Genomic DNA, 288,358 nt, shown 5'->3' on the forward strand with positions numbered 1-288,358 from the left:
GAACCCCTTTTTTTTAACCATCTGTCTAAATTATTTAAAGGAAGGGACAGATTTGGTTGGCCAATATGAAAATGACACAAAGCAAGGTAGGAAAATAAATTAGGAACAGGAAACAATGAGGTTACATAAAATATAGATGCATTAAGTGAAGGGGCGAAGATATGATGCATGGAGTATAATGTGGGAAAATGTGAAATGGTCCATTTTGACTAAAGGTTAAAAAGAAGTATATCCTCTAAATGGTGAGATATTGCAGAGCTCTGAAAAGCAGAGGAAACTTGGAGTCTTCATTCATGAATCATAAAAGACTATTATATAGGTAAAGCAGGTAATTAAGAAAGCTATTACAATGTTATCATTCATCATGAGCAGGAATTGAAAACAAAAGTAGGAAGGTTATCTTCCCATTATACACGGCACCAGTGAGACCACATCTGGAGTGTTGGTCACCTTATTTAAGGCAGGCTTTAAATGCATTGGCAGTAATTCAGGGGCTGTTCTCTAAGCTAATGCCTGGAATCTGGGAGTTGTCTTATGCGGAATGGTAAGGCTTGGCTGGGTTAGACATTTCTAGGCCCTGTATCTGCTGGCTTTTAGAAGAATAAGAGGGGATTTGATTAAAAGATGTAAGATCCTAAGCAGTCTTGATAAGGTGCATGGGGAGAGGATGTTCCCTCTACTGTGAGAATCTAAAACTAGGTCATAGTTTAAAACTCAGGGGTCACCCATTTATACAGAGCTGAGGCAATTTTTTTTTCTCTCAGAGAGTTGTATATCTTTGGAGTACTCTTCCACAAAATATTTTAGAATATTTTTAAGGCAGAGATAGATTGAGGGGTTGAAAGGTTATCAGGAGTAGGCAAGAATGCAGACTTGAGGTTGCAGTCAGATCAGCCATGATCTAATTTAATTGTGGAGTAAACTCATGGAGCAGAATTTTCTACTCCGGCTGCTAATTGTATGTTTGTGTTCATATTTCATTTTACCTTGAATTAAAGCAGACAGTTTAAAACCCCACTGTCTTATAAAGTTCAGTGTTTGTAACTTTATTGACCACAGGGACAACCCTCTGAATGCCTCATTGCTCACAGTCCACATGAAAGTCTACAAGGTTACTTTCTTCATAACTTACTCACCTACTGTTTCAAACTGCTTTTGTCTCTTGTAGTAATTCATGTCACTTAAAAACAGATTAAAAATAATTATTATACTGACTTCTTCATATGGAAAATGGTTACAAAGTTCAAAAATTTGCTATGCTGTATAGGTTTCCTACTTGGTATAGAATTGTAAAGGCCATGCTTTCAACATTGTGGAGCTATTATTGGCTGGAAAATGAGCTGAACATATTTATTGAGGTTGTGGTTATGATGGTAAGGTAGGGCTCATTCCTGATTCTTCCAAGCCTCTCCTATTTCTACAAGACTAACATGAGAATTTGATGGAGTAATTGTCCCTGTCTTAATGAATGCAGCTGAAGCAACACACAGAAGGCACAGAGATGTCTCTTTGACCTGGACTGTATATTTACCCACTCCTGACTGGGCTACTGTGGCTGCAATGTGTACAATAGGTCATACAATGCATTTTGACAGATCTCATAAAGAACAGGGGAACAAAAGATGGGAAGTTACAAGCATAATTATACTCTTAAACAAAGAATGAAGGTTTTATTACGTTCATGTGATCAGGTTTTATTATAATCTGACACTCAATGTGAGTGCGGGAAGTAATGTTATTATCCATCAGCCTCTTATTATCTTCTATGCTTGATAAATATTCCAAATTAAGGTAGAAAGTGTGAGTAATTTATATGAGATTCTGTTTTTGATACTCAGGGACTAGAAGAAACCTTGTTTCATAGTTTGTATATTGATTACAGTTCTAAAGGAAGCTGATATAAGGCATAATGGCATGCTCAAGTACAAAGGTTGTACTTAAAATAAGACATTAAAATACAAGCTGCTAATATCTAAACATCCGAACCTAAACTTTCAATTCTACTCAGAAAATTTGTAAAAAAATGTTATTCTTCCAAAAAAGCAGGCTCTGATGATTAATACAAGATAGAAGGAGGATAAGCTAACTCTTCCAAGCATTAAAACAAATCACATTAATGTTTAACACTGCAGAGAAAGAAGGACGTTTAAAAGGCCCAATTGACTCTCCTTAATCATCCTTCTATAGTCAGGGAAAATTATCCAAGCAGAGATGGCTTATCAGACGTGGAAAGACAATGGAAAGAATAATGAAGACACTGAATAAAGTAACAATACCCCCAACAGTTAAACATGAATTAATGATCCAGAAATTGATACTTCTCTCTCTTTTACTTTGTTTCAAAATAAAGCTTAAATAATAAAAACAAATTTGACTATCTCACATTCACATTTTTGCAGAAGTTTGCAAAGACTGGGAATTCATTCCCAGTATACATTCTCTAAAAGCTGTTTGTACTGCCGAGATTTTTTTGTGTATTAAGTTTTATGAGTAAATTATTCTTAACTAAATCACCTCACTATCTTTATTCTAATTGGAAGAGACAGATAATTCAGATTTACTGAGTGACAAATCAAATCTATATTTCATGAAATACTAAACTAATTAGTGGGTCTGGCTGGAGTTCTCATTACATGGAGCTGTTGCATTACATTAGAATGCAAAACTGCTCATTGTAATCTATCAGACGCCACTAAGACACATGCCTGCTGGTTATAAAATATGCTGGCTTTACAAATTTAAGAAGTAACCAAAAATTTGTTAACATGAATTTTCGAAAGGTGACCTAGAGCTAAAATTTAAATTAAGTCAGTTAGGTATGCGGATCATGATATGTGATTACTTCGTCTCTAGTTACCTTATACTCCCTGCTCATCACAATGATTGGGGTATGCTGCCCACTTTTAAATGTGCTGCTCTTGGTTATATGCTCAGGGGAGGGGGAAAGAATGTCTATGTGACCAGCATTAGGTACAACTGTCTCCTCACTCTAGGGATTGACATTGAGCTAGCTGGTCAGAGTCCACGTACTATTTAAATAAAAGGTGACTTTGTGTTGGGATATCGGCCTCTGTACAGTTAGTTCAGTGGCACGGAGAGAAAACAGTGCGCTTCTGCAGAAAATGTGCTTGCAACAGTTGACTTTGAGTTGGGGGTAAGCATTTCTGACATCATGCCCTTATTTGGGAAGCTTGACTTGTTCGATCCTGCTGTTGAAGACTGGACCCAGTGTGTGGAATGAATGTAATATTTTATCTGGTCAAATGACATTGGGGCAGAGGAAAAGCAATGAGTAATTCTTCTGACTGTTTGCAGACGCACAAAGCATTTTCAGTTATTAGGACCCTAACTTTCCCTGAAGCACCAGATACTAAAATCTTTCTCCATGTACTGTGCTAGTCTCAATAAAGGTTGACTTGATAATGGGATACCAGCCATGGTGCCGTTATTTCACACCATTAAACCAACTTGAAGCTTGAGGATTGTCATGACCCCTCAGTGAGAAACTGTCAGTGAATTGTAAGAGTGAGTTGGGGTTGGTTAAAGCAATGCCTGTTTGTTAAAGTGGGGGCATAGAGTTTATAACCCAATCAGTGGACCACGGTGGCTATTGCTGACTTAGAGATTGTGACCACAAAATCTCAGCTCACAACCCCACTTGGGGTCACAACTCCAACTTCAGAAAGTCATGTCTTAAAGACAGCCTGTGCCTCAAGAACGAGTCTTGCATACTGGTTTCAGCATCTGATTAAAGTTGATGTTGAAGTCTTTGAAGCAGGAATAGGACTATCATTCAGCACCAATCAATCGAGACTTTAGGCTAACCTTCAGATAATCAACCTCCCCCATTGGTGTTTCGCAGTACTGTAACTTACACACACACAAGTCCATATACTTCCAATTATTCAGCCATGACAGGCACATTTCCCAAGCACACTGCCATGCATGCAATGCTATTTTTCTTTCTCACTTATGTTACAATTACTCATCTCCATCTCCTTAGCCTCTTGGAAGAAGGAAACCGGTGCTATGAATGACAGGGCTGGTGGTAGCAGAGACTATTGCAGCTGGTGTCACTGAGAACAAACCTGATGGCAGCCTCCTTCACCTCTCAACCCCACTTTACCCTCATTCTGCTATCTGGTAATTTGGGGTTTGTGAGTATGTGCATCTTGTTATCTGATCAATTTCCTGCCTTCACCTAATCCTCTGCTGATGAATGGTTGCTTTCAGATGTCCACAAAATGTTGTTGGTCCAGTCCTGTGCAGCCTCATGATGAAAGACCTGAGTGAGTGAGGCTGTTTAATGAAGAAACATCATCAATTGATCTAACAATTGCAGCTATCAGCTCAGATACAGACTTGCATTTACTTTAGGGGATAGTACTACGAATGGAGAGTCACTGGGCATGCGTTGGCTGCTTCCAGAACAGGAAGAAAGGATCACATGGGAGAAGGATAGGACAGTGCCAATTCCATTTAAAAATAGGTTTTGCTGCTGGACATTCAGATTGAATTTATTGTCACATGTACCAAGGCACAGTGAAAAGCTTTGTCTTGTGAGCAATACAGGTGATCACATAGTTAAATAGCATAGATTTAGTAAATAATAGGTAAACAGCGTAAACACAGGTATAAATTGAACTTGTGAGTAGATCAATAGAGGGTAAGTTATGAATGGACATGCACACTTTGATGTTGCATATTGATGGCCTTTCACAGAAGCGCCTGTCATTATTCAGGAGCTTGGAGATGTTCAGCTACCATTTCACTACAGAGTTTGTAGCAGATCTTTTTCACCTGAGAATGATGGCTCACTCAATTGTCTTACTTGGTTTGATTTGATTTATTATTCTCACATATACTGATATACAATGGTAAGTATTGTATTGTGTGTTAACCAGACAAATCAAACCTTACATAAGTACATCAGAGTAATAGAACAGAATGTTGAATATAGTGTTACAGCTACAGAGAAGGTGCAGACAAAGATCAACTCCGATATGTGAGAGGACCATTCAAAAGTTTGATAACAGCGGGGAAGAAGCTGTTCTTGAATCTTTTGGTATGTGTTTTCAAACTTTTGTATCTTCTGCCCAATGAAGAGGGTGGAAGAGTATATCCGGGGTGAAAGGGGTCTTTGATTATGTTGGCTGCTTTCCCGAAGCAGCAGGAAGTGTAGAAAGAGTCAATGAATGGAAGGCTGATTTACAGAGACACTTACAGAGCCTGCTGTGCTGCAGAATTCCAGCTTCTATTGCAGCTCAGACAGAAGTGCTCCTGAATGTGAGTGGTTCACTGCAAGATCAGACTGAAACCACGAGGCGATCCATCCTTGTTGCCATGAGAGCCCAGCACACCTCATCTGACTAAATCGTTCGAATCTGTAATCAAGCAAACATTTCCGAAAGCATGAAAGAAACAAACAAAAATATAAACACTCAGACCAAAAATGTGTGGGCTCAAGGAATTTAGGTTGGAGTTTGAAGAAAATAACATCAAAAGAATGGAATGTTAGATAAGTTCAAACAGTAGAGCTTTTGCTCTCCAGTTGTTCGACAAAAGGTCATTGCAGAGATGGTGAACACATTGTCTATAATCTTCTATAACCACATCACATCTCCTTTCCCATCATTAGCTAACAGTGTTGTAGGCCATGTCCCCCATAGCTACATCATCATGTAGCTGCTCTGAGGTGCTGACATAGTGACATTTCCAATTCTGGCTTCAAAAGTCAATGCTGCCCATGAATTCCAGAGGTCCATAAACGGGGGAAAAAAAATTAAAGGCAGTCAATACTGGTTGTAGGTGAACTTATTTCAGATGGACTGCAGCAATTGAACACCACTTTCTTAAAGATTATTATCGGGATGGGTGATAGGTGCAGGCCTTGTCAGTGACGTTCAGATCCTTAGCATGAATTTTAAAAACGATCTCCATAGATCAGGTATTTTATTTTCTATCTAACATATTTTTAATGGTCATGCAGATAGACAATCTGGGACTGTAAAACATAATAAGACATTAATCATGATATAATACTAGAAGAGAAAATAAATCAATTTAATATTATGAAAAATAACTGATTTGTGAAATATGGTAAGTAATGTTCACCAGTGTGATGTAATAAAAATTCCATTCACATAGTTGGCCATTATCTATTTATGATTTTAATATGAATCTTATCAGATCAGCCTCATGAGAAATGGTACATTGGACCAAATGGTCTGTTATAATATTTTATTTCTAAAGTATAAATCTTGCCACTGTCTTGTATTTAATTTCTTGCAGTTTTTGTTCTCACTGAGTGCAGCATGAAAATGATCAAATGTTCAGTTTCAATCTCGCTCTCTCTGTCGCTCTCTGCCTCTCTCTCCCTCTCTTTGTCTTTGTGTCATTGTCTCTCTGTCTGTCTGTGTCTCTCTGTGTCTTTCTGTCTCCATCTTTGTTTCATCGTCGCTCTCTGTTTCTCTGTCTCTCTCACTCTGCCTGCATCTGTCCTCTCTCTCCCTCTCTGTCTCTCTGTCTCTTTCTCTGTCTGTCTCTCTATCTCTCTGTGTCTCTGTCTCTCTCACACACACATGCACACTGTCTTACTGGACAGAACTTTCTTTTCAGAATTGTGATGGCATGCCCAAAAAGCAGGAGGGATTTCCACTCAAGAGTGGGTTGGGTTTCTTCAGAAATATGTTCTTTCAACCTCATCAAATTCATGCGCAGGCAAAATATGACATTTTAGTACAACAAGCTCCATTACCTCCTCTGGAAACTTTGAGAGCACCCAGTGATCAAGTATCCCACCCCCTGTCTGTATTCTCATGCACATGTGTATGTCCTTTTGTAAAAGGAACATGTTTCCTGTATTGATAGATACAGATAGAGAAATAAGGCACCAGGGCTCTGAAAATCTGGCTGTGTTTCATTCAGGAAAAAAATGATATGGGGCAGTTGTCAGCCAAAGAACTAAATGTTTTTTGTGTTTGGTAATAAAAATAGGAGTAGGCCATTTGGCCCTCAAGCTTTCTCTAACATTCAATAAGATTGTAAATGACACCACATTCCTCACGTCCGCTTTCCTGCTCTTTCTCCATAACACTTGACTCCCTTATTCTATTTCCTCATCTATCTATCCCAGTCTTAAGTATCCAAAAGGACTTTCAACCCACAGCTCTCCATGAAAGGAGTTCCAAAGACTCCCAAGCCACTGAGAAATTACATTCTTTCTCATCTCAATCTATAATTGTCATGCCTGAATTCAGAGTCGAATTCAAGGGTCAAGGGGGATCGCATTGTTCACTGACAGAGAGGAGCAGTTACAGACAGACAATCAAGAATTGTCTTCTTAGGATATTCCAGAGATGGCTTGCTGTTCTACCTCCTTGACTGCCAGGAACTCCCATTCCTCAGTAGCCTGAGCCCACTTAAATGGTACAAGAAGCACCCTTCCCCACCCACCCCCCACCCTCTCCTAATTAGGCCAGAGTCCTATAGAATCTAGGTCATCAGAGGATGGCCATTAAAGTCACCTACGGTCACCAGGCACCATTCAGCAGGATTTACAAGCTCAGCCCTGCCTGCTGAAGTGGCACTGTGTAATGGTATAGAAATAGAAATATTAAAAAGTTTTGAACTCAAAAAGAGAATGCTGTTATTTCCCAATGTCCAGTGTAGTCTAGCATTTTCTCATTGCTGTGGGAATAGACAGGGACACTTTTGAGCAACCACAAGTTCAACATTGAAACATAGAAAATTGGAACATAAATAAGACATTTGGCCCTTCAAGCCTGATTTGTATTCGATCCGATCATGGTTGATAATGCAACTACATTTTGTATTCCACTTTCTCCCCATACCATTTGATCCTTGAGTCCGAGGAACTATATCTAACTCCTCTTGAAAGCATTCAATGTTTTGGCGTCAACCACATTCTGTGGTGGAGAATTCCACTTTATATCAATAAACATTCAAGAGACATGATATCATCACTATATCATAGCTTTTCTCTTACAGTATGAACATCTTATACTTCATCTTGTCAAGACCACTTGAAGCATGACACACTACTGGAAACATACTGCTGTTTGCAAAATTCCAACTTCATACTAATCAAGGCTCTAAGGGCCTGAGCAGTATAAGATTGCACAGAATGCTTATTTGAATAATAAAAATTTGTTGAATTCTTCAATACCATGATATTAATGCCTACTTTTTTATGTCATGAGTGATAGAATAAGCATTACCACATGAGCTAAAATACCGGATGCAAAAGCACCACAGTCTTGTCAAATATCTCACTTTTTCTCACATCCTTGTGGTCTCATTCTAATTCATTATGCATCTGACTGTTTCTTGTATCATTGTAGACTACCTTGAGGAGCTATGATGGTCCAACACATTTTCATATGTGCCAGTACTAGCAGAGCAAAGAGCACTGTGAATTTCAGTTATGATAGGATTATAACCTCTGATATTCCAGGATGAAACTATATAGTTACATTTCAGGAGTCAACAGATTTTCTACATGTTATTGAGAGATATTCAGTCCTTGTGGACTAGCTTTGTCTCATCACAGTGCAGCCCTCATGCAAATAAAACAGCTATATCAGTCCCTACAAAGTCTCAAATACCTGGAACTGGATTGAACACCTGGCATTGAGCTAGGCACCTGAAAATGGTAGAAACACCCTATCGACCCTGCAAAGTCCTCCTCACTAACATCTGGGGGTTAGTACCAAAACTGGGAGAGGTGGCTCACAGATCAATCCAGCAACAGCCTGACATAGTCATACTCATGGAACCATACCTTACAGACAATGTCCCAGACATCATCATCTCCATCTCTGGAAATGTCGTGTCTTACTGACAGGACAGACCAGCAGAGGTAGCAGTACAGTGGTATACAGTGAGGCGGGATGCGACCATTCGCCACAGCAGATTCATCACCAATGATTAGCCACTGCCCTTTGACCACCGAGGACACTTAGCCACCGGCCATTGGCCACCAAAGATGATGCGCCACCGCAAATACTGCAAATAGAAGTATATACAATATTGGATGAATGGATTAGTGGTGATGGAAGAGCACAGCAGTTCAGGCAGCATCCAAGTAGCTTTGAAATCGACGTTTCGGGCAAAAGCCCTTCATCAGGAATAAAATTTTGGATGAACCAATATTGGATGAACCCCATCAAATCTTTTTGCTAGAATACAATATATCAGAGAGAATAAAATAGGGGCTATGTTGAACGTACCATCCACAAACCACATCGATTCTGCTAAATGATGTATCCAAGATTCCTTACCACGTATGATTATATGATTACTTCCTTGACCATCCAATAGTATATATACTTCTACCAAATAAGCAGCATTCAATGTATGTATGTATGTTTGAAATGGTGAAGTCCTTGGTACCTAATCCCAAACCACAGTATATCCATTGTGACTTTGAGCAGGCAGCTATCAGTGCTGTGAGAGAATGTTTTCCTGAAGTTAGAATTAGGGACTGTTTCTTTCATTTGGCACAAAGTATGCATAGGCATATTACTGCAGTTGGAGCAACTCGTCAATACAACACCGATCCTGATTATGCTTTAAAAGCAAAAATGATAATTGCTTTGGCTTTTATCTTTATAAATAAATAGCGCATAACTATCAAATGAACTAAAATTTCATTGTTTAATATTAATGTGAGATTTTGCTGCCTTCATAAAGATTTTTAAAATATATTTCCTTTTTCTGGTTAAAGTTTGTAACTCATTTTTATATATAAACCAATAAAATGATATTTATTTTACCTTTTTTTAATCAATATGTAGTATGTAGTTGTATAAATAAAGGGGACTGAGAAGTATGAAAGAACAGGCAGGAGGGAAAACAATCACTACATATATATATTTCCAGTGGCGAATAGTCATCCAGAAGTCAACCGACCCCAGTGGAGAAACGCTGGTGGCGCACCGGAGTGGCTAATTATCGGCGGTGAATCTGCCGTGGCGAATCGTCACCAACCCACAGTGAGAAGGGAGGTGTTCTGGGAGTCCTCAACATTGATTGCAGAACCCATGAAGTTTCATGGCTTCAGATTAAACACGGACAAGGGAACCTTCTGCTGATTACTCCACACTGTCCTCCCTCAGCTGATGAATCAGTACTTCTGCATGTTGAACAACACTTAGAGGAAGCACTGAGGATGGCAAGGGCAGAATATGTACTTTGGGTGGGGGATTTCAATGTCCACCATCAAGAGTAGCCCAGCAGCAGCACTACTGATCAAGCTGGTCAGGTCCTAAATGACATATGTGGTAGACCAGTGGGAAGTGAGGGAACCAACAAGAGGGAAAACTATACTTGAACTTATCTTTTCCAATTTGCCGACTGCAGATGCACCTGTCCATGAAAATACTAGTCACAGTAACCCCCACACAGTCCTTGCGGAGACAAAGTCGTGCCTTCACATTGAGAATAGCCTCCATTGTGTTGTGTGGTGCTATCACCGAGCTAAATGGGACAGATTTCAAACAGATCTAGCAACTCAAGACTGAGCAACCATGAGGTGCTGTGGGTCATTAACAGCAGCAGAATTTTACTCCAATAAAATCTGTAACGTCACGGCCCAAATTATCCCCCACTCAACTATTGCCATCAAGCCAGGGCACAAAACCTGTTTCAATAGAGAATGCAGGAGGCCATCTCAGGAGCAGTTACCAAACAGGACTACTTTCATGCCAAACAGCATAAGCAACAAGTGATAGATAGAGTTAAGTGAATCAACAACTAACAGATCAGATCTGAGCTCTATAGTCCTGCTGCATCCAGTCATGAATGGTGATGAGCAATTAAGCAACTCACTGGAACAGGAGGATCCACAAATATCCCCATCATCAATGATGAAAGAACCCATCACATCAGCGCAAAAGATAAGGCTGAAGGTTTTGCAGCAATCTTTAGCTAGAAGTACCAAGTGGATAATCCATCTTGGCCTCTTCCAGTGGTCTAGAACATTACAGATACAATCTTCGGTCAATTTGATTTACTCCCTGTGATATCAAGAAACAATTGGAGACACTGGATACTGCAGAGGCTATATACCCTAACAACATTCCAGAATAGTACTGAAGACATGTGTTCCAGAACCTGCCACTCCCCAAACCAAGTTGTTTCAGTACAGTTATAATACTGCCATCTATGCAGCAATGTGGAAAATTATCCAGGTACAAAAACAAGCAGGACAAATCCAACCCCACCAATTACCTCTCCCATCAGTCTACTCTTGATCATCAGTAAAGTGATGAAAGGCTATATCAATACTTAGTGTGACATCAAGGAGTCCTAGCAAAGCTGGAATCAATGGGTATCAGGGCCAAACTCTCTGCTGGTTGAAGTCATACCTTGCACATAGGAAGATGGCTATGGTTGTTGGAAGTCAGGCATCTCAGCTCCACGACATCTCTGGAGTTGTTCCTGAAGGTGGTGTCCTAGGCCCAACCATCTTCAGCTGCTTCATCAATGACCTTCCTCCATCATAAAGTCATAAGTGGAGAGATGTTCACCAATGACTGCACAATGATTAGCACCATTTGCAACTCCCCAAATACTGAAGCAATCTGTGTTCAAATGCAACAAGGTGTGGACAAAGTCCAGGCATGGCTAACATTTGGCAAGTATTATTCATGCAATATAAATGCCAAGCTATGACCATCATCGGTAAAAGACAATCTCACTCCTGCCCCTTGACATTTATTGGTGTTACCATCACTGAATCCCCCACTATCAAAATCCTAGGGGTTATCATTGACCAGAAATTCAACAGGATTTGTCACATAAACACAGTGGCTATGACAGCAGGTCTCAGAAGCCAGGGATATTGCGGCGCATAACGCATCTCCTGACTTCCCAAAGTCTGTCCATCATCTACAAGGCATAAGTCAGGAATGTGATGGAACACTCCCCATTTGCCTGGATCGATGCAGTTCCAACAATACTCAAGAACCTTGACACCATCCAGAACAAAGCAACCTGCTTGATTAGCACCACATCCATAAACATCCACTCCCTCCACCACCAACGCGCAGTGGCAGCAGTGTGTACCATACACAAGATGCACTACAGAAATTCACCAAAGATCCTTCAGCACCTTCCAAACCCACAACCACCTCCATCTAGAATGAGACATGGGAAAATGCAGCAGATACATGGGCACACCAGAACCTTTCAGTTCCCTTCTAAGTATTCACCACCCTGACTTGGAAATATATCAGCATTCCTTCAGTGTCACTGAGTCAAAGTCATGAAACTCCCTCCTAAATGGCATTGTGGATCAACCCACAGCAGGAGGACTCCAGCAGTTCAAGAAGGTAGCTCACCACCACATTCACAGGGGCAACTAGGGTCAAGCAATAAATGGTGGCCGCCCAACCTCGCCCACATTCCTCAAATGAATGAAAAAAAGAGCATGAATCTGCCCGTTTTCAGCCCCAATATGTTTTGAACTTGCAATTTTCTAATTTGCTACATTTTTAAATTTGTTATTAACTGACATTAGTAAAAATGTTGTATCAATGAAAATCATGCATTCTTAGATAGCTGGATGTTTCAAAAATTATGCAAGACAAAAGAAGACGTCCACCAAAATTCAGGAAATTTATACCCTGAAGTATCTCTAATAATATCTTTGCTGTTTCCATTCAGCTCTATAAGACTGTAGGAGGCAATAAAAAGTTTAAAACTAAAATTAGTGAGAAGGTGGCTGCTGACTACTTCTGTGAACCTATCATTCAAAATGACAAATTCTCAGCAACTCCTGAGATGGCAAATAACCTAGCTACCAAGAGAAAAATGCTTTGAAAGGAAATGAGACAATTGAGATTTCATCACATCTCATTAAACAACTGAAAGATGAAAGAACTGCAATACTCTGGGCAAAGAAGCACTGAAAATAGATGGAAACAAGTTTAATATATTGGCTGTACTCAATAAGATGTGGGATTTTTTTTGTTGTTGGAAAGACTAATGAAACATATGAATACTGAAGCATAGAATTTTCTGGCCCTACTCCACAGTGTGCTGTTTTACTTGAATGCAGAGGATGCAGCAATCTTATGTACCAGAGGATTGTTTGAACATAATGCGATCCACACAATTTTATCTCCATTTCCACTAATAAGCCTGGTCTTTTACAACTACACTCTCTTTTCCACCTGATATTCTAGTTTTTATTCATCAAGACATCTCGAATGCCTGGATAGAAGATCAAATAACTGCATCATAAAAATGTGATGAATAGGGAAAGGAGTAGCCATTTGGCCCTTCGAGCCTGCTCCACTGTTTAAAAAGATCCAGCTTCATCTGATTGCAGCTTTAACTCCATTTTACCATAAGACTTTAAGATATAGGAGCAGAATTAAACCATTCCACCCATCATGTCTGCTCTGCTGTTCAGTTATGGCTAACATAAAGGTTAGAGAAACAATGTCATCTGCCATGATAGCCTTGGGTGCACCTGTACCCACAGTCCCTGCCGCAGGTATCAGATCGGCCATCTTGGTGTGAACCAACAGAAAACATCTGCCCTGGATGGAGTCTCCAGCCATGCACTCAGATCCTGTGCAAACCAGCTGGCGGGAGTATTTGCAGACATCTTCAACCTCTCCTTATTCTGATGTGAGGTTCCCACCTGCTTCAAGAAGACCACTGTCATCCCAGTGCCTTAATGACTACCACCTAGTGGCTCTGACATCCATCGTTATGAAGTGCTTCAAGAGGTTAGTAATGGTACACATCAACCCCAGCCTCCTAGATTATCTTGATCCACTACAATTTGCCTACTGTCACAACAGATCCATCTTCCTGACCCTACACTCATCCTTGGAAAATCTGGATACCAATGACGTCTAAGTCAGACCCTATTTATTGATTTTAGCTACATCTTCAACACCATAATCCAAACAAAACTCATTTCCAAATTCAGAGACCTAAGACTATCCCCTGTGCAACTCGACTTCCTGACCCACAGAACACAATCAGTGAGCATAGACAACAACACCTCCTCCACAATAATCCTCAATACTGGTGCCCTGCAAGACTGCGCTTTCAGCCCCTTTCTATACTCCTTATACGCTCAAGACTGTGTGGCCAAATGCAGCTCCAACTCCATTACCAATATGCTGATGACATTACTCTAATGGGTCAGTTCGCAAACAACGATGAGACAGAGTACACAAAGAGACACAGCACTTAGCAGCATGATATAAAGACAACATTCACTCCTTCAATGTCAGCAAAATGAAGGAGCTGGTCATTAACTTCAGGAAGCAGAGTGTAGGGCATACTCCTGTCTGTATCAATGGTGCTGAGGTGGGGGTGATTGAGAAGGTCAAGTTCCTGGGAGTAAATATTACCAACTATCTGTCCTGGCCCATTGACATTGATGCTACAGTCAAGAAAGCACACCAATGCTTCTACTTCCTCAGGAGTCCAAGGAAGTTTGGCATTTCCACAATGACTTACCAATTTTTATAAATGCACCATAGAAAGCATCCTATCTGGATGCCTCACAGCATGGTATGGCAACTGCTCTGCCCAAGACCACCAGAAATTACAGAGTTCTGTACACAGCCCAGTCCATCACAAAAACCAGGCTTCCTTCCACTGACTCTGTCTATACTTCTTGCTGCCTCAGGAAATCAGCCAACAGCATGAAAGGCTCCTCCCACCTTCCCTCTGTTCCACCTCTTCCATCAAACAGAAAATACAAAAATTAGAAAACATATAGCAAAAGATTTAAAAAACAGCTTCTTCTTTGTTGTTATCACACTTATGAATGGACCTCTCATATATAGGAATTTATCTTTCTCTGCACCTTCTTAGTAGCTATAACACTATATTCAGCACTCTGTTCTATTATCCTGATGTACCTATGTAAGGTATAATTTGTCTAGTTAGCATGCAATACAATAATTCTCTCTGTATCTCGGTACATGTGACAATAATAAATCAAATCAAACATGTTTTTCATCCCCATTCTCCCGAACTTTTCCCCATCGTTCTTTATCCCCTTACCAAGCAAAGAGTTATCTATCTCTATCCTAAATACACTTAATGACTTGGCCTCCATAGCCTTCTGCAGCAATGAGTTCCACAGATTAACTACCCTCTGCTAAAGAAATTCCTTCTTATCTTTGTTCCAAAGGGTTGTCCTTTCAATCTGAGGCTGTATCCCTGGGTCTTAGACTTAGAGTTATTGAGATGTACAGCACAGAAATTCTCCATGTCCATTCTGTCCAGGCCTCTCAGTATTCTGTAAGCTTCAGTCAGATCCTCTTCATCTTTCTAAACTCCATCAAGTATCGATACAGAGTCCTCAACTGCTCCTCATAAGAAATATTCTTCGTCTTCGGGATCATCCCTGTAAACCTCCTCTGGACCCCCTACAACAATAGCATATCTTTCCTTAGATACAACACCCAATTCTGCTCACAATATTCGAAATGCAGTCTGACCAGAGCCTTATACTGCCTCAGCAGTACATCTCTGCTCTTGTGTTCTAACCCTGTTGAAAGGAAGACTAGCATTGCATTTGCCTTGCTAACTGCCAACTCAATTTGCATGTTAACCTTAAGAGAATCCTAAACTGGTCTCTCAACTTCCTTTGTTGTCAGATTGCTGAATCCATTCCCTATTTAGAAAATGAAGTACATGCCTCTATTCTTCTCGTCAAAGTGCACTTTCTATGTACTATTCCATCTGCCACTACTTTGCCCACTCTCTTAGTGTGTCCAAGTCCTTCTGCAGCCTCCCCACTTCCTCAAGTCTACCTGTACCACCATCTATCTTTGTGGCATCTGCAAGCATAGCAACAATGCCCTCAGTTCCTTGACCAGATCATTAATGTATAACATGAATAGCTGTAATCCCAATATGAACTCCTGCATTTCTCCATTAGTCACCGGCTGCCATCCTGAAAAAGCCGCTTCATCCCTAATCTCTGCCTTCTGACAGTCAGACAATCCTCTATTCCATGCCAGTACTGTGCCGCAACACCAAGAGTTCTTGCCTTATTTAGCAGCCTCTTAAGCAGCATCTTGTCAAAGGCCTTCTGGAGATGTCTTGTCCAACATCCATTGTCTCTCCTTTGTCTAACTTTCTCATTATCTCCACAAAGAATTTTAACAGGCTTTACCTCCTCTTAATGAAGCCATGCTGACTCAGCCCTGTTTTAGAATGCATTTCCAAGTTCTCTGTATTGCCATCCTTAATAATGGACTCTAAAAGCTTCAGTTCCTCCATCATTTCTTTGTTCTCCATTATTACTTCTCCATCCTCATTTTCAGCTGTCGAGTGTCCACTCTTGCCTCTCTCTTACATTTTATGTATCTAAAAAGACTCATTCAATCTTCCTTTATGTTCCTGCAAGTCCCCATTACACATAACTCCCGCATCATCAAAACTCTGCAAACTCAGTCTTGAATGCATGCAATAAGTCAACTTGCACTACTCTCTGTTGAAGAGAATTCTATAGCCTATGATCCAGTGAAAAAACAGAATTCCTTCTCAACTCCATCTAAAATGGAGGGAATTCTTACTTTTTAATACTTTCCTCTTATTCTAGATTTCCCAACTTGGTGAAACATCTCCCAGTATCTAGTCAAATTCCTTCAAAATCATGTAAGCTTCAATAAAGTTATATTTTCTTCTTCTAAACTCTAATAAATATATGCACAAACTGCTCAAACTCTCCTCCTGAGGCAACTTTCTTCACTCCCAGAGTCAGTCCCTACTTCCCATGCAAGTCCTTTTTCTCTTAAGTAAGGAAATCAAAACAGTACAATCCATTCCATTTACAGCCTCAGTAAAGTCTTGCACAGCTGAAGCAAGACTTCCCTGCGTTTACACTTTGTCACTGTTGCAATAAAGGCCAACGTTCTATTTGCTTTTTCAATTATTTTCTGTACCATGTTAAAGTTAAAAACCACACAATGTCAGGTGACAGTCCAACAGGTTTATTTGGAAGCACTTGCTTTCGGAACACCGCTCCTTCATCAGGTGGTTATTTCTGTACCATGTTAGTTTTTCATAATTCTTGTCCCAGAACATTCAGACACCTCTTGCCACCAATTTGTGCAGTCTGTCTCCATTTAAATAATGCCTCTGTATTTTTCGTGCCAAAGTGGACAATCTCACATTATCTAGCATTACACTCCATCTGCCCAATGTCTGGCCATTCACTTCACCTACTTCTGTCCCTTGTGGATTCTTTTTATTCACTTGCTTTTCTATTAATCATTTTGTCATCAGTAAATCTAGCTCCCATAAATCCGTTCCTACATCCACATTATTAATTTTGCAAATATTTGAGGTTCCATCATTGATTCATGTGGTACTCCACTAATTACAGTTTTTCAACCTGAAAATGATTTATTCATCCAGACTTTCTGTTTCTGGTCAGCTAATCAATTCTTTGTCTGTGTTAATATGTTACCCTCCACACCATAATCTTCTAGCATGTACACACAAAGCTAAAGTGTCATACAGTATGCTAGCAATATGCCCTCCAACCACTTCAGAACTTGCTAAGATGTCCACAGTGCCACATGGAAGACAGGAACTAGGGGAATGAAAAAGGCGATTAATTGATTTTGAATGGATAATTAGATAGCTTGATCGATAACGTTGGTTGGGAATATTTACTTTGCGGTGTGCTTTTGCTTTTTCACGCGGTCAAGCGCATGAAAATGATCAGTGACACAGGGAAGGTTAGGTGGGAATTTGGGTTAGAATTAGGTTTATTGTCACATGCACTAAAAGTACAGGAGCATAGTTGAAAGTTTACAATGTCACTACACATGGTGCCATCTTAGGTGCAAGATACTAAACCAAGGAAATAAAGATAAATGTATCATTACATTACAGTTATTTGTAGTACAAGTTAGAAAAATAAGAAATACACATTGCAGTCTTCCTATAAGGCACCTGCAGTCGATTAATGTAGGGGGCCTCCACACATGGTCCGACCCGGCTCACAAGCCCCTGGCCGCACTAGTGCTCAGTCCATTAACCCATCCCGCTCTGCTCTGGGCAGAATGGCTATCACCCTCTGCTCGGTCCCCCAACCTACTCTGCTCAGGCCCCCACCCTGCTCCGCTGGGCCCCCAGCCTACTCCGCTCATTCCTCAGCTTGCTCCCCTCAGTCCACAGCCTGCTCCGCTCAGTCCCTCAGCTTGCACCACTTGGTCCCCCAGCCTGCTCAGCCCGGTCCCCAGGCTGCTCCGCTCATTCCTCAGCCTGCTCCATTCAGTCCACAGCCTGCTCCGCACAGACGTGCAGCCTGCTCTGCTGGGCCCATAGCCTGCTCTGCTGGGTCTCCAGCCTGATCCGCTCGGTCCCTCAGCTTACTCTGCTCAGTCCCCAGTCTGCTCTGCTCAGTCCCCAACCTGCTCTGCTCAGTCCCCAGCCTGCTCTGCTCAGGCCCCAGCCTGCTCCGCTGGGCCCATAACCTGCTCCACCCGATCCCTCAGCCTGCACCATTCAGTCCCCAGTCTGCTCCGCTCAGTCCCCAGTCTGCTCCGCTCAGTCCCCAACCTGCTCTGCTCAGTCCCCAACCTGCTCTGCTCAGTCCCCAACCTGCTCTGCTCAGTCCCCAACCTGCTCCGCTCAGTCCCCAGCCTGCTCCGCTGGGCCCATAACCTGCTCCACTCGATCCCTCAGCCTGCTCCGCTTAGTCCCCCAGCCTGGTCCACTCAGTCCCCAGCCTGCTCTGCCCAGTCCCCAGCCTGCTCGGCTCAATCCCCAACCTGGTCCGCTCAGGGCCCCAGTCAGCTCCACGCGTCCCCAGCCTGCCCCGATGGGCGCCCAGCCTGCTCCGCTCAGTCCCCAGCTTATTCTACTCGGTCCCACAGCTTGGACAGCTCAGTCCCCAACCTGCTCTGCTAGGCCCCCAGCCTGCTCCGCTCAGGCCCCCAGCCTGCTGCACTCAGGCCAACAGCCTGGTCCGCTGAGCCCCCAGCCTGCTCCTCTGGGTCCCCAGCCGGCTCCGCTCAGTCCCCAACCTGCTCTGCTCAGTCCCCAGCCTGCTCTGCTCAGGCCCCCAGCCTGCTCTGCTCGGTCCCCAGCCTGCTCTGATGTGTCCCCCAGCCTGCTCCACTCGGTCCCACAGACTGCTCCACTCAGTCCCCAACCTGCTCCACTCAGGCCCCCAGCCTGCTCCACTCGGTCTCCAGCCTGCTCCGCTCAGTCCTCAGCCTGCTCTGCTTGGTCCCCTAGCCTGCTCTTCTCGGTCCCCAGCCTGCTCTGATGTGTCCCCCAGCCTGCTCCGCTCAGTCTCCGGCCCGTTCCGCTGGAACCCCAGTCTGCTCTGCTCAGTCCCCAGCCTCCTCCACTCAGTCCCCAGCCTGCTCCGCTCGGTCCATAGCCGGCTCCACTCAGTACCCAGCCTGCTCTGCCTGGCCTCCAGCCTGCTCCATTCAGGCCCCCTGCCTGCTCCTCTGGGTCCCCAGCCTGCTCCACCCGGTCCCCAAGCCTGGTCCGCTTGGTCCAAAACCGGCTCTGCTCAGTCCCCAGCCTGCTCAGCTGGGCCCCTTGTGTGCTCTGCTTCGCCCCCAGCCTGCTCCGCTCAGTCCCCAGCCTGTTCCGCTGGGCCCCTTACGTGTCCCACTTGGCCCCCAGCCTGCTCTGCTAGACCCCCAGCCTGCTCCTCTGGGTACCCAGCCTGGTCCGCTCAATCCCAAGCCTGCTCCGCTGGGCCCCTTGCCTGCTCCGCTGGGCCCCAGCCTTCTTCACTCAGTCCCCAGCCTTCTCTGCGTGGTCCCCAAGCCTGCTCTGCTCAGTCCCACAGCCTGCTCCGCTGGGCCCCCAGCCTGCTCTGCTCTGTCCCCCAGCCTCTTACGCTCAGTCCCACAGCCCGCTCCGCTCAGTCCCCAGCCTGTTCTGCTGGGCCCCTTACGTGCCCCACTTGGCCCCCAGCCTGTTCCGCTGGGCCCCCAGCCTGCTCCGCTCGGTACCCAGCCTGGTCCGCTCAGTCCCAAGCCTGCTCCGCTGGGCCCCTTGCCTGCTCCACTGGGCCCCCAGCCTGCTCCGCTGGGCCCCAGCCTGATCGGCTCAGTCCCCCAGCCTGCTCCGCTCGGTCCCCACCCTGCTCCGCTGGGCCCCAGGGAATGCTGACTGCTCAAATCACTAGAGACCTGCTCTCTTTCTTCTGCTCCTAAGACAGAGCCATTGCAGGTATGACAGATGGATCTGGTCACAGCAGTGGTTATCAATTCTCTTGCGGTGATGCAACAAGCATGCTGAGGAATCATCAAGGAATACATATGGCAGCAAGTCTAGGAACAGCAGCAAACCCCTGTGAATGCCAAGCAGTCTGCACATGAAAAGATTATGCAGGAGGCACAGCAGACCCAGGGCCCAACATCCTCAAAGTCATTTCCATGAGTGAGATGCAGTGTCCTGAGTATGCCTCAGGATACTCGCTAATTTATTCCAGCTACTGGATTGGGAACCATTGGGAACCTACATGGGATATCTTCAAACATCCCACCCACAAATGTGTCAAGATTGTGACTGATGTCATTTGTGTCAGGTTACATTGCTTCATCTTATTTTACCATGACAAGGTCAGTGCTAGGGTTGGGGCAATAGGATTCAACAATATATCTGGCTTCCCCAGGTGCAGAGCATGATAGACTGTACACACATCAGAGACAAAAAGTGTGTTGCTGGAAAAGCACAGGAAAGATAAATGAAAGGATAGCTCAGGAGATATTATTAGAAATGTTGGAAATCATGAGGGTATGAAAACTAGCATAAGGGCACTTTGCCTGAATGCTCGCAGCATTCCTAACAAGGTTGATGAGTTAATAGCACAAATCTACGTGATTCAGGAGCCATTATGGAGACATAGTTACAGGTTGGTCACAACTGGGAGTTAAATATCCAGAGATATCAGACTATTCAGAAGGTCAGACAGGAAAGTAAGGGAGGTGGTGTAGCTCTGATAATGAAGAACACCATCAGGGTGATGCTGAGAGATGATAGAAGTTCGATGGAGAATGAGGTTGAATCCATTTAGATGGAAATTAGAAATTCTAAGAAGAAAACGTCACTGATCGGCATAGTCTCTAGGCCACCAAATAATAACATCACGTTAGGGTGGACAATAACCAAATAAATAACTAATGCCTGTAAAAATGACTCAGCTATTATCATGAGGGATTTTAATCTACATGTCGATTGGTCAAACCAGCCCTGTCAGGGTACACTTGAGGAGGAGTTCGTTGAGTATATCTGTGTGAGTTTTCTTGAACAGTATGTAATGGAACACACAAGGGAGCAAGCTATCCTAGATCTGGTCCTGTGTAATGAGACTGGAATAATGAATGACCTCATAGTTAAGGATCCTCTTGGAAGGAGTGATCATAGTGTGGTCGAATTTAACATACAGCTGGAAAGTGTGAAGATAAAATGCAATACCACGATCCTGGTCTCAAACAAGGGAGACTGCAGTAGAGTGAGGGAGAACCTGGCCAAAGTAGACTGGAAGAAAGATTTTATGGTGGGACAGTTGATGAGCAGTGAAGGACTTTCAAAGAAATTTGGCTGAGGTTTTGAACAGGTATTTTGTATCGGTCTTCACATTGGAGGACACAAATACCATATCAGCAATTGTCAAAGAGACAAACGTAGGTGAGGACCTGAAAACAATCATTATTACAGCAGAGGTAGTGTTAGGCAAGATAATGAAGCTAAGGATAGATGAATCTCCTGGTTTCTGATGAAATGCATCCCAGGATACTAAAAGAGATGGCAGGAGAAGTAGCACTGGTGGTAATTTTCCAAAATTTGATGGACTCTGGAGCCATTTCAGCAGATTGGGAAACAGCTAATGTGACACCATTGTTTAAAACAGGAGATAAACAAAAGATGGGGAATTATAGACCAGTTAGCTTAACCTCTGTAGTGGGGAAGATGCTTGAGTCTATTGTCAAGGAAGAAATAGCAGGGCATCTTGATAGAAATTGTCCTGTTGGACAGACGCTGCAGGGGTTCATGAAGGGTAGAGCATGCTTGACAAATCTTTTGGAATTCTAGGAAGACATTTTGAGCAAGGTGCACATTGAGACCCAGTGGATGTGGTGTACTTAGATTTCCAACAGGCCTTCAACAAGGTGCCACACATGAGCCTGCTGCAAAAGATAAGAATGTATGGAATTAGGGGTAAAGTATTAGCATGGATGGAGGATTGGTTGACTAACAGAAAACAAAAGTGGGGGTAAATCAGTGCTATTCTGGCTGGTAATCAGTGAGGAGTGGTGTGCCTCAGGGATTGGTGTTTGGACCAATTTATATAGGTGAGTTGGAGTTAGGAACCAAGTGTAGGGTGTCAAAATTTGAAGATGACACTAAGATGAGTGGCAGACAAAGTGTGCAGAGGACTATGAAACTTTGCAGAGGAACATAGATATATTGACTGAGTGGGTAAAAGCCTGGCAGATGGAATACAATGTTAATAAATGTGACGTCATCCATTTTGGTAGGAGCAACAGTAAAAATGATTATTACTTGAATGGTAAAAAGTTGCAGCATGCTGCTATGCAGAGGGATGTGGGTGTCCTTGTGCATGAATCACAGAAGGTTGGTCCACAGGTACAACAGGTAATTAGGAAGGCAAATGGAATAATGTCCTTTATTGCGAAAAGGGTTGAGTTTAAAAGCAGAGTGGTAATGTTACAGCTGTACAGGGTGCTGGTGAGCCACTCCTGGAGTACTGTGTGTAGTTTTGGTCTCCTTACTTGAGAAAGGATGTACTTGCACTAGAGGGGGTACAGAGGAGGTTTACTAGGTTGGCTTCGGAGTTGAGGAGGTTGAGTTATGAGGAGAGACTGAGTAGACTGGGAATATATTCATTGGAATTCAGAAGAAATACGGGAATCTTGTGGAAACATATAAAGTTATGAAGGGAATGGATAAGATAGACATAGAGAGGATGTTTCCACTGGCAGGTGAAACTTGGACAAGAGGGCATCGCCTCAAAACTAGGAGGAGCAGATTTAGGACTGAATTGAGAAGGTTGTTAATCTATGGAATTCCTTGCCCAAGGAAGTAGACAATAGACAATAGACAATAGCTAATAGGTGCAGGAGTAGGCCATTCAGCCCTTCGAGCCTGCACCGCCATTCAATATGATCATGGCTGATCATTCCTAATCAGTATCCTCTTCCTGCCTTATCTCCATAACCCTTGATTTCACTATCTTTGAGAGCTCTATCCAACTCTTTCTTAAATGAATCCAGAGACTGGGCCTCCACTGCCCTCTGGGGCAGAGCATTCCACACAGCCACCACTCTCTGGGTGAAGAAGTTTCTCCTCATCTCTGTCCTAAATGGTCTACCCCGTATTTTTAAGCTGTGTCCTCTGGTTCAGCACTCACCCATCAGCGGAAACATGTTTCCTGCTGCCAGAGTGTCCAATCCTTTAATAATCTTATATGTCTCAATCAGATCCCCTCTCAGTCTTCTAAACTCAAGGGTATACAAGCCCAGTTGCTCCAGTCTTTCAGTGTAAGGTAATCCTGCCATTCCAGGAATTGACCTCGTGAACCTACGCTGCACTCCCTCAATAGCCAGAATGTCTTTCCTCAAATTTGGAGACCAGAACTGCACACAGTACTCCAGGTGTGGTCTCACCAGGGCCCTGTACAGCTGCAGAAGCACCTCTTTGCTTCTATACTCAATCCCTCTTGTTATGAAGGCCAGCATGCTATTAGCCTTCTTCACGACCTGCTGTACCTGCATGCTTGCCTTCATTGACTGGTGTACAAGAACACCCAGATCTCTCTGTACTGCCCCTTTACCTAAATTGATTCAATTGAGGTAGTAATCTGCCTTCCTGTTCTTGCCACCAAAATGGATAACCATATATTTATCCACATTAAACTGCATTTGCCATGCATCTGCCCACTCACCTAACTTGTCCAGGTCACCCTGTAATCTCTTAACATCCTTATCACATTTCACCCTGCCACCCAGCTTTGTATCATCAGCAAATTTGCTAATGTTATTGCTGATACCATCTTCTATATCATTAACATATATTGCAAAAATCTGCAGTCCCAGCATGGATCCCTACCGTACCCCACTGGTCACTGCCTGCCATTCCAAAATGGAGTCATTTATCACTACCCTTTGTTTCCTGTCAGCCAACCAATTTTCAATCCAATCTAGTACTTTGCCCCTGATACTATGTGCCCTAATTTTGCTCACTAACCTCCTATGTGGGACTTTATCAAAAGCTTTCTGAAAGTCCAGGTACACTACATCTTCTGGATCACCCTTGTCCATCTCCAGAGTTACATCCTCAAAAAATTCCAGAAGATTAGTCAAGCATGATTTCCCCTTCATAAATCCATGCTGACTCTCTCCTATCTTGTTACTACTATCCAGATGTGTCATAATTTCATCCTTTATAACAGACTCCAGCATCTTTCCCACCACTGAGGTCAGACTAACTGGTCTACAATTTCCTGCTTTCTCTCTCCCATCTTTCTTAAAAAGTGGTATAACATTAGCCACCCTCCAATCCTCAGGAACTGATCCCGAATCTAACGAACTCTGGAAAATAATCACCAACGCATCCACGATTTCCCGAGCCACCTTTTTCAGTACCCTGGGATGTAGACCATCAGGCCCCGGGGACTTATCAACCTTCAGACCTAAAAGTCTCTCCAACACCAATTCCTGGCAAATATAAATTCCCTGAAGTTCAGGTCCTTCAGCCACTGTTACCTCAGGCAGATTGCTTGTGTCTTCCCCAGTGATCACAGATCTGAAGTACCCATTTAATTTTTCTGCCATTTCTTTGTTCCCCGTAATATATTCCCGTTTCTGTCTTCAAGGGCCCAATTTTAGTCTTAACCATTTTTTTGCCTTGCACATACCTAAAAAACCTTTTACTATCCTCCTTTATATTATTGGCCAGTTTACCTTCGTACGTCATTTTTCCTCTGCGTATTTCCTTCTTAGTAATCCTCTGTTGTTCTTTAAAAGCTTCCCAGTCCTCAGTTTTCCCACTTATCTTTGCTATGTTATACTTTTTCTCTTTTAACTTTATATGTTTCTTAACTTCCCTCGTCAGACACGGCCGCCCATGCCTCCTCCTGGGATCTTTCTTCCTTTTAGGAATGAACTGATCCTGCAATTTCTGCATTATACACAGAAATATCCGCCATTGTTCCTCCACTGTCAGCCCTGCTAAGGTATTGCACTATTGAACTTTGGCCAGGTCCTCCCTCATAGCTCCATAGTTCCCTTTATTCAATAGAAGTACTGTCACTTCTGACTGTACCCTCTCCCTCTCAAACTGCAGATAGAAGCTTATTGTATTATGGTCACTACTTCCTAATGGCTCCTTCACTTCAAGGTCCCTGATCAATTCTGGTTTGTTACACAATACCAGATCCAGAATTGCCTTCTCCCTGGTCGGCTCCAGCACGAGCTGCTCTAAGAATCCATCTCTGAGGCACTCCACAAAGTCTCTTTCTTGAGGTCCAATACCATCCTGATTCTCCTAGTCTACCTGCATGTTAAAATCCCCCATAACAACTGTTGTAACATCTTTGCGACAGGCCAATTTCAGCTCCTGATTCAAGTTACATCCGACATCCAGACTACTGTTTGGGGGCTTGTAGATGACTCCCAAGAGGGTCTTTTTACCCTTAGTATTTCTCAGCTATATCCACACTGACTCTACATCCCCTGACGCTAGGTCCCCCCGTGCAAGGGACTGAATATCATCCCTTACCAACATGGCCACCCCAACCACTCTGCCCATCAGTCTGTCCTTACGATAGCACGTGTAGCCTTGAATATTCATTTCCCAGGCCCTGTCCACTTGAAGCCACGTCTCAGTTATCCCCACAATATCGTATCTGTCAATTTCCAAAAGAGCCTCAAGCTCATCCATCTTATGTCTAATGCTTCGTGCATTCATGTATAGTATTTTTAATTTGTTACTGCCCTCACCCTTCCCATCAACCCCTATTTCACTCAACCTTGCAGCATGATCCCTTTCCAAGTTTTCTGCCTCATTGATACAGTTGTCTTTCTTGACTTCTCTTGTTCTAACTTTCCCTTCAATTTCCTTCTTAAACATCCAGTTTGTCCCCTCCCCACGCTACTTAGTTTAAACATAGCTGTGTTGCAGTAAAAAACCTGCCTGCCAGAATGCTGGTCCCTAACCTATTAAGATGCAAACCATCTCTCTTGTATAATTTATGCTTGCCACAAAATATACCCCAGTGATCCAAGAACTTAAATCCTTGCTTCCTGCACCAGTTCCCCAGCCACACTTCAAGTCAATTATCTCCCTGTTTCTGGCCACACCAGCCCAAGGAACTGGAAGGAAACCGGAGATAACCACCTTGGACATCCTGCTTTTCAGCCTTCTTCCTAATTCTCCGAAGTCCCGCTGTAGTATGTTCCTCCTCTTCTTCCCAACATCATTTGTGCCGACATGTACCACCACCTCGGGCTCTTCACCCTCGTCCTTGAGGATTTCCTGCACTCTGTCCGCGATGTCTTTCACCTTGGCACCAGGAAGGCAACACACCATCCTTAAGTCCCGTCTGCTGCCACAAAAACCCCGGTCAGTTCCTCTCACTATGGAGTCCCCTGTTACCACGGCTCTGTGCAATGTCCGACTCTTCCGTTCTGTCTCCACGCCAACCTTTGATTGACAGACCTGGCCGCCTCATGGACTGGCAGTTTCATCTGTCTCTACTGTTTCCAAAAGCTTCAACTTGTTCCTGATGGGTACTTCCCCTGGGGTCTCTTGCATCTGTCTCCTCTCTGCCTTCCTCATCGTCTGCTCTCTTCTGCTCTCTCTGGCCTGATTGATGTAATAACCTCGCTGAAGGTCTTGTCCAGAAAGATCTCGTTCTCTCAGATGAGCCTAAGGTCCTCGAGTTCTTTCATCAGTGCTGCAATATGCTCGGTCAATAGCTGAACGTGCACATACTTTCCACACTTATCCGAGCCAGACACACCAAGGTCATTGACCTCCCACATCAAGCACGTAGCGCACTGAACCAGCTGGGCAGTCATGTCTTCACCCTCTTCAACTGTGGCGTAATCACTTCACTCAACCTCCTTGTCAAAGACTCCTGAGCTGAAGCCTCACTCTTCGATCCAAACTTCCTTAGAACCTCTTTTTGTGGCAAGTCTGTGGACTCTTAATTTAGGTTAGAGGAGGAGGGAGGGAGGCCCTACTTTGTAGGACCTGGGGTCTAGAACACACCCACTCTAATAGCAATCACTTACCTTCCCGACCGGCTTTGCGCTCCGCCTGAACTTCCGCCCAGCTCCCGCCGCTCTCTGCTGTGAAAAAAAGTAGTTGATACTACTTCAGTAAATGTTTTTAAAGCTAAGGTAGATATTTTTGTGAAAAATAAAAGAATTAAGGGTTACGTGAGAGCACGAGTAAGTAAATCTGAGTCCATAAAAAGATCAGCCATGATCTTATTGAATGGTGGAGTAGGCTCAAAGGGTCGAGTTCCTATGTTTTTATGAGATGTAAATGGTTTTAAATTAGAGTGACACTGAAGGGGAATATGAAAGTTTGCAGGGCACAAGGGATAGAACAGAGATTGAGTCTGATTGGATTGCTTTACTGAGAACAAATATCGACACAATGGGCTCAATGATTTCTTTCTGTATCATTGTGACTTTGATTCCAAAAGCAACTGTTGTGAAACTTGGTAGAAATGGTAAGCTTTTCAATTTAAAGTATACACTGGTAATTTTTAAATTTAAATTATAATGATTGAAACACAGAAACTAAAAATATATTCAGAATAAAGAGGGTTAAAGGGTCCAGCCAGTACCTTTATGTCTACTTCTACCTTCAAGCTGGTGTCTCGAGGCTATGCCCCTTATATTGAAGATATGATTTTTAAAGCTTCCAATTAGTGGAAAATATTGGCAAATATGTCAAGCTGCTTAGAAATATTACGAAGTTGAAGGAGTTTCCTGTACCTTTAAGAGAGAGTGATGGCTATTTTGCACTGAGAGCTTACAGGCACATGTCATGTGATTAGCAGTCTAAGAGTGTAATGGAAAATTGAAAATATGTAACATTTGGCTGTGAAACAAATTCCTGACTTTTGGTTACTATGTTTTCACAACAGTTCAAATTTAACCAATCAGTTTATATTATGCCCCGGATACTAAAACCCAATTGAATTTGAATGGTACTGTTTTGACACATCAAACCAATGAGATGATCCAATCTTAGGAGTTTAAAGAAGCTAGCATTTTGAGAGTTGGCCTGAGAGAGTGACCAACTGCCATCATCAAAGTATCTGCTAGAAAAGTACTCTCCATCAAAGGTATCTTATCATATGAAACATCTTTGCAGAAAATGACCAAAGGCAACCCAAGAAGATCGATGGCTAGGGGAAGACAGACAATGGGGATGATAGCCGTTATAGAGTTTTGAAAATTAAATTGATGTAATTTTAATAGGGGTGTTTATGGGAACAGTATATTGTTATAAAGTTGGAGGCAGATGACAAGTAGTTAGGAGAAAGGAGGCTTAGAGTTGTGAACAGTTATTGTTTAATGTTCACTTTTAGAGTTAAAACATAAATTGATTTTGTTTTTCTTTAAATAGCGGAATTTGGCAATTCTCTGTCACTCAGACTTCAACAGATTATGAGGCGAGGTGAGCTTTTCTGGGTGTTTGGTTTAATTTGCGGAGGCGTTCACCACTGTGTCATAACAGGAATGCTATTCTATATCAAGCAGGAGTTGAGAGAAAACTGACGAATTACAGTTGGTAAGTGGGAGTACAAATAGAGATATTGCTCACAAACCAAGTCCTTCAAAAATGTATTCCTCTTTCAAAAAGACATCGACAAATGCAAGGTTCTGGACATTGACAAGAAAACTGCTATAGAATGTTCCACACAAAAGAAAATCTTAGAAACATATTTTGGGGCATTCCTTGAGATTTCTGTGGCAATTGCTGAAATAACAGCTGCAGTTTCCATCTCTCTCATCTCTCAAAGAAACTGACATGGTTCCCAGAGAAACAACTGAGAAGACACATTAGAAACTAAGAATTCTAAAAATAAATGCAATATTTGCTACTGCTAACAGCATCGAAGAAGTGAATTAGTTAACCTTGGTGTCAATTTAAAAATTTACACCTCAGAGACACCAGAAGATTGTAAGCTGTTTATTCTTTTTTCCTCCTTTGTACTGGACTTAAAGGTCACTCCTCTAAATCTGTGTGTGCTTGTGTGACGAGCTAAGTGACTGCTTATCGTTGCATTTTTATTATTTTTCGTGGGTTGAATAGATGACAAAGTATTTCTTGCTGCAATTCGAGGAAGAGTCATGAGATTGGCTGTTTATGGATTGCAGTAAATATAGTTAATTGCATTTTAATTGGAGAAGGATATATTGTTAAAGAGAACTTAAACATTGTTGTGAAAAGGAGCAAGCTAGTTTACTCCTTCTCTCATGGTTTTAACATTGGGAAGGAAAGGTAGTTTTTGTTGTATTTTAAGGGAGCATTTGAAAAAAGTCAGTTTGAAGCCAAAGGCTTATTCGGTTTCCCTTTCAAATGGATATATTACGTTACACAGGAACAATTTACAAGGTACAATGGTATACATTTATGCCATTTCTAAAGCACTTTCCATTTATAACTTATTGATATATCTATTCACACACTCGCAGAAAGCCAAATAGTTAGGAGGCAAGGGAGAGATTGCTTGAATGGGGTTTATGATACAGTACATGGTATCGAAAATGTATGTTTCAGAAAACTACTTCAATGAAACAATGACAACTGACGCATAAAAACTATAAATTTGAAACTGCTGCTAAGAAATATTCCTTCACTGAAAGAGTGATCAATATGCGGAATGGATTTTTGGGTCATGGTTAAGTAAGTTAAAAGTGTTAGGTGTATTCAAGAATATTTGGGTGAAATATGGAGATTTTCCAAATGAAAGAATTAAAATGGACTTTATTTATTTGTGATCACTATCCAACAGAACAATTTCTTGCTATTGTATTAAAACATGGTTCAAAATTTAATTCAGATAAATGCGAGATGCTGCATTTTGGGAAAGCAAATCTTAGCAGACTTATCCACTCAATGGTAAGGTCCTAGGGAGTGTTACTGAACAAAGAGACCTTAAGGTGCAGGTTCATAGCTCCTTGAAAGTGGAGTCACAGGTAGTAAAGAAGGCATTTGGTATGCTTTCCTTTATTGGTCAGAGTATTGAGTACAGGAGTTGGGGGGTCATATTGCAGCTGTACAGAACATTGGTTAGGCCACTGTTGGAATATTGGGTACAATTCTGGTCGCCTTCCTATTGGAAAGATGTTGTGAAACTTGAAAGGCTTACAAGGATGTGGCCAGGGCTGGAGGATTTGAGCTACAGGGAGAGGTTGAATAGACTGGGGCTGTTTTCTCTGGAGGGTCAGAGGCTGAGGTTTGACTTTATAGAGGTTTATAAATCAGGAGGGGAATGGATAGGATAAATAGACAACGTCTTTTCCCTGAAGTGGGAGAGTCTGAAACTACAGGGCATAGGTTTAGGTTGACAGGGGACGATAACCGTGCAAAATGCCTTCTTCATCACATTATCTACTTGTTTAAAACAACTATGTACCTGAACCCCTAGCTCTCTCTATTCGACAACCCGACCATTAACGGTATAAGTGCTGCCCTTATACATTTCACCAAAATATAATAGTTCACATTTATCTAAATTAATCTCCATCATGCTCAGCTCATTGGCCTAATTGATCAAGATCCCTTTGCAATCATAGATTACATTTTAGGGGAACAGACTTCCAAATCTTCGGAAATATCTATGCCTTGCTTTTGGAGTGAATAGGAGAAAGTAAGGACTGCAGATGCTGGAGATCAGAGCTGAAAAATTTTTTTTTTTTACATTACATTACAGTGTGGAAACAGGCCCTTCGGCCCAACAAGTCCACACCGACCCGCCGAAGCGCAACCAACCCATACCCCTACATTTACCCCTGACATAACACTACAGGCATTTTAGCACGGCCAATTCACCTGACCTGCACATCTTTGGACTGTGGGAGGAAACCGGAACACCCGGAGGAAACCCACGCAGACACGGGCAGAACGTGCAAACTCCACACAGTCAGTCGCCTGAGGCGGGAATTGAACCCGGGTCTCTGGCGCTGTGAGGCAGCAATGCTAACCACTGTGCCACCATGCCGCCCACTAGCTGAAAAATGTGTTGCTGGAAAAGCGCAGCAGGTCAGGCAACATCCAAGGAGCAGGAGAATTGACGTTTCAGGCAAAAGCCCTTCTTCAGGAAGTGAATACCTAATTTGAAATAGAATTGTTTTTCCTCCATAATAGGTTGTGTTCATCGAACCATTCATTCTGGATGTCTCAATAAACAGTTCCATTTCTGCTCTTGATTTACCATACAAAACTAAAGGAGTGCCATAAGGAACAATTGAAAGACCCCAAATAGTTAGAGAGACATAGAGTCATAGGGATATACAGCATGGAAAAAGTCCAACGTGTCCATGCTGACCAGATATCCTAAATTAATCTTGTCCCATTTGGCCCATATCTCTCTGAACTGTTCCTATTCCTAAACAAATCCAGCTGCCTTTTTAAATGCTGTAATTGTACCAGGCTGCACCATTCCCTCTGGCAGCTCATTCCATGCACACACCATCCTCTGCATGTAAAAGTTGCCCCTCAGGTCCCTTTTAAATCTTTCCCCTCTCACCCTAACTCTATGCTCTTTAGTTTTGGACTCCCCCACCCCAGGACTTTTTCTATTTACCCCTCTGTATAACGTCACCCCTCAGCCTCTGATGTTCCAGGGAAAACAGACCCAGCCTATTCAGCCTCTCCCTATAGGTCAAACCCTAGAAGTGGCAGATGGAGTTTAATTTAATTAAGTGTGAGGTGCTGCATTTTAGAAAGACTTATACACTTAATGATAAGGTCCTGGAGAGTGTCGTTGAACAAAGAAATCTTGGCGAGCAGGTTCAGAGTTCCTTGAAAGTGGAATCAAGGGTAGATAGTATAGTGAAGAAAACATTTGGTATGCTTTCCTTTATTCGTCAGTGCATTGACTGTAGGAGTAGGAAGGTCATCTTGCAGCTATACAGGACATTTGTTAGGCCACCTTTGGATAACTGTGTCCAATTCTGGCCTCCCTGCTATAGGAAGGATGTTGTGAAACTTAAAAGGGATCAGAAAAGATTTACAAGGATGTTACCAGGGTTGGAGGTTTTGAGCTATAGGGAGAGGCTGAATAGGTTTGGGCTGTTTTAACAGGAGTGTCAGATTTATTTAGGATATCTGGTCGGCATGGAACAAGTTGAACTGAAGGGTAAACTCCAACATGGCAAATATCTCAATAAAAGGATCAGCTCTTGCAACCACAATTTTTTCCTGTCCTCTATTTTGGATTAACTAGAATCCTCAATCAATGATCTGTATGAATAGTAGGTTGTGGTGAATACATAAGGAATCGGAAATGGGATGTATATAGTTTGAGTGAGTAGGTGAAAATTTTCCAGATAATGTTTAATGTGTGAAAGTGTGAAGTAATGTACTTTAGCAGGAAACATCAAAATAAGGCTATTAGTTAATTGGAGAGAGACTCAAATTAAAAAGTAAAACGCAGCATAGAGGGATATGGGTGTTCTTGTGCATGAAATGCAAACTGTTCACATATATGTGCAGAAAATAATTAAGAAGGCAAATGAAATTTTGGCCTTTATTGCTATTGGTGTGAAGTTTTATAATGGGGGATCTCTTGCTACAACTGTATATTTGTGAGTCTTCAATACTATTGCCAGAATGTTGTCAGCACTCACACCTTGCAATATCCAGTTCTTTGAATTCTTTCTTGATATCACATGGCATGAATTAAACTGGCTGAAGACTGGCATATGTGATGCTGAGGATCATTGCAGGAGGCCAAGATGGGTCATCTACATTTCTGGCCACATATTAATTCTGCTTTTATATCATCCTGTTGGCATCCATTAACCAGCCTCTAAAGGTGATTAATAACATCATCTGCTGGTTCATCTTGTATCTGGACCCCACTACTGAATTTGGCCATTTCTAGAATCTTGCTTTCAGTTTGAAATAATTACCCAAAGCACGTTTTCATATTTATCTGATTTCTCATTAATGCCTTGTCTTGCAATGGCATCAACTCTTACTACTTCCATGGAACTTAGTACAGTACAGCACAGGAACAGGCCCTTAAGCTTACTATGATGCCATTCTAAACTAATACCATCTGCCTGCAAGTGGTATCCTTCTATTCCCTGCCTGTTTATGAACCTGTCTAAATGTCGCTTAAACATCTCTATCTTATCTTCTTCTACCACCTCCCCTGGCAATCCATTCCAGGCACCAACATCCTTTATGCAAAAAACATACAACTTGTGCAAATTGTCTTGGAAATGCAAAGTGGATGATCCATCTTGGCCTTCTCCAGAGGTCCTTGCACTAAACTTTCCTTTTCTCGTCTTAAACCTATGCCCTTAGTAATGGACATTTACACAACTCATCGATACCTTGACTATCCACCCCATCCTTGTCTCTCAGCATGTTATATACTTCCATGGGTTATACTTGAGCCTTCAATGTTCTAGTGAAAATAATCCAAGTTTGTCCAACCTCTCTTGAAAGCTGATTCTCTCCAACCCATACAGTATTCCAGTAAACCTCTTTTGCACCTTCACCAAAGTGTCCAGATTGTTCCGATAAAGTGGCAACCAGAACTGCACACAATACTCCAAATATGGTCGAACTAAAGTTTTATACAGCTGCAACACGACTTGCTAATTTTTATACTCAATGCCCTAACAAATGAAGGCAAGCATGTTGTGCGCCTGCTTCACCACCTTATCCACTGTGTTGCCACTTTCAGGGAGCTATGGATTTGCAGGCCAAGATCCCTCTGTATACCAATGCTCCTCAGGGTCCTGCCATTTATTCTTGCATTTGCCCTCCCAAAATGTTTCACCTCACACTTGTGCCAATTAAGCTTCAAGTGCCATTTCTCCACCCAACTCTCCAACTGATCTGTACCTGCTGTATCCATTGACAACCTTCTTCAACCTTCTTTTGTTTTGAATTTGTTGTCTAATGTCGAAGCAATTCTGTGCCACAAAAGTCTTCCTATACGAGGTGCCCACTTCTGAGATTGTTTTGGCCTTCCCATGGATCAAAACCTCCCAATTAATATAAATTTAGGATCAATGGATTTTTTTGTTTTAAGCTAAGGTAATTAACTTGATGCTTGAGAAGTTCCTTCTAATATTGAAAGCTTTTCTGTAATGATCAGTCTCTCACTGACTCTCACGACAGACACTGGTTTTCCTTTGCTAGCCAGAGTTTTCTTTTTCTTCAAATGCAAAATGCATTACTGGACTTTATTAATTTCTTTATGTCCAAGAAGCAGCCTCACTCAAAATAGGGCGAAGACAAAAATATGCCAGCAGACTAATAGACCAGTCAATAACAAAAGCTTGCCGCAATATCTACCACCATACCCTTAACTATTACTTTGAAATAAGACCATTTCAACCACTTTTTTGATATCTCCACAATCAACTTATTCAGTTATTGCAATGGGGAATGTTCACGTTAAATTTGTAAATTCCTGTTTTCCATATAGTGTTAATGGTGTCCTAATTGTGCTTCTTTGTTTTGAACTGAGCAAGACTTTCTTGAGAAAGTAATACCTTAAGTACAAATGTTTATTAGTGCATAAAATACTCAACAAATGTTAGCAAAGCAGCAGCATCCTTTAAATTGTGAATTATCATATGCAACTGGACACAGCAGCTCATCTTAGCTGAAACCACCACCCAATGAATTGCTTAAAATTTGTTCCTTTCGAATATTACATACTACATAAACTTATCACAGAGACTTAAGGCTGATAGGGATAGTATTATTTTTAATGATAAAGAGGTTGATTTTCAATTCCCTGTGGAAAGCAAGGTAGGTGTGGGACTGCTATGAAAATAGTCCTCTCAGATAAAGCATCACTTTCCCAAAGCATTCAAGGCACATTTAATTTTATAAATGAAAGTGTGTGAAATAAGCTGGGAACGCAACTGCATTCAAGACTGCTTGAGGAGTCGGTTAATGGGTTGTGGAGGTGCCATTGAAAATGTAGCATGGTGAACCCAAGCACCCTGGTGCACATTAGTATGTAGATGTCAGATTCAATGTGAGGAGCAATCAATTTATGTTACTGATAAGGAGGACTTTCTTGCACAAAAGGTTATTATTTGAAACTAGGTGTAAACCGTTTCGTTAACAACTTGGCCATTTTGACTGCCTGATCTCCTGTCTTCAATCTGCAAAGAAATGGTAGGCTTAGTCATGGCTGCTATCTGTCTTTGAGGGTTGTGGTCAGCAGTCAGTTCCCACCAACCAGCAGTGCTCAGCATCTATAATTGGGCACTGAGCTGTGGCCTAATTAGTTGGTCTATATTTGGATACAATGTTGATCGTGAAATTGACTGCAGGAACAGCATATGCCAGGATCTGTAAGTGTTCTAACTACAAGGTACTGGATTGATAGTAATGAGGCCAGAGAGATGGACCTCATAGAATATGAGTTCCCTGATTGGGTCTGTTAATCTGATCCAAGCAGGGAGCCCTGACTGACAGATATAAACAGGAGTTCAGACATCATGTTCACTCTGAGAACCGGCTCTGAGGGAGCTGGATCAGTGTCAAGGACTCTCCAGATGCAAACAAAGGGTGACTTGGTGACAGGAGATTGGCCTCTATAGAGTTAAGTCAGTTACCAACTCCAAATGTAAAACCAAGCCCAATATTGTTTTTCTGTCATCATTAATTAACAGACAGCTCAAGGACTCAGCTATCATCCAGGTATATTTAGTCACATTCTCACTACGCAGTACAATTTGCATTGCATTCTTGCATAAATATTATTGAAAAGGAGTCACCACATTTGGGATAAAATAAATTTGAAGCCTATTTCAACGTGCAAAACTTCTTCCACAACTTCTCAGCTTTCACAAAGATTGGGGTGCTTCAGAAGATAAATGTTGGAAAAGAGCCAAGGAAATACAAAATGGAGATACACAACAGAGCTTTTTTTTGTCATCACCATCACTTCTTAAAGCAGTTATGAGCCATGGGAAGAAGTTCTTCCTTTTAAGTTGCTCACTAACAATGTTTCATTTTAAAATTATTTATTCTTTAGAGTTTGTTACTCCAGTGTAGATTGTGAGTTCCATTTTAATGTTATCATCATCCATTGTTTATCACCACCATTGCTAGGAAATCACTGGCACAGTTCTGTCAGCAGGTGACTCAAGACAATCCCAGATTAGCTCTGCTTTTACCCTGATTGATGCCTCCTTCCTGCCCCACTCACTGTTTTGCTCTTGCCCTGCATTTACCCTACTCACTGTATCACTCCTTATCAACTACTACCTAATTTCGCTGCTTCACTTCTGCACCACTCAATCACTCACTTCTACTTTGCTTGCTAAGCTACTCACAGGCTTGTTTCTGTCTTTGTCCAAATGGCCAAAGGTATCAATTTATTGTCTCCACATCCAGGTAACAGAGACTGGAGAGAGACAGGATATGGATCAGGAAGAGACATGTTGGAGATTAGAGGAGGAGATTTCCATCGAGGATTGGGGTGAAACTCACTAGAGATTGGAAATACTACTTTCTGGGATTAGGGAGTGACTTCATGGGAATACTGAAAAATATGTTTCACTTAATTCATATTTTTAAACAAGACAGCTAGAATATTCAGAGAGAAAGTATAGAATCAGAAATTGAGCAGCATTGGAAACGAAGATTGAAAGTGAATAATTTGGTTGCACTACCGTTACCTTTGGAATCTGGATTTTAAGATACAGCAAATGTTCGTCGATTATTTCTATGAAGGGTTTTTGGTTTAACTATAAGAAAATATAAGCACAGAGAATTCCTCAGGAATTAAATCCAACATTTTGTGAAAGAGTGAGTGACTGCACACTATTATAATGTTAACAGAAAAAAATGTTACATTTGTGACAGGCAGAGCAAGCATGTTAAGGCTATTAGCTTTGTTTCCAGTTCAGAAGAACTGGGATGAACAAATTGTGATTCAGGGTCAAAAAGTATGGTGCTGAGAAAGCACAGCTGGTCAGGCAGCATCCGAGGAACAGGAGAGGAGCATGAAGAGCTTATGCTCGAAACATCGATTCTTCTGCTCCTTAGATACTGCCTGACTGGCTGTGCTTTTCCAGCACCACACTTTTTGATTCTGATCACCAGCATCTGCAGTTCTCACTCTCTCCAAATTGTGATTCAGTTCAGACACCAGGGTTGAGTTTGGAGGGCAGTTTAGATTCTCTCCAGGATGTTTGAAGGAATAAGTCACGATAGCAAAAGAATTTGGTTTGTGAAACTTACAACTCAGGAGAGCTTGGTTCAAAATCCTTAGGTACTTAGAGCTGAGAAAGTTGAGGTTCTGAGATTTGTGAAAACATTATGCCAGCAGACTTGGAAAGGATTCATAGAATTAAGGGCAAAGGAAACATCAGGTGTCAGTAAAAGAGTTAGGATAGGGGTCTATTTCTCTGAGCTTAGTCTCTGTGATAATAGAGTCCGGAAATAGGTTAAGACGTTTTCTCGTGCGCTTTGAGATCATTCTAACTGCCATATACATTCTGTTAGCATGTACTTTTTATATTTCTTTTGTGCAATAAACTTTGTTTCATTATTAAAGAAAATCTGCAGCCTTAATTGCAAATGTTTCGGTGACTAACTATCATGTCAACTAATTAAACAAGAATAAATATGATACGCTAATTTTTTTGTTCTTGGATTTGAGTGGTCTAGTAGGACCACCAGCTAGGATCATAGCAAACTACATCAATATATTTAAGGACATTATCCCAAAAAATTGGTAGATGAAGAATAGTTTGGATACTTTCTACAATTATAAAGTTTGCCATGTCACTTTAACAAGGAATGAGGTCAACAGTGTCATGTGCTGTATGTCACCTGCTAGATACTATGTAGAGACTTTGATGGAAAGACAAGCAAAGCTTTCAATGAGATAATAGGTGCAGTTATTGGAAAACCTAATTTTGAAAAGGGTCTCTGTGCTAATGCTTGTTTAGAAATCTTTCCTGGACTTTGGTTTTACATATCTGTGTAATCAGAAATGAAGACATCCCAAAAGCCAGAAACGTCATTCCTAAAATTATTTTCTGACTTGATAAACCTTAATAAAATTTCTAACTATCTCATAAAGCCTAAAAACCTTGACTAAGACCACCTTGCAAACATGCAGATTCAAGTTGAATACAATCAACCAGGAATTTGCTTGGAATTCCATTGAATGGTTTCCAAGTTTATCTCAGGAGACCAAAAAAACCCAATCCCGATATTAGAACTATTGACATTTTTTAAAATCATGGCATGTGACATCACTACATCTGTAAAGATGGGAATGAAAAGCTATAATATCTCTGTTGATGAAGCAAATGAATAAAAAGTGCATATTTAATGATTAGTAACTGTTTAATGCTAATAAAAATATTTATGATTTTTTCATAACACTTCTCCAATTTTAGCAAATAAGGACAATTTCTCAATTAATCCCTTCTTTGTTAGCTCCTCTAACTAGTCTTTCAAGATAGTTGAGGACATTTTCCAGGATAAGGAGAACAGTTGAAACTTTCCTGAGCAGTTCCTGCATTGGTATCACATATAATCCACTTCAAGGTGGTATTCATAAAGAAGGCATCCAAGATCTGTAAAATTATCTTTGTAATCTTCCATGAATCTATTCAACAGTTAATTGTTTTGTGGCCTGAGAAATGCTGAAAACCTTTTTAAGCACAGTTAGGGTCACCAGTCTAAGCTTTATACTTGTTTCCACTGACATGAGTTGCTTTCGCTTAATGCCTATCATCTGGATCTTTTACATTCTCTCCATAGCATTGGGCTCTGAGCCCAGTTTGTCCTTTTCATACTCTTCCACGATGGCCTCAATATTGGTTTAATATGCTGAGCCACTCTGAACACATCTGTGAAGTTCATAATGTTGCATAAAGCAATGGTGTCTGCCTAACTCTTCCTGTTTATTTGATGCTATCCCTCTGCAGTCTTTATTCTGACAGTCACAAAACAGACACCCACCACCAGTCCTGAAGAAGGGTTACACCCCAAATGTCAACTTCTCCACCTCCTGATGCTGCCTGGCTTGCCGTGTTCTTCCAGCCTCATGCCTGTCTGTTTTGGATTCCAGCATCTACAGCTTTTTGGTCTCTAACAAAGCATTATCACCATTCAACCTAACAATATCAGGCTATAGTATTGTGTTGCATGATTTATCTGACTCATCATCTAACATCTCTTCAACGTTCAGGTTTTTAATTTAATGCTGTTGCTATTTCATTGTTCTTCCACGCGGAGCGGGTAAAGTTTCAATCCTGCCTCATGTCCCTTTTATTCTCTATAACAGCAGGGAGTGGAAAATGCAGAGCCACTTTGACTCACTCAGTAATTGAAAGTCACAGACTGGTCCTCTTTTCATTCTGCCTTGCCATTTATTTCAGTACTGGCTCTCACAGTTCTGAGTAACCATACATTTTCAGCTTCATGAGTCTGACATCCTGTTTTTACGGATGTATCATTAATAAATCTCACTGACAGGCCCAGACAACAGAGGTTGAAGTCACATGATTATTGAAATCCAGCACACTAAGGGTTCAGCTGCATTTCTCGTTACATTTGCATGGTACCTTTTGCATTATATGAAGCATCTGGATATGATGGCTACCTGGTTTGCTGCAGGGAGGCAACTACCATTTCACACAGTGAGGCATTTTATTGGGTACTTCATGCACTGACTGGAAAATCCACAAAACATCAGCAGAATTCCATTAATTAAGTGAAAATAACAACAATATAAGTTGTAAATACTGAACAGGACAGATAGTATTTTTGGAAAGAGAATTAGAGTCAACTTCTCGGGTTGATAGTTTTCCAACAGAATGGTCATAGCCAGCTAACCTCAGGAGACATTCAGATAGCCAGTGCTATAATTAGCCAGTCTCCTGTAGAATGCCATGGAAGCAGAAACAGGTATTACTGAAATACCTCAACCGAGGCCAAAAACCCATCACCATAGCACATGATATTTACATGTGGAGACTGATCCAGCTTCTTCAGAGCCAGCTCTGAGAGTGAACAGGATGGCTGACTCTCCAGCTTACCTCTGTCAGCCAGGACTCCCTGATTGGGGCTGATTGACAGGGAGTCATAAGCACTGAGGTCACTTGATTAACCTCATTATAATCATTATATCCCTCCCCCTCTGAGTACAAGGACATAGGCTAGTTCCTTTTTTTTTGAAGCTCTTCCTGGGGTGTTTTAACAATGGTTCAGGTTCCTCTAAATCTGCCTTTGATACGGGTGGGATGTAGAGCATAATAACTCGTATCTTGCACCTGGAGGATCTCGGAAGAAATTCATTCTCCTCTTCAGGTGGCAATGGTGTCGAGATGGCAACATCTGCTGCTTCTATCTCAGATTCTTAGGTATCTTCAACATTTGATGGAGAGAGAATACCCACAGTCTCCAGAACAATTGGAAATGCAGTCAAGGTGCAGGGCACGTTTTATTCCTGCTCCATTTGTACGTTTGCAGCTTTCGGATTGTCCACATGCTTTTTCAAAACCATCACACATAGCCGAACATTTTACGTCACTGGACCTGACCTCACATTGACCATACCTCTTACCCTTGCAGGGCCATTCCCATGGTTCGTACACTAAGCTTCATCTCCTGAAGTAAACTGTCTCTCTTGCTTAGTGGAGTCTTATGTCTGCCATTGGCATTCCTGATGTTATCGCACCTTCCCCCACCCTCACTTAGATATACGAATACAAGATTTAACCTGGTGTGGTGTCATCTTCACATTAGCAACACTGCTGAAGATATCCCTGTATTTGCACGAAGGATGACCCTATAATCAAATAGGAACCAGGACAGTTTGGTATCTAGCGACGCTGTAGGCCATTTCTTTAAGCCTATCCTCAAAGTTTGGGCTGTTCTTTCTGCCAGACCATTCAATGATGATTGATATGGAGCTGTGCTTGTATGATGAATACCATTTGATTTTTGGAAATTCCCTGCTGGTAAATGATGGCCCCTTTTATGTGACCAACACTTCTGGGAGCCCGTGTATTGCATAAAATATGCTCACTTTTTCAATCGGCATCCCAGTGTTTGAGAAATGAACTCAATGCATGTACAGCCATGTCAGTGGGCATCCACAATGACTAAGAACATTGAGCCAATGAAAGGACCTCCATAGTCAACACGTAACTGAGTCCAGGGTTTACACAGCCATTCCCACGAATGTGCAGGAGCTGCTGGTGAAGATTGTTGTCCTTGTAGGCATTCTGGGCACTGTTCCATCAATGCAGCTATGTTGGCTTCTAAGCCTGGCCACCAGACATAACATCTCACCAACATAGAGTCCTACAGCATGGAAATAGGCCCTTTGACCCAAACTGGTCCATGCCAACCAAAATGTCCATCAACGCTAACCTCATTTCCCTGCACATGGCCCATATTCTTCTAACCTTTCCTATCCATGTATTTGTCCAAATGCCTTTTAAATGTTGTTAATGTACCCACCTCAACCACTTTACTGGCAGCTCATTCCATATGCACACCACCCTCTATATAAAAAGGTTGTCCCTCAGCTTCCCTTTTATTCTTTCCCCTCTAACTTTAAACTGATGCCCTCTAGTCCTCAATTCCCTAACCCTGGGAAAAAGACTGAGTGCATTCACCCTATCCATGCCTCTCACGATCTTATACACTTCTATAAGATCAAGGTTCTGTGCAATTTCTGATAACCTGCCTCACTGCCCACAATATCGCCTATTTTAGTACCATCCGCAAACTTACTAATCATGCCTTGTACATTCTCATCTAAATCATCGATATAGATAACAAACAGTAATGGGCCCAGCACTGACCCATGACGCACTCCACTGGTCACAGGTCTCCAATCTGACCAGCATGCTTCCAATATTACTCTCGGCTTCCTATCATCAAGCCAATTGTGTGTCCAATTTGTCAGCTCTTCCTGGCTTCCATGCAATCTAACCTCTCAGAATAGTCGACTATGTGATACCTTATCAAAGGCCTTACTGAAATCCATATAGACTATGCATACTGCCCTGCCCGCATCAACCTTCCTGGTCACTCCATCAAAGAACAAATTTGTGAGCGATTATTTCCCACTCACAAAGCCATGTTGACTATTCCTAATATAAGGAGAAAGTGAGGACTGCAGATGCTGGAGATCAGAGCTGAAAATGTGTTACTGGAAAAGCGCAGCAGGTCAGGCAGCATCCAAGGAGCAGGAGAATCGACATTTCGGCCATGAGCCCTTCTCCAGGAGGGGCTCATGCCCGAATATAACCCTATCTTTCCAAATGCCTGTATGTCTTATCCCTCAGAATCTTCTCAAGTAACTTACCCATTGCAGATGTTAGACTTACTTGTCTATAATTCCCAAGTTTTTCTTTGCACCCTTTCTTGAGTAATGGCACAATTTTTGCTACCCTCCAGTATTCCAGGACTTCACCTGTTACCAAAGGTGATGCAAATATATCAGCCAAGGCCCCCACAATTTCTTCCCTACCCTCTTGCAGTGTTCTTGGATACATCTGGTCAGGGCCAGGAGATTCATCCACCTTCATACATTCTAATACATCCAACACCTCCTCTACTCAGATATGGATTGCCCGCTAGAGATGACCACTAAGTACCCTAAGTTCCCTAGGCTTCATGTCGTTCTTCATGATAAACACAAAGGAGAAATATTCTTTGAGGACCTTGCCCATGTCCATTTTAACCCTTGAGGGGTCATATTCTGTCTGTAGCTATTTGTTTTCCTTTAATATAATTAAAGAGTTACTTTGGATTCACCCTAATCTTCTCAGCCAAGACTATCCCATGCCCCATTTTTGCCCTCCTGATTTCCTTTTTCAGTAAACTCCTGTACTTCCTATACACCTTCAGGGATTACCTTGATCCCAGCTGTCTCTACCTGAGCCACACCTCCTTCCATTTTTCTGGTGAAAGCCTCAATATCTCTTGTCATCCAGGGTTCCCTATTCCTGCCAACCTTGCTTTTCACTCTCACAGGAACATATAGACTTTGAACTCTAGCTATCTCACTTTTAAAGCCCTCCCACTTGCTAGATGTCCCATTACCTGCAAACAAACTACTCCAATTAACCCCTGCAAGCTCCTGTCTAACTCCATCATAATTTGCCTTCCCCAAATTTAGAACTTGAACCTGTGAACAAGAACCTTGTCCCTCTCTGTAACTATTTTAAAATTAATAGAGCTACGGTCACTGGTCCCAAAGTGCTCCCCAACTGTCACCTCTGTTACCTATTTCCCAAGAGTAGATCAAGTTTAACATCTTTATTTTGGAAACCTCTGGATGACCCTGGTGGAGCTCAGCCAGTATCTGGTAATGACCTCTGCCTGAGAGAATCACTCTTCTTCCCCATGCCATCCTGTACTGTGATCTGATCGCTCCAGATCCAAAAAGATTTCTCTTCGGATTCTTCCATCACCACAAGTTGTTTCAGCTTTGCCAGGACTGGATCCTTCTGTGTCCAAAGCCTGATATTGTCAGCTATAACTGGACGTGTGTCCAGAAAATTTAATCATTGCAGATTTTTCCAGTGGCGGTACCATCAGTGGTGGATCTGCCAGTGGGAGGCAGCTCAATGCATCAGCTCCTTGGCCTCCCAGATAGTGTTCTAACTTATAATTATACACACTTCAAATTAGAGCCCAATGCTGAATACGACCTGAGGCTATGGGTGCCACTGCCTTGTCATCTTTAAATAAACCTAGCAAGGGTTTGTGGTCTATAATTATTATATATTTACATTTGTAAAAGTATTGGTGCAAGCTCTTGACTCCAAATATGACTGGTAAGCATTCTTTCTCAATCCGAGCGTATTTGTGCTCTGCATTACCCAAAGTCCTAAATACATATGCTATCGGGCATTCCTCTCCATTTGACCACCTATGAGCTAATACTACCCTGATGCCATAGATGGAGGCATCACATGTCAATACCAGTTCTCGCTTGGGATCATAGTGTGTCAACACCTTACAGGATGCTAGCTGTTTCTTCACTTCCTTGAAACTATTGCTTCACTATGTCACCATTTCCAAGGCTGACTCTTTTTTAAGAGTTAATGTAAAGGTGCCAGGTTGGAGGCCAAGTTGTATATGAACTTCACATAATGATTCATCAACCTAAGGAAAGACCTAAGCTCTGGTACAGATGTGTGAACTGGGTACCTTTGATTGCCCTCACTTCCAAGTGGTGTAATCTGGTCTTGTCGCCTGTGTAGCCTGAGTAACTCACTTGGGGTGCCTGCAACACACATTTCTCCCTCTAACGCATATGCCTGCCTGGGAGGACTCCATCCAAGTTCTCTAATTGTGGCTTATTGGTCTTCCCTGTTATTAGCACTTAATCCAGATACATGGTGACCTGAGGTAGACTTTGTGAAATGTTCTCCATCATCCGCTGAGAAATTACACAGGCTGACGATACCCCAAAAAGCAGCCTCTTAATTGGTACAAACCCTTATGGACATTCATTGTGGCATACTTCTCGGGATCCTCATCAACTACAATTGCTACAGCTCATGTCCAGTTTTGTGAAGGGCAGGCCCATGCTAGCTTTGCATATGACTTGTCTATGTGAGGAAATGGGCATTTATCCAGCTGCGAAAAGCAGTGTACTGTTCATTTAAAATCCCCAAAAAGACGAACCAACCCAATGGGCTTCACAATCAGCATGACCAGTGCTGCCCAGTTGGCATCTGGCTTGATGATGCCTTCTCTTTCCAGCCTCCTGATATCTGCCTCTACTTTTACCTATAAGGCAAATGGCACTGGGCAGGCCTTGCAGAATCATGGACTTGCTTCCTGGTCGACATGCAAGGTGGCCTTGGATCCTTTGATAGTCGCTAGACCTTCCTGAGAAACATCTGGATATTTAATTAAGACTTCACTCTGGAAGCCATTTTGTCATTGAAAAATGTTGACCCAATCAAGGTGAATCTTTCTCAACCAACTTTTCTCCATCAAGCTTGTGCCTGAGCCTTTTACTACAATCAGTGGTAACTAAATCAGCTGCTTCTCATCAGAAACAGGAACTGAAGTTGTACCCTTAATCTGTAAATGTTCCCCTGTATAGTTTCTCAGACTAGCTGAGATCTTGCACAATCTTAAGGCTTGGAGTCCAAGCAAAGTTTGTTAAAGACTGGCTTTTTGTGATCACTGAAACAGTTACACCGTATCCATCTCAATTAGAACTGGGTGACCATTTAACCAGACATTTATTTTGATTGGTTCTGATTTGGTTGTTGCTAAGCAATTTAACTGTTCCAAACCAGATGTAGGTGTATTTTCTAGGGGATGCACTTTCCAGGGTACTGGCCCATGAATTCTCGTACTCAACTTAGGTCTGGTCGGACTGTTTTCTTCGCTTAAGTCTGCATACCAGTAGCATCTGCAATGGCTTGTCAGCCTAAATCCTGAAGAAAATTTTAACCCTTTGGTCAAGGCTTGGCTTTGTTTTGTGGTTTTGCCGTGGGCTGACCTAGAGTCCCTTTGTTTAGGATATGTCCTGAGTGCGGCTTTGCAATTGCCTTCACTCAAGCGGTGTTCCCCAAGCTCAGTCAGCCTGGTAAGGGTGTCCACTTCCATCGGAATACCTTGCAACTCATATGCTCCACTTGCCACACTTTACAATGATAAAGCCAATGTAGTGCCCATTTGAATCCAACTGGGCTTCAGCTAATAGGCATGTTTCTATGGTTACATCATTAATCCCACATACCAAACAGTCACGCAGCATCTCATTAAGAGTTAAACCGATGTTACGTGTCTCTGCCAATCATCTTAAACTAGTCAAAAACCCCATGAATAATTCAAGAATTATTCAAATAAAACCAAACCAGTCCAAGTTTGACCATGAATTTTTCACAATTCTTGCACAAATAAGCCACTTGGAATTCAGAATGGTTAATATCTCTCTGATTGGAGATGGCCACTGTCCAGCACTTCCGTGGAGCAAGTGGCTTATTTGTGCAAGAATGGTGTATGAAAAGTTCATGGTCAAACTTGGACTGGTTTGGTCATATTTGAATAATTTTTGATTGATTCATTTAAATGTAATGGTCATCAGGGAGACTGAGGTGTGACCTTATAGAGGTTTATAAAACAATGAATGGTATTAATAGGCTGAATAGATGAGCCTAAAACTGGAGGGAACAGGTTTAATGTGAGAGGGGCAAGATTTAAAAGAGACCCAAAGAGCAACATTTTCATGCAGGGGGTGGTGCATACATGAAACAAGCTTCCAGAGGAAGTGGTGGTGGTGGGTACAATCACAAGATTGGATGGGAATATGAATAGGAGGGGTTTAGAGGGATACGGGGCCCAATGCTAGCAAATGGGGCAGAGGTAAGATTGGGATGTCTGGTTGGCAGAGGTGAGTTGGACCGAAGGGTCTGTTTCTTTGCTGTATGACTCTATCTTAATGACATGATTTCCTATCATTTATCTCCCAATCACTTTGCAAATGTATCCTTTTTTAAAAAGTTGTTCTTCTTACCTTACCAATTCTAAAGATTATTATCAAAATAATGTGACAACATTGAACAATTCATATATCCAGCGTCTTCAATTATTTCTTGATATCACATGGAGTGAATTGAATGGCTGATGGCGGGTATCTGTGATACTGGCTACCATTGAAGGAGGTTAAGATGGATCATCTCTTGGCACTTCTGGCTGAAGATTGCTGTGAATGCTTCAACCTTTTCTTTTGCACTGTTGTACCGAGTACTTCCATTGTTGAGGCTGGGGTTATTTGTGGAGCCTCCTCCTCCAGTGATTTCTTTAATTGCTGACCACCATTTACAACTTGATGTGGAAGACATCAGAGCTTAGATCTAATCCATTGGTTGTGAGATCGTTCAGCTGATCACTGGACAGGTGCATCTGTAGCTGGCAGATTGGTAAGGATGAGGTCAAGTACATTTTTCCTCTTGTTGGTTCCCTCATCACCTGTCACAGACCCAGTTTATCAGTTATGTTCTTTAGGATTCAACCAGCTTGGTCAGTAGTACTGCTGTGAGCCACTCTTTGTGGTGGACATTGAAATCCCCACACCCAGAGTACATTCGGTGCCCTTGCCATTCTCAGTGCTTCCTCTAAGTGTTGTTCCAATTCATCAGCTGAGGGAGGAAGGTATGTGGTAATCAGCAGGAGATTTCTTTGCCAATGTTTAACCAGAAGTAATGAGATCTAATATCCAGAGTCAATGTTGAGGACTGCCAGGAAAACTCCCTCCTGACTGTATACCACTGTGCCACTATCTTGGCTGGGTTTGTGCTGTTGGTGGGACAGGACATATCCAGAGATGGTTCTGGTGTCTGGGACATTGTCTGTAAGACATGATTCTGTGAGTATGACTATGTCAGGCTGTTGCTGTATTAGTCTGTGAGACAGCTCTCCCAGTTTTGGCACTCATCACCAGATGTTACTATTCCAACCCTATGTTGTTTTTTCTTATTGATTTAACTTCATTTCTTACTAAGAAGGCAACCCCGTTTGTACACAAGCATTTATGATAGGTTTCACTATTTTTCATTGCTTTGAACATCTACAAGCAGATCTGTCCTGCTGGTATTTCTTCAGCCTTTACAACCACAGTCTGCTGTACTCACTTTCTGAAGGGCAACTAGCAATTGAAAGAAAATACTGACCCATTCATCAATGCCCACATCCCAATAGTGCCACAGAGATCAGTGCTGGGGCCAATTATCTGAATAGTGAGAGATTGCAGAGCTCTGAGATGCAGTGGGATCGAAGTGTCCTAGTTCATGAGTTGTAAAGGTCAAACCTGCAAGCACAACATGTAATGAGGAAAGCTAATAGAATGTTGTAATTCATTGCAATGAAAATTTAATATCAATCTATTGGGATATTTTGCCTCAGTTATAAACAGCTGAGACCACATCTGAGGTACAATGTATAATATCAGTCTCTTTATTTAAGGAATAATCTAAGTATATTGGAAGCAGTTCAAGGAACGTACACTATGGAATGGGAACATTGTCTTATGAGGACCAGTTGACCAGGCTATGTGTGTCGAAAAGTGTGTTGCTGGAAATGCAGAGCGGCTCAGGTAGTTTCTGAAGAGCAGGAGAATTGACATTTCGGCCATAAACCCTTGATCAGGAATGTGGGGGGATGGCGTGGGGAGAGGAGAGGAAGGTAGCTGGGTAGACAATAGGCAGATGGAGGTGGGGGTGGGGTATAGGTCATTGGTCAGAGGGGAAGGTGGAGTGGATAGGTGGGAAGGAAGATGGAAAAGTAGGACAGTTCAAAGGGGCGGTGCTGAGTTGGAGAGTTGGATCTGGGATGAAGTGGGGGCAGGGGAGATGAGGAAACTGGTGAAATTGACATTGATCCCATGTGGTTGGGGGGTCCCAAGGCGGAAAATGAGGCGTTCTTCCTCCAGGTATCAGATGGCTTGGATTTGGCGGTGGAGGAGGCCCAGGACTTGTATGTCCTTGGCAGAGTGGGAAGGGTAGTTGAACTGGTGGGGTTGTTTGGTGTGTGTGTCCCAGAGATGTTCCCATAAACGTTCCGTGAGTTGGCATCCCAGAGATGTTCCTTGAAACATTCCATGAGTTCGCACTATGTGTGTATTCACTGGACTTTAGAAGAGTTAAAGGTCACATGGATGAGCCATGGAAGATCCTGAGCAGCCTTAGCAAGGTACAAGTGAAGATTTTGCTTCAATTTGTGGGAGAATCTAGAAGTAGAGGTCACCATTTATATATCTCTACCCTCATTCAAGGTAGACATGAGGAGATTTTTATTCTCTCAGAGGGTCATGAATCTTTGGAACTCTCTTCCTTAAAATCATCAACAGCAGAGTCTTTGCATATTTTAAGGCAAAGTTGGATGGATTCTTGGTAAGTGAAGGGTTGAAAGCGTATTAACAGTGGGTGGGAATGTGGAACAAAGGTCACAATCAGATCAGTCATGAGCTTGTTAACTTGTGGAGCAGTCTCAAGAGACTTAGATGGGTGACTTCTACTTTGAACTTGCATGTTTGTACGAGCCCTACTCGAAGAAAAATGAGCAGCTTCCATTCTCTGTCATAGAGTCATAGAGTCATACAGCATAGAAACAGACCCTTCAGTCCAACTCGTCCATGCTGACCAGGTAACCAAAACTGAGCTAGCCTCACTTGCCTGCATTTGACCCATATCCTTCTAATTCTTTCTTATTCATGTATCTGTCCAAATGCCTTTCAAATGTTGTAATTGTAGCCATTTCCACCATTTCTTTTGGCAGCTCATTCCATACACACACCACCCTTTGTGTGAAAAAGATTCCTCTTAAGTCCTTTGTAAATCTTTCCCCATCTCACCTTAAACCTTAGATTAGATTACTTACAGTGTGGAAACAGGCCCTTCAGCCCAACAAGCCCACACCGACCCGCCGAAGCGCAACCCACCCAGGCCCATTCCCCTACACCTAACACTATGGGCAATTTAGCATGGCCAATTCACCTAACCTGCACATTTTTAAACTGTGGGAGGAAACCAGAGCACCCGAAGGAAACCCACACAGACACGGGGACAATGTGCAAACTCCACACAGTCAGTCGCCTGAGGCGGAAATTGAACCCGGGTCTCTGGCACTTTGAAGCAGCAGTGCTAACCACTGTGCAACCGTGCCGCCCATACCCTCTAGTTTTGGACTCACTCACCTGAGGAAAAAGACCTTGGCTGTTCAGGAGAAAGTGAGGACTGCAGATGTTGGAGATCAGAGTCAAGAATGTGGTGCTGGAAAAGCACAGCAGGTCAGGAAGCATCTGAGGGGCAGGAGAATCGACATTTTGGGCATAAGCCCTTCATCAGGAATGAAAGGCTTGTGCCTGAAATGTCGATTCTCCTGCTCCTCGGATGCTGCCTGATTGGCTGTGCTTTTCCAGCACCACACTCTTGACCTTTAGTATTCAACCCTATCCATGCCCCTTATGATTTTATAACCCCTATCAGGTCACCCCTTAGCCACTGACACTGCAGGGAAAACAGCCCCAGTCTATCCAGCCTCATCTTGTAACTCAGGCCGTCAAGTCCCAGGAGCATCCTTGTGAATTTTTTCTGCACCCGTTCAAATTTAACAAAACCCTCCCTGTAACAGCCTTAACAAACCACGGTCATAAGTCAAGAATGCTGCATTCTAACAGTCCAAGGCTGACACCTAAAGACAAAGAGAGAAGGTGAAATCAATGAGGTGGGAAGAAAATACTTGAGAAATCCAACTCCCGGAGACACTGTTTTGAGGCAACCAGGCCCAGGGTTGTATCTATCAACCAGGGACAAATGGACAAAATCTTCCTTCACCTCTTCAAAGAAAAACTTCCCTTTGTTGCAAATATTGAATAATACTTAGATGGAAAACTCTTTAACCTTAGTCACATCTGTGCTAAAACTAAACAGACCATATGTGATCTACAATTTTTTTATGACTGCTGCATTGTTGCCACTCTGATCCAGATGTGTAAGCTCTCTCCTTCTCTCTCCTCCTCTCTGTCTCTCTCTCTCTCTCTGCCTAGCTCTGCTGACAAGGTAGCCTGCCCTTTTGAATGTCACAACAATAATCATATAACCCTCACCTAGTGAGCCAAATATTCACTTCTCAGATCTGTTGAAAGAGAGACTTGAGAATGTACTAAACATTTTCCGAGAGATTGGCAGCTACCTGTCTCAAAATGCCATAACTGACAAGGAAATCCAATATCAGGCCTTTGTATGAACTATGGTAGCCCATGTTTGAAAAAAAGTCCTTCACAAGTCAACAGAAGTTCTACTGCGTAGATCAGTCATTATTGCTATACAGTTGCACTGGACTGTTACCAGTGACACGGTTAGACTGCTTGAGATATTTAATTAACATCCCTTCTTCCCATTCTCCAGATACAATGGAAATATTTGACGGTATTAGGCCAGAACTTCCAAAAGTTGATTGGGTTCAAAAATTGTTTGCAGGTAAAGGGACAGCTGGAAAATGGAAAGCCTACATAAATGTGACGAGACTCCAGAGACAGTATGTTCCTGTTAGGGTGAAAGGCAAGGCTGGTAGGTGGAGGGAATGCTGGATGACTAGAGAAATTGAGATTTTCATTAAGAGAAAGAAGGAAGCATATGTCAGGTATTTACAGCAGAGATTGAGTGAATTCTTTGAACAGTATAAAGGCAGTAGGAGTATATTTAATAGGGAAATCAGGAGGACAAAAAAGGGATATGCGATAACTTTGGCAAATAGGATTAAGGAGAAGCCAAAGGGTTTTTTTTATAAATACATTAAGGACAAAAGGGTAACTAGGGAGAGAATGGGACCCCTCAAAGATCTGCAAGGCAGCCTATGTGTGGAACTGCAGAAGAAAGGGGAGATAATAAATTAGTATTTTGTAACAGTGTTTACTGTGGAAAAGGATATGGGATATACAGAATGTGGGGAAATAGATGGTGACATCTTGAAAAATATCCATATTACAGAGGAGGAAGTGCTGGATGTCTTAAAACACATTAAGGTGGATAAATCCCCAGGACCATATCAGGTGTACCCTAGAACTCTGTGGGAAGCTAGGGAAGTGATTGCTGGATCCCTTGCTGAGATATTTGGATCATCGATAGTTACAGGTGAACTTCCAGAAGATTGGAAGTTTGCTAACGTGATGCCACTATTTAAGAAAAGTGGGAAGGAAAAGGCAGGGTACTATAGACTGACGGGCCAGTGGACCGAAGAGTGGCAGATGGAATTTAATTTAGATAAATTTGAGGTGCTGCATTTTGGTAAGGCAAATCAGGGCAGGATTGACACTTCTAATGGTAAGGTCCTGGGGAGTGTGGTTAAACAAAGAAACCTTGGAGTGCAGGTAAGGAGTTCTTTGAAAGTGGAGTCGCAACTAAATAGGATAGTATAGAAGGCATTTGGTATACTTTCCTTTATTGGTCAGAGCATTGAGTATAGTAGTTGAGAGGTCATGTTGCGGCTGTGCAGACATTGGTTAGGCCACTATTGGAATACTGCATGCAATGTGGGTCTCCTTCCTATCAGAAGGATGTTTTGAAACTTGAAAAGGTTCAGAAAAGGTTAACAAAGATGTTGCCAGTGTTGGAAGGTTTGATTTATAGGGAGATATTGAATAAGCTGGGTTGTTTTCCCTGGAGCGTTGGAGACTGAGGGGGGGTGACATTATAAAGGTTTATAAAATCATGAGGGGGCATGGATAGGATAAATAGACAAAGTCTTTTCCCTTTGGTGGGTGAGTCCAGAACTAGAGAGCATAGGTGAGAGGGGAAAAATTTGAAAGGGACATATGAGGCAACTTTTTCACACAAAGGGTGGCATGTGTATGGAATGAGCTGCCCGAGGAAGTGGTGAAAACTGGTACAATTACAACATTTAAATAGCATCTGGATGGTTATAAGAATAGGAAGGGTTTAGAGAGATATGGTCCCAGTCCTGGCAAATGAGACTGAATTAGGGTAGGATATCTGATTGGCATGGACGAGTTGGACAAAAGCACCTGCTTCCTCGCTGTATATCTCTCTGACTCTATGGCTGTATGACCACCAAACAATTTCTAGTATTCTCCTTGAAGTGACCTCCACAAGCATTCAGGCAAAACTCTTGCAAAATCAACGACGGAACAAATCTCACTGTGCTTGAAAAGTGTCTTCCCCACCAAATCCTGTTTTCCTAACTCTCAAATGGCCAGTGATCCATGAGAGGACAAAGAGAATGCTTCAAAGCATCTCCGAAACCCACCTCGTAACTTTATTGACTGGGAGGAGCTGACTAGCAATTATTCAAAATGGTAGCAAATTGTCTACCAAGCTGCATCGTGCGTTGAGTCTAAATCCTTTGAAGATGAGGTACAGCAATAGCAGAGAAGTAAATCCTGCACTACAGATTCCACCACTTCATGAGACATTCCCCCCTATGTGCCCAAAGCTCTGTGGGTTGAGAGTCAGCCTGTTCAGTCACATGAGGACGTTTGGCAGAAAGATGTGACTCTTTGTAGATATCTACAAAACAAAGGACAGCCAATGATCAATGCAATATGTTGTTTTTTATTCAATAAAATGCAATCTTGTCTGTTTCAGCAGCCTTTGCTTTATTTAGTGAAGCAAACAATTTTATTCAGATGAATACTTTTGTTCCAGACACAAACTGTGTGACCTTGTTACAAATACAGATGTTACCCCTGAGGCTAAAACAGCAAGAGAGAGAAAAAAGATGACAGAGGGAAAAAAAATAGCATAAGCTTTTCAAATTCCAACTAGCAACTTGTATGTTGTTCTTACTACATTGTCCAATAAAATTGAAACAAGCTATTCCCTAGAATGATGACCCTTTCTCCTATAATATACTTTTACTAAGTCCATCACCATGACAACCAGAAACAGTCAGTTCCAGGAGCAGTTCAGAGACAAAGCTGTGTCAAGATAATGGGAAGTCACTTGGGCAATCCATCTATCACCAATTATGCCTTTCGACGTGCTAAGGTGGCATATATGCTAACGATTGCACTTACCACCTCAGCTTCAGAGACAGTTCCTCTCAAAATTATCTCTTAACTGTTTGTGAATCATATTTTAAAGCATTTTTCAAACAAATTAATTATATTATCAATGAAAATGTTTCACAGTTAAGTAAGAGTGCATTGTACTTTGTGTATAAATTTGCTATTAGCAGTTTGTAATATGAGAGTATCGTTTCACATCAAAGGGTCAAATGACACAACATTAACTCTGCTTTCTCTACACAGATACATCAAAACCTGTTGAGTTTCTCCAGCAATTTCTGTTTTTATTTCAGATCTTCAGCATCTTCAGTTCTTTGTTGTAGTTTATTTGTTTAAGATAATGATCTGAAGGAAGTGTAACACAGTCTATGAGAATGTACACTAATGCAAAAGTTGAAGAAAATAAATTTACTTTGATGAAATTTGTCATAAGAAGTGGAAAATTATTGAAGAATTTGATCTAAAAATAATAACAATTAGGAAAGATACAACAATTCTATTAAATGTTTTTACTACAATTGGATATGTGGAGAAAATTAAGATGGAAAAGCAATAAAGTATGGGAGATGGCAGCGTAACTGCAAGATGCAGCCATGCTAATTCTTAAATTATTCCCAGACATCTCATTCATGAAAAAGATATAACTGGTTTTTAAAGAAATGCTTTGGGAGAAAAAGATTGAAATTTGGAGGCAATTCACAAACTGTGGGACAGCAAGTATTTGAGAAGCAAGATAGGGTTTATATTTTTTGAAGATAAGATTTGATGGCTGCTGATGGAAAATGAGTTGATTCAGTTAACCTGTTAAAGGAGGCCATCTTTATCAAGAGGGTCAAACCACCAGCGTGTCTTGACATATTGCATTTTGTTATGGACAAGGTGAGACAAACACCACCACCCCCCTCCCCACCACCCCCACCACCCCCACCACCACCACCACCACCCACCCACAGCATTGCAAGAATGTAGCCCGGACCCTAACTTTGCTCATTGTTTTAAGCAGGTGTAGAGTGGTTATTCCAGGAGAGAATCAACTGCTCAAACCACTTTCTTTTAAACAAAACAGAAGTTATTTACAAGATTACTGAATGAAACACAAACAAAAGAAAACCGAATACATAATAACTTAACCTCTCCCAAAACCCAACAGATCATCCCAACTTAATGATGCTGTTCCAAATACTTGCAACAATCCTCATAAACAATCCTTGGCACAAAAGGTAAAATCAAACACTGATTCTTACAGGATAGAGGTCAGGGAGAGAGTACTAGCCTGGACCTGTTTCTTTGGGTCCAGTAGCTTTTTCCATCCAATTGCTATGAACTGAACCAAACCAGAGAAAAACTGACGTGGGAAAACTGGCCACCCCCTTCTCGTTGTACAAGTGTTTATTTTCAAAACTCGAATGCCTTCTGCATTAGGTAGTATCTATTACCAAATTGGCCCTAAAACTCTGTAAGCCCAGACCTTTTGGAGTCTGTGTCATTTATTACCCCTCTAAAACAAAACCAAGCACAGCATAACCTTGTTAAAGGAGCAGCTTCACCACACACCCCCTCTTAAAAAAAGAACCATCAAGATCCAAAGTTGCCTTAATTAAAAACCCACGGTACTCCTGCTACTGAATGCCTCCATTTCTCATTCGAGTCTTGATAATGCGTTGGTAATCATTTTTTCTCATCCTAACACATGCACAACTTTAAACTTGAATGGCTGCAACAACAAGCTTCATCTAAACAGTCTGGCATTTCTGTCCTTAAATTTCTCCACAAACTTCAATGGGCCATGGTCAGTGTATATGATTGTCTCAGATACATTACTGGTAACATAAATACTGAAATGTAGTAATGCCAACACCAAGCTCAAAGTCTCCTTCTCACTGTTGATTCCTTCCACTGATGAATGTTCAACTTACTGGAGAAATACCCTATAGGTCTTTCTATCTTCTCATCATTTTCTTGCAAGAGTACAGCACCAACACCCACATCACTTGCATCAATAGTCATCTTGATTAGCTTTGTGTGATTAAGTGTGGCTAATACCGGGGCAGTGGTAACACAGCTTTCAGGCTGTCAAATGCCTTCTGACATTTCACTGTCCACTGTAACTTCTTCCCTTTCTTTAGCAATTCAGTGAGTGGAGCAGCCACGCTGCTAAAATTTGATATGAAATTCAATCCCAGGAACCGTAGTATTGCTCTTTTTATTGATGGTATGGAAAACTCCCCAAATACCTTTGTTTTTGCATCCCATAGGACCATTTGTCCATGTCCAATAACATGGCCCAGGAAGGTGACTTGGGCTTTGGCAAATTCACGTGTAGCCAGGTTTATCACCAAGCCTGTCTTCTGAAGTCAATCAAACAATTCTGATAAATGTTTTAAATATTCCTTCCATGTGCGACTAAAAATCACCAGCTCATCAATATATATGACACAGTTGAGTAATCTGGCAAGGAACCTATTGGGTTCACCTCTGAAATGTGGCTGGCACATTTTTCTTGCCAAATGGCATGACTTTAATCTGATACAGTCCATTTGGCATTACAAAAGCTGAAATTGCCTTTGCTCTTTCTGACAAAGGTACTTGCCAATATCCTCTGAGCAAGTCCAACTTAGAAATGTAAGTTCTTGTCCCACCTTCTCAACACAGTCTTCCAAACATGGAGTTGGATGTGCATCAGTCTTTGTAACTGCATTGATTTTGCAATAGTCCACACATAACTCTTGGGTGCCATCTGGTTTTGGCATAATTACAATGGGTGAGCTCCAGTCACTGTAACTCACTTTGATTATGTCATCTTGGAGCATGTGTTCTATCTACTTCTGAACCTGTGCCAACTTTAGAGGGTTATGCCTATAAGGATGTTGTTTTATTGGAACAGCATATCCTTTAACTATATCACGTACAAGTAGGTTAGTACTTCCCAGCTTATTTCCACTTATCTCCCCATGTGTCAGTAATAGCTCTTTCAGGTCATGTTGATTTTCCTCTGGAAGGTAAATTAATAATTTATCCCAATTTTTGACAACTTCCTCATTGTCCAATTTAATTTGAAGAATGTCCAATTCAGAATCCTCTGAACTTGGTTCTTCCTTCACTGTGTAACCAATGACACACTCTCCTCTTGTTTTCCTTCCCTGTCAAAATACCTTTTGAACATATTCACATGACACACTCTGTGAGATTTCTTTCTATCAGGAGTCCCTATCAAGTTGTTCACCTCACTCAATTTCCTTTCGACTTGATAAGGTCCACTAAACTTTGCTTTTAAAGGTTCACCTATCACTAGAAGTAACACTAATACCTTGTCCCCAGTAGCAAAATTGCAAATTTTTAATTTCTTGTCTGGTTCCTGTTCTATTGTATGTTGTGATACTTTTAAATGCTGTCGAGCCAATTCGCCAGCTCTAGTTAATCGTTCCCTAAAATTTGACACATAGACCAAAAAGGTGGTCTCTGAATTCTGGCTTTCTCCTTAATCAACTTTAACAGTCCTTTCACTTCAAACCCAAAAACTAATTCAAATGAATTGAATTTTGTCAATTCATTTGGTGCATCTCTGATCACAAAAAGTACAAACTGAATTCCAATGTCCCAATCATCTGGATTGTCCTGACTATAAGGCCTCAACATGGTCGTTCATATTTGATGCCACTTTTCTAGTGCTCCCTGCGATTCTGGGTGATATGCACTAGATTTGAATTATTTTATTCCGAAGCTGTCCAAAGCTTCCTTGAATAATTTTGGTGTGAAGTTTGACCCTTGATCTGATTGCATCTCTGTCGGTAGTCCGTGTCTAGTGAAACATTTGAGTAACTCCTCTGCAACCCTTTTAGCTGTGATATTGTGTAATGGAACAGCCTCTGGAAATCTTGTTGATACATGTTAACAAATACTGATTTCCACTTTTTGTTTGAAGTAGGGGGCCTACACAATCAATTAAGATTCTTGTAAAAAGTTCCTCAAATGCAGGAATAGGTGTTAAAGGTGTCTGTGGTTTTTCAATTACCTGACATTTATGACATGTCTGGCAAAATTCAATTACACCTTTGTGTTGTCCAGGTCAGTAAAAATGTTTTTGTATTTTAGCTTGAGTTTTTCTCACTCCTGACTCCTGAGTGGTAGCTCATGCATCACTCACAACAACTCCTGGTGATACGATTTGATGAACCTCTGCCCATTTCTGATCTGCCTGAATATGTGATGGCCACTATTTCCTCATTAAGACATTATTTCTAAGATAATAACATTAGGGATACATTCAGATTCTTTTACTGTGTATGCCTTTTGATACGATTGCTTTAAGTTTTCACCTTTCTGCTGTTACTTATCTGAGCTGAAGAATGTCTGCCATGTCATCTATCTGCTCCTGGCTTGTCTCAACTTGTTCAACTTGTCTCATTTGATCAAGCAAGGTGTCTGTTAATTCCACTTCAACTTTCTTCTGTGTACTCTTTGATCTCTCCTATTGCAGCTGGTGACTTTGTGACGTTGTTACCAAATAGTCATGAAAAATCCCAAGATATATGTCCTGCAATTGTTCAGTTGCCTGAATTACCACTGGCTTTTCAACCACAGTAGACAGTGCTCCTACCGATGAATCAGTGATATATTTAGCAAGGACAAGTTGTATTCCTGGAGCTGAGAGTTTTTTTAGTAGTCTTACCATGACTTCCCCACTCTTCTCTGGACACTCTAACTTCACTTTACATAGTTGAGTGTTGCTTGTCTCACCATGAATTCCAGTTCCTAGTAATTTTTCTGGGAATAGTCCTTCAGAAGTACATGCCTCCTCATCTTTCAGCATCACAGATTGAGAAGATCCTGTATCTCTTATTATTGTAACCTCTTTACCTGCTGCTCCTGGCCTATGCAAATAAACTTTACTTTTCCAGATTTACTGGTTAAAAAGATCTGCCACTTCCTCCTTAGCCAACATCCAACCAGCCTGTATATTCTGGTGCAGCCTCCACTGTGCTTTCTGTTACTACTCCAACAAAATTCTCTGGCTTATCCTGTTTTCCTACATCTAGCTTCCCAGTGCTTTTCCTAACCCACCAACACTGTGATTTCATGTGGCCTACTTTATTGCAATGAAAACACCAGAGCTTTTTAACTTCTCTGTCCCCTTTAAAGGTTTCCTTTTTACCCTGTGGTAAGTTATCCTTGTAATCTTCACCAAGATCCATTTTTCCCTTTCCACATGAGGATCTCTCTTTTCCCCAGTTTCTATCTTTCATGAATTGAGATTGATTTTGGAAGCCAAACTTTGCTTTATTGACCAACTCATAATCATCAGCCATTTCAATTGCTAATCTTGCTGTTTTAGTTCTCAGTTCTTCCATATGAGATCTACTACTTCAAGAAGTGAATTTTGAACTCCTCCAAAATAATTGTCTTTCTAAGAGCATCATAGATTTGCTCTATGTTTAATGCCCATATCCACCTATCAAAATTACTTTGTTTGATTCTTTCAAACTCAGTGTAGGTTTGGCCAAGTCCCTTCTTATATTCCTGAAACGTTGTCTGTAGGCTTCTGGCACAAGCTCATATGCGCTTAAGATGGCTTTTTTCATCTCCCCATACACCCGAGATACCTCCTCTGATAGTGATACAAATACCTCACTAGCTCTACCTACAGGTTTTGTTTGGATCAACAAAACCCGCATGGTCACTGGCCACTGCATTTGTTTAGCCATTTTTTCAAATGAGATGAAAAAGGCTTCCACATCCTTCTCATGAAATTCAGGCAGTGCATGAATATATTTAAACAGTTTCTCACCAGACCTTTGACTACCATGGGTTTGCTCATCCTCACTCACTTCCTCACTAAGCCTATCTTCAGCCTTCATCTTCATCCTTTAAAGCTTAACTTCTTGTCTAAGTGCCAATTTCTGAAATTCAAATTCCCTCGCTTTCTTCCTTTCCTCAGTCTTCTCTGTCTCTCTCCTTTGCCTTTAATCGTAATTCAAGCTGTTTCATTTCTGTTGCCCTTTCCTTGTTTAGATGAGATTAGATTTCCTACAGTGTGGAAACAGCCCTTCGTCCCAACAAGTCCACACCGACCCTCAGAAGAGTAACCCACCCAGATCCATTACCCGAGATTAATGCACCTAGCACTATGAGCAATTTAACATGGCCAATTCATCACACCTGCACATCTTTGGATTGTGGGAGGAAACCGGAGCACCTGGAACATGGGGAGAATGTGCAAGCTCCATGCAGACAGTTGCCCGAAGCTGGAATTGAACCTGTGACCCTAGTGTTGTTAGGTAGCAGTGTTAACTACTGAGTCACTGTGCAGCCCCTTTTGCTTCTACCTGAACTGTGTCTTTTGCTTCTACCTGAAGCTGCTTCATTTTCAATTGAACTTCAGCCATCTCTAAAGATTCTGATGGCATTTTCAACAAATTTAAATGCTGAACTATTGCTGTAATTATCTCTCCTTTCCTTGTGGAAGGAGGCAGCTCCAACTTCAGCTTGTCTGCTAATTCTAGTAGATTGGCCTTAATCACCTTTTGCAAAACCCCCAACGTCACTTCTTCTACTCCCAGAAAGGTGTTGGTGACTGAAAGAGCCATTGCTATCCCAAGCACTGATTAAACTAACCAAACTCAATACCCAGAATAAAAGACACTAACATCTACCACTTGCTGCCTTTGAGCCCAATAACCTGAATCCCAATTTGAAATGAAATAACAAATCCCACAAAGAGCACCTAATGTGTTATGGACCAGGCCAGACCCCCTCAAAACATTTCAAGAATGTAGCCCACACCCAAGCTTTGCTCATTGTTTTAAGCAGTGCAGAGTCAATATTCCAGAAGAGAATCAGCTGGTTAGATCCAGCAGCTTTTCCACCCTACTTCTAAAAAACAAACCAAACCAGAGAAAACCTGAGCTGGGAAAACTGACCACCCTCTTTCTTAATACCAATTTTTTTTAAACTTGAAAGCCTTCTGTCTGAGGCAATATCTGTTAGCTCCTATTAAATTGGCCCTAAATCCCTTTCAGCCCAAACATTTTGGAGTCTGTGTCATTTACAATCTCCCTGAAAAAAAACCAAGGACTGCATAACATTGTTAAAGGAGCAGCTTCGCCACAGTTTCCTACATTTGTTTCAGATTTCTAGCATCTACAATCTTTTGCTTTTATTATTTATCAATAGGGTGCTGTGCAAGTGTGTTATTTCATATGTATCAAACTGCTCAGATTCCCCTTCTAAGAACTGTAAGAATAAACTGTGAATAAAGAATGGAGATTCCTAAATCTTTTCCTACTGTGTCACCATATTGACTCTTGAAAATTGTCATGACCCCCAGTGAGAGCAGCAGGAATGACTGTGAGAAATTGTTCAAGAAGAAATACAGCAATTATAACTCGGTTGGAGCTTCAAAGTAGGCATTGTTGCCTCAGAACACATGACTCCCAAGATCTCAGCTCATGAGCCGACTTGGGATCCTGACAAGCAGTTTGGGAAGTCCTGTCCTAGAATGTGGGCTTGTAATATCATTTATACACTAGCTAGTAAACAAACTGCCAGAGGAAATGGTAGATGCAGATACAGTTACAACATTAAGGAGACATTTGGACAAGTACATGAATAGGAAAGGTTTAGAGCAATATGAGCCAAATGCAAGCAAGTGGGACTAGTTTAGTTTTGGAAACCTGGTTGGTGTGGTTGAGTTGGACCAGATGGAGAATGACTCTATGACTTTACACAATTTTTAATTCTAAAATAGAGTCTTTAAATATATCGGGCCTCAAGTTCTGGCTTCCAAACAGTAATTTCATTGAATTATTTTCAGAACAGTTCAGAAGTTGTTGAAAACTCAGAAGAACCTAATCTTTGGAGATATTTAGAATTTGTAGATTTTGATGAAAATTTGTGACCTTAAAGTGCTGAGGAAAAGTAAACAGAAAATACTGTAACTATTCAGCAGGTCTATAAAGCCAGTAGCAGAGTTAACATTTTGGGTTGATCTTAAGTCCAAATTTCTGAAATCTAAAATGACTTTGGCTTAAATGTTGTAGTCTGATTAAATAATTACTTAATTATTAATTATTCCTCTAAGAAATAAATATTGAATATTACAATGAAGGAAAACTAATCAAAAATATCTGATTTAAAATTGCGTGTGGAGGGGAAATGATAAAATCACCAATTGCAGAATTTCGCTTGGTTATTGGTAAAGGGCTGATGTTGCTTTTGATTTTCAGCAACAGATAAAAATATCAGCACATCATCAGAGGAAGTAATCTCAACATCTTTAATCATTGTGAATATCATCAAAGGGTGCTTATAATCACTTCCTTTTTGTTTCTCCTGTCATATCACACTAGAGTCTTCTTTTTAAGGCTGAACACAATATTCCAAACAGCAACTTTCTCAACCCGCTCTGACCTAATGCTATTTGACAGTTGACAGTAGAAGCAATGGAGCTCCACCACTGTAACCTGTATTTTCATCAGCTGTGATCCCCAGAGGGACCGTGCATAGGCACTGCTGATTGACTTATTTTTAAATTACGACCTGCTCAAAGACTCTTCAACGTGGTGAAATATTTTACCTGTGACTATCCTGTCTATTCTTATACATATTTGTAGGTTTCAATAAAATATTTTCTCATTCTTTGAAATTCTAGAGAATACAGGCCCACTCTGCATTGTCTCTCTTCATAGAATAAAATCCCACCATCTGGGAAGCAAGTCTGGAGAACATTCATTAAATTCCATCTTTGACTATAATATTCTTCCTGAAGTAAGGAGACCAAAACTGCATGCAGTACTCCAGGTCTCGTTGAACCAAGCTCCTATAAAATTGAAGCAAGACTCCTGGCAATGAGGTTTATTTAAATTTCTCTGTTTGACTGTGGTGTCTACCTTTGTCTCACTCCTGGAGCATTGGTGTAGGCATTAACTTTATATCACAGCTAATTCTGTCTCTGTGCTTCTCTAACAAGTTCACTTCCTTTAAGAATCTCATTTTTCCACCCTTCATATCTTTCTTTTAAAATTCTAACTTTTGACTGTCCACCTAAATAACACGCTAAGATTTTAACTGACACATTTTCTTTTACTCCCTCAAGCTTTGCACTGAATGACTTCTCATCCTCCAACTCAACTTGACTTGCTTTCTCCTCTTCTGAATTTACTGTCAGCCTTTCAGCCCTAAAACTTTCTCCTGATGTTACCTCTCGCCCACACGCACAGAACCATTCTCATTCTTTTCATATCATCCCACCCTACGAAGCCTATCATAAGTAATATCCATAATATAATTTCTTTGGATTACTTTCTACCCATTTTTCACTCTTGACATGTCTAAGGCCACTCACATGCACTCTCAAAGTTCCAAATATCTGGAATTTTAACACTCTGGCCTGGATAAAAGGTAAAGAGAAGTTTGAATAGGTACAACAGGAGCAAATCAAAGTGGTAGAGTGCTAAACAAACCCTTCACATCTTTCTTCACTTTTGAGAAGGAGGATGTAGGGAGAGAATTTGGGGAGAGTGACTGTGAGGTTCTTGAGCAGACAGCCAGAAGGAGTGAAGAGGTATGGCAGGTTTTGGGAGGCTTAAAAGTGGACACATCCCCAGGTTTAGATGAGTTGTAGCCATGGGAGACAAGGGAGAAAATTAGAGGGGCTCTGATCCAAATTTCTAATTCCCTTCTGGCCACAGGGGGAGCACCAGAGGGCAGCAGTCAGTTGATGTGGTTCTACTTATCAAGGAAGGTGATCAAGATAAACCACGGAATTATAGACCAGTGAGTCTCAAATCAGTGTAGGGACACTACTGGAGAAAAGTCTGAAGGAGAGAATTAATTTGAGAGACAAGATCTAATCAGGGATAGTCAGCATGGCTTTGTCAGAGGGAGGTCATGCTGAACAAATTTGATTGACTCATATGGAAGACTTATAAAGAAGGTAAAAGCACATGGGATCCAGGGTAATGTGGCAAGTTAGATGACACGAAGACCGGCTGGTTGGTTCACAGTGAAGAGAAAAGTCTTAGGTTACAGAAGGATGCAGGCAGACTGGTCAAATTGGCAGATCAGTGACAGATGAAAAGTGTGCAGTGATGCACTTTGGAAGAGGTAACAAGACAAAGGAGCACTCAATGACTGACAGGACACTAGGAAGCTGAAAATGTGTTGCTGGAAAAGCGCAGCAGGTCAGGCAGCATCCAAGGAGCAGGAGAATCGACGTTTCGGGCTCATGTCTGAAACATAGAACATAGAACATAGAAGAATACAGCGCAGTACAGGCCCTTCGGCCCTCGATGTTGCGCCGATCAAAGCCCACCTAACCTACACTAACCCACTATCCTCCATATACTTATCCAATGCCCGCTTAAATACCCATAAAGAGGGAGAGTCCACTACTGCTACTGCCCCTTGGTTGCTGCCTGACCTGCTGCGCTTTTCCAGCAACACATTTTCAGCTCTGATCTCCAGCATCTGCAGTCCTCACTTTCTCCTAGGACACTAGGAAGCTCCAAGCAACAGAGGTATCTTGGGTTGCATGTCCTGAACTCCCTGAAGGTGGCAGAATAGGTTAGTGATATAGTAAGGAAGACATCTGAAATCAATCAGAAAAGCAAAAAGGTTATGTCGGAGCTTATGTACAAAATTTTGGTTAAGTCACCAATGGAGTCCTGTGTGCAGTTCTGGTCACCACACTATTTCAAAGATGTGATTACAGTGGAGGGAGTGCAGAGAAGATTCACCAGGGTGTTGTTTGGGATAAAGCATTTTAGTCATGAAGAGAGGATTGATAAGCTCAGGTTGTTTTCTTTAGAACAAACCAGGCTGGGGGTGGGGCTGGGGGTGGTGGATCTGATTGAAGTGTATAAGATAAAGAGGTACATGGACAGGGTGAGTAGAGAGCAACTGTTCCCCTCAGTTGAAGGCTCCATATAGAGGGTGCACAATTTTAAGCTGACAGGCAGGAGGTTTAGAGGGGATTTAAAGGAAAAGACATTTACCCAGAGAGTGATAGAAAATTGGAAAGCACTGCCGAGGAGGGTAGTTGAGGCAGGTAACCTCAAACCTTTAAAAAGCACTCGGATGAGCAATTGAAATGTCATAGCATTCAAAGCTATGGGCCAAGTGTTAGAAAATGGGACTAGTGTTGTTTTAGAATAGTTTTTTGCTGGCACAAATCTGATAGGCTGAAGGGCCTCTGTTGTACAGCATGATTCTATCTTTCTTGCAAGGGACCGTACTCTTGGGATTAAGGGTGTACTCATTAGAACTCAGCCTCACTGGGCCTGCTTTGTAGTTTGCACGGACAGTTTCTGCATAGAGGAAGTGGCATTCTACAGAGTATTTGAATCGGAAACAAAGGTCGGCCCAAACTCACAGACAAAGACATTCTGAAAGCCAAGCTCAGAGCTGTAAGGTGGTTCCCAGTTCATGGAGGACCAGAACCAAATGGAGAAGTCTCTGCCATCAAGCAATCTCAACATCTGAGAACAGAACTAGATTCCTACAGACGCATGAGTACAATACAAAGCCAGTGCTTCATTCAAAAATGTAACAGCAAGAATGTATGCAACATCTGCAATTTAATCTGCAGGTAATGACTTGGTTAAGTATCTATGGAATGACTCTAAGCGAGATGGTGCAAAATCAATCTCCTTATGAAACAATAATTTGCCAAAGAGATGGGAGAATATATCTGAAACACTGAAGATCAAAATTGACTGTACTCATAAAATAAATATTGCGTAAAAGAAAGAATCGTTTGAAGTCTGTATTTGACCAACGGTGTGGAAGATATTAAACAAGCTGAATTAAGTCAGAGGAAAAGGAAGAGGCCATTCAATGAGATTAGATTATTTTCAGTGTGGAAACAGGCCCTTTGGCCCAACAAGTCCACACTGACCCACCACCCACCCAAACCCATTCCCCTATATCTAACACTATGGGCAATTTAGCATGGCCGATTCACCTAACCTGCACATATTCGGACTGTGGGAGGAAACTGGAGCACCCGGAGGAAACCTGCACACACACGGGGAGAATGTGCAAACTCCACACAGACAGTCGCCTGAGGTGGGAATTGAACCTGGGTCTCTGGCGTTGTGAGGCAGCAGTGCTGATCACTGTGCAACCGTGCCGCCATGTGGCCTAACTTCATATACCTGTGCTTAGTCAATAATAGCATTGCTTAACAAAAATTTATCGAGCTCAGATTTAAAATTAACAATTGATCTAGTATCCACTGCCATTTGTGGAACAGAGTTCTACACATCTATCAGCTTTTGTGTGCAGAAGTGCTTCCTAACATCTCTTCCTGAATGATCTGGCCCTAATTCTCAGACTATGAGCCCTGGTTCTAGAATCTCCAACCAATGGAAATCAGTTATCTTCATCTACCCTGTATTTTCTAGTAAGGTTGATTTTACAATTGTTTTCCTCAGAGGGATAAATAGCATTAAAATATTCAATGCAACACTATTCTTTAATGGTTGTTTGAATCTACTTTCCTTTCTGCGCTATTTAAACAAAAAAAAGCTTTCAAATGAAGTCAGGCAGATAGTGAGTTTGAAGTTAAAGAGTTTTTGAGATGTACATGAAATCTCCAGCTCAAAATTTGTGGATTAATTGGAGATAAAATGGATATTAATTTTAGTTTTATTTGAACAGTATGCATGAAATGTTTCTGAATTTGTTTGGTGGATTAATGTTTGGAAATCATAGAATTATCAAATACAGTGACCAATTGTGGCAGCGTTTTTAGGAAGCTAATGAATCCATGTCTTTTCACTACAAATTTCTCCTTTTCAAGTATTTATCCAATCTCCCTTTGAACATTCCTGTTGAATCTGCTAGCATCAATTCTTCGAAGAATACATTCCAAGTCCAAACAGCTCACTGAAATATTCTCCACATTTCCTTCCCAGATTTTTCCCAATTATTTTAAATCTGTTTACTGACCAGTCTGCCTATGGAAACAGTTTCTCCTTAACAAGGTTATCAAATCTGTTATCATTGTAAACACCTCAATCAAAGCTCATTAACATGTATTGTTTTTAGGATAACAACATGATGTTCTTCAATTCTTCCATCTATAAAGCATACTTAATATATTTTCCATTGAATATAAGTTTATCCTAGAATCTCTACAGTGCGGAAACAGGTCCTTTGGCCCAACAAGTCCACAAAAACCGTTCAAAGTGTATTTTACCCAAACCCATTCCCCAATATTTACCCATCCCTGCATACTAGGGGCAAATTAGCCTGGCCAGCTCACCTAATCTGCACAACTGAATCCACTACGGGACTGGAAGGAAACCGGAGCACCCGGAGGAAACCCACACAGCTTTGGGGAGAATGTGCAAACTCCAAGGCTGGGATCAAACTGAGGTCCCTTGCACTGTGAGGCAGCAGTGCTAACCACTGATCCACCATACCACCCTTACTTTGAGGAAAGTGAGTAACGTGCTCTGAACCAATATGGTGACCTGAGTGTGCATGTGTGTTTATTAAAAAGTGTGTATTAGGTAGAAATCTATTTTCTTTTGACTGGAGTTTCAAGTTGTTATTTTTCTATTCTTTAGTTTTGATTTCAATTCTGAATTATTCATCTTCAGTTTATATACCAACACTTCCACTTTTATATTAAAGCTGTCAATATTTACTTGTAAGTTTTTTTCTTTACTGACGGGGATTAAAGGTAACTCTTGTAATTCTGTTACTTAATAAATTTAAAGACACTGCTGCTGTCTGCAGACCAGGTAACCTTGATGGGATGTCAAAGTCTGACTGAAATTGTTCCAGCTGAAATATGCTGAAGGCGAAAAATGTGAAGATCAAGTTTAATAAGACAGATGACCTTTGTACATCAGTGCGCAGTTTGTGACTGTATGGGAAAATAATTAACATAAAATGTTTGTAGTTTCAGAATGAGCTTTGACATACAAGGTAAAATGTCAAGCTTTCCCTGGGAACTGTAATGCAGGTTTTGTAAATTAATACGGATGTCAACAATTGAATCTGACATTTTATACTTTTTTTATTGGCTAGCTGTAGAATGTGGCAGTATACATTTAAAGGGAGGGCACTTTTGTGGCCTTGAGCATGACAAGCTAATTAGATTGCCTTCTGAGATAAGCTACCATGATCATCATGTACAAGTTAAATATCTGCTTCAAACGTTTATATTATAAAAAAGTTAAGGATAAGAATGCTTCATTTAGTGCATTAATGCTTATTTCTCTAGTAGACTAAATCACTTATCAAATTATATTTTGTGTGACCCTGGAGTTTTTAACCTCTTACTTTACCAGGTCATACGGGTAAAAATGGACAGCAAGTGTGGCACACCTTGTTTATTCTTCAACTAATGTGTTCTCCAAATACTGTGGAAGTATATTTTAGTTTTTTTTAAGATGTGGAGAAATCACACCTTCAGTATCAGAAAGAACACATTTTCATTTATTTACTCTCGGTCTCAGGGATCACCAAAATGCCTTCACAGCCAGTGGAATGCTCTTGAAGTGGAGTCCCATTTGTAATGCAGGGTGACACCATGAAAGCAATGCTATGTCATTTCTGATACAGTATCCAGTCTATCGCACCAGCATCATTTTGAGTTGAAGTTAAATTTAAAAATGAAGTAATAGTTCTGTCCAAAAAAAACCAAATCCTTGCAGAGCCTGAATAAGTAAAATCACCATGTGGAGGTTGCACATCAAAGAGTAATTTAATGTCCTTCTCAATTCCTCTCCTTCAAAGTGAAGGAGTACAAAGTTAGAAGAACAGGGTCTCTGTGTGGAGGCATAACAACACCTATTAGGTCAAACTGTCAAAAGGCTTTGTCATAAGCTACCCCCAGATCTAGACAGTGATATTTATTAAAAGTATTGTTGAAATGTCAGCAATGCTGTGATGTAAATATACGTGGCAGCCAAATTGCACTCAAGATACAAGAAATAGCAAATGTCCAATGATCAGGGTATCGGAAACACTTTTCTATTCTTCAAGTTGATCCATATTTGCTTCCACAGTAACAGACACTTAAGGGTCAAGTCTAATGTCTCAGCAAAAGAGAGTGAGGTAAAATTCAACTGAATCCACTATGGTACTGTGCAGTAAAATAAGTACTATTCTTCTATTTAGCATTTACAAGTGTTTCTTTCTGCTTCAACTGACAATGAGCTGTTTGTGGTTGTAGCCCATGTGATGACAGGGCCTGGTCTGTGGGGATTGGGGTAAGGGGACAGGAGAAAGGTGCTCAAGCCCTGAAATTGTTGAACTTGATATTGAGTCCAAAAGGCTGCAATGTCCCCAAGTGGAAAATGACGTGCTGTTCTTCTAGCTTGGGCTGAGCTTCGTTAGAGCACTGCGGCAAGCCTGAGATATGTTGACCAGGGAACAGGGTTGTGTGTTGAAGTGGTAGGCAACTGGAAGCTCAGGGTCTTTGTTGCCAACTGAACATAGTTGTTTTACGAAGCAGTTATCCAACCCATGCTTCCTTTCATTAATGTAGAAGAGTCATTGTGAGCAGTGAATGCAGTAGACTAGATTGAGTGAAGTGCAGATAAAGCGTTGCTTCACCTGGAAGGTGTCTTTAATCCCTTAGATACTGAGGAGGGAGGAAATAGATGGGCAGCTGTAACACCTTCTATGATTGCAAGGGAAGGTGCCATGGGGCTGTGAGGGTGGGTTGGGGGTAGGTGGTAGTGATGTGAGTGGATGAGGAGTGAACCAAAGTGTCCTAGAGGGATCAGTTCCTGTTGAAGTCTGACAAGAGAGTGGAGGGGAATATGTGTCTGGTGGTGGCATATTGCTGGAGGTGGCTAATGATCCTTTGGACGTGGATGTCTGTGGGGTGGTAGATGAGGACAAGAGGGGACCATATCACTGTTGCGTGAGGGAAGTCAGAGGATGAGGGCTAAAGTGCTGGAGATGGGCCAGATGAGAGCCTTGTCAATTATTGTGCTAGGGAAATCCTCAGTTGAGAAAGAAAGTGGACATTTTGGAGGCCCCCTCTTCAAAGTTCACATCACTGAAACAGATTTGATGGAGACAGAGGAACTTGGAAAAAGGAATAGAGTCCTTACAAGCAGGGTATGAGGATAAATAGTCAAGGTGACTGGGGGAGTCATTTGGGTTTGTTATTGGAGATTTTTTGGCATCATTTATTTTTGGCATCAGCCAAGTGCAATGCTGAGTCTTTTTCTGCTGAAGAGCTAGCTATCACTCCCTCACATTCAATAGCATTACATTGCTGAATGCCCCAACCTCTCTCATTTCCCCTACCTGAATGTCCCACTGTCCGCTGTGTGTGGGAGGGGATGGGGTGTGTGGGTAGGTTGGTGTTGTCATTGACCAGAAACTGAACTGGATTAGAAATTTAAATAATGCACAAAAATACAAGAACAGGTAAGAGCCTAGGTATCCTGCAGCAGTAAATCACCTCCTGACACTCGAAAGCCTGTTCACTGTCTAAAAGACATAAGTTAGGAGTTTGGTGGAATACTTGTTAGAATCCCTACACTATGGAAACAGGCCAATCCGCCTTGAGTCCATACTGATCCTCCGAAGACCATCCCACCTAGATTCAATCCTCTACCCTATCCCTGAAACCCTACATTTCCCATGGATAATCCACCTAACCTACACACCCCTGGATACAACGAGCAATTTAATATGGCCAATCCACTTCACCTGCACATCTTTGCACTGTGGGAGAAAACCTGCAGGAAACCCACGCAGACACAACAAGAATATGCAAACTCCACACAGACACTCCCTCGAGGGTGGAATTGTACCTGGGTAGCTGGCACTTTGAAGCAGCAGTGCTAATCACTGAGGGAGTGTGCTGCCTAGATGGGTGCAGCTCCAAAAATACTAAATACCAAAAGCTGCTTCCTTGATTGGTACCACATTCATAAAAATCCAATCCCTCCCCCATTGACATCCAGTAGCTACAGTGTGTACTATACACATGTTACACTGCAGAACTTCACCAAAGTTCCTTAGGCAGCACTCTCCAAACCTAAAACCACTGCCATCTCAAAGCAATGTCTGTGAACCTGCACCACCTGCAAGTATCCTTCAAGCCACTCAATATTCTGACTTGGATATATATTGCTGTTCCTTCGGCATTGCTGGGTCAAAATTCTGGAACACCCCGATATCTTCGTGGGTGTAACTTATAGCAATTTTTAAGAAGGCAGCTCCTTAACATCTTCTCAACGGCAACTAGGAATGGGCAATTAATCCTGGTCTAATTCACAACATCACATCCATAAACACATTTTAAAAAACCCATTTTGAGATGCTTGATTTCTTACTTGCATCAATAAAACGAGTAGCAAATGTGAGAATTACATGCCTGAAAGTCCATGTTCCTACTATCACTTTTAGAACTGTGTCACCTATAACGTTTCTCCTTGCTCCTTCACTGAAAATGTATCTCCTCAAACTTATTCTTGTTAAATTCATGTTGCCTGTCCATTCTGCTAGCTTATATTCTGTTGTAATCAATTGGTAACATGCAGTCAGCCATGCATCCAAGCCTGAAACCAGCAAATTTTGAAACTTTAATCTATATGCCAATATCCAAGTCACTTATAATGACCATTTGCCAGGCCTAGGTGTTCTTACTTTAAACCAATTTATAAAATCCAAATGGACAGCGACTCTCCTATTCCAAGAGACTCAATTTTATTAACTAGCCTTTTGTGTGTACTTTCTCAACCGCTTTCATAAAACCGATAGAGAAACAGTCACTTCACTCTCTTCAAACTGTTACTTCACAAAAAAGATTAGTCAATTTGCCTCTAGAAATGACCATAGACTCGTAATTAACTCAAACCTGTTCGATGCGGCTGTATGTATGGATGCATGATATATTCCCAAGTGCTTTCTTTTATGGAAACATGAATCACAAATTGTCCGAAACGAAAGAGAATGCTGGAGAAACAGACAGCAGGCAACACCTATACAGAAAAGATGTTAACATTCCACACATAGTTGTGAGGCAGATGGGGAAACCTTGCAGTTAAACAGCAGGTTGGTGCTTGGTCCACTTTTGTTTGTCATTTACATAAACAATTTGAATGAGAATACAGGAGGCATGATTAACAAGTTTGCAGATGAAGGTGAGTTAAAGTGTTTAAAATCTTCGAGGAGAAAGTGAGGACTGCAGATGCTGGAGATCAGAGCTGAAAATGTGTTGCTGGAAAAGTGCAGCAGGTCAGGCAGCATCCAAGGAGCAGGAGAATCGACGTTTCGGGCATGAGCCCTTCCTCAGGAATGAGGAAAGTGTGCCAAGCAGGCTAAGATAAAAGGTAGGGAGGAGGGACTTAGGGGAGGGGCGTTGGAAATGCGATAGGTGGAAGGAGGTCAAGGTGAGGGTGATAGGCCGGAGAGGGGGTGGAGGCGGAGAGTTCGGGAAGAAGATTGCAGGTTAGGAAGGTGGTGCTGAGTTCGGGGGTTGGGACTGAGACAAGGTGGGGAGAGGCGAAATGAGGAAACTGGAGAAATCTGAGATCATCCCTTGTGGTTGGAGGGTTCCTAGGCGGAAGATGAGGCGCTCTTCCTCCAGCCGTCGTGTTGCTGTGGTCTGGCGATGGAGGAGTCCAAGAACCTGCATGTCCTTGGTGGAGTGGGAGGGGGAGTTGAAGTGTTGAGCCACGGGGCAGTAGGGTTGGTTGGTCCGGGTGTCCCAGAGGTGTTCTCTGAAACATTCCGCAATATAGAGGAGGCCACATCGGGTGCAGCGGATGCAGTAAATGATGTGTGTGGAGGTGCAGGTGAATTTGTGGCAGATATGGAAGGATCCCTTGGGGCCTTGGAGGGACGTAAGGGGGAAGGTGTGGGTGCAAGTTTTGCATTTCTTGCAGTTGCAGGGGAAGATGCCGGGAGTGGAGGTTGGGTTGGTGGGGGGTGTGGACCTGACGAGGGAGTCACGGAGGGAGTGGTCTTTTTGGAACGCCGATAGGGGAGAGGATGGAAATATATCCCTGGTGGTGGGGTCTGTTTGGAGGTGGCGGAAATGATGACGGATGATACGATGTATATCGAGGTTGGTGGGGTGGTAGGTGAGGACCAGTGGGGTTCTGTCCTGGTGGCGGTTGGAGGGGCGGGGCTCAAGGCCGGAGGAGCAGGAAGTGGAGGAGATGTGGTGGAGAGCATCGTCGATCACGTCTGGGGGGAAGTTGCGGTCTTTGAAGAAGGAGCCATCTGGGTTGTTCGGTATTGGAACTAGTCCTCCTGAGAGCAGATGCGGCGGAGACGAAGGAATTGGGAATATGAGATGGCATTTTTACAAGGGGCAGGGTGGGAGGAGGTGTAGTCTAGGTAGCTGTGGGAGTCGGTCGGTACTTACCTCAGGCGTTGGGGCCTCCATTTGCCAAGAGGTGCGAGGGAGGAGCAAAGGACTGCTGGGAAGTTTTTCTTTGTTTAGTCCTGTGTGGGCTTTCAGTGTAGCAGGATATGGATGTTAGGGCATTTGAATGTTCCTCCTGTAGAATGTGGTAAGTGAGAGACACTTCACATGTCTCTGCCGACTACATCTGCCGGAAGTGCACCCAACTCCAGCTCCTCAAAAACTGAGTTAGGGAACTGGAGCTGGAGCTGGATAAACTACGGATCATCCGGGAGGCTGAGGGAGAAATTGAGAGGATGTACAGGGAGGTGGTCACTCCTCAGATACAGGATAAGGACAGCTGGGTTACAGTTAGGGGAGGGAAAGGGAACAGCCACCGCATCGGGGGTTTTCTACAGACTACCTAGTAGCAGTGGAGAGATTGAAGGTCTCATAGGCAGGCAGATTCTGTAAAAATGCAGAAGTAGCAGGGTTGTTGTTATGGGTAATTTCAACTTCCCCAATATCGACTGGAACCTCCTAAGTGCAGGTGGTTTGGATGGAATCGTTTTTGTCAGGTGTGTTCAGGAGGGTTTCCTTACTCAGTATGTAGCAGACCGACAAGGGGAGAGGCCATTTTGGATTTGGTGCTCGGCAACGAGCCAGGACAGATGTCAGATCTCGCGGTGGGAGAGCACTTTGGTGACAATGATCACAACTGCCTCACATTTACCATAGCTTTGGAGAGGGAAAGGAGCAGATACTGAGGGAAATATTTAACTGGGGAAAAGGACATTATGACGCTATCAGACAAGAGTTGGGAAGTACAGACTGGAAGCAATTGTTCCACAGGAAGGGCACAGCAGACATGTGGAGACTGTTTAAGAAGCAAGTTGCGAGTGATGCACAAATTTGTTCCTTTGAGACAGGTAAGAAGGGGCAAGATTAAGGAACCTTGGATGATGAGAACAGAGGAGCTACTCATCAAAAGGAAGAAGGCAGCTTATGTAAGGCGGAGGAAGCAAGGATCTAGCACAGCTTTAGAGGATTACAGGCTTGCTAGAAAGGAGCTCAGAAATGGACTGAGGAGAGCCAGGAGGAGGCACGAGAAAGATTTGGTAAGAAGAATTAGGGAGAACCCAAAGGCGTTTTACTCATACGTGAGGATTAAGAGAATGATCATGGAGAAGGTAGGGCCGATCAGGGATAGTGAAGTGAATTTCTGCGTGGACTGCAAGCAGATAGGGGAAGCCCTAAATGAGTTTTTTGCTTCGGCTTTCACCAAGGAAAGGAACCTTGTTGTGAATGAGAACTTTGAGGAGCTGGGGAACAGGCTTGAACAGATCAAGATTGATGAAGTTGATGTGCTGGAAATTTTGGAAAACATTAAGATTGATAAGTCTCCAGGGCCAGACCAGATCTATCCTAGGCTGCTCCGGGAAGCGAGAAAGGAGGTTGCTAAGCCGCTGGCGAGGATATTTGCTTCCTCACTCTCCACGGGAGTCGTACCGGAGGATTGGAAGGAGGCGAATGTTATTCCTCTTTTCAAGAAAGGTAATAGGGAAGTCCCTGGCAATTACAGACCAGTCAGTCTTATGTCTGTAGTCAGCAAAGTCTTGAAAAGAATTCTGAGGGATAGGATTTATGACTATTTGGCAAAGCATAGTGTGATTAAAGGCAGTCAGCATGGCTTTGATGAGGGGTGGGTTAGTAAATTTGCAGATGACACAAAGGTTGGAGGTATCGTCGATAGTATCGAGAGTTACTGCAGGCTGCAGCTCAACATAGACAGGATGTAGAGCTGAGCTGAGAAATGGCAGATGGAGTTCAACCTGGATAAATGCGAAGTGATGCATTTTGGAAGGTCAAACTCAAATGCTGAATATAGGATTAAAGACAGGATTCTTGGCAATGTGGAGGAACAAAGGAATCTGGGTGCGCAAGTACATAGATCCCTCAAAATTGCCACCCAAGTGGATAGGGTTGTTAAGAAAGCATATGGTGTTTTGGCTTTCATTAACAGGGGTTCTGTTTAAGAGCCACAAGGTTGTGCTACAGCTGTACAAGTCCCTGGTGAGACCATACTTGGAATATTGCATCCAGTTCTGGTTGCCCTACTATAGGAAAGATACAGAGACTTTGGAGAGGGTGCAAAGGTTTACCAGGATACTGCCTGGACTGGAGGGCTTGCCTTATGAAGAAAGGTTATATAAGCTCGGACTTTTCTCTCTGGAGTGAAGGAGGAAAAGAGGAGATCTGATCAAGGTGTACAAGATAATGAGTGGAATAGATAGAGTCAATAGCCAGAGACTTTTCCCCAGGGCAGGATTGACTGGTATGAGGAGTCATACTCTGAAGATATTAGGAGGAAAGTATAAAGGAGACATCAGAGGTAGGTTCTTTACACAGAGAGTTGTGAATGCATGGAATGCGTTGCCAGCTGTGGTGGTGGAGGCAGAGTCATTAGGGAAATATAAGTGACTGCTGGACATGCACATGGATAGCAGTGATTCTGGATTAGTGGTGCTGGAAGAACACAGCAGTCCAGGCAGCATCCAAGTAGCTTCGAAATCGACGTTTTGGGCAAAAGCCCTTCATCAGAAATAAAGGCAGTGAGCCTGAAGCGTGGAGAGATAAGCTAGAGGAGGGTGGGGGTGGGGAGAAAGTAGCATAGAATACAATGGGTGAGTGGGGAAGGGGATGAAGGTGATAGGTCAAGGAGGAGAGGGTGGAGTGGCTTGGTGGAAAAGGAGATAGGCAGGTAGGACAAGTCCGGACAAGTCATGGGGACAGTGCTGAGCTGGAAGTTTGGAAGGTAAGGTGGGGGAAGGGGAAATGAGGAAACTGTTGAAGTCCACATTGATGCCTTGGGGTTGAAGTGTTCCGAGGCGAAAGATGAGGCGTTCTTCCTCCAGGCGTCTGGTGGTGAGGGACCAGTAGTGAAGGAGGCCCAGGACCTCCATGTCCTCGGCAGAGTGGGAGGGGGAGTTGAAATGTTGGGCCACGGGGCGGTGTGGTTGATTGGTGCGGGTGTCCCGGAGGTGTTCCCTAAAGAGCTCTGCTAGGAGGCGCCCAGTCTCCCCAATGTAGAGGAGACCGCATCGGGAGCAACGGATACAATAAATGATATTAGTGGATGTGCAAGTAAAACTTTGATGGATGTGGAAGTCTCCTTTTGGGCCTTGGATAGAGGTGAGGGAGGAGGTGTGGGCGCAGGTTTTACAGTTCCTGCGTGGCAGGGGAAAGTGCCAGGATTGGAGGGTGGGTTGTTTGGGGGTGTGGACCTGACCAGGTAGGCACGGAGGGAACGATCTTTACGGAAGGCGGAAAGGGGTAGGGAGGGAAATATATGCCTGGTGGTGGGGTCTGTTTGGAGGTGGTGGAAATGTCGGCAGATGATTTGGTTTATGCAAAGGTTGGTAGGGTGGAAGGTGAGCACCAGGGGCGTTCTGTCCTTGTTACGGTTGGAGGGGTGGGGTCTGAGGGCGGAGGTGCGGGATGTAGGCGAGATGCGTTGGAGGGCATCTTTAACCACATGGGAAGGGAAATTGCGATCTCTAAAGAAGGAGGCCATCTGGTGTGTTCTGTGGTGGAACTGGTCCTCCTGGGAGCAGATCCGGCAGAGGTGGAGAAATTGGGAATACGGGATGGCATTTTTGCAAGAGGTAGGGTGGGAAGAGGTGTAATCCAGGTAGTTGTGGGAGTCAGTGGGTGTGTAAAAAATGTCAGTGTCAAGTCACTCGTCATTAATGGAGATGGAGAGGTCCAGGAAGGGGAGGGAGGTGTCAGAGATGGTCCAGGTAAATTTAAGGTCAGGGTAGAATGTGTTGGTGAAGTTGATGAATTGCTCAACATCCTCGCGGGAGCACGAGGTGGCGCCAATGCAGTCATCAATGTAGCGGAGGAAGAGGTGGGGAGTGGTGAGGGGTGTGTAGGTTAAATTATTATATTTTAAATTAGGATTAAACCTCAGCACAACATCGTGGGCCAAAGGGCCTGTTCTGCGCTGTACTTTTCTATGTTCTATGACACAAAGAGTGGAGGTCTCACAGTCAGTAAAGAAGGTTGTCTAAGAGTACAGTGGGATTTTGATCAGCTGGGCCAAGGTCTGGCAGATGGAGTTTAATTTAGTTAAATGTGAGATGTTGTACTTTGGTAAGGCAAACCAGGGCAGGACTTACACAGTTAATAGCAGGCCCTTGGACAGTGTTGTCAAACAGAGAGGCCTTGGGTTCAGGCGTATAGTTCCTCCATAGTGGCATCACAGATAGACAGGTTGGTGATGGCGTTTGGCATGCTTGCCTTCACTGCTCATCGCATTGAGTATGGGAGTTGGGATGTTATGTTGCAGCTGAATATATTAAATTTGAAAGGGTGAAGAAGGATTTACCAAGAAGTTACTGAGACTGGAAGGTTTGAGTTATATGGTAAGGCTGGATAGGATGGGATGTCTTCTCCTAGAGTGAGAGAGGTTGACGGGTGACCTTACAGAGGTTTATAACATCAAGAAGGGCCCAAATACGGGAAATAGCAAGGGTCTTATCTCTAGGATACGGGAATTCAAAACTAGAGAGCATAGGTTTAAATTGAGAGGGGAAAGATTAAAAAGGGACATATGGGGCAAAATGTTCACACAGCTGATGATTTGTAAGTGGAATGAACTGCCAGAGGAAGTGGTAGATGCAGGTGCAGTTACATTTAAAAGATATTTGGATAGGGACATGAATAGGAAAGGTTGGGAAGAATATAGGCCAAATGCTGGTAAATGGAGCTATTTTAATTTGGGAAACCTGGTCAACATGGACGAATTGGGCCTAAACATCTGTTTCTGTGCTGTTTGACTCTCTGACTACTGTATCTGTTTAACAATAGACAATAGATGCTGGAGTAGGCCATTCAGCCCTTCGAGCCTGCACCGCCATTCAATATGATCATGGCTGATCATCCTTAATCAGTATCCAGTTCCTGCCTTATCTCCATAACCCTTGATTCCACAATCCTTGAGAGCTCTATTCAACTCTTTCTTAAATGAATCCAGAGACTGGGCCTCCACTGCCCTCTGGGGCAGAGCATTCCACACAGCCACCACTCTCTGGGTGAAGAAGTTTCTCCTCATCTCTGTCCTAAATGGTCTACCCCGTATTTTTAAGCTGTGCCCTCTGGTTCGGCACTCACCCATCAGCGGAAACATGTTTCCTGCCTCAAGAGTGTCCAATCCTTTAATAATCTTATACGTCTCAATCAGATCCCCTCTCAGTCTTCTAAACTCAAAGGTATACAAGCCCAGTCGCTCCAGTCTTTCAGTGTAAGGTAATCCCGCCATTCTAAGAATTAACCTCGTGAACCTACACTGCACTCCCTCAATAGCCATAATGTCTTTCCTCAAATTTGGAGACCAGAACTGCACACAGTACTCCAGGTGTGGTCTCACCAGGGCCCTGTACAGCTGCAGAAGAACCTCTTTGCTTCTATACTCAATCCCTCTTGTTATGAAGGCCAGCATGCTATTAGCTTTCTTCACTACCTGCTGTACCTGCATGCTTACCTTCATTGACTGGTGTACAGGAACACCCAGATCTCTCTGTACTGCCCCTTTACCTAAATTGATTCCATTGAGGTAGCAATCTGCCTTCCTGTTCTTGCCACCAAAGTGGATAACCATACATTTATCCACATTAAACTGCAACTGCCATGCATCTGACCACTCACCTAACTTGTCCAGGTCACCCTGTAATCTCCTAACATCCTCATCACATTTCACCCTGCCACCCAGCTTAGTATCATCAGCAAATTTGCTAATGTTATTACTAATACCATCTTCTATATCATTAACATATATTGTAAAAAGCTGTGGTCCCAGTACTGATCCCTGCAGTACCCCACTGGTCACTGCCTGCCATTCCAAAATGGAGCCGTTTATCACTACTCTTTGTTTCCTATCAGCCAACCAACTTTCAATCCAAGTTAGTACTTTGCCCCCAATACCATGCGCCCTAATTTTGCTCACTAACCTCCTATGTGGGACTTTATCAAAAGCTTTCTGAAAATCCAGGTACACTACATCCACTGGATCTCCCTCGTCCATCTTCAGAGTTACATCTTCAAAAAATTCCAGAAGATTAGTTAAGTATGATTTCCCCTTCATAAATCCATGCTGACTCTGACCTATCCTGTTACTACTATCCAGATGTGTCGTAATTTCATCCTTTATAATAGACTCCAGTATCTTTCCCACCACTGAGGTCAGACTAACTGGTCTATAATTTCCTGCTTTCTCTCTCCCACCTTTTTTAAAAAGTGGTATAACATTAGCCACCCTCCAATCCGCAGGAACTGATCCCGAATCTATCGAACTCTGGAAAATAATCACCAACGCATCCACGATTTCTCGAGCCACCTCCTTCAGTACCCTGGGATGTAGACCATCAGGTCCCGGGGACTTATCAACCTTCAGATCTAACAATCTCTCCAACACCAATTCCTGGCAAATATAAATTCCCTTCAGTTCAGGTCCTTCAGCCACTGTTACCTCAGGGAGATTGCTTGTGTCTTCCCCAGTGAACACAGATCTGAAGTACCAATTCAATTCTTCTGCCATTTCTTTGTTCCCCGTAAAATATTCCCCTGTTTCGTCTTCAAGGGCCCAATTTTAGTCTTAACCATTTTTTTGCCTTGCACATAACTAAAAACACTTTTACTATCCTCCTTTATATTAATGGCCAGTTTACCTTCGTACCTCATTTTTTCTCTGTGTATTTCCTTCTTAGTAATCCTCTGTTGTTCTTTAAAAGCTTCTCAGTCCTCCATTTTCCCACTTGTCTTTGTTATGTTATACTTTTTCTCTTTTAACTTTATATGTTTCTTAACTTCCCTCATGCCTCCTCCTAAAATCTTTCTTCCTTTTTGGAATGAACTGATCCTGCAACTTCTGCATTATACACAGATATATCCGCCATTGTTCCTCCACTGTCATCCCTGCTAAGGTATTGCACCATTGACTTTGGCCAGCTCCTCCCTCATAGCCCCATAGTTCCCTTTATTCAACTGAAAAATTGTCACTTCCGATTGTACCCTCTCCCTCTCAAATTGCAGATAGAAGCTTATTGTATTATGGTCACGACTTCTCAATGGCTCCTTCACTTCGAGGTCCCTGACCAATTCTGGTTCGTTACACAATACCAGATCCAGAATTGCCTTCTCCCTGGTCGGCTCCAGCACCAGCTGTTCTAAGAATCCATCTCTGAGGCACTCCACAAAGTCTCTTTCTTGAGGTCCAATACCATCCTGATTCTCCCAGTCTACCTGCATGTTGAAATCACCCATAACAACTGTAGTAACATCTTTGCAACAGGCCAAATTCAGCTTCTGATTTAACTTACATCCGAAATCCAGACTACTGTTTGGGGGCCTGTAGATAATTCCCAAGAGGGTCTTTTTACACTTAGTATTTCTCAGCTCTATCCACACTGACTCTACATCCCCTGATTCTAGGTCCCCCCACGCAAGGGACTGAATATCATCCCTTACCAACATGGCCACCCCACCCCCTCTGCCCGTCAGTCTGTCCTTACGATAGCACTTGTAGCCTTGAATATTCATTTCCCAGGCTCTGTTCACTTGAAGCCACGTCTCAGTTATCCCCACAATATCGTATCTGCCAGTTTCCAAAAGAGCCTCAAGGTCATCCATCTTATTTCTAATGCTTCATGCATTCATGTATCGTATTTTTAATTTGTTACTGCCCTCACCCTTCCCATCAACTCCTATTTCACTCAACATTACACCATGATCCCTTTCCAAGTTTTCTGCCTCATTGATACAGTTGTCTTTCTTGACTTCCCTTGTTCTAACTTTCCCTCCAATTTCCTTCTTAAACATCCAGTTTGTTCCCCCCCGCTACTTAGTTTAAACGTAGCTGTGTTGCAGTAGCAAACCTGCCTGCCAGAATGCTGGTTCCTAACCTATTAAGGTGCAAACCGTCTCTCTTGTAGAATTTACGCTTATCACAAAACATACTCCAGTGATCCAAGAATTTAAATCCTTTCTTCCTGCACCAGTTCCCCAGTCACACGTTCAAGTCCATTATCTCCCTGTTTCTGGCCACACCAGCCCGAGGAACTGGAAGCAAACCAGAGATAACCACCTTGGACGTCCTGCTTTTCAGCCTTCTTCCTAGTTCTCTGAAGTCCCACTGTAGCATGTTCCTCCTCTTCTTCCCGACATCATTTGTGCTGACATGTACCACCACCTCTGGCTCTTCACCTTCGTCCTTGAGGATTTCCTGCACTCTGTCCGTGATGTCTTTAACCCTGGCAACAGGAAGGCAACACACCATCCTTAAGTCCCGTCTGCTACCACAAAAATCCCGGGCAGTTCCTCTCACTATGGAGTCCCCTATCACCACGGCTCTGTGCGATGTCTGACTCTTCCGCTCTGTCTCCACGCCAACTTTTGATTGACAGACCTGGCCGCCTCGCGGGCTGACAGTGTCATCTGTCTCTACTGTTTCCAAAAGATTCAACTTATTCCTGACAGGTACTTCCCCCGGGGTCTCTTGCACCTGTCTCCTCTCTGCCTTCCTCAATGCCTGCTCTCTTCTGCTCTCCTCTGGCATGATTGGTGTAATAACCTCACTGAAGGTCTTGTCCAGAAAGATCTCGTTCTCTCAGATGAGCCTAAGGTCCTCGAGTTCTTTCATCAGTGCTGCAATATGCTCTGTCAGTAGCTGAATGTGCACACACTTTCCACACTTATACGAGCCAGACACACCAGAGTCGTTGACCTCCCACATCAAGCACGTAGCACACTGAACCAGCTTGGCAGTCACGTCTTCACCCTCTTGTGGCGTAACCACTTCACTCAACCTCCTTGTCAAAGACTCCTGAGTTAAAGCCTCATTCTTCAATCCACAGGAACTTCCTTGGACCCTCTTTTTGGGGCAAGTCTGTGGACTTAATTTAGGTTAGAGGAGGAGGGAGGGAGGGAGGCCCTACTTTGTAGGACCTGGGGTCTAGAACACACCCTCTCAAATAACAATCACTTAACTTCCCAACCGGCTTTGCGCTCTACCTTCACTTCCACCCAGCTCCCGCTGAACTCTAATGCGAAAAGCTACTTCTCACAATATTTTAAGTATATGCTGTTCAGTTTGAAAGCTGGCGCTGTGAGCTACATTATGTTGCACATGTTGAACTTACTTTGAAAAATAAAATAATCTCGCAAATCAATGCCTTTTCTTCTCCATTTTGTTTTTTTTTGTAGCCGATTTGACTTTGAAGCAAATATTGCAAATACTGTCTGGTGCATGTTGTGCACTGTTCACTTACAGAATTTTCTAATCAGACATGTTAAGGGGAGGCACACTCACCCCAGTTTGCGATGCTTCATGGAGGACACTGCTCTTTTGATATTTTATTAAGGTTATGCAAAACCTGTAAGTTTACGCTAAGTTTGACAAATAGTATAGCCCTGTATTAACTTGTGGAGTTAATACACATTTAAGGTTACATTGACATTTCATACTTTAATAAAGCAAATGGATCATCTCATACACCATCCATTTAATCACCATTCCAGGTTGTAAAGCTCAAGATTCTCATTAGTCATGACACATCCCATGAAAGTTAGGATCAATGATGTTGCTCATGCTTGTAGCCCTTTTGCATTTCAAGTAGATTACTGATGTGGTGATAAATACAGCATTACTTGAAGGGTCATCTGCTCAGTTATATTGGTTTACTATAATTTGCTTTAACAGAATTTCTGATAACGGATTTTTATATTGGCATCTATACAGGAATAATTCCACAAAATTAAACACCAGGTGGAATGCAATTGGTGTAACCTACATTCTTATGATTGTTCACTCTTTTAAAAAAAATGCTTGCAGATAAGAAAAAGACAGTGTTTCCACACACCTGCAGGCCTCATCTTGTGGTGGCTCCAATTTGAAGGAGCTGCTGAATAGGCTTCAATGATGTTTTTGCATTACATTATATTTTAAGTAATCACTGCAGCCAACGAATACCAGCGTGGGTCTCTGGGCTACCACACCACTCATACAATGATCTAGTGTATAATATAGCAAAACGTGTCAACTTCCAGAAGCATAATCATGGGCATAAAGTATTAATCAAGAAGATTGTGGTGTTCTGAATGATGTCACATTTTGGGAAAGCAAATCAAGGCAGGACTTATACACTTAATAACAAAGAACAAAGAAAATTTTCAGCACAGGAATCGGCCCTTTGGCCCTCCAAGCCTGAGCCGATCCAAATGTACTGTTTAAACCTGTCGGTCAATTCCTAAGCATCTCTACTTCCCACCTACTCATGCATTTATCCAGACGCATCTTAAATGAATCTACCGTGCCTGCCTCTAACACCTCTGCTGGCAACGCGTTCCAAACGCCCACCACCCTCTGTGAGAAATACTTGCCGCGTGTATTTTAATGGTAAAGTCCTGGGGAGTGTTGCTAAACAAAGACACCTTGGAGTGCAGGTTCATAGCTCCTTGAAAGTGGAGTCGCAAGTAGATAGGATAGTGAAGGCAGCATTTAGTATGCTTTCCTTTATTGGTCAGAGTATTGAGTACAGGAGTTGGGAGGTCATGTTGCAGTTGTATGGGACATTGGTTAGGCCACTGTTGGAATATTGCATGCAGTTCTGGTCTCCTTCCTATCAGAAAGATGTTGTGAAACTTGAAAGGGTTCAGAAAAGATTCATAAGACTGTTGCCAGGGTTGGAGGGTTTGAGATCTAGGGAGAGGTTAAATAGGCTGGGGCTGTTTTCCCTGGAGCGTCGGAGGCTGAGGGGTGACCTTATAGAGTTTTATAAAATCATGAGGGGCATGGATAGGATAAATAGACAAAGTCTTTTCCCTGGGGTAGGGGGGGTCCAGAACTAAAGGGCATAGGTTCAGGGGCGAGAGGGAAAAGATATAAAAGATATAAGGGGCAACATTTTCATTCAGAGAGCGGTACGTGTATGGAATGAGCTGCCAGAGGAAGTGGTGGAGGCTGGCACAGTTGCAACATTTAAAAGGCACCTGGATTGGTATATGAATAGGAAGGGTTTGGAGGGATATGGGCTGGTGCTAGCAGATGGGACTAGATTGGGTTGGGACATCTGATAGGCATGGACAAGTTGGACCGAAGGGTCTGTTTCCGTGCTGTACACCTCTATGACTCGGTCAAATTTTCAGTGTTATTGTAGTTTCATGAATTGAGATTTAGACTTGTTGCAGGCAGTGGAGAGGGGTCAAATCAGTCACTTGTTGCAAAATACCAATCTGACATGCTTTATTGGCTACAGTATTCACAAGATTGGTCCAGTTAAGTTCACTCAGAATATTGGCAAGGAATTCAATGCTGGCATTGCTATTGAATTCCAAATGGCGGCGGTTAGACCCTGACTTGTTGGCGATTGTTGTTGCCGAGCAGTTGTTTTGGCACTTCTCACTATTAGTCCAAACTTGGCCATATCCAGGTCTTACATTAGTGCATAGGTACTTGAGACATTGAAAAATTCCAGTGCCATAAGCATTAATCATCAGTAATCAGTTCCACATCTGAGCATATGATGCGTAATGGATTCGATGAAGCATGTGGAGGGTGATCAGTCACGGCATATTACTGGGGGAACACTTAAAAACGTTCTAAAGATCGGATGAGGAGCTTCCAACATCCACAGCAATCTTCCATATCTTACCTAGCCATTAGATAACATCTGAATAGCAAAAAGGACCACACAATTTAACAAATTTTATGTCATTTATTACTTTATATACAGCACTGTTGAAATTATTTATAAAAAAAATTCTATAATGCAATTTTATCCAAAAACAAAAAAAAAGCTTTAACTGTGAACTTTCCAAGAGATTAACGTATTGTGTAAAACAGTTTGCCCCAAAGTTGAAAGATGGTACTTTCGACAATAACAGCATTGTTTCAAGATTGTTCAAACGTTTTAATGGTGACAGCTTGAATGCAAAAAAAAAATTGTTTTTTGGTATTTTCCCCTGGAATTAAATGGCAGAAGTTGCAAAGAATAAATCTGTTACAATATACACCACTGGTCACTTGAAGTAATCCACCAGAACTCTGTAAGAAAATAACTTTGCTGCAGTTTTCCCTGGGATGTCGCTAAACACTTGGTTCAGTCCTCTCACTACTGACCACTGAAAAGATTAGCACAGTGGATATATACTCAATTATTTTGATATCCAAATCATAGTGCATAATGTTTCCTTAGCGTTGAATCATTTATGAAAGGAACTGCAGTTTAATTTGTTCTTGTGCAGTAACCCTCACATCTTGCAACTGATGAGATTCTTATTCACTGGTCATGGCATGTTGAGCCTTTCCAGAAACACAGTATTTATCTTCTCCAGTACTAAAAAGAAAAGGAAGAGTTGAATGCTATATCATCTAGAAATTCGCAACCTGTTTGCTGATTTATAATCACCTTTCTTATAGCTATAGTAAAATCTGAAAATGTTGTAAATTAGTCCTTATTGCACAGCTGTGCTCACTGCATTCACTAATATCGAGACTGTGTTTTACTTGAAATATGTTGAAAGTGATATGGAAAATGATGAGAATCTGGATTAAAGTCAATACATAGCTGCAACTGCAAAAAAACTAAATGAGTTGACATTGAAACATTTCAGTTGCCAGAAACGGACCAATTTCTGTGAATTTATAAGATGAGATTTCAAAATAGCAAGTTCACAAAAACATTATCTTAAAGATGGAAGAATGGGAAGTCTGATGATTGACAATTTTTTACATGTTCCTAGATTAGCTTGAATGAAGTTTTTGCTAACTACATTAAGAGTTAAAAACTTTAAGTCAAAAAAATGCAAATTTTATTTTCTACCAACCTGAGCAAATTTGTGTATCTGTTCCACGACAGCAGCAAACAAGGCACCGACACTTTCATCAATCAAACTCTGCATGTAATGAACTGCTTCTTCATCAGAAAGATCAAGGCGGAACTTGTCCTGCACCTGTACGAAGGATAAGCACATTTAAATAAATATACAAACAAATTCACAACTTGTATCAATAATTTTTAAACTTATAGTTTTCCTAACTGCAGATTAGGATAATTTAAATACAAAGATGTCTAGTACTCTTTATTTGGGGGAATGAAGAACTCCAGTTATTACTAGGGCTGTGTTTTCTCTGAAACATCCAATAATTGCACTACTGTAACACTGGAAAATTGTTTATTAGCAAGATAAAAAAAGCAGCTATTACTTTTTTCCAACAACTAACACTGCTAATATTTAACGAGGCACAAAAATTATAAAAAAAGACATTTTAACAAGACTTAATGGTTGCACAAATAACTATTATGATGCCAATGAGATGTAGTCTACTATAGTCACCTTCTATTAGTGCTAGAAAGCTTTGATATTTCACAGTTGAATGAATTGAACAATGATGTTATCTGACATACAAGAACATATTTAATTTATAAAACTCTACGTAAGAGTTCGCCTTTTATAGTTTGCTTATAGCATGGGGAAGTTCACTTTTCAATCTTTACTTGTGTCTGGAAGCAGACCCTAAAGCAGTATACATGAGCATTAAGGGCAATGACATGCAAAATAATCGATCTCAGCCAGAATAGAATGTTCCGAGGAACACCTCGGATAGAATCTAAAATTAGCTCTAAAAAACTTCCTTTTGCCCTAGCATAACCAGGTAGCATGCTTTTCACTTTAAGCATCCTAAAAAAAATGATAGTGCTTTTTTAAAAGTTTTATTCTGTAATCTAAAATTACGTAAGGTTTCAAAAAAGCATCTTTGAATCTTTTATATACACTTTACACCTACAAACATTGTATGTTACAGGTTTTCCTTTTATCCCAGTTATGCTGACCAAAAAAAAAATCAAAATTTTGATTCATTGTCTTCACTTCATTACCATACTAGCACTTCTGGTATTCCATTTTTCATTCAGCTCATCTAATTCACTGCTTAAATTTTAACATGCCAGATGTCTGTACTAGACTAATCAAAGTATCCTGGTACAGTGATTAACTCTTACATCTGTCCTACCACATAAACAGAGTTTAATCAGAATTTCTCACTATGAACAACATGAAGGTCACCTTCACTTGTACAAGCACTTAAGCATAAAATGTTACACAATTTAAACAAAACAAAAATCATTTCAAGTTGAATATGGAATCTTTTGTCCTCAACAATGCTGGTATCCAGCACCCATTGATACACACTGGCCAAAACTGTCAAGTGGATGACCATCTTGGCCTCTTCCTGAGGTTCTTCAAAATAGCATCAGTGGGGCTTGGAGGAGGAAGGTGGCTTCAGTCACAGTGGTGATAGGGGACCGGCAGTGAGTCAGCTACGATAACAGTGGCTGTGTACTTATGGTGGCCGCAAAGTGGAGGCGATCCCGTGGCAAGTTGGAAAAGCTCATAAAGAAACTGGGAGGCGATGATTGTTATGAGGCATAACAAGGAGGAAATGTGATGAACTCTTTTGCTTTATTTTTTGGTGTTATATCCTGTATCTTGCTAAAATCTGTGTTTTAAGACGGCACCAGACAGTGATGACACCAAACAACACGTTTCACTGCATTTGCAATACACGTGACAGTAAGTAAATGAATACCAATGAATTGATAGACACTTGTCAGTATCAAGATAACTTGGCGCATTATTTCACATGTTGTTAAGCAGCAGTTGGGTACATGAACACTGCAAAAGTCAAAGGCTCTACCAAAATCTCATTGTAGCACTAAAGACCAGTATGCCAGATTTGGCAACCTCTGATCTAAAGTGCTCCAATGCAACTAGGACAGTACCCAATGTAATAAAATATTATTTAGCATTTATCCTGACCATAAAAACAAGCTAACCAGAATCATTTACCACCCTATCAATCATTTACAAAAGTTGTCATCAATACTGCCAAATTCAGCCCACTCAAACATTTAAGTACAGGTTCCAACCTCATTTGTAGTCTTAATTCAGAAGTAATTCAGGAGTAACAATAGGAGCCACCTTTGCTGTCCAACTAGCAAACGGTTTAAGCTAGGATCAAAGAAGCACCAACAATTGTGAGGTCTGGTGGTTGACTGGGAGGCAGTCCAGTTTGTTTAGTTAATGCTGACATAGAATATAGACAAGACTGTCGAAAACCTAGATCACCACAACCTAAAGGATATCACTGAAATGTTCCAGGAAAGCATCCTCAGCCATTTTTATGAATGGTCAATTGTTACGACACTGAATTTGTTAATTAAATCAAACACCCAGAAAAGCTCCCCTTGCCTCATAATCCTTTTTTAAAGATTTCCGACAGTGTGGAAACAGGCTCTTCGGCCCAACCAGTCCATACCGACCCTCTGAAGAGTAACCCACCCAGACCCACTTCCCTCTGACTAATGCACCTAGAACTATGGACAATTTAGCATGGCCAGTTCACCTAACCTACACATCTTTGGACTGTGGGAGGAAACCGGAGCACCCGGAGTAAATCCACGTAAACATGGGGAGAATGTGCAAACTCCACACAGACAGTCGCCAGAGGCTGGAATCGAACCTGGGACCCTGATGCTGTGAGGCAGCAGTGCTAACCACTGAGCCACTATTAGAATATGAGTGACAGAGAACAGTCAGAGTGGATCGAGCTCAGTCGGAGCGGATCGAGCTCAGTCAGATCGGCAGCAAGATCAGTCGGAGCGGGAGAGGAGCGGATCAAACTCAGTCAGAGCGGATCAAGCCTTCAGTGAATTTAAGCACTGAGAGAAAAGTAAAGGAGACAGACAAGAGTGTAAAGTCCTTTTTTGTAGTTTCTTGTTTATTAGATGGGGAGAGTCATTATGCATGAGTGAAAAGGAAATCCGATTTGATGAGTAGTGGGTAAGGTTGAGTGATTGGTTCCAAGTTTATTGTTTGTAGTTGATGCAGTTTACAATGGCAGGAAAGCTCAGCCCTGTGGTGTGCTCCTCCTGCACTATGTGGAACATCAGGGACATGTTAAGTATCCATGGTGACCACATTTGCAGGAAGTGCATTCAGCTGCAACTCCTGATGGATCACATGCAGCAGCTGAATCTGCAGATGGACTCACTGTAGAACACCATGAGGCTGAGAACATCATGGATAACATGCTTAGTGAGCTGGTTATACTACAACTAAGGCCTACACAGGCAGAAAGGTGTTGGGTGACCAGCTGGAAGACTCGTAAACATGGGCAGATTGTGCAGGAATGCTCTGGGGCGGGGGAGGGGGGGGTGTTGTTCCTGTTTGGGGAGGGTATTGGTCACTGAGGGAAGCAGCAACATCCAAGTTTGTGGTGCCACAATTGGCATTGCTGCACAGCAGGGAGGAGAAAGACTGGGAGGGCTTTAGTGATGGGGGATTCAATTGTAAGGGGAACTGACAGGCGGTTCTATGGCAGCAAACAAGCTTCTCGAATGGTATGTTGCTTCCCTGCTGCCAGGGTCAGGGATGTCTGGGTAGCTGCAAGACGTTCTGAAGTGTTTTTTTTTGGGGGGGGGGGTGCATATGTGAACAGACAGCAGTCATAGAGATGCATAGTACAGAAACAGATCCTTCGATCCAAATCATCCATGCCAATCAGATATCCTAACCTAATCTAGTCCCATTTGCCAGCACTTGGACCATATCCCTCTAAACCCTTCCTATTCATATACACATCCAGATGCCTTTTAAAGGCTGTAATTGTACCAGTCTCCATCACTTCCTCTGGTAGCTCATTCCATACATGCATCAGCCTCTTTGTGAAGAAGTTCCCCATAGGTCCTTTTTATATCTTTCCCCTGTCACTCTAAACCTATGCCCTCTAGTTCCAGATTCCCCCATCCTAGGGAAAAGACTTTGTCTATTTACCTATCCATGTCCCTCATGATTTTATAAACCTCTATCAGGTCACCCCTCAGTCTCTGACACTCCAGGGAAAACAGCCCAAGCCTATTCAACCTCTCCCTATAAGATCAAAACCACCAACCCTGGCAACATCCGTATAAATCTTTTCTGAACCCTTTCAAGTTTCACAACATCCTTCATATTTCCTTTTGCTATCAATAACATGGTTAAAAAAAAGAAATAAGGTCCTGCAACAGGAATTGAGAGAGTCAGGTAACAGATAAGAGAGGAAGACTAAAGCTGTAATCTCCATGTTACAGAGCCATGCACGGAGTACAGGGATAGGAAGATACATTAGATGAATGCATGGATAAAGGGAAAGATGGGAAGGCTTTACAGTTTTGAAACATTTGAACAACTTCTGGGGTAGTTGGGACCTATACAAGCTGGACAGGTTGTATCTAAATGAGAAGGAGTCCAATATTCATGCTGAGCGGTCCTCCTATACTGATGGGGAGGTTTAAACTGATTTGGCAGGTACACAGTAGATGTAAATCAGGAGCAGGATCCAATCAGATACTGAAGTCGGTGGAGAAGGCATCGGCATAGCAGAGGTCCAAAAAGCCAAACTGCATCTATTTTAATGTAAGAAGCTTGACTGGTAAAGTGGATAAACTAAGAGCATAATCAGCACGTGGGAATATGGTATTGTTGCAATCACTGAGACATGGTTGAAGGAAAAGCAGGCCTAGCAGCTCAACATTCCAGGGTATAGAAGCTTTAGAAGTGATAAGGAAGGAGTAAGAGAGGCCAGCATTGCATTATCGATATAGGAAACCATCACTGCAGTAATAAGAGAGACATCCTAGAAGGGGCTTCAAATTAGGCCACCTCGGTAGAGCTCAGAAATTAAAAAGGGGTGATTACCTTGTTTGGATTATACTACAGGCCTCCCAACCGTCATTGGGGACAGAGGAGTAGATATGTAAATCACACAACGGTTCGAGAGAAACAGGGTTAGAGTCGTAAGGGATTTCAACTTTGTTAACGCCCCATACAGGTGGCACAGTGGCTCAGTGCCGGGTTCCATTCCAGCCTCGACTTTTGTAAGACCTTTGACAAGGGCTAGTCCATACAGGTGGGATCCAAGTTGGCAAACTGGTTCCAAAATTGACTTACAAATATGAGGCAAAAGCAGCTGATGGTTTTATGATTGGAAGCTTGTGACTACAGTGTAGCACAGAGACAACTTACATCAACAACTTGGGGATGTCAACATAAAAGGTACAATTAATAAGCTTGCAGATTAGTGGTTCTTTTGGTAGTGAGGATGATTATCTCAGGCTACAGTCGGAAATTGGGCAGAGCAATGGTAGATGGAATTTAATGCCGATAGTGAGAATTGGTGCGTTTTGGGATGTCTGATAAGGGAAGCATATACACAATGAATGGTAGATCCCTAGGGTGTACTGAGAGACAAAGGGACCTGGAGGTGTTTAACATAGATAGACAGGGTGATGAAGGTGGAATATGGGATGCTTGCCTTCATTAGCCAGGCATATTCAAACAAGGAAGTCCTGATACAACTTTCTAAAACATTGGCTCGTGTCCAGATGGAATACTGCATGCAGACCTGGTTGCCACACGATCAGGAAGGACGTAACTGCACTGGAGAGAGTGCACTGGAAATTCGCCAAGATGTCATCTGCGATGTTGTCCAAGTTATAAGGAGAGACTGGATAGGCTTGGGCAGGGTGGGTGGGAAATGACGGAGGTACACAAAATTGAGTGGAATAGGCAGAGTAGATCATGACAATGGTTTCCTTAATGCAGATGTGTCTAAGACCAGAGGGTACAGGTTTACAGTGAAGACTAAGTGGTTTGGAGGAGGAGATTAGAGAAAAAAAAAGTTTTTACCTAAAGGGTGATCGAAATGTGGAATAAGCTGCCCGAGAGGGCAGTGGAGGCAGGTACTCTTGCAACATTAAAGAATCATCTCGATGAGCACTTAAAATGTCAGGACATAGCAGGGTATATACCAAGTTCAGGTAAATACCATTTGTGTAGCTTGGTGTTTGTTGGTTGGCATTGATAGGGTTGGCAACAGGACCTGCCTGTATACTTTACGATATGTAAAATGAATATTAAAATAGAATTCAAAGGAATTGTATTTTAAGATTTCAAATCAATCTCAGTTAAAAAGGTCATAAATACTGATAAACACCATTATTGATTTGAATCCAAAAGAATTAGATTTTAGTTACGATATTAGAATAATTGTATAATGTAAAATTAAGATTGTGAAAGTTTCCTAAAACAATTAGGCAGTGGTAAGGAAATTAAGTGATTTGTTTCAAGGTTACACATGACCTGAATGATTTTCATCTGTCCCCTGTATAGTCTCAAAGCAAACAATTATATACATACAGGTAAACCTGACAAGACAGACTGGAGTCATCATTCTTAACAAATGTGATTACATCGAGAAAATGCCTACTGTGCTGAACGAAGGTTTCAAGTACAAATCACTACATCAAAGCAATCCAGATGTGCTATCATGGTCGGAATCAGTGTTAATTGAACTCATTAAAAACTTGTGTTGCTGAGTTCAGTTTAAATGATACCATGTAAGTCTAAATGGGAAGCACTGCCATGGGATCTCCACTGGGCTCAGTCTTGCTAACATCTGTGTTGGTTAACATGAGAACAGCACCTTTGCTAGAAAGGCCATAAACCTTGTAAACTTTGGATTTGTCACATTTGCAATATATGAATCATCAGCTGCTAAGAACTTCTTTAAGCGACTTAATAAACACCATCCTGCATTTAGACTTATCACTAGAAATGGAGCAAGTGAGTTGTTTCCTCAATGTTATTAGCTGAGAATCTGTCAATGGGTTCTTAGCTATCTATCAAAAGCTTACATTTACTAGTCAATATCCTTTTTATTAATTATTAATTCATTCATGGGATGAGGGTGTCGCTGGTTAATCCAGAATTTATTGCCCATCCCTAATCAGGTCAGAGGGCAGTTAAGAGTCCACCACCTTACTACGGGTCTGGTGTCACGTGTAGGCCCGACCAGGTAAGGATGGCAGTTTCCTTCCCTGAAGGACATTAGTGAATGGTTTTCCTAACAATTGACTATGGATTTGTGGTCATTATTAGACTCTTAATTCCAGATACTTATTGAATTTAAATTTCACTCTCTGCCATAGTGAGATTTAAACCCAGGCCCCCAGAACATTACCAAAGTCTCTGGATTAGCAGTCGCGTGATAGTACCACTCAGCTATTGCCTCCCCACTATACATGCTGAAATCCCTAAACACCCATGGGATAAGATCCATCTTATCAGCATTCTTGTGAATAGAGCCCGAGTTCATCATATAATCTTGATGCTGTGATAGAATATGTTGAAACTACCCTGTGAGACTACAGATATCTTCATCAAATCATCACTCATATCACAAAAACTCATGAAAAAGGTCTCTATCCACCACTTTTAGCCCTGAACAGTACCCAGTTTACTTCAGATAACCCTAGAAGGGGAATATATCACAGAAATCTGAACACCAGGTGAGGTTAACTGTCTCATACTGCTATTATGCAATAAACCCATGAGTGGTTTCCTCCACTAACAGGATACTGCTGTCAAGCCAAAAGACTTTTTGCCTAGCACACAAAGAGTAATGTGACACAGAAATTTTAGCAACAGTATGATGCCAGGTATGAAGGTTGTACATCCCAAAGACTGACAGACCATATCAAATACCACATCCCATTGATCAGTTGCTGCAAGCACGTGTCAATTGTGTTCAACTATAGAGTGATGTTTCCAAGCCTCAGTAAAGTATGTCCACCATTCACTCTGATTCTAATATTGGAAATCAGTTACTACATCATCTGGACTGTGCTAAGTGTTACACTGGAAACCACTTAACATCAGCAGTCAGGCATATTGTGTGATGCATTTGCATGTACTGGAAGCTACATATATAAATATACAGGACCCTGTTTTATGTAGGCAAAAGGAATTTGTACATACATTGCACTTGTAAGGGATCACAGAGACAGCCAATCTCAACTGTATTCTCAATGCAACACAATGACAGAATCTAATTGCCTGGTCTTAAAATTAAGATTGACAGTTAACTGCTCTTAACAATTCACCACAACAATGATGGGTGGAGCAATCAAGACCCTCTTCTCATGCTATATTAAATGGCTTACCTTTTCTCAAGTTTGTTTATTTTCTGATTCTAATGAGTACAAGACAAAAAGCTTCACCATCTTGTCTCTTTTTAGCAAAGCTTAAATTACCTTTTTCACAGTCTTGTCAGGTTCCAAAGCAATATCTGGAATGTTGGCATCTACCATTAGTGAGAACAGATTCAGTATGAGATTAGAGTATCTGGAAAAGCAGTAAATATTTTGGTAAGATTTTGGTTAATAGTCTGCTATGCATTCAAAACATTTACACTTATTTATTTCAATCCAAAAATGTGTCCCTACAGGAGGAAAGTTTGTTTAATGATTTGTTACTTTATTAAATTAAATTTAAAAAAAAAAGATGCTGTGAAGATTTTAAGTTTACAAGACACAGATAGAGTCATAGGAATGTACAGCATGGAAACAGACCGTTTGGTCCAAACCATCCGTACCGACCAGATATCCTAAATTAACCTAGTCCCATTTGCCAGCACTTGGCGAATATCCTTTTGAATCCTTCCTCTTCATATATCCATCCGGATGCCTTTTAAATGTAATTATACTAGCCTCCACCACTTCCTCTGGCAGCTTGTTCCATAAATGCTCCATGCTTTGCATGAAAAAGTTGCCCCTTAGATTCCTTTTACATCTGTCCCCTCTTACCCTAAACCTTCACCCTCTAGTTCTGGACTCCCCCACCACAGGGAAAAGACCTTGTCTATTTATCCTATTCATGCCCCTCATGATTTTATAAACCTCTATAAAAGGTCACTCCTCAGCCTCCGATGCTTCAGGGAAAACAGCCCGAGCCTATTCAGCCTCGCCCTATTGCTTAAAGGCTCCAAACCAGGTAACATCCTTCTCTGAACCCTTCCAAGTTTCACAACATCCTTCCTACACCAGGGAGTCCAGAATTGCACACAATATTCCAAAAATGGCCTAACCAATATCCTGAACAGCTGCAACATGACTTCACAATTTCTATACTCAATACTCTGACCAACAGGAAAGCATTGCAAACACCCTCTTCAATATCCTATTTACCTTTGACTCCACTTTCAAAGAACTCCATACCTGCACTTCAAGGTCTCTCTGTTCACCAACACTCCTCAGGACCTTACCATTAAGTGTATAAGTCCTGCCCTGATTTGCCTTTCCAAAATGCAACACCTCAGATTTATCTAAATTAAACTCCATCTGTCACTCCTCGGCCCATTGGCCCATCTGATCAAGATCCCATTGTACTCTGAGGTAACCACTATCGCTGTCTACTACACCTCTGATTTTGGTGTCATCTGCAAACTTACTAACTTTACCTCTTATGCTCGCATCCAATCATCTATATAAATGACGAAAAGCTGTGGACCCAGCACCGATCCTTGTGGCACACCACTGGTCACAGGCCTCCAGTCTGAAAGGCAACCCTACACCACCACCCTCTGTCTTCTAACTTCAAGCCAGTCTGAAAACTAGCGTATTAGAATGGTATCAACGTTCAGAGGTCAAACAACAGAATCAAAGTTGGAACCATTAAAAACCATTATATTTAATGGCAGTTATTCATTAGTTAGAAGTGACAGACAAGAATTTTTACTGTGCTATATAAATTTACAAAAAGTAGCCAAAATCATGCCTCATGTTTTAGTTGTGCAGCAATATTTAAAGACATCGCTTAATAATTGCAAGACCCTACTCGGGGAAACACAGCTGCAGTATTTCAAATAAATTCCGAAAATATCCACACGATATGGTCTCTCATGACCATTCTCTATTGATTTCATTTGCTAATTAGCTCTATTATTCAAAAGATATACTTTGTTCTGAATATTCTGTAATAGTTCATTACCTGCCCTTCTTCTGATTATTGGCTAGTTTGCAGACGAAGGAATAGTGTTTTTTTGCATTCATTCGAGGCCAGTAATAGTAGTAAGGATCTGAACATAAACCTTGGTTGTTAGCTTGCTTATAATTTTTCTCCTTTTAAAAAACTACAAATTTATGGCTTCCTCTCATTTTTACATAAAGTCAATTCTCCAAACAACAATAAAAAGTTACATCATGACTTCTTAGTGTATCCGATTTGCTGATGAGAAACCTTATTAAAACTTATTTCTATGCATTCACAATGCATTCCTTCTAAAACATGTCAAATAAAATCTTTGAAAAATTTAAACTTTAGCTAAAACGGGCATTCATTTTTTGGATATTAAATGACGCTGTTCTTCAACAAATTACGTCTTTCACTCACTGGAATTAGTTAGTATGGTGACCATTTTGACTTCTGCATGTTTCAAGCTGTCTATTCTGTTGCTCTGACATAAAAGATACGTTCCTCCAAGGCAGATATTCGATTGATCATTGTCTTAACTTAATCATCCATCAATTATTTTTGTTACAAAGCAGTTCTTAACCATAGCTAATTCTTTACACTCATTTCATATGTCCCCAATATTAGTTACAAATGCCTTATTTCATTTTTTTCATTAATTTTGTCCTTTGTTTCTTCCCTTCTCTTTCAATATACATCTAAAATTTTTCTTTTAACTTAAGGTCAACAGTACCCTATTACGGTAGCTTGTACAGCACATAATCAATTAACTTACTTGGTGACTGATGTATCATAGAATCCCTAAAGTATGTAAGCAGGCCATTAACCCAGTGAGTCCACACCAACCCTCTGAACAGCATCTCACCCAGACCCGCTCCCTATCCCATCCCTGTAACCCTGCATTTCCCATGGCTAATCTATCTAGCCTAAACATTCCTGGACACTATGGGCAATTTAGCATTGCTAATCCACCTAACCTGTCCATCATTGGACTGTGGGAGGAAACCAGAGCACACGAAGGAAACCCATGCAGACACTGGGAGAATGCTCAAACTCGACACAGCTAGTTGCCAGAGGGTAGAATTGAACTCAGGTCCCTGTATTGTGAGGCAGCAGTGCTACCCATGAGCCACTGTGCTACCCACTGAGCTAGCGAGCTGTCCATATAGCTTTGGTTTATTTTCTTCCAACCTTATTAAAATGTTCTACCTTTGTTCCAGTGAAGCTTAACTTACCAAATCATCCTCATCATTTTTTTTCTTTTACAACATTTGTTCATAAAATCTTTCTTTCAATTTCAGATTTCTCGAATTGAAAGCTTTTGCCTTTTTAATATATTATTAGCACTGATTTGATTCAAGCCAGAGTATTCTGAAAAAAACATTAAAATATACAGGAAGACAGACAATTCATGAGCCAAACATCAGGATTCACTCAAATAGCAGCACCAAATTTGTTCAATGTATTGTTTATTCCCAATATTCCATCTCTCTTGCTGGCCATAACTCCAGATTTTCAGATAATTAACTTACTTCAGAGTAACTATTGCCCTCAAGTAATACATTAGCACATAGGGTTCTTCCTGTCCATAGGAAATAGGAACACGTAACAGCAATTTGGCTTCTTAAGCCCACTCCACCATGCAACTGAATCATGGCTGAATCTGACATTCCTCATATACATTTCCTGTATTTTTGCCACAACCCTGAATTCCTCAACCGATCAAGATTTTTTTTTTAATCTCAGCCTCAAATATACGCAAGGACTCTGTCCCCACAACTCTTTGTAGCAAGGAGTTCCAAATGCTCTCAACCCTCCAAAAGAAGAAATTCATTCTCATCTCAGTCTTATGTGAGCACCCCTTAATTCTGAGACTATACCCTCTGGTCCTAAACTTCCCCATGAGGGGAAACACTCTTGTCAAGCCTCTATATGTTTCAAACAGATAACCTTACATATTCTGAACTCCGGTGAGTAGAGTCCCAATCTGTTTAGCCTTTGCTCATAAAACAACCCCTCCAATCCAGGGATTATTTTCATGAACCATCTCTGAACTGCCTCCAATGAAATGATATCTTTCCTCAGGTAAGGGAACCAAAAAAATTATGCTGGGGAAGTTGTTGGAGTCAATAATCAAGGGTAAGGTAACTGATCAACTCGAAAGTTGTCAGTTATTCCAAGAGTTAGCATGGATTCATAAAAGGTAGGTCATATCTGACAAACCTGTTTTTTTGAAGAGGTAACAAAGATGGTGGACAGAGTTAAGATAATGGATGTTGATTTTTGATAAGGTTCCACATGAGAGACTGTTACCTGAGGTGCAAGTCCACTGACTTTTTAAAAAAGATTATTAACAGGAGGGCTAATTACTGACATGGACAGGAAACTGGTTGGAATGATGGGTAAGTACTCAAATTGACAGGACATGACTAGTTTTCCACAGAGATCTGTGTTAGGACCTTAACTACTTATAATACGCATTAATGATCTGGATAATGGGTTAAAAAGTCAAAATATCCAAATTTGTTGATGATACAAAATTGGACAACAATGTACACACTGTTCATGGCAGCATAAAATTACAACAGGAAATTGATAACACAGATGAATTGGCAAATTCGTGACAGATGGATTTTAATATGAGCACGTGAGAAGTGATCCACTTTGGACCAAAAAAATGATAGGTTCAGGGTTTTGTTTAGAAGGAACAAAATTACATTCAGTGGATTTCTAATGCGATTTGCAGTTTCAGATTCATAGCTCTTTAAAATGCCACAAACAAGCACAGAAAATAGCCAAAGTGGCTAATGGAATGTTCACATTTAACGGGCTGGAGTATAGAGATGCAGACATTATGCTGCAGTTAAACAAAACCCTAGTTCGATCCTACATAGTGAGCAGGTCTGGGCACTACACCTTTTGGCCCTGAAGGGAATTCAATGCAACTTTACAGGATGACATCTGACCTTCAAGGGTTATAGAATGAGGAGAGATTAGACAAGTTAGGCCTCTATTTTCTAGAATTTAAAAGATTAAACACAGTGATCTAAGAGGTCTTCGGGATATAACAGGAAAAGATGTGGCAGATAAGGATTAACTATTTAATATAGTTGAAAATTCTAGAATCGGGGTTACAGTCTTAGAATTAGGGTCAGGCCATTCAGGACAGATGTTAGAAAGCACTTAAAGTGTCATAGAGATGTACAGCATGGAAACAGACCCTTCGGTCCAACCCATCCACGCCGACCAGATATCCCAATCCAATCTATTCCCACCTGCCAGCACCTGGCCCATATCCCTCCAAAACCTTCCTAATCATATACCCATCCAAATGCCTCTTAAATGTTGCAATTGTACTGGCCTCCACCACTTCCTCTGGCAGCACATTCCATACACATATCACCCTCTGTGTGAAAAAGTTGCCTCATAGGTCTTTTTTATATCCTTCCCCTCTCACGTTAAGCCTATGCATTCTAGTTCTGGACTCCCCGACCTCAGGGAAAAGACTTTGCCCATTTATCCTATCCATGCCCCTCATAATTTTGTAAACCTCGAGAAGGTCACCCCTCAGCCTCCGACGCTCCAGGGAAAACAGCCACCCTGTTCAGCCTCTCCCGATAGCTCATATCCTCCAACCCTGGCAACATCCTTGTAAATCTTTTCTGAACCCTTTCAAGTTTCACAACATCTTTCCGATAGGAAGGAGACCAGAATTGCATGCAATATTCCAACAGTGGCCTAACCAATGTTCTGTATAGCCGCAACATGACCCCCCAACTACTGCACTCAATACTCTGACCAATAAAAGAAAGCATACCAAACGCATTCTTCACTATCCTATCTAGCTGCGACTCTACTTTCAAGGAGCTATGAACCTGCACTCCAAAGTCTCTGTATTCAGCAACACTCCCTAGGACCATGCCATTAAGTGTATAAGTCCTGCTAAAATTTGCTTTCCCAAAATGCAGCACCTCGCATTTATCTGATTCTACACACTAAGAATAATGGAGGCTTGGAACTCTCTTTCTCAATGCTAATTCAGTTGTTAAATTTAAATCTTAGATTGACAATTTTTTATGAAGCAAGGGGATATGGACCCAAGGCAGTCATGTGGAATTAGGCCAGTGATCAGCCATGATTTTATTGACTGGCAGAACAGGTTCAAGGGGCTGAAAAGCCGACTCCTGCTCCTATGTCTCTAAAACTGCTCACAGTACTCTAAACGTGGTCTTAGTACAGCTGCACGATGATTTCCCTAATCTTATACTCCAACCCCTAGAAATAAGAGCCAACAGGCCACTGGCTTTCCTGATTACCACTGCACCTGTGTACTAGCTCTGTACGTTGTGTGCACAAGTACCCTTATGTCCTTTTGCAGTGCAGCTTTCTGTAGTGTTTTTTTCAAGTAAGTAGTATTCTGTTTATGTTCTTCTTCCAGAATGAACAACAGCACATTTTCCCCACATGATATTCCTCCAACTTATTGCCCACTTATTTAATCTATCAATACCTCTTTGTAAGCTGTTTGCGTTACTCTCGCAACCTGACTTTCCACCTATTTTTGTGTCATCTGCAAATTTGGCTACAGAATATTCACTTCCTTCAAGTCATTAATGTCTACTGTAAACAGTTGTAGTTCCAGAAACCACAAATAAAAGATTTACAAAAAAAAATCAATTCTAGAAATCTGAAATTAAAAAAAAAATTGTGAACAAATTTTGTTGAAGAGAAAAAGCCAACAGAGGATGATTTGCCCTTCTGGATGTATGTTTGCTTAGTGAGCTGGAAGATTCATTTTCAGACTATTCATCACCATACTAGGTAACATCATCAATGAGCCTCCGAGTGAAGCACTGGTGGTGTAACCCGCTTTCTATTTATATGTTTGAGTTTCCCAGGGTTGGTGATGTCATTTTCTAGATCGACGTCATTTTCTGTTCCTTTTCTCAGGGAGTGGTAAATGGGATGCAAGTCAATGTGTTTGTTGATAGAGTTCCGGTTGGGATGCCATGCTTCTAGGAATTCTCATGCGTGTCTGTGTTTGGCTTGTCCTGGGATGGATATGTTGTCCCAGGTGAAGTGGTGTCCTTCCTCGTCTGTATGTAAGGACAGTGAGAGTGGGTCATGTCGTTTTGTGGCTAGTTGATGTTCATGTTTCTTGGTGGTTAGTTTTCTGTCTGTAGTGTTTGTTATAGTCCTTGCAAGATATTTTGTAAATAACATTAGTTTTGTTTGTTGTCTGTATACGGTCTTTCAAGTACATTGGCTGTTGTTTGACCCACTCTCACTAGTATCCTTACATATAGATGAGGAAGGGCACCACTTTGACTTGGACAACATATCCATCCTAGTACAAGCTAAACACAGACACTCTCAAGAATTCCTAGAAGCATGGCATTCCAACTGGAACTCTACAAACAAACACACTGGCTTGGATCCCATTTACCACCTCTTGAGAAAAAGAACAGGAAATGACATCACCATAGGAAATGGTGTCACCACAGGAAATGACATAATCAACCTAGAAAACTCAAACATATAAATAGAAAGCAGGTTTTACATCAGTGTTTCGTTCATAGGCTCACTGAAGATGTTACCTAATATGGTAACGAAGAGTCTGAAAATGAACCTTCCAGCTCAGTGAGCAAATTTACATCCAGAACCTCAACCTGAGCTACAAATCTTCTCAAAACTCGATTTGCCCTTCATTGGAACTGAAAAAAGGCCATTTTCACAAATTAGCAATTTTTAAGCAATAAACTTTGACAAGCTTACTAACTTATAACTGTTATTACAGGATATGCATCACATCCATTAATATAAATAATTTCTGCTCAAAAGGGTTTAATCAACAGTCAGGTGTAAGCTTGATTCAGTGTTAGCCTTAAAAGCTTAAGGTTTAAAGCCTCTCTTCAGATATCTGAACACATGATCTAGGGTGACACTTTAAAACAGAGTTTGGTGATTTTATAGTTCAAACAACATTGACACGAGTCTTCATCATCCCTCTTGGTTAGAAGTAGAAGATCAATCAAAGGAGCTTTTTTTGGCTAGTTAACTCACTGCTGTTTGTGGGACTGAGAGCACAAACAGACTACTAATTTTATAAGCAACAAAACATCAAATGTACTTCACTAATTGTGAACCATCTCTGCGATGTCATGAAGATGTACAAGACATTCTACAATTGCTGTTCGATTTGAATTCAATAACTTTTAATTAAGGCTAGACTTACAAATCAGGGAAGACAAATTTGAAACAGATAATTTTCAATAGCTTTTATTCAAAAAAAGTAAGCTCTCCTTAGCGTGATGTAGTGAAATGAAAATTGAGACACATTTACCTTCTCAGGTGCAGAAAGGCAGTATAACATTGTTTACGGAATTCTTGGTACTGTTCACTCTGCATTCCACCCATGCCCTCTACCATTTCTTTACTCAATTTCATGGGAGGTGGCAAAGGTTTAGGATCACGACCCAAAATATATCCAAAGTCTATGTGAAATAATTTCCCTGCAACAGTACAAGTCAAGCATAGATTAATCATTTTAGCATTCCATGTGCTTTTTACTTTAAAAAGCAGCATCACTTCAAGATTGAGGTGATGATCAAATAAAGAAAATGGCAAGTGCAATGGCTCATTATCAAAACTTCGGCACAGTTAACTGACAACCTAACATTAAAGAAACTTGTTTTACATATGTATCTTACACTACTTAAATAGACTTTTGAACACGTGACATTTTTGGACAATGTTTTTAGACCTTTATCAAAGTCTTTTCCTCCTAGAAAACGGGAATGGGGGGGGGGGGGGGGGGGGGTGGAGGAGGTAATGTGGACCCCATTTTCAGCTAAGTAGAAAATTCTTCTGAATGAAAGATGATCATGGATGCATTGTTTTAAAACATTCCCTTTTCTTCTTGACTCAGATTTATTTGCGGGTTGAGATAGTCTACATTTGTAATCAATTCTATTCCTTATTCAATTCAGCAAGCCCTCCAGCAAAATGAAAAGATCTTTTCTAGATAGGATCCTGGATAGGATTTTAACAGATCAATTTATCCTCTACACAAGAACTGCTACCATAATGCAGAAAGATTAATCTTAACCTGCAGCATGCAAAATATGGAACACTGGAATGCTGATCTATTTGTACTTTACAGATCAGGTACAGATTTGACTACCCAACCATTAATGTTTCCTTTGTACACTCAAATATGTTCTCCATTACACAGTCCCTGCTTTTGCCAGTCTTGAATGATGGGCTCATTCTGAGCACTCATGCAAGAACCTTTCTAGAAATGAGTGCTGTCCAACAGTATTGCACATTTCCCTTGGGTACCAATTTAACACTAGCTACACAAAAATGGTTGCAAAAGACTCAATGTTAACTGTTTGTATTCTAGTCATCTGAGCTTCAAGTGACCCACTAACCTTATTCAATCCATTATTTTTGCTGCTAGAATAAAAATAGAGCAAACGAGACAATACCTTTGAAGAAAGAATTCGAATGGTTTTGAAAATGTATTTTTTAAAACTATTTGTAATCAATAGATTCACTCATGTCTGTTTAGCATCAGCACAAATAATGAATGCATTATTATACACTTATAATGTTGAAACACTATACCAAAGAACATTGGAGAATTAATCAAAAAGCATAATATTACGTGCAAAACAAAAAAGACAATTGGTGCAACGCTAACTAGGGACAGTCACATATCCAACTCAGTTGTTTAAAACCTAATCGAGCTCCTTTCATTATTTCATGATCAAAACTTGCTTGAAGGCGGACTGAACGAAAACAAGGCTCCTTGTGATTTCTGGCCAGAGCTGTCCATTTACTATCAGAGGATTCTTACAAGATCTTCCTCGTGAAACGATTTACTATAAATGCTGACAAACATATCGCAGGAAGCTGACGGATTACAATGGTTGAGATCAATCATTATCAGATATACACAGCATCTGGAAATTTATAATGTAGTGGAATATGTGGATATACATTTAGAGATATTCACTATTTTTGAGCAATAGGCCTTTCTGAAAATGGGAAAACAAGAAATTATAGGTTACGTATTAAAAGAAAACTTTAAAGGGCCATTGGATTATTGAAATGTTCCACTTCAAAAACAATTTATCCAAATAGTTAAGTTTCCTTACTTCAAAGAAAAACTTAAGTGACATAGTTAGGTAATTTGAGTTAACATGATACCTTGGAAATGGAGGAAATAGCCCTGAAGATTCCTTACATAGTCAGTTCTTCTATGACGTGATGGTTGCATTCTTGTACAACCCCATGTTATAGAAAAATTGTGCTTTAGAAACAGTGCTTAAAATGTTGGTGCTATAATTACATTACAGCCAACACATTTTAAAAGTTCACTCTGAAGAAACAGCATCCCCAATTGGTCAATCGTGTTTTAGTGAATTCGCGACGACAAAACACGTGTTATAACAGAACGACCTGTATTGGTATTCACCGAGGAAAGGGAATATGAGCAATGTTCAGGTTAAGGAAAGGTCAACATAACGAACGAGGAAGTGTTGTGTATCTTGAGATATATTAAGATAGACAGTCCCCAGGGCCAGATGTGATCTATCCCAGGGTACTATTAGAGGCAAGGGGGTGAAATAGCTGGGGCCTTAACAGACATCTTTGCATCTGCTTTGGCCTCAGGCTAGGTTCCAGAGGACTGGAAAATGGCTATAAGACCATAAGACATAGGAGTGGAAGTAAGGCCATTCGGGCCATCGAGTCCACTTCGCCATTCAATCATGGCTGCTGGGCACTTCAACTCCACTTACCCGCATTCTCCCCGTAGCCCTTAATTCCCCGAGACAACAAGAACCTATCAATCTCTGCCTTGAAGACATTTAGCGTCCCAGCCTCCACTGCACTCTGCGGCAATGAATTCCACAGGCCCACCACTCTCTGGCTGAAGAAATGTCTCCGCATTTCTGTTCTGAATTTACCCCCTCTAATTCTAAGGATGTGTCCATGGGTCCAAGTCTCCTTACCTAACAGAAACAATTTCCTAGCATCCACCCTTTCCAAGCCATGTATTATCTTGTACGTCTCTATTAGATCTCCCCTTAATCTTCTAAACTCCAATGAATACAATCCCAAGATCCTTCAGCCGTTCCTCATATGTTAGGCCTACCATTCCAGATATCATCCGTGAGAATCTCCGCTGGACACGTATCAGTGCCAGTATGTCCTTCCTGAGGTGTGGGGACCAAAACTGGACACAGTACTCCAAATGGGGCCTAACCAGAGCTTTATAAAGTCTCAGTAGCACAATGGTGTTTTTATATTCCAACCCTCTTGAGATAAGTGACAACATCGCATTCGCTTTCTTAATCACAGACTCAACCTGCATGTTTACCTTTAGAGAATCCTCGACTAGCACTCCCAGATCCCTTTGTACTTTGGCTTTACGAATTTTCTCACCGTTTAGAAAGTAGTTTGTGCTTTTATTCTTTTTGCCAAAGTGCAAGACCTCGCATTTGTTCAGGTTGAATTCAATCAGCCATTTCCTGGACCACTCTCCCAGATCCTTCTGCAGCCTCCCCACTTCCTCAGTACTACCTGCCTGTCCACCTAACTTCGTATCATCGGCAAACTTCGCTAGAATGCCCCCAGTCCCTTCATCCAGATAATTAATATATAATGCGAACAGCTGTGGCCCCAACACTGAACCCTGCGGGACACCGCTCGTCACCGGCTGCCATTCTGAAAAAGAACCTTTTATCCCAACTCTCTGCCTTCTGTCAGTTAGACAATCCTCAATCCATCCCAGTAGCTCACCTCGAACACCATGGGCCCTCACCTTGCTCAGCAGCCTCCCGTGTGGCACCTTATCAAAGGCCTTTTGGAAGTCTAGATAGACCACATCCACTGGGTTTCCCTGGTCTAACCTGCTTGTCACCTCTTCAAAGAATACCAACAGGTTGTTTGTGTGCTTACAAAGGGAAACAGGGAATAACCCACATAATTACAGGCTGGTGAGCCTGACGTCAATGGTGAGGAAACTACTGGAAAAGATACTAAGAGACTAGATTTATTCACATTTGAAAGCAAATGGACTTGTTAAAGGTAGGCAGCATGGGTTTGTGTGGGGAAGGTCATGTCTAACCAACTTGATTGAGTTTTTTTGAAGAGGTGACAAGAATGATTGATGAGGGAAGGGCAGTGAATGTTATCTACATCGACTTTATTGAGGCATTTGATAAGATACCTTATGGCAATAGAAGATAGAGTCTCATTGGATCTGGGGTGAGCTGGCTAGATAGATACAAAACTGGCTTGGTCACAGAAGACAGAGTAGCAGGCGAACGGTGCTTTTCTATACAGAGCTCAGTAACTAGCGGTATTCCACAGGAATCAGTGCTGGGGTCTTTGTTGAATATGATCTGGAGGAAAACATAGGTAGCTTGACTAAGTTTGCGGGTGACACTAAAATTGGCAGATTTGTAGATAGTAAGGAGGATTGTCAAAGGATACAGCTGGATACACATCAAGTGTAGATTTGGGCACAGAAAAGGCAGATGGAATTATATCCAGACCAATTTGAGGTGATGCATTCTGGAATATCAAATTCAGCAGTGAATTATACAATAAATGGCAGAACCCTTTAGGAGCATGGACATATAGAGGGATCTGGGCATCGTGGTACACAGGTGACTGAAAATGGCAACATAGATGGATATGGTGGTCAAGAAGGAATACAGCACACTTGCCTTCATTGGCCAGGGTACAAATATAAGAGTTGGCAAGATATGTTACAGCTGTGCAAAACTTTTGTTAGGCCTCATTTGGAATACTGCATGCAATTCTGGTCACCACACTACTAGAAGGATGTGGATGCTTTGGAGAGGGTGCAGAGAAGTTTTACCAGGACATTGCCTAGTCTGCAGGGTTTAGTAGGAGAGGTGGATAAACAGATTATTTTCACTGGAAATACGGAGGCGGATGGGCAACCTGATAAAGATGTACAAAATTCAAAGAGGCCTAGAGAGGCTGGATAGTAAAAGGTTTTCTCCAAGGGTGGAAGGGCATAGGTTAAAGAAGAAAGGGGAAAAGTTTAGGGGAGAAGTGCAGGGAAAATGTATCACACATAGGATAATGGATGCCTAGAACGCACCGCCAGTGGAAGTGGTGAAAGCAGATATGTTAGCAATGTTTAAGGTGTATCTTGATAGACACATGAACACGAGGAGAACAGAGAGATAGATACCATGCACGAGAAGTAAGTAGTGGGTTTAAATAAGGACAAGGAATTGGCACAGGCTTGGTGGGCTGAAGGGCCTGTTCCTGTGTTGTATTGAATTGTATTGTATATATATACATTGTACATTAAACAAGAAGGCTACCAATGCAATGTACAGTCTGTACATCCATAACCAAGAAAAATGACACAATATTAACTATTATTCTGCAAACTTTAAAAAAATTATGATAATTCACTCAAAGACTGGCAGAACAAAACTGCAAAGATTTTAGGATTATTTTAAGGTCTGCATAAACATGGAATTCAGAGCCATATAAAAATAGCATGCAGCAAATTGCTGGAATGTATCTTTGTTGGCCTAAAGCAGCAACACAAAACAGATCTGCAGTGACACCTGCTGAATTTTTATTCAAACTGAATCTATTTATATGATCAACAAATCTTCAACTAATATTACCTTTTATATACCTGAATGCGAGTTTGAGGTGTATGAAGAAAGAAGTGGATTGTAAAGCAACTTCAAAACATTTTAAAGGCTCTGGATCACAATAACAAAGGTGCTATGTTGTGGGAAACTTACCAGTCTTTGTCAGGAGGAGGTTATCCAAATGTCTGTCCCCAACTCCAAGGATGTATGTAATCACACAATATCCAGCTACAACAAAATTAGATAGTTTAAATATCAAAACTTAGAAAAGCTGAAATCCATGGAATTGTCCATTTTAAATTTATATTCATTATTAATGCTAATAATATTTTTAATGCTATTACATATGCTAATTCCAATTTACAATCCAGTAACAAAATTCACTCAGATTAGTTGTTACAGTTGAAATGCTAATCCTAATCTAAAACAAATTTGAGGCTATAAAATATCAAGTACTTTGTATCAGCTTAGCTAATAATATCTCTGAAGTAACATCAAAGGAATCGGGGCATCTGGTTACCCACTGCTTCACAGAAACAGAATTTAGAGCAGAAATACGGCATTTAGCTCTTCAAACTGGCTCGACTCTTAATAAGATCATGACTGACCATACAGTACCTTGTTCCCATTTTCTCCCCATATTTGAACCCTTCAGCACAAAGGTGTGTTGAAGAAGCCTCAATGAGGTTACTGCAGTGTTTCTTGTAGACACCACACATGGCTGGCACTGTGTTAGTTGTGTTGATCTCAAATGCTTAAGGAGGTGGATCAGTCAAGTGAGTTACTTTGTCCTGGATATTGTCAAGCTTCTTGGGAATGTTATTCGAGCTCCACTCATCCATGGACGTGGAGGTTATTCCATTACACTCCTGACATATGCTTTGCAGACATTCCACAGGCATTGGGGAGTCATGAGGCAAGTTACTTGCCTCTGAATTCTTAGCTACTAACCTACTCTTGTGGCTACAGTATTGATATGACTGGTTCAGTTCAGATCCTGGGCAATGGTAAACTCCAGGATGCTGAAAGAGCGACAATTCAACAAAGGCACTGCCAGCGAATCTCAAAAGGACATGGCTAGATTCTCTCTTGTTGGACAGGGTTATTGCCTGGCATTTGAGGAGAACAAATATCACTTGGCACTTATCAGCCCAAGCTTGGACTTTGTCCAAGTCTTGCCACATAAGGACATGGACTGCTTCAGTATCCGAAAATAATGAATATCACTAAATGTTATGCAATCATCATCAGCAAACATCCCCACTTTTGACTTTATGGAAGCAAGGTTATTGATGCACCAAATGAAAATGGTTGGCCTGTGGATACGACTTTGATGAACTTTCAGAATAATATTCTGTGACTGAGACAACTGACTTCCAATCAGAACTACCTTTCTTTGTCTTGGGTATAACTTCAACTAGTGGAGCATACACCCGACAATCAAATTGGTGTTAATGTCGATTGTAGTGACTCACCCTTTGCGTTTAGCTCTTTTCTACATGTTTGGATCAAAGCTGCAGTGAGGTTAGGAGTTGTTTGGCTTCAGAGAAACCCAAAACGAGCTTCAATGAGCAGGTAATTGATGGTCAAGTGAAGATTAATAACATTATAATCTCTTTGCTGATGGTCAAGTATAGTCTTGATAATAGTGGCAGTTGGTTGGATTTGATTTGTCCTGCCTTTTGCGGATAGGACATATCTGGGCAATTTGCCATCTTACTGGATAGATGCCAAAACTAGATCAACAACTGCTTCTCTCCACAATGTGGACAAATTTCTACTTGAAATATTGAGAATATAATCACTGATTTCAGTGAAGGTAGCGATTTAGTGGTATTGTCACTGGACTCGTAATCCAGAATCCAAACTAATGGGGACGTGGCACCATGACAAATAGTGGAATTTAAATACAGTAAAAGTTGAAATCCAAAGAAACAAGCTAGTCTAACATCATCAATTGTTATAAAATTCCATCTGATTCATCATTATCCTTTCAGGAAGGAAATCTTCCTTTACCCTAGCAACTTAGAGGCTTGATCAAACTTCAAAATTTTCACCCACATTTTCACGTCACACTGTAGCTTCTGCACCCTCCTCCAGCCTCAACCTTCAGAGATACTTGTGCTGATCTGCTTCAAGTCTCTTGTGCATGACTGATTCTAATTGTTTCACTGTTTTTTTTAAGTGGCCTAGATCCTGGGCTATCAAAGTGCTGGAGCTGGAGCTGACAGTCTGCTGATCATAATGGACTTCATGCTAGGCTCTTGGACATCATCCCAGAGTCTTAAAAGAAATGGCGATTGATACAGTTGAATGAGTGCTTTGAATTTTCCAAATTCTATTCTAAGATGGTGAATGTAATTTCTTTATTCAAAAAAGCGAGGTAGATAGAAGACAGGAAACTACAGGCCTGGTACCTTAAGTAGTCATAAAAAAACCCTGCTAGAGTCAGTGTCCATGGGCCACATGGCCTCCTTCCACACTTTAGGGATTCTATCCTATGATTCATTAAAGCAGATTACTTAACCTAAGATAAATCAGGCCAAGTCAATATTGTTATGAAGTTGAAGGCGTGTACTGTACCTTTGAGAGAGAGAGAGAGAGAGAGAGAGAGAGAGAGAGAGAGAGAGAGAGAGAGAGAATGCAGCTCCCGTATATATGACTAGATGGCAATCCCAGAGTGTACTGGAAAATTGACTGACTGTGTGGAGTTTGCACATTCTCCCAGTGTCTACGTGGGTTTCCTCTGGGTGCTCTGGTTTCCTCCCACTGTCCAAAGATGTGCAGGTCAGGTGAACTGGCCATGCTAAATTGCCCGTAGTGTTAGTTGAAGGGGTAAACGTAGAGGTATGGGTGGGTTGCGCTTCGGTGGGTTGGTGTGGACTTGTTGGGCTGAAGGGCCTGTTTCCACACTGTAAGGGGAGCTGAAGATAAAGGGGGTGGTAAACTGATCTCTGCTTCCAGCTAAAGCAAGGTAGTAGAAGGAAAATATTCTGCCTAGAAGTCTGTGGTGAGTGGTGTTCCTCAGGGCTCTGTTCTTGGGCTTCTATTGTTTGTATTTTTATTAATGACTTGGATGAGGGGATTGAAGGATGGGTCAGCAAGTTTGCAGACGACAAAGGTTGGAGGTGTCGTTGACAGTATAGAGGGCTGTTGTAGGCTGCAGCGGGACATTGACAGGATGCAGAGATGGCAGATGGAGTTCAACCTGGATAAATGCAAGGTGATGCATTTTGGAAGGTCAAATTTGAAAGCTGAGTACAGGATTAAGGATAGGATTCTTGGCAGTGTGGAGGAACAGAGGGATCTTGGTGTGCAGGCCACCCAAGTGGACAGGGTTGTTAAGAAAGTATATGGTGTTTTGGCATAAGTCATGAGATCGTGTTGCAGCTCTATAAAACTTTAGTTAGACTGCACTTGGAATACTGCGTCCAGTTCTGGTCACCCTATTATAGGAAAAACGTGGATGCTTTGGAGAGGGATCAGAGGAGGTTTACGAGGATGCTGCCTGGACTGGAGGGCTTAGCTCAGACTTTCTTCATTGGAGAAAAGGAGGAGAAGAGGGGACCTAATTGAGGTATACAAGATAATGAGAGGCATAGATAAAGTCGATAGACTGAGACTATTTCCCAGGCCAGAAATGACTAACACAAGGGGTCATAGTTTCAAGCTGGTTGGAGGAAAGTATAGAGGGGATGTCAGAGGCAGGTTCTTTACACAGAGAGTTGTGAGAGCATGGAATGCGTTGACAGCAGCAGTTGTAGAAGCAAGGTCATTGGGGACATTTAAGAGAGTACTGGACATGCATATGGTCACAGAAATTTGAGGGTGCATACATGAGGATCAGTGGTCGGCACAATATTGTGGGCTGAAGGGCCTGTTCTGTGCTGTACTGTTCTATGTTCTATGTTCTAAGGTCGAGGCCAGTCAGAGTGTTTTTGTCAGCAAAATCCTCACTTCACCACCCTGTCCCCGTCACCTCCTTTATCTGCAACTCCCTTTACACCCACCCACCCCTCCCAGTACTGATGGAGCGTTACATCCAAATCATCGACTTCTCCACCTCCCGATGCTGCCTGGCTTGCTGTGTTCTTCCAGCCTCCTGCCTGTCTATCTTGGATTCCAGCATCTGCGTTTTTTTTTTGTCTCTAACTTTGTTCATGTGGCACGTTATCAAAAGCCCACTGATAAGTCCAAGGACTCCATTCAATAGAATATTGAATGGGTCATATTGCTTAGGTATGAGTTTTGGACCAAGTCCATAACACAAAGTAAGATTATACCTTTACTACAAATCATATTTGAGATTATTGCCTGTTAGAAAACTTTTGTTTCCTGTTGATATTTATTACTTACCACAGCTTTTAACATAGGTGTCCATAACCTCAGCACTGATACCAGAGGGCCCTTTTTCACTGGGTGCATGTTTTCTGAAAAAGTTCTAGAAAATGTACAATTGAAGGCATTAGATTACCAAGGAATCTGGAATTCAATTTTTTGTGGATTAAGAGTTCATGTTCTTTCTCTCAAAATTCAAAATATTTGGGATTGCTTTCTCAAACAAAAATGTACTTAAGTATTTGGAATCATTAGTGAAAAATTACCAATGTCAGTTAATATTTCAAAGTTAAGTGAAAAATTAACTAATGCATAATCAACTACTTTAACCTGACCCACACTGTTTATCAGCAGGTAAGAAACCTGAACACACTCCTCTCTTAAAAGTGCCTGTGAGGAAAATGCAAATAGTTCATAATGATGCATATAAAATTTAAGTTAATAAAACAAAATTGTACTTCAAAAAATTAAAATGTGGTTGGAAGCAGTAGGCAGACATCGATCAGTCAATATTTGTAAAATGCGGATTTGTTAATCCTAATGTTTCACGCTAATTTGCACTGTATTCAGATTTATAAATTATTTATAAAATACAAACAATTTGATAAATGAACTTATTAAAATGGAAAAAGAGAAATCTTCATAACAATAGTCCCAGATATTCCAAACAAAATCAAAAACGATAAAACAAACACAGAGAATACTGAAGAAACTCAGGTCTGAATCTCAAATCCCTACAGTATGGAAACAGGCCCTTTGGCCCAACAAGTCACACCGATCCTTCAAAGAGTATGCCACCCAAATCCCTTCCCCATTACTGCACGTTTATTCCTGCAGACCCTACCTACACTATAGGCAATTTACCATGGCCAATTCACCTAATCTGCACGTTTGGATTGTGGGAGGAAATTGGAGCACCCAAAGGTAACCCACACAGACATGGGGAGAATGTGCAAATTCCACACAGACACCTGGGTACCTGGTGCTGTGAGGCAGCAGTGCTAACCACAGTCACTGTGTCGCCCAGTATCTGTGGAGACAGGAACAGAGTTAACATGGAGTCCAGTATGATTCTTCTTCAAACCCTATTTCTGATTACAGTGTCTTGATTTTTCGGAGGGATCTTCCAATTTAAGATCTAACCTTTGTATTCTAGACAGTGAAGCTTCTTTGTAGAGCTATAGAGAGAAGGAAAATGAATTAGAGTGTAGGACAGAGCCAGTAACATGGTTGATTGGGGTGGGAATTTGAGCAGTAGGCTCATTTGAGGGGCAGTTCAGGGATTTTAACATGAGTGCTTGGAGAAGTTAGTTTTTAGTTATCCAGAATTTTATATTATTTTATATTATCCAGCATTTCATGGATATCCAAGTCAGATTTGGAGACCTTTTCATTAGGTCATGAGGAGAAGGGTAATTGCCAATTGGATGTTTAAATTTTAAGAAAGGATGCATTGGAAAGAAGTTCCACAATGTATTCAGAAGTCTATTATGGATCAGACCAGACCCCCTCAAAATTTTTTAAGAAGGTAGCTCAGATTCTAACTTTTATTTTTTTAGGCAAATGTAAAATGAATACTCCAGGAGTGATGTAACTGGTCAAACCATTCACCTTTAAACAAAACAGAATTTATTTAAACATACGGATGAAACACAAAAGAAACCAGAATTTAGAATAAATTATTTGATAATCCACAACTTATTCACAATTTATTGAAAGAACTATTCCAATCCCTGCAGCCCCATAAGCACACCCCTTGGTCAAAGGTGAATTCAAATACCAGAGATTTGAGAGAGAAAGTCCAGGTAAGTCCTCTGTTGGAGCATGAAACTTATTTTCATTGTAGCTCCTTCCCCAGGTCCCCAGTAGTTTTTGACTCCTTGCTTAAACAAACCAAACTAGAAAAAAGATCCGAATTGGGAGAACTGGCCATTCCCCTGCCATTGTTAAAAGGAACCATTCCCAGACAAATTGGCACCTCTGCCTTTCCAATCCCTCTTGAAACAAAACCAAGGACAACATAACCTTGTTAAAGGGGCAGCATCGCCACAGGTCCTGCAGCACATCACCTGGAGTACCTCTGACAATCCAAAGATTTGGACCCAGGAAATTATTTTATCGTGTTACATACTGGTATTACTAGCATACTAGGAATACAGTTCCTACAATGGACATTGCTGATGAAATGGCATTGGAATAGCAATGATTCACTGAGAATTTGAAACTTATCTTGGAAATCTAGAGACAAACAACTTGGAGAGATTGGAGATAGTTCCATTTCCCTGTGCTGAGATGATCAGCCATGATGTGGAATGGCCAGCAAATTTGATAGGCTGAACGGCCTACTCTTGTTCCAACATTTTTTTCTCGCTTCCTTGACTTTTGAAAGCTACCACAGAAACAGCATTTCTTGATACTTTAGTGATTAGCTTTTCTTCTTTGAAAGTAATTCCTAAGGCACTGCTTTGTATGAAGCAGACGCTCAGCTTTTGCCACACTTTGATGGTGGTGTAGAAGAAAAGATCAGAACTGTTCCCTTCCCCTGCCAGGTGTCTTTTTTACAAACTATACTCCTCTAAAACTAGTAGGAAACATCAATATATTGATGCAAACAACGTCTGTGGAATTTTCTGGCCCAGAAAGCAACGCTAAACTAACCAAGATTTTTGATATATAAATGAATTAAGGTTTATGACTAACAGATAGAAAAGAGCAGCTGAGACACATGTCAGAGAACGGTTGAAGGGGCACATAGCTTCCTTCTGCTCCCAAGTTTTGTGTATCTATCAGGAGGGCCAATGGACTAAGGGGCAGATGGAGTTTAATTTAAATATATGTGAGGTGTTGCATTTTCGAAAGGCAAATCAGGGCAGGTCTTATACGCTTAATGGTAAGGTCCTAGGGAGTGTTGCTGAACAAAGAGACCTTGAAGTGCAGGTTCATAGCTCCTTGAAAGTGGAGTTGCAGGTAGATAGGATAGTGAAGGCGGCGTTTGGTATGCTTTCCTTTATTAGTCTGAGTATTGAGTACAGGAGTTGGGAGGTCATGTTGCAGCTGTACAGGACATTCATTAGGCCACTTTTGGAATATTGTACGCAATTCTGGTCTCTTTCCTATCGGAAGGATGTTGTGAAACTTGAAAGGGTTCAGAAAAGATTTACAAGGATGGTGCCAGGGTTGGAGGGTTTGAGCTATTGGGAGAGGCAGAATAGGCTGTGGCTGTTTTCTATCAAGTGTCAGAGGCCGAGGGATGACTTTACAGAAGTTTGTTAAATCATGAGGGGCATGGATATGGTAAATAGACAAGATTCCTGGAGTGGGATAATACAGAACTAGAGGACATAGGCTTATGGTGAGGGGACAAAATTTATAAAGGATCTAAAGGGCAATCTTTTCACACAAAGGGTGGTGTGTGTATGGAATGAGCTACCAGAGGAAGTGGTGGAGGCTTGTACAATTACAACATTTAAATGGAATTCGGATGGGTATATGAATAGGAAGGGTTCAGATGGGCAAATAGGATGAGATTAATTTAGGATATCTGGTTGGCATGGATGAGTTGTTGGACTTAAGGATCTATTTCTGTGCTGCACAACTCAATGACTCTGTCATAATCTGTGACAGATTAGTTTCATTATGAATAAACAGTTGAGAGAAGTCAGTCATTAGTTATCTGTCAGCTTAGTGTTCATGGATTTTCTTTTCCTGATTTCAGCAATACAACAGATTTAAGTGGTATCAAATTTCTGTAATTTTCTAAAATGTAAAACTTCCATAAACAAATCTGAATATGGAATGTATTTAGCTTTACCACATGCCATATTCTATGAAAATGAACCCCGTTCTGAGGAAGGATCACTGGACTCTGATTCCTTTCCACGAATGCTGTCCGATCTTCTGAGCTTTTTCCAGGAATGTTTTCATTCGGATTTCCAGTATCTGCAGTTTTGTCAGTTTTAGTTTAGAATGGCCTCATAGTCAGCACAGACATTTTGGGCCAAAGAATCTGTTCCTGTCTTGTACAGTTCTTTGTTCTATATAAATAGATTTTTAGGTGAATTATGGGCATGGGGTTACCAACAAAATTCTACTGTTATGTACCTTAGTATTAAAAACATAACATTTCTCTTCTAATTCAGTTGTGTTATTTGTTTTACCTGTATACTTCCTTCTGTCGCCAATACTTCAGCAACAGGCACAGACTGTATAAACTGCATGAAGCCTGTAAAAGAGTAAAAATTAGTGTAGAATAAAAACAAGACAACCATATTACTATACTGCCTAAGATAACAAAGAAAATAGCCATAACCACTCAACATAGTCTTGATTTGGATATTTAAAAAACAAGTTTTAACTTGGGTGGCACGGTGGCACAGTGGTTAGCACTGCTGCCTCACAGCGTCAGAGACCCGGGTTCAATTCCCGACTCAGGCGATTGACTCTGTGGAGTTTGCACCTTCTCTCAGTGTCTGCGTGGGTTTCCTCCGGGTGCTCCGGTTTCCTCCCACAGTCCAAAGATATGCAGGCCAGGTGAATTGGCCATGCTAAATTGCCCATAGTGTTAGGTAAAGGGGTAAATGTAAGGGAATGGGTGGGTTGCGCTTCGGCGGATAGGTGTGGACTTATTGGGCCGAAGGGCCTGTTTCCACACTGTAAGTAATCTTATCTAATCTAAAAACATTAGGATTATTAATGCAAAGTAGCTTTGAGCAAATATTAACAAAGTATAGCCTGAGTCTCAGAGCAGCATTCTTGATCCTCAGCACACTAATACAAGTTAAGACTTCTGGTTGTCTGTAAGGTCATGAGAAATGGTAGGAATAAGCCTTCAGCCCAGCGTTATTCGGACTTCACCTCAAGTGAACCATATGGACCAGGAACAAGAGCACCTTGGCCCTTTGAACTTGCTCCACCATTTAATAATATCACAGCTGGTCTGATTTTAATATCAGTCTAGTAAACCTTCTCTGAACCGCTTCCCATGCATTAACATCCCCCTGTAAATACAGGGGCTGGTATTATAAACAGCATTTCAAATGGGGTCTCACCTATGTCCCGTGTAACTGAAGTAAAGCTTCCTACATTCAATTTCCTAATTCATTAGCTTTCCTGATTGCTTGCTGTGCCTGCATATTAACCTGAGAGATTCATGCACTGAAACACCCAGATCTTTCTATCTCTCACCATTTAGATAATATGCTTTTTGATTTAAAAAAATTAAAACAGAAGACATACAGGTCAGTCTCTGAAGTGAGCATTAAGAGTGGACATTTGAATGCTGCAGCTGTTGCAGTGGAGTTTACTGGTCGCATTGACATTGTTAGGTGAACAGCCAGCTTCGCAATCCTTAGTTTTGCAGATTGGTTAAAATTCAGTAATTGTCATATTCTTTTACCATGTTTGAATTGCAGCACTCATGGCGAGAGAGTGTCTTTTGTTGTCCTCTTTCCTTTTTAATTTTATTGCAGTAATTGGAGAGATAGAATTTGAGGCGAGAAAATGTGTCTATGGCTCAATTAAGGGCAGCAACTAGGCCTCTGAGACTGTAGGGTCAAAGGTAGCTAACCAACACTAAAAGATCAGCAGCCCCACCATTAGTGGGGTTGCTTCTGATATATGTCAGAAAGTATGTCTCGAGATGGATACATTTTCTTAAGAGCTTTCAAAATAGTTTAAACTAACAATAGTCACAGTTGCAAGGCTATCATTATAGACATGCAAGTCCTCTACTAAATGGCTATCAACAGAATGCTATTCTAAACTTGCTAACCCAGTTCCACTCAACCTCTGAAAGCCAACTCCATTGATTTGTCGTGCATCTGTCTCATCGGGATCGCATACCAACTGAAGAATTCCTGGCATCTGCAAAATTGCCTTACTAGACCCTTTAATTGACCTAATGGCAACCCACCAGCTACCAGGGAGAAGCTGCAGATCAGCCCATCTTCAGTCTCCAGCCTCCGTGGTCAGATAGAAAATTCTGCCTAATATCTTTCCACAAATATACTGATGTTCTGTTTTTATCAATTTCAAATTAATTAAAATAATTTTGAAAAACCATAAAAAGTTAGATTTGGTAGTCACTAGGGTGGAGAGTCCTTTCAAACAACCAGCCAACGTATGAAGGGGTAATTTCTTCCAAATTGAAAAGGAACAGAGTGGTCAGTTCAGAAGAATACAGTCAAATAGAGCATTTGACACTCCCAATTTCACCTTGTGAACAGAAGCAGTTTAAAACAAATGGGAATGAAGCAGGTACTCACTGACTGAATAAATGCATGAGAGAAAGCGAGAGAGAACGAGAGTGCGAGACAGCGGGTATGTATATGAATACATACACATATTCAAATATGTAAATTCACTGCTTCTAATTGCTCCCATTACCGAGGAATGTTTTAACCCTGTCAAAGATAATACGGGATCCACCGTTGGCTACAAGTTCACCCAACTATTAAAAGTTGTGGATGCTATACCAAAATCTGCAAATCTATAGGCATAGAAATTGCAGATATGGATGGTTATACTATAAGTACACCACCTCACCTGTGGTTGAGTTATATCACTCAGAATGCAACTCTCAGTTTTTATTACAGAAAATCCGATGCATAAATTAACTTTATTTCCCCACTTCAAATATAGTCAACCATAGAAGACTCAAAACTAAATGATTATTCTGGCCAAGAGGGCTAAAGGACAAGAAATAGCGTGACAAAGCAAGAGAAGGACAAAAATGAGGAAACTATCTCTCTGCGACTGGCCTGGATCCATTTTGGAGTTTAGAAAAATGAGAATCTAGAACAAGAGGCCATTGTTTTAGGACAAGGGGTAACAGATTTAAAACAGAGAAGAGAAATTACTTCACAAAAGGTCATGAATCTGTGGAATTCACTTCCCCAGAATGCGGTGGATATGGGACATTGAGTAAATTTAAGGTGATAGACAGATCTTTAATTAGTAAAGAGTTGAAAGGTTATGGAAGCCAGGAAAATGGGGTTGAGGCAGAGATAAGATCAGCCTTGATCATATCAGATGGCTAAGAGGCTCAAGGGGCTGAATAGCCTAATTTTGCTGCCAGTTCTTATGTTCTAAAGCTAAAGATTTAAAATACACTCTTATTTCTTGCCAAAAAATTGCTGAAGATTTACAATAATTTAAAATCATTTGTTAGTTGACTGTATTAAGGTTGTAAGAGCCATCATGTCACAAGATCAACAGGCACTTTGGCACATAAATGCATCAACTAACACCATCCATGCACAGCATCAGCTACTATTTTCAGATCTAATGCTGGGACAATTACTGCCTTGTGAAGTCTTATTACAGCACCACCCACAGCTTTAACAGGTATTCCAGATACATATTGGATTTTCTCTATCATGTATCAAAAGATTTTTCAATACATTTTGCAGCCAAATGGAACCTGAAATACAATTGATAAAAATCCAAATATCACATAAATACATAATTTGCATCTTTATTTATAAGAAAATGAACTAATTCTGGCCAATTTAGAGCAACTGTTATTCATTGTAACTTGACTTAATTTGAAGACTGCAATATATTCTGTGTCTTTCCACTCAATACAATCCGACAGTAATTGTTTTATATATTTACATCTTTTAATAAGGAAAAATACTTTACCATGTTTGGTACTCGTTGCCAACACCTTGTAGGGCGTCAATTTCAAATCAAGATTTTCTTTTCGTAACAGCTACAATACGTTATGCAAGTTTAAAAGAAAAATAAATTATCTCAGAACTTAGAACATTGAACACTAATAATTCACAGTTATACACATTCAAGAAAAGATGCCATAAACATATAAAAAAAGGATATCTATATTCCTGTTGCAATCCAAGTTCATTGCTTTGGTATCTAACCCTGGAATCATGGTGAACCACTGCACCAGAAATGAGATAGGGTAAGAATCCATATGCTAGCTACCCCCCCCAATAGAAATCCTTGGTTCTAATGAATGCACATATATGAGACAGTTTGCCACAGCCTTGGGATGGGGTGGAGAATATTAAGGATGTGGAGGAGACAAAGTACAGAATTCCAAAATAGTAACTGAACAGAGCAAAACTGCGTTCTATCTTAAATTCACTATCCACTTAGATTTTGAAAAATACAAACCTAAAGAATTAAAGAGATCTATTGTTAAAACAATACACAGAATTTAATTTCAACACCAACTAGTACTTCATTCAAAGTGCAATTTGATTGATTAAATGCAAATATCAAGGTACTACTCATTTGTGGGTAGTGTCCCTCAATTAATAGATGAAATAAATTAATGTTGGAGTGGAGATTATTGTAGGCAGCAGCAAGCAAACAAATGTTTCACAATGACAAAAGCCTGTCCGTCTGGGTACTGCGCTATTCAACATAAAACTAATTTTATAAAATGGCTAACAGCCAAAACATGTAGTCTAATATCTCTTAATCAGGGTGAAGATTTACCTATCAGCTTGATGAGCTTTTCATATTGTTGCCACTTTTTCATTAAGCTGTTTTTTAAATGCAATACATTGACTTGCATAACTGTTAATATTTTATTTATCTTAAACTGACAAGTCCCAAAAACATCAAGAACACAAACTTGATTGATTTAAAAACTGTCCACTTCAGTCAAAGTTGGTACATAGCAAATGAAACATTAACTACACAATGTATAATGACTTTGGATACAGATATACTCAGGATATTTACTCTATCCTACTTGGGTCCAGTGGTTCAAATATCATAGATTTTGGTCAGCCCTTGTAACACTATTGTTAAACAGTTTAAGACTTATGAAATTGTGAAATAGGAGTTATTAAATATTTTAAGAAACTGGAGTGCAAACAGCTTCCTAAAATCAAGTATAACAGAAGTTTTAGGAGTCATTCTTTTGCGTATGTGGACATCATTGGCAACACCAGCATTTACTGCTAAATTCTAATTTCCTGAGAAGGAAGTGGTGAGCCATGTTCTTGAAAAGTGGCAGCTCATGTACACCATACGTTCAGGCACTTTGTTTCAGCACATTGACACAACCACTTTTATTTCCATAGTGCATTTAGTGAAATAAGATGTTTCAGAGTGGTATTACAAAAGTAAAATAGGAAACAGGACCATGCAGGGAAATATTAGGGCAGGTGAGCCTTAGCTTGGTCAAATAAGTGCATTTTAAGGAGCAGTTTAAAAGGAAAAATACGAACTGAGAATTGAAGTGTTCTGTCAGGATTTTCAGAAATTAGGGTCTAGAAATTGATGGCATGGCCCCCATAGTTTTGGGATTAGGGAAACACATATTTTGCAAAGGATTGCAAAGTTAAAGATTACAGACGCAGAGACAGGACAGCTATGGAGGATTTGGAGATGGTGATTGCCCGGTATGAAAGTTACTTGCCATTTACACAACATTGTCAATATCTTGCTGCATTCAGGCACGGACTGCCTCATGACTTACAAATGAAATTGATCACTGTGCAAGCACTGGTAATCATCCTTCGATCTGACCCTTTAATAAAGGGAAGACCATTGATGAAACAATGATGGTAACTGTACCTTAAGAACTGCTGCAGTAATGTCCTAGAACTGAAATCATTGGTCTTCAAGAACCAGAACCATCTTTCTTTGTTCTAAATATGATTCCAGCTAGTGGTGAGTGCTGCTCAATCAATTCTCACAGATTTTTACTTTTACTTGGGCTCCTTGGTTAACTGCTCCTAATATCGACAATGGTAACTCTCACCTCCACAATTGAACTCATTCTCTGTTGGTTAGTTGTAATGAAGTCTGGAGCACAATAGGCTGACCATACCCAAACTGAGCATCAATAAGCAAATCCTTGTTGACTGAATGCTGGTTGATTACATTTTTGAGGCAGAAATTAGCGAGACTGGATTCACCTAGCTTTTCAAGAACAGATCATTTTTGGGCATTTTTTAAAAACTTTACCAGGCAGATGTCAGTATTGAACTTATACGAGAATACCTTGGGAAGGGAAAACAGTTAGTCTTGTAGAACTACAGCTCTTCACGACAGAGTTTGTATCCCTTACATGATTGCTCATGCCAAGCTACAAAAGAAATACTAAATATAGATTTATGGGTTGAATAATTGAGGCTGACGGCTGAAGCACGTTGTGACTGAAAGGTGGGGAATAGGGTTAACGCATATATACAAGAGCAAGTGTTTTGGGCTGGGAAAATGGAATCATCTTATCGGCTATGATTTACATTCATCAATTCTGTCAAAACATATTCATGCTGATTAGTGGTAATTAGGACAAATGACCAAAATTTCCTATACATTTACACAAAGTGCTGGAAAAATATTAATAGATTCTACTAGACTTTTACCAGTGAAATATGGCATTTAACCTTCTTCTTACCTTGTCCATAAGAGAGATGATCTGGAGAATAAGCTGATCCTGACGGAGATCATCACCATGTTTGAATATAACAGGATATTTACCTCCATCTTCAGTTTTAAATATCAATTTTGCTGGCATAAGTGCACTCTGAAATAATATAATAATTCTTAAGAAAGAAAGGTAAGGTGGGTGGGTTAACAAAGAGGAAGAAAGATAAATTATTTATATTTAATATATTTCATGTCCTTCCCACATGACAGAATTTTTCTTTCTGCTACGCTCTTTGGTGGCAGTAATGAAGAATGTCCCTTACCAACAAACACTGCTTCACATCAAACCAGGACATTACCTTCAAATCAACTAAAGAGCTAATAGGAGATGTGGAACTGCAATGAAATGCTATATATGAATATCTCCCATTCTTTCAGAAGTCATAAAAATAAAGTGGGGAGGATGTTTTAAACAAAAACTATTAGTCCAATAGTATTGCCTTTTAATTCCATTTGTGACAAAAACAAGTTGAAATGTTGACAAACAGAAGATTGAAGTAGATTATGTGCAGAAATTCTGCCTGAATTCTAAATTCAAATTTTAATTACATGGTTTAAATTCATAGAAAACATATTTTGTTACCATTCTTCATTTAACAAATGTAGGCATCACTGGCTTGGCCAGCATTTATTGTCATTTCGTAATTGCTCGAGAAGATTGGGGTGAGCTGCCTTCCTGAACACCAAATATCCATTTAGTTTCTGTACACCCACAATGTTATTTCGAAAGGAGTACTGGGATTTTGACCCAGTGACATTGAAGGAAACTTTGGCTCAAAAACTGGTATGGGAGAAACAGGTTTGAATCCATGGGAATTCTGAGGAAGGGTCACTCAATCCAAAACGTTAACTCTGATTTTTCTCCACAGATGCTGCCAGACCTGCTGAGCTTTTCCAGCAATCTCTATTTTTGTTCCTGATTTACACCATTTGCACTTCTTTCTACTTTTAAACAATTATTGTTGTCCCTCGTGGCCTTTGAAGGTAGCAGTGAGTTGCGGTCTTGAACTGCTGCAGTCTGTGCACTACGGGTAGACCCACAACGTTAGAAGAAAGGGTATTCTAGCATTTTGATTCAGTGAAGGAAGTGGCTTGGAGGGGAACCTGCAGGAGATGGTGTTCCCATATGTCTGTTGCCCTTATCCTTCTAGATAGGAGGTGATTTTGGGTTTGGAAGGTGCTGTATACGGGTCTTTGGTGAATTTCTGCAGTGTATCTTATTGATATTATACTGCTGTAATTGAATGTTGGTGCTGGAGAGAGTGGAGCCACCAAACAGGCTCCTTTGTCCTGAATGGTGTCAAGTATCCTGGAGGTGTGGTTGCAGCTACACACAGCTAGGGAGGTGGGGAGTACTCCAACATACATTTAACCATCTACAAGTCAGATTGCATGCAATTCTGGTCTCCTTCCTATCGGAAAGATGTTGTGAAACTTGAAAGGGTTCAGAAAAACTTTATAAGGAGATTGCCAGGGTTGGAGGATTTGAGCTACAGAGAGAGGCGGAACAGGCTGGGGCTGTTTTCCCTGGAGCATCTGAGGCTGAGGGGTTTACAAAATTATGAGGGGCATGGATAAGATAAATAGACAAAGTCTGTTCCCTGGGGGTCGGGGAGTCCAGAACTAGAGTGCATTCGGTTTAGGGTGAGAGGGGAAAGATATAAAAGAGACCTAAGAGGCAACTTTTTCACGCAGAGGGTGGTACGTGCATGGAATGAGTTGCCAGAGGATGTATTGGAGGCTGGTACAATTGCAACATTTAAGAGGCATTTGGATGTGTATATGAATAGGAAGGGTTTGGAGGGATATGGGCCGGGTGCTGGCAGGTGGGACTAGATTGAGTTGGGATATCTGGTCAGCATAGACGGGTTGGACTGAAGGGTCTGTTTCCATGCTGTACATCTCTATGACTCTATAAATTGATGGTATCCACCAGGCTGTTGATAGTGGGGGAAATCAGTGATGGTAACATCAAGAGGTGGTAGTTAAGATTGTCTCTTATTGGAGAATGTTCATTGCCTGGCATTAGTGTGGTATGAGTGTTACTTGCCATTTTTTAACCCAAGCCTGGTTATTGACCAGGTCTTCTTGTATTTGAAAATGGACCTCTGCAGTATCTGAGGAGTCATGAATAATGCTAAACACTGTTGAGCATCCTCACTTTTGACCTTATGATGCAGGGTTGGTTATTATGAAGCAGTTGCAGATGGCTGGGCCGAGAACACTATCCTGAAGAACTGCTGCAGATATATTTTGGAGATGAGGTGAAGGTCCTCCAACAACCACAACCATCTTCCTACGTGCCAGGTATAACTCAAACCACTGTAGAGTTTGTCCCCTTATTGCCATTGATTCCAGTTTTGCTGGGGTCCTTGATGCTACCATCAGTCAAAGGTGGTTTTCATGTCAAAAGCTGTCACCCTTACCTCACCTCTGAAATTCTTTTTTCTGCATTTGAACCAAGACTGGAATGAGATCAGGAGCTGAGTGATCCTGGCAAAACCCAAACTGGGGTGTTGCTGAGCAGGTTATTGCTGAGCAGGTGCTGCTTGATGGCACCTTCCAACACTTTACTGATGATTGAGAGTAGACTGAAGGGGAGGTATTTGGTCAGATTGATTTGTCCTGCTTTGTGTGTGAAGAGGAAATTCCAAGGAATTCCAGTACTTAAGGAAGTAGCCTTAGAAGCTATGGATGCGTTGGTGGCCACTTATAATTAAAGCAATATGATTCAACAGGCATAGCTCTTTTCTCTCAATTTGGCAAAGATAGATATTATTTTCTGCATCATAAAATTCTTTTTTCTCAGCTAACAATTCCACTTGGTGGTCAAAAGGGCACTCTTTTATTGGTTCTCACAAGCTCTAGTGATGATTCACTGAAGCATGCTCTTTTGATCATATTTTCTTTCAGATTTGCACGTGCCTCTTTGATAATATTAGCAAATGACTTGGGCTTTGATATTTACTGTGCAGGCTTGCAGTAAAAGGAGGAGTAGCTGTCAACAAGAAACCTGCAAATCCATTCTGGGTTTTAACTTCAGGCAAGTGAATCCTTTCCCCTCTCAGAATTGTTGGCCCAATGCCCAAACAGCACAGAATTTTAGTCTTGGAGTGAGATCACAATGGTATCAGGGTTAAGGGGCTGATTTTCTGGGCTTGAAGAAAACATTTACTTTCAGGTAGTACTGTTAAAAAGTCTTTCTCTTACAGAGTTAAAAACCACACAACACCAGGTTATAGTCCAACAGGGTTAATTGAAAGCACACTAGCTTTTGGAGCGTTGCTCCTTCATCAGGTGGTGAAGGAGCGACATTCCGAAAGCTAGTGCTTCCAATTAAATCTGTTGGGCTATAACCTGGTGTTGTGTGATTTTTAACTTTGAACACCCCAGTCCAACACCGGCATCTCCATATCATTCTCTTACAGATTTAGCCTCATCTCCTTTCACCTTTAGGGTTTACAGAGACTCAGCAAGCCAAACAAAATAATGAGGGCTGGCCAGAAAAGGCCAGCCCAGAGTCGTTTAAAAATACAAGCCTTGAGAAAACTGAAGCATGCAGCCTCATTAAAAAGTTAACACTGATCTGTGTGAACTGGGAACAGACTGCTTCTAAACCTGCTTCCCTTACAATTGGCAGATTTGAGATGGCTTGGTTTTTGCCAGTAATAAAGCAAACTTCTTCTTACTGTCTACTGTTTTTTTCAGCAAATCAAACTGAAAAACAATTTTGAATAAAGATTACTGCTAGGCTATAGAAAGAAAAACAAAATTATACCAGAAGCATTCACCAGAGACTTTTTTCCAATAAAAGCACAAGCTAAAATTACTTAAAACTACGCACACAATAAATGTCAACCCTCAGTTTACCTTAAATAATGTTGCTTTTTCTGGGATGATACCTCTGATTTTAACTTGTGGCTCTAAAGGCAAAGGTATAGGTTCAATTTCGGATAAATTCACTTTTTCATTGTCTGCCAATAAAGTCTGCAACCTTTCAATCTAGAGAACAAAAACACAAAGCATTGTGATAATGTGAGGAAATGGGGCAACTTTTGAAGTCAATAGAAAGTAGAAAGTGAATACAAAGGCAAGAAGGGCAAAAGGTCACATGCTCAAAAATCATTAACATGTAATTTCATTGTGTTATTTCTGGAACCCAACCTTGAACAAATTAGTTGCTTTATTTCCCCAAATTACAATACTGACTATAGCTTGAAGGTGCATAATTAACTGAGAAACATTTTACACAAAGAACACTCTGAGGTTCTTATAGGGGTTTTAAAAATGAAGTTATTTTTCCAGGGAATAGCTCCCATGTCCAATTTTTCAACCAGGTACTTCAGCTGCAAAGATAGGACTAAACTGGCATCTCCTGCTACACAACGAGAGTCTGCACAAGCAACATGTTTAAGAAGTGAACCATACTTTATTTCAGAGTACCAAAACAGAGACTGTGCAGCACTATATTGAGTAGGATGCCTACAATTTACTCATGCATATAGTGACAGCACCAGCCAACCGTCTGCCATCAGGGAGGCTATGAGACTAATAAGAAGTATTGATCCATTTGTAAACATGTAAATATTTGTAATTTCTCATTTATTTGTGGTGAGACCATGGCCTGTTCTTTTTAGAAAATGGAAGCTATCATGGCTGTCCTGCTAGATGATGACACTGATGCAGGCATTCTTCATCAGCCTGGACAAATGAGGACGGTTAGTGCCAGGAAAGGCACATGGCTGTAAACTGCTAATTAAATTCAAAAGTAATGGTTGATGGAAACAATCACATGTAGTGTGGGAATAACTGAAAGAGGGAAGTAGTATCAGAATAGTCTGTTAAAATTTGCTCAAAATCCAATCTTTGCAACATGAATATGAAATATACACCAGTCGGATGGCCTTAAAACATTAGGAACTAAAAGACACTCAGTTTATTTAGACAGAGATGTGGGAAATTACTTATATTACTTGATCAATACTACCTTAAAATGATGGGAAAAAACCCCACTAAATTGGAATAGGTGACAAGAATGGTAAAATATTCGTGGATAACAATTTTCCCCTTTATTCCACACTTTCACATTCAGTCAGTTATTGTTTTGCTCAAATCGTTATATAAAATATACACTGCCTTAAAGATAATTTTTGTGCTAAAATCACCATCATCATCAAAAATCTCAGGATGGAAGAGGGATCTCACACTAAAACACCTGTTAACAAAATGAAATGTTATAACCTTTGTTACAAGTGCCAAAGTATTCTAGCTAGGTACTAGATCTTTAAAATATGAAGAAGTGTCAAATATTTTCAAAACAGAATTCAGCTCATTGTGTCTGTATTAGTCAACAAAGATTGCCTACACTCATCTCCTTTTCTAGTTTTTGGCTTTTATCCCTGGAGTCCATGACAATGCAAGTGAATACCTAAATACTGTTTCAATTCTACAGGAGATTTCTGATTGAACAACCCTTTCAGGCAGCAAATTCAAGACTCCTACCACCCAGAGTGGAAAAAATTCTCAATTCTCCTCTTAGTCTTCTGTCTTTTACTTTAAAAAAGTATGGTAACTGATTCCTCTACTAATGGAAAAAGTGCCTTCCCATTCTCTTTATCTGAACCGCTCAAGCTTGTACATCTATATCAGCTCCCATCTCAACCTGCACTGTACCAAGGAAAAAAACTGCAGCCTTTCCTATCTTTCTTCAGAGCTCAGTCTTTCCAGCCCAGCTACATTCTGGTAAGTCTCCTCTGTACCCTTTCTAGAGTGATCACTTCCTTATGATGTGGTGATCAGAATTGTATACAAGGGTTGTGGGCTAAGCAATCCTTTAGATAGTAGAAATTTGTAAGACTAATCTCAATGAGTTAAATTAGAAGTTTCTTGAAACAATAGAAAGAAGTTTATACTTCATAATTAGTCAAATGTTTTCATGAAAAACATAAGTCAACTTCCACATTGACATATTCAAAAATGTTGATAAAAATATTTATCTAGCACAACTATATAATTGAAATAAGCAGCTTATCATATATGGGAACATAGCAGAAACACCAGTGCTATCCAGATTTAGTTTTAGGTGAACTAATGGGCATTGTAAAAATACCTTTTTCTTCCGATTCCCACTCTCTCGCTGAACAGCTTTCATAAGATGCACTAGTCGATCCACAAACGTTTGCTGAGCAGCTAGAAGAGAGCGCATAACTCTCACGTTTTTGTCTCCCTAAAAGGCAGTAATTGAGAAAAAAATTTGAACAGGTTATTTAATAGTTACTCAAACTAAAGTAACCTCCAATTCTATAAAGTACAGATCCCCCTGAAGTAGCTTTGCTTAATTTTTCAAGTTATTACATACGTACCTCAAAAAGAAGCCAGCAAAGAAACTTATTGAATTAGTATAGTCAAGTCCATCTTGGGGTTGGGCTAGACATTCAACTCAAATTGTCAATCTTTTAACAAGGTTGGGGATACAGAAATCAATTAGGTTGGATACCAGTAGATCTAAAATAATGTTCTAAGAACTCAGACAAATGGTGTTGATTGGTCTAAATAAAATTTGCTGTTATCCAAAATATTTGCATTTGGTAAATCACTATTTTGTGGAAAAATCTTCAATTCAAAGTTACATTGTTATTCTGTTTTGACCTTTAGCAAACATCTTATGGTATCACGCATAGTTTGACTAATGCAAATTGAATTGCAAACTTAACAATGCTTTACATTTTTGAAACAAATAAAACATGTAAAGTTAAGGAAATCTTCTATCATTTGAAACAGTTAACCTTTGCCAAATAGGTCCCTTTATTGGGTATTTTGCAAATTCAAATGAGATCAAGTAAAGGTTTTAGTTTTGGAATTATTAAGTCCCAATTGCTCACCCAATTGGGAAGCAGAAAAATGAAAATGTTGACAATTAGTGAAACAAATTATTTTAAAACATCCAAGCATAACAGAATAATATAGCAGCATGACAGAATAACAATGGCTCCAAAGAAGAATCATATTGGACTCAAAACAGTTACTATTTTGCTGTCTGCAGATAATGCCAGACCTGCTGAGTTTCTCTAGCACTTTTTTATAAAAGAGATCTCTCTTATCTGCAGGATTGAAGTTGGAACTCCTTTCCTTGAAAAAGAGAAGGCTGACAGGAAATTTGATAGAGTATTCAAATCCACGAAGGGACTGGATCGAGTAAATGGGGAGAAAAAGTTCTCACTGATGAAAGGATAAAGACAGGCTGCCTATTTAAAGTAATAGCAAAAGGGGGGAAAAGTGATAGGAGGCTTAAGAAGGCAACAAAAATACAACTAAACGAGATGCTCATTTCAAGAGCTGGTGCAGACACAATGGACTGAAGGGCCTCCTTCATCTGTACTGTAACAATTGTGTCATTGTGAAAAAGAAAGAAACCTGCCCCTGTAGTACAATATAGTGACCTTGGCAGTTAATTCATAACATTAACCAACATATAAAATGTGATAATAATGCCTACATATAAATAGCTCCCAATGTCAGAAATGTAGATTCTCAACACTGATGGATTTTAATCAAATAAATAGCACTCAAAGCCAAAATTCAGGTTACTACTACAGGCACATTCCTACCCATGACAGTAGAATTAATTATTTGATCCCACAATCTCATAACAAAAGTGAAAATAATTGTCATACCTTTAGCAGAGCTTGACTAAACCTCTTCATCACATTCAAATACATCTCATGAGTTTTTGGGTCACGTTGTTGAGTATCCTGATCTTCGTATTCTACGATAACATACCTTACAAAACAGAACAAAGACACACATAGCTTGAGAAATATAGTACATGGACAGCAAATCAAAAAGGTTACAAATATAGTGTATGTATTGTGATAAAAACATCACCGTTCATTCATTTTAATTCAACAGAACTATCCTTATACCACATTCAGTTAAATACTGGTAAAACATTCACATATGTTTCTTTTGGATATAGTTTGACTTGATGAAGGGCTCTGTTCGCCGAGCTTGGAATTTGTGTTGCAGACGTTTCGTCCCCTGTCTAGGCAACATCCTCAGTGCTTGGGAGCCTCCTGTGAAGCGCTTCTGTGATCTTTCCTCCGGCATTTATAGTGGCCTGTCTCTGCCTCTTCCAGTTGTCAGTTCCAGCTGTCCGCTGTAGTGGCCGGTATATTGGGTCCAGGTCGATGTGTTTGTTGATAGCACCTGTGGATGAGTGCCATGCCTCTAGGAATTCCCTGGCTGTTCTCTGTTTGGCTTGCCCTATAATAGTAGTGTTGTCCCAGTTGAATTCATGTTGCTTGTCATCTGCATGTGTGGCTACGAAGGATAGCTGGTCGTATCGTTTCGTGGCTAGTTGGTGGACCCAGTATACCGGCCACTGCAGCGGACAGCTGGAACTGACAACCGGAAGCGGCGGAGACAAACCACTATAAATGCCGGAGGAAACAGCACAGAAGTGCTTCACAGGAGGCCCCCAATACTGAGGATGTCACCTAGACAGGGGATGAAATGTCTGCAACAGAAATTCCCAGCTCGGCGAACAGAACCACAACAACGAGCACCTGAGCTACAAATCTTCTCACAAACTTTGAACTGATGAAGGGCTTTTGCCCGAAATGTCAATTTTCCCGCTCCTCGGATGTTGCCTGACCTGCTGTGCTTTTCCAGCACCACTAATCATAACTTGACCTAAAACAATTAAGCAAAACCATCTACATATTTCAAATAAATCAGGCAATACATCACAATTGCCTGTTTTGGTAGGAATGAGAGGAAGCAGAGCAAAAGGCAAAGGTAGAGAGATTACTATTAAGCAATGGGGTGAAACTAGGTAGGAACATGGGAAATCAGATCAGCTGTAATGTAATTAAATGACTGAGCAGGCTTGAAGGGCCAAGTAGTCTATTCCTGTTCCTAATTTGTATGTTCACATTTTAATTGTATAAATACTGATATGACACAGCTAGGTGGAGTGTAGTGTCTCTTTGTAGTCTCATTATTCTCAGTACTCAGTTATTGACACGGCATGTGTATTAATCTGTTTCAGGATACAAAAAGTCAATCAGGTTTCTGCTGTCTTAACACCAGGGACCTGGGTTCAATTCCTGCCTTGGGTGACGATGTGAAGTTTGCATATTCTCCCCATGTTTACGTCAGTTTCTTCTAGGTGATCTGGTTTCCTCCTTCAGACCAAGGATGTGCAGGTTAGATTACCACAGTAAAATACCATGTGGCATCCAGGGATGTGCAGGCTAGGTGAGTGTGCCATAGTAAATTCAGGGTTACAGGAAAAGGTGGGACAGAAGTCTGGATGGTTGGTGCAGACTTTAATGGACTGAATGGTCCCTTTTCACACTGCAGGGATTCTATGATATATGGGAAATTGTATCTCATAATTTGATTTGAGTTTTTGGAAGAGTTGATCAAGAAGATAGATGAAGACAGAGTGGTAGGCATCGTTTACATGGACTTTAGCAATGCCTTCAACAAGGATCTACATGGTAGGCTGGTTAGTACGGATAGATCACATAAGATCCAGGGAGAACGAGGTAATTGGTTACAAAATTGGCTTAACAGTAGGAGACAGAGGGTGGTGGTAGTTGGTTATCGTTCAGGCTGAAGGTCTAATGCTGGATTCTCAAACATTTTTCAAAACAGTTTGAAGAGATGAGTTGGGTGACTTGCCTAAGCAGGCTACACACTAAGTGAACTTCAAACAATAATCAAAGAACCACAACTCGTGACAGCTATAAACCCAGATGTGATATCCAAGAAAACAAATCCAAGCAGTTCACTTAAGACATGCAAATTTCAGCACCATTAAAAATGATCCAAAAAGAATCTTATTTAAAAAATCTATATCTTCTGTCTTTCAAAAGTTTTCAATTGCATTATTATGAAAAAACTAAACATGACAAAATTATTAATTGAAGCATAGCAATACATTAACTTTTGTGAAGTAAATTTAAATCAAGATAGCCTACAACTGAAATTCTAAATGTCATGACAAAACAATTTCCATGATTTATTATTAAACCAAGCTTTCCCAAATATAAATTTGTCAAAAACTAAAATGTTACTTCACCTAACACAATCAAAGAGAGCTGCAAACCCTGTTGCTTCAGGAAATCACATTTAGAAATCTATTAGATATTCTACAAAGGCAACTAATTGCTTGTGATGAAGTAAAGTCAACACTCAAAAGAAGGAAGAGGCAATAGTCTAACATAGGAAACACGCTATCACCTCAGCTGTCTACAGGAGTTTACATTTGAATGTCAAAAATCAGAACAAGGCTTTAGACAGACTACCAAAATTTACAGGTGCAATAAAGACCCCTTGTGGTCTCAGAACCCTTACCTCAAACCTTTTTCCACAACATGAACCACGGTCTCCATCAATATTCTTTTCAACCAATCTTTTAATCACCCACTTATTATTCATTTTTTGTTACATGATCCATTTCTTTCAGATTTTGCATGTATGAACCTTGAGATGGTTTTGCATGTGCAGGATTTTAACTGTTATTCATACTTTGACCTTAATTTCCCAACCTAAGCAAGTGGGCGAAATCGCAAAAAGGCCCCGACACAGATTTTCAAATATTTTTTTTAGAGTGTGCCATGTGCAAATAAAGGCTTGGAACTATTTAAAAGTACACCCAATTTAAATGCCATTTATTTTCACTGTTTATTTCAAATTGAAAAGGAACTAGTTTTTCAGAGCGAGCAAATAATATAGGAAAAATGCTTAGACTGATAATGCTGTTTTGTCGCATCCTAATACAGCACAAGATCTATGAAGTTCATCCATTTCTTTCTCAGCAGTTTGCAAGTAAATTCGTATTTCAAAAAAAAGACTACAAGTACAAAGAAACCATGCAAAGATTTGGTAAGCTTCTCTATTTTTATCAAATATCATTTATTGACTTCGGGAGCACTGCAGAAAATTAATTCTGAAGAAAATCCTTAAGAAAGTAAAATTCACATAACTTACCAGTATAAATAATTGGCAAGAGTGGAATTCCTACAAGCTCTTGATATTAGAAATGCACAAAGATCTTGCTGGAAAGAGAATAGAAGTCAAATCATGGTTGAACTATTAATTCAAGAAACTGTCATACAAAGCAGATGGTGGTTACTTAAGAACTAGCCCAATCTTTTTTCTAATTGACCTTTTGTCACAACAACTGGACCAGTGGTGCTGGAAGAGCACAGCAGTTCAGGCAGCATCCAACGAGCAGCGAAATCGACGTTTCGGGCAAAAGCCCTTCATCAGGAATAAAAGCTTTTGCCCGAAACGTCGATTTCGCTGCTCGTTGGATGCTGCCTGAACTGCTGAGCTCTTCCAGCACCACTGGTCCAGTGTTTGGTTTTCAGCATCTGCAGTCATTGTTTTTACCTTTTTGTCACAACAAGCCAACCTATTTTGACCGATTTGCCCTCCCTTGCTGACCAACACAATTTTTTTCCTAAAAATACATCCATTTGAATCAATTCACAATTTCTTCAATCATTGTTGTTTTGTTTCTAAAAAGACAGCATATAAATTTTTTTAAAAAGGCACAGAAAATGTTGCAAATACCTAGTAGGATTGGAAGCAACTGGGGAGAGGGAAGCAGAGTTAGAATTTCACAATTATGACTTTTTATCACTGTCTTCACTGCTCAGGATGCAGTCTCCTCTACATCGAGAAGCCCAAAACTCATATCGGATGATCACTTTAGAGAACACCTCCATTCAATGCGTACAACTTCAAGCTTTCAGTCACTTTAATTTTAATTGTTGTTTACTCTTGCATGCACTTGGCCTCCTACACTATTCCAATGAAGATCAATGCAAGATTGATGACCAGCACCTCTTTTTTCAGCTAGGTATTTCACAGCATTCAACGCAGGAGTTCAACAACTTGAGGACATAACCTTCGCCACATTTGTTCAAAAAAACAGTTCATAGCAATTCTGTTATTTTCCCATTTACACCTCCTTTAGAGGTTTCTTCATGAGGTTTGTTACCATCTCATTTTGCCTTGCATACTTAAATCTGACCATTTTCTTCGAGAAAAATGCCTGGAACACACTCTCACTGAGGCATATTATATTAAAGATATCACCTCCCTTAGTATTATAGTGAATTGTCACCTAAATTAAACTCCAGACAGAGCAGTGCTAGAGCTACCAACCGAGGTAAGAGATGCTATCTTATTTGACTTTCTGTTAGAGGCACATTTGGTTTACAGATTTCACGATAACTCCTCAGCTTCTCTTCAATGCTTGTGTACATCATAAAGAGTGATCTTTATTTTGTCCATTACCCCTCCTTATAAGCAAATACAATTGTAAACAATTAGGATAATTTCTTAACTGATCTATCAAAATCTTTATCATTTTATTTTGTTGTATTACTTTTTAATTTCCATTTTATTAGCATCAGTAATTAAAAATCTTGCTTCAAGAAATCTTCCAGCAATACTCCAATCTTAAAAATACCTACTCTGTTTCTAATTTTCTAAGAAAATCTACACCCATATTACACAGCTGGGATACACCATGGGAGCACTTTTACAGAGTATGGCTTGAGAGACAGAAAAACCTAGACAATGGGGTCTGGAGAAGGCGAGCAGAACAGCAACCAATAAGAAATATTTTTCTGAAAAGCCTTTCACCATCAAAAAAAATTAGTCAAACATTTTTTTCAAAACCAAAGGAAGGCGAATATGGGAATGTGATAAAAGAAGCTGGAGTAACGAGTATGGAAAAGTTGTATAAGATGGTATAGTAGAACGTCTAGAGAGAGGAGCAAGACTATTAAAAAAGAGCTATTCAAACACAAGAAAGAGCTTCAAAATTGAAGCGTCAGGATCTGGGAGCTCAAGCGACTGGTTATTGTTCAGAATGGAGCAGTTCACTCAGCTGGAGAATGTACTACAGGACACGACATTCATTTCCTTCAGCACTTGAGAACCACTTCCTAAAATCTACTGGAGACAGGCAATAAATGCAATCAAGCCAGATTGAGAACAGAAAAAAAAAATTCAAATTAAGGATGCACTGTGGCTGTATAATTTACAATGCATGGTAACAACTCACTAAAGGCTCCCTCAACAGCATGCTTTTTTCTCCAGCTACAAATACCAAAGACAATAATGGCATAACTGTGGGAACATTAGTTTGTATGCCATACTAATTTGGAACAAGCCACAGTTCTTTCATCATTGCCGGTTCAGTACCTTAGTATTCTAAACACAAGGTATTGGGGAAGTACTATAATTAAAAGGACTTAGTGGATTGCTCATTGTGCAATTCCACCTTCTCACAGCAATAGATCCAGTTTTGCCAGCATAGAAAACAAGAATAAAAAGGGCAGAAGGGTAAGGGACTTGATGTGGAAGGATTAGGGACACTGAAGTTTGGAATGGGCTGTAGTTTCTGAAGGATGATAGAATTAAGCCACTCACTCTATGGGCACCACGGTAGCTCACAGCACCAGGGTCCCAGGTTCGATCCCTGCCTCGGGCTGTGTGGAGTTTGCATATTCTTCCCATAGTCCAAAGGATGTGCAGGTCAGGTGAATTGGCCATGCTAAATTGCCCATAGTGTTAGGTACATTAGTCAGAGGGAAATGGGACTGGGTGGGTTACTCTTCGAAGGGTCGGTGTGGACTTGTTGGGCCGAAGGGCCTGTTTCCACACTGTAGGGAATCTAATCTAATCTCCTGCCAATGAATCATGGCTGATATGTTTCTCAACATCAATCTCCTAGATCCCCTTACCAATCAAGAACCCGTCTATTTCTGTCTTAAAAGCATTCAGATTAATCACTTTCTGGATAAAGAGATTCCTCCACATCTTAGTTCTAAAGGATAGTCCCTTCACTCCGAGTCTGTGTCTTCGGGTATCTCTCCTCCTTGAGCAAACGGCTTCACCACAAGCACTCTATCCAGGCCTCTCAGTATTCTATAAGTTTCAATAAGATCCCCCCCTCCATAGAATTCTTAGTATGGAAAGAAGCCACTCAGCCCACTGAGTATGCATCGACCCTTCAAAAAGCATCCATAACAGATCCATGCTCTCCATTGCTAGAACCCTGGATTTACCATGGCTAATCCACCTAGCCTGCACATTTTGGGACTGTGGGAGGAAACTGGAGCAACCAGAGAAAACAGAAGCACCCAATGGAAACCCATGCAGACATGGGGAGACACACAGACTCCATACTGACAGTCACCCAAAGAATCAAATCCGGCACCCAGGTGCTTTGAGGCAGCAGTGCTAACCATTGTGCCATCCATCCTTCTAAACTCTATTGAGGACAGACTGGGAGTCCTTAACCGCTCCTCAAATAACAAGTCCTTTATTCCCACTATCATTCTTGCAAACCTTCTTTAGACACCTTCTAATTCCTTTTGACTTATCTGGCAAAACTGCTCACGATATTTCAAATGCAGTTTGACCAGAGCCTTATACAGACTTAGCAGTACATCCCTCCTCTTGTATTCTCAAAATGAACGCTAACATTGCATTTGCCTTCCTAACTGCCAATTGAACCTGCATGTTAGATCAGGACATTACAGGAATAAACAGAGTCTCGATAAATTTAGATTAGATTAGATTCCCTACAGTGTGGAAACAGGCCCTTCGGCCCACCAGTCCACACCGACCCTCCGAAGAGTAACCCACCCAGGCCCATTTCCCTCTGACTAACGCACCTAACACTACGGGCAATTTAACATGGCCAATTCACCTGAACTGCACATCTTTGGACTGTGGGAGGAAACCAGAGCACCCGGAGGAGAATGTGCAAACTCCACACAGGCTGGAATCGAACCTGGGACCTTGGTGCTGTAAGGCACCAGTGGTAACCACTGAGTGACTGTGCCGCCCTAATGATTAGGGCTTCAGAAATATGAGGAAATATAGGAGCAAAGGTATCAATTTTACAGTTAGAACTGATTGGCATAGCGACAGAGAAACTTAGCACCTTGACACAGACTCAGGAAGGACCCAAAAGATGAAAAAAAGTCTAACTTGGATGAAGACTATAGGAGGAGGCTGGAGAGAATGCTGAGGGCACAAAGTTGGTGGTAGATCTAAAGATTACAGCTACAATTTTTCCACTGCTTAGCCAGAGAATAAGTGGTTCCTCCAACCATTGAAAGTTGGAAAGCACAACTGCAGGCTCCTTAAATTAGTTATAGGTGGAGAGGTAGAGAGCGGGGAGAGGATAATCTTGTTTGTAGAATAACAAGTGGTTTGGTGGGAAAGCTAGACACAGGAGACTTGATGTGCTAAGGACAGAACTGATCATGGTTGACTCAGTCAATTCCATCAAGTAAACTCAGTCTGGACTTCACATTTAGAGTGTAGATGAGGATAAAACCATAGGTAAAATGTAGACCGGAGGCAATAAAGGCTTTGACAGGCAAGATGCCATAAATAGCTTATGCTAAGCAAAGTCACCGATGTAGATGGATATCATAGTGATTAAAAGGTCTAAGGGTTGGGTTGTTGGGAATTTCATTGTGCAACCTATGCAAATTGGGTGACAGGTTTATTCTCAAGGGCAACAGAGCAATATGGGATTGAATCAATAGCAAAATTGGTTAGAGATAAAACCTGAACAAAGACATTCTCTCAAATACATTGAGTTATATTACACAATATTCATATATATTGATAAAGAAAGACTGCACCATCTGTCATCAATTGGGGAAAAAACAATGATAACAAATTAAAAAGATGTACAACGCTATCAGTTAGTAGTAGGCCAGAAGATTGGCAAAGCTTTAGAAACCAGAGGGTAATTAAGAAAATAATACAGGGAGAAAAAAAGGGGTACAACAGAAAACTAGCAACTGACATAGAAATAGATAGCAAAAAATCCTAAAAGGGAAAAATGCAAGAACTGCAGTTAGATCAGCATTCCTTTTCCATGCAGTAATAATGTTGCTTTCTCTTCATAGGATTCTCTGTCCTAGGATTCTCTGGGAAGCAAGGGAGGAGATTGCAGAGCCATTGGCCTTGATTTTTGTGTCCTCTTTGTCGACAGGAGTAGTGCCAGAGGACTGGAGGCTAGCAAACGTGGTTCCCTTGTTCAAGAAGGGGAGTAGGGATAATCCTAGTAACTATAGGCCAGTGAGTCTCACTTCTGTTGTGGGCAAAGTCTTAGAGAGAATTGTAAGGGATAGGATTTATGCACATCTGGATAAGAATGATGTGATCAAGGATAGTCAGCATGGTTTTGTGAAGGGCAGGTCGTGCCTCACAAACCTTATTGAATTCTTTGAGAAGGTGACTAAGGAGGTAGATGAGGGGAAAGCGGTAGATGTGGTATATATGGATTTTAGTAAGGCGTTTGATAAGGTCCCCCATGGTAGGCTACTGCAGAAAATACAGAGATATGGCATTGAGGGTGAGTTGGAGGTTTGGATTAGGCTCTCTGGAAGAAGACAGAGGGTAGTAGTTGATGGCAAAGGTTCATCTTGGAGTGCCGTCACTAGCGGTGTTCCGCAAGGATCTGTTTTGGGACCATTGCTGTTTGTCATTTTTATAAATGACCTGGAGGAAGGGTTAGAAGGTTGGGTGAGCAAGTTTGCGGATGATACAAAAGTCGGAGGAGTTGTAGACAGTGAGGAAGGATATGGCAGGTTACAGCGGGATATAGAGAAGCTGCAGAGCTGGGCAGAAAGGTGGCAAATGGAGTTCAATGTAGCTAAGTGTGAAGTGATTCACTTTGGTAAGAGTAATAAAAAGATGGATTACTGGGCTAATGGTAGACTACTTGGTAGTGTGGAAGAGCAGAGGGATCTTGGTGTCCATGTACACAGATCTCTGAAAGTTGCCACCCAGGTAAATAGTGCAGTGAAGGCGGCATATGGCGTACTGGCTTTTATTGGTAGAGGAATTGAGTTCCGGAGTCCTGAGGTCATGCTGCAGTTGTATAAGACTCTGGTGCGGCCGCATCTGGAATATTGTGTGCAGTTTTGGTCGCCATACTATAGGAAGGATGTGGAGGCACTGGAACGGGTGCAGAGGAAGTTTACCAGGATGTTGCCTGGTATGGTAGGAAGATCCTATGAGGAAAGGCTGAGGCACTTGGGGTTGTTTTCATTGGAGAAAAGAAGGTTTAGGGGTGATTTGATAGAGGTGTACAAGATGATTAGGGGGTTAGATAGGGTTGACAGTGAGAACCTTTTTCCACGTATGGAGTCAGCTATTACAAGGGGGCATAGCTTTAAATTAACGGGGGGTAGATATAGGACTGATGTTAGGGGTAGGTTCTTCACTCAGCGAGTCGTAAGTTCATGGAATGCCCTGCCAGTAGCAGTAGTGGACTCTCCCTCTTTATGGGTATTTAAGCGGGCATTGGATAGGTATATGGAGGATAGTGGGTTAGTGTAGGTTAGGTGGGCTTTGATCGGCGCAACATCGAGGGCCGAAGGGCCTGTACTGCGCTGTATTCTTCTATGTTCTATATATCAATACACCTTGCAAATTGTCCTGATGTATACCAGATGGAAATTGTCAAAATGGGTGTCTTTTGCAAGCAATACTCAAATTTTACAATACCAAGCTGTCAAATTATGAAGGGACTTGACATGGTCATTGATAAGAAGTTTTCTGTAATAAAGGAATCTGGAATGATTGGTACAGTTTGAAAATAAAAGGTCTCCTATTTAGAACATAGAACAATACAGCACAGAACAGTCCCTTTGGCCCATGATGGTGTGCCGAACATTTGTCCTAGCTTAAGCACCTATCCATGTACCTATCCAATTGACGCTTAAAGGTCGCCAATGATTCTGACTCTGCCACTCACACAGGCAGCGCATTCCATGCCCTTACCACTCTCTGGGTAAAGAACCTACCCCTGACATCCCCCCTATACCTTCCACCCTTCACCTTAAATTTATGTCCCCTTGTAACACTGTTGTACCCGGGGAAAAAGTTTCTGACTGTCTACTCTATCTATTCCTCTGATCATCTTATAAACCTCTATCAAGTCACCCCTCCCCCTTCGCCGTTCCAATGAGAAAAGGCCTAGCACTCTCAACCTATCCTCATACGACCTATTCTCCATTCCAGGCAACATCCTGGTAAATCTCCTCTGCACCCTCTCCAAAGCTTCCACATCTTTCCTAAAGTGAGGCGACCAGAACTGCACACAGTACTCCAAATGTGGCCTTACCAAGGTCCTGTACAGCTGCAACATCACTTCACGACTCTTGAATTCAATCCCTCTGCTAATGAATGCAAATACACCATAGGCCTTCTTACAAGGAATGAGGAGGAATGTCTTCCCAGAATCCCTACGGTGCAGAAAGAGACTGTTTGGTCCATTGGAGGTTTGGTGCAGATTCAAAGAATATCCCACCCAGGCCTACTCCCCACTGCCTCCCCAACACCCTCCCGCCACCTTCCACTCCCAGTCTACCCTATTCTCACATTTACCATCACTAATCTACCTAACCTGCACATCTTTGGTCTGTGGGAGGAAACCAGACAACCTGGTAGAACCTCATGCAAACATAGGGAGAACATGAAAACTCCACATAAGCAGTTAACCAAGGCTAGAATCAAACCCAGGTCCCTATGCTGCCACCATGCAGTTCTGAATAGTGCTCATCTCTGGTATTCACATCCACAAAGTGCACAGAAGGTTGGTCACTGAACACATGCAAATCGGAGCTAGACAGATTCTGATCTACAAGGAAATTGAGGAATTTAGGAGGCAGGCAGAAAAGTGAAGATTAGGCCATTCCTGGATCAGCCATGACCTTACTGAGCAGCAGGGCAGGTTCAAGGGGCCTGCTCCTAGTACTTATGTTTCTATGGTGGTGAAATTAGGAGCGTGAAGCAGTGATTTCAGTGAAAAGAGTCAAATAGAGTAGAGGTGAAGATAGAAAAGCATTAAGGAATGAAAGACAGTCAATGCAAAGGAAGAGGGGAGAAATATCTTGGGGAGAAACTGGAGACAGAAAACCTGACAGGCAGTTGACAGAGAATTTCAGGCATTGGACTGAAGCAGGGTGACATGCATCAACAGAAAGGAGGAGGAGATCAAAACAACCCCCCTAATGAATACTATGCCTAAAAGTACATGATTTTGGAAAGACAGGTTGGCAAAAACATAGGTCAGAGAGAGGATGGAGCAAGTGGAGGCAATTCCATGCTTCAGTTATAATTATATCACATGGGAAAAGAAATCAGTACAGACTGATAACAGAATTTTATTTTAAAACTCAAAAATGAAAACAAAAGCAAAATATCTACAATTTTATGGAAGTAATAATATATACCAACTGCTTTTACCTCTAGGTTATCTCCATCTGTGGCATCTTTTACTTTAGAAATTGGAAGAGGAGGGGATACTGGAGGAAACGGACTGGAGATAATTTGGGAGCTAAAACAGAATGTTCAGAGTGTAAATTAATTATTAAAAAAAGCCAATACCACAGGGTCAAAAATACCAAATCAAGAGCAAGAGTGCATAGGCAAACATATCATACTACTTGTATTCTTTAGACTTAACATTCATTACAAATTAAACATAATGTTAATTTAATAAATGTTAATTTAATAAACATTCTCAGAATATCAACTTTATGCCCGAGTAGGAGCAAGAATAGCTTCATCAATTTGAACTAGGATTAGCTTTATTGTCACATGTACTGAAGTGAGTATAGTGAAAATTGTATAAGTTGTCACTAATGGCGCCATCTTAAGTATAAGTTCCCTAGGTACAGCTTCTTCAGTTTTAGTTCTTAGAAAAACAGATAAAAGTCCAGCATTGCAGATTTCAGAAATAACTTATAAAATGGAGAAAAAGTTCAGTACAAACAGTCTTCCAATCAGTTGGCACTTAGCCTCCTGTCTGCAACAGGCCCTGCCTTTAGACCACACCACACTGTACCTCAGGGTTCATGAAGCTTGGAGATTGCTCTGCAATCACCTCAAGGCTAGAGGCCCACACTGAGGCGATATACTTCCACGATGGGCTGCTGGGAGATCGCCACATTGTCCTGAAAGACTGCCATGCTGGGCCAGGAAGCCTCCACGCTCAGCCAAGAGAGCGTCTTATTGGGTCTGCGTAGAGGCTGCGAGTTCTGAGCTGGAAGGTCACAGGCCATGAGGTCGGGGGACGGGAGACCAAGAAGAGAGAGGAGCAAGAGAAAAAGACAAAAAGAAAAGAAAAAAGCATGGACGGAGCTCCACCTGAAATGTCCTTCTCCACCCATCTGGGATCATCATGTGTGTTTTGGAAACAACAAAAATGGTCAGATTCTGAACTTGAACAATTACACAACAATACACTGTCTTCTGATACATCAAACTATTTCTCTTAAAAATGTATAACCACTATCATGGAAGACTATTTTTGACCATATTTTCTCCCAGCACTCACATGAACCCGCACTCACATGAATAGGAAAGAAAAAAAGTGTCTAGTCCACCATTCTGTCAATCAGAACAATGTAGCTGGTGCATCACAATGTATAACATCAAATGATGCCCAAATGTCATGTGATCCTGAGAAGTTTAAAAAGAAAATCAGGCCGAACTCCTCAATGATACTGTTTTTTTTTCCTCCCAAGTTATCAGAAACAGGTCCTGCTCTGATTGAAGTCATTATGTTCAGCTTTCCAACGGAGGGCTTCTTTAGAAAACAGACTTCTGTTTTCCAGAATTGCCACTCTGACATTCCAACACTCGGGTCAACTGCACACACCAGAGGCAAAGTTCTTTTCATTTATTCAGTTGTGAGATGAATGCATCGCTGGCTGGCCAGCATTTATTGCCCGCCCCTGGTTACCCTTGAGGAGGAGGAGAGCTGCTTTCTTGAACCACTGCAGTCAACTTGCCATGGGGTGACCCACAATGCCATTAGGAAGGGAACTCCAGCTTTGACCCAGCAACAGTGAAGGAATGACAATAATGAGTGTCTTGTAGGGGAACCTGAAGATGATGGTACCAGCTGCCCTTACCCTTCTCAGTGGAAGTGGTTTTGGGTTTGGAAGGTACGCATATCTTTGGTGAATTTCTGCAGTACATCTTGTAGATAGTACACACATTGCTGCTGAGTGTTGATGGTGGAAGGCGTGGACACTTGTGGATGACGTGCCAATCAAGCGGAATGAAGCTCAAGTGTCGTTGGAGGTGTACCCATCCAGGCAAGTGGGGAGTATTCCATCACACTCCTGACTTGTGTCTTGTAAATGGTGAACATGCTTTGGGGAGTCAGTGTTTTACTAGCCTCTGACCTGCTTTTGTAGCCACTGTGTTTATGTGCTGATTCCAGCTGAGTTTCTGGTCAATGATAATCCCGAGGAAGTTGATAGTGGTATTCAGTGATAGTAACACCATTGAATGTCAAGTGGCAGCTGTTAGATTGTCTGTTACTGTGATGGCCATAGCCTGACATTTGAGTGACACGAATGTTATTTGCCAGTTGTCAGCAATATTGTCCAGATCTTGTTGCATTTGGACATAGGCTGCTTCAGTATCTGAGGAGTTGCGAATGGTGCTGAACATTGTGCACATCCCCCTTTCTGACCAGGTTTTAGACCTCTCTCTGCTAGTTTGGAAGCAAAGAGACAGCATCTTACCATTTGTCCTGTCTTTTTGGAGGGGGAAGCTAATAAGGGAATTGATACTGTTTTAGACATGCCAGGGGAGATCCAGAAAACTTAGACCATTGACTTTGAAAATAGGTTCTAGTGCTCTCCAATGGTGCCTTGCCCAAATGACCACTTCCTACTTTTACTGTCACATTTGAAGTCATGGAGCTCTGACAAATTTTCCCCAAGTTGGCAAGGACAATTAGCCAATTAACACTTTTTTTCCCCTCCTAACTTAACCAAGAGTTGCTTCAGCATGTTGCTTTTAACTCATGCACCAAGGTAAACATCACTGAAGAGCAAAATTCATTTAATTCCTGTTTCAGATTACTCAGTATGTGGCTTTTATTTTTTAATATAAGCATAATGAAACAACTACTTCCTTGTGCTTCAACAGCAAATAGAAAGAAACTTCTCCTTTTCAGATACTAGATTTGTTGTAGTTCAAACTGTAGAAGCATTCAGTGCAGCTGTCTGAAACTATTTAAGCTGAAGAAAAGCAAGCAAATAGAACAAAACTTCAAGGTTCCTCAAACAGGAACTTAATAAAGGAACAAAACTCAGTTGCAGGATTAATTAGATTCCCTACAGTATGAAAACAGCCCGTTCGGCCCGACACGTTTATACCGACCCTCCGAAGGGTAACCCACTCAGACTCATTCCCCTACCTTTACCCCTGACAAATGTACCTTACACTATGGGCAATTTAGCACGGCCAATTCACCTGCCCTGCACACCTTTGCATTGTGGGAGGAAACCAGAGCACCTGGTGGAAACCCACGCAGACACGGGGAGAATGTGCAAACTCCACACAGACAGTCGCCCGAGTTGGGAACCGAAGCCGGGTGCCTGGTGCTATGAGGTAACACTGCTAACCACGGAGCTACTGTGCCGCCCACAGCAGAATATCAAAGTTCAAAGAAACTAAGTTCTGAAATTAAAAGACATGGAAAAAGGTATTTAAAATATTTTATGTGCAGAAAACCTCAGTTTGGAGGCATAGTTCTTTTGAGCAGTTTGGCTTTTTTTTTGGTATTTTGCAGATGCAGCCAGCAATTATAAATAGACAATTGCCATTTAAATTTCTTTTTGTGTGCCATATATTCTGATTTTGTAGTTAAGCCTTATTCACTGTATTGTGGAAGGGAGAATGTGTGGTTTAATAATATTAAACAATAGGAGGTATTGGCTTTAAAGGAACCTTGAATCTGCTGTCCCTTTCAATAAATGCCTGGTGAACTTTCGCATCTGCTGTTTTCTCAGCCTCTTCCTCAGTACCCTTAGTAGTTTAAAATATATTGACCTCAGCTGAACATCCTGACACCTCTGGGATAATTTGTTTGAATGGTTCAAAACCCTTTGGAGTACTGTACTTTCTCTTCCTTTCAACCCCAAATGGGTCGCCTACCCACTCCCAGGTTCTCCCCACATCCTGCAGTTAGACTGCCACAGCACTAGATCACAGTATCCTGGCTGTCTGCTGTTTAAGTACATAGAATTCAATTATGGACTCAGGACTGTCCATTTCACTGTCACATTGTTTGTATTAGAGAACAGAACAAGGAGCTCCAAAGTAGCAAATTGTCTTAGCTTTAAAACTAGAACAAAAATATTGAAAAATTGACATTACCTCTCCATTTCTGAAGCACCAGTTAACGATCCAGACATACTTTCATTCATTGCAGTTTGGTTGCTATCTCTTCTGTTTGGTTCTAATCCAACTTTTATGTCATTGAAGTTTTCATACTTTAAAGCCTGGACAAGCTGAAGCAGGTACATCAGCAAATCCTATCAAGGACAAAGAAGTTTCAGGAATTTAGTTCAAGAATATATTGCATATATCAAATTCAAAACTGCAAGGATTTCAAAGAAAGCACTTGCACATCTACAAAGTCACTCCTCACAATCTGCCATTCACTATTTGTGAATCATAAACTGATAAAATCAATAAACAGCTCAAAAATGTAGGAAATATTTGTTTAAACATATTGACTGTCAACTAAAGCTACTTTTGAAGTGAAAATTGTTATTTACAATAAACAGAAAGTGCTGATCATACAGAGAAAAACAAGGTTAACATGTTGCATCCAGTATGACTCTTTTTCAGAAACACCTGGAGCGAATTGTATCAGCTGAGGGGAGAAACCACGGGGATCATGTTGCAAGTCATTGGAGCTGCTGGAGACCATCGCGATTGGACGTTGGAGGATCGTTTGGTTGTGCTGACCTGCTCTTGGTGGATCTTTATGCTGGCTTTGGCCTAACGCCAATTCAGGGACCAGCCAACCTCAGAGCTATGGCCTCAGCAGCCGCTCGCAGCCCAGGCCAGGGCATTCGCAACACAGTCAGGGGGACTGTGAAGAAGATGGAGGAGCACACACACCAGTCGATCAGACGTTGTTTATCAAGAAGATTTTGTTGGAGTGCTGTGGGTTCGAAGCAGCACACGTGTACTGCCTGCAGGATTTCCCAGGGGCAGGCTATTTCGACGTGACCTTCAGGAGTGTGAAGAAATGCGAGCAGCTCCTGAAGGTCTTCAAGGAGAAGGAAGGGGAACCTCTGTTCTTCATCTTGTCGGTGGTCCTGTTGTATGAGCTTCCTGCGCAGAGGAGTCGGGTTGTGACAATCCATATGTACAACCCTCATGTCCCAGCAGTGGATGTCCTGACCTTCTTGAGAAGATACGTCCAGGTCAAGGGAGAAAGCACCGATGTGGTCGATCCTTTTGGGAGCTGGACCAGCAAACGACAGGTCAGGGTAACCCCGAGGGTCGATGCAAGTGGGAACATCTTCCACCCACCCTCCAGCTTTGCCATCGGAGGAAGCAGAGGTTACCTGACATACGCAGGGCAGCTGAAAGTGTGCCGAACCTGCGGGAGGTCAAGCCACATGGCAGCGGATTGTAAGTCTGCCAAAACTGCAAGCAGGAAGGCCACCCAACCAAGGAATGTCAGGGGCGAAGAACTGTAATCTGTGCGGAGAGGCGGGCCATATGTACAAGGCCTGTCCAAGACGAGGGGCCGCCAGCTATACACAGATGGCTGGAGGTGGCAACACGAGCCATGGACCACCTAAGACCAGCAAGGTACCACAAAACAGCACGGGAACGGTGTCTGGAGGCATCCAGAAGGAAGGGCAGGCTGTAGCGGAGCAGACGGCAGACAACGGGGAGATGCAGCAGCCGATCCAAGCTCCTTCAAGACAGCCGGAGGAAATGGAAGAGGAGGGAACGAAGGAGGCAGAGGATTGGATTACTGTCAAAAGCAGGAAGAGGAAACCTCACAATGCCCCCAAAGCCACCCAGCAAAGGGGGAAGCGACACCTACACGACGAGGATACAGGCAGCTCTTCCGACGGCGAGGACAGGCGTAAGGAGGGTCGTCACCAGAGGAAGAGACAGAGCGCCGTGGGGAGAAAGGAGGACAGCACCACCCAAACAGGAAAAGACAATCCCTCTGAGGGGATGGGTAAAGACCTCCCCCCACCCGGTGAGAACCAAGAGGTACCCACCAGCCCACAGCTCCAGGTAACTGGGAGCAGCAGTCCTATGACAGCCCCGCTGTCAGATGGAGAACTGGACTGTGCGGACCCCAAGCCCAACCTGAAGACACCAGAGCAGGAAAATGGCCCCAGCGTGGAACCGGATAGTTACCTCAGCCCTGGGAGGGTCCAGCGGTTTGCCGTCACCACGGGGATGCACACAGCTACCCCAGAGAGGCAAGACCTGTAGCAAATGGACACTGGTAACCTCGTAAACTGTTAAAATGGGGATAAGTGTTGCCAGCGTCAATGTGCGTAGCATCAAATCAGCTACGCGATATGTTTCTACAAAGGCCTTCCTGGCCAACATTAAAGCGACGTCCTGTTTCTGCAGGAATGTGGGATACCACACCTCAGCAGTTACAGGAGATGGTCGAGCTTGTGGGCCCATGGGCCATCAGTTTGGTCAGGGGGCAACGATAGCCACGCCTCCAGTCTGGGTATCCTGTTGCGAGGAGGCAACTTCACCATCTCCGAGGTTAAGGAGATGGTGGGCAGGCACCTCTTCATCACCGACGTCATGTACAGGAATGCTCCTCTAAGACTGATTAATGTGTACGCCCCAATGGGTAAGAGTGAACGGTTGGCCGTCCTGCAGCAGCTTCCACTGTTGCTGGCTACGTCCAGGCTGGTCATTCTGGACGGACACTTCAACTGTATCATTGATGCAGATGGATGATTCAGCTGGGGGGGGGGTGGGTGGGGTCAGTAAACTGGATGCCACGTCCAGAGCCTGATGGACACGGTAAAAGATGCCAAGCTGCACAATGTCTTCAGCACCCCTGCAGACGGAGTGCAGCGTAGATACACCTGGTCACAGGCAGACGGGTATATCCGCTCAAGGATAGATTATCTGTTTGTGTCCCGAACACTCTCGGTCAGATCCACAGACGTCAAGCCAGTGTTCTTCTCTGACCACTGCCTCCTGCTGGCTGACTGTCACCTACAGGACGAGCAGCGGGCTGGTAAAGGAACGTGGAAGCTGAACACAAAGCTGTTGACCCCGGGAAATATTGAGGAGCTCAAGAGAGACTACACAGGTTGGAGAACCACGAAGCCCCTCTCTGAGTCCCCAGCAGACTGGTGGGAAACAGTAAAAGGGAACATCAAGAGGTTCTGCATCCTTAAAGGTGTTCAGGAGGTGAGAGAGAGGTGGGGAAAACTGTCCCAGCTCCAGGAACGTATGTAGAACCTGCTCCTGCTGCAGACAATGGGGGTCGATGTCACGGAGGACCTCCAGGAGGTGAAGGGCCAGCAAGCCTCGCTCTTTGCCTCGGAGGCCTCCAAGATAATCTTCCGATCCAGGGTCCGCTTGGTGGAGCAGGACGAGACGTGCTCACGTTTCTTTCAGAAGGTGCACAAAGAGAGCTCCGTGCTCAGTGGCCTGAAGGAAGAAGATGGCTCGATAATGCCATCTCAGGCTGACTCATGAGGATCAGCAAATCCTTCTATACCAGTCTGTATGAAGCAAAGCCGACCGACAGCGCGGCCTCCCAGTCGTTCCTGTCCTAGATCACGGAAGTCTTAGACGACCGAATACGGGAGAGGCTGGACCAGCCGCTATCCCTGGACGAGCTGACCAAGGCCCTCAAGTCCTTCGAAAAGAATAAAACTCCCGGAAGCGACGGCTTACCGGTCGAGCTGTATTCCGCTCTGTGGGACTTGATTGGCCAGGACCTGCTTGAGGTGTATGTCAGTATGCTTCGGGCAGGTACCATGAGTGAATCCATGAGGAAAGGCATCATCACCCTCATCTACAAGCGGAAGGAGGAGAGGGAGGAACTCAAATATTGGAGACCAATCTCACTGTTGAATGCGGATTACAAAATTCTGTCAAAGGTAATTGCCAACCGGGTCAGGTCTGCTCTGGGGTCGGTGGATTGACCCTGACCAAACCTGTGCTGTACCGGGCAGGAAGATCGCTGAGAGTCTCGCACTCCTCAGGGATACGATCGCCTACGTGCAGGACAGAAGGTTGGACACATGCCTGATCAGCCTGGACCAGGAGAAAGCCTTTGATAGAATATCACAGGTATATGAGAGATGTTCTCTCCAAAATGGGCTTTGGGGAGGGAATCTGCAATTGGATCAGACTGCTCTACACCAACATTGTCAGTGCAGTCTCAATCAATGGGTGGGAATCAGAAAGCTTCCCAGTCAGGTCTGGAGTCAGGCAGGGCTACCCTCTCTCTTCTGCCTTGTTTGTGTGCTGCATAGAGCCATTTGCTGAGTCCATCAGGAAGGATATGAGCCTGAGAGGGGTGACTATTCCTGGCAGCGGGGGCCTGCAGGTTGAGGCCTCCCTGTACATGGATGATGTCGACGTTTTCTGCTCGGACCTGCTGTCCGTGAGCAGATTCATGTGTATATGTGACCAGTTCGAACGGGCCTGGGGGGCCAAGGTAAACCGAGGCAAGAGCGAGGCCATGCTCTACGGGAACTGGGCCGACCAATCCTCAATCCCCTTCACCATCAGGACCGACCACCTGAAGGTGCTGGTTATTTGGTTTGGTGGGGGGGTGGGTGGGGGTGGGCTGGGGTGTGTGCCAAGTTTTGGGAGGAGCATATCAGCAAAGTGAGGCAGAAACTGGACAGATGGAAGCTACGGCCACTCTCCATCGCGGGAAAAACATCTGGTCATCAGATGTGAGGCACTGTCATTGCTGTTATACGTGGCACAAGTCTGGCCTGTTCCCAGAACCTGTGCCGCTGCAGTCACCCGGGCCATCTTCCAATTTATATGGAGGTCAAAGATGGACCAGGTCCAAAGGGACTCGCTGAACAAAGATCTGGTCAACGGGGGAAAGAATACACCCAATGCCACCCTCACCTGATAGCCACCTGTGTGTGTGGCTGCATCAAGCTGTGCGTGGATTCCCGGTACGCAAACACCAAGTGTCACTACGTACTGAGGTTCTACCTGTCCCCGGTGTTGCGAAGGGTGGGCCTGGCCTCGCTGCCGTGGAACGCTCCAAGTAGTTGGACCGTTCCGTATCACCTGTCCTTCGTGGGGACATTTATGAAGAAAAACGCCTTTGTCCACAAGTCCATCAGGAAGTGGTCAGCACATAGTGTCCTCGAGACCCTTCGGGAAAAGGAGAGGGTGGATCCTATCGAGCGGTTCCCTGAGCAGACAGTCAAAGCCATTTGGCAGAATGCCTCATCGCCAGAACTTTCCAACAAGCACCTAGACATGGCTTGGCTGGTGGTGACAAGGGCTCTGTCTGTGAGATCCTTTATGCACGCCCGGACTCTCTGCCGCATCGCACACTGCCCTCAAAGCAGCGCAGGGGGGGACGAGACTGTCACACACCTCCTTCTGGAATGTGCCTACGCAGAAGAAGTCTGGAGAGGAATGCAGTGGTATTTGTCGATGTTCGTCCCGAGCAGTGCCGTGACATGGAACTCCGTGCTCTACGGTTTGTTCCCCAGGACGCACACCGAGACGAACATCAACTGTGCCTGGAGGATCATCAACTCGGTGAAGGACGCTCTCTGGGCGGTCCAAAACCTATTCATCTTCCAGATGAAGGAGTTGACCCTGACTGAGTGTTGCAGACTGGCACATTCCAAGGTCCAGAACTACATGTTGAAGGACACGCTGAAGCTTGGGGTAGCTGCCGCCAAGGCGCGGTGGGGAAAGACCACCGTGTAACATCTGCCTGCCTAAGAAGAACAGGGGGCCCACGCAGTCATTTGGGCTCTGCTGACGCCTCAGCTAAATATATGGACATATGATTGATAAATGTACAGACCTGTATATAAAAATGATAAATTCTGATCTCTGTATGGAAATGTTTATGTATGTATGGCATGACCAACTGTACAGACCATGAAATTATTATGAATAAAGTATATTTTTGAAATAAACAAAAATCAGCTGAAGGTTGGCACCTTTGATGTTGTTGAGCTCAGGAGGAGGCTGAAATAGATTGTTCCACTTGATATTTCTGGCTGAAACTGTTTGGAAATGTTTCAGTCTTGTCTTTGTTTCGAGATTTACCCATCATCAAGGATGGGGATGTTAGTGTAACCTCCTCTACTAGTGAATTGCTTAATTTTCCATCATCTTTTTATGACTGGTTGTGTCAGGATTGCTTGTTTTGGCTTACACATTATGAAAGCCACATAAGTAGGATTCTTGACTCGAACCATGATCAGTTAACACCCCACTGATCTGCAGCAATATGCTCTCCAGGTCTTTACAATAGTAGAGAGCTTTGGATAGGTAATGAGAGGGGTGATGATGAAGTCGAATTTGAAACTTGGAACCTGAGCATGTCTCTACCTGATGCCACTGGGATTGTACCTTGCAAAGGTACCAGGAGAGAGAATAAAGATTTGTATTTGCAAAAGGGTTTGTAACATAATATTAGAATATCAAATGTGCTTTTTTTTTTGAGTTACACAAATATTATTGTTTCCACCATTTTCTTGGGTTCTCCCTTTCTGGTTGCTATCTAGCAAGTAGCTTTTCATTTGTGACAAATGACAAAATAAAAATTAATGTTGGACAACATCATGGGGAAGTACTGAAAAAGATGTTTCAAACTTAAACATATATTTCAGAATGCACACATGGCAAAGGTCATTCCAGACAAAAAGGAGAATTCAATGAGAAGGATAAAATACCCATGGGTAAACAAAGATGATCAAAAAAAAGTGTCCAAACTAAAACTAAAACCTAAGGATGGGATTTTTTCTTTTAGGAAACAGTTATGAATGACTACAAAACTTTTAAAGTGGGAGAAAAATGATTATGAAATCAAATTGGCAAATATAGAAAACAAAACAGCAAGAGGTTCTACAAGTATATGAAAAGGAAGTAGCTGAACCCTTACAGGATCTCAAAGATTGAGAACAGAAAAAAGGGAAATAGCAAAGAACGTAAATCAATATTTTGCATCAATCCTCCTGGGAGGATACAATAAACAGCCCAAAAGATAACAGATAAGCAAGGTGCTAGTTCTTGAAACAGTCCCTATCACTAGATATTTGATAAACAAATAGGACCAAAGGCAGACAAGTCCCTGGGACCAGTTGACCTACATCCAAGAGTTTTAAAGGAAGAGCTGCAGAGACATTGGACACATTAGCCAAAATATTCCAGAACTCACTAGATTCTGGGAGGGTACCAAAGTTTGGAAAACTGCTCATGTGAAGCTCTTGTTCATGAACAAGAGACAGGAAGCAGGAAGCTATGCACCAGTTAGGCTAACATCCTTCATTAGGAAAATATAGAGTCCATTGTTAAGAAAGAAACAGCAGGACACTTAGAAAAGCTTGATACACTAAACAGAGTCAACATGGTTACCCTTACATAAAACAATGTTTGACAAATTTGCTAGAGTTCTTTGAGGATATAACATTCAGAGTTAATAAAGGGGAGCCAATAGACACATAAGTGTACTTGGAGTTTCCAAGGATCTTTGATAAAGTGCCACATAAAAAAAATTATTGCACAAGACAGTAGCTCGCAGTATTAAGAGAACGTAAAAACATGGATTAAGGATTGGTAAATTCCCAGACAGTGAGGATTAACGGGTCTTTTGGAAAAACCTAATTAGTCAAGTGCCATACGTTAGTCTTAGGGTCGCAAATATTTGCCATCTATATGAATGATTTTGAAGAGGAGGGGAAAAGAGTGCAATGTATCCAAATTTTCTATGTTACAATAACTAGATTAGAGAGAACACATTTTGAAGAGGAATCTGCAAGAGGATACAATACAAAATCAGAAAATTGCTGGAGAAAGGCATGAGATCTGGCAACACCTAAACAAAGAAAACAGGTAACATTGAATACAATGACTCTTCTTCAGAACACTGAACTTTCTTCAGGATTACTGGAATCAAAACATTAACGCTGCCAGACCTGCTGAGTTTCTCCAGAAATTTCTATTTTTATTTCAGATCTTCAGCATTCATAAGTGTTTGGTTTATTTTATGTAAAATAGGCAAGTTGAGTGAGTGGACAAAAGCTTGGTAGATACGTTTAATGTAGAATTGTGTGAGATCATGCACTGTAGTAGGAAGAATCAAAAGGCAGACTAGTATTTAAATGAAACAACACGCCAAACATGTACAGACCATAGAGATACAGGTGTTCTCGTGCTTGAAATATAAAATGTTGGTACATAGGTGCAGCAAGAAATTAAGGCATCAAATGGAAATTTAGCCTTCATTGCTAGGCGGATGAAGCTTAAAAATAACAAAATCTCATTAAAATTGTACAGGGGTTTGGTGAAGCTGCATCTGGAAGTGTGTAAAGTTTTGGCCCTGTATTTAAGAAAGAACATATACTGGCATTATAGGCTGTTCAAAATAGATTCACCAAGTTGACTCCTGGGATGAAAAGGTTGATTTAATCAAGACGACAGGATAGGCCTGTTTTGAAGAATGATGGGTGATCTTGTGGAAACAGTCGAGATTCTGAATTGATTTGATAGGATATAAGTTGAGAAGATACCTTTACAGGTGGGGGACTCTCAAGTTAGGGGACATCCATTTGAACCTGAGGTGCAAAGGAATTTCTTATTAGAGAGGGTAGTGAAAACCTGGAATTCTCTACTGAGAGATGTAAAAGCTAGATCTCACAGTATTTAAAGATTTTTAAAAAAATATTAGAGATCTGAGGGCTACGTTGAACTGGAACGAAAGAAGCATTGAATCCTTGGGCATATTCATCAGCCCTGACCTTATAGAATGGTGGACAGGCCGGAGGGGATGAAGACCTACTCCTGATCCTATGGTTGTCTGCAATGCTACTTCATCTTGTTACTGAGCAATAGCTTTTACATCTGTCAGATCGTGGACCAATAGTATCTCAGTGAACTTTGCAATATTGACCGCATTTGGGACAGTTACTATTTCAGGGACCACTTGAAGAGACTCTATGCTCTGCAGCCCATTTTTCCTGCAGTTCCAAGCTTCTCAGCTGTTCAATGGCATGCATATCATAGCAGACAACCATCTCGAGATCCTGGCTGCTGTACACGGAATAACATCTCTAGATCTGTGCAGGCAACTTCCACATGCAGATGGCTTGCTCATGACACATTGATATGCCATAGAGCTTTCAGTGTATCATTGCTGGGCCTTGCAATAAAGTTCCTCATGAGCATAATCACTCACATACTAAAACAGGTACCCCTATTTTCCAGGGAGCCTTCTGGTGAGTCTATTTCACGGTACCAAGAAAATCAGGGAGGGTGGACTGTCACAGAATCGAAGTATTATGGCAGCTTCCTGAGAATTTTGTCATTGTTTGCATTCACATTTTCTGTGGTTCCACACCAACTGTTTATTGGAGTACGGGAGTCTAGCAACTGATAACACTCCTGATGATTTGGGGTGCCTTACAATTGTTACAAATATGCAAGTCATGTTTCCTCTACTTATAGGATGCCAGTAGGGTCCAAACACAAGTACCCAATTACTTTGACTGCCGTTATCAATAGCAAAATTAATATGGATTGCGGGTTCCAGCAAACAGGACAATGTATTTGTGGATTATGCCTGGAAACGCACCAGAGACAACACAATTTGTCGCTGTGACAGTCATTGGCGATGCGCAGCCAGCAGGTCCACTTGACAGATCTTGTTCCAGCAGGATGCATATGCGCACCACCACTCAACACAAGCCCCAAGCCTCCAGATATATTGTGCATTCTAATGTGACGGGAAAGCTTATTCTTTGCTTGAATGGTATGTTACACATATTGCTTCTTCATAGCTACATCATTTTGCTCATCCTCTCCCGAGATGCAGTAGGTCCACCAGGAGCAGGCTGGTGCTGTTCCCACTGATCGTTTTTGTCTTCATTAGGGGTTCAAAGTAAAAGAGCTTATATAGCACCCATTCAGATCTGTTAGGTCACAGCTCCAGAATGAAGGTCTGCCATATAAAACTTAAAATGTTGTAAAAGTTAATGCTCAGCACAAGAACAAAGCCTTTTAAAAAAAGTCAAGAAATATCCAGTACCACTGAACGTTTTACTTATGACATCTTTAGCCTCTTCATTGGAAGCCTCAATCAACATCACAAATGTTTTTTAAGCGGCCATTTTATTCACTAAAGTTGCACACAATTACATTGGGCACTGACCCTACCAGATACATAACAGAGTAGGCTTCCTGTAAACTGGAAACCCTTGCCCTTGTATAATTTCTGCACATACTAGGTTATATCACCCTTGCTCACCAAAGGTATGGATGAGCAGCTTATCCAACACTGAAACAAAAAACAACTTTTCCAAGAACTCTATCAGGCTCCATAACTTGATTCTTTATCATTGTCAATATATTAACTGATGTGGAGGTGCCAGTGTTGGACTAATGTGGACAAAGTTAAAAATCACACATCACCAGGTTATAGTCCAACAGGTTTATTTGGAAGTACGAGCATTCACAGCGCTTCTTCTTCATCATGCAACTAGTGGGGCAGGATCATAAGACACTGAATTTGCTAGTTACTAGATGATGGAGCAGCGCTCTGAAAGCTAGTACTTCCAAATAAACCTGTTGGACCATAACCTGGTGTTGCATGATTTTTTAAACTAAATATGTAACCAATTATCAAAAGATAGTCTAAGCGACTGGGAATGATTTTTTTAAAAATCCCCTTGCTCTCAAATTTTGAAAAAGTTTGATAAATTTGTTACAAAGGTGTTAGAAATTAGAACTTGAAATGCAGGCTTCTTGATAACATTCTTCAGTATCTTCAACACTAACCCAATGCTTCATATCAGCACTAAGTGCATTAATAAGCTACTCAAACAAATTAATTCACAAAAGATCCCACAAAAGTTTAATCTACTTTAACATATAATATTCTTACCTCATCATCCGCTTGTTGTAACCTAGCAACAGCATACCGCCTTACAGTTGGATTAGTAAACTGGGAGGAAAGCAACTCTAGACCATCTTCCACATCCATTGGTTTCCACTTTCCTAATAACTCCAAGGCTTGTTTAGCTTCTTGGGCCAAATCCCAGTTTACACACTTTAAAAATTTAGTTAAAGCCTACAGAAGAAAACAACAACATATTGTAAAGCAATTTTACAAATCAAGTTTTGCATTTCCATAGCTGTCTTGGGTATTTGCTTTGCAAACTACTACTTCAAGTTTCATGAGAAATGGTAACTATGAATGGCCTTGGATACTTGAATACTAACATTATTGCATAAGGCTAGACAGTCAGAAAGATACTGCCAAAATGGATGCAAGTGTTGTTGAATCATTCAAGATGGAGTATTCGGAGACATTATAATATTGTAATTATACTAATGATACATTAAATGTGCTCAATTTCAACCCTTTAGCATGAAAATTATTTTTTACAGTAAACTCTTCCCTATTACTGAAAACATGCATAAATGGATATTTTAGTCGAAACTAGTCTACAATTATTGGTGTCAATCACTGCATGTACATCAAATTATTCAATCTGAATCAAAACAATCATGAAGTCTTTGCCATTAAGATTAACACTATATTTAAAAAAAAAACTTACCTTTTCTTGGTTGGTGAGATAATATCTAAATTTCCAAACTAGATCTTGCTCTTCAGAGGACAGTTGTTTAGTGGGAGGATAATTTAAAATAATCTAGGAAAAAAAGTGACTTCTTATAAACACTGTACAGTATATTGTAGATTATACTTAATACACTATGAAAAGTTAATTGCATAAAAGATGTGCAAGTTATGAAACTTCTTACTGTATTTCTTAAGACAAGAATGATAATTTTGCAGCAAGGGTTATTCAAGTAAAGGAACAGACAACATTTCTACTTCAGACATTGTGATTTGTTTTCCCCTTTCCCACATTGCCAAGATTTTTGTAAAGTCTGAATCACATCAGCACAAACACAATTCTCTGTATGCATCTGTTAAAAACAAACATGCAAACTTCTCCATGCAGAGCTTCAATTCCATATTTGATTAATAACACCCTTTACAACAATACAGCATTGAGATATGCAGTGATCCAACATGGAAAAACTGTGTTATGTTCAAGTACAAATTAATTATTTTCTTCCTCACAACAGCAGAGATGCTTGAAGAAACCCAGTTATCGATGACAAGGATAAAAAGCACAAGCATCCCTCCTAAATGTAGATGCTTGTGCCCCTAGGTTCCAATAGAAGGAGCATCTGAACTGACCTGCAGCTGAGGCAATTCTACCATCAGCAACTGAACTACTTTAACTTTATCTAACAGAAGTGCATAAGAAGTGATAGATTAACAAGATCATCATCACTCTGCTGCCAATAATGCCATTATTTTCAATCTGTTGTTGGAGTAGCCCAAAATGTGCTATTTATTTCATCTCAATAACTAGTGAATTGTTGTACTTCTCCCATTGATATATTTTTTTGAACAAATACAATTGAGTAACTAAATTTCAATCTATTGTAATCAAGATTCTAGCAAGTAGAATAATTCTGAACATTCCATTCAGTTACAGGTCTACATTTATACTAGGAGAAAGTGAGGACTGCAGATGCTGGAGATCAGAGCCGAAAATGTGTCGCTGGAAAAGCGGAGCAGGTCCGACAGCATCCAAGGAGCAGGAGAATTGACGTTTCGGGCATGAGCCTTTCTTCAGGAATTCCAGCGACACATTTTTGGCTACATTTATACTACTACTTTAGAGCTGTTGCAAATTGATTTCTATTAAGCTTGTAATATAAATCCAGCAAAAATAAAGACTCCCCATAGGAGACAGCCTGAAACAGCATGAGCTGACATTGGATGAAGCATAATTCTAATTCAGTGTCAAAACTACTGCATATTACAAAGTGTTCAGAAGCTCATTTGGAGCAATGACAGGTAAGCCATTCACACTACATTCTCAAAACCCATTTACACTCAAAGCACACGGACTGAAGAATTCTAAAACTCCTAAACTCTGGACTAGAATAAACACTATAGTTAGCACAGACTAATAATTTAAAAAAAGAACCTGCATGAAGGAATCAAATTGCTAAAAGAAAGTCTTGTTCACTAATGCTCTATAAAAAATAAAATTTACTGTCTTGCATAGTCTGATTCATGTATGACACAATCACATTTTCAAAAGGCAACAGGGGTGGGCAATAAATTCCAGCTTTCCCAGTGTTTAATAAAATCCAATAAGTTAATTAAAGAAATAAATTTGGAAATATACATAAAAATAGGTGACAAGAAATTATTTAGGATTGTATAATATGCTTCACGTTCTCAGACAGCCCAAAGTAACCAGAGTCAATGAAGTCCTGTTGCAGATAAAATGCATGTAGCAATGTCCACAAACATATAACAAAATAGCTGACCAGTTAATTTGTGGATTGGATTGGAGGGATAGATGTTGACCAAGATATCAAAAGCTCCTTGCTCTTCTTCTGATGTGATACAGAATTTGAATGCAAATCTCTTCAAGCGACAGTTGTTCTAACAAAGCAGTATCCACTTTGTTTTGCATGTTAAACATTAGCTTAGCTTGTGTATTCAAGCACTGATATGAACCTTTAACCCTGAGCATTAAAGTCAACTCAAGCTGGTCCCTGTTAAAAGCAATTTTACTCAATCTCAGAACCAAGATGGCAAAAACAGCTAGAATAAATTTGAGCATTCTTTTGCTACATTAACATTATGAAATACACCAAGATGTTTCACAAATGCATTTAATGCCTGGAAAGGACTTGGCCTGAATTAGGACAGGGGCCACAGAGCTTTGAACAATCTCAAGTTTACAGTGTGTAGAATATGGGAAGGCAACCAGGAGAACATTGGAGAGTCAAGCCGAGAAATGACAAAGAAATGCATGAGAGTTTCTGAAACAGATGAACTGAGGGAATCTTTTAGTCAGAAGAATTTGTAGATGTTGTTGTCTTTTTTTGCCTTAGTCTTGGTTTTAGTCTGTCCTTGAAAGCTCAACCTGAGGTCTAATATCTCAGCATGATTACAAACAGTCTGGTTCAGTTTTACACAGTTGTCTGGGAATGCGATTTGTGGCAATGATCAATCTTTCCAATATTTAGATTGAGGAAATTTGTGCTCATGTAGTATTGAATATCATTAAGGATTACTTAGAGACAAAGAAGAAATCAAGAGAGGTGGTGGTGACGATATGATAGAATTGAATGTTGTCAGTGCGCAAATGGAAACTGATTTTCAAATTTCAGATGATGTAATCAAGGGACAAAATGTAGATGAGAAATAGGAGAGGATGAGCTAACTATGAATGAGCGCAAAGAAAAGTCCTCTGTGTACAGCAATATGTGTCACTTTAACTTCGTGACAATCTCCCACTTCCATTAACGTCCTTGGAATCAGGTTTCTTATCGATTTAAGTATCAGAAACATTTCCAATACCTTCCATTTTTGATCTTAAACCTTTCTCGTGAATGAATTTCCACTTCTGTTACCATGACCTGGGCAGCATCTGCCTAGGACAGATTCCATTTGATCTAAAAACCAAAGAATTGCAGATTCTGGAGATCAGAAATGTTAACTCTGCTTTCTCTCCACAGGTACTGAGAGACCTGCTGAGCTTTTGCAGCAATTTCTGATTTTGTTCCATTTGATCTACTTCGCCCACCTCACTCCCAAGAACCAAATCTCAGCAGTGCCTGCTATTTGTTTCTGTACACATACTGCTGTAAGAAATTCTTCTAAACACAATTCAGGACTACTTGCCCCTCACTGTCGCTTACATTGGCACTCTCTCATTCAATGTATAGGTAAGTAAAATGTCCCTCATCATGCTCATCCCTCTCTCTCAAATGTATTTGCAGATTTGTTTCTCTATACCTCTCCAACTAGTTGCTGTCTATATATTAGACTCAGCAATTTAATTGCACCCTTATTCCATAGCTGCAGTCAAAATGATGCTATCCTTGAAACCTCTGAAATATCTGCTTTTTTTCAATACTGTGATATTCACTAAATAGAAATACATCTGAGAATGTGAAGCATATTATATAATCCTAGATAATTTCTTGTCACCTTCCTTTTTTCTCTTTTCTATATCTTTTCTTGTAATTCGGAATATTTGAACATCAAATCCTGTTGTTCATTAAACCAGAGCTCCATTATAACCACATCATAATTCTACAATTTGATCTGTGCCTACAACTCCCCAATCTTATTAACAATACTCCATGCATTCATTTTCATGCAGTGCAACACTGATTTCAAACTCATTACTTTCTCCCTTATTCTGACTCAAGCTTTTAAATTTTGTTTTCTTTATTTTAATGCTATCTGCCTCACGCAGCATTTCGTGCACTCTGATATTACTTTCTAATATTCTTTCCTGGTTTGCACATCCCTACTGAATTAGTTTAACCTCTTCCTGATAATTCTAGCTCAACATCCTGCAAGGAATTCAGTTCTGGCTTGGTTCAGATGCAATCTGTCCAATTTGCACGGATGCTAATTCCTCCAGAGCCAGTACCAGTGTCCCAGTAAGGCTTCTCGACTGCACTATCTTTCCAATCATGCATTCACCTGGTTTTTCTTCCCATTTCTGTACTCACTTGCACATGGCACTGGGAACAATCCAGAAATTGCTACTTTAGAGGTTTGGTTTATTATTTTTCTTCCCCTAAATTAGATCCCTAAGTTATAATTGCAGGACTACATCCCCTGTCCAAACCATGTCAGCAGTATGACTACAACCTCGGATGGTTCGCCCTGCCCAGAAGAATATCTTGCAGCCATCCTGTGACATCCCTGACCTTAGCAGAGGTGACCACAGACACACCTAACTGAAGGATCCTTCATCTGCCCTGGTCATTTTCTTCTCTTCTGTACATTTGGGCTACCTGTGCTGCCACAGCCCCAGCTCTTACTGTACTCTTTCAAGGATCAATTGCCCTCACCAATATCCAGAATGGAAAACTGGTTTAGCAAGCACCTCAGTATATGTCTGTTTTTCTTTTGGATTTCCCGGGAGTTACCCATTCCCTATTTGTCTGCTTCTCAGATACATTTATTGCTGTTTGAGCTCCAAATCCTAGACTTAATTATAACTCAAACGTATGCAGTCGGAAGCAATTTTAAAGGTAATTTGTTACGGAACTAAAATGGATTTATGAATGGAATTAAAGATCTAGTAAATATAATTTAAGTTACAAGACTATTCAAAAGTCAAATGTTCAATATTTTTTGATGCATTTTTCAGAAAATGTTTTGAGAATTTCTACTTACATTAAGCTGGTCACGGGTAGCAGCATTTGGCTTCAGGTCATGATCCGAAGGTCCACTTCTCAAGCTTCGAGCAAGTTTATGATGCTTGCTTTCTACTAAATTCTCCTATAATTTAAAATAAAAGTTACTCAGGTTCCTGATTTATACAAACCAATTGGATTTCCTTAAATTAATGTATTTAAAGTTATCATTTTATATGAGCTATATGTTAGTCAAATAGAGATACATTAACACAGGATAATGAAAAATCTGTCATCTGCAAGTACTCCTCTGCCAGCAAGACCAACTGCAAACTTGATACCAGACAAGACTAGTAACATTTTCTAAGAAATCTGAAACCCTACCTAAAAGAATGAAGCCACCAGATTCCAAGGATTAAAACAATAAAATGATCACAATCAAACAAAGCAAATGCTGACTTTTACCTTAGCTAACCTCCTAATCTCCAAAACCCAAATTCAAATAAGGTTAAACATCAATTAACAGTTAAATTGCAGTTAATTATAAACCATATTTACGCATTAAATGGCTGATAAAACTATGACAGAACTTACAAATTGGTTCAGCAGTCTATTCAGCACACAAGTCATCAAACTCAAATCACCCTGCTTTTCGTCAAGAAGAAATAGAGGAACTGAAATTCTAAATTGTAGTCTAATCCCAAGGCAACAGAGGTAAAGAACCATAATTCCATGGGTATAGCATTCACCAGAAATGGCACATATTTGCAGGACCTCAACTCTGTCTATATGGTGAATAGCCACAAAGCAGGATTTTCAAGTGACAGAAATAGCAGCAGCTGTGTATTTGTTTATTTTCAATTTCTAGAACTTATCCTCATCAGTTTCCCTGCACCACATCACTGGGATTCATCAATTCTACTGGGATCGGAGAGCCCTGTGACATTTTATATCGTTCAACTAGATTGAACATGCCAGAGATCTTGGTTTTAAGCCTCATTCACCGCAAAGGTAAGTTTGTTTTCTCAGCTTCCCTTAACAAGGATTCAAGCTTTGAGAGTAAAGGGGAACTGTGGACATGCTGTACTCTATTTCCAATAAGGCATGTTATAATATCAGTTAAAAAAGATAAAACACAAAATAAGAGATTGTGGTGTGGGTGGTAAGTTATTAACATGAATGGAAGATGGCTTAACTAACAGCAATCATATGAGCAAAGGTTGGAAATGTTGGGCCTGCAAACATTGAATACTAGAAGAATGAGAGGTGACCTCATTGAAATATATTCCATCCTAAACAGATGAGATAGTTTTGCTACTGGTAAGATGTATTTCCCGATTGAGGTGTGAACTAGGGATATTAAGGGTCCCAATTAAACCAGTGATGAAAATTACTTTCTCTGTGGTTGTTAGCATATGAAACACTCTTCTCCAGAAAGCAGTGAAGATAGGGTCATTGAACAACGTTAAGGCTGTTAATTATATTTTTGATTGCTAAACGAGTCAGAGGCTAACGTGATAGGAAAGTAAAATAAAGACCACAATCAGATCATCCATAATCATATCAAATGGTAGCATAGGTTCAAGGGATGAATGACCCAATGCTGTTTCTAATTTGCATGTTCCAGATTCCATCACAATGCATAACAAAGTTCACTTCAATACAATCAGCAACATGGAAAATCCCTAACAAACAATAAATACTGCAGAAATTCAGCAGATCTAGCAGCATTTGTGGAGAGAGAAACAAAGTTCATGTTTCAAGTCTAGTATGACTATGACTCTACGCCTTTTCTCCTCACATCTTGTGCATTTGTTTAAGAAGTTGAGCATCCATAGCATTTTGCTTTTAATATAGAATATCACCAAATAGAGGGAAATATTCCTAGACTGCAAGTTGATTTCAGAAAGTCCATATCTAGTTGTTAATTATGTTGGTAGCAGCTCAAGCGATAACTCATTAAATTTTGTTCTTACAACATCAATTTAGAGTCACAGAATCATAGAGATGTACAGCACAGAACCAGACCCTTCGGTCCAACTCATTCATGCCAACCAGATATCGCAACCTAATCTAATCCCACTTGCAAGATCCCGACCCATGTCCCTCCAAACCGTTCCTATTCATATACCCATCCAGATGCCTTTTAAATATTGCAATTGTACCAGCCTCCACCACTTCCTCTAGCAGCTCATTCAACACACGTACCACCCTCTGCATGAAACAGTTGCCCCTTAGGTCACTTTCATATCTTTCCCCTCTCATCCTAAACCTCTGCCCTCTAGTTCTGGACTCCCCCACCGCAGAGAAAAGACTTTGTCTATTTATCCTATCCATACCCCTCATGATTTTATGAACCCCGCACCCTCCAACACTACAGGGAAAACAGCCCCAGTCTATTCAACCTCTCCCTATAGCTCAAATCCTCCAACCCTGGCAACATCTTTGTAAATCTTTCCTGAACCCTTTCAAGTTTCACAACATTCTCCTGATAGGAAGGAGACCAGAATTGCATGCAGCTTTCCAAAAATGGCCTGACCAACGTCCTGTAGGTATAGCCACAACATGATCTCCCAACTCCAATACTCAATGCTCTGACCAATAAAGGAAAGCATACCAAACGCCTTCTTCACAATCCTATCTACCTGCAACTCCACTTTCAAGGAGCTACAAACCTGCACTCCAAGGTCTCTTTGTTCAGCAACACTCCCTAGGACTTTACCATTAAGTGTACAAGTCCTGCTAAGAGTTGCTTTCCCAAAATGCAACACCTCACATTTACCTAAATTAAATTCCATCTGCCATTCCTCAGCCTATAGGCCCATTTGATCAAGAACCCATTGTAATCTGAGGTAACCACCTTCACCATCCATGACACCTCCAATTTTGGAATTGTCTGCAAAATTACTAACAATACCTACAATGTTCACATCAAAATCATTTATATAAGTGACGAAAAGTAGTGGACCTAGCACCGATCCTTGTGGCATTCCACTGGTCACAGGCATCCAGTCTGAAAAACAACTCTCCGCCACCACCCTCTGTTTTCTACCTTTGAGCAAGTTCTGTATCCAAATGGCTAGTTCTCCCTGTATTCCATGAAATCTAACCTGGCTAACCAGTCTTCCATGGGGAACCTTGTTGAATGCCTTACTGAAATCCAAATAGATCATGTCCACAGCTTTGCCATTATCAATCTTCTTCATTACTTCTTCAAAAAATTCAAAGAAGTTTGTGAGACATGATTTCCCACGCACAAAGCCATATTGACTATACCTAATCAGTCCTTGTCTTTCCAACTAAGTGGAAATCCTGTCCCTTGGGATTCCTTCCAACAACTTGCCCACCATTGTAAACAGCGTTCCAGTCACAAAGACACCGGTTGACCATTTCCCTTTGCTGCCTACCACCCGAAAAGGAAGAGTTTGGAGGGATATGGGCCAGGTGCTGGCAGGTGGGACTAGATTGGGATATCTGGTCGGCATGGATGAGTTGGACCAAAGGGTCTGTTTCCTTGCTGTAGATCTCTAAGACTACCGAAGACAGGCTCACCGTTCCCTGGCTTGTCCTTATCAACTTTCTTAAATAGTGACACCATGTGAGCCAACCTCCAGTCTTCCGACACCTCACCTGTGACTATCGATGACACAAATATCTCAGCAAGAGGCCCAGCAATCACTTCCCGAACTTCCCACAGATTCTAGAGTACACCTGATCAGGTCCTGGGGATTTATCCACCTTTATACGTTTCAAGATATCCAGCACTTCCTCCTCTATAATATGGACATTTTTCAAGATGTCACCATCTATTTCCCTACATTCTATGTCTTTCATGTTATTCTCCACAGCAAACATGGATGCAAAATGCTCATTTAGTACCTCCCCCATCTCGTGCAGCTCCACACAAAGGCAGCCTTGCTGATATTTGAATGGCCCTATTCTCTCCCTAGTTACGCTTTTGTCCTTAATGTATTTGTAAAAAGCCTTGGATTCTCCTTAATCCTATTTGCTAAAGCTATCACATGTCCCCTTTTTACCCTCCTGATTTCCCTCTTAAGTATACTCTTATTGTCTTTAAAGTATTCTAAGGAATCACTCCATGTATCTTGTCTATACTTGACATATGCTTCCTTCTTTTTCTTAACCAAACCCTCAATTTCTTTAGTCATCCAGCATTCCCTACACCTGCCAGCCTTTCCTTTCACCCGAACAGGAGGATACGGTCTCTGGACTCTCATTATCTCATTTCTGAAGGCTTCCCGTTTTCCAGCCATCCCTTTACCTGCCCCCAATCAGCTTTTGAAAGCTCTTGCCTAGTACCATCAAAATTAGCCTTCTTCCAGTTTAGAGCTTCAATTTTAGATCTGGTCTATCCCTTTTCCATCACTAGTTTAAAATTAATAGAATTATGGTCACTGGTCCCAAAAAGTGCTCCCCCATTGACGCTTGCTTTGTGTCCTAAGAGTAGGTCAAGTTTTGCACCTTGTCTAATAGGTACATCCACATACTAAATCAGAAATTTTTCTTGTACACACTTAACAAATTCCACTCTATCTAAACACTTAACATTATGGCGGTCCCAGTCTATGTCTGGAAAGTTAAAATCCCCTATCAACCACCCTATTATTCTTACAGATAACTGAAATCTCCTTACAAATGTGCTTCTCAATTTCCCTCTGACTATTAGGGGGTCTATAATACAATCCCAATAAGGTGATCATCCCTTTCTGATTTCTCAGGTCTACCCAACAACCTCCTGAATATCCTCCTGAAGGACAGCTGTAACGCTATCCCTTATCAAAAACACCACTCCCCCTCCTCTCTTGCCTCCCTTTCTATCCTTCCTGTAGAATTTGCATTCTGGAACATTTGTAAGGAGACTTCAGTTATCTGTAAGAATAATAGGGTGGTTGATAGGGGATTTTAACTTTCCAGACATAGACTGGGACCGCCATAATGTTAAGTGTTTAGATAGAGTGGAATTTGTTAAGTGTGTACAAGAAAAATTTCTGATTTAGTATGTGGATGTACCTATTAGAGAAGGTGCCTTCCTTGTTAGGCCTCTTGTATTGAAATAAATGCAGTTTAATTTATCCGTCCTACCTTGTTATTTGTTTTGTTCCTGCATGCCCTGACTGTTTGACTCACTTCTTTTTTCAGCTGTACCAGTCTCAGACTGATCTCTTTTCTCACTATCACCCTGGGTCCCACAAACCCCACCTTACTAGTTTAAATCCTCCCGAGCAGTTCTCGCAAATCTCAGGTCACTTCTACCCCAGAAGAGATTCCGATGATCCAAAAACATGAATCATTCTCCCATACACCAGCTCCTCAGCCATGCATTCATCTGCTCTATCCTCCTTGTTATTTGTTGTATTCCAGTACAAATTTCAGTCAACCAACTCCACAAGCTGTATCCACACAGTGCTCAACATAAAATTCCAAAGATGCTGCATGGGAGCAATTATCTCAGTATAAGTGACACTGAATTACCTCACCTGATATCTTCCTAATTCGTTCAAAGTTTAATCACAGATTAGATTTTAAGGAGAGAGAATGGAAGAGCAGGAAATAGAAAAGATTAGGAAGACATTTCAAAGCTTAAGACAAAAACAGCTGAGGGATGGCTGCTTATAGAAGAATGAAAGAAAGCTAGATTGCCAGAGATAGGAAAACATTTGAAAACAGGGATTATATTTTCCAAAGATACAAAGCCAGTTACAAACCAGGAACCAATGTAAGGAAGTCAACTGAGGAGTATTGATTAAATGATTAAATGATACTTGATGTGAGTAAGGCTAGTTGAATGGAGTTCCGAAGGAGTTCAACTTTACAGTTGGAAGCAGGAATAGTTCAGTCTAAGAGTACCAAAATCATAGATGAGATTTGCAGCAGCAGTTGAGCTAAAGCAGGGCAGAGAGGCTGATGTCATAGAGGCAAATAAAGATGGTCTTGGCAGAGATGATTTGGGGGTCAGATGTTTAGCTCAGGGTCAAATATGATGCTATGGCAATAATTATTCTGGTTCAGCCAAAGCTGGTGTTCAGGGAGTGCATGGTTTGCAATGGAGACGCAAAGACTGTGGCTTCAGGTTTCCAAACATTTGACAGAAGGAAATTTCAGCTCAAGTAATACTGAATTATGGACATGAATTATCCAAATCAGAGAGAGAGCTCATTTTGGGAAAATTGGTGGTAGGCGTACAGCTAGCTGTTGTCAGGAAAAGCTAGACAGGCTAGGCCTGCATCATATGGAGTTCAGAAGCGTCAGAGATGATTTAATTGAAACATATACAATCCTGAGGGTACTTGAACAGGCGAATGCTGAAAGCATATTTCCTCCTGTGGGAGAATAGGGTCATAGTTTAAAAACAACGGACCACCCATTTAAAACAGAGATTAGATAACATTTCTTTCTCCGAGGATTGAGACACTTTGGAATTCCCTTGTTCAAAGGCAGTTGATGCAGAATTTTTTTTTTGCATGGCAGTGGTGGATAGATTTTTGATTACCAAGGAGACTAAATATTGTGGGCAAATGTAGAGATTAGAATCAGATCAGCTGTCATCTTATTCAATGGCGAACAGGCCTGAAGGGCCATGTGGTTGATTCTTGTTCCTTGTTTGTATGCATCCAAAGAATGTTAAAATTGTGCTTCTAGACATAGAAGGAATGTTCCAAATACAATTTCAGTCATAGCCCAAAATATTGCGCAAACTGTTGACAGAAGTATTTTTTAAAATTGATTTTTAAATATACTAATCAATGGGTGCAACTTTAGCAAATTTTGCATTTGTCAAGCAGCCTCATGTCTGTTCAATGTTCACAGTAAGGTGTACCAAATTGAAAACCCTTAAATATTTTGTTGAAGAAAACAAAACATTTTTTAATAGGAACAGTGTATTGTGAAGTTATACATACCATTGACATCTGAGGGTCTGGCACTTTGACAATCTCTGAGCTTATTAGATTTGGAGATGATTCATCACCATCCTAATTAAAAATGCATTTGGAGGGGGAAAAAAGCAATTAGTCTAAGAAGTGTCAATAGAAATGGTCAAAAATTGAGCATTTTTCAGATTCATCTGAATGTCAAAGGTATCCACAAAAGACACAACACATTGGCTTGAAACAGAAAGTACAGTTGATTTCTTAGGCAATAAATTGATTAACTGAAATTATATATCAATTTAAAATATATCAATGAAACATAATTTACACATTTTAGGTCCCAGATTATAATGAAGTTCTAGCATTGCATTGCAACTATTTCATGCACCAAACATTTATCAGTTAAGTACTTTTCACAGTTCAAGTTTTGACAATATGGCACATTTGCAGGGACCATCACCAAAGTGCAAATAAATGAAAGCACTAAATCTCTGTGCCTCCTATTAGAACTAAAAATGTAATAAGCCAAGGTTTAGTAAAATAATACTACTCAAGAGAAACAAATTTTTTTTGTGCATGCACTTGGAGCAACCAACAATATCTGTCATGCAAATTTACATCAAAGTTTGGCAAACTTAAAGAAATAAAACAAAGAACAATTATTCCACAATCCTATGTAAATAACTGTAGAAAAAATGAGTATTTATATACAAGAACAAATAATTAATATCCAAGATATAACGAAAACCATTAACAAACCTTTTCATAATAAACAATACTGTATTCTTTGTCTTCAGATTTAACACGTGGAAATTCAACCATAAGATACATAAAATTAGAGCTTCTTTTTTCACTCTGCAACAAAGAGAAAGATGTGAATTAATAAACATTTTGCCTTTATCAAAATGAAAGTCTTCACTGAAGTGATATTACAAAGCTTTTATTTCAAGTTAATCAAATAAGACACGGGAATTCGGACTCAAATATACACCAGAAAATATATCCAAAGAATAAAAAAAAAATTCAAAGCACATATCAATATATATTAATAAGATACTGCTCCAACAAATCCAGCTTACCTCATTTATCATCTCTATCTCTCTAAAAGTAAGTCGATCCAACCAATCAACCTTCACCATGTGACCTTGACGATGCGCTTTGGTGAGCTTTAAGGAAAAAAACAAAATTAACTTGACAAAAATCTAGGGATGTTTATTTAATTGGTGATTTAAAGTAATCCAAAATAGTTAATCAGAAACCAGAAATGACCAAATCGACTACATATTAATTCACGATGGACAACAGAATTTTTAGTAATCACAGAGTGATTGAAAAATAAGCAGAATTTTAAAACCGTGCAAATGTACATTAACAAGCAGAAGAGTTATTGGTACTTGATCCAAGTTAGAGCATGGTTTGGATGACATTAAGTTTACAACAATTAAACTATGGAATGCCAGCCCAGGAATGAATAATTTAGTCTGCAGATAATAAAGTCATGAATAATGGTTTCTGCAGATATGTTGAGGCAGAGACAGAGTCAAGAGGTGAAAACAGGAAGACTTGGTGATAGTGGGAACATGTTTTAACTGACCGTTAGAACAAATGTGCCAGGATTTACAAATAATAATGCAATAAGCAAATTATTTATTTCAAATAACAAGGGGAGACAGTGACATAGTATCAGATTTGTTTTGGAATCTGGACTCTGCATGAGATAGTCTGCAGAGTCAACGTACCTTACTGCCTTAATTGTGCCTTGTATTGACTCTTAACCTGTTTGCACTATGCAATCTGTTAATTTCTCGTGCTAAGTAATTTAAGACAGCAAATTTAGCTTCCTCCCAACATCAACAGCAGGTAACATTAATTTTAAAACAACTGAGGTTGAAGTAAATTCACAGTTAACTTTTTCAACTAAAAGCTTCTATGACCATCAGAAACATGTAATTACAGTGTGGCAAGTTTACATAGGCAGTTGCTCTTATGAATATTGATATGAGCAAGATAATAATCTCAATGCAGTTGTGTCGGACCATGAATGCTAACAACAGTTCGAGATGCATGAGTTAGAGCCTGAAATGAAAGGAAATGTGCACTAGCAATTGTTAGTGTGCTCACCATTAGTTGGATAGAGTAGTATTAAGTATCTTGAGCATTTTGTTGCATTAAAAAGGTGTTAAATAAACTGTAAATTATTGTTGTGCACTAACTGCATCAAACTCAGAGCAATGGGACTCATAATAATATATGTACTTTGGATGGCTTTTGAAACCCAAAAGCCAATTGCCATTATTTTCTGAAAAGTTAGGCAGGTGAGCTGACAGAAGAGTAAAGGATATTCCTGAACAAACATGCCTGCCCCCTCCTTTATTATTTAATACTTTTCATTATGGTGACCAAGTATAAGAAAAGAAACATTGCAATGAGAAAATAGCCTCCTAGAGACCTTACATTATAGGTCTCTGTAACAGATGGAGACCCATTTAATTAAATGGAATGTAGATCTTTCAGTTTGCATGCATTGTATCCAGCTTTTGCACAATAATCCTATTAATGTCTATCCCCACATCTAAATTAGTGAATAATTTAAAACTGGGCTGGACTTCGTAATAGGGGGCTGATTCCTGCTTAACATGACAACAAAAGCAAACTAGTTTACAGCACACTTTTAATTAATAAAATTATTTCTGCTTCCAGAAGACATTCATACCTAGTTGGGTCTAAGTGCTTATTGATAGCAGGGTGTAGAAAATAAACGTATGACAGCCCAAAAAGACTCTTCCACCCCCCTCCACTTTTCATGTCCATAGATGCATCTTATGAAAAATTAGCAACTTTCTGGAAAGATTAAATCCATATTCTTATTAACATATACAAATCTCAAGCTGTTAATACAAACAGGCTTAGTGTTCCTATTTTAGAAAAATTGGCCATTTCACCAACAACATGCACTGTCAAAGAAAGAACAATTCTTTCCAAACTGTCAGTTCAAAATTTAAACAGAATGAAGTGAGATCTATATGCCAATTACAAGGAGGACTGATGTGTCTTGCCCTTTTAAGGTTGTTTGCTGAGGGTCAGGTTTGCGATGGACTATGTGCCACAGTTGATTTTTTAAAATTATGTTTAGGTCATGGGCATGAGCAGTGCTAACATTATTGTTTATCTTCATTTTCTGAAAGGTAGCAACAATCCATGCCAAGCTTAGGTAGCATGAAGCAACCATGATAATATCAGAAACAAATACAGAAATTGCTGGAAAATCTCAGCAGATCTGGCAGCATCTGTGGAGAGAAACCAGAGTTAACATTTTGGGTCCACTGACCCTTTCTCAGAACCAATATCAGATCTCAAAATGGAGTCACATTAGATCGGGCAAGATGACTCCCTAAAGGTGGTGAACAAACTGGGCTTTGATGACAATCCCATAAAAATTATGGGGACTGGAACAGTTGTCTAAATTTTCTTTCCAGGCTTTATTTCAGAAGGCACTACAAACAGACACCATTCACTTCCTACATTGTCCCATCTCAAGGGAACTACTATTCCCAAGGGATGGTCTCCACCTGACTCACGCAGGGACCAAAGTTCTAACAAATTGTACAACTTGGGCAGTGGACAGGGCTTCAAACTAAATAGTTGGGGGAGGGGAACATTCAGTTGTGCTGAAACTTATGGAAAAAGTTAAGGGGGAAGGGCCTCAATAGGGATTATTAAATTTTCCAGTCGAAGTAGTCGGATTTTGCAGCTTAATCCATTCCTTTGAATTTGTTCTTTCCGATGGCGTGGGAAATATGAATGTTTGCCTTCCATCTCCAGAGTTCACTTCATTATTCCCTACACGTTTACACCTGGGAGGAAACAGAATAGCATGGACTCTCCAATATGATCAAATGAAAAGCAATTTATCCTTCTAATTGTAGATAAAATCCCCAAAACTAAAACCATCCTCTTTTCCTTGCTCAGTCTGCTCCTTCTCCTATCCAGAAACTCTATGAAAGAGTCTCCTCTTACAATTAAAAACCTTTATTCCTATTATCATTCTAGCAAATTTGTTTCGAAAGGATCGTGCCCAAACAATAGAGCATCAAAATACAGCAAGTTATAATTATATATCATAACTTATTCGTGTTCTTATGTTGCATAGTGCAGACAGTTATTCTAAATTCAGGAATAATTTGTCAGCCTCTTTCGACTGATACTTTATGCAAGCATACCTTCTCTCCCCCACCTTAATTACCCTGCAGATCCAAGATAGCTGCCACCACCTTTCCATCTTGGTGCTACTTCTTCTGAATATATTGAAACCAGTTTATTTAAATTCAGCAGATTTTCAGTCTAAATAGTCTTTCAGCATGCAAGACCTATAACCTCAGTCTCTTGTCCAGTTCCTGCTTCACTATAGACCTGTTTAAATGAAGAAGCTGTTCATTTCCCTTCAGGTCTTTCTCACACCAGTCAACAGAGCTTGTACAGGTCATTCTGCTATAACGCAGCAGTTGTGTTCCTCTGCAACTTTGCATTATAGAAAATCACATGATGGAAAACAGTTATAGAAAATTGTGCTGTAGAAAATCGCTAAAGAAAAACTACTACATCCTGTTCAGTAGAAAGTTCACGTTATGCAAACAACATCCACAATAATATTATAGCCAATTCCCGCTGATGAAACTACTTGTGATCACTAATCGATATCTAAATGCTTAGACCTGAATTAGTGATGAGCAATCGATTACATTAAAAAGTGAATAATTTGCAGAAATATGCGAGAAGGCACTAAGTGAAATGCTCATTTGCAGAGCTGCTAAAAACACAAAAGGCCAAACAGTCTCCTTCTGTGTTGTAATAATTATGTGAATGCGTGCGAAGGGCATCATATTTCAGCATATTTGAATGAACCTGTTCAGGTGTTAATAAAATTTTAGGTTGAGGACAATCAATGGGAGAAATAAGGAGAAAGTGAGGACTGCAGATGCTGGGGATCAGAGTTGAAAAGCGTGGTGCTGGAAAAACTCAGCTTGACCAGCTGCGATTTTCCAGCACCACTCTTTTTGACAATGGGAGAAATAGCCAACCATTACAATGATGAACAAGATACTACTCAAACAGTCATTTAAATTCATCTGTTACTTTCAGAAGTAACATATTCCAATTGATGCTCAATTTTTGGACTGAATGATTAGTATTTCAACCAATTACCCAAGCACTAATCTAAATCCAGACCATCTTATGCAATAATGAGATGTTAAAGATTACAATTATCTAACTAATTATAATCTATCAGGAAACAGATTCAGTTTTAATCAAAATAATTAAATACAAATTTCTTCTGCAGACAGTATGTGCATTAAATGCCTTGTGAGAATGTTCCTAGCAACAGGAGAGTTTCAAGAACAATTGCACTATAGAAGAGTCTGGGCTTTCAGAACATCCTGTCTCCTTTCAATTGCTGCCAAATGTCATAGAATAGTTGAGATATAGCATGGGCGGTTATAATTCAGTCATCATGTCCTTGACAGCTCCATGCAAAAGTAACTCATCTGAAGCCACTTTACCATAGCCCTGCAAGTTATTTCCCATCCCCCAAGTCTATTTTGAAAATCCTAAATGTATCTGCTTTTACCACAGTCTCAAGCAGTGCATTCCAGAATCCAATTATTTGCTGTATAGAAATACATTGCCCTCATCACTGTTCGTTCTTTTGGCAATTGCCTTTAATTAGTGTCCTCTCATGTTCAATAGTTATATTCAGTTTAGACCTAACAAGATTTTGAATACTTTGAACCAAATCTTTTAATCTGCTCTTCTATAAGAATAACTACCACGTTTCATCAACATATCATAACTGAAGTTGTTCATTCGCAGAACAATTCTTCTTTTGGCACCCTCTCTAAACACTTAACATACCTGTAGTGTTGTACACAAGACTCCAGTTAAGGCGAAATCACTGGTTCACCATGATTTCCTTGCCAATATACTCTGTATTTCTACTTGTAAGTTCCTTTCTACACATTTTCCCACACTGCCAATCACCTTCACCAACTGGTGTACATATCCTGAGTTCTCAGATCTCTTTGTTCCTTCACTCCATTTTGCTTTATATTGCCTCGTCTGCCCAACCAAAAATATACCACATCACATTTGCTGCATTTAAACTTCATCTGAAACAGGAGCAGTAAAATAGACGTTTCAGGCAAAAGCCCTTACTGCTCCTCGGATGCTGCCTGAACTGCTGTGCTCTTCCAGCACCACTAATCCAGAATCTGGTTTCCAGCATCTGCAGTCATTGTTTTTACTTTCATCTGAAACAGGTCTACCTATTTCCCAGACATAGTCTTCCTTAGGTCTACCAATTTTCTCACAATTCAATACATTGGCAAGTTTTCTTTCTAATTTTGTTCTGAAAATTCTGAAACTGTATCTTGAACAGCAAAGTACAAGTCATTAGTACAGATCAAGAAAAGCAGCAGCAAGTACCAATAGCTGGGGCTCACCACTGCTTCCTCATTTCAAGAAACATTTACTCCAGATCTCGGATGCCCTTTTCTTTATTGCTCACCCCTGATACTTTTACTACTCATGGTTGAGATTCATGAGAAATGTTGCTATCTGTAAATTTGTAGGTTAGCAAACACAAAAACAAACTGGGGTTCACTTCAATCAGCTAGCCTCCAATAAGTATGTCTGCGAAATAGGCCCACGTAAAAGAAGCAAACCAGATTATTCAAGGGAATTTGTTGTGCTTTTGTCCCTGGCATCCACAAAAGTGTAAAGACCACTTCTTTGAGCAGTGCATTAAAAAAACGAGTAAAGGTACTATTTTAAACAAGGAACAATGAAAGAAGGTGTTGCAGTTTTAAAAATGAGTTACTGGAACTCATTGAGAGCTGTATCCACAATTGTTGTCTCTTTCAAGGAGTGGGGGATAATGTTAGATGCATCTGCTCTGCGGCCGTGTGTTTTGGACAGTTTTGCCCCGAGACCGTGCTTTGTTGAGTTTCTCAATCAGGACAAGTTACATGTGTTCAGGAATGCTCAGCATTGTAACATCTTGATTAGTTCCTGGCAAGTATGTTTGAACAAAGCATCTGGCATTCCAAAATACAGCATCTAAACATCTCTCTCTCTCTATCCTATGGGGTAAAGTAACAGAAAATCTCCTAGTAGCTATTTCACACTCTCAATTTCCCTGTAAACATCTCTCTGTTGAAAGGAAAAGGAAAAACCACCTTCAGAGATACTGAAAGGGGAAATTTTCAGCTAGTGAAAGAACAATTGTGAATCATTGTGTATTCAACTTTTGTCCCCTCAAAGAATCAAAACGTTGTAAAGAAAAACAACTCATCAACATCTGCAACATGAACTACCATAACTGTGTCAATGATCTTTTCATTCCTTCCCTGTTGGTTACATTTTTCCAAAAAAAATCCTTAGATTCTGAAGTACTGCCAAAGGATTAGAAAACTGCCAATGTGATTCCCATATTCAAAACAGGAGGGAGGCAAAAAGCAAGTAACTAGGTCAATTAGCCTAATATCTATTGTTGGGAAAGTACTGAAATCAATTTTAAGGAATAGCAGAATATTTGGAAAATCAGAATGTAATCAATCAGAATCAGCATGGCTTCACGAAAGGGAAATAATGTCTGACTAATTTATTAGAGTTTTTCAAATAAGTCTTAACCAGAGTGAACAGAGGGGAACCAGTGGAAATGTTGCACTTGGATTTCCAGAAGGCATTCGACAAAGAACCTCAAAACATATAACAGGGTGAATGTGAGGACTGCTGATGCTGGAGATTACAGTCAAGATTAGAGTATACTGGAAAAGCACAGCAGGTCAGGCAGCATCCAAGGAGCTGGAAAATTGACGTTTCAGACAAAACCCTTCATCAGGAAAGATGATAAAGGGCTTTTGCTTGAAACATCAATTTTCCTGCTCCTTGGATGCTGCCTGATCTGCTGTGCTTTTTCAGCACCATTTCAATCTTGATTCAAAACATGTAACAGCCCAGTGCTGACCATAGTATGTCGACATTGATAGGGGATTGGCTAATAAGCAGGAAACAGCGAATAAGGGTAAGACGTTGGTGACCCATGATCAGTGGGGTTCCATAGGGAACAGTACTGGGGCTGCAATATAAGTTAATGGTTACAATATAAACTAATGACTTGGATGACGGAAGCAAATATACTGTAGCCAAAATTTGTAGTTGACACAAAAAAGACAGATTACGAGAGGAAAACAAATGGTTTACAAAGAAATATCGATACGTTAAATAAGTGGACAATAAGTTTGAGGAGCATAATGTGGGGAAACAGGAAGCTATTTGTTCTGGATGGGAGAATAATGAAACAGAATATTATTTAAATGAAGAAAAATCGCAGAAAGCTGCAGAACAAAAAGGTACTTGGTAGTACTTCTGCACAAAAACATAGAACACTAGCCCACAGATGCTACAGATAATCAAGGCAGCAAATGGAATATTGGCCCTTATTTCAAGGGGATTGGAGTATAAGAGTAGGGAAGTCTTAGTGCGATTGTACAAAGTGCTGGTGAGACCATATTTGGGATAGTGTGAGCAGTTTTGGTCCCCTTATTGAAGAAAAGATATCATTTCACGGGAGGCATTCAGAGAAGGTTCACTAGGATGATCCCTGGTGTGGAGGGACTGTTTCATGAGCAAAAGTTAACAGACTTGGACTCTATTCATTGGAATTTAGAAGAACTGAGAGGTGACCTCATTGGGACATACAGGAGTCTTAAGGGGCTCGACAGAGTAAATGCTGAGAGGATGTTTTCCCTCATGACTGAGTCTAGGACCAGAGCACATAAACTGATGTCCTTAATTCTGAAGTTAAGACTAAGATGAGGAAGTGTTTCTTCTCAGTCGGTTGAGGGCGTTTGGTACTCGTTGCCACAGAGAGCAGTGGGGACAGAAGCTTTTGTATACTTAGGCTGAGATAAGTAGATTCTTGATCAGTAGGGGAATCAATGGTTAAGAGAAAGGACAGGAAAGCATATGTGAAGAGTGTCAGATCAGCCATGATCCTAATAAATGAGGGGTTCAATCCTACTCCTGTTCCCTTTCTCTTATTCAGTCAGTGAAATTTAATTTATAGAATCATAGTCATAGAGATGTACAGCATGGAAACAGACCCTTCGGTCCAACTAGTCCATGCCGACCAGATATCCCAACCCAATCTAGTCCCATCTGCCAGCACCTGGCCCACATCCCTCCAAACCCTTCCTGTTCATATATCCATCCAGATGCCTTTTAAATGTTGTAATTGTACTGGCCTCCACCACTTCCTCTGGCAGCTCATTCCATACACGTACCACCCTCTGTGTGAAAAAGTTGCCTCTTAGGTCTCTTTTATATCTTTCCCCTCTCACCTTAAACCTATGCCCTCTAGTCTGGGCTCCTCCACCCCAAGGAAAAGACTTTGTCTATTTGTCCTATCCATGCCCCTCATGATTTTATAAACCTCTATAAGGTCACCCCTCAGCCTCCGATGCTCCAGGGAAAACAGCCTGTTCAACATTTCCCTATAGCTCAAGTCCTCCAACCCTGACAACATCCTTGTAAATCTTTTCTGAACCCTTTCAAGTTTCACAACATCTTTCCAATAGGAAGGAGACCAGAATTGTATGCAAATTTCAACAGTAACCTAACCAATTTAAAAGCATTTTGTTCTGTGATATTAAAATGAGTATATCAAACATCCCAAATCTCTTCCTGAGGTTGAATGGGAAGGGGGAGGGGCAAAAAGCAGGGAAAATAAAAGCCAGATGAAAAGACAAAAAAAAACTGCCAAGCCAAGATTACAAGGAATGAAAATGATGAACCAAACAGTTTTGAAAGAGAAGATGCAAGCTTAGAAAGGAAGTGATAAAGAACAGAGCCACTGCAAACAGCAAGAGGAGCACATAAAGGAAACTAAAGAGACAGATAATGTAGATTGAGTTCATTGAAGTATGTGGAGAGCAAATACTGGACAGTCCAGCCATTTTTCCACAGATAAAAACTATAATAGAGCTCAGGCTCCTTCTGAAAAAATCTCACTTTAGAATACCTAATCCCAACAAGAGGATCCTTCCCTTCCAACAAATTAACTAATCAGTACATAGAACTGCAGGTCACTATGTGCCAGAATCTCTTAACTACATAGAGTCCTGAATCATAGTTTGATCATCATTTGCAGAACCATGTTCTATTTCAATACCCAACAAGCAAAATTGGCACCTGATCAGACCTCAGCATGAGTCAAAACATCAATTATCTTAAAGAAATTGCAAATTATGCTTTCTTTCTCTAGCTGTGCCTGCTGTGTTGTTCAAAAAGCTTTATTTCTTGATAAAATGCAAGCCCAAAATTTTCTTAATCCTATTGCTAGTCTTAATTCAGTTTTACTTGCTTTCCAGTTTTTCTTGCATGAAGCACAACATATTTTCACCTGCTCTTGCTTTGGTACTATATACAAATTACTTAAGCATCTGTAAATTTGAAGATTTGACTAACAATCATCATTGATTGTTCTCCATCTTAAGAATCATAGATTCCCTACAGGGCAGAAAGATGTCATCCGACCCATTGAGAGTCCACAATGATGCTCCAAAGAGCATTCGACCCAGTGCCACCCTATCTCTGTAACCCCACATTTACCATGGCCAATCTACCTGACCTGCACATCTGTGGACTAAGGGAGAAAACCACAGAAGCTCATGCAGACACAGGGAGAATGTGCAAACTCCACAGACTGTCACCCAAGGCTGGAATCAAACCTGGGTCTCTGGTACAGTGAGGCAGCAGTGTGAACCACACAGTCAGACTTTTGAAAGTTCACAAGCGTAAAATCCTGAGGTCCAGCATTAATGAAAGTTATTGGGAATGCTTCAGACATTCATAATTGATATAGGCACAGTTGTTGTCTATTTCAATTAGGACTAAAAAGTTAATAAAACAGGAAACTTTGTGATTTTCAAACAGCCAAGCAAAGGTTGCAATATGCATTTAACCCAGTAGAATGACTTTCCAATAAATTTAAGTGCGCAAGAGAAAGCATCACATAAAATAAAAAAAGCCTTTCAGCTCCTCAGTTACATAAGAATTATTTTAATAATAGTTTACTTCTTTACCTATGAAAGTCACACCAGCACTTTTTAAAAGGAGTGTGATAATCCTACCTTTGCAAGACGGCTCATTTGATCTTCGGATACATTGCTGCTAGTTCTGCCTGCTGTCTTAGTAGGCTCAGACCCATCTGCTTCCACATTGGGCCAAACTTTCAAGTCATGCATGCCTTGTCGAAACATGCTGAAAATTAACAACACAAGAGGAAGCACATTACTGGCAAATTTAATTAAATTAGGTCATCCATAGCACATAATTCAAGCATTAAACAAAACAGCAATGTCTGATGATTAAATTCAAAGACAGCCATTGAGAGTCACGAGAAAATCTACTGAATCCTGAGAGGCTCATTTAGTAAAACAGTCACACGACCGAGTTACCAAACATAAATGAAACAAAAGAAGGGAGAACTATTCAATAGCCAAAATAAGCAATAAATGCAACAAAAAGTTAGAGAATAACTATGATGATTTCAATAACCATAATAAAGAAACCTGAATAATTCAATAACTTCAAAGTCAGAAGTTGATAACATACGACAAATGGAATCAAGAGAAAACTTTATGAATTCCATTTAGCTATTTTCTGCACATAGCATAGATAATAATTTTTGGAACAGAATAAAGTGAGATGATCCCAAAATTAACTTTAGTGAATAGAAAAACAATGAAATCACAAGCAGTAGAGACACAATTTCCAGACCGAAGCTCTCTGCAAACACCTGATCAAAAGATTAACCAGGGTTGTGTTTAAATAATACAGAACATTCTTCACCAATTCTCCCAGACAGAAATAATTAATCATTATTTGTGTCAAAAATTAATTTTTTTAAAGCTTCTAACATCTGCTCTAATTTTCCACATTTTGTTTTTTAAAATTCATTCATGGGATGTGGAGTTGCTAGCTTTTCCTTTCAACAAAGTTTATAGAGAGCAGTTTACAGGGAAATGTTGAGTGAGGACAGCTGTCAGATGATTTTTTTTTGTTGTTTTATTAATCATCCTTAAATTGTCTTTGAGGTAGTGGGGAGCTGCTTTTTTGTGGCAGTTCACGTTTTGTAGGTACACGTACAAAGCTGTTAGGACGGGAGTTCCAGGAACTTGATCCAGCAAGATTGAAGCAACAGCAATACAGTTCCAAGTTCGGATGGTGACATATTTTGGGGGCGGCACGGTGGCTCAGTGGTTAGCACTGCTGCCTCAGAGCACCAGAGTCCCAGGTTCGATTCCAGCCTCAGGCAATTGTCTGTGTGGAGTTTACACATCCACGCAGACATGAGGAGAGTTTCGTCCCATTGTCCAAAGATGTGCAGGGCAGGTGAACTGGCCATGCTAAATTGCCCACAGGTTAGGTGCGTTAGTCAGAGGGAAATGGGTCTGGGTGGGTTACTCTTCGGAGAGTCAATGTGGACTTGTTGGGCCAAAGGCCTGATTCCACACTGTAGGGAATGTAATATTTGCTGCCCTTATCCTTCTAGGTGGTAGAGGTCTCAGGTTTGGAAGGTTCTAAGGAGACTTGGTGAGTTGTTGCAGTGAATCTTTAGATAGTACACATTGCTACTGCACATTAGTGATTCAGGGAGTGAATGTTGAAAGTGTTAATAGAGTTGGGAGAAAGTGAGAACTGCAGAAGGGCTTATGCCAGAAACGTCGATTCTCCTGCTCCTTTGATGCTGCCTGACCTGCTGCACTTTTCCAGCAACACATTTTTTAAGTGTTAATAGAGTTGCCAGTCAAGCAGGTTGCTTTGTCCTGTTTGGTGCTGAGTTTCTTCAGAGATGTTGGAATTGCACTCAAAGGCAAAGGGGAGAGCAATCCATCACAAATTTGATATATTCCCTGTACATGCTGGACAGACTGTGTTAGCAAAGAGTCACTCACCACAGAATGCCCAATTTTCAACCTACTCTTGAAGTGATATATTGTTGCAGTTATACAGGGTCATGGTGAGCCACATCTTGTGTGTGCAGTTTTGATCTTCTAGTCTGAGGAAGGACATGCTTGGTATTGAGGGAGTCCAGCGAAGATTCGCCAGACTGATTCCCAGGATGGTAGGACTGATATATGAAGACAGACTGGATCAACTGGACTTGTATTCACTGGAATTTGGAAGTTGTGAACCTGTGCAAGTCTCTACCACAGAAAGCCGTTGGGGCCAGTTTGTTAGATATATTCAAGAGGTGTGGAAAGAAAGCAGGATGTGATATTGAAATTGCATGATCAGCTATGATCATATTAAATGGTGGTGCAGATTCGAAGGTCCTCATCCTGCACCAGTTTTCTATGTTTCTATAGTATTTAGGCTGATTCAGTTCAATTTCTGATTAATGATAATCTTGGGATGTTGGATACTGAGAGATTCAAATAAAGTAATGTTATTGTTGTCAAGGGGTGATGGTTAGATTTTCTCTTAATAGAGTCAGTGCCAGAGGTCGACAGGGTGGTTAAGATCGAGTTTACCATGCTTGCCCTCATTGCTCAGGTGTTCATGTTGAGACTGCATAGGATGTTGGTGAGGTCTTTTCTTGATTTTATTAAATTGGAAAGGGTTCAGAAAAAACATTTACCAAGATGCTGCTGGGAATGGAGGATTCAAGTTATAAAAATAGGATGGAACATTTTCCACTGGAGCATAGGTTGAAGGTTGACCTTAGAGAAGTTTATAAAATTATGAGGGGCAGAGGTAAGGTAGATAGCAAGGGTCTTTCCCCTAGGGTGGGGGAAGTTCAAAACGAGACGTATGTTTTAAGGTGACAGGAGAACATTTTAGAAAGGACATGAGGGGGAACTTTTCTTTTTTACACAGACTGGTTCGTGTGTGGAATGAACTGCCAGAGGAAGTGGTGGATGCAGGTACAGTTACAACATTTAAAAGAAATTTGGATAAGTTCATGAACAGGAAAGATTTGGAGGGATATGGGCCAAATGCACCAAGTGGTACTAGTTGGACCAAAGTGTTCAGGAGTTTGTTCAGAGCAGTCAAGGAAATACTGCTCCTTGGATGCTGCCTGAACTGCTGTGCTCTTCCAGCACCACTAATCCAGAATCTGGTTTCCAGCATCTGCAATCATTGTTTTCACCAAGGAAATAAAATAGCCTCAGTGTAATGGTTTCAGTTTGTGAAACTTTCAGACCGTAACTATTTGATTAGAAATCAGCACTGGTTATTAAAAGCTGAAAAGTCTAACATCTCAGCTGCGACAGTCAAAGAAAAAGACTTCACAGCACACACAACTGGAACTGAAAAGGAGCAAGAAATTCAGTCTACAGATTTCATACAGAAGGAAAAATTCTCTGGATTTTGATTCTCTGTAAAGTGATAGTGTTGGGGGAGTAGATGGGATTTTGTTTGGCTGGGCATTTGAAATATTTTAAACTGTGTTCTAAACATAGATAGATGGACAGCCGGTTTTGTTTCAATTTGCTTTCTTTTGCATGATAAACTTCAGTTGATTTTAAAACCAAATCTGCAGCCTGGCCTGCTTATGTTTAATTGACGCCAGCAGCATGAGCTCAGTTTCTGTCAGATGAAGGCACCAAGAAGGCCCACCTTCTCAGCCTTAGTGGAGGCTTGGTGACCTTCAGGTCAACTCTACCTCCTCTCTAATGAGAGCCAATGGCCCTCTGGGACTGTAGTGCTGTTCACTATTCACAGTGGAAAAGAAAATCTACTGGCACTACAACAACTGGTGGCCAACTAACTTTATATGAATTTAATTGATTCATCACTTGTGCAAACTGGTGTATAAAACCTAGAATCTAATTTGTGTAAATACCTTCTCTGTCTGAATTCATTTAAAAAAAGATTGATGTACTTATATTGCTAGATAATATCAGAACACATACAGGTACTGGCCCAAAACCATCTCGGAGGCCTTTCAGCATCTTATACCTCCACTTTTGATAAACATATCACCACTCATGTTTACTTATCATTATTCCCGAACGTACCTAATATTTCTCAAAACTGAATTGCACCCACCACAATTCCACATCCACCGGACCATCCCCAGTCCAGATCAACACACAAAATAGTCCATCCAAATATCTCAAAGAACAAAGTGAGTTCTCAGTACTGATCCCAAGGGCTAATAAGGCCGTCATCCCAGAAATAAAATTCTTTTATTTTTCCATCCAATAATTACACAAGACCTCATTTTCAAAGTATTTCATGAGCCTCCAAGCATCATTAAAAAATTATAATACATGCAACAAATTCTTCAAAATAAAATAATTCACTCTTGTTCGACAAGGTTACATATAAGATGGCCTGGTTAGCAAGGTTAGATCACATGGAATCCAGGGAGAGCTAGCCACTTGGATACAAAACTGGCTTGACATTAGGAGACAGAGGGTGGTGGTGGTGGAGAGTTGCTTTTTGAACTGGAGGATTGCGACCAGCGGTGTGCTGCAAGGATCAGTACTGGGTCCACTAACTTCTGTCAACAAAAGTAATGGATAAAGATATAGGAGAAATGGTTAATAAATTTGTAGATGACACCAAAATTGATGGGTATAGTCAAAAGTGAAGAAGGTTAGCCCAGATATCAACAGGACCTTGATACGATGGATTGATGGGCCAAGGACTGGCAGATAGAATTTATTTTACATAAATGTGAGGTGTTGCATTTTGACAAAGCAAATCATGGCAGGACTTACACAATTAATGGTAAAGTCTTGAAGAGAGTTGCCGAACAAAGAGTCCTTAGGAGTCAGTTCCTTGAAGGTGGGGTCATACATAAATAGTATAGAGAAGGCAGCTTTTGTTACACTTGCCTTTATTGATCAGTGAATTGAGTATAGAAGTTGGGAAGTGATGTAGCAGCTGTACAGGACATTAGTTAGGCCACTTTTGGAATACTGCATCCAATTCTGGTCTCCCTACTATTGCAAGATTGTTGTGAAATTTGAAAGGGTTCAGAAGAAATTACAAGATGTTGCCAGGGTTTGGCAAGTTTGAGCTAGAGAAAGAGGCTGAATTGGCTGAAGCTGTTTTCCCTGGAGCATCAGAAGCCGAGGGGTCACCTTATAGACAGTTATAATATCATCAGAGGCATGGATAGGATAAATAGCCAAGGTCTTTTCCGCAGGATAGGGGAGTCCAAAACTAGAGGGCGTAGGTTTAAGGTGAGAGGGAAAAGATTTAAAAAGGGACCTAAGGGGTAACTTTTTCACACAGAGGGAGATGTGTGTATAGAATGAGCTGCCAGAAAAAGTGGTGGAGGCTGGTACAATTATACCATTTAAAATGCATTCAGATGGATACATGAATAGGATAGGTTTAGAGGGATATAGGCCAATTGCTGACAAGTGGTACTAGATTAATTTAGGAAACCTGGTCAGCATAGACAAGTTGAACCTAAGGGTCTGTTTCCGTGCTGTACAATTCTATAACTCTATTGCTCTTTATAGGTGCATTTGGACTGTCAACATTCAGCTGACACCTCTCCATGCATTTACTAACTTGATCCCATTTTATTCAAGATGAGATAAATCATTTCTTCATCAAGGTTTTAACATTATCTAATAATATTCTCACGTGCAGGCTGTATTAAACTCAATCTTAACTCACTGAGTTGAAGAAATGAAGTTTAAAAAAAATGTTTTCTTCAAAACAACAACCCGATCCATATATTTATTGGAGAACTGAAAAGACCAATAGTCAATGTAAAGGCAAACAAAAGTGCATGTTTCATTCACTGTTGAAGGTGCAAAAATCACTACCAAACTTTCAAACACATTAATGTTCCAGAGAACAATCAATGGTATCCTCAACTGAACAGTTAAAATGCAAGGAGGTCTGAACTATATATAAATTATATATCAACATATGTAAACAGAGATAAATTTAGACAGAGGCACTGGAGGTCACTCACATGACAATTCACATGATATTGAGTCACGTCTTTGCTTTAGATGGCACAGTTCCTTCTCAAAAATGCTCTCTGTATAACAAGCTGCTTCCTCGTCAAATCTGCGTTTTGAGAGATCTTGCTCCACAGTTTCCTTACAGCCAACCAAGTATCCAAATTTTGTTTATAAGTATCATGTACAATTAATTCCACTGTTGCCAACTTTTACATGAATCTATTTACAATTCCGAATACTGATAAATGCCTCGTTAATTCTAAAGCTTTGATTTCCACATTTAACAAAATAAAAAACATCTGAAGCTTTTTACTCTACTAAAGGAGGCATGGTGGCTCAGTGGTTAGCAGTGCTGTCTCACAGCACCAGGAACACGGGTTCAATTTCATCCTCAGGCGACTGTCTGTGTGGAGTTTGCACATTCTCCCCGTGTCTGCGTGGGTTTCCTCCGGGTGCTCCAGTTTCTTCCCACAATCCAAAGATGTGCAGGTTAGGTGAATTGGCCATGCTAAATTACCCTGGAGTGTTCAGGAATGTGTAGGTTAGGTGCATTAGTCAGGGGTAAAAAGTAGAGTAGTAGGGTTGGGGAATGGGTCTGGATGGGTTACTCTTCAGAGAGTTAGTGTGGACTTGTTGGGCCTGTTTCAATACTGTAGGGATTCTATTCTATTCTAATCATATGTTTTGTAGCTGAAATTTTATGCATGCCATAAAAATCTCACCTAATTTTGCAGAGTCATTGAGCCAGAGATTTTTTTTTAAATTTATTCATTAAAATGGGCCAGCATTTATTGCCTGTCCCTAGTTGCCCTTGAGAAGGTGGTGGTGAGCTGCCTTATTGAACTGCAGTTCACCTGCTGAAGGTTAACCCTCAATGCCATTATGGTGGAAATTCCAAGAGTTTGAACCAGTGACAGTGAAAGAACGGCGATATATTTCCAAGTCACTCACCATCCTGACTTGGAAGGGAATTTGAAGGTGATGGTGTTCCCACATATCTGCTGCCCTTGTGCTTCTAGATAGAAATGGTTGTGGGTTTGGAAGGTGGTATCTGAGGATCTTTGGTGAATTTCTGCAGTGCATCTTGTAGATAGTACACACTGCTGCTACTGAGTGATGGAGGGATTGAATGCTTGTTTATGATGCCAATCAAGCAGGCTGCTCCGTCCTGGATGGTGTTAACCTTCTTGAGTGTAGTTGGGTTGCACCCATCCGGGCAAGTGGGGAGTTTTCAATTACACTCTGGACTTGTACCTTGTAGATGGTGAACAGACTGTGAGGAGTCAGGAAGTGCATATCAGGAAGTCAGGAAATTCACCGCAGTAATCCTAGCCTCTGACGTGCTGTAGTAGCCAATGTTTATGTGGCGAGTCCAGTTGTGTTTCTGATCAATGATAACTCCCAGGATGTTGATAGTGAGGGATTCATTAACACCATTGAATATCAAAGGGTGGTGGTTAGATTGTCTCTTATTGGTGATGGTCATAGCTTAGCATTTGTGTTGCATAAATGTTATTTGCCACTTGTCAGCCCAAGCCTAGATATTGTCCAGATCTTGTTGCATTTGAACTTGGACTGCAACTGCTTGTGAATGGTGCTGAACATTTATGGAAGCATCAGCAAAATCTTCATTTCTGACCTTATGCTGGAGGGAACATCATTAATGAAGCAGCTGAAGTTGGTTGAGTCGAGGACACTACCCTGAGAGATGTCCTGGAACTGAGATGACTGACCTCCACTAACCATGACTGTTTTCCTAAGTATCAGGTATGACTCTAACCAGTGGAGAGTATGTCCCTTGATGCCAATTGATTCTAGTTTTGCTAGGGCTCCCTGATGCCACACTCAGTAAAAAGCAGCCTTGATATCAAGTGCTCTCACTCTCACTTCACCTCTGGAATTCATTTGTCCATTTTGAACCAAAGCTGTAATAAGGGCAGGAGATGACTGGGCACCACTGAGCAGGTTATTGCTGAGCAGATGCTGGTAGATAGCACTGTTGATCACACCTCCCATCACTTTACTGATGATCGATAAGTTAGACTGAAGGGGCGATAATTGGCCGGATTGGATTTGTCTTGCTTTTTATGCACGGGACATACCTGGGCAATTTTCAACATTGTTTAGGTAGATGCTAGTGATGTAACTGGACTGGAACAGTTTGACTAGGGGAGCAGCAAGTTCTGAAGCACAAATCTTCAGTACTATTGCAAGAATATTGTCAGGGCCTATGCACTACTCAGTGCCTCCAACCGTTTCAGCCTATGTTTAAAACAAGTGTTAAAGTCACATGAGCAGACAGTTCATCTTACCCATATTTTCCAAAAAGACTAACAGTAGTTCCTCCAATCGGGACAGCTTTTCCAGGTCCATAAACATCCCAGATTGTGAGAGCAACTTGAGCATTCCGTGGTAAATCTGGATATTTCACAGGTAATTTTAACCATTCATTCCAGCTGCAAAATACCAAGGAAGTTTATTTAACCTAAAGAAACTAAATCTTATAATAAGTTTTGTATATTTTGACCAATAACTGTCCAGTCCTTTTCATTTTATCTGTTTAATAATTTATCTGTTTCCACTATTAAATTTAGTTTCTTTTTGAAAAAGGCTTAAATATTATGCAAAAAACTGAAAATAAATGAAAACAGAAAGAAGGCAAGAGATTAAAAAAAAATTGGATAAGAGCCTTGAGCCACTAACATTGCTGTTTAAAAGTTTGTTATGGTTATTTATTTCTATCACTTTATTAAAAAGGTGAGAATTAACACCATGAAATGCTGGAACCTTTTAGCTGCCACACTCAACTTTAAAAACTGTAAAACAACAAAAAGAAATTCACACCATTTAATGACAGATTAATTCCTTGGTAATCATATTGTCACGAAACCAATCACAGAGTGAGTTTTCTGCTTTTTTAAAAATTCATTCACAGGATGAGGGAGTCACTTGCCAGGCCTGCATTTATTGCTCAGAGGGCAGTTGAGAGTCAACTTGACTGCTGTGGGTCTGGTGTCACATGAACACCAGACCAGGTGAGACTGGCAGATTTCCCTCTGTAAAAGGACATTCGTGAAACAGATGGCTTTTTCCTAACAATCAACAATGAATTCATGGTTATCATTTGAATCTTAATTGAGATATTTTACTGAGTTCAAGTTCCACCATCTGACATGGTGGCATTTGAACCTGGCACCCTAGAACATTTCCTGGAGCTCTGCATTAACAGGTAAATGATAATACCACTAAGCCATCACCTCCCATGTAAGTGTAGCCAAAAACCAAGATCACAAGATTTAACATTCATGATAATATGATTTCAATAAACATCATGGAAAAACTCCCAAAAGGATAAAAACTGAATATCTGAAATAAAACCACAAAATGTTGGCAACATTCAGCAAGTCAACCACAACCTTGAGCTCCAAACGTTTCCTCAAAACTAGAAAAGGGGAGAGAGAAGGTCTTCGATAGTAAAAGTTCTGAAAATAATTGACCAAACTAAAGAAAAAGAAATGCAGAAGCAGAATGCATACAGCAAGTATTAATATAAATCATGGCTGAAAATGGGGAGACAGTGGCATAATGGTAATGTCACTAAGCAAGTAATCCAGAGCCCTTGGTTAATGATCTGGATGCATGGGTTCAAACCAAACCATGCCAGATGGTCACATTTGAATTGCTTGCAACCTGGAATTACATATAATCTAATGGCAACATATAATCATTGATGTAAAAATTCATCTGGTTAAGTAATGTCATTTAAGGAGGAAATCTGTCACCCTTATCTGGTCTGACTTATATGTGACTCCAGTTCCATGTCAATGCAGTAGACTCTTAATTACCTGCTGTGTTGGCCAATCAAATCACTCAGTTGCATCAAGATATCATAAAAGGAAATTAAACAAAGTTGACATCCACATGGCACACAGTGCAAACTTGCATGAACTAAAACTTATTTGATAGAGAGGAGAGTAACAATTGTTTTCAAATGTAATTTATTTGGAACCATGCAAAACTATTAACATGACGATTAATCTCTGGCTGTTCTTAGCAATGTCGTTGATAGCTTTCTTCTTGAAATGCTAATTTTATTAACATGTTGTCAAAGTGCAATTCATTTGCTACTCTATTTCCTTTGTCCCTTTACCAAATACACTGATCAGAAACAATTTATATTTTCAAACTGTATTTGCACTCTGAAATGGCTGAAGTTATTTCAATTGCTCCCATCCCATTATTTGACCATTATTTTCCAGGTCTGCGTCCAGTGGTGGAACCACACTAACTAACTAATCCATTAAATTAAAATATGGAATTTTATTTTAGAAACAAACATAGTTTGGGAGTTTTGTTCAGCCAATTTCTTACTTTTGCTTTGCTAACTAAAAGTACTTTCTTCCAGATTCTGTCTGTACTTCTTAAAAACTGGCAGGTTCTAAACTGAAGAAAGTAATTTGAATTCCCCATAATCATTTGAAAAGATAAAATTGTTTCCAACTCACTGAGCTACTTTAGTCAGGATTCTGCAATTTATCTTTTAAGCAAACAGCAAAAATGTTGAGTTAAACATGAAGATTAAGGGTTAAAATTATCATGAAAGTTAAAAAGTTGGCATTCATTTTATATGAAATATTCTAGAAGCTGATAAAGACCAAATACTTTGTCAAGACAACCAAGAAAAAATATCCAAGCCACCATCACAAATCTCAACAGCAAGATATACTTACTTCCATCTTGTGCTGAAAGCTTTATAAGACGTCTGAACAGGAAGAGCCAAAGGTTTTCCTTCTGCAAATACTTGGCCTGTCACATAGAGATCAGAGCAAGTTTCCTGGTACAAGCCTGAAAATTTAAGCAATGGATCTTCCAGAAGAGCTGTATAGCTTTTTTGCTCCCGTTTGCCTTCCAAGCTTCCACTGCATTAAGAGAAAGACACAAGAGATAATATCGGAAAATATCAGCACATTACGTGGCATTCACAAAGAAAGGTTAGCAATCCAAAAATTGTGCTTTATTATCCAAGTGAAAATATTTCAGTTGCATGTCTATTCTACTTCTCATGTACAATTACTAAAATCTTCATTGTTCAGAATACCAATAATTTTTTAAAAAAGCTTTAAGTGATGCACAACATCGTCACACATTCTATACTTTAATGAAAGAGCATTAATTACAATCAAGTATCGTGTCAGTAATTTAAAGCAACAATACTACTTTATAACGAGAAGTTCCTTTTAACATCTACTAATGTAGATGAAGTCCTATTGAAACTAAAGTGCACATTTTCCTGCGGGGCTAACTCCAAGTAGTTCTTCATCAGTTTCAAACTCCGAATAGTCACCAATGAATGGAAAATAATGATATTTTGAACCTTAATAGTTTAGTTAAAACACTGTTTATATTGTCAGTCCAGAGTTGAACATCTCAACTTGCAAACAGGCAGACCTTGTTCGAGCAAAGCAAAACACTAAATTACAACGAATGTTTGCATAAGGAAATGTGAAGTTCAAATATTTCTGAAACCCATTCTTCACTAATATTGTTCATACTAATGAGAAGCCCAAATAATGAGACTACTGCTACTGGATGATCTCCTACTGCTTGATAAAATTCAGTCTACACTCTGGTCAGTGTCATTAAACTTAAATTACACTGCCATTGGGATGTCAAAGTGACACATCAGCCACAGTCTCTATGCCAGTACTTTGATTTGTAATATTGAATTCCTCTCAGAAATTAAAAGTTCACTTTATGGAAGTGAAGCATAAGGGTCTTTAAACAAGGGTAATTCTATCCACATCTCCAAAAACAGGCACAATCATTTACATATTGTGTAGTGCCTGAAACTATTATCAATACAATGTGAATCTGTAGTAACTCAGGCTGCAGAAAACAAATGTAATACAAAATTCATGATTAATCAATTGTTATTTTTAAAAAAAAACATGATCTATTGTAAAGCAATTAGCAAATCATTGTTTCAAAGGAAAATACAGAAAACAATCAGTAATGTGATCATTGCACGTGAATGGTATTGCAAAGCAAAGGAGTGTCATAATTCAACTAAGCAGGTTAATCATTAAGGAGGTAAAAACAATGACTGCAGATGCTGGAAACCAGATTCTAGATTAGTGGTGCTGGAAGAGCACAGCAGTTCAGGCAGCATCCAAGGAGCAGCGAAATCAACGTTTTGGGCAAAAGCCAGATTCCTGATGAAGGGCTTTTGCCCGAAACGTCGATTTTGCTGCTCCTTGGATGCTGCCTGAACTGCAAGGTTAATTGTTAAACTAAGTATTTAAGATACATTACAGCAGGTGGAAACTGTGGGTTACTATTGACCAGAAACTGAAGTGGTCTTGTCATGAACAGTAGGTTGGAGGCTAGGAATCCTACAGCAAGTAACTCACCTCCTAACTCCCCAAAGCCTGTCCACCATCTACAAGGCATAAGCCAGGAGTGCATTGGAATACTCCCTACTTGTCTGGATGAATTCAACTCCAACAACACTCAAAAACCTGAAATCCAAGACAAAGCAGTTTGCCTAACTGGCACCTCACGTACAAATATTCATTCCGTCCATCACTGATATTTGGTAGCAGTCATGTATTTCATCTATAAGGTGCATTCGAAGGACACACCAAGACAACTCACCTGGAAAATGGGAAGCCTTCAGAAATGAGATAACAAGAATCCAGAGAAAGTATACTCCTGTCAAGGTGGAAGGGAAGGCTGGTAACTATAGGGAATGCTGGATGACTAAAGAAATTGAGGGTTTGGTTAAGAAAAAGAAGGAAGCATATGTCAGGTACAGACAGGATAGATCGGGTGAATCCTTTACAAGAGTATAAAGAAAGTCGGAGTATACTTAAGAGGGAAATCAGGAGGGCAAAGTAGGGACATGAGATAGCTTTGGCAAATAGAATTAAAGGAGAATCCAAAGGGTTTTCACAAATATGTTAAGAACAAAAGGGTAACTAGGGAGAGAATAGGGCCCCTCAAAAATCAGCAAGGCGGCCTTTGTGTGGAGCTACAAAAAAATGGGAGATACTAAATGAATATTTTGCATCAATATTTACTGTGGAAAAGGATATGGAAGATATAGACTGTAGGGAAATAGCTGGTGACATCTTGCAAAATGTCCAGATTACAGAGGAGGAAGTGCTGGATGTCTTGAAACGGTTAAAGGTGGATAAATCCCCAAGACCTGATCAGGTGTACCCGAGAACTCTGTGGGAAGCTAGAGAAGTGATTGCTGGGCCTCTTGCTGAGATATTTGTATCATCGATAGTCACAGGTGAGGTGGCAGAAGACTGGAGGTTAGCAAACGTGGTGCCACTGTTTAAGAAGGGCGGTAAAGACAAGCCAGGGAACTATAGACCAGTGAGCCTGACCTCGGTGGTGGACAAGTTGTTGGAGGGAATCCTGACGGACAGGATGTACATGTATTTGGAAAGGCAATGACTGATTAGGGATAGTTAACATGGCTTTGTGCATGGGAAATCAGGGCTCACAAACTTGATTGAGTTTTTTGAAGAAGTAACAAAGAAGATTGATGAGGGCAGAGCAGTAGATGTGATCTATATGGACTTCAGTAAGGTGTTCAACAAGGTTCCCCATAAGAGACTGATTAGCAAGGTTAGATCTCATGGAATACAGGGAGAACTAGCCATTTGGAATCAGAACTGGCTTAAAGGTAGAAGACAGAGGGTGGTGGTGGAGGGTTGTTTATCAGATTGGAGGCCTGTGACCAGTGGAGTGCCACAAGGATCGGTGCTGGGCCCTCTACTTTTTGTCATTTACATAAATGATTTGGATGCGAGCATAAGAGGTACAGTTAGTAAGTTTGCAGATGACACCAAAATTGGAGGTGTAGTGGACAGCAAAGGGGGTTACCTCAGATTACAACAGGATCTGGACCAGATGGGCCAAAGGGCTGAGAAGTGGCAGATGGAGTTTAATTCAGATAAATGCGAGCTGCTGCATTTTGGGAAAGCAAATCTTAGCAGGACCTATACACTTAATGGCAAGATCTGAGGGAGTTTTGCTGAACAAAGGGACCTTGGAGTGCAGGTTTTTGGCTCCTTGAAAGTGGAGTTGCAGATAGGATAGTGAAGAAGGCATTTCGTATGCTTTCCTTTATTGGTCAGAGTATTGAGTACAGGAGGTCATGTTGCGGCTGTACAGAACATTGGTTAGGCCACTGTTGGAATATTGCATGCAATTCTGGTCTCCTTCCTATCAGAAAGATGTTGTGAAACTTGAAAGGGTTCAGAAGAGATTTACAAGGATGTTGCCAGGGTCGGAGGATCTGATCTGCAGGGAGAGGCTGAAAAAGGCTGGGGCTGTTTTCCCTGGAGCGTCGGAGGCTGAGGGGTGACCTTATAGAGGTTTACAAAATTATGAGGGGTATGGATAGGATAAATAGGCAAAGTATTTTCCCTGGGATTGAGGAGTCCAGAACGATAGGGCATAGGTTTAGGGTGAGAGGGGAAAGATATAAAAGAGACCTAAGGGGCAACGTTTTCACACAGAGGGTGGTACGTTTATGGAAGGAGCTGCCAGAGGATGTGGTGGAGGCTGGTATAATTGCAATATTTAAGAGGCATTTGGATGGGTTTATGAATAGGAAGGGTTTGGAGGGATATGGGCCAGGTGCTGGCAGGTTGGACTAGGTTGGGTTGGGATATTTGGTCGGCATGGATGGATTGGACAGAAGGGTCTGTTTCCATGCTGTACATCTCTTTGACTCTATGACATCTTTGGAGCATTGTCCAAACTTGAAACCTCTTCAGCCTGGAAGGCCAAGTGCAGCAAAATATGGGAATATCACCACTTACAAATTCTCCTCCAAGCCACATACTATCCTGACTTGGAACTATAATTACTATTCCTTCACAGTGCCAACATCAAAATCCTGTAATTTCCTCGTTAACAGTTCTGTGCTTGTCACTACACCATTGGACCTCAATGGCCCAAGAATGGTTTGATCTTCTTAACGGGAATTAAGGATGGGTAATGAACACTGCCCCAGTGAGGTGAATGTCAGCAAGACCTAAACCAACTAGTCGAGTCCTGTGCTGCATTACCCGACCTGCCATTCATCAACATGTCTTCATGCCCCATCAGTTGAGAAAAATGATGAGTGAGACGACCTTTCCATTCAGAAACACTTGCAAACCAAACACAAAACTCTTAAAATTTTGCCGGCCATCTTGGGAAAATCCAGCAAAATACTTCCAGCTGGCATCAGCCCTCTCTTCGGATGGACAGCATATGACTAACTGAACTGCCAAGGCAAACGGCTTAAAATTTATACCAAGATTGGCAGATACTCACCCACATTACAAGTAAAGGTAAAGTCGCTATAGTTCTACTGCAGCATAGGGCTGCTCTCTCATTAGGAAGAGTGAGAGGGAGATAGACAGACACTGTTTAACCAGAGAGTCACCAGGCCTCAGGTAAAGGGACAGGTTGAGGAGAGCTCTTCATGGTCACCTCAGACGGTGCGGAAACTGAACCTCCACTGTTCAGTTATGCTCCCATTTTCAAATCTGTCTTTAGATTACAATTATAGGACATGAAATCTCTTTCCATCAAAATAAACATAATACAAAAGTTCCGATTACCAAATCGACACCCAAACTCTGTAGGGAAGAATTTAACCTTCAATGTTAAGGACCTGAGTTAAGAGAAAGGACAGATCAGAGCTAGGCTTTTCAGGGAGGAAAGTGGGTAACCTTCTCGAAAGTGGTAAAGAGTGGTAAATAAATTAAAACATGGGAATACAACAAAAGGCACAATGTCAAATTAATGAAAGACAAAATATGATAAATACTGTAAAAAACTACATCCTGTTATATTAGTGCTTTTAAAAACTGGGGACTGAAATATGAAAGAACTGTTTTAAAAACTCCTGCATATTTTGTAAAGGCAAGAAGTAACTGGATACTCATACCAAGCATTGTTATACAGTTGTTTCAACAAGCAGGAATTGAAAATTAGGACACAGGCCAGCTGGAGCCTAAGGGTTATATTCACATGGAACTTTGATGGATACAGAAGTTGCCTCATCTATGGATTAATGACCAGTTATCAATGACAAAGACCTTTTGCCAGCAAACAACTGCCTGATCAGTTCCTACATAACTAAATAGCTGAGGGATGGGAACAAGGTCAAATCTTCCCCAGATCAGGAAATGCTTCATGGAGATCATAAAATGTAGAAGAAATAGGCCATTGAGCCCATCGATGTCATTCAATGGCTCATCTGATAATTCTCAACCCAATTTCCTTACTGATTTAAAAATCTCTCCATCTCAGCCTTGAAAATATTTAACAACCCAACCTCAACAGCTCTCTATAATAAAGGATTTCACAGATTTACTACCCTCAGGGGAAAAGAAATTCCTCATCTCAGTCTTAAATGGGTGAACTCTAATTATTAGATTATGCAGTCACCTCCAAGACTCTCCAATAAGGGAAAACAACCTTTCCACATCTTTTCTGCCAAGTTCCCAAAGAATCTTGTACATCATAACAAAGTTAACTCTCAATCTACTAAACGCCAATGAGTACAAAGCAAACCCTCTCAACTTCTCTTATAAGATAGTCCTTCCATACTCAGGATAAATCTCGAGGACGTTCGTTGGAATTGCTCCAATGTTCATATATCCTTTCCTCGATAAAGGGGTCCAAAACTGTTTATAGTATTCTAGCTGTGGTCTGACAAGGGCTTTGCAAAGTTTTAGCAAAGCCTCCCTATTTTTATACCCGATTCCCTTTGAAATAAAGGTCAACATTTGACACAGTGGTTAGCACTGCTGCCTCACAGTGCCAGAGACCCGGGTTCAATTCCCGCCTCAGGCGACTGAAGTTTGCACATTCTCCCCGTGTCTGTGTGGGTTTCCACCGGGTGCTCTAGTTTCATCCCACACTCCAAAAATGTGCAGGTCAGGTGAATTGACCATGCTAAATTGCCCATAGTGTGAGGGGCAGGGGTAAATGTAGAGGAATGGGTCTGGGTGGGTTGCACTTCGGCGGGTCGGTGTGGACTTGTTGGGCCGAAGGGCCTGTTTCCACACTGTAAATAATCTAATCTAATCTAATTCTATTTGCCTGTCTTCTTACCGGCTGAACTTGCATACTAACATTTTATGATTTATGCATAAGACTGCTAAATCCTTGTGATATAAATATTTGCAGTCTTTTTCTATTTAAATAATATTCACCTCCTCTATTCTTCCTACTAAACTGCATAACCTCACATTTTCTCACTTTACATGCCATCTACCAAGTTTTTGCCCACTCACTTCATCTGTCTATATTCCTCTGCAGACTCTTAACATCCTCACTGTGTGCATACCCACCTATTGGTGAAATCCGCAAACCTGGCTATAGTGCATTCACATTCCTCATCCAAGACAATAATATATATTCTAAATACTTGTGGCCCCAATACTGATCCCTGTGGCACAGGTTGCCATTCTGAAAATGTCCCCCACATAACAACTCTCTCCTCTATTAGTGTGCCAATCCTCTATGCTAACATACTACCTTCATGGGCTCCTATCTTATTATGTGGACTACCATGTGGTACCTTATTAAATGCTTTTGAAAATCTAAATATATTACAGCACTGCTTCCCATTTATCTATCCTGCTTGCTACTTCCTCAAAAAACTCTAATAGTTTTGTTTGATGTGATTTCTCCTTTGTTCTCTGTAGTCAAAAGGCATTTTAAACCTTAAGAAAACCTTTGTTAATCAGTTGCTGCAAGTTGTCACTTTCAATTGATAAGTCAGAGACCTTTGCAATGTGAACTAGCTACCCTGTGCCTCTTGCAAACTGGTGGAAGCATTTACAAAATGAAAGCCAAAAATAAATCTCCTAATCAGTCAGAAGGAACTCAACACATCTTGAGAACTAAAACTGCTTTTCCAGTTTTCCATCCATGTTCCTGTTTATGTCTGGCTGTCTGTGCACGTATGTGTGAAAATTGGGGTTTATAAAGGGATTAGAGTTTTAATTAATAGTATGACATGCTGAATCGGAGATGGCACGGGGCAGGGTGACACTAGGCACACGGACACATAAAATGGCTGCTGAGCCATCAGTTGGCCAGTTGACTCACAAGATGACCACCAGACCATGATATGGAGAGAGACAGCAGAGCAAATACAGACACGGACAGGGGCTACCAGAATGCCAGCACAATGCACTCACAACCTAGTTGATTAGTTTAAGGTGGGTGGGGGAAGAAAAAAAAAAAGAGTACACGTGGGTCCGTATACTGCTCGCCAAAGTGTCTGGGTCCAGCACCTTTGATAGAAATGCTAACAGCTGAATAAAGACTCAATACAAAGTGCTAATAGCCAGGGCTGCAGTAATTGTCCTTCTCAGGAAAATCGATTAGTGTCCATTACTACAACAATGGACTTCCACGCAGACATTGAAACCAGCAACAACCATGCTGAAAACAACAAAGGGTGCACTAGAACTGACAATGATTGTATCGAGGTAAAAACAAGGACCGCAGATGCTGGAAACCAGAGTCTAGATTAGAGTGGTGCTGGAAAAGTACAGCAGGTCAGGCAGCATCCGAGGAGCAGGAAAGTCGACATTTCAGGCAAAAGCCCTTCATCAGGAATAGAGGCAGAGTGCCTGAAGGGTGGAGAGATAAATGAGAGGAGGGTGGGGATGGGGAGAAAAGAGCATAGAGTACAATAGGTGAGTGGGGGTGGGGATGGAGGTGATAGGTCAGAGAGGAGGGTGGAGTGGATAGGTGGTAAGGAAGGGGAGGTCATGGGGACAGTGCTGAGCTGGAAAGTTGGAGCTGGGGTGAGGTGGGGAAGGGGAAATGAGGAAGCTGGTGAAATCCACATTGATGTCCTGGGGTCGAAGTGTTCCAAGATGGAAGATGAGGCGTTCTTCCTCCAGGCATTGGGTGCTGAGGGAGCAGTAGTGGAGGAGGCCCAGGATCTGCATGTCCTCGGCAGAGTGGAAGGGGGAGTTGAAATGTTGGGCCACAGGGCGGTGGGGTTGATTGGTGTGGAGATGTTCCCTAAAGCACTCTGCTAGGAGGCATCCAGTCTCCCCAATGTAGAGGAGATCGCATCGGGAGCGACGGATACAATAAGTGATATTGGTGGATGTGCAGGTAAAACTTTGATGGATGTGGAAGACTCCTTTGGGGCCTTGGATGGAGGTGGGGGGGGGGAGGTGTGGGAGCAGGTTTTGCAATTCCTGCGGTGGCAGGGGAGGGTGCCAGGATGGCAGGGTGGGTTGTTGGGGGGCGTGGACCTGACCAGGTAGTCACGGAGGAAATGGTCTTTGCGGAAGGCGGAAAGGGGTGGGGAGGGAAACATATCCCTCGTGGTAGGGTCTTTTTGGAAGTGACAGAAATATCTTCAGATGATGTGGTTTATGCAAAGGTTGGTAGGGTGGAAGGTGAGCACCAGGAGGGCTCTGTCCTTGTTATGGTTAGAGGGATGGAGTTTGAGGGCAGAGGTGCGGGATGTGGATGAGATGCGTTGGAGGGCATCTTTAACCACATGGGAAGGGAAATTGCGGTCTCTAAAGGAGGAGGCCATCTGGTATTTTCTGTGGTGGAACTGGTCCTCCTGGGAGCAGATACGGCGGAGGCGGAGGAATTGGAAATACGGGATGGCATTTTTGCAGGAGGTAGGGTGGGAAGAGGGGTAATCCAGGTAGCTGTGGGAGTCAGTGGGTTTGTAAAAAATGTCGGTATCAAGTCAGTCGTCATTAATGGTGGTGGAGAGGTCCAGGAAGAGGAGGGAGGTGTCAGAGATGGTCCAGGTGAATTTAAGGTTGGGGTGGAATGTGTTGGAGAAGTTGATGAATTGCTCAACCTCATTGCGGGAGCACGAGGTGGCACCAATGCAGTCATCAATGTAGTGGAGGAGGAGGTAGGGAGTGGTGCCAGTGTAACTACAGAAGATGGACTGTTCTACATAGTCAACAAAGACAGGCATAGCTGGGGCCCATACAGGTTCCCATCGCTACCCCTTTGGTTTGGAGGAAGTGGGAGGATTTGAAGGAGAAATTGTTAAGGGTGAGGACCAATTCAGCCAAACGAATGAGAGTGTCAGTGGCAGCGTACTGTTGGGGACGTCGGGAGAGGAAGAAACGGAGGGCTTGGAGGGCCTGGTCATGGCGGATGGAGGTGTAGAGGGATTGGATGCCCATGGTGAAGATGAGGCATTGGGGGCCGGGGAAACGGAAGTCATGGAGGAGGTGGAGGGCATGGGTGGTGTCTCGACCATATGTGGGGAGTTCCTGGGCTAGAGCAGTGTCAAGGTAGGTGGAGATGAGTTCGGTGGGGCAGGAGCAGGCTGAAACAACGGGTCAGCCGGAGTGGTCAGGCTTGTGGATCTTGGGAAGGAGGTAGAACCGGGCAGTGCAGGGTTCCCGGACTATGAGGTTGGAGGTTGTGGGTGGGAGATCTCCTGAGGTGATGAGGTTCTGTATGGTCTGGGAGATGATGGTTTGGTGATGGTTGAGGGGTGCGGTAGGAGGAGGTGTCTTCGAGTTGTTGTCTAGCTTCAGCGGTGTTGAGGTCAGTGCGCCAAACTACCACTGTGCCCCCTTTTATCTGCTGGTTTGATGGTGACGTTGGGATTGGAGCAGAGGGAGTGGAGGGCTGCGCGTTGTGAGGGTGAGATGTTAGAGTGGGGGAGGGGGGGGTAGACAGGTTGACGCGGTTAATGTCTCATCGGCAGTTGGAAATGAAGAGGTTGAGGGTGGGTAATATGCCAGCACGGAGTGTCCAGGTGGATGGAGTGTGTTGGAGGCAGGCGAAGGGGTCCTCGGAAGGCAAGTGGGAGTCCTGATTGTAAAAGTAAGCTCGGAGGCGGAGGTGGCGGAATGAAGTGTTCGACGTCACGGCGTGTATTAAATTCTTTGACGCGTGGGTGGAGGGGGATAAAGGTGAGGCCTTTGCTGAGGACTGCTCGTTTGTCCACAGTGAGGGGGAGGTCAGGGTGACTGGTGAAAACACAGCAGGGCTGGGAGCTAGGACCTGGAGTAGGTGTGGAGCTGGGAGTGGGGGGGGGCGGTGGAGTCATGAGCAGGGGTGGTGTTCCCCTCAGGGTTCTGGGGGGCAGGGATGGTGACAGTAGGATCTGTGGGGGACATGTCTTAACTGTATCGAAACCAATGATTCTGCAATGATTGCATAAACAAATCATGTTTCAAAGACAATAATGCCCTATTGTATCACAAGATGTATAAAAGTATCTTGACGTGTGCTCCAGGTGGAGAGAAGAATCGCAACTGACCACTGTGCTGGTGGGTGTCTCTCTCTCCCGGAGCTCCAGCATTTCCTTGTACAATACACTCCGTCATTGAACCCTGACTGTGACTCTAGGCTGGCGATATTTCCCACAACAGGTTCCCTTAGTGAGAAATACTAGGCAGACAGACAAGAGTTGACAGAGCAAATGAAGAAAAGTGGGTGGGATCCATCCCATACATTAGCACAACAGAGAGAGTGGATAGATAAACAAACGGAATAAAACCAAAGAAATAGGGGTAATGTTCGTGCACCAGTTAGCCAGCCCAATTGAACAAATGAGTGCCTCCACGAATAGGTGGAGAAAGGACCAGGAACAAGTTAAAGAGCTGGAGAGCAGGATAAAGGATCTAGAATTCACATGAGAAAGAATACAAGAGGAGAGGGAAAGTGACACTCTCCCCTCCGACGAAACCATTCAGCAGAGACCAACTGCTACCTCTGTTGAACGAACCATGCAAGTGTATAACTTAGATCCCATTACCAGAGGGGGGACAGCATCACAACACAAAACAAATTATAAACCATTCAACCCAGGAGAGAGGCAGCAGATTATGGCCTCCCTGGGCAAATTACAGCCCCAGAGTGCAAACACTCAGTTCTGGGAAGAGCTGGACAGTGTATGGGTAGGGCACCAAGTACACCTGAGAGACATACACCAGCTGGTCAAGTGGAGGCAGGTAGCTGGCTGACATGATCCTTCGGCAACCCAAGACTTTAGGGGAGGACGGTAGATATGTACCATCTCTCTTATAGCCAAGATCGATGCCCAGCAGGTCCCCTTCACCAACTTTAAAGAAGAAATCCAGAGGGTGCTGGGAAATGCTCCCATGAACTGGAGCAAGATCACAACCACTAAGCAAATTAAAGGGGAAGGAGCCTTTGAGTATGGGGAACGATTATTTAGGGTCTATCGGGAATGCTTAGGCGAGCGAACCCAGATCAGGGGGACCAGGCATTCATCCAAGCTTTTAGGGATGGGCTCTCTAGCTCCCACCAAGCCATCCTGAAAATGGGAGTAATAATGTCCCAGGATGATGATGATCTCGTTGAGTGAGCTAGCTGGGTGCAGGAGGCAGAAGCTCCAGCAATAAGGCAAGACCTGACAAAGCAGCCGACCGGAATGGTGGCATGAGTAGAATAAAGCAATCCTGCCACAACTGTGGCCGGCAAGGCGGCTTTGCTAGAGAGAATGTAGGGCCGCACAAGCAGGGAATAGAGCAGGGAACAATGTAAAATACTTCAGCTACTGCAAAAGAACAGGACACATCGAAGCAGTATGCTGGGAAAAGCATGGGGCACCCCCAAACATCACCTGGAACACCACGGGAGTCCCGAGGTCAGCAGAGCTGACAACCAGCTGCCCCATTCGTGAGGGTAAGGGCGAGAGACGAATTTACATGTCTGCTGTAATAGGAGGGAGGAAATGTGAAACTCGAGTAAACACAGGAATGGCTGTATCTATCACAAACTTACCCTTACCCCACACAAATAAAATAATTCACTTTACTGGGCTAGGAGGGGATAAAACACCAGCTTACCCAAGTGAAACTACTCTCAGAAATAAACTATATATATATATATATTTTATATCACCATGAAATTCTATATATGCCAAAATAACGAGGGCACCATAATGGGAAATTACCTCATGAGAGAATATAATGTTCTAATCGATTGTGCAAAAGGGAAATTGATTTGGCCCAGAGAGGACGGTTGGAAGACTGAGATTGGGAAACTTACAAGTCACCTTGAAACTATTAAAGTGGCTTCAGTCACCAGTATAGCCTGGAGCCTCAAAAAGGGGAGATTCAGAGCCACGTACACCTCCGTCCCCGGAACCCGGGCAGAAATAAAGTTAGATACAGGTCTAGCTAACATTGACCCCATAAGGGTACCCAGACTACAGCATAAGCCCCAATAAAACCCAAAGCAGAAAAAGCAGTTGTGGAGATAGTGAAAGAACTAGTGAGCCAGGGAATCCTGAAAGAAACCACAAGTACAACTAATTCCCCAAAGTGGCCAGTACTAAAGCCTGATGAGAACTACAGGCACACTACTGATTATACAGGACTAAATAAGGTCACCCCCAAATTGTAGCAGACACCTCCACCATCTTAAACAGCTTGGCCTCTGAGCACAGGATTTTTACTGTTTTAGAAGAAGCCGATGGTTTCTGGTCTATCCCATTACACCCTGAGTCCCAGAATAAATTCACTTTTATAGTAAGGGACAGGCAGTACACATGGACTCACCTGCCACAGGGTTCCACAACAGCCCCACTATATTTCACAGTGTGATGACCAACATTATGAAGAGAGTAGATTTACCAGAGGGTAGCACTGCCCTCCCATGTGTAGATGATATCCTAATTGCCTCTGAATCCAGGCCAGGAAGCTTTATGTCTAGCACTGCAGGAATCAGCAACCACAGGGTTAAACGTCAGCCCTAGAAAGGCACAAATTGGTAAAACACCAGTCTTATACCTGGGACATCTTATATCCCAGGGACTCAAAGAACTGCCCAACGACCATAAGAAGGCAATCCAACAGATGCCATGACCTGCCACTGTTAGGGGAGTCAGGAAGGTCATGGGGCTATTCAACTACAGTCGGAGCTTTATTCTCGAGTTCACAAAATTGGCTGAACCGATCCAGAGATTAATTAAAGGAGGCAAGCCTTAGAATCTGTAACGTGGGGGTCAGAACAGGAGGAGGCAAACAGTCAGCTTAAAACTCAACTCATGTTGGCCCCCGGGTTAAGGCTGCCAGATCCCAGCAAGGATTTTCACTTCCGCTGTAATAATGAGGGAGGGTTTTACTCTGCAGTGGTCACCCAAGGCTGCAAAATGTATACACCTGTATGTATTTCACTGTGTTTACGTATCACAACCGTTGGGAGCAGATCAGGATTTGAGGATAACCTCTTCCATAAAACCCACCTCAGCATGCATGGGAACTGAACTGTCTGCTACCCACTGGTGCGATCAGTGGAATCCCTATTTGTGGCCATCCTGCTGTGGAGCCCTTGCGACACGTATAGATACCTGGGAAGCACTGTGTAAAGGGCAGATAGGGAAATACAAGCAGAGACTCCAGGGTAGATGTGTACAGCTGAACAGGACCACTGGCCCATGGGGCCGGGTCCCCCAGCCTAGTGGGGGGTAAATACCCATTCTGTTTCACAGGGCAGGGAAGGGGAAGCATTTGTGTTCTTGTTCCCAAAAGTGACTCATGTGTCCAGACTCAGTGCATTTATCAGCACTGTACGGTCACTAGGGGACAGTTCACCTGCAGCGAGCAAGTATGCTGCAATGTGACCGTGGGTAGACAATTCATGTGATCACTGCAATGGCACCATGTCAGCTCTGCTACATGGACATATGAATTTGATACTCACCAGTTTAGTGGGGGGGGGCTTAATGCGTGGTTTGGGGGCAACGTGGGTGGTCAGACAGATGGAAGGACCAGGACAATGTATGTTACCGAGCAGCAAAGGGATTTGTTTTTCTATTTAAGGGGACTTATGCGACAGACACCACAGACTTCCCAAACCTGTTTGCAGTAGGGACAATTGCATCCCTAACTGTACCATGTCCCAGCAGGGGATATGTTCAGAGAAGGATAGTGACCTGCTCCATCAGTCAGGAGTTCTGTGCTGACTGGTAGTTCCCTACTACTTTGGAGTCATCATTGGGATCTGGATTCTTGGGATCTCTATCTTTGGGGGGGACACAGGAGGGGTCATCAGCGCTAAAAACTGAAATTACAATAGACAATAGGTGCAGGAGTACGCCATTCGGCTCTTCGAGCCAGCACCACCATTATGATCATGGCTGATCATCCTTAATCAGTACCTTGTATGTGGCCTAACTAATAGGCAATAATACCTCAAAAGCTCTGGAAGCAATTAATACAGAGTTGGCTGAACTCAGACTCTACACACAGCAGACACATTACGTGGTAGATTTTCAATTAGAACAGCAAGGGGAGTTTGTACAATTATTGGTGACAATTGTATCACCCATGGTATTGATGCCTCTTAGAACATTACAGCAGCCATCAAGAATATTTGAGACCAGCTAGATAATTTTCGACGGGGTGGGGGGGGTGGGGGTTCACAATCACAGACAGCTGACTAAATTGATTGATAGGCAAAGGGGACCCTATTTGGGGATAGTTCACCTCATTACACTCATGCTGACATGTTCTGTGGGCGTCAGATGTTTAAAGCTCTGCTGTAAGGAGTTACTGACAAGAACTGTACCATCAGCAAGTGTCATCACAGAACAGCCCCCAACGAAATTGGCACCTCATGATACCCCTCGGGAGGAGGAGCTGCTAAGATGACCTACATCTACTTGTAAATTGTGTGGTCTGCGGGAGATCTCTGAGGTCACCTCCTTTACCACAAAGGGGGGAGTGAAGAGGGAGAAGGCACGGGATAAGGTGACACTAGGCACATGGACTCATAAGATGGCCGCTGAGCCATCAGTTGGCCACTTGACATATAAGATGACTGCCGGATCACAATATGGAGAGAGACAGCAGAGCAAATACAGACACTGCCTGGAGCCACCAGAATGCCAGCACAATGCACTCACAACCTCGTTGATTAGTTTAAGGTGGACGGGGGAAGAGAATACACAGTAGTGTACACTGCCCGCCGAAGTGCCTGGGTTCAGCAAACACCTTTGATAGAAATGATAACAGCTTGATACAGACTCAATACAAAGTACTAATAGCCAGGGCTGCAGTAATTGTCCTTCTCGGGAAGAGCGATTAGTGTCCATTACTACAGCAATGGACTTCCACGCAGACACTGAAACTGACAATGTCTGCATTGAAACCAACAACAACTGCGCTGAAATTAGCAAAGGCTGCACTGGAATTGACAATGACTATATCAAAACCATCAACGATTCAGCAATGATTGCCATAAGCAAATCATGTTACAAAGACAAAGACAATAATCTCACAACTGCCCTATTGTATCACAAGATGTATAAAGGTATCTTGACATGTGCTCCAGGTGGAGAGAAGAATCGCAGCTGACCACTGTGCTGGTGGGTGTCTCTCTCTCCCGGAGCTCCAGCATTTCCTTGTACAATACACTCCATCATTGTACCCTGACTCTGAGACTGGTGATTTTCCCCATAACACATACCAACTGTTTCTATCTGTTTACTGGTAGTTGGAGTCAAATTACTTGCAACAAATAATAATGCTTGTTAAATACAGAAACCTGCTCCATTATTTCTGGACCTGAAAATCAGATATATTGGATAGTTTTTGTATATGTTTAAAAATCTTTATCTTTTGTAATAACTCCAAGTATAGCAGAGCTTAATTTCTAGTATACTACCCTAGGGAGTTGTGACAACACAGAGTGCATTTTAATGGTCAGCATGTGGGATAAGCATCCAAATCAGATCAAAGATTGAAGGCTAAATGGGAATGAAAAGGATCTTTCCACATGGAATCAAATTGACCTAATATTTCACCTGGATTTATCTCATTGCCATGTTCTAAAAGTAATCCGCATTCTGAAACGTTACTTAGAAATACTTAATAAAGATGAAAGAATGAAAGAGAGTGGTTAAGTGCCAGCAAGTGAGGGTGATAAACAGGACCTGCTCCAGAATCTGTCACTGCCTGGACCAAGTGCAGGACAAATAGGAGGACAAATCGAGACCACTTAGTCCAGGGCTGTGGTCTTGTCTCTGAGCATCCATTGTCTCTGGTCATAATCACCTGTCAATTCTGCTGCCACTCAGCACATCCCACTCAAACTTCCTTTCTCCTCAATACCCCTGACAAATCTGTTATAATTCTTTGAAGAGGTAATGAGTGGATTATACAGAAGAACGAGTTAATGTGATGTATTTGTATCATTAGGCTTTTGACAAGGTGCTGCTAAACAAGACAAGAGCTCATAGTGTTAGGGGGCAAGATACTGGCATGGATAAACAATTGACTGACTGGCAGAGGGTATTAGTAAAGGGGTCTTTTTCAGGATGGCAGCCAGTGACTAATGGAACTCCACAGTGACCTATGTTGGGACCAAAACCATTCATGTTATTAATGAGATTAGATTCCCTACAGTGTAGAAACAGGCCCTTCGGCCCAACAAGTCCACACCGACCCTCCGAAGAGTAACCCACTCAGACCCATTTCCCTCTGATTAACGCACCAAACACTATGGGCAATTTAGTGTGGCCAATTCACCTAACCTGCACATCTTTGGACTGTGGGAGGAAACCCGAGCACCTGGAGGAAACCCACGCAGACACGGGGAGAACGTGCAAACTCCACACAGACAGTTGCCAGAGGCTGGGATTGAACCCTGGTCCCTGGTGCTGTGAGGCTGCAGTGCTAACCTCTGAGCCACCGTTAATGATCTGAATGATAGAACTAAGGACATTAGTGAGGAAAGGTGGAGGAAGAGAAAGTAGTCAGGAAGCAGGAGGCTGCAGAAAGATTTAGATATGCTAGGCAAGTGGGCAAAGAAGTGGCAAATGGATTACGATGTGGCAAGGTGTACATACATTTATACATTTCAGTAGGAAGAAGTGTAGACTATTTTCTAAACCAGGAATGATTGTACAAAGGCACTTGAGAGTCCGAATTCAAGATTCTCTTCAGGTTAACGTGCAAGTTCAGTTGGCAGTTAGGAAGGCAAATGGAATATCAGTATTCATTTCAAGAGGACTTCATCACAAGTGTATAGATGTGCTGCTGTATAATCTCTGGTCAGACCATATTTGGCATACTGTGAGCAGTTTTGGGTCCTGAATCTCAGGAAGGATATGCTGGCATTGGTGGAGTTCCAGAGAAGTTTTACAAGAAATATCCCCAGGATGGAGAGCTTGTCATATGAGGAGCAATTGAGGACCCTGGGTCTGATTTGATGGAATTTAGAAGGATAGGAGGACAGGCGTATCTGATTATAACTTACAGAATACTGAGTGACTGAGACAGAACGGATGTGGAGAAGGTGCTTCCACGAGTTGGAGAGACCAGGACCCAGGGGCACAACCTCAGAATGAAGGGACGATCCTTTAGAATGGAGATAAGCAGGAATCTCTTCATCAAGATGGTACTGAATCCGTGAAAATCATTGCCGCAGAGGGTTGAGGGGGCCAAGTCATTGAGTGTATTTAAGACAGAGATAGACAGCTCCTTGATTGGTAAGTGAATCACAGGGAGAAGGCAGCAGAATGGGGCTGCCCTTCATATCAGCCATGATCTAGTGTCAGAGCAGACTGGATGGGCTGAATGGTCTCATTCTGCTCCCAAATCTTATGGTCGCTTGATTTATCATCCCCCCCTCCCGGGGTCCCTCACTCCCACCCTCCCATCTCCCTCACTCCCTCACTCCCTCACTCCCACCCTCCCATCTCCCTCACTCCCGGGGTCCCTCACTCCCACCCTCCCATCTCCCTCACTCCCACCCTCCCATCTCCCTCACTCCCACCCTCCCATCTCCCTCACTCCCACCCTCCCATCTCCCTCACTCACATCTTCAGCTGGACGTTTATATCCAGGTCACAGCTGTAAACATAGTAGAATTTCTCCGTGTCGCCCATCCCTCTCGGTAAGTCACTGACTCCTTTCCCAGGCCCAGGCGGACGGAGATATTTTAAACCGTTTCGAGTTCACGGCTCCGCGGCCGCCATCTTCCCACCGGCCTGAAGGTTCACATCCGGTTCGCAGGTCAGAGGTCAGCCCCGGGGTAACAGCTGACAGAGTCTCTGAGTCCAGCTTGTCCCGCTATCACAATCAGCTTCACATTTAACTGTCTGAACAGGGTGGTAGTGACATGCACGTCCTTTCACCATTCTGCATATATTTCAACCTGGAGAACAGGAAGGAGAGCACTGACAGCCTTCAAAAGGCAAAAATAGTGAGACTAATCACAACATAATGTACAACCTGAACAAAGATCCACTTTACTCTGGATGGAGAGGAAATAAATGTGAACGAGAGAAGCAGGGAGTGTAATGGATGTTCTCAGCCATGCCCTTTCATAGCACATTCCACACATGATATCGGGGAACTTGAACTACAAGCTACAGCTACAAAATAACAAAAGTTGGACCTAAAAGCAATAAATGTCAAAAGATATGAATTATTAAAGACCGAAAGAAACTTAGCAGTTTACGTACTTAGATGATTAAAATGTTATGAACAGTTAGAAAAGTAATCAAAATGGTTATTAGAGTGCTGACATTGGGAATTAGAGGAGTGGGACACTCTGGAGTTAAATGTCATCCTACATACAAAGCCCTAGTTAGGTCACATTTGCAGTGCTGTGTTCAGTCCTGGGCACCACATCTTAGGAGGAGGACAAGGGTCTTAGAGAGGGTGGGGGAGCAGCATTAATTTATCAGAATGATAACTGGATTGCAAGGGTTACATTTAGAAAAGAGTTTACACAATTGTGATTGTAATCCCTGGAATCTTAAAAATAAAGTGATGATTTGATCACCTGAAGGAAAACTGATGGTGGAGATAAGGAGAAATTACTTCCACTGATTGGTAATCTAAGACTATTAGGCACAGACTAAATATTGGAGCCAGACTTTTCATGAGTGTACTTTAAGAAACACTTGTATAACATTTCAGAATTTTTTCCTGCAGTTGTCAGTTGTTATTACGTCAATTGTTAATTTTATTTCTGATGCAATTTCTGTTAACCAAAGGTATTAGAGAACATTTGAAAAAAAGACAGATTCAATGAGTTAGATCACAGGTCAGCCAAGCTCTCACTGAATGGGAGAACAAGTAAGAGAGGCTAAAATCCCTTCTTCTATTTGTATGTTCCTATGTACATAGATTAAATTCCTTCATAATTAACTGCATTTCCAAAATGTTTCATTGCCTGAGAAGGTATTTGCCTTGGTCTCAGGCCAAGACAGGTGCCACATGGTTCTGTCATATTTTTCTCTCTAAGTTTATTGACTATGTCACAATACTGATTTAATTTGACATTCTTCACAGAATTGTTACAGTGCAGAAGGAGGCCATTTGGCCCATGGTGCCTGGACCAGCTCTCCAAATGGACATCTCAACTAGAGCCATTCTCTTGCCTTCTTCCCAGAACCCTGCACATTTCTTTTTTATCGAATAACCATCTAACTTCTGTTGAACCTGCCTCAATTGAACCTGTCTCCACCATACTCTCCAGCAGGAGCTAGCGAGTCACTGTGTGCATCTTATCACATATTTATGTTACTTTTGCTTCTTAATCACTTTTATTAATCTTTATTTTCTTGATATTTTCAAATGGGAGTAGAAGCAATTAGTGAAAATAATTTCTCCCTCTTTACTCTGTCGATACCTCTCATGGTTTTGAATACTTCAATCAGATCTTCACCTTGCTGTGTCTTCTCCAAAAATAACATTCCTTGCTTCCCGAATCTGTCTCCGTACAGAAATTCCTCATAAACAAAAACAGAAGGACCTGCTGGAAAACCTCAGCAGGTCTGGCAGTATCTGTGAAGAGAAATCAGAGTTAACATTTTGGGTCCGGTGATCCTTCCTCAGAAATTCGTCATCCCTGGAACAATTTTTGTCAACTTTTTCTGCATTGCCTTCATATCCTTCCTAAAGAGTGTTATCCAGAACTGATCGCAGTACTCCAGCTGAGGCAAAAACAATGTCTTATGCAAGTTCAACATAATCTCCTTGCTCTTGTATTAATATATATCAGGAAAAATAGTAGTGCCAACAGTTTGGTTCTGAGGAAGGGTCAGTAAACCTGAAACATTAACTCTGATTTCTCTCTATAGATGCTGCTAGACCTGCTGAACTTTTCAGCAATTTCTGTTTTGATCCCAACACTATGTCCTGAGGTAATATCTTGCAAATGTATTAGGATGCTGCTGGTGGGGATGGCCTACCAGGGGGAAGCCATAGTTGTCAGGTCTCTGGCACTGAGCCTGGCACTATGGTTCAGAAGGGAAGGGGAGAGAATAGAAAAGTGCTAGTGGTAGAGGGCTCAATAGTTAGACAGATTAACAGGAGATTTTGTGGTCAGGAAGGAGAATCCCAGAAGGTATGTTGTCTTCCCAGTGCCAGGATCCGGGATATCACCGATCAGGTTTACAGGATTCTGAAGGGGGAGGGTGAGCAGCCAGACATCATGGTACATATTGGTACCAATGATATAACCAGGAAAGGGATTGAGGATCTGAAAAGTGACTACAGAGAGCTAGGTTGGAAGCCGAAGAGCAGGACGAGTAGATTAGTGATCTCAGGTTTGCTACCGGTGCCACGAGATAGTGAGGTGAAGAACAGTCAGTGAATGCAGCTTAACACATGGCTGTGAGGCTGGTGCAGCAGGGAGGGCTTCAGTAACCAAGACCATTGCGATGCCTTCTGGGGAAAGTGGGACCTGCACATGATGGACGGGTGGCACCTGAACTGGAGGGACACAAATGTTCATGTGGTTAGGGAGGGTTTAAACTAGTTTGGCAAGGGGATGGGAATCAGAACAACATATCTGAGAGGGGGGCAATTGTAGATGGGGCAGTGACAGGATGCAGTAAATCTATAGGGAAGGTTTCTCATGTGATGAAACAAAGGGATCGGTTAAAGTGTGTCTGCTTTAACACAAGGAGTGTCAGAAATAAGAGTGACGAACTTAGAGCATGGATCAGTACTTGGGGCTACAATGTTGTGGTCATAACAGAGACGTGGGTTTCACAGGGACAGGAATAGTTGCTTGATGTTCCAGAGTTTAGAACATTTAAAAAGAACAGGGAGGGTGGAAAAAGAGGAGGAGGTGTAGCATTGCTAATTAGAGAGTGCATCACAGCTAAAGAAATGAAGGTTCTTGAGGAAGGTTTGTCTACTGAGTCAGTATAGTTGGAAGTTAGGAACAGCAAAGGAACAGCAACCTAATTGGGGGTTTTCTACAGACCCCCTAATAGCAGTAGAGAGATTGAAGAACTCATGGACCGGCAGATTTTGGAAAATGCAGATGTAGCAGGGTTATTGTTATGGGTGATTTCAATTTTCCCAATATCGACTGGAACCTCCTTAGTGCAGATGGTTTGGATGGAGCAGTTTTTGTCAGGTGTGTTCAGGAGGGGTTCCTTACTCAGTATGTAGATAGGCCGATGAGGGGAGAGGCCATTTTGGATTTGGTGCTCGGCAATGAGCCAGGACATTTGTCAGATCTCGCAGTGGGAAAACACTTTGGTGACAGTGACCACAACTGCTTCATATTTACCATAGTCTTGGAGAGGGAAAGGAGCAGTTAACAAGAGAAGGTATTTAACTGGGGAAAAGGAAATTATGACGCTATCAGACAGGAGTTGGGAAGTGCAGATTGGGAGCAATTGTTCCACAGAAAGGGCACAGCAGACATGTGGAGACTGTTTAAGGAACAGTTGTTGCAAGTGATGCACAAATTTGTTCCTCTGAGAAGGTAAGAAGGGGTAAGATTAAGGAGACTTGGATGACAAGAACAGAGGAGCTTCTCGTCAAAAGGAAGAAGGTAGCTTATTTAAGGTGGAGGAAGAAGGATCTAGCACAGCTTTAGAGGATTACAGGCTTGCTAGAAAGGAGCTCACAAAATGGACTGAGGAGAGCCAGGAGGGGGCATGACAAAGGCTTGGCAGGAAGGATTAGGGAGAACCCAAAGGCATTTTACTCATACGTAAGGAATAAGAGAATGATCAGGAGAAGGTAGGGCCGATCAGGAGTAACAGAGAGAAATTGCTGGGATACAGGCTTGAAAGGATCAACATTGATGAAGTTGATGTGCTGGAAATTTTGATAAACATTAAGATTGATAAGTCCCCAAGGCTAGACCAGATTTATCCTAGGTTGCTCCAGGAAGCGAGAAAGGAGATTGCTAAGCCGCTGGTGAAAATCTTTCCTTCCTCACTCTTCACGGGGGTCAAACCGGAGAATTGGAAGGAGGCGAATGTTGTTCCTCTTTTCAAGAAGGAGAATTGGGGAATCCCTGGCAATTACAGACCAGTCAGTCTTACGTCTATGGTCAGCAAGATTTTGGAAAGAATTCTGAGCGATAGGACTTATGACTATTTGGAAAAGCACAGCATGATTAAAGGCAGTCAGCATGGCTTTGTGAGGGACAGATCATGTCTCACTAATCTTATTGAGTTCTTTGAGGAGGTGACAAGACAGTCGATGAAGGTCGAGCAGTGGATGTGGTGTATATGGTCTTCAGCAAGGCATTTGATAAGATTCCCCATGGTAGGCTCATTCATAAAGTCAGGAGGTATGGGATACAGGGAGATTTGGCTATGTGGATTCAGAATTGGCTGGCTGACAGAAGGCGGAGAGTGACTGTAGATGGAACGTATTCTGCCTGCAGGTCAGTGTTGAGTGGTATCCCGCAGGGCTCTGTTCTTGGGCCTCTGTTCCTTGTAGTTTTTATAAATGACTTGGATGAGGAGGTTGAGGGGTGGGTTGGTAAATTTGCAGATGACACAAAGGTTGGAGGTGCCGTTGACAGTATCGAGGGCTATTGCAGCCTGCAGCGTGACATAGACAGGATGCAGAGCTGGGCTAAGAAATGGCAGATGGAGTTCAGTGTGGTTAAATGCGAAATGTTGCATTTTGGAAGGTCGAACTCAAATGCTGAATATAGGATTAAAGACAAGAATCTTGGCAGTGTGGTGAAACAGAGGGATCTTGGTGTTCAAGTACATAGATCCCTCAAAGTTGCCACCCAAGCAGATAGGATTGTTAAGAAAGCATATGGTGTTTTGGCTTTCATTAACAAGGGATCAAGTTTAAGAGCCACAAGGTTTTGCTGCAGCTCTACAAGTCCCTGGTGAGACCACACTTGGAATATTGTGTCCAGTTCTGGTCGCCCTACCATAGGAAAGATAGAGGCTTTGGAGTGGGTGCAAAGAAGGTTTACCAGGATGCTGCCTGGACTGGAGGGCTTGCCTTATGAAGAAAGGTTGACTCAGCTGAGACTTTTCTCTCTGGAGAGAAGGAAATAAGAGAAGAGATCTGATTGAGGTATACAAGGTAATGAGAGGAATGGATAGAGTCAATAGACAGAGACATTTCCCCAAGGCAGGATTGACTGGCATGAGGGGTCATACTTTTAAGCTATTCAGAGAAAGGTATAGAGGGGATGTAAGGGGTAGATTCTTTACGCAGAGAGCTGTGAATGCATGGAATGCGTTGCCAGCGATGGTGGTGGAAGCAGAGTCAATGGGGACATTTAAGCGACTGCTGGACATGCACATGGACAGCAGTGAATTGAGGGGTGCCTAGGCTAGGTTATTTTAACTTACATTAGGATTAATCCTCGGCACAACATTGTGGGCTGAAGGGTCTGTTCTGTTCTGTACTTTTCTATGTTCTATGTTCTAAATTTACCTCAGTCTGAAAAATATTGATGAACTGTTCCTCACCATTTCCTCGCACCACACTAATTTGTGTTCATGTTGCTACTGTTGCTGTTATTCCATGAACTCTAATTTTGCTCACTAGTCTAGTATGAGACACTGTATCAAATGCTTTCTGGAAATCCCTATACATCAAATACCTGCATTTCGCAAATCGACCCTCTCTGTTACCCATCAATCAACTAAAGTAAGTTATTTGAACATGATTTTTCTTCAAGAACTCCATGCTGATTCTCCTTAATTAACACACACCATGTGACTATTAATTTTATCCGGAATTATTGTTTCTTGAAGCTTCCTAATTACTGAAGTTTAGCTTACTGTAGTTGCTTGCATTCTCCTGTCCCCTTTCTTGAATTAGGGCACAAACTTTGGTCTTATTTGCTGGTCTTTTTCCATCTTTGTGTTCTCTGTCCCTTCCTGTCCCACTGTGGGTATTGTTATCCAAATAGCTGTTGTTGACGCTGCCATCTCCTTTTGATTTGGAAGCCTACCTTTCTCCTCTCCCAAACCACAAAGTGGTCAAGCAGCTAGACACAGTTGGCCATATATGTGTTGCTGAACAATTAGCTGGAGGCAGCCCCAGTAAACAGTGCACAAGAGTAGTTGCTTAAAGCTAGTTGTCTGGTGGATAATAGGTCAGGGTGGGTGATATTCAGTATTTACTTGAGAAGACCTTCTCAGTATTTTAACTGTCCCGGGATCCACCAAGGATTCCAAGCTCCATGGTGAATCACACAGTCAGATTCGAAATTGGTCGAATTGGTGATAAGCAGTTCACTCTTCAGTATTGTGGAACATTAGTGCCAGTGCACGATGCTCGAGCAAAGTGGAGTCACATTATGGTGAGGAATCCTGGAGTGACCTGTGTGCCCTGAATCCAGGGGTGCATCCAGTGTGGGGAGGGCTAATCTCATCCTGGAATATAGTGCAGAGGCAGCAACTTGAAATCCAAATATGTAACATCCACAATAAAGTAACGAATGCCATTGATGACTCCTGGAGACCCGACCAATTTCGAATCTGACTGTGTGATTCACCATGGAGCTTGGAATCCTTGGTGGATCCCGGGACAGTTAAAATACTGAGAAGGTCTTCTCAAGTAAATACTGAATATCACCCACCCTGACCTATTGTTCAGGTTACAGATCCAAGAAGAAAATCCTGTCACCAAAAAGTAAAGTCACGATAGCCCTGCTCTCATAGAAAATGGCTGTTGGGGGTTTAACCTGAGGGTCACCATGCCTCAGGCAAGCGGGAAGGTTGAGAAGGTGCGACCTTCAAGGTAACCTCAGCTGATGTGGGAAGTGAAATTGTGCTCTTGAAAACATGCTAACCACATTGTCCAACTGAGCTAACAGACCCCACCATGCAGGGAATGTTTTAAAAACCAACGAAAGATGACCAAAAGAGTAAGAAAATAAACTTTGAGGGTAAATTTGCAACTAAAGTCAAGTTAGACAACAAGAACTTATTTAAATATCTAAAAAGGACAAGAGAAGACAAAGTTAACACAGCCCCTTAGAGAGTAAGGCTGGGAAATAATGAGGAGCCAGGAAACAGCCGAGGAGTTTGACAAATACAAGCCAAAAGAACTGCGCATGCTATAAATCAAAAACAAAAATGGAAATTGCTGGAAAAGCTCAGCAAGTTGAGAATTAAATAAATACTTTGTTTCAATCTTCACATTAGGAGACATGAATATCATTCCAAAATTCCTAAGTAGTAAAGGGTCAAAGAGAGAAGAAGAAATAACTGCAATAAGTGGACTTCTACTCTAGAGAAACCTAATGGGGTTAAAAATGAATAAGTACCCCACAACTGATGACGTACATCCTAGGATATTAAAGTAGCTGCAGAGGTGGTGAATACACTGATATTAATCTTCCAAGAATCCTTATATTCTGGAATATCCCCAGAGGATTTGAAAATTCCCAATGTAACAAATTTATTTAAAAAGGGAAGGAGTCAAATAACAGGTAAACATAAGCCAGGTAGCTCAATGATTGTTTTTGGGAAATGTTACTGTCTATGATTACATTCCCCACAGTGTGGAAACAGACTCTTTGGCACAAACAAGTCCACACCCACCCTCTGACAAGTAACCCACCCAGACCCATTTCCCTCCGATTCATACACCTAACACTATGGGCAATTTAGCATGGCCAATTCACCTGACTTGCACATCTTTGGATTGTGGGAGGAAATCGGAGCACCCAGAGGAAACCCACACAGACATGAGGAGAATGTGCAAACTTCACACAGACAGTCGCCTGAGGCCGGAATCAAACCTGGATCCCTAATGCTGTGAGGCAGCAGTGCTAACCACTAAGCCACTGTGCCACCGCAATGATGCCCCCATGATAAATGATGCAATAGCAGGGCATTCAGCAATACATACTATAAAGAAGCAGAATCAGCATGGCTTTGTAAAGGAAAAATCAAACCTGACAAACAGTAAAATTGAGGATGTAACATGCCCACTAAATAAAGGGGAATCAGTGGATGTAATATATTTTGTTTTTGAGAAGGTGTTTGATAAGGCACCATATATTTAGCTACTTAATAAGATGAGAGCCCATGGTGTTGAAAGTAGTATATCAGCATGGATAGAGAATAAGCTAAGAAATGAAAGGCAGAGAGTTGACATTGGAGTCAGTGCAGAAGGTTCACTGGGCTAATACCAGGCATGGAGGGACTGTGAGGAAATATTGAGTAGACTGGACATGTGCCCATTGAAATTTAGAAGAATGAGAGGCAATCTTAATGAAACATAGAAAATATTTAAGGGACTTGACATGATAGATGCGGAAATGTTGTTTCCAATTGTGGTAGAGTCTAAGACCAGAGGGCATAAACCCAGAATAAGGGATAGAACGTTTAAAACTGAGATGAGGAGGAATATCTCCTCTGAGAGGGTAGGTTTTTCAGCTCTTCCCTGAAACTGTGTAATTTCTCCCTCATCGTCAAGTATAAGATCCCACAGAGGTAGCACTTCCTTCCTTCCACCATCACATTAAAGTATTGCACACGAGGAGCTTTCTTTCTGGATTTGGCCTACAGCTCTAATTCCCTCTGCCAGAACCTAAGTTTCTGATGCTTCCAGATTCAACTCCTTCACCATCTGCTTCATCTCAGCCAGGTACCTTTCAACTTCATCCACCATGACTTGATGCCTGTGCAGTGGAATCTGCAAATTACACCAGATATGTAACACATAAATGACCTAAAGACCATGTAGCAGTTATTATTTATTCCATTGAATTTTTTTTAAATTCACCTATGGGATATGGGCATTTCTGATGACCAGCATTTATTGCCTGTCCCTAGTTGCTCTTGAGAAGGTGGTGGTGACCTGCCTTCTTGAACCACCGCCGTCCATATGCTGTAAGTAGACCCACAATGTTCTTAGAGAAGAATTTCAGGATTTTGACCCAGTAACAATGAAGAAATGATGAAATATTTCCAAGTCAGGATAATGAGTGGCTTGGTAGGGAAGGTGATGGTAATCCCATGTATCTGTTGCCCTTGTCCTTCTAGATGGAAGTGGTCATAGTTTTGGAAGGTGCTGAATATGAAGTATTGGTTAATTTCTGCAGTGCATCTTGTAGCTCGGACTCACTGCTACTGTGTGTCAGTGGCAGAGGGAGTGGATGCTTGTGGATGTAGTGCCAATCAATTGGGCTGTTTTTTCCTGAATGGTGTCAAGCTTCTTGATTGTTCTTGGGGCTGCACCTACATAGAGACATGGAGGCTATTCCATCAAACTCCTGCTTGTGCCTAGTAGGTAGTGAACAGGTTTTGGGGACCAGGAGGTGAGTTACTCGCTGCAGTATTCCTAGCCTCTAACCTGCTCTTTTAGCTGCTGTGTTAATGTGGTGAGTCCAGTTGAGTTTCTGGTCATTGGTAACCTCCAGGATATATATAGCGGAGGTTTCAGTGATGGGAACATCCTTGAATATCAAAAAAATAGTGATTAAAACAGTCTCTTATTGGTGATCATCATTGTCTAGCATTTGTGTGGCATGAATGTTAACTTGTCACATATCAGCCCAAGCCTGGATATTGTCCAAATCTTACTACATTTGAACATTGGCTGCTTCAGTATCTGAGGAGTAACAAATGGTGCTGAAGATTGTGTAATCATCAGTGAACATCCCCAATTTTTACCTTATGATGAAAGGAAGGTCATTGATGAAGAGGCCAAAGATGGGTACGACCCTGAGAAACTCCGGCAGAGCTGTCCTGGAGCTCAGTTAACTGATCTCCAACAACCACCTTCCTATGTGTCAGGTATGACTCCACCCAGCGGAGAATTTGCCTCCTGATACCCACTGATTACAGTTTTGCCAGGCCTCCTTGATGCTGCATTTGTTCGAATGTGGCCTCGATGTCAAGGGCTGGCATTCTCAACTCACTTCTGGAATTCAGCTCTTTTGTCTATGTTTGAACAAAAGCTGCAGTGAGGTCAGGAGCTGAGTGACCCTGGCGGAACCCAAACTGGGCATCACTGAGCTGCTTATTGCTGAGCAGCTGATGCTTCAAAGCACTATTGATGACACTAAACATCAATTTACCGATGAATGAGAATAGTAGACTGATGGGGCGGGTTGGATTTGCCCTACTTTTTGAGTACAAGATACACCTGGGCAATTTTCCACATTGGCGAGTCAATGCCAGTATTGTAACTGTACTGGAAAAGTTTGGGAAGGGAAGCAGCAAGTCCTGGAATACAAATCTTCAGTAGTATTGCCAGAATGTTGTCAGGACCGGAAGCCTTTGCAGTATCCAATGACTCCCAACTGTTTCTTGACATCATGACAGGTCATTACAATGATAAGGGAAAATCAAGTTTATAAAAGTAAATATTTACAGTATTTACAAGACTGTGCTTCAGCAACACCCATTTCCCATGAGTGAATTTTAAAAATTCAATGAAATAAATAATAACTGCAAGGTCATTTATGTGTTACATTTCTGATGTAGTTTGCAGAGTCCACTGCACAGGCATCAGTCATGGTGGATGAAGTTGAAAGGTACTTGGCTAAAATGAAGCAGATGGTGAAGGAGTTGAAGGGGTCCAAGATAATTTCTTGATAAGACCTTACAATAAGACCACAGGATATAGGAGCAGAATTAGGCCATTCAGCCCATCGAATGTGCTCCACCATGGCTGTTATATTTCTCAACCTCATTCTCTTGCTTTGTCCTTATAATTTTGAACCTCTTACTCATCAAGAACCTATCTCTCTCTATCTTGAATGCACAATAACTTCCCCAACCCCCCCTCCCCCCCAAATCCCTCCACCACATTCCTGATAAAGAACGTATGTCCAAAACATCGACTCTGCTGTCCCTCAGATGCTGTCTGACCAGCTGTGGTTTTCCAGGGCCACGCTGTTTGACTCTGATCTCCAACATCTGCAGTCCTCACTTTCTCCCAATGGGATTTACCTCTCTGGATGAAGAAATTCCTCCTCTTCTCAGTTCAAAAGGGTCGTCCCTTCACTCTGAGGCTGTGCCCTAGGGAACTAGTCTCTCCTACTACTGGAACCATTTTCTTCATGTCCACTCAGACCTCTCAGTATTTTATACATTTCAATGTGATCCCTCCTTATCATTCTAAACTGATGAGTATAGACCAAAATGCCTCCTCTGCTGATGATATGACAAGTCATTCATCTCCTGGATCATTCTTCTAAAACTCCTCTGGACTCCCTCCAAAGCCAGTACATCCTTCATTAGATATGGAACCCAAAACTGCTCATAATATTCCAAATACATCTGACCAGAGCCTAATACAGCCTCAGCAGTATATCACTGCTTTTGTATCTAGCCCTTTTGAAATGATTGCTAACCTTGCATTTGCCTTCCTAACTGCCAAATGAACCTGCATGTTAATCTTAAGAGAAATCTGAACTAGTCCCTTTGTGATTCAGACTGCCAAAGCCTTTCCCTATTCAGAAAATAGTTTACATCTCTATTTCTACCAAAGCGCATAAATGCACACTTTTCCAAATTGTATTCCATCTGACACTTCTTTGCCCAATTCTCCTAGCCTGTCCAATTCCTTCTGCAGCCTCCCCACTCCTTCAACACCACCTGTCCCTCCACCTACCTTTGAGGCAACTGTAAACTTGGCAACAATATCCTTAGTTTTTTCATCCACACTATTAGTGTATAACACGGATAGTAATGGTACCAACACTGACTCCTGTGAATTCCACGAGTCACCAGCTGCCATCCTGAAAAATACCTCTCTTCCCATTTTCTATCCATGCAAGTATCTTGCCCCTAGTACTATGGCCTCTTATTTTATAAAGCAGCCTTCTGTGTGGCATCTTGTCAAAGGCTTTCTGAAAATCCAAATTGATCGCTTCCACTGGCTCTCCTTTGTCTAACTTGCTCATTACCTCCTCAAAGAATTCTAACAAATTTATCAGGCATGACATCCCCTTAACAAAGCTGTGCTGACTGAGCTCACCTTTAGCATGCACATCCAAGTACTCCGAGTTCTCATCTTTAATAATGGACTTTAAAATCTTGCCCACAACTGAGGTCAGGCTAACCGGTCTATTAGTTCCCATCCTCTGCTTCCCTCACTTCTTAAACAGAGGTGTTATATCAGCTATTTTTCAGTTGTCTTGGACCCTCCATGACTCCAGTGATTCATGAAAGATTGCCCCAATGCCTCCACAATCTCCTCAGCTATCTCTTCCAAAACTCCTGCTCCATCTGGACCAGGTGATTTGTCCACCTTCAGACCTTTCAGCTTCTCCATCACTTTCTCCTTAGTGATGGCCACTACATTCACTTCTGCCCCCAACTCTAATGTAGTTCTCTTATTCTACTGATATCTTCCAACTTGAAGACTGAGTTCCCCAGAAATACTACTTCTCCAGCTTCATTTTCTAGCAGTTCAATGTCCACTCCTGCTTCTCTCTTACCTTTCAGAAACCTAAAAAAGCTCTTTCAATCATCTTTTATATTACTAGCTAGCTTGCCATCATATTTCATCATCTTCCCCATTATTGCTTCTTTTAGTTGTCCTCTGCTGGTTTTTAAAGGCTTCCCAACCAACTGGCTTCCCACTAATCTTCATCACAATATATGTTTTACTTTTGGTTTTATGCTGTCCCTGACATTCCCTGTCAGGCCTAATTGCCTTGTCCTCTATTCAGGAGAAAGTGAGGACTGCAGATGCTGGAGATCAGAGTCTACAATAGGTAGATGAAGGTGGGGGAGAAGGTGATAGGTCAGAGAGGTGATGATAGGTCGGATGAGACCCTACCACTGGGGATATATTCTCCTCCTCCATCAGCGTTTCGGAGAGACCATCCCTTCCTTGACTCCCTTGTCAGATCCACGTCCCCCACCAGCCCACACCCCACTCCCAGCACCTTCCCCTGCCACCGCTGAAAATGCAAACCTGTACCCACACCTCCCCCCTCACCTCTGTGCAAGGCCCCAAAGGATCCTTCCACATCCGACAGAAATTTACCTGTACCTCCACAAATGTCATCTACTGTATCTGTTGCACCCGATGTGGTCTCCTCTATACAGGGCGCCTACTTGTGGATCGTTTCAGAGAACATCTCTGGGACACCCTAACCAACCAACCCCACCGCCCTGTGGCTGAACACTTCTACTCCCCCTCCCACTCCACTGAGGACATGCAGGTCCAGGGCCTCCTTCAATGCCAAACCCTAACCACCCAAAGCCTGGTGGAAGAACGCCTCATCTTCCAACTTGGGACCCTGCACCCACACGGGATTTCACCAGTTTCCTAATTTCCCACTCTCAAGCCTCCAACTCAGCACTACCCTCTTGACCTATTCATTGTCTTTCCCATCTATCTGCTCTACCCTCCCCTCTGACATATCACCTTCTCCCCCACCTTCATCTACCTTTTGCATTCTCAGCTATCTTCACTTAGCACCCTCCCACCCACCCCCCCCCCCCCCCCCCCCGCCCCCCCAACTCCCATTTATCTCTCAGCCCCCCCGGCCCAAAAGCTTCATTCCGGATGAAGGGCCTATACCCAGAACGTTGATTCACCTGCTCCTCAGATGCTGCCTGACCTGCTGTGCTTTTCTAGCACCACACTTTCGACCCTTGTCTTCCATTTAATATGTTTTTTCTTCCTTGGGATAAATTTCTGCTGTGCTCTCCAAATTACCCCAGAAACTTCTGCCATTGCTGCTCCACCATCCTCCCTGCTAGGCTCCCCTTCCAATCAACTCTGGCCAGCTCTTCCTCATGTCTTTGTAGTTACCTTTACTCAGCTACAGTACCATGACATCTGATTCCAGCTTCTTCCTGACAAGCTGCAGGATGAATTCTATCATATCACTGCCCCCTAGGGGCAAATCACTGTAGCTGCTGGAATCTGTACTGAAAACAAAAACTGCAGGAGATCACAGCAGACCAAGACAGACTATTTAGGCCCTTGAATGGTGAGCAGGAAGGAGGTGAAGAGGCAGGTGTTGTACTTTCTGCGGTAACATGGGAAGATGCCTTGGAAAGGGGTGGGGTGGTGTTGGTGATTGAGGAATGGACTAGTCCGTCCCGGAGTGAATGATCTCTGCAAAATGCAGACAGGAGGAGGGTGGGGAGGATATGTTTGGTGGTGGCATTCTGCTGGAATTGTCTGATGTGATAGAGAAGGATCCTTTGAAGTTTGATCTTTTATTGAGTTTCCCTACACTCTTCTGGTTCCCTTGGTACAATATGACATTTACAACTAAGTCCATCTCATACTAACAAAGCCTCTCTGCCACCCATGTCTTTCTGCCTACCCTTTCAAAAGGCCATTTATCCCTGAATATTTATTGCCAGCTTTGATTGCCTTGCGGTCAGTACTCGCTAGTATCTGGTCTCCAGGTCCATTTTGGAGCCTTTGTTGCATCTCTGATGTCTGTTAATGCTGTAGTGAGCATTGAAAACTAAAAACTTTCTTTAGTTGCCATACTTGATCAATGTCAAGGGCAGTCACTCTAATTTCATCTCCCTATGTCTTGAGGGCCTCTTGGACCCTGTAGAAACATCTCCTTCCTTTGACCTCCTGGTTCAAATGCCTTAGCATCACAGAACTTCAAAACCCTCCTTCTGTCCTGCTGCTCCATTTGTAATATTGGTTCCTTATTGAGTTGAAAAATGTGGTGCTGGAAAAACACAGCAGGCCAGGCAGCATCTGAGAAGCAGGAGAATCGATGTTTCGGGCATAAGCCCTTCTTCAGGAATGAGGCTGGTGTGCCAGGCGGGCTGAGATAAAAGGAGGTGGGGGGGGGGGGGGGGAATTTGGGGGAGGAGCGCTGGGAATATGAAAGGTGGGAGGTGAAGGTGAAGGTGAGGGTGATAGGCCGGAGAGGAGGTGGGGGCAGAGAGATTGGGAAGAAGATTGCAGGTCAAGAGGGCGGTGCTGAATCTGGGGTTAGGACTGAGATAAGGTGGGGGGAGGGGAAATGAAGAAGCTGGAGAAGTCTACATTTATCCCTTGTGGTTGGAGGGTTCCTAGACAGAAGATGAGGCGCTCTTCCTCCAGGTATCATGTGGTCAGGGTCTGGCGATGGAGGAGGCCAAGGACCTGCATGTCCTTGGCGGAGTGGGAGGGGGAGTTAAAGTGTTCAGCCCCCCCACGGGACAGTTGGATTGGTTGGTGCGGGTGTCCCAGAGGTGTTCCCTGAAATGTTCCGCAAGTAGGTGGCCTGTCTCCCCAATGTAGAAGAGACCACATCGGGTGCAACGGATACAGTAAATGATGTGTGTGGAGGTGCAGGTGCACTTGCAACGGATATGGAAGGATCCATTGGGGCATTGGAGGGAGGTGATGGGGGAGGTGTGGGCGCAAGTTTTGCACTTCTTGCGGTTGCAGGGGAAGGTGCCGGGTGGGGTGTGGGCCTGACGAGGGAGTCACAGAGGGAGTGGTCTCTCCGGAATGCTAATAGGGGTGGGGAGGGAAATATATCCCTGGTGATGGGGTCTGTTTGGAGGTGGCGGAAATGGTGGAGGATGATACGATGTATCCGGAGGTCGGTGGAGTGGAAGGTGAGGACCAGTGGGGTTCTGTCCTGGTGGTGATTGGAGGGGCGGGGTTCAAGGGCGGAGGTGCGGGAAGTGGAGGTGATGCGGTGGAGAGCATTGTCGACCACGTCGGAGGGGAAATTGCGGTCTTTGAAGAAGGAGGCCGTTTAGGTTGTTTGGTAGTGGAATTGGTCCACTACATTGGGCGACAGGCTGCCTACTTACGGAACGTTTCAGGGAACACCTCTGGGACACCCGCACTAACCAACCCAACCGTCCCGTGGCTGAACACTTTAACTCCCCCTCCCACTCCGCCAAGGACATGCAGGTCCTTGGCCTCCTCCATCGCCAGACCCTGACCACATGATGCCTGGAGAAAGAGCACCTCATCTTCCGCCTAGGAACGCTCCAACCACAAGGGATGAATGTAGACTTCTCCAGCTTCCTTATTTCCCCTCCCCCCACCTTATCTCAGTCCCAACCCCCAGATTCAGCACCGCCCTCTTGACCTGCAATCTTCTTCGCAACCTCTCTACCCCCACCCCCTCTCTGGCCTATCACCTTCACCCTCACCTCCTTCCACCTATCATATTCCCAGCGCCCCTCCCCCAAATTCCCTCCCCCCTACCTTTTATTTCAGCCCACCTGGCACACCAGCCTCATTCCTGAAGAAGGGCTTATGCCCGAAACGTCGATTCTCCTGCTCCTTGGATGCTGCCTGGCCTGCTCTTCCTGTTTTTCCAGTACCACATTTTTCAGCTCTGATCTCCAGCATCTGCAGTCCTCACTTTCTCCTAGTTGATTCCTTCTTGAGTCTGCTTTACCAGCTGCTGCATTTTTTTTAATACACCTTTCCTTTAACAGGTACAGTCATCCATGAAGAAGGACAGTATTATTTTCTTCGGTTCTGGGGGTCATTTAGCTCAGGTTGCTGCTTGGCTGGATTGTGACGCCGAGCGAGACATACAGCACTTGTGTTGGCAGAGGTCATTGTGAAGAACTCACTTTGCCCGTCATCTGAGATGTGGTGACCCTTATGTTAGCTCTGAAAATGTGTTGCTGGAAAAGCACAGCAGGTCAGGCAGCATCCAAGGAGCAGGAGAATCGACGTTTTAGGCATGAGCCCTTCTTCAGGAGAAGGACTTATTCCTGAAGAAGGGCTCATGCCCGAAACGTCGATTCTCCTGCTCCTTGGATGCTCCCTGACCTGCTGCGCTTTTTCAGCAACACATTTTCAGCTCTGATCTCCAGCATCTACAGTCCTCACTTTCTCCTAACTCTTATGTTAACCCATCATCAGTCATCTCTCTGAATCAGAATGGGACTATAGAGAGTTTGTCTTTAGTTTTTAGGTTTTTTTTAATCTGATATCAGCATATTATGAGTGAGTCATTTCTCCAATTAGCTTTATCAAAGTGATTTAGTGTAGCTTTAACAACTCCAATTCTTTTGGACACATAAACTGCATGGAAAGCATTTTGTTACTAAATTCAGGTAGGCCTTCAGAAATGCATTGCTACTTTACTACTTAGTTGTGATTTGTAATTAACAGCCTGGGGAAGCTTCACCATTTGTGAATCTAGTTGAAGAAGGGCAAAATTGTCTTGACTGGCGCTAGTTACACATACACTGAGCATGCAAGCCGTCAGTCGGTTTAGTAATCTGCTACATCCCTCAATCATGCTGGCATTTGCATTGTGCTTGATCAAATGTATGGTCATCTTTTAAAACATGAACATTATTTAACGAATTTTAAGGTGATTTAATTTGTTTTAAAAAATTCAACGTTATGTTACCTGTTAAAGCAATGCACACTTTAATCAGCAGATGGTGCTATACTCCCAAATGGAATTGCTGCAGTCTGGATAGAATAAATTTTTCTCAGCTTCCTGTAATTTGCAATGATTTATGCTATTGTAACTCAAAAACAGTGCCAAGGTAGACTCACACTTCTGGTAGACATACTCAAGTCATCATTGAACACCTGCAAATACCTTGGGGGAATAAGGAGTAAAAACTGGCAGGGAGACAGATGGTGCTATTATTGTGAGGTAAAAACATCAAAAGGGGGGATCACTCAGGGCATTCGCAAATGAAGTATTCCCTATCCAAGCTGTCAATTAGAAATTAGAAATCTCAACCATGTGGGAGAATGAAAATACATGCATGACCCCACCCCCCACCCCAAAGTGAACGAGCATTAAATATCTCCCAAGAGCTTTCTTTCCACTGTATCCTCAGGGAATGGGAGCTGTTCTTTGTACAACTCATTTCCTTTTGGTGTTCGGAAATTTCACATGAGAAAAAAATCAATAACACAGTCTGGGATGAAATATTTCTGCATTACAAGAAGAGAACCTGGATTATGTTGCTCCCGATACATGTTTATTTTTTAGGAATACATTTAGCTAATTACTTCTGTACACTGAAAACATCAACGTGAAGGATAAGACAAAACAGCAATGAAAGCCTGAATGCCTGACCTCCTCTCTTTGTACTGATTGCTGAACAGAGGCAACAAACCCTTTCTCATATTATGCCCTCCAAATAAACATTCACAAATGAGGCAGACTGGCCACTACTGCTAATCTGAAGCCCTGCGAGTGGTATATCCTTCCCATTAACAACTCATTAATCATAAATCTGCTGGGATAAAGTTAGTCCTATTTAACAGTTCATTCAGTACATCCTGGAATGATGGATTTAACTCCAAACATCATAAGAACATTGCGCATCGTTCTCCTCTAGTGATAAGTTCATTAGAGAACTGATTAGAATTCACCAGAGACAGGACATCATGATTCGGAAGCATTGAAGCAAAGGCTTTGCAATTAATTCCAATTCTGAATTTCTAAATGGTGTTACATGATTCAACCAATTTTTAATTCTGATTTATCTTATCAAGCAGCATGGAACTAGTCCATTTGACTCATCGTGCTGTAAGAGCAATCCAATATATCCACTTAAAGAGTGTGGTGCTGAAAAAGCACAGTTGGTCAGGCAGCATCAGAGAAGCAGAAAAAAATCAACATTTCAGGAATCCTAATGAAGGGCTTTTGCCCAAAACTTCGATTTTCCTGCTTCTCTGATGCTGCCTGACCTGTGCTTTTCCAGCACCACTCTAATCTTGACTCTGATCTCCAGCATCTGCAGTCCTCACTTTTGCCCAATATATCCACTTCCCTACTCTTTCTCCATAACCCCCAATTAAAAAGACACATTTGACTTGTGAGTTCTATTTTAAGAAGTTATGTCAAATCTGATGGTGAAGCTGTTTATTTGCATTATAAATTTGTTGAGTTATGTTAGAGAGCAGAATAAATGGCAGTAGGCACCCAATCTAATAGAAAGTCTCTAAATCGTTGTTATTTTCACTTGTTGATGGGCTAACTCTCACGTAAGGCTGAAATCAATACAGTGATTCAACATTATATCTAATCTACAGGAACCACCTTCAGATGCCACATAACAAAAGTTTTCAATGATGGTGACCATGCTGAAACCAAGATCCTTGAGAGTACAACAGTCATCCTTCTGACTCTTTGAAGTTCGGACAATGTATACACTACCTCAAGGCCTTTGAGAAGTACCATCATTGTTGTTTGAGATGGATTCCCTTCTGTCGGAAGGAAAGGCATGCTAATATTAATGTACTTGAAGCAGCTAATAACACTGGCATCGAGGCCATGATCATCTGAAACCAACTCCGCTGGACAGATACATACTTAAGATGCCTGAGTTCAGACTAACAAAGCCAGCTTTCTTTGCCCAGCGTCAGGCAGGCACAAGAATGAGACGAGGACAAAGAAAGATTCCCTGAAGGCCTCCCTCAAAATATGCAACATTGATTTCAAAGCATGGGAGAGTCTTGTTCAGAAGAAACCAACTTGGAGGAAACACCTGTCTGAAGGGAAATAATTCTTTGAGATCACCCAGTGACAGAAGGAAGTACAGAAAAGAGACTGCAGAAAGGAATGCCAATGATCCCAAAGTCAAGGACCAATTTGATCTTCCAGAAGCACCTGCGAAATATATGGTGGGAGATGGGGCTCTGGGATCAGACACAGCAGCCTCACAAGGACCCATAGAGCCGTGACTAGTGGCACAGAATTTCCTAAGTGGACAGTCAAACTCGTTAGTGAGTGATTGCCAAAGACAACAGATTATGCCAACTTTGGTAAGATGAACACCGAGTCTGGGTTCTCACTTAGATGATCAACTCATAAAGCAAATAAATAGATTACAACTCTGTCACAGACAGTGGTATAGTATAGGCTCAAGCTAGTTGTAATCCATCAGGAAAGTGAGTCAATGTACAGCCATACTTTTTCAAAATGGAGCTTGTATCCTTAAATACAACTATCAGAAGGCGTGGTGTCACTGATGCAATCACTTCACTCTTAAAGATGCATTTCTGCCTGCCCCATGGATACAAACAATATTACAGCAAACAGGAGTGCAAAAGCTAGGACAAGGGGATAGAATCCAAATGGGCAATGGGTGTGATTGCACATCAGCCTTATTGCGGAGGGCTCAACTGTTGACTTGAATGCTCAGACTGTATTACACTAAGAATGGACATGGTATAAAGATGTGATGTAACAAATTAGCAGATGAGAGATAGTGAAGAAAGGATGGAATAATCTGCATGAGTGAGGGGTGTACAGTGGTGTCAATAAAATAATTTATAGAGCATGTTAGAGTCAGAGACCAGTCACTCAGAGACAAAGAGGAAATCATTACAGGTCACAAACGACAGAAGAGACCAGCATAGAAATCGCTCCAATTTGCAGAAAAGAGCTTCAACCCACAGGTGGTCAGGCAACATAATCTGCAGACTACCAAATGGAGTTGTTAAGTAAACAATATAAAATACTAAATGTCTCTTTTCCTACTCATTGGCCCTGATGAAAGAAGGAACCCCACCTCACTGTACAAGTATAGCTCAATGTGTGATGTGCTGGAGATTGAGTAAACCTGACCTAATTCCTGGCTGTTTCCCATCACTGCAGCCTTATTAACCTGCATTGTTTTTTACTAATTTTTTGCTCTCCTAAATGCCAACCATTTTCACACATTACATGATATTTTAATAAAGTAGCTCTGAACTTCTTTGTGTCTTTTATGAATATGAGAATCTTTAAGAAAAAATCCAAGTGTTCTGGAACAATTTCTCTGCAAACTCTTCAATGAGGTATTTCATTTTGATCGAATTTTGGTAGCAAAGACAAGATTATACCGTTAATGATAGGTCCCTGGGAAGTGTTGTCGAACAGAGAGACCGAGGAATTCACTTACACAGTTCGTTGAAAGTTGCATCACAGGTAGACAAAGTGGTTAAGAAGGCATTTAGTATGCTTGCCTTCATTGTCCAGACCACGTTGAATATAGGAGTTGGACTGTCACACTGAGGCCCTTTTTGGAGTACTGTGTACAGTCCTGGTCACCCTGCTATAGGAAGGATATTATTAAACTGGAGAGGGTTCAGAAAAGATTTGAAAGGATGTTGCCAGGATTGAGTTATAAGATGAAGCTGGATAGGCTGGGATTTTTTTCACTGGAGAGTAGCAGGCTGAGGGGTATCTTTACAGAGATTTATAAAATCATGAGGGGCATAGACAAGGTAAATAGCAAAAGTCTTTTTCCTGGGGTTGGGGAGATCAAAACTCGAGGGCATAGATTTGAGGTGAGAGGAGAAAGATTTCAAAAAGCGATTGAAATTAGAAGTGGAGAAGAAATAGTTTACTCACGGAGAAATGGGAAAGAAGTACTGACTAAAATAGTTCTTATTGCATTTAAAAGAAAACTCAGAATTAAAACTTTAGGTTGAAGGACCAAGAGTTGGAAAGTGGAATTGTGTCACATATTATGATACAGTGGTAATATCATGAACATTTCGCTAAATATTAACCACGAGAAATTAAATCCCTGGGGCAAAAATGTACTTGACAAATGGTCCTGCTGTTAATTTGCTATGTTTATATCATTTATATCATTTTCACAATAGAGGGTTCGCTTCCATATTATTCTTTTTATTCTTCAGTACCTTCCTCTTCCCTACAAAAGCTTTGTTCATCTTGTTGCAATACCAGATATTAAAATGCTGTGTTGTGACCTGCATTTTAGAGCACACATAAATTGAGTCACCAGTAGCTTCTGACTTTGCAATCTTTGTTATCAATCTTCAGGGTCTTTTACATGATCCAAGCATTCCTCTTTATGGGTTTGCAGAATCACTGGATTTGGGACTAGTTTGAATTCCCCTTAATGTGAACTCATTATTATTTTTCCAGCAACAATGGCATTTATATGACCCCTATGTTCCTCTTGCAACATTTTAACCATCTAACAATGTGTAGTTCTGCCAAAACATCTTTAATATGCGTGTCCAAAATTTTAGCCAAAGTCATGGAGAATCAATGAGGAAATATTTACCCAATGACCTCTTGCTCTTTGAGGTATCCTACATGCATTAACAGGAAACTTCTCCATGAAATCTCCATTCACAGGGGGATTGAGTTTAAGAGCTGCGTGGTTTTGCTTGCAGCTCTATAGAGCCCTGGTTAGACCACACTTAGAATATTGTGTCCAGTTCTGGTCGCCTCATTATAGAAAGGATGTAGATGCTTTAGAGAAGGTGCAGAGGAGATTTACCAGGATGCTGCCTGGTTTAAAGAAAATGTCTTATGAAGAGAGGTTGAGTAAACTAGGGCTTTTCACACTGGAGAGAAGAAGGAAGAGAAGTGACTTGACAGAGGTGTACAAGGTAATGAGAAAGTTAAAAATCATACAACACCAGGTTAGAGTTCAGCAGGTTTATTTGGAAGCACTAACTTTTGGAGAGCTGCTCCTTCATCAGATGGTTATGGAGTATAAGATTATAAGACACAGAATTTATAGCAAAAAATGAGTGTCAAACAGTGATATATTGAACAAACCTGGATTGTTAAGCCTTTCATCTTTTAGAATAGGTTGCAGGTTTTGGTTCATTAATATTTAAACTCCAGAACTTCTTTTAAGTCATCTTCTCAAGATAACTTAAGGTTTTATAACAAAAGCTGACATCTCAGCACAGTCAATGTGTTAAAGGTTTGAGGTCAGAATCTGGCTGTATCCCAATCTTGATTCAGACTGGTTCTGTTTCCAAAGCGGAATTTACATAATATTATGTGTATTGATTGCTTGCATTGACTACCTGCAGATTGTGTATTTTTTTGAGCAAAATAGAATGTATCTGCAAATATAATTTTGCAAATGCAAATTTCTCCCCATAGACTTATATGTGAGTGTGAGTGCATGTGAGAAAATAAGTGTTTGCATGTATGAAAGCTTGGTAAAGTGTGTATGTGAGTGTGATGCAGTATAAGCCTGTGAAAAGGTGTGTGCGTGGGTGTGAGTGTGGCGTGTGTGTGTGTGTGTATAGTGTCGTGGGGTCACCTGCAGTGTGACATGAACACAAGATCCTGGTTGGCCATCCTCATGGGTACTCAAACTTGGCTATTAAGCCTCTGGTCGACCACTCTGTATTGTTGCATATCCTGAAGTCTGCCTTGGAGGATGGTCAACTGAAGATTCGAGGCCGAATGTCCCTGACTGCTGAAGTGTTCCACGACTGGGAGGGAGTTATTAGCCAGAGATGTTTCCCCAGAGCAGAAATGGCTGTCATGAGGACTCATAATTTTATGGTGATTGGAGGAAGGTATAGGAAAAATGTCATAGGTCGCTTCTTTATGCAGAGAGTGGTGGGTACATGGAATGCACTGCCAGCGGTGGTCGTAGAGTCAGAGACATTAGGAACATTTAAGCAACTGCTGGACCAACGCACGGATGGCAGTAAATTGAGGGGTGTGTTGGTTAGGTTGATCTTAAATTAAGGTAAATTCTCGGGGCCGAAGGGCCTGTACTGTACTGTTCTATGTTTTTGTTCTATGTTCTAAATATTGCAACATCCTCAGGTTGTGTTCTCTCTCTGCCCTCTTTCACAGCTTCCTTGCTGAGAGCAATTTTTCTTATAGCAATAGAGAAACCTGTGCATCATTGATCAAATAACAAATTCCCTTTAGTTATTAGAGAGAGGCTGGTTCGCTCAGTTAGATTGAATTTAGTGCTGGTGGTGTAGGCTCAGTCTCCTAACTGGCTGAAGTAATTCCTGGGGCCTGCCTCTTCAACTTGTTCCAGGCTCATAACATGGCATCATTGAGTCATGGTTAGCAATCCTCATGCAATGGAACATTCAATTCATGTGAAAAAAGTTATAATGTCCTTTATAAAGAACTTACATTTTATATGACCAGAGTTTGTTGTGTGAGATTGAAACATTTTCACTTATCCCCACTAGATGTCACTATATAGCAAGAATTTGGTTTGGCCAGATTATTTTGAAGTAAGCATGGTAGTAAATCTAGATACTTTATAAAATACGTTCTGTCAAGATGGTATTTCTAAAAATATTTTTCAAAAAAACATCAGGTACGGTTTGGGTTCTGATAGTGAAGTTCAGTGTATCACTGTGTGATAAATATCACCTTTTAACAGATTATTGAACAAATCTAATACAAGTTGTCTTTATCTGCATTACAATGTTTCATAGAAACCTACCGCGATCAATACATCACCATTTCCATTTGATTAATTTAAATATATGTCTTATGATTTAATTTCCTTAAAGTAGGCACTTCTAAGTAAACACAGTTGGTTTGTGCACAAAGTATTCAAACTATATGGTATAAATTCCAAGCACACTAATGTGAAGCCGCAGACATTCATTCCAATGCTGCAACTGTATCTTTTGTGGCTGTGTTTTCTATTTTCCAAGCATTTAACTTGTCAATATTCTGTATAGTACAGATGACTCTAATGTGTTTTCTGCCACAGTACTGATAATGTGCACCACAGTAACAGCTTCAGTTAAAATTCCTTTCACTGAAATTCTGAAGAGAAATGCCAAGACTAACAGTCATTAAAATACCTCCTACTAATCAATGGCAGAATTCTCACAGTGTGCTATGGACTACAAAATCCAGCATGTAATAAGGAATACTTTTTATTCGATAAATAATCCCACAAAATAATAATGTCATATTGTTAATAATAAGGATTAATAATAATGTAATTAAACAACTAACAGACCTCTTGTGGATGTTACTCTTAATAACAGTAATGCTGAAATACCAAAAAGATTCTGTTACATCATCCATGACCAAGTAACAGGCTCCTGTATCCTCAACCATTCTTCAGGAAAAAGGGTTCTGGATTTTATGGACAGGCTATTGAACATAAAGGCTGGGAAATGGATCTCGAGTTGTTAAGTAAATTGACACAATTGCACTCGTTGTTCTTGGTACCTCATAATACCTAGGATAATAAAGCCATGAAATGGACAAAGTGAAGAATTATACCAGAATGAGAGATTACTGTTCGATTGAAAGCTGCAATGAGGGAAGAGAATCAAAACAATATTTCAATCTACAGCAGTAATTCAATCAGAATAGTATAACTGGACCAGGCAAAAAAAAAATCAAGATTTACAACAACATTAAAATAAATTGCAAGTCAGAGCATGACAGGTAGTTTTGGAATAAAAAAATTGTTAAGTAAAATATAAAAACAAAACGTGCCATTGAAAATCCCACAATTTCAGGCAAATAAATATTTCAAGATACAGGCGAATACAGATAAAAGAAATCCAGGTTTTTGGGCCTGCATTAGATTGTTTGTTGAGAAACAAATTACTTAGTTCAGAACTAAAATGCATGCAAAGCCTTTTTGCGAAGCAGTGGTAGTTTTCCTACCCCTGGGTCAAGAGACCTGGGTTTAAGTCCCACCTACGCGAGAGGTTTGTTAAATATCTTTAGAATAGGTTGAATAGAAAAAATACGTTTTAAAAAATAAGCTAAAATTCATACAATTAAAATGTAAATTTAGTGCAATTTAGTTTCTTACATAGATTAATTTTTTGAAAAAGACTATTCAGTTAAAATTATATTGATATGATTAGATTTGAGTATTTTAACTTCTACTTTCAGTTGGCTAGTTTAATCAATGTGAAAGTGGCTCCAGTTTACCTGTATTCTATCACTCAATTCCTAGTATTCTGAATTGTATTGCTGATAAATACAATTCAGTGCCAATTTGCTCTTGCAGTTGGGCAGAGGGGGTGGCATTGCCTATCAGTAAGAATAGAAATTAAATCAATAGTAAGAAACAAAGCAGGATCAGATAGTATAGAATCTGTGTGGGTAGACTTGAGGAACTGCAAAAAAAACATTGTTGGAGTTATGAAAAGAATGCAAATTGCAGTCAGGAGCTGGGGTGCAAGATACACTAAGAAATGGAAAAGATGTGTCGGAAAGTCAGTGATCATGGGGGATTTCAATATGCAGGTGGTGTGGGAAAATCAGATTGGTAGTGAATTGCAAGAAAAATAATTTGTGGAATGTCTACGAGGTGGCTTTTTGGAGCAGCTTGTGGTGGAGCCCACGGGGGAACAGGCCATACTGGATTTAATGTTGTGCAATGAGGCAGACTCAATAAGAGAGCTTAAGGTGAAGGAACCCTGAGGAGGCAGTGATCATAATATGTTTGAATTTACTCTGCAATTTGAGAGAGAGTAGAGTCAGAGGTAACAGTATGACAGCTGATTAAAGGCAACTGCAGAAGCATGAGGAAGGAGCTGGTAGAATTGACTAGGAGAGGAGCCTAGCAGGAAAGACAGTGGAACAGCAATGGCAGGAGTTTCTGGGAGTAATTCAGGAGACACAGCAGAGATTCATCCCGAGGGAAAAGAAGCATGGTACAGGGAGGATGAGGCAACCATGGCTGACTGGGGAACTCTGGGATAGCATAAAAGGAAAAGAGAAAGCATATAATGTGGAGAAGGTCAGTGGGAAACCAGAGGATTTGGAAGCTTAAAAAGACCAACAGAGGGCAACAAAAATGAAATTAGAAGGGAGAAGATGAAAGATGAGAATAATCTAGCTAGTAATATAAAGGAAGATGGTAAGAGTTTCTTTAGATATATAAAGGACAAAAGAGAGGCAAGAGTGGTCATTGAGCTGCTGGGAAATGATGTTGGAGAGATAGTAGTGGGGAACAAGGAAATGGCTGTGGAACTGAATAATTAGTTTGAGTCAGTCTTCACAATGGAAGACATGAGTAATATCCTAAAAATTCAAGAGAGTGAGGGGTCAGAGATGAGTGTGGTGGCCATCACCAAGGAGAAGGTGTTAGAAAATCTGAATGGCCTGAAGGTGGATAAACCACCTGGACCAGATGGACTACACCCCAAGAGTTCTAAGGGAGATAGCTGAAGGGATAATAAAGGTATTAGTGGTGATCTTTCAGGAATTGCTAGAATCAGGGAGGGTCCCAGAGGACTGGAATATTGTTATCATGACACCAATGTTTAAAGAAGAGAGTAAGGTAAAAGGCGGAAAATCACAGACTGATTAGCCTAACCTTGGTTCATGGATAAGATCCCAGAATTCATTGTGAAGAAGGGCAAAATCAGCATGGTTTCATCAAGTGTGGGTGGAGGGGTGGGGGTGGGGGGGTTCATGCCTGATAAATCTGTTAGACGTCTTTGGGGAAGTAGAGTGGAAGTTAGACCAAAGAGAACCAGTAGATGTTATCTATCTGGACTTCAAGAAGGCCTTAGACAAAGTTCCGCACAGGAGTCTATTGAGTAAGATAAGGGTCCATGGTGTCAGAGGCAAGATATTAGCATGGATAGAAACTTAGCTGTCTGGCAGAAAGCAGAGAGTTGGGATAAAAGAGTCCTTCTCAGGATGGCATCTGGTTACAAGTGATGTTCCTCAAGGCTCAATGTTGGGACCACAACTTTTCACTTTATGCATTAACAATCCAGATGAATGAACTGAGGGCATTGTGTCGAAGTTTGCAGATGATACAAAGACAAATAGAGGGACAGGTAGCACTGAGGAGACTGGGAGGTTGCAGAAGGATGTGGAGGGTGAGAAAAGAAGAGGCAGATGGAGTACAACATGGAAAAGTGTGAGGTCATGCACTTTGGTAGGAAGAATAAAAGCATGGACTATTTTCTAAATGGGGAGAAAATTCAGAAGTCTGAAGTACAAAGAGATTTGGGAGTTCTAGTCCAGGATTCCTTCAAGGTAAACTTGCAGTTTGAGTCAGTAGATGAAAGCAAATGCAATGATGGCAATAATTTTGAAAGGACTTAAATATAAAAGCAGGGGTGGGCTTCTGAGGCTCTACAAGGCTCTGGTCAGACAACATTTGGAGTAATGTGTGCAGTTTTGGGCCCCATATCTTAGGAAGAATGTACTGGTCCTGGAGCATGTTCAGAGGATGTTCACGAGAATGGTCCCAGGAATGAAAAGCTTAACATATGAGGAATGTTGACGACTCTGGGTTTATACTCTTTTGGATATTAGAAGGATAATGGGGGATCTAATTGAAATATGCAGAATACTGAATGGTCTGGACAGAGTAGATGTTGGGAAGATGTTTCCATTGCTTGGAGAGACTAGCACCCGATGGCCTTAGAATGAAGGAAAGATCTTTTAAAATGGAGATACGGAGAAACGTCTTCAGTCACAGAGTGGTGAATCTATGGACTTCATTGCCACAGAAGGCTGTGGAGGCCAGGGTCAATGAGTGTATTTAAGATTGAGATAGATAGGTTCTTGAGTACCAAGGGGATCAATGGTTACAGGGAGAAAGCGGGAAAATGTGGTTGAGAATTCTATCAGCCATGATTGAATGGTGGATCAGACTGGATAGGCTGTATGGCCTAATTTCTGCTCCTGTTTCGTATGCTCCTATGGTCTTGCCTGTAAGTCAGAAAGTGAAGGGTTAAAGGTCTTAGACAAGAGTTATGCTTATTGCCAACGGCTAGTTCAGTGCAATGTTAAGTGAAGGCTTCATCATTAGATGTGCCAGAAAAAGAATTGGTCTTCCATGGTTAGGTCAAATGACTGACCAGCAACTTATTTTATAGTGTGCTTCTTATTAACTATTGACTTAAATAGGACAGAGTGCAAAATAAGGAGCCAATTTGCTGTCATTTTATATTATGACCAAAGATTGATTTTATTTCACTGTTTTTGGAATAAAATGTTATAAAGTTTCATCTGCCTGATATCTAGACTAAAATATACCACAACATTTTTGAAGCAGAATAGATAGTTCTATTGTGGTCTTAGCTAATTTATACCGCATCATTACCAAATAAGATGTAATTACAATTGATTAGTGATATCTCACCTTTATATATATAACTAATTATTTAATCCAATATCCATTCTAGACTGTGACAACACACCAGTTTGGGTTGTTCTACTCGAACATGTCAATAAACATATCAAATCAGTGTCTTTTCCTCTAAGTTTCAAATTTGCACAAATAACAAAGCTTGACATTAGTGTTATTCCCACTTTAAAGACCAAAGTCTTAAGTGAACATTGTGCTTCCTTGATAACGGAATATGTTTTCTTCACATTTATTAGAATATGTCTCCTAATTACAACCTGAGAACTAGTATTCTGAGTAGTTGGCTTCTGTGCAATTCTAAAACTGTAGTGACACCCCTGTTATGGCAGATTGTTTTTTTTTGGGAGGGAGCCACTGTTGGTTGCATTTCTGGAGCTTGTCTTGGATTGTTTGGTGTGGCCTCTCATGTTCCACATGTTTGGTGGTCTGAAAAGGAAGATTAGAGAGCAGGATTGTGCTGTTACCTAAGATTTGATAGGATTAGATTGATCAGCTCCAATCATTGCCTTTCTAATGACTCTGAATCTATGCCCCATTGATTAGCAGAGATGCTGAGCTATTGGTGGCTTTAAAGTTCTAAATGGTAGCAAATTTGGAGGCAACATCAAACCAGTAGAATTGGAGGAAATGATTTGTTTAATCAGTGAGTTTTGTTGCAGATTTTCAAAGTCATTCTATCATCTGCAATAAAGAGAAAATTTCTGTGATGTTGCTGCAAATGAGTGCTGTAGATTCCAGAGTCATGCCTTTCACTTCCCACGCATCCTCAGAGAATTTCATGTACATGGGATATTATTTCAACATCCTTCTATTCTATAGAGCAACGTGAGTTATGGGTCCCATGAATCTAAATATGTGAGCAACCTTCCCTCAGCCTTCAGTAGGAAGGTAACACATCATCACCAATCTCCAGTCCTCCAACTCCATTGGAATTTGACTGTTATATCTTCATTTAGATGTCCTTATTTCTAGCAGCTGAAAGTATCTGCATAGTAGTGAAGCAAATGACACATGAGTTGAAATGGAGGAGACTCGGCAAAAAGTGACACAGTGAAGGAGGTCTCTGCAGAAACACAGAATGGATATGCATTTGATGTCATCCTTATTAACACACTTTACACAATTTAACATTTTCACTTTCATTATCAGCTTCATAGGGTGAAATTTCTGTCTTCTTGATTGTCCTTTTCCTCATTGCTCTTACCCAGCATCTCCTATAAAACCTGTTACTTTAGTGGATCTCTGGGAAAGGAGTTGAGAAGCTAAGAATGGGGCAATATATGGGCTCATTTTGTAAAGTCCCACATCTAAGTTTATCAGTCATTATGTGCATTATGCAAATCGAGAACTCTGGCCCATATAGCTGTATGCCAAAACCAAAATATTTAACTTGTCATATTTTCAAAAAGGCAGATCTAACAGAATTCATTTTCAAAGATTGTTTAATGGCCATGCCTTAAAGTTAAAAATAATTGTATGTTTGAGGTGAATCAAAATATTGTATTTGTGAATTCAAAAAGGAAAAGGTTAAAAAAGTTTAAATATTTCATTTTCTGTTTCCCAATGACAATATAACATTCAAAGCCAAGAAGAGTTCTCAAGGGATTTCTCAATTCCTGGCTCTAATTTCTAAATTTGAGATATGGAACCATTATCTGAAAGAAAGCACTAGCTAAAAGAATTCTAAATTCCCAATTGCATTTTCTTGATTAGCAGTGTAACCATTATCTACTGTAAGTCACAACTGGTCAAGCAATGAAAGACATTTAACTCATTAGAAGGTACAGCTATTTAACTACAAAACCATTTTTGAAAGACAGACTCTGAACTTGACTACACCTGACCACCTCAGAATGCCGACATATACTGTGTGTGGGAGAAGTTTGAGAATTTATGATTAAAGTTAAACAAAGAACTATGGATGTTGGAAATTTGAAACAAACACAGAAAATGCTGGTGAAACTCTGAGTTAACATTTCATGCCCAATGACCCTTTGATGAAGGGTCACTACTCTTGAAGCATCAGCTCTGTTTTTCTTGCTACAGATGCTGCCAGACCTATCCTCCAGCATTTGCTGTTTTAATTTGAGAATTTAGAAATAGCTCAAAGAAACTTAAAAATAGAGTGTCACTATTTGGGGTGGAATTTTACCTTGGTAGAATTTTGTAGTGGTCTCCAATCTTGCTACCTGATCAAAACCACTCTCAAACTTTGCAAAGAGCAATTAATCAGAAATTAAAGCTATTGGTGGCACGGTGGCACAGTGGTTAGCACTGCTGCCTCACAACGCCAGAGACCCACCTCAGGCGACTGACTGTGTGGAGTTTGCACATTCTCCCCGTGTCTGTGTGGGCTTCCTCCGGGTGCTCTGGTTTCCCCCCACAATCCAAAAATGTGCAGGTCAGGTGAATTGGCCATGCTAAATTGCCTGTAGTATTAGGTGCAGGGGTAAACATAGGGGAATGGGTCTGGGTGGGTGCCCTTCAGCGGATCAGTATGGACTTGTTGGGCCGAAGGGCCTGTTTCCACACTGTAAGTAATCTAATCTAAAAAAAACCCAACCATTCACACCACCAGGTCCATTCAGCTGTTCACCTAATTCCTTCTTGCCTTATGAACACAGCTTTCTGCTGTTTTATCCTTAGATTCCTTTTAAGTTTCCCTAAATTGTGCAAAATTAAGAATCTTTACTCAATAACCATTTTATTTAAACCCACATGATATGCGTGTTTAAAACGAGGCATCTGCATTTTTTTATTAATCATTCACAGGCTGAGGATGTCATTGGCTAGGTCAATATTTATTGCCCATCCGTAATTGCTGAGAGGACAGTTGGGAGTTAACCACACTTCTGTGGGTCCGGAGTCACGTTTAGGCCAGACCAGGTAAGGATGGCATTTTCCCTCCCTAAAGGACATTAGTGAACCAGATGGTTTTTTTTCCCAACAATTGACAATGGTTTCACGGCCATCATTAAACTCTTAATCCCACATTTTTTAACTGAGTTTAAATTCCTGAGTGGGATTCAAACTCAGATCTCCAACACATTACCTCACACTCAGGATTAACAGTCCATCAATAACACCACGAGGAGATTGAATCCCCATAATAGTTGTCTTAGTGATTCCATTCTTGCAACTGCATCAATGTCTCATTCTTTCTGTATGTTAATAAAACCCAGTTATGCAGCACCATCACCTTTCTAAACCCTGCTATTATCTCGAGATTATCAGACTACTTGTCCAATATCCAAAGCTAGAAAAGTAGGAATTTCCTCCAATTTCCTCCATGGCAGTAATAAACCAGTCCCCATCACACATCTGCATTCTCTAGCTACTGTATTCATCTTACTGCCTCTCAATAGACTGAGGCTGCACCAGATTGTTGTCAACTTTGATGTCACATTTGATGCTCAGATGTTTATCTGAGCTCAATGCCCTCATACTTTGCTATTTTTGTAACACACTTACTCTACAACTACCGGCGATATCTGCTTTCTTCCAGTTTTGATGTGGTGCATTGCTGAATCTAATCACTCCACCACTTACTGTCACCACTTCAGTTGTCAAGTACCTAAATCCTCTCTCCAAATCTCTTTGCCTCACGTTGCCTCTTTCTTTCTTTATGACAGCCCTTCATAACTACCACGTTTATTGTTCCAGTATCTCTCATTTTTGTGGTCGATACCAAGGTTTGCTTGATAATGCCCCTGTGAAGTGCGTTAGGATATTTAACTATTTTATAAATATATGCTGTTGTGCCATCAGGACATCTTTGGTTCATGTGCCACTCCAGTAACTTGGTCCTTGCACCTAAAGTTTTGCATAATTGGAGAGTTGATTCTCAAGTCAGGAATCTGCACAGCTGACTAGTAGACCTTTCAGCTGAACTTTTCAAAAGGTGTGCAATTAGGAACCTACTTCCAAAACTGTGATCCAATTGGAGGTAGTGGGTGAGATGATGATTCTGGATTGCAGTTGAATATGTAGGATTTAATGATCCACTAGCAGCCTTTACTGTGACTGCACAGAGGTTTGTGCTGTGGTGACTTGGTGAAAATGGAGAGGATTTGGTGGAGATCCACAGCCTGTTTAGTTATGAAGACCTTCTGCAGAAATTGTCAGTAATTTCCTTACTGAGACTACTGTTAGTAATATCGGCCTCAATGACCTGCTCCTGTCATCACAAATCTCTACCTATTGTTGACCTCAGCCTTGCCACTTTCTCTTTTTTTAGAACTGAGTGTATGCCACCTATAAACCTCAATGTCTCTTCAGGGTATACTTGGCTCCTCCAAGCCGCTAAGTTCCAGGCACTGCATGTGTCCCATCATCTGTTGGAAAAAAAAAACTATTGAATGTGCAGAATTTCTCTCAATTGTCTCTTTAAAGACACTTCCGATAGTTGCTCTGTGGGTTGCCACCAACTTTTCAAAGCCTCCTCGGAAAATTACGAAGAAATGTGAGGAAATTAAGGATCATAGACTTTCTGATGTGTGGAAGCAGGCCATTTGGCCCATTGAGTCCACACTGCCCTTCCAAAGAGCATCCACACCCAGACCCACTCCCTTACCCTCTCCCTGTAACCCTGTGTTTCCCATGGCTAATCCACCAAGTTTGCACATCCTTGGATACTATGTGCAACTTAGAATAGAATATCCTTTATTGTCATGTGCATTCAATATAAAATACAGTGAAAACTGTGTGCCGTTGCCGTACATAGGCACCCATTCACATCAACTTCGAATAAAATTTTAAAGAAAGAGAACTTAAAGAGAGTCCAATGTTTCCTTCTCTGCTGCAACAGCCTGCCGTTATCAGGCTTCCCAGCCCACGCCATGCCTTCAAGTGTGTCCTGCTCCAGGATTCCCAGCCCATGCCATGCTACCAAGAGTTTCCCACTCCAGGATTCCCAGCCCATGTCATGGTGTCGAGAATGTCCCGCTCTGGGCTTCCCAGCCCAGACCATGCTGCTGCCTGGGGCCCATTCTATGCAGAAGTGAGAGTCCCACTCTAGACTTCACCGGCCAACCACGCTACATCTGAAGACACATCTGTTACTCCAGAGCCCATCGAAGCTGTCTCCGGCGGGAGAGCTTTCTTTATTGGATAAGTTTGTGACAAAAAAAAAGGGAAAGAAGTAAAAAGAAAAAAAAAATTCAGATGAAGAGGATAAGCCCGGGCACAGGAGCACTTTCACTGCCTACTCTGCTGCCTCAATCTTGACAGCATGCCCAGTCCACCGAACCTACATCATTGGACTGTGGGAGAAAACTGGAGCACTTGGAGGAAACCCATCTAGACAGAGGGAGAAAATGCAAACTCCACACAGACAATCACCTCAGGGTGGAATTAAACCCATGTCCCGGGGCTGTGTTGCAGCTATGCTAACCACTGAGCCACATTGCTGCCTCGAAGATACCAACACTATGGCTTTTCCTCTAGTTTTCCTGGCCCTCTCCACCTCTCAATATTTTCAACAATATGGAAAAATTTCATCCTTTGTGCATCACTTCCACTTCAAAAATCAGTAATAGTATTGCCAAGATAAGATGTTAAACTCAGGCAAACTAATGTAAAAGACCCCATGGCACTTTCTGACCAATAACATTCAAGTCTTCCTGCAGCTCTCCTAACATTTACCCCTCAATCAACGTGACTAAACACAGAGGAGGGTAACTTTGATCTTACAACTGGCCCACAGACGAGTGCCAATGGGTATCTTGGCAAACTGTGCAGGGGAAGAGAATCCTGCAGTTTTATTGAGAAACTGACATACGAGTTGCAGAACCATGATAATAGAGGGGTGTTATCCAGACCTTTGTAATTTTTTGGGACCAAGAAGAGCAGCAATGCTCTTTTTGATGATCGTGGAACACATTCTCCTGAGAAATGTTCAGAGGTAAACAGTGTGAATGATTAGAATAAAAACACAAGGTGTAGAGTTAGTACATTTATATTAAAGAGTGGCAGTTGTGAATAATTTTAAAAACCACACAACACAAGGTTATAGTCCAACAGGTTTAGCTGGAAGCGTTAGCTTTCGGAGCGACGCTCCTTCATCAGATGGTTATACCTGATGTAGAAGCAGCACTCTGAAAGCTAGTGCTTCCAAATAAACCTGTTGGACTCTAACCTGGTGTGTGATTTTTAACTTTGTACACCCCAATCCAACATTGGCACCTCCAAATCAGTTCAAATTTTAGGATCTGAAAAACTTAACATTGCATGATCCCTGCCATTAACCTTGTTACTGACAAATAGGGTGATGATACTATGGCTTTTAGAGATGTATTTTGTCCTTTTTTTGTGAAGTAAAGTTGAGACAGAGGTATAGAGCAGTCTGCTCAAAGCTAATAAAGTGAACAGCTTGTGAGACCTTAGATTTTTTTTAAAAGTTGGAACAACAAAAGCAGCCTGAATGGGTGGAGTCAAGCTCCCACAGAACCAGGATATTTTGTTTTAGCTTTCTGCAGTTGCTGGAGTCTTAAAGTTGTATGTGGAAGCTTTTATTCCTCTCGTTGTTACAGATAAAAGCTGGGCTTTTCTTTCTGCTGCTAGAATTTCATGCTGAGACATTCTATTTTACTGAATTTGTCTTTGCCAAGGGTATGTTTATTGAATGTTACTAAATGGTAACAGTTAAGTAGTAATAGCTAATACAGGTACACAATCCTTTATCCAAAATCCTTGGGGCCAGTTGTTTTTTGAAATTCTGAATGGTTCAAATTTCAGAATAAATGACATTTTCACAGTGAAATAAAAAAAACTTAACAACAGATGCATGTGTAAATCGTACAAGCACTGAGACACAATTGACATCTACCAGTGCTAGACCACACTGCCATGTCACATCTGAGGACGTGGTTCGAATGGGTGTAGAATTGGGCCATCTGTTCGCATGCCAAAATGACGCTCCACCCTCCAAGAAGACTTTTGGATTTTGGAGCGTTTCAGATTTCGGAATTTCGGATAATGGATTGTGTACACACACGCACACATACACATATACTCTTAAAATAAAGTGCGTTTTGCTTAAAGTTGAATAGTTTGACGAATCGAATTGCATCAGAAATGGAACTCCTTACACTTACCTTTAAATTAAGAAAAATGCTTGGGTATAGGCTATCTTTTTAAAATATTTTGAGGGAGTATGGTCTGGTCCATAACAATGGTGAGCTTCCATGTGGATTGGGTCTGGTATTAAGAAATCACTTAATACAGCTTTGGGATTTCCTGTGCAGTGGCAAGTGCTATTTAAGAGGGAAATGTATTGTTAAGAAGCAGGAAGAAATCTTTGAGCGGAAATTGTAGCATTTCCTTGAATGCTATACGGAAAATAAATGTAGGCAAGGAGAACTGTTAACAAACAAATCATTGGTAGTGCTGTCATGGCAAATAAGGGAACAAAATCCTTTACTGAATTTGCAATTTTCTGAATCAGCTACATTGAACATTAAAAAGCAAATAAAAATTTAATACAGCTGGCAGCAAATAAGGACTAAATTTGTCACCCTGAGAAAAGCAGTCAAAGTACGACTGATTTTATGAATCAAGCTAAGTAGATGAAATATGGATGCCATAAATCTTTTGTTTTAAATAGTTGCATTTCGCTGACTCCTTATGCAAACTACTCAGACAACCTTACAGCTCTTTCAATGGTGATCTGCATTGCAGTAGGGAACACTTTATAACTGCCATTTGAATCCAGAACTCTGAAAGTTGTGCAAACCGAGTTAGCTTGCAAGGATCTAAGCCAGCAGGATCTCCTACGCTACTCAGTCACAAGTGGGGAAGACGTTTGGCTGCCAGAATATATGCTCTTCAACCCTGAGCAAGGACAGATCAAATGAATATGAAGAATCACCACAGATGAGCTGAGCTTTCATGAGAAGCAAATGGTATTATTGCGAGACCTTATTAATCCAGAAACTCAGCTAACGTTCAAGGACCTGGGTTTGAATCCTGCCACAACTGATGGTGAAATTTGAACTCAATTGAAAAGAAATCTGGAATTAAGAATCAGTTGTCATTTGGCGTGGCATGGTTAGCACTGCTGCCTCATAGCACCAGAGACCTGGGTTTGATCCCACCCTCAGGTGACTGTCTGCGTGGAGTTTGCACATTCTCCCCTTGTAGATTAGATTAGATTACTTACAGTGTGGAAACAGGCCCTTCAGCCCAACAAGTCCACACCGCCCCGCCGAAGCGCAACCCACCCATACCCCTACATCTACCCCTTACCTAACACTACGGGCAATTTAGCATGGCCAATTCACCTGACCTGCACATCTTTGGAATGTGGGAGGAAACCGGAGCACCCGGAGGAAACCCATGCAGACACGGGGAGAATGTGCAAACTCCACACAGGGAGTCGCCTGAGGCGGGAATTGAACCCGGGTCTCTCGCGCTGTGAGGCAGCAGTGCTAACCACTGTGCCACCGTGCCACCGTGTCTGGGTGGGTTTCCTCCCACAGTCCAAAAATGTCAGTTTAGGTGAATTGGCCATGCTAAATTACCCATGGAGTTCAGGGACATGTAGGTTAGGTGCATTAGTCAGGGGTAAATGTAGAGAAATAGGCAAGGGGAATGGGTTTGGTCGGGATGATCTTCGGAGGTTTGGTGTGGACTTGTTGGGCCGAAGGGCCTGTTTCCACACTGTAGGAATTCTATAGTAAAAACCCATCTGGTTCACTAACGCCCTTCAGGGAAGGAAATCTGCTGTCCTCACCTGGTCTGGCCTATGTATAACTCCAGAACCATAACAATGGGGTTGACTGGAAATATATCGCTGTTCCTTCACTATCTCTGGGTCAAAATTCCCTTCCAAAGAGGCAAGCTCACCACCAACTTCTCAAGGGCAACCAGAGACGGGTAATAAACGTTGGCCAGTCAGCGACACTCACAACCCACAAATGAATTAAAGAAGAACTTTCAATTTCCTCTGGGGAATTAGGGCTGGGCAATGAATGCTAAACTGGCCCACATCCTGTGAATGAATAAAACAATTGGGGTATTTAAAGCATGCATTCAATTTTGTACTTACTGTTATATTTTGACATTCCAGTCTTTTAGTAGTTTTAGAGACTGGTAAAAATACTGCTTTTCATACCTTAAGGATATTCCTTAATGCTTTACAGTGAGTGATCACTCTTGAATTAAAGCCATTGTTGTTTTGTAGGTAAATTAAATAGTCAGCTACATTTTATGAACAACATTGAAATGAATTATCTGTTAGGTGTTGATGAAGGTATTAGGATAAATGTTGGTCAGGACACAGAGAGATTTTCTTTGCACCCAATGCCTTGGAATAGAGTGTGAGTTTAACATTGCAATTGAAAGACATCTAAAGCGAAATGATACTGCACTGAAACATCAGTGCAGTTTACAGGCGTGAACCCGTATTCTTTCAATTCTGATACAAGAACGACTTCACTGAACCAAAGTTAACAATTTTAAATAAAGGGAGGCACACAATTCCAGATCTCCATCACCTTTCATTATCCATGGATTGTCTGATGACAATAATGGAAGGATTGCAGAAGATGAATAACTGTGTCTGGTACAAATGCGAGTTAAATTGAGGTGAAAGGCCATAAAGGATCTACGAACACATTTCGGAGCAAATATGTCAGGGAAATGCTGGTTAGGAACCATACCCATAGAAAAAAGCATTAAGCAGTTGCCAGTCTACGAAGGCCCATAAAGGAAAATAGAACCTTATCTTCTGCCAGATCCCAGGCAGATAATTGTACTCAAGGCTTTTTGATTTCTGTTTCTGGCTAGTGATTATTGACATTGCTGTAGGATTCTTCACAGAAGCTGAGGAGAGAAGGGAACCTGACGGACTGTGGAAATTAATGAATAGAAGGAAATGGAGAGTCAAAGGGTAGTTATAAAGGAAGCAAATAGAGGAGTACTTGATAAAGAGCTTTCAAAACTTCAAAGGAGTTTAACAATAATGAAAGAAAAAGATGGACTGAGTGGGTTTCTCTTTTCTCATATGATTATGGATGGCTCAGTAAGCAGATGTTTTACCTTTAGGCCAACAGGTCCTGGGTTCAAGTGCCACACCTAGCTTGTTGGCTACAAATTCACCCAGCAACTAGTGTGTACAAGCTGGTGCTGGTCCCCAGCCCAGATAAATGGGAAGGATTAGCAGCACAAAAGACATCCAGCTGTAAAAACACCTGACAAAATTCCAAAGGAATAAAGATTGCTATGAAGGTGATCAACCAACACTGTGTCCATTATGGTGTTAGATTTAAGACAGATGTCAGAGGCAGGTTCTTTACGCAGAGAGTGGTAAGGGTGTGGAATGCACTACCTGCTAATGTAGTCAACTCAGTCACATTAGGGAGATTTAAACAATCTTTAGATAACCACATGGATGATTTTGGGATAGTGTAGGGGGACAAGCTGAGAATAGTTCACAGGTCGGCGCAACATCGAGGGCCGAAGGGCCTGTTTTGCGCTGTATTGTTCTATGTTCTATGTTCTATTATAGCAGAAGAGGAGAGTGGTGATATAATCATGGTCACTAGCCCCATGACATAATTCTAGAAGTTCCTCAGGATGGCAGCTTTGGACCTAACTACCATTAGGTGCTTCATCGGGTGCTTCCTAGTGGCCAAGCAATAACTGAATTTATGGATCAAATTTTCTTTTCATTCCATACAAATGCAGAGAATTAGCTGTTTCAGCAAATTTAAGTGACTTTTTTTGATCAAGTGATTTTTATATTTTATATTTTCTTTTGTTGCTGACAGGAAATCAAAGGAATTGTTTATTGAGAACATACTTTTCTGTTCAGCTACTGCATCCAATCAGAGTCTTTCTTTTCTGAAGCAATTTTAATGTTTAAGAACATTTCCTTATATCAGAACATCCCAGTGCTTCAAGGTCCTGGGATAGCTGCCAAAGCTGATAACTCAGTGCCCTTGTTAAAACTATTTTGCAAAACACTGATATCTTTTACAAAACCACGGACTCCTTGGAAACACGTGCTTTTATAAAGAACAAATATTGACTCCGAGAAGAGTCTCAGAAAACATGACAGAGAATCATTTACAATCAGTGTTTGTTTGCTCTGGAATGTTGTGGGTTTCTTGAAAATACACCAGAAAGCTCGGTAAGTGGAAAAGGAAGCAAACAGTGGGGGCTGTCTGCACTCTCACAAGTAAAACATTAAACTCTATCAGAGATAATCCAAAAAAATGCAGAAGTGTAAAAGCATTTTTAAAGACATTGTGTTTTTTATGCATTCCTGTTCTGAACATGGCATGACATCAGGAGAAGTTTACAACTGTTGCGACAAATGGTTGTAACCAATTTGAGCAAATATCCCTCAGTGTGAACTGTTGAGATTGTACATATTCAATTGATATTCTTCTTTTGTTCAGCAGCAAGGACCACAGAGACAGTCAAACTCTACCTCCCTACAAATGTAAAAGCACGTGCACTGAATCCAGAAGCATCATAGTGCATATGACTCAAATTTGGAGACTTGTTACCCAGGATAGGCAAAATCTTCTGAACTTTGAACACTAGAACACAATGGGTGGAATTTTAGTTTTTGAAGCTAATTGTAGAAGTGGGTCAAAAAGCGAAATGGACTTCTGCTGAGGGGTAAATAGGGTGAAAAAGACGTCAAAAAATACACTGTTTTTGGATTTCCAAAAAGCATTGTTTAAGGTGGCACATAAAAGTAGACTATATAAAAGATTAATTTATTGTATTGAGGATAATCTATTAACATTGAAAGACAATTCTAATAGGAAATAGATAAATAACACAAAGGGGTCATTTTCAGTTAGGACCAGTAGGACCAGTTGAGTGACACAAGGATTAGGTCTGGGGCCTCAGATATTTACAATTATACTATTCACTTATTTGAAGAGACCAAAGGTGAAAACTTTTTCACCTGAGAAACAGCAGGCACCATTAAGATTTTGTTTTAAGATTACTTACAGAGTGGAAACAGGCCCTTCGGCCCAACAAGTCCACACTGACCCGCCGAAGCACAATCCACCCAGACCCATTCCCCTACATTTATCTCTTCACCTAACACTACGGGCAATTTAGCATGGCCAATTCACCTAACCTGCACATTTTTGGACTGTGGGAGGAAACCGGAGCACCCGGAGGAAACCCATGCAGATAATATGCAAACTCCACACAGACAATCACCTGAGGCAGGAATTGAACCCGGGTCTCTGGCGCTCTGAGGTAGCAGTGTTAACCACTGTGCCACCGTGCTGCCCAAGTTGGTGGGAGAAGAAAATAATCAGGTGCATTAATATAGAGATACCTGTTGCCTTCTCACCAAAACAGCGATTAACATTTGTGTGGGAAGACACAAGATTCACCTTCACAAAAGTTGCTGGAAAAGCTCAGCAGGTCTGGCAACATCTGTGAAGAGAAAACAAAGATAACTTTTCAACTCTGGTGACCCTTCCTCAGAACTGAAGGGTCACTGGAGCTGACACGTTAACTTTGACTTCTCTTTACAGGTGCAGCTAGACTTGTTGGGTTTTTCCAGCAACTTCTGTTTTTGCTTCTGATTTACAGCATCTGCAGTTCTTTCAGTTTTTACACAATTCACCTTCTTGGCTCATTACAAATTGAGGCTAAATGGTCATTTAAAAACCACGTAACCACACCACTACAATTAACCCTGTTCTTAGCAGTCAAGAAAGAAGACAGTTGGATTGTGGGGGACTTGATCTGTCCCCATCTGAGGATGATCACGTGCATGGATTGGAGCAGGGGTGAGGTCTCACCCATGCTTCAAATCCCTTTCCTGGAAGCCCCTATCCCAAAAAAATTCCCAGCCTTATTTGCTGCACCTATACTTTAGTGTTGCTGTCACCAGGAGCCTACAACTCTGAAGCAGTGCACCTGCTGGCAATGGCTGTCAGCCTCTGATTAACTGGCAACTTCAGGAATGGTGGGGTATTGCTGTTTGAGGAAGTGATCTATTAGAAAGGCCGCCAGATGACCACTCTGATGAACAGAAGATATGGCGGGCTTTCAGATTTATGGTAGTGGAGAGTGTCTCGGTAATCTCAACACCTGTCACCATACTTAAAAGAAAAAGCAGAAAATCCTATCCATGAATATTGAAGTCAAAATTGCCGATGGGCTGTTGGGAAAGCAGATTGTGAGGATGACATAAAGGCTTGATACCTGTTCTGATAGAGAGGCCTGAATTTGGAAATACCACCCTAAACCTGGTTACTATCCTTTTTACAGGGCAAGGGAATACCGGGGTGTGTTCTAAAATGCAGTTTTTAGTTACTGGAGGCAGCTGCCTGAAAAACACAGCCAGCTGCATCAACCCATATGTGATTTTGATGAGTTAAGTTTCTGAAATGCAAAGTGTGCGGAATAGATCTGGTAGAAGCACATCTAAACCTTATGGATTTATTTCAATAGTCAGGGTACTATTTGGTACCCTTCTGCAGATGGCAGGTATCCACTGAGTTGCTAAAAATAGACATGAACGTGCATAAAATTCTTGGAATGGTCATAACAGTGAAAAGAAAAACCTGAAAAGCTATCAAAATACTCTCAGGTAGCAAAACTGCCAAGGTTGTCAAGGAGCTGTCAAGATGTTCAAAATCCGTCAAAATTGTCAAGGATATGAAAGATTGTCAATGAACTGTCAAAACTGTTAACGAGCTATCAAAGCTAAGAAGGGATCTAGCTCTGCTGGGGTTTAAAATCTGAAAGATTTAAAAAGGTTAAGCGAGTGGACTAATGCTTGGCAGACACAATATAACATGGAGAAATGTGAGGTTTTGCAATTTAGTGGAAAGAATAGAGGAACTGAATATTATTTACACAGAGAAAACCTGCAAAAAACTGCAGAACATAAACATTTTGGGAGTCATTTATATGAATCACAAAATACTCGCATCCAAGTTCAGCTATTTACAGGGAAGGCAAATGAAACGTTGGCCTTTATTTCAAAATGGATGGAGTTAAATTTGGGAGGTTTTACTAAAAGTACACAAGGCAATAGTTAGACCCCAACTGAAATACTGTGAACCCAAGGAAAGATATGCTGGTATTGGAAGCAACCCAGTGAAGATTCACTGTATTGTTACCAGGTAAGGAGGAATGTCTTACAAGGAGAGGTTGAGTAGATTGGACCTGTACTCATGGAATAGTGAAGAATGAAAGGTGGCCTTGTTCCAATCAAAACAATTCTGAGGGGATTTGACAGGGTAGATGCATTAAAGTGATTTACCCAATAGGAGAGTCTAAAACCATATCTCAGAATAAGAGGTCACACGTTTAAGACAGAGACAAGGAGGAATTTATTCTCTCAGAAGATACGAAATATACATACAAAATACTTTTGGATTTTCCTTAATTCTATCCGCCAAAGATATTTTGTTACCCCACTTTTCCCTCATAATTTCTTTCAGCACTTCACCCCCCCCAACGCTCCTTATACTTTTGATGGGCTTCCTTTGTTGTTTATGCTGTGTCCCTAACATGCTTCCTTGGATTGAGTGTGAGACCTGGCATTGGTGGCACTGGTGTTGGCAAAGTGGGCCCAATGATGAAGAGATGGCATCTAGAGAGTGGCAACGCCTATGTGGATAGGTCCAACTTGGGCAGCAGTGAGTGATGGAGACACAGGTGTCGTTGGTGAGATGGCTTAGAGTTCAGGATTCATGAAGGTGGAAGGAGGATATATTCTCTTTCAGTCTTATCTTTTTGTTCTTTTTATTCTTGGACTGTTCGAAATAGCACTGGATTGTGGCGACAGTTGAAGCTTTTCACTGTATTATACTGTATTATTCACTTCAAAATGCAAGTGACAAAGAACGGAGAACAAAGAAAAGTAACAGCCCAGGAACAGGCCCTTCAGCCCTCCAAGCCTGTGCTGACCCAAATCCACCATCTAAACCTTTCACCCAATTCCTAAGGATTGGTATCTTTCTGCTCCCCACCTACTCATGCATCTGTCCAGCTGCACCTTAAGTGAATCTACCGTGCCTGCCTCTACTACCTCTGCTGACATTGCCTTCCAGGCACCTACCACCCTCTGTGTAAAGTACTTTCCACGTGTATCCCCCTAAACTTTTTTCCTCTCACCTTGAACGCATGACTTCTTGTTATTGAATCCCTTAGCTTGGGAAAAAACTTGTCTCTATCCACCTCTATATAACCGTCATGATTTTGTAGACCTCAATCAGGTCCTCCCTCAGTCTCCTTTTTTCTAATGAAAACAATCCTCACCTACTCGACAATAAATTATTTAATTCAATCTTTTTTATCAAACTTTTGATCTCCCTTGATACCCATGATTCCCTGTACTTGCTGCCTTTGCTGAACCTACTGTCCCTGAATTCTCACGACACTATTTTTAAAAGATTCCTATTTTCCAAATGTTCACTGACCTGCAAGTAGCTGTTCTATGCTTACCAGATCCAATCTAGTGATATTGAAATTAGCCTCCTCCCAATTTAGGCACTTAACCTCTGCATTATCTTTACCCCTTTGCATAATGACTTTGAGATTTACAGAGTTATGGTCTCTATCCCCTAAACATTCATTGAGAGAAAATTCAACCACTTGACCAGCTTCATTCCTTGGGATTAGATCCAGCACTACCCCATCCTTGGCATGGCTATCTATGTACTGGCACAAAAAGTTCTCCTAATTGCACTTTAAAAATGTTGTCCTATCTAATCCATTCACAATAGAGGGAGCCCTGTCAACGTTATCAAAGTTTGAATCCTCCACTAATATAACCTTATTCCCCTCACATCTCTCTGTGATTTGACAACATATCTGCTCCTCTGTCTCCCTCTGACTGTTGGGAGGCCTGTAGTATAATTCCGGCAAAATGATTTCCTCTTTTTTATTTCCAAGTTCTACCCAGATGGCCTCATTTGAGGAGCCTTCTTGGACTGCAATCATAGTTTCCTTTATCAATAATAGAATGCCCACACCTCTCTTACATGTTCTATACCCTGGTATGAACTACCAATCGTGTCCTTCCTTCAACCATGTCTCAGTAATTGAAGCAATATGATAGTCCCATGTGCTGATCAACATTCTAAGTTCATCCACCTTACCTATCAAGTTCCTTGCATTAAAATCGATACAAGTTACCTTCCTTGTGCCTTATCCTCCCCATGTCTTCTTCGTCTGCGGGACTGTCCTAGTATTCCTCTATATCTGATTGGACATTAGTCGACGGATATTGGCCCTAACTTTATATTTACTCTGTGCTCCATTGCCCTGCCAAATTAGTTTAAAACCTCCCTAATGACACAAGCAAATCCCCAAGCAAGGATATTGTGGACCCATTCCAGGTCAGGTACAACCCATCCAGCCGGTATAAGACTCACCTACCACAGAAACTGTCCCAATGATCCAAAAATCTATAGTCCTCCCTCTTACATCATCCTGTCAGTCACACTTTTACCTGATTCAGTACTCAAATTATATTTTTTGTAAGAGAATACTTGAAGAAACTTTAATGTGTTGTTTTTCTTCAAATAAGGTGAGTTTTTTTCAATAGAATTACCAACAATCACATACCTTTACTTTTATAACAGCATGGCTCCTGAGATCTTCTCTTGGTGAATATTAGGTAAGTTGGCACAAATGAGGTAGAGACAAAGGTTTATGGGTGGAGTATGGTTGATATGCATTGGCACTGTTGGCATTGGAACTATAAAGATACCATTTTGTGACCCAGGTCTAAGTGCAGTGTATGGGGACATGACTGCCTTTGGGACATAGTGGGGGCAGAGGTACAACAGAGGACATTAGGGAGTTTTTAAAAATTCATTCATGCGATGAGGATGAATTGCCCAAAGAGCAGTTTAAGAGTCCACCACACTGCTGTGCTTCTGGATCATATGTAGTCTAGACCAGCTAAGGATGACATATTTCCCTCCTCAAAGGATACTAGTGAACCAGATAGATTTTTTCAACAATGGATTCACGGTCATCATTAGACTTTTAATTCCAGTTTCAACTTCCATCATTTGCCATGGGGGATTTGAACCCAGGTTCCCAGGATACTACTTAGATCTCTGGATAAATAGTCTTGCATTACCTTCCTGGCATGAAAGTGGTAGAGGATCATAGAGTGGTAATGAGGAATGTGTGATGCCTGAGGTGACATGGATTAGCGTGGATAAGAAATGGGGAGTGTTGGGGGTAATATGGAGCCAATGCACCGAGTAAGCTATCTCTGCAGCCACCAGCCTCCACTCTCATTCTAGGCTTGTCCAACGTAACTGCTAGGGAACCCTGTCACTCCAGAACAAATAAATTCAATCTTCTAAACCTTGTTTTGGCCTCTGCTTGACCAACAGCGTTTGGAATCATCTCCAAAGATGCCAGTGTTCCCAATGTCAACTGGATAAATCTACGTTAGTGATTCAATTGGATTGAGGGCAAACTTCAATTTAAAGTCTTGGAACTTTGACAACATGAGCTTATCCGGTGATAACGTACTTACCCATCGAGTTACATGTTGTTCTTTGCTGCATTTGTTTTAAAATGTGGTTGCCTCACTGCTGGTTGTTGTTACTCAACACCAAGGGATGACCATCTTGTGTCGAAGTCTTCTTGCATGATTGGCATGTTATACATTGGCCTGAATTTGCTTCTGTTTCTCTGCAATGCAGGTCCATGACTGGTAATTACTTCATATGATCTGGACTTGTTACATATTGTAGAAACCTTTGCTGGTTTCTAAGTGATTAGATTGGATTACTAATTCACACTCCAGTCCAATGCTCTGTTTTATTAATTCTCTGCCTGATCATTCATTGTGTAGCTCTTTTATTCCCCTCTGCATTTAAAGAAGAATGACCCGTATCTCAAAATTGTTAGACCAATGGTTGCTTAGATAATGTTGATGACATTTGTCTTCCAAACATAAGTTGTTCCTTCTGCTTTTCATTGTTAAAATTGCAATGCAAAAATCTAGCTTTGTTGCTTGACACTGGAAGATTGTTGATTTAATAGTAATGAACCACATTCTGTTAGACCGCTTGAGCATGGATAATGAAGCGACAATGTGATATGGGTCACTCTCCATTTAATATATATGTCTTTAAGTGATTTGCCAATTTACTACAGTCCACTGATGGACAATATCCACCCTGGGATATCTAGTAAACTGAAAATAGTGGTCCTTCTGTCAGTGATGGTAATGCTTACTGTGCTGTTAAATTGTCCAGCAATGGGAAACTTGGAGAAATAATGATGTAATGTATCCCATCTACTATCTGTTACTATATTAATCCAAGGAGTGGATGGATGGAATGGCTAATTCTGTTGTTGGGCATGCCTCATATGAATTCATGAGTTGTTGAATATCCTGATTCAGCCCTGGCCAATACACAGATTCATATGCTATCTGTCTTGTTCATTTAATACCCATGTGTTCCTGATGAGACATAGACACATGGGTATTTCTTTCAGTATTAAGATTTGTTTTCTCTTGAAAATGACTTGTGATATACCACATTCATCTCTGTATGGCCAAAATGAATGAACCTTATCAGGCATGTCTTTAGTACTGTCAGAACATCCTTGGATATTGTTCCTTCAAAGCTCTTGACAAGTTGCACGCCTCGACAGTCACTGATTACAACTGTTCATGCTGAGCCTGGTAAAAATGTAAGATCTCAACCTTGAGAATGTCTTCAGTTTTGAAGTCTAAAGTATGCAGACAAAGGAATATTTTATTCTGTGTTAGTGTGTTGTGCAATCTGCTCAATGTTCCAGATGTAAGTATCCTGATGCCTGGTGGGTGTTGCAAATGTAACAGCACACTCATTAGTGGATTGGAACAGATAATTCATTGTAGCTTATGCTCTTATGCTAAGTAGGTATGAAACGGTATAATGCCATAATTGTATAATTATCAAAGCTAATGCCACAAACTCTAAATTGGAATGATTGGCTTGTGCAGATGGCAGTGTTTTCAACCCAAAAGCCAGTAGGATTTTCAAAGGTATGTACCTAGATATTTTTAGATGTTTTTACTTTGAGAATTGTGTTTTTCATGAGGTTGTAGTATTGCAGTCTGTAAGATTTTGCTGAGGGAATCAATTTGAGTTTCAAAGTTGTGTTAATGGTATCTTGCCACTCAGCGGGGATATCCTTCTTGAGCAAATCTCAGCGAAATACATTTTCCATGAAAATGGGAATATATGGCAAAAGGAAGTTACAAAATTCAAAGAAATGTCACAGATTCTCTTTATCCTGTGGGCTTGGCATTTGTTTAAAATCCTTGATCTTACCTGGATTGGGATTGATTGTACAGATAAAGGAATAGACCCAAGGATGTTTATCTGGCTGAAGTTAATCTGGTACTTCATGCAAAATGACAATCCTTTTTGTTTCAATGCTGCTATCAGTTGGTGAAGGTTGTGGTCATGTCTGTCTTTGTCTGGCCAATGACTGCGATAGTGTAAGTTAATAAACATGATCATTTGTGTTTTCACTAATCTTGCATATGTGCCTCCGTAATACCTCTTAGCTTATTGAAGGCCCAAGTGGCAACCATCAGGGACAATACCATTGAGATGGTGTTCTAAATGGTGTCCTGGGATTCTTATGCCAGTGAACAGACCAGTAGCCATGCTTTGCATCCAGCTTGGAAAAGAAATTTGTTTGGAAAATTTTGCATTTAATTATTCCAGCACTGTGGCTATCCATTAAAGGTTGAATTGAATTGACTTAGCTTTATTGTCACATGTACTCAAATGAGGACACTGAAAAGTTTACAAGTCACCACACTATGGTGCTATCTTTGGTAAAACGTACCAGGTATATATTCTTCAGTTTACATTCTTAGGAAGAAAAATTGGAAAAATAAAGAAATAAAAAATCTTGTATTACAGATGGTAGGAATAAATTAGAAAACAGAAAAATAAATCAAAATTCATAACACCAGTACTTCCAATGCAGTCCACACTGGCACCTAGACTCTAGAACACCAAGTTTCACCTCAAGGCTGGGAGACTACTCTGAGGCCATGCCAACATGAAGGACCACCATGCTGGGCTGAGACACTGCTGTATACCACTGAGAGACTGGAGAATGTGGCAGGAAGATCGCTACCAGGACGGAAGACCACCATGGCAGGCCGAGAAGGCATCTAGCCAGGTTCATGCTGAGGCCAGAAGTCAGAGTCCATGCTGACAGTGGGAATTGCAATCCCATACTGAGGCCAGGAGTCTGAGTCTATGTGGAGGCAGGGAATCAGAGTCAGCGCTGAGGCCAAGAAACCAAGTCCATGCTGAGAGTGGAAGTCCAAGGCCAGGAATTTCAGATCGACCTGAGGCTGGGAACCTGAGTCCACGCTGAGGCCGGGAATCCAAGTCTGTGCTGAGGCTGGGAACCCAAGCCCGTGCTGAGGCTGGGAGTCCAAGTCTACACTGAGGCCAGGAATCCAGGTTCGTGCTAAAGCCGGGAATCCGAGTCTGCACTGATCCTGGGAATCCAAGTCTGCACTGAGGCCAGGAATCCGAGTAATGCTGAGACTGGGAGACCGAGTCTGTGCTGAGGTCAGGAATCTGAGTCTGCACTGAGGCCGAGAATCCAAGTAGGTGCTGAGGCTGGGAATCTGAGTAGGTGCTGAGGCTGGGAATCTGAGTCCGTGCTGAGTCTGGGAATCTGAGTAGGTGCTGAGGCTGGGAATCCGAGTCCGTGCTGAGGCTGGGAATGCAAGTAGGTGCTGAGGCTGGGAATCTGAGTAGGTGCTGAGGCTGGGAATCCGAGTCCATGCTGAGGGCGGGAATCCAAGTCCGTGCTGAGGCCGTGAATACAGGTCCATGCTGAGGGCGGGAATCCGAGTTTGTGCTGAGTCCGGGAATCCAAGTCCACACTGAGGCAGAGAGTCTGAGGCCATGAGACAATGTCCGCACTGAGGCTGGAAATCCAAGTCTGCACTGATCCCGGGAATCCGAGTCTGCACTGAGGCCGGGAATCTGAGTCATGCTGAGATTGGGAGACCGAGTCTGAGTTGAGGTCAGGAATCTGAGTCTGAACTGAGGCTGGGAATCCAAGTAGGTGCTGAGGCTGGGAATCTGAGTAGGTGCTGAGGCTGAGAATCTGAGTCCATCCTGAGGCTGGGAATCTGAGTCCGTGCTGAGGGCGGGAATCCAAGTCCATGCTGAGACCGTTAATACAGGTCCATGCTGAGGGCGGGAATCCGAGTTTGTGCTGAGGCCGGGAATCCAAGTCCACACTGAGGCAGAGAGTCTGAGGCCATAAGACCATGTCCGCACTGAGGCTGGAAATCCGAGTCTGCACTGAAGCTGGGAATCCGAGTGCATGCTGAGACGAGGAGACTGACTCTGTGCTGAGGCTGGGAATCTGAGTCCGTGCTGAGGCTGGGAATCCGAGTCCATGCTGAGACTAGGAGACTGACTCTGTGCTGAGGCTGGGAATCTGAGTCCATGCTGAGGCTGGGAATCTGAGTCCATGCTGAGACTAGGAGACCAACTCTGCACTGAGGCCGGGAATCCAAGTCCATGCTAATGCAAGAAACCATGCCCGTGCAGAGGCCGGGATTCCGTCTCCATTCTGAGGTGGGAATCCGAGTCCATGCTGAGGCCGGGAATCCTAGTCCGTGCTGAGCCCGGGAACCCAAGTCCATGCTGAAGCCGTGAGTCCGAGTCCGTGCTAAGGCTGGGAATCCGAGTCCATGCTGAGGCCGGAAATCTGAGTTCGCACTGAGACCAGGAATCCCGGTCTGAGTTGAGGCCAGGAATCTTAGTCAATGTTGAGGCCGGAATTTTAGACCGTGCTGAGGCTGGGAATCTGAGTCCATGCTGAGGACGGGAATTCGACTCCGTGCTGAGGCAGGGAATCTGGGTCCGCACTGAGGCCGGGAATCCAAGTCCGCGCTGAGTTCCGGAATCTGGGTCTGTGCTGAGGCCGGGAGTTCGATTCCACACTGAGGCCAGGAATCCGAGTCCATGCTGAGGCTGGGAGTCCAAGACCGTGCTGAGGCGTAAATCCGAGTCCGTGCTGAGGCTGTGAATCCAAGACCGTGCTGAGGTGGGAATCCGAATCCGTGCTGAGGCCAGGAATCCTAGTCCATGTTGAGGCTGGGAGTCCAAGACCATGCTGAGACGGGAATCCAAGTCTGTGCTGAGGTAGAGTTCAGTGTGTTGCTGAGAAGAGAGGAAGGTAGGGCGGCATGGTGGTTCAGTGGTTAGCACTGCTGCCTCACATTGCCAGGGTCCCAGGTTTGATTTTAGCCCCGGGTGACTGTGTGTGTGGAATTTGCACATTCTCCCTGTGTCTGGGTGGGTTTGCTCCGGTTTCCTCCCACAGTCCAAAGATGAATTGGTCAGGTGAATTGGCAATTCTAAATTGCCCATAAGTGTTAGGTACATTATTCAGAGGGAAACGGGTCTGGGTGGGTTACTCTTCGGAGGGTCAGTGTGGACTTGTTGGGCCGAAGGGCCTGTTTCCATGAAGTAGGGAATCTAATCTAAAAGGGAAAGTAAAGGATGGAGTGGACAAGCTCCAGCTGAAGTGTTCTACTCTGCCACCATCTGGATCCAGGCATTATCTTATGATGCCATATTTCTTTAAAACACATATAATAAAGTTACACTAATCTGTTTTGTGGCATACCTGCTCAGTTATACCACTTCGATCCATCTTATTTCATTCTGCTTGAATCTCGTTTAGAACGTGTATGCTGCACATCCTTGGAGGAGCAATAAATTGGTTTGCATTATCCTTAAGACGCAATACTGCAGAAACTTTAAAATTCTAAATTGCATCAAATTGTTCTGGGAATCATAAAATCTTTGACTTATTTGATAGTGCTGCATGTGGTTTGTTCCACCACATCAGGTGTGGTTTGAATCCCATGAGTTGTGACCACACTGAGATCTGTGCATGCTGCTAATTCTGTCACTGCTGAGCCATTGCTATCTATCCAGTCGAAGGTTTTGAGAAGCTAAGATGAGTTTGAATACTAGCACAACACTGTATTCCTGTCAATGCATGGAACTGGAGAACTGTAATCCACTGAGCGATATATTCTTGTTAGTTGTAGAATGGAGTGCCACTTTCTGAGATATGTCTTTCAGAATGTATTGTGGTAAAAGTTTGCAACACTTCTGTGTTGATTTTAGCTTTTAGAATATGTCCACTTGCCTTTTCAAGATGTATGGTATTAGTGGTCACAAAAGCATATAATTACCTTATACCACGGCAGCACAGTGGCTCAGTAGTTAGCACTGCTGCCTCAATGCATCAGGGACTCAGGTTTGATTCCGACCTCAGGTGACTGTCTGTGTGGAGTTTGCACATTCGCCCCATGTCTGCGTGGGTTTCCTCTGGGTCCTCTGGTTTCCTCCCATAATCCAAAAATGTGCAGGTCAGGTGAATTGGCCATGCAAGATTGCCCATAGTGTTAGATGCATTAGTCAGGTGCAAATATAGGGTCGGGGAATGGGTCGGGTCGTTTACTCTTCGGAGGGTCAGTGTAGACTTGTTGGGCCAAACAGCCTATTTCCATACTGTAGGGAATCTAATCTAAACCATTGACATAACATATGAGGTTAACAATATGGAAAGCTTGATCATCATGTGGAATTTGCCTTTCATATGTTTAATGAAATTCATTGATGTGTTTCCATTTGTATACCTGCTTAACACTTTGCTACCAGTATTGTGGTTTTGCACTGTCTTGTTGGTCATTTGTGTTTCATTTTGGAGTCTGGCCTGTCTCTGTAACCAGATTTTCTGTGTGTGTGTGTGTGTGTGTGTACAACCTGCCATGGCCTTTGCTGGTTTGGTGTACTTTGCTGACCATAACCATAGGGTTGGCTGTACCAAGAGCATGTCATTGTTCAGAGAATTATTATGGCACAGATGAAACCATTTCGTCCATCACACCTGTACTGGCTCTATTATCTTGTGCCAATGTCCTGCTTTCTTCCCATATCCCTAACACCATTTCTATCTAAATAATCATAAAATGCTCTCCTGACCACCTCAAATGAAATAGATTCCAAGGCAGTGTATTCCATACCTTAACTATTCGTTGTGTGAAAAAGAATTTTCTCACATTACACTTACTTCATTTGTGTGTCACTTCAAATTTCTGCCCTCTCATCAATCTTTCTTTTCAAAGCAGGAACAGTTTTTCCCCTATCTACTCTGTCCAGCCCACTCATAATTCTGAAAACCTTTACTAAATCTCCTGTCAGCCTTCTTCTCTCCAAGTAGAACAGTCCCACCTTCTTCAACCTATCCTCATAACTAAAGTTTCTCATCCCTGGAACAATTCTTGTTGTTGGCTGCCACTACCTCTTCACTTTTGTGTTAATCTTAAAGTAATATGTCAAAGGTACGGCTACTTTCTTGTCCAGAAGATCCTTCCTAAAGGTTTTAATAGGTATAGAGTGGGTCAGTAATTTAATGAGTATGGCTGAGACTTCCTCTTCAGAAATGTCACACTCAAATGCCTTTTGCTGTGCCACCTTCAGAGAAAGTAATCAATAGATATTTGGGTTGCTATCTGTATGACATGAGGTGGAGACTATTAACCCTGAAGTGAATTCTCACACTGAGGTTATCTTCAGGTCTTTTCTGTACCTTTCTAAACATTCAGGGACAGACTAAATGTGTTAATTCTGTGGAGCTCTCCTCACCACCTTCCCTCCCTCCCACACTCAAACCCGCAACTCCTTGTCAATGGTAAATAAAATTTTCGGAGATCTCTCCTCAGGATCATCTATGATTTGCTTTGTAAAATAAAGCTGCGAACATTGCCTGAAAAGTTATAATTCAGTAAAGGTATTATTGAAATCCTAGTTCATAACTAAATGTTTGCCTTCAGTTTCTCATTGATTTTATTTGGTGGTAAATTGTGGTGCAGTGTTTGTACTTTTATAACTGGTCTTGCATCTCTCTCCTTTTATTTTTTCCTTTTTTTTCTACTGTTTCCTGTACCTTCTCTTATTGATCACAGTCCCTTTAGGAGTATTGGTTGAACAACTTTCGGCCTATAATTTGAAAATTACAGGCAGTTTGTTGTATGGTTCTGTCTCTACGCAGCATTCATGCCAGTTATGGAGTGCTGATGTCATGTGGCCTTCGTTAGCGCTAATTTGAAGAACAAAAATGGCAAAACCATCAAAATCTGGACAGAGTTAAGCCTTATACTGCATAAAAATTTAATTTTTTTCTTGTTTTTAAAGCTGCACTTTTCTTTTCGGAGAGCAGTGTTTTAATGATTATGTAAGTGCCCTTTTAAAAACTGGAACTGCAGGCTTTCAAGTTTGGTTTAAAGAGACAAAAAAGTTCAAGTATTCACTACCTCTGCGAAGGAAGAAAATATATGAACGAGGAGCAGGGATTGGCCCTTCAGCGCCTTGAACCTGTCCTGCTATTCAATAAAATCATTGCCAATCTGATTGCAACCTCACATTCATATCTACATATGATAACTTTTCACCCCTTTGCTTAACAAGAACATATCCATCTCTACCTCAAAATAATCAAGGACTTTGCCTCAATCATCTTTTCTGGAAGAGAATTCTAAAGACTCACAATGCTCTGAGAGAAAACATTTCACCTAATCTCCACTGTAAATGGGAGAACCTATCATTTTTAAATAGATGTGGATTCTCTCATTAAAGTAAGCATCCTCACCATGTAACTTCAGTCTTGTTTATATTTACAACCTCAGCTCTTTTATTTTGAATAGAAATTTATTCTATCTTCAAAGCTCTTAGATTTTGCTCAGACAGAATTTAGCTCTGTCTTCTGGCTAGTCAATCCCTGCCCACAGAGTTGTATATCTGTCTGGACTCGCAAAAGCTGAGGCTGTGGATTGTCCAAATGCTGTGGTGTGTGGAATTGGTGATCAGTTGGCCTTCAATTGGTTTTCTCAGTATCTGATATGAGATCTTGGAGATATTTCTTTATATCCAGTTACAGTTGTTTACCATAATGTAGTGTTTGCCTCCAGCAAGGTATCTTGATCCAATGTAATGCAATGTAAGAAACAAGGTGTGGATTACGTAATATTATTGTGAAAGGCCTAGCAGATATTTACTACACTGGGTATTACTTACAGGTATTACACTTACAAACACATTGAATTGTTTGGGCTAGTATTAAACCTTTTGAATTTGATTCAGTCCATATTAGGATTGGGAGAGTGTCTACAGTGTAGGGATTCTGTGAATCTATGAAATCTAGAGGTATATCGCTACCAATTCAGGCATATGAAGTATCTGGATCTGGATCTACAGCTGATCTTGCATTCGCCTCCATAAAAAGAAGCAACAATCCAATGAAATGGCTGAGCAATTCTGGCATCTCTGTTTATAACTATTGTATTCAAATATGTTTTTGTGGGTAGAAAATAATAAACTTGAGATTCAGAAGCCTGTTTGAGGGCCTAATGTATACTGCTGGCATGCAAACACTCTTTTAAAAGCACTAGTGAAGAAAATTGACTGCTAAATAAAAATAATGGAATCATCAACATAATTTTAGGTGTAAATTATTCTACTTTACCCATACATGGAAATTAAAAATAAATGTTTCAATACCTTTTTTGGACTATGAGAAAGGAGAATGATGGGAGCAAATCAAGCTTTTGGAAACTAACATTAGTTTTGGAACATTGGAATTCTTCGTGCAAAATATGTCAATATTAAACCATTTTTCATATCACATATTGAAAGAAAACTGAATAAAGACCGAGATGATTAGATAGTTCTGGTGTAATCAAGAACAGACAAGCAAGATTGGGCATTTATTTTCTGCAATGATTTGCCTTCCACGAGTTTCAGTTTATTATTCAGATTATATTAATCTTCAGTTCTTTGAAATTCCAAATGTACAGCTTTTAATGTTTAATTTCTTTTCAACATCTTGCACCAAATATGCCACTTGTGTTTACATTTTCTTCTCTGAAAGTATCATGTTACTGTCTTCCTGCTGTTCCTCCTGTCATTAATTGGCCAGTCTGAGTTTAGAGGCTCCTTCCACAGGTGATAAACCCAGCAACCATAAAACCTCAAAGGCTCATGTCTCTGTTTTATTTCTCCCAATCTCTGACTTTTTAAAATTAATTATGCATTTCTTGAATTCAATAATTAATCACACAGCTTTTATACTGATGCATTCTTCAAACATCTTTTTTCTGCTGGAATTTGATGTGTTCCTGATCTGTTTCCATTCCAAAGGGGACTTTGGCTCAAATAATAAAATTCCACAGTGTAGCACATAAATCTAATTCATCATTTAAACATCATATATCGATAATGTGGAACAAATTATCTCATTAGAACTTCATTAGCTTCTACTTCAAAGAATGCTGGCTCAATAAAAGTGTATCTTCTGGTATAGTCCTGTTACAAATTTGCTGGAACTGGAAGTGAGAGGTCACAAATTCAGCTAGGACCTGCACAAAGCAGATCTCAGAGTTAGATTTTCTGTACAGACTCTTGTGGGTGAGAATATGTGTGGAAACAAGCTGAAGACTCACTAAGTTGAGAGTTTCTAAGCTTAGGAGCTCAGTGAGGAGCTTACATATGAATGGCATGCACCCAGTTGGTCTCTGTACAATCATGAGAGGCATACGTAGTTCCCACCTGGGCCCCCTGCCCTAGATCTGAACTCATTATATTAATTCAAGCAATTTTGATTACTTTTTTAACTTTCATAATTACTGTAGGAGAAGTCAGCATCAGCAGCCGATGGCAGTATGGTGAGCAAAGCTGAGGCCCCCACAAATACCAATGAGTGCCAGCACGTCTAAGGCAAAGTTCTGATGAGTTTTCCCATTCTTCCCAATCTAAACTGGAAGATAACTTTGGGGTCTCAAACCAAAAAATGCCACATTCAGAAATTCTGCTCACCTCAGATTCAGAGTCTGGGCACCGAAATAAAGCAAAGAACTGAGAATACTGGAGATCTGAAACAAAAACAGAAGTTGCTGATGAAACTCAGCAGGTCTGGCGGTATCTAATGAAGAATCACTGGATTTGAATGTTCACTTTGCTTTCTCCATACAGATACAGCCAAATCTGTTGAGTTTTGCCAGGAATTTCTGTTTTTCTTCATCATTCTGATTTTATTATTCCATTTAGATGGATTATACTAATTTCCTTATTTTATAGCAAATCAACTTTCATGTGCTAACTCCCCTCCTGAGTAAGTTGACATGTTGTGGAAGAATCACCCTCATGATGAGATGTTTGCTCTCTGATATTTTGACAAACAACTATTACTGAGTTGTTATTCTGGGGGCATCAGCTAAGCCTGATCTGGCCTCCATCCAGAATTCATACACGTGTCACCAAAGTGAAGTGAGGGACAGGAATCTCAGTCTATTTTCTTTTCTGTCACCGAGGAATACTCAAATCAATTGCAGTGCTGCTGATTTTCTTTGACTGAGAAAAACTCATTTAGCAGGCCTTGCTGACTGACCCAACGATTTTCTCAGGTCTGTACAGTTCAGCTACCCTCTAGATAAACTTGAGTGGACATTGGAAGCTGGTCAGGTAATTATTGTAACAAAATCTATGGACTAGCTCTGAAAGCCTTTGTGAACATTACTCACAGAGTCATAGAATTGTACAGCACAGAAACAGACCCTTCAGTCCAACTCAACCATGTCAACCAGATATCCTAAACTGATCTAGTCCTATTTGCCAGCACTTGGCCATATCCCTCTAAACCCTTCTTATTTATGTACCCATCCAGATGCCTCTTAAATGTTGTAATTCTACCAGCCTCCACCACTTCCTCTGGCAGCTCATTCCATAGACATACCACCCTCTGTGTGATTCTATTCTTAATCTGAATAGACAGAAATATGTTATTTATTGGATTGATTAAATGGAATGAATCCTGATTAATGTTAAGATCAGTGCCAAGAGATGATTGTCTGCCTCCATTCCTATAAATCTACTTTATTCAATGTCACTGTGTAGTGAAAACCAAAACAGCTGTACTTTGGCACCATATTAATAGACTTGTTACCTAATTGTGTCAGAAATAATTTGAATTTATAAATATAAAGTAAACCATATGGAGACAGTGCTTAGTAAAAAAATAAACTACTGAATGACACTAGGAATTACATTTGCCAGCTGGTGTCATGAGGTACTTTCTTTTTGTATAATTCACTGTTTACAACTCCATCGTCCTGACTCATCGTATAGCAATGGTTCTCACGCTGACATTTTCGAAAATGCATGTTCTAACGTTTCATGCTGCTACACCTTTTTTTTCTGTTTCGATGAGCCAAGCGTCGAAGGATAGAAAATTGAACCACTTTGAACTTTTTTTTGGCATTTGATGGTTTGGGGTCTGTGAGGGATGGAGGGTGCACCCAATTTTTTTTGTTATTTTCAATTCATTTGTGGGATGTGGGTGTTGCTGATTGTGCCAGCATTTACTGCCTGTCCCTAATTGCCCTTGGAGAAGATGGTAGTGAGCTGCCTTCTTGAACCACTGCAATCCACCTGACATGAGTTGACCCACAATGCCATTAAGGAGGGAATTCCAGGATTTTGACCTAGTGACAGTGAAGGAACAGTGATATATGTCCAGTGTCAGGATGGTGCATGGCTTGGAGGGAAACTTGAAGCTGGTGGTATTTCCATGTATCTGATGCTCTTGCACTTCTGAATAGAAGTGGTCGTGGGTTTGAAAAGTGCTGTCTGACATTCTTTGCTGAATTTCTGCAGGATATGCTGCTGTTACTGAGCATTAGTAGTGGACAGAGTGAATGCTACGAGTAATAGAGTCATAGAGTTGTACAGCATAGAAACTGACCCACTTCTTCCATGCCAACCAGTAATCCTAAATTAATTTAGCTTCATTTGCCAGCATTTGGTCCATATCCCACTAAACCCTTCCTATTCATGTACACATCCAGATCCCTTTTAGATGTTACTTTTGTACCAGCCTCCACAATGTCCTCTGACAACTCATTCATACACACACCACCCGCTGCATGAAAAATTGTCCCTGAGGTCGCTTTTAAATCTTTCTCCTCTCACCTTAAACCCATAGCGTCTAGTTTTGGACTCCCCTATCCTGGGAAAAAAAGACTTTGGCTATTCACCCTATCCATGCCCCTCATGATTTTACAAACTTTTATAAGGTCACTTCAGACGCTTCAGGGAAAATAGCCTTAGGCTATTCAGCCTCTCCCTATAGCTCAAACCCTCCAACCTCAGCAACATCCTTGTAAATCTTTTTTGAACCCTTTTAACAACATCTTCACCATAGCAGGGAGACCAGAATTGAATGCAGTATTCCAAAAGTGGCCTAACCAATGTCCTGTACAGCTGTAACATGACATTGAATGCACTGAATAACAAATGAAAGTGTACCAAACATCTTCTTCACTACCCTATCTACCTGTGATTCCACCTTAAAGAAAATATGAACCTCCACTCTGAGATCTCTTTATTCAGCAACACTCCCCAGTGTATAGGTCCTGCCATGATTTGCCTTTCCAAAATGCAATACCTCACAGTTATCTAAATTAAACTCTATCTGCCACTCCTCAGCCCATTGACCCATCAAGATCCTGTTGCACTCTGTGATAATCTCCTTCACTGTCCACTACACCAGCAATTTTGGTGTCATCTACAAACTTACTAATCATTCCTGCTGTATTCACATCCAAGAATGTGGATGTAATGCCAGTCAAGCAGGCTGCTTTGTCATGGATGGTGCTGGGTTTCCAGAGTATTGTTGCAGCTGCACACATCCAGGCAGATTAGGAATATTCTATCACACCCCTGACTTCTGTCTTGTAGATGGTGGACAGGCTTTGGAGAATCAGGAAGTGAGTTACTCGGCGTCATATTCCTGGCCTCTGATCTACTCTTGTCACCACTGTATTTATGTGGTGAGTCCAGTTGAGCTTCTGGTCAATAACAATCCCCAGGATATTGATAGTGGGGGATTCAATGATAGTAACACCATTTTATGTCAAGGAACAGAGGTGAAATTGCCTCTTATTAGTGATGGTTATAGCCAGGCATTTGTGTGGCGTGACTGCTACTTGGTACTTGTCAGCCCAAGTCAAGATATTATCCAGATCTTGTTGCGTTTGAACATGGACTGCTTCAGCATCTGAGGAGTCGCGAATGGTGCTGAACATTGTGCATTCATCAATGAATATTCCCATTCTGACCTTTTGATGGAGGAAAGGTCATTGATGAAGCTGGTTGGGCCTAGACCAGTATCATGAGGAACCTCTGCAGATATGTTTTGGAGCTGAGATGACTTCATGAGACTCAATCAGTTTAGGGAGCAGATAGTTACATTTCTTTTTCAGGTGCTTAAACCAGATTTCACTTTCAATCAGAGTCATTTAAAAAACACAGTTAAGCAATTGAAAGATGACAGTTATGGGAGGTTTTGAAATATTTTTTATTGGTGTTTTCTCTAGTTAAAAAGTGTGGCAACGCATGAGAACAAATGCACAAGGCTGGTCAATGGAAGGTGCAACTTAATTTAAAAGGATAGAATGTAATGATGATTTGTTGCATCAAACACATTATGATACATTGGGAACTCATGCTAGAAGCCAGATGCTAAAAATCCTGCTTACCTTTGGAACTGGGCCTTTTCGGCACAGCTTGGTTGAGGAAGGGGCTCAAAAGAGTGAGGCAAGAGTGGTAATGTGGCGAGACGTTGGGTCAGCTGTTAACATGGTCTACCCTGTATAACAAGCCATGTACGTTGGATCTGTCCAAAATCTCTGATGATAATACAAAACTGACGACTTTTTGGGTAGATCCTGGGGACAGGAAAGTTGTACATTAGAAATGCAAATTTCTTGGGAAATGCTTTGACGTCAGTGGGTCATAATTTTGGTTTCCAATGATCTGGAGACCACAATAGTCCCAAATGGACTGACAAACAATATGTTAGGACATCATATTGTGACTGTACAGGACAATGGTGATGCCACTTTTAGAATACTGCATATAATTTTGGTCAGCGTTCGACAGGAATGAATTTGTTAAACTTGAGAGGGTGCAGAAAAGATTTACAGGATGTTGCTGGGAATGCAGGGCTTGAGTAAAATAGAGAGGCTGGGGCTTTTTTTTCCCCTGGAGTATTGGAGGCTGAGGTAGAGGTGACCTTGTAGAGGTTTATAAAATCATGAGTGGTTTGGATAGGGTAAATAGTCAAGGTCTTTTCCTGAGTTGGGAAGTCCAAAACTAGAGGGCACAGGTTCAAGGTGAGAGGGAAAGATTTAAAAAGGACCTGAAGGATATCTGTTTCACACAGAGGGTGGTGCCTGTATGGAATAAACTGCCAGATGAAGTGGTGGAGGTCGATACAATTGCAACATTTAAAATGCATTTGAATGTGGAATGAATAGTACGAGTTTTAAAGAATATGGGCCAAGTGATGACAAATGGGACCAGATTAGATTGGGATCCCTCGTCAATATGGACAAATTGAATTAAAGGGTCAATTTCCATACTGTATGTCTCTATAACTTTACAAGTGTTTAATACATGTTTGGAATAATTTCTCTGCTTTTCGATTTGATCCCCCTTGAAAAGAAACCCTAGTACCTTTGGTACATTTATTGATGTGAACATAATGCATAACACAATGGTATGCTACAGAGACAAGAGATGATAGCAGGAAGTAGTACTCCTGTGCACAGAATCATGTGAGAAATAGATAACATCATAAAAGAAAACAATAATTTTATAGGTGAGGACAGTGGAAGGGAGAAAGTAATGAAGTCTGAGTCAAGGATACTGTTCATGGATAGGAATGTGGGAATTAGGTAAAGCAGATTGGTGAGCTGCACATGGAGATTGCCAATTGGGAACATGACATTACAGTTATATTAGGACCTGGCTCAAGGACGGAAGGACTGGGTGCATATTATTCCAGAATACAAGGTTTTAATAGATAGGTGAAAAAGGGGTGTGGCAGTATCTTCTTCAGAAGAGTCATACAGGAATCAAATTGTTAGCTTTGTTTCTCCTTCCACAGAATTTGCCGGACTTGCTGAGTTTTTCCAGCCCTTTGTGTGCTTGTTTTAGATTTTCAACGTCTGCTGTACTTTGTTTTCATTTGAATGAAACAGTGATAGAAATAGTTCTTGAGAATGAAGAGGGCCAGGAAAATCAAGTTCATTGAGATTACTCTTTTTTAAAATACATTCATAGGATATGGCCATCACTGGTTGGGCCAGCAATTATTGCAAATCCCTAATTACCTTTGAGAAGGTAGTGGCAATTGAATTATTGTAGCTATTTGGTACAGGTGGATCCACAATGTTAGTAGGAAGTGAGTTCCTGAATTTTGACCCAGCAACACTGAAGGAATTATGATATATTTTCAAGTCAGAATGGTGAGTGACTAAGAGGAGAACTTGGAAATAGTGGTGTTCCCATGTATCTGCTGCCTTTATAGTTATAGAATCATAGGATCTCTACCGTATGGAAGCAGGCCACCTGGCCCATCAAGTCCACACCGACCCTCTGAAAAGTATCCCACCCAGACCCACCTTCCAACCATATCCCTGTAAACTTGCATTTCCCATGTCTAATTCAACAAGCCTGCACATCCCTGGACACTATGAGCAATCTAGAATGGCCAATCACCTAAACTGCCCATGTTCTTCTAAATAGTAGTGGTGACAGATTTAGAAGGTGATGCCAAAGAAGACTTGTTGAGTTACTACAGTGCTTCTTGTGGGCACAGTATGTTCACAGTATGAACGGTGTGTGTGTGTGTGTGTGTGTGTGAGTGTGTGTGTGTGGTGAATAAATGTTGAACATGGATGATGAGATGCTCTGTTTAGATCAGAGTGGTGCTGGAAAAGCACAGCAATTCAGGCAGCATCCAAGGAGCAGTAAAATCGACATTTCGGGCAAAAGCCCTTCTTCACACATTTATCTTTCCACCCTTCAGGCTCTCTGCCTGTATTCCTGATGCAGGGCTTTTGCCTGAAACATCGATTTTACTGCTCCTCGGATGCTGCCTGAACTGCTGTGCTTTTCCAGCACCACTCTAATCTAAACTCTGGTTTCCAGCATCTGCAGTCATTGTTTTTACCTTGATGAGATGCTCTGTCCTGGTTAGTATCAAACTACTTCAATGCCACAATGCCATGTTTCTTCTCCCAGCTTACAGGCAAAAGCTCAAGCAGGAGACCCCCTTGGGGATACAGGTCCAGTGCTGGTCAGAGGAGGCAGAGGATCAACTCCAGTGCTGTCTGGAATTGGCTGTTAAAACAGTCCGCAAATACCTTGGATGAGTATGCCAACGCCATCACAGACTTTATAAGCAAGTGTGTGGAGGACTGCATGCCAAGGAAGTCAATCCAGATGTTCCCAACAGGAAACCCTGGATGAATCAGGACATACAGAACCTGCTAAAAACCAGGCTTGATGCCTTCAGATCAGGAGACCCACTCAAATATAAGGAATCCAAATATGATCATTGCCATGCCATTAAAACAGCCAAGGACCAATACCAATCCAAGCTAGAGACCCAGACAGACACCCAGCAACTATGGTCAGGACTGAATGACATCATAAGTTCTCAAAAGAGACATTGCAAGATCGCAGACGATAACACATCCCTCCCAGATAGTCTCAATGCTTTCTATGCTTGCTATGAGCAGGATTTCGATAGAGAGGTAACACCTGTTCTGACAAGTCCTGACAAACCTGTCCCAACAGTCACTGCATCACAGGGTCAGATCAGTTTTCCTTCATGTGATTCCAAGGAGTGATGAGACCTGAAGGAGTTTCAGGTCGTGCACTCAGAGCATGCACAGATCAATTGGCAAGAGGTCTTATCAGACATCTTCAATGTCTCCCTGCAGCAGGCCACTGTCCCTGCCTGTTTCAAGAGGGCCAACATCATCCCTGTGTCTAAGAAGGCTCATGCAGCATGTTTCAATGACTAACGCCCAGTGACCCTAACGTCAGTGGCTATGAAGCGCTTTGAAAGGCTGGTCATGGCATAAATCAACTCCAGCTTTCCCATTACTCTTGGCCCACTCTAATTTGCCTATCGGACCAACAGACCCATGTCAGATGCCATATCACTTGCCCTTCTCTCCTCCCTAGAACATCTTGACACCAAGAACAGCTACGTAAGAATCCTACTCATTGATTACAGTTCAGTCTTCAACACTGTTATCCTCTCAAGGCTAATTACTAAACTTAGTGATCTCGCACTAAGCCCCACTCTCTGCACTGGATCCTCAGTTTCCTGACCCACAGGCCACAATCAGTGAAGATTGGGGACAATACTTCATCGTCACCAATATTCAACACTGGACCCCCACAGGTGTGTGTACTCAGCCCCCTACTGTACTCACCATATACCCATGACTGCATCACCAAATACCAGAATAATGCCATTTACAAATTCACTGATGACACCACCAGAGTTGATCGAATCTCAGGTGGTGATGAAACACACTACAATGGGAAGTGGAAGACCTGGAAAAATGGTACACTGAGATCAACCCGGCAAAACAAGGAACTCATTATTGACTTTCGGCGGGATGTTACTCATGCCCCCCTACACATTAACAGCACAGAGGTAGAACGAGTGGAGAGTGTCAACCTCCTGGGAGTGGTCATCCACAACAAGCTTTCATGGGCTCTTCATGTGGACGCACTGGTTACAAAGGCCCAACAATGTCTCTTCTTCCTCAGGCAGCTGAGAAACTTTGGCATGACGGTGAGTACACTTGCCAACTTTTATAGGTGCACCATCGAGAGCATTCTGTCTGAATGGATCACTACCTGGTATGGCAACTGTATCATTCAAGATTGGAGATGATTACAGAGAGTGATGAATTGGCCCAGACAATCACAAAGGCCAACCTCCCAACTATAGAATCCATCTACAAAGCAGTCCAAGGAAAGGCTGCCAACATTCTCAAAGGTCCACCCCACCCTGGCAGTGCTTTACTACAACCTCTACCATTGGGGAGAAGGTACAGAAACCTGAACACATGCACCAGCCCATTTTGAAACAGTTTTTACCCTACTGTTGTTAAAATACTGAATGGACTCACAAGCTCTTAACATTCGCCTGTACTTGTGTTTTTATTTTGCCGCCGTTTACCTATTATTTATTTGTATTGCTTGATCTTGATCTGTCTGTGTTGCTCGCAAGATAAAGCTTTTCACTATGCCTCAGTGCATGAGACAATAAATTCGATTAAATTCAATTCAGTTCTTTTGGAGATGCGCTCATCCAGTCAAGTGGAAAGTGTTCTCTCGTGACTTGTACCTTGCAGATGGTGAACTGGGAATCAAGAGGAATCAAGAGTTACTTGATGCAGTAGTGTAGCCCCTGATCTACCCTATATGGCTGGTCCACTTTATTTTTACTCAATGATAACCCCAAAGATTTTGATAGTTAATGGTAATGTGACTAAACATCAAGAAGCAAATTTGGTTCCTCTCTTGTTAGAGATTGTGATTGCCTGGCATTTGTATAGCATGAATGTTTTACTTGCCACTTGTCAGCCCAGGTTTTGCTGCTTATAGAACATAGAACAATGCAGCACAGAACAGGCCCTTCAGCCCACGATGTTGTCCCGACCACTGATCCTCATGTATGCACCCTCAAATTTCTGTGACCATATGCATGTCCAGCAGTCTCTTAAATGTCCCCAATGACCTTACTTCCACAACTACTGCTGGCAACGCATTCCATGCTCTCACAACTCTCTGTGTAAAGAACCCGTGTCTGACATCCCCTCTACACTTTCCTCCAACCAGCTTAAAACTATGACCTCTCGTGTTAGCCATTTCTGCCCTGGGAAATAGTCTCTGGCTATCGACTCTATATATGCCTCTCATTATCTTTTATACCTCAATTAGGTCCCCTCTCGTCCTCCTTTTCTCCAAAGAAAAAAGGATGCAAACTTTCAGTACCAGTATTGTAGATGATGCTGAATACTGTGCGATCATCTGTGAACATCCCACTTCTGACCTTATGATGGAGGGTAGGTCATTGATAAAGCAGGTGAAGATGGTTGGAGGTATAGGACACTACCCTGAAAAATTCCTACTGAGATGATTGACATCCAACATTCTTAGTGATCAGTGTATTATAAGGTTTAGATTTTCTGTGGAAAAAGATAACAGTCAATCCAGAGTAATAAACATTCATTGGGGAAAGCCAATTTCATTGGGTTGAAAATGGATCTGGGTCCATAATTTGATAGCAAACGTTGACTGTAAAAATTATGGTTCAACAATGGTAGACCTTCAAAGAAAAAAAAGTCGTTCAGACATGGTAAATGTTTATTCCCTGGGAAGGGAAAAGTAGGGAACACAAATCCAATTTCTAGCATAAGCCATGAAAAGTAAGAAAATGCTTATTACATAGAAAGTTTATTGGCAACTAGGCTGAATATCAAAGATTCAAGTGGGAGAGAGGTTAAAAAACAAATGAGAAGCATACAGAGGGAGCATTAAAGGAGATGGCAAGTAAGTTAAAAGGGAATTCCACAGTTGAATATAAACAGCAAAGGTTTGAAAAAGAGGAGTTAGGGACTACACGCACGACTTATGCAGGAAGGAAAATCCATGTATGAATTATTTGAAGGAGAAGGAAATTCATTCGCAAGAAGGGATGAAGAGGTTCCATTGGATAGTCAGTCTGGAATTTAATTTGATAAGACATTGGGTCCAGCTGAGATGTCCGCTGAGGATATTGAGGGAATTCAAAATGAAAATTGCACAGTCACTGGCAATAGTTTTTCAGTCTTTCACAGATTCGAGGTGGTGCCAGAGGCCTGGAGAATCGAAAAATGATGCCCTTGTTCAAAAAGTATAAGGATAAACCCAGCAAACAGAGAACACAGTCAGGTTGAAGGTTGGGAAATTTTTGGAAACAATAACTTGAGACTAAATTCATAATTACATAGAAAAATGTTGTTTAATTAATGAGGCCCAGCATGAATTTACGAAGGGAAAACTACATTAAACTAATTTACTGCAAATTTTCAATGAGGTAGTAGAGCGGATTGATCAAAGAACTGTTGCTGATGTGGTGTTGGTGGATATTCAGAAGATATTTGACACATGGCCCCATAACAGACTTGTCAGCAAGGTTAGAGCTGAGGGAACAAAAAGGATAGAACCAATACAGAAACAAAATTGTGACAGGAGACAGAGTAGTAGTTAACAACTGATTTTCGGGCTGGGGAAAATTTGCAGTGAAGCTCCTTTGGGCTCAATGTTTGGAACCTTGCCTTTCGTGGTGATGGAGTAACAACATTCGGGCTCATCCACTTCCATCTGTTTTTCTTCCTTTTATTTCCCATTCCTCTTTTGCTTTTTTTTCTCTTTAAAGTCTTTTCTCTTATCTTTTCATCTCAGTTGCAGGATCATTAGCAAGACCGGGCCCTGCGCAGAATGGCAGATGAAGATGGCGATGCAAGCCTGAGGAGCACAAGACCAGACAATGTTGAAGGAGGAAGTATCCAGGGGTGGCGGCAACAATGCCAGGATGAGGCAGAAGTGGCACCATCCTAACCCGGGGTCTGCCAACCAGGAGTAGCAGGTCCCAGGCTTAATTACCTGGCCCAGTCCCAAGGATCCAGATCTGCAGCTAGGCCTGGGAGCCTGTCGGTGGAGGTGGCATATTTGGTCCCAGTACCAGGCCCTGCAGCATCAGTGGCAGCTGCATCAATGAGATTGACCATGCACAAGCTCATGGTGGTGGTGGCAACAGTGACACAGTGAAGCAGTGACATCGCTATAGCAACAGGAACTCGAGAATTGGGGTGAAGGACCCCATGGCTAAGCCAGAAGCAGGAGCTGTTCCAATGACCACTAGCTTTATTGAGATGAGACTATAAGATGAACTTTATTGTTTTATTTTTCTGGCTTTATATTCTATGTTTGGTTTACTTTTTGGCGCTAGACTGTGGTAACACTAAATAATGCTTTTCACTGTATTTGTAATATATACATGTTCAAAGTTTGGGAGAAGATTTGTAGCTCGGGTGCTCGTTGTTGTGGTTCTGTTCGCCGAGCTGGGAATTTTTCTTGCAAACGTTTCGTCCCCTGTCTAGGTGACATCCTCAGTGCTTGGGAGCCTCCTGTGAAGCACTTCTGTGATGTTTCCTCTGGCATTTATAGTGGCCTGTCTCTGCCGCTTCCGGTTGTCAGTTCCAGCTGAACGCTGTAGTGGCCGGTATATTGGGTCCAGGTCGATGTGTTTGTTGATAGAGTCTGTGGATGAGTGCCATGCCTCTAGGAATTCCCTGGCTGTTCTCTGTTTGGCTTGCCCTATAATGGTAGTGCTGTCTCAGTCAAATTCATGTTGCTTGTCTTCTGCGTGTGTGGCTACTAAGGATAGCTGGTAGTGTCGTTTCGTGGCTAGTTGGTGTTCAAGGATACGGATCATTAGCTGTCTTCCTGTTTGTCCTATGTAGTGTTTTGTGCAGTCCTTGCATGGGATTTTGTACACTACATTGGTTTTGCTCATGTTGGCTATCGGGTCCTTCGTTCTGGTGAGTTGTTGTCTGAGAGTGGCTGTTGGTTTGTGTGCTGTGATTAGTCCCAGTGGTTGCAGTAGTCTGGCTGTCAGTTCTGAAATGCTCCTGATGTATGGTAGTGTGGCTAGTCCTTTGGGTTGTGGCATGTCCTCATTCCGTTGTCTTTCTCTTAAGCATCTGTTGATGAAATTGCGAGGGTATCCATTTTTGGTGAATACCTTGTATAGGTGTTCCTCTTCCTCTTTTTGCAGTTCTGGTATGCTGCAGTGTGTTGTGGCCCTTTTGAATAGTGTCTTGATGCAACTTCGTTTCTGTGTGTTGGGGTGTTTGCTTTCATAGTTTAGGACTTGGTCTGTGTGTGTGGCTTTCCTGTAAACCTTTGTGGTGAATTCTCCATTCGGTGTTCTTTGTACCATCACGTCTATGAATGGGAGTTGGTTGTCCTTTTCTTCCTCTCTCGTGAATCGGATTCCTGTGAGTGTTGCGTTGATGATCTGGTGTGTGTTCTCTATTTCTGTGTTTTTAATTATTACAAAGGTGTCATCAACATATCTGACCCAGAGTTTGGGTTGAATTTGCGGTAAGACTGTTTGTTCTAACTTTTGCATTACTGCTTCTGCTATGAGTCCAGAGATGGGTGAGCCCCTGGGTGTTCCGTTGATTTGTTCGTATATCTGGTTGTTGAATGTGAAGTGTGTTGTGAGGCACAAGTCCAGTAGTTTCAGTATGCCGTCTTTGTTGATAGGTTCAACGTCTTGTTGTCTATTATGTATGTCCAGCAGGTTGGCTATTGTTTCTCTGGCTAGGGTTTTGTCGATAGAGGTGAACAGTGCCGTTACATCGAATGAGACCATAGTTTCTTCCTTGTCTATGTGTATATTTCTGATGATGTCCAAGAATTCTTGTGTTGATTGTATAGATTGTCTGGATCCGCTGATCAGGTGTTTCAGTTTCTGCTGTAGTTCTTTGGCCAGTTTGTGTGATGGTGTCCCTGGTAGTGATACTATGGGTCTGAGTGGGGTGTCTAGTTTGTGCACTTTGGGTAGTCCACAGAATCTGGGGGTGTTGTTGCTTTCAGGTTTCATTCTTTGTAGGTCAGACCTGGTTATCTGTCAGTTTTTTTGTAGATTCCTCAGTGTGTTGTTTATCCTATTGGTGAGCTGTGGGGTGGGGTCAAACTCCCTCTTTTGGTAGGTGTTGGCATCTGCAAGTAGTTGTTGTGCTTTTTGGATGTACTCTGCTTTGTCCAGGATGACCGTCATTCTGCCTTTGTCTGCTGGTAGTATGATTATGTTTTTATCGTTTCTTAGTGATTTTAGTGCTTCCCTCTCCTTGGTGTTGAGGTTATGTGTTTGTCTTTTTCTTGTTATCAGAGGTACGATACTTTGTCTCACTGTTTGTTATGTTTCTTCTGTCAGTCCATTGTTTCTGAGTGTGCATTCTAGTGCTGCTAGGAAGTCTGCTGTCTTGGCGCCCCTGTGGTTGTAGTTGAGTCCCTTGGCCAGTATTGTTCTTTCCGTGTCTGTGAGCTGTCTGTGGGAGAGGTTTTTAACCCAGCTCTGTGTTGTGGTGTCCTCTTCTTTGTGTGTTAGTTTGGCCATTTTTTCTTTTAGTGCCGTTTTTTTGCGGTGTGTTGTCCTGTTCTGTCTTATGGTGACGGCCTGTTCTATGGTCCGGGTCCATTCCTGATTGGTGGTTTTTGAAATTAATGATTTTTGGCGTGCAATTTCTTGACTGTATTTGTGAAGTCTGTTGTGAGCGTCTGTAATCATTACCTGGATCATCCTGAATCCGTTCTGCCTGGCTGTGTCCCTGGCTTGTGGATTGTTGACTGGTGGTCTGTATCTGACACATGTTGGAAGGATTCGATTCTTTCGGCATTCATGCAGGAACCGGAGTTGTTCGTATGTGGCGCTTAGCAAAACCAATGTAGTGTACAAAATCCCATGCAAGGACTGCACAAAACACTACATAGGACAAACAGGAAGACAGTTAACAATCCGCATCCATGAACACCAACTAGCCACGAAACGACATGACCAGCTATCCTTAGTAGCCACACACGCAGAAGACAAGCAACATGAATTCGACTGAGACAACACTACCATTATAGGGCAAGCCAAACAGAGAACAGCCAGGGAATTCCTAGAGGCATGGCACTCATCCACAGACTCTATCAACAAACACATCGACCTGGACCCAATATACTGGCCACTACAGCGTTCAGCTGGAACTGACAACCGGAAGCGGCAGAGACAGGCCACTATAAATGCCAGAGGAAACATCACAGAAGCACTTCACAGGAGGCTCCCAAGCACTGAGGATGTCACCTAGACAGGGGACGAAATGTTTGCAAGAAAAATTCGAAGCTCGGCGAATAGAACCACAACAATATATATATGTGACAATAAATCAATCAATAACTTTATCTTTTCCCACAACATACTGTGCCTGCCTATAGTTTGCCCACACACGTAACCAATCACTATCTCTCTGTAAACTGTTTGTGTCCTCTGCAAATGTGGCTGCAGTACATTTGCTTTCTTCCTCCATGGCACTGAAGTATAATGTAAACAGTTATGGTCACAGCACTGATCCCTATGGAACTGCCATAACTGCAACTTGCCAACCTGAAAGAGAACCCCTTATTCAGCACAGTGGCTCAGTGGTTAGCACTGCTGCCTCACAGCGCCAGGGACCTGAGTTCAATTCCTGCCTCGGGCAATTGTCTGTGTGAAGTTTGCATATTCTCTCCATGTCTGCATGGGTTTCCTCCAGGTGCTTGGGTTTCCTCCCATGGTCCAAAGATGTGCAGGTTAGGTGAATTGGCCATGCTAAATTGCCCGTAGTGTTAGGTGAAGGGGTAAATATAGGGGAATGGGTCTGGGAGTACCAGGGCCCAGGCTTAACTGCCTGGCCCAGCACCGGGCCCTGCAGCATCAGTGGCAGCTGCCTTGCTCTTTGGGGGTTGGTGTGGACTTGTTGGGCCGAAGGGCCTGTTTCCACACTATAGGCAATCTAATCTATCTACCCACTCAAACAAAGGTGAAATCTGAAACTCAGCAGGTCTGGCAGCATTTGTGCAGAGAAAGCAGAGTCAACGTTTCATGTCCAGTGACCCTTCATATTTCTTTACCCTACTTGCTGTTTTATGCCCATTACTAGCTAATTTTCTTTCCATGCCAATATACTACCACCAACATCCGAACATAGAACATTACAGCATAGGACAGGCCATTCTGCCCTCGATATTGCACTGACCTGTGAAACCAAACTGAAGCCCATCCAACCTACGTTATTCCATTTTCATCCATATGTTAATCCAATGACCATTTAAATGCCCCTAAAGTTGGCGAATCTACTACTGTTGCAGACTTTTCACCCCCCTACAACTCTCTGAGTAAAGAAACTACCTCTGACATCTGTCCTATATCTATCACCCCTCAATTTGAAGCTATGTCCCGTCATGCTCACCGTCACCATCCAAGGAAAAAAAGCTCTCACTGTCCATTCTATCTAACCCTTTGATTATCTTCTATGTCTCAATTAAGTCACCTCTCAGCCTTCTTCTCCCTAATAAAAACAGCCTCAAGTCCTTTCCTCATAAGACCTTCCCTCCATATCAGGCAACATCTGAGTAAATCTCCTCTGAACCCTTTCCAAAGCTTCCACATCTTTCCTGTAATGTGGTGATCAGAATTGTACACAATACTCCAAGTGCAGCCATACCACAGTTTGTACAGCTGCAGCATGACCATGTTGTTCCAAAACTCAATCCTCCTACCAATAAAAGCTAACACACCATATGCCTTCTTAACAACCTTATCAACCTGAGTGGCAACTTTCAGGGATCTATGTACATAGACACCGAGATCTCTCTGTTCATTTATCTACACTACCAAGAATCTAAACATTAGCCCAGCACTCTTTATTCCTGTTACTCCTTTCAAAGTGAATCACCTCACACTTTTCCACATTAAACTCCATTTTCCATCTCTCAGCCCAGCTCTGCAGCTTATCTATATCCCTCTGTAACCTGCAACATCCTTCGATACTGTCCATAACCCCACTGACCTCACTGTCATCTGCAAGTTTACTAACCCACCCTTCCACACCCTCATCCAGGTCATTTATAAAAATGACAAACAGAAGTGGCCCCAAAATAGATCCTTGCAGTACACCACTAGTAACTGAACCCCAGAATGAAAATTTCTCATCAACCAATCGTCCTCTGTCTTCTTTCAGCCAGACAATTTCTGATCCAAACCGCTAAATCACCCTTAATCCCATGCCCCTGTATTTTGTGCAGCAGCCTACCATGGGGAACCTTATCAAATGTCTTACTAAAATCCATATACATCACATCAACTGCATTACCCTCATCCACCTGTTTGGTCACCTCAAAGAACTCAATAAGGTTTGTGATGCACGACCTATCTTTCACAAAACTGTGTTGACTATCCCTAATGAACTTGTTCCTTTCTAGATGATGATAAATCCTATCTCTCATAAACTTTTACAACATGTCATCCACAACTGAAGTTCAGCTCACTGGTCTATGATTACCAGGGTTGCCTCTGCTTCCCTTCTTGAACAAGGGAACAACATTTGCTATCCTTCAGTCTTCTGGCACTGTTCCTGTAGACAATGATGATATAAGGATCAAAGCCAAAGGCTCTACAATCTCCTCCGTGGCTTCCCAGAAAATCCTAGGATAATTCCGTTTGGCCCAGCGGGCTAATCTATTTTCACACTTCCCAGAATTGCTAAAACCTCCTTCTTGTGAACCTCAATCCCATCTAGTGTAATACCCTGTATCTCTGTATTCTCCTCAACAACATTGTCTTTTTCCAGTGTGAATACTAATGAAAAATATTCACTTAGCACTTCTCCTATCTCTTTGGACTCTACACACAACTTCCCACTACCGTCCTTGATTGACCCTAATCTTACTCTAGTCATTCTTTTATTCCTGATATACCGATAGAAAGCTTTAGGGTTTTCCTTGATCCTATCCACCAACAACTTCACATTTCTTCTCCTGGCTCTTCTTCTTTTGGTATTTCCTGGCTAACTTGTAACTCTCAAGTACCCTCTTATGATTTAACCTTTTGTGATATCAAATACCTTCTGGAAATTCAAATATAACATATCTACTGGTTCCCCTCTATCCACGCTGGTTGAAACCTCCTCCAAAAAAAGCCTCTAATAAATCGGTCAAACATGATTTCGCATGACTACTTGATTACATGAGTATTAGTTAGTGTATGGAAGGTACTACCCTCTACCTGGAAATGTGGTGGAGGTATGTTTAATTGAGGCATTCAAGAGGCTATGGGATAATTATTTGGATGGAAATAAGGAGCAAGAGTACTGGGAAATAAATGCAGGACATTCGTTTGAAGAGCTGGTGCAAATATAATGGACAGAACAGCCTAACACTTCCGTGAGTCTGCAATCTGATGGACGTTGATGAATTTGTTCTGTTGGCCTTGGTTACAAATTTTCTGAACAAAAACTCACAAATAAACTGCTAGTTACAATTCATGTAACATGTTGCTTTGGTTCAGACTGAGTCATATTTCTGATTAATATTAAAAAATCTTGAGATTCCCCTCTGATTTGCAGAACAGTATGGATTTCAACACCTTTGGTTCATAGATGATTTTTTTTAGTGCCTCATCTTCTCTATAGATTTATTCTTGTTCTTTAATAAGTTCTCAAGAAGAGCACCAAAAGGTTAGGTTTGGATGATATGTTCATATCCGTGTCTTGAGAACATAATGACAAGTCCTTCAACTCTGCTGCTAGGTTACCAGACAAAACAATTGAAATTTCAGAGCTCAAATAAGACCAATTCTGTGTTTGGCTGACTTTATACAATCTTGGTAAATAAAGCCCAGCAATTGTTAGCAGGCAATTCAGAGTGAAATACTCTCACACAAATATTGGAACAAGGAATGTTGTTACATTGTTCAAAGGTTGATGTAATGAAAATCACCTCACCATCACCACAAGAGATTTATTGTCTGAAATAGACAAAGTAGACGTGGCTGACTGCCAAGATTGCAAAGTATAGATTTTATGGAGAAATAAATGTATTGAAAGGATTGTTTCTGGTATTGGCAGTAAATGTTTGCACATTCTTTTGATTGACCTTGGTAAGTCCTGCTCATAGAATCATGAAAGTGTTACAGAATTGGGCCATTCAGCCCATTGTGTGTGCATCAGCTCTTCAAATGAGCCTGCAATGTGCCCTCCCAAACTTTATTATGTGAGAGCAGACACTACCTTAATTAAAATAAACAGATCACATCTCAGCAGTGAGGACTTCATTACTGTGTAGCAATGTGGACTAGTCAGACAGACTCAGAACAAAAGTAATAGTTGAAAACACAACAATCCATGAGTTATTGATGGCCATTTGTAATAGGAAAAGTGTTCACCAAGACCACTTCTAAACTCATTGCCTTAGACACCTTTCACTGCTTCATCATCAACAATCCAGAAAACAACTGTTGTTTAAGACAAAATTCAGAAGGGCAGTGCAGCGTCAGGGACACATTAATGGCAGGAAGTTTTGAGAAGATTTGTAGCTCAGGTTGAGGTTCTGGATATAGGTTTACTCGCTGAGCTGGAAGGTTCATTTTCAGACGTATCGTCACCATACTAGGTAACATCTTCAGTGAGCCTCCACACAAAGCATTGCTGATGATTCCTGCTTTCTATTCATATGTTTTGATTTCTTTGGTGTGGTGTGGTGGTGTTATTTCCTATTCTTTTTTCTCAGGGGGTGGTAAATTGGATCCAAGTCAATGTGTTTGTTTATAGAGTTCTGGTTGGAATGCCATGCTTCTAGGAATTCTTGTGCGTGTCTCTGTTTGGCTTGTCCTAGGATGGATGTGTTGTCCCAGTCAAAGTGGTGTCATTCCTCATCTGTATGTAAGGATATTAGTGAGAGAGGGTCATGTCAGTTTGTGGCTTGTTGATGTTCATGTATCCTGGTGGCCAGTTTTCTGCCTGTTTGTCCAATGTAGTGTTTGTTACATTCCTGCACGGTATTTTGTAAATGACATTATAACTGCTTGTTGGCTATATTGGGTCTTTCAAGTTTATTAGCTGCTGTTTTAGTGTGTTGGTGCGTTTGTGGACTACCATGATGCCCAGAGGTCTGAGTAGTCTTGCACTCATTTCCAATGTAGGGGAGAGTGGCTAGGGTTTCTGAGTGTGTTTTGTCGGCTTGTTTGGGTTTGCTGCTGAGAAATCTGCGGATTGTGTTCATTGGGTACCCGTTCTTTTTGAATACACCTATAGGTGATTTTCCTCTACTCTGCGTAGGTCTCCTGTGCTGCAGTGTGTGGTGGCTCATTGGAATAATGTTCTGATGCAGCTTCATTTGTGGGTGTTGGGATGATTGCTTCTGTAATTCAATATTTGTTCCGTATGTTTTGTTTCCCTGTAGACGTTGGTTTGAAGTTCCCCAAAGACTGTTCGCTGTACTGTGACATGTAGGAATGGCAGCTTATTGTTGTTTTCCCTCTCTTTAGTGAATTTTATGCCAGTCAGGGTATTATTGATGGTCTTGAATGTTTCCTCTAATTTCTTTCGTTTACTGATGATAAAAGTGTCATCCACAGACCCAAAGTTTGGGTTGGATTGTTGGCAGAGCTGTTTGTTCGAATCTCTGCATTTTTGTCTCTGCTAAGAACCCTGTTATCGGAGATCCAATGGGTGTACCATTGGTTTGTCTGTAGGTTTTGTTGTTGAAGGTGAAGTGGGTGGTAAGGCATAGGTCTACCAGCTTGACGATATTGTCCTTGCTGATGAAGTTGGTGGTGTTTGGTGTATGTGTCTTTGGGTCTTGTAACAATGTAGTCAGTGTTTTCTTGGCCACGTTGATGTTGATTGATGTGAACAGCCAAACAGAGACAAGCCAGACAGAGGCACACACAAAAATTCCTAGAAGCATGGCATTCCAACCGGAATTCTATCAACAGCCACACTCAGAAATCTGGAGAAATAAATAGGACCGACTCCCAAAAAATGAAACCAAACTGATCCAATACACCATGCTTATACAAATTACCCAAAATTCACAAACCAGGATCCCCCCCTCAGACCCCTAGTCTCACTACCTGGAACATCAACTTACAGATTGGCCAAGGAGCGACACCAAAGACTAAAACACTTAGTAGAAGCTTCACACTACTCCATCCACTCCACCGAAGAATTCCTGAAGACCATCAAAGACACTGAGATAGAAGAGAATGAAATAATGGTCTCCTTTGATGTAGCAGCCCTGTTCACATCAATCAACAACAACCTGGCCAAGAAAACATTTGGAAAAAAACAATTGGACACTCATGGGATCTCCGATATTGGGGTTCTTAGCAGAGACAGTAATGCAGAGACTCGAACAAATAGCTCTGCAAACCATCCAACCCAAACTTTGCGTCCATGAATGAAACAAATTAGAGGAAACATTCAAGACCATAATACCCTTACCAGCATAAAATTCACTAAAGAGAAGGAAAACAACAACAAACTGCCATTCCTAGATGTCACAGTACAGCGATCAGCCAATGGGGAACTTCAAACCAGCATCTACAGAAAAACAACACATACAGTCCAAATATTGAACTACAGAAGCAATCATCCCAACACCCACAAATGAAGCTGCATCAGAACATTATTCCAATGAGCCACCACACACTGCAGCACAGAAGAACTACGCAGAGTAGAGGAAAATCACCTATAGGTGTATTCAAAAAGAACGGGTACCCAATGAACACAATCCGCAGATTTCTCAGCAACAAGCCCAAACAAACCGACAAAACACACTCAGAAACCCTAGCCACTCTCTCCTACATCAAAGACACCTCAGAAATGAGTGCCAGACTACTCAGACCTCTGGGCATCATGGTAGCCCGCAAACCCACCAACACACTAATACAGCAACCAATTATCTTGAAAGACCCTATACAGACACCAAGCAAAACGAACATCATTTACAAAATACCATGCAAGGACTGTAACAAACACTACATTGGACAAACAGGCAGAAAATTAGCCACCAGGATACATGAACATCAACTAGCCACGAACTGACATGACCCCCCCCCCAACTAATATCAATAGACAATAGGTGCAGGAGTAGGCCATTCTGCCCTTCGAGCCTGCACCACCATTCATTATGATCATGGCTGATCATCCTTAATCAGTATCCTGTTCTGCCTTATCTCCATAACCCTTGATTCCACTATCCTTGAGAACTCTATCCAACTCTTTCTTAAATGAATCCAGAGACTGAGTCTCCACTGCCCTCTGGGGCACAGCATTCCACATAGCCACCACTCTCTGGGTGAAGAGGTTTCTCCTCACTCTTACATACAGGTGAGGAAGGACACCACTTCGACTGGGACAACACATCCATCCTAAGATAAGCCAAACAGAGACACACACGAGAATTCCTAGAAGCATTGCATTCCAACCGGATCTCTATCAACAAACACATTGACTTAGACCCAATGTACCACAACCTAAGGAAAAAAACAGGAAATTGCATCATCATAGAAAATGACATCACCCCAGGAAATGACATCACCAACCTAAATGCTTTGCCCAGAGGATTACTGAAGATGTTATCTAGTATGATGATGAAACATCTGAAAATGAACCTTCCAGCCACAAATTAATGACTTAGAATGAAGTTTCAACTTGGAAAGATTCAGTACAGAATTACATGTACAATAAATAGCAAAAAGAGGTAGATTTAGGCAGAGTTGACAAGCCTCACAATGAACAAGTCAGAACGAGTTCCAAAAGCTTGCTGAGAATGATGGTGGATAATCAGAGAGAAGTTTCCACAAAATTCTTCATCCTCAACTCGACTGGAATCTAGCATGAGCCAAAGAGACAAAGCTGGAATGTTCCAGACTGAATAATCGCTCTTGAGTAAATTCAATCAAATGTTTTGAATGGGTAATCATACTCTGTTTCATTTTGGTGGACCTTCAAAGTTACCAGTGTCCAATGAACTCAGTCAACTACCCATGTGCATCATACACTTAAAAAAAATGCAAATAATTAAATATTTTTAAAATCTTTCTTATGGCAATATGTTTGATAAATTCCAAAATACAAACCCCAGTTTTCTCTCACCTCTCAATGAGACTTCATTGAGGCTTGATCCATTGTTATCAGTTTTACTGAACATCCTAGGGGTAAGGCCATCTTACCCCTAGGCATCTATCATCAGCTATAAAACATTGATGAGATGATAATGCTTGATCCAAGTTGGAGATTTTGTAACTACTACCAGGGAACTCACATTTACTTAGCCCTCCAGACCTAACAGCTGCTGAAGTTGTTCAACCCTTGCTGTAACTGTTATTTGTTATTGCCCATTTTCCAACCGGCCACTTCAGCCATGAGCATTTATAGAGTCATAGAGATGTACAGCACAGAAATAGACGCTTCGGCCCAACTTGTCCATGCCAACCAGATATCCTAACCTAATCAAGTCCCATTTGCCAGCATTTGCCCCTTTTCCCTTTAAGCCCTTCCTATTCATATACCCATCCAGATGCCCTTTAAATGTTGTAATTGTACAAGGCTCAACCACTTCCTCTGGCAGCTCACTCCATGCATGCACAACTCTGCAGGAAAAAGTTGCCCTTTAGGTCCCTTTTATATTTTTCCCCTCTCACCCTAGACCTATGCCCTCGAGTTATGGACTCCCCCACCCTAGGGAAGAGACTTTGTCTGCTTATCCTGTCCCATGCCCCTCATGATTTTATAACCTTTTTGTAAGGTCACCCCTCAGCCTCCAATGCTCCAGGGAAAAAAGAACAAAGAACAAAGAAAAGTTACAGCCCAGGAACCGGCCCTTCGGCCCTCCAAGCCTGTGCCATTCCAAATCTACTGTCTAAACCTGTTGTGCAATTCCTAAACATCTGTATCAGATGCTTATCTACTACTGATCATACTTACTCATGCATCTATCAGACATATCTTAATTGAATCTACCATGCCTTCCTCTACCACTTCTGCTGGCAACGCGCTCCAGACGCCCACCACCCTCTGTGTGAAGTACTTGCTGCATGTATCCCCCTTGAACTTTCCATCTCCCACCTTGAAAGCATGACCTCTCATCATTGAATCCTTCACCCTGGGAAAAAGCTTGTCTCTATGCATCCTGTCTGTACCATG

At 41.6% G+C, this 288,358-nt stretch overlaps 1 protein-coding gene across 1 annotated transcript; it reads right to left on the bottom strand.

The window, feature by feature from the left end:
• Positions 1-84,866: 84,866 nt before the first annotated feature.
• On the bottom strand, positions 84,867-208,648 carry pik3c3 (phosphatidylinositol 3-kinase, catalytic subunit type 3). Its single transcript, XM_072571945.1, has 25 exons — positions 208,463-208,648; positions 190,361-190,549; positions 187,943-188,086; positions 179,817-179,946; positions 169,707-169,793; positions 169,387-169,482; positions 168,658-168,729; positions 161,778-161,882; positions 157,096-157,188; positions 156,420-156,605; positions 145,673-145,830; positions 141,737-141,827; positions 133,424-133,491; positions 130,099-130,204; positions 128,535-128,651; positions 126,296-126,427; positions 122,394-122,522; positions 119,654-119,723; positions 116,170-116,234; positions 112,031-112,115; positions 107,828-107,902; positions 102,358-102,526; positions 94,298-94,388; positions 85,992-86,117; positions 84,867-85,501 (listed from the first exon to the last, which is right to left on the bottom strand). The coding sequence occupies exons 1-25, from the start codon at positions 208,528-208,530 to the stop codon at positions 85,487-85,489; spliced, it is 2,667 nt and encodes an 888-aa protein (XP_072428046.1). The 5' UTR covers positions 208,531-208,648; the 3' UTR covers positions 84,867-85,486.
• Positions 208,649-288,358: the final 79,710 nt, after the last annotated feature.

The sequence above is a fragment of the Chiloscyllium punctatum genome, chromosome 1 (assembly GCF_047496795.1).
Source record: "Chiloscyllium punctatum isolate Juve2018m chromosome 1, sChiPun1.3, whole genome shotgun sequence".
NCBI lineage: Eukaryota > Metazoa > Chordata > Chondrichthyes > Orectolobiformes > Hemiscylliidae > Chiloscyllium > Chiloscyllium punctatum.

Coding starts and splice junctions, on each gene's coding strand:
- pik3c3 (XM_072571945.1), bottom strand. CDS start 208,530: ATGGGCGACACGGAGAAATTCTACTATGTTTACAGCTGTGACCTGGAT. Junction 188,087..190,360: donor GCTTTCAGCACAAGATGGAA/GTAAGTATATCT, acceptor GGTATTTTGCAG/CTGGAATGAATGGTTAAAAT. Junction 133,492..141,736: donor CAGATGGAGATAACCTAGAG/GTAAAAGCAGTT, acceptor TTCTCTTTCCAG/CAAGATCTTTGTGCATTTCT.